The sequence below is a fragment of the Rhinoderma darwinii genome, chromosome 4 (assembly GCF_050947455.1).
Source record: "Rhinoderma darwinii isolate aRhiDar2 chromosome 4, aRhiDar2.hap1, whole genome shotgun sequence".
Classification (NCBI taxonomy): Eukaryota; Metazoa; Chordata; class Amphibia; order Anura; family Rhinodermatidae; genus Rhinoderma; species Rhinoderma darwinii.
Genome location: NC_134690.1, coordinates 80,368,540 through 80,612,332, shown reverse-complemented (window position 1 = coordinate 80,612,332; position 243,793 = coordinate 80,368,540). Strand labels below are relative to the sequence as shown.

General features: G+C 42.1%; 2 protein-coding genes across 14 annotated transcripts; one reads left to right on the top strand and one right to left on the bottom strand.

The window, feature by feature from the left end:
• Window positions 1-6,896: 6,896 nt before the first annotated feature.
• TRIP12 (thyroid hormone receptor interactor 12) lies at window positions 6,897-187,698 on the bottom strand. 9 transcript variants are annotated; one of them, XM_075861253.1, is made up of 43 exons: window positions 187,582-187,698; window positions 160,081-160,151; window positions 125,925-126,071; window positions 118,800-118,931; window positions 116,138-116,934; window positions 80,519-80,624; window positions 77,835-77,968; window positions 70,163-70,288; window positions 63,393-63,488; window positions 62,492-62,640; window positions 61,587-61,622; window positions 61,183-61,278; window positions 60,995-61,087; window positions 60,715-60,876; window positions 60,093-60,161; window positions 55,534-55,699; window positions 55,320-55,437; window positions 55,015-55,171; window positions 53,200-53,353; window positions 52,462-52,690; window positions 51,768-51,886; window positions 51,393-51,597; window positions 50,972-51,072; window positions 47,587-47,761; window positions 43,750-43,891; window positions 43,029-43,220; window positions 42,120-42,271; window positions 38,147-38,304; window positions 32,577-32,650; window positions 32,125-32,324; window positions 31,899-32,026; window positions 27,497-27,648; window positions 27,061-27,203; window positions 25,079-25,235; window positions 24,739-24,837; window positions 19,117-19,231; window positions 18,771-18,925; window positions 18,462-18,626; window positions 12,801-12,965; window positions 9,804-9,917; window positions 9,391-9,485; window positions 9,180-9,283; window positions 6,897-8,286 (listed from the first exon to the last, which is right to left on the bottom strand). In XM_075861253.1, the coding sequence occupies exons 3-43, from the start codon at window positions 126,020-126,022 to the stop codon at window positions 8,090-8,092; spliced, it is 6,225 nt and encodes a 2,074-aa protein (XP_075717368.1). In that variant the 5' UTR covers window positions 126,023-126,071; window positions 160,081-160,151; window positions 187,582-187,698; the 3' UTR covers window positions 6,897-8,089. The 9 variants fall into 9 exon arrangements, with proteins under 9 accessions (XP_075717368.1, XP_075717364.1, XP_075717372.1 ...); XM_075861249.1 differs by lacking the exon at window positions 187,582-187,698 and adding an exon at window positions 178,334-178,894; XM_075861257.1 differs by lacking the exon at window positions 187,582-187,698 and adding an exon at window positions 178,334-178,894 and having other exon boundaries at window positions 53,200-53,272.
• FBXO36 (F-box protein 36) lies at window positions 178,457-227,355 on the top strand. Of its 5 annotated transcripts, XM_075861261.1 has the most exons (5): window positions 178,457-178,572; window positions 178,681-178,828; window positions 187,423-187,531; window positions 208,520-208,692; window positions 225,749-227,355. In XM_075861261.1, the coding sequence occupies exons 2-5, from the start codon at window positions 178,817-178,819 to the stop codon at window positions 225,935-225,937; spliced, it is 483 nt and encodes a 160-aa protein (XP_075717376.1). In that variant the 5' UTR covers window positions 178,457-178,572; window positions 178,681-178,816; the 3' UTR covers window positions 225,938-227,355. The 5 variants fall into 5 exon arrangements, with proteins under 5 accessions (XP_075717376.1, XP_075717378.1, XP_075717377.1 ...); XM_075861263.1 differs by lacking the exon at window positions 178,681-178,828 and having other exon boundaries at window positions 178,459-178,572; XM_075861262.1 differs by lacking the exon at window positions 178,457-178,572 and having other exon boundaries at window positions 178,671-178,828.
• Window positions 227,356-243,793: the final 16,438 nt, after the last annotated feature.

Genomic DNA, 243,793 nt, shown 5'->3' with positions numbered 1-243,793 from the left:
GCGCCGCGCACAGCTTCATGGCGCGAGAACACGTCAGGACTTCCGCTGTGCTCGGGAAGGAGGGTAAGTATGGTGTTATTACTATAGTAACAGGGGCCCGTGTAGTTTATGACATAGGCCCCAGTTACTATAGTAAATTTCTATAGACGCGTCCCAGTCACTATCACGACCCCTGTATCGGCAGTCGCCCGGGGATCCGGGCCAAAGTTCCAGATCTTGTGCCCCGGAGGTCCGGTGCTAGCAACACCCCTGGAGTATATAGTGTGTTGCCATTCATCAGGTACTGGCAATTAATACAACAGTTGTGTTTAGTTTTCTTGGCCTTCATTTTCCCATGGGACGGTACAGGAGAGGCCATCAGAAAGACAGCAACTATTACTTTAGACTATCGCCATGTGCAGAAAAAAACCAGTGTGCAGCCCACGGAAAAGTACCTTTATCTGCAGAGGGTCCCGCTGCCTGGCTGAGCGCGGGAACCCTCTGTCCACACCGGACCTTTAACACCTTAATGACCAAACCATTTTTTACGTTTTTCCATCGTCTCATTCAAGGAACTATAACTTTTTTATTTTTTTGTCGACATAGCTGTATAGGGTCTTTTTTTTTGCGTGACAAGTTGTAATTTTTAATAGCACCATTTTAGGGTACATAGAATTTATTGATTAGCTTTTATTAACTTTTTTTTTGGGGGGGGGGGAGGGAATAGAAAAAAAACCTGCAATTTTGCTACACTTTTTTGCATCCTAAATTTACACCGTTTACCGTGTGGTAGAAATAACACAACTATTCAGTGGGTTGTTTCGATTGCAACGATACCAAATTTATATCGATTTTATATGTTTTAGTACTTTTACACAGTGAAATTTTTTTTTTTCAAAATTATATGTTTTTGTGTCTCCATATTTGAAGAGCCATAATTTTTTTATTTTTTTTGCCGATGCAGTTGTGTGAGGGCTTTTTTTTTCTTCGCGGTACGACTTGTAGTTTTTATCGGTACCATTTTGGAGTAGATGCGGCTTTTTGATCACTTTTTATCACATTTTTTTAAGGCTGGATTTAAAGAAAACAGCAATTTTTGCATGGTTTTTTTATTTAATTTTTTACGACTTTCACCGTGCGGGTTAAATGATATAATAAGAAGTTTATAGTCGGGGTCGTTACGGACACGGCGATACCAAATATATAATTTTTTTTACTTTCTTCTTCTTCTTTTTATAATAAAGCAGTATGTAAGGGGAAAATGTGTTTTTTTTTTTTCATTTTTTATTAAACTTTTTTACTAGTCCCACTAGGGGACTTAACTATGCGAATATCCGATCGCATTTATAATACACTGCAATACTTCTGTATTGCAGTGTATTATGCCTGTCCGTGTAAAGCTAGGCATGACCTAGCAGGCATACACTACAGGCAGACCTGGGGGCCTTTATTAGGCCACCGGCTGCCATCGGAGACAGAGACACTCGGCGATCTTATAGCCAGGTGTCGGTGGGATGAGAGGGAGCTCCCTCCCTCTCTCCAAAACCACTGAGGCGGCGCTCGCTATTGAGCACCACATCTGAGGGGTTAAACGGGTGAGATCGATACGGATATCGATCTCACCCATTCGAGCAGGGATGCCCCCAGCTACCTCTGGTAGCTGAGAGCAGGGAGATTTAACGGCTTCCTGCTGTTTATTTATTCAGATTCAGCGCCGTAAAAAGGCCTATGCATCGGAATAAAGCCCGTTAGTGGCCACCGTAAAAACACCATGGGGCAGTCACGAACGGGTTAAACCCCATGAAGACTCATAACAACAATAGTTTACACAGGGCAAGGATCGGAAACGAGCACATTGGCTCCAGAGTTCCAGATCAAGCTTAATGTGTGAACGTTCGCCTTTTGACACAATGTTGCAAAGTGATGGGTAGATAGAAATAATAATAATCTTTATTTGTATAAAAAAAAAAAAATTAAAAAAAATAAAAATTAAAATCGCAATTTAGATAGGTGATTATAATATCTTTATATATCTATCTAATAAGAATAAAAAAAAAAAAAGTCCTGGACTGAAACGTTGCACGTGGGCTAATAAAATCAAAACGTATTTTTTTTATCATTGTATACCTAAGGCTTGCAGGCAGCGATTCATAGGCTCTGCACCCACAAAGATTGCTATGTTCCATAACCCACATGGCAAGTAATGACAGTAAATTCAGTCGTAGTCATTTTAAGGGTATGTGCACACGATGAGAGGCTTTTACGGCTGAAATGACAGACTGTTTACAGGAGAAACCAGCTGCCTCGTTTCAGCCATAATTCCGCCTCCTCGCATTTTGCGAGGCTTCTCTGACAGCTGTAAATTTTGAGCTGCTCTTCATTGAGTTCAATGAAGAACGGCTCAAATTACGTCTGAAAGAAGTGCCCTGCACTTCTTTTGACGAGGCTGTATTTTTACTCGTCAGCGTTTGACAGCTGTCAAACGACGACGCGTAAATGACAGGTCGTCTGCACAGTACGTCAGCAAACCCATTCAAATGAATGGGCAGATGTTTGCCGACGTATTGTAGCCCTAATTTCAGACGTAAAACGAGGCATAATACGCCTCATTTACGTCTGAAAATAGGTCGTGTGAACCCAGCCTAATAGCGACGTAGGCTACTGGACAGTGTGATTTTTGGTCGTCGTCGAGCGAGAGAGAGACGGGAGAGCGAGAGAGAGACGGGAGAGCGAGACGGGAGAGCGAGAGAGACGGGAGAGCGAGAGACGGGAGAGCGCCACAGGCGGGAGAAAGATATGAGAGCGAGAGAAAGATATGAGAGCGAGAGAAAGATATGAGAGCGAGAGAAAGATATGAGAGCGAGATACGGTAGGAGAGCGAGATATGAGAGAAATATGAGATACATAGATAAATATGAGATACATACCAAAAGAGCAGCACCAAAGTATTATAAATAGTAGCATGTGTGCAAGCACCAGGACCTCGACCTCCAGTCCCACAGTTAAGTATCAAAAAGATAGGCAGCACATCGTTTGTTAGGGTATGTCCACACGCAAACTCAAAACCTTCTGAAAATACGGAGCGGTTTTCAAGGGAAAACCGCCCCTGATTTTCAGACGTTTTTTGAGCAACTCGCGTTTTTCATTGAAAAATGGCTCCAAAAACGTCCCAAGAAGTGACATGCACTTCTTTTTCGCGGACGTCATTATACGCGCCGTTTTTGGAAAACGAGGCTTAAAAAACACTCCGTCAGAACAGAACGCCATATTTTCCATTGAAATCAATGGGCAGATGTTTGTAGGCGTTCTGCTTCCGATTTTTCAGATATATATTTATTGGATAAAGTGTTTTATTACTATTCGGGCGGATTTACACGACCAAGTGCGTTTTGCGCACGCAAAAAACGCTGCGTTTTGTGAGCGTAAAAGGCACTTAACTCCGTGTGTCATCAACATGATGCGCGGCTGCGCGATTTTCGCACAGCCGCCATCATTATGACACTGTTTGTATGCTTGTAAACAGAAAAGCACGTGGTGCTTTTCTGTTTTCAATCATACTTCTTACTGCTGTTGCGCGAATCACGCGCGTCCCACGGAAGTGCTTCAGTGTGGTTTTCACGCACCCATTGACTTCAATGGGTGAGTGATGCGCGAACAGCGCAGAAATATAGGACATGTCGTGCGTTTCACGCAGCAGACACACGCTGAGTGAAAATCACGGACTGTCTGCACGGCCCCATAGGTCCGTGCGACGTGAGTGAAAATCACGTGCGTTGCACGGACGTATTACACGTTCGTGTAAATCCGCCCTTACTGTTCTCCCTCCCCTGACAGAAGTTACAGCAGGTCGGCAGGGGTTGCAACAAGTCCCCTTTTTTTTTCAGCCATGTGGCTGAGCCCCTGGCAGCAGTACCAGTAGTACTGCCCAGATGGCGGCCCTGGCCACAGGCAGCCATCATTTTATTTAAAGGGAACCGGTCAGCTCTACAGACATGTCTGCATGAACATATAATTGTGTTCCCCATGAAATACCAGTTCTGGATCATCTTTTCTTTGGACACTGTTGTGCCGTTGCCCTGTTGTTCCTCTCAGGCCCCATGCACACTAACGTAAAAATGCCCGTAATTACGGGCCCATAGACTTCTATTGGCCACGGGTTGAATACGTGTGACCAAGCACCCGTATTTACGGGAGGACAAAAATACGTTCGTGTGCATGAGGCCTCAGAAATATATAAATAAATAGGCTGTTTTCAGTCTGTGTTTACACCTGGTAGTCAATTAGTGCTGAAAGAGTGAGACTGAAGGGACACAATTTCGCAAAGGTTATGGTTACAACTTATTCATACATTTCTAGGAGAAATAACGATGGAATGGCAGAATGCAGAGTTCCAAGAAAGTCTGTCCCAGATTTGTTATTTCATTGGGAATACAAGTACTTACTTAATTAGACATGCCAGGGAAGTTCCAGAGCTTCTGTGAGCATTACTTCCCAATCTGGGTGAAAGAGGACCCCACTAGACGTTAATGATAAATCCTTGAATCCTGCAGAGAACACAGGTTTATTTTCTGCTCATCTATTCCATTTTTGGTTCGTGGTGGGACAATCTGTGTCTCCTTTTGCCGACAGAGCAGAGGTAGAAGGCTCATTCTGCAGCCAGTTGTCTTACAACAAGACACAGGATAGCAATAAGGAGGGAAATTACGGATCTTCTGGTATACATACATAGGAATTCTTCAAAAATGTCTCAGCTTATTTGCAATGAGACAAAATAGGAACAAAGTAAATTATACAGGAATTGATGGGGTTGTGATTTTGTGTATTATCTATGTTTAGTGTTCATTTAACCTCTGCGCATTACGATCCCTCAGGTTAGGCTTCGTTCACATCTGCGCTAGAGTCCCGTTCCGTCGAAGCGTGACCCTGACTGACTAACAGAAACCAAAAGGTTTCCGTTTCCATCACCATCGATATCAATGGTTTCCGTTTGTCTCAGATGTGAAGGGGTTCCTTCGTTTTGACTGAATCAATAGCGTTGACTATTCCGTCAAAACGATGGAACCCTTGCACAACTGAGACAAACGGAAACCATTGGCACCGGATCCGTCACTATTGAAATCAACCTTTGGTTTCCGTTTGTGTCAGACCCTAGCGCAGATGTGAACGAAGCCTTACTTTGAAGCATTTAATATTACCTGAAGATATAAATTAGTCAATAGGTTTAAACAGTATGTAAAACAAGCGATAAAACAAAAGCACGTCTCGAACTCATTAAAAATGGTTATATATACACGTTGGATGTATAGGACTAAAAGGACAGTACAAATGATGCGCAAACAAAAAGGTGTGAATGAAGTACTTGTGATCGACTATATAAATGGTGCAATTCTCAATAAATCCTAATCCAAGACCTTCTGCAATCCAGCAATACTTCCCACACAAACCTGCTGTAGCCCATTAAACATTAATGCTTCTAAATCTGGACCACACCAGGTGTTTGGTATTTGTCTGGTGCAATATTTTACATTAAAATGTCCCATACAAGACGAAGCACAATTGTACCCTGTACCCCATTAAGTTCAATGAGAAAAAAAACAACTGAAATATTATATATCATTGACCTGGGGGACCTGGCTGCAGGTTCATGCAGCCATAACTACGGAAAGCATGAAATAGCGACAGCTGCCCTCAATTCACTGTACTATGTTTTCTCTTCAGAGTGCTGGGCTTGTGGAAATTGTCCAATGTGTGGCTGCTCTCTGGATTCTCTAAACGTGCCTCAGCTTAATTGAAAGGCCTCATCCTATGCACAAAATGCTGAACCAGTGGTCGGGCAGCTTGAACCTGCTGACAAGTTGTCTTTAAATTAACTGCTCATAAAAATAAGTTATCGTTTTTGAGGCTATATAATGTAAATGTTCTTCTTCCGACTTTTGTTGGCAATACAATCAAATTCGCTATCGAAAATGGGACGCACGTAAGACTATTGTACTGATAGAAATGTTTATCAGTGATTTTAAACCACAGGTGTGTTGGTGGTTTGAAAATGTAAATTCACATGTGATGGCTTGTGCACTCCTCACACCACACTGAAAAGTTCTTGCGTGAACCAAGCCTAAAGAGGTGGCCATAGACGTAAAGATTATTAACAATCTGACAGGTTTTACCTACGATATTAAAGAGTCTCTGTCACCAGATTATAAGTGGCCTGTCTCCTACATAATGTGATCAGCGCTGTAATGTAGATAACAGCAGTGGTTTTTATGTTGAAAAATATCATTTTTGAGCAATTTTAGATTTATGCTAATTAGTTTCTTAATAGACAACTGGGCGTGTTTTTACTTTAGACCAAGTGGGCGTTGTACAGAGGAGTGTATGAGGCTGACCAATCAGCGGCATACACTTCTTATTGTTCCAGCCCAGCAATGAGAAGTGTATGACGCTGATTGGTCAGCGTCATACACTTCTCTTAACAACACCCACTTGGCCAAAAGTAAAAATACACCCAGTTGGGCATTAAGAAACGAATTAGCATAAATCTAAAATTGCTCATAACAAAAACCACTGTTATCTACATTACAGCGCCAATCAGATTATGTAGGCGATAGGGCACTTATAATCTGGTGACAGAGCCTCTTTAAGCAATGAGTTCTGACCAAGAAAATCTGCTATCAGAAGAAATTCATTGTTCATGCTTTCAATTGTTAATATCACGGGAAATATTAATTTGTCTATGCTTTTATTCCCATCAGGAAATAAATCGATAAAATTTGAACACTCAGATTGGGAAAGAATATTTACATCTATGACCAGCTTAATAGATGAACTTTCACCACGAAGAGGAGTAATAAATACAAAAAGGTGTTGCAAACAAATGAAAATGGAACAAAATAAAATGTAAAAAAAAAACGTGAAGCAAACTTTTTCTCTGTTTTATTTATATTCAGGTAAAAACATGAACCTGATGAAGTAGATTATTGCAGATCTGAGAAATCAGCACATAGAACAGGACATGGAGAACATTTGCTTTCATTGTCAAAACATTTCCAACCCTCCCTCCCGAACTAGACCCAGAAAAAAAACAAAACTTAAAAAATAATAATAATCTGAAGAAAGAAAAATAAACAGGGCATTAAACGATTATTTTTTTTTTATACTTTTTAAAATATACATTAAATTGAAATGCTATGGCTGTATTTGGATAAATACAGGCCAGCCAAGTTTTTTTTTTATTTTTTTATTTTTACATTTTAAACAAATCAAAAGAAACAAAAACACCACTCAGTTCTTTATATACTGTGTAAACAGTTTTAAAGTATCCTGGAAAAAGGCCAGTACAAACCATCAATTCTCTACCTACTCTCATACCATCAGCACCAAGCGTTTCTGTAGCTGGTCGGTAAATGGGCTCTCTGATAGATGTTACAATATGTTCAGAGGCAGGGTTGCTGCTGCAACAGAAACTAACAAGGAGGCTGCCTGCCATCAAGTCTGCACTCGCAGGAAAACTCAATTGCACATTAGAAGTAATTAGGAAGGCGGTGTCAAGTGAGAAAAATACACTCAACTACATAACTAGATTTGTCAAAGAACAGGCTTTGCGATTCCATGTCCCTGTTTGCAGAATCTGCTTTGAGATGGGAACAAGTGGTGGAGGGTGTTGACTTTAGCTTGATGGATATACACACAGACTGGGATTTTTAAACTGCACAGCAATATTTATTTTTTCCAGCTTCAAAAACATCCCTTTTTTCTTCCTTATAGACTGTTTTTCTTTAATATCCCTCCTCTTTTAAAGTCACACGGCAAAGCAATTTAAAAACGTCACTCTTCAAATAAAGGATAATTTAAGCAAATGGAACAAAAACAAAAAAAACTTTCTAAACAAACTTATGTCATGTATCTTTCAAGCCGATCAATTTTGGACATCCAGGGGGCTGTTTAATAGGACTAGTAGGTGTCTTCATTTTTGTGTGTTTGTAGTAAGTAATCTGCATTGTTTTTCTCTATAATAAGGCAGAGATTGTAGCCTTGACTCTGGTGACACGTTTAGAAAAGTAATCATGATTTGTCATCATCTTAAGCAGGGTCCGTGGTAAGTCCCATCGGATCAGGAAAGGTGGAATGACTGTTGTCCTTCGCGTGCAGCAATTAACAGTTTCTCACGCATTATCTCAATGCTAGAATAGTCTGGCAGCTTAAGGTAGTTGACGCAGGTCATAACGGAGGGCAAGAAATCATCTGGGTTTTCAGTGGATTCAAAAGTCTTGCGGACTATGGTGAGTGGAGGGTTCAAGCTCCGGAAGCCTATAATAGAGACGTAAATACATAAACATTATACACACATGAAATGTGAACCTGGCCTTCGCTTTCGTTCTTTAGCAGACTGGGAAATAAGGATCAGACAGGTTGGATTTCAACCGGTCATATCCTGTGTTACCAACGAAAAAAAGAGAGCCACTTTTCTCTCACGATCTAGTGAAGTAACACATGCATTCAGATTTAAATGTATGTCAATCGGGCTGACTGCCACCTCATGTCTAAAGCCGGCTTATGGCGTGTTAGATAACACTGAACAGGCCTACGCAAACCACCAAATGACAAATTTCTGATCAAAAGGCTCCACTGTCATCAGAATTGCATGTGTAGCCATAGCTAGTTTGATCGCAGCAGTCATCCTCACACCTCTCGTATTCCAAACCAAATCTTGTTCATTGTAAACTCTATGATAGTTAGCCAGATAATTGTACAATGGAGTATATATTTGAATTCTCCAAGTCCTTGAGTAGTTAAAGAGCTTGTGCATGGGTTTTAAAACAATTTAAAACAAAAAGCAGCAAATATTCTAAAACATCAAATCAATGAGTACTCTGTTTACAGGGTGCACGTGACCGGTACAGCCGAGCAGTGACGCCAGCATGTATGGCACGTCATTACTGGCAGCCTGTAAACAAAGCTCTGAACTGCCGGAACACGTGCACTCGATCGGCAGCGGATTGAAGAGGTTAGTACGGATTGTTTTGTTATTTTCAAACCTTTGAAGCTTCCCTTATTTATTTCCCAAACTCTTGGACAACCCCTTTAATATTTAAATACGTATCATGAACAAGCCAACAGTCAGTCATTCTCCTGTATTTATGACTGAACAGTTGTGTTTTACTATAATTTGTTAGTTAAACGAGTAAAAAGTAGAGTTTCACCTCCAACTGGCAGTCTTGGGCTCCCCGTCACAAACTGGAGGAAAAGTCTCTGTTGCTCATGGTCAAAACTACTGAGGATTTCAAAGAGATATTTCACAGCTCGACTGCAAGAGAATAGGAGGATACATTATAGCAGGGTTCTAATGGTTGAGTTCAATATTGTACCATAGAAACAATAATTTAGTTTTGCTTTTTGGCCTGATCTGCTGACCTATCATGTGTATATCCATGGTCAGGCCTACAGCACTCCATCAGTGTCTTCACATCCCAAGGATCAGCCTTACTGCCACAAAGAAGTTGATCCAGCTGTTAAGAGAACAATGCTCATTTAGAATCATATACAGTTCATTACTACTCAACCAATATGTAATAAAATGTGTTGCATTAGAGCATGAGTAACAATACAACAGCGCAATTACGAATTGCATGTAGATTACAATGATGCAATTGTACAAATCTCTTGTTATTATTTTATTATTATTATTATTATAATAAACAATGAACCAATAGTGTGAAAACAAATAAAAAGAACAAAACTACTGAAAAGGTCATCAGATGAACACAATACCACATGTAATAGTATAACTTGAGTAAAAAAATTTGTATAAAGCAAAAATGACAAACCTCCTCTGGATAGAAATACTGCAGGTGATTAAGTGGGAAGACTGATTCAAAGCCATCTCTAAAGGAGTCAAACTGTCTGGAGACTCCTTCATTTAATGCCCAATAAATTACAAGCTGCAAAGAAACACAGAAAGATGCATGTAATCGTCAAGTTACCATATGCCCGGGATGTCGGCTCCTGCCGCAATGACCTGCCAGTGCCCCCCACTGGTAAATGAGACAAACCAGCAGGACCAACTCCATACTGCGCTACCTTTCAATTACATCTAGCCGGGAAGAAGCATTCAATGCAAAAACTTTTCATAGGGTTTAATTTATCCCTTGATCTTAGGAAGGGTAAAAGGAACTGCAAAAAATGGATGCAAGATGTTCAGTAGCGAACACTACAGCTCTGCCTTCTTTCATTTATCTGAGGAGGAACATATGCAAACCACCCTACGTTATGAAGAAGTTTTAGGCTAAATTTGCGGATACCACGTTGTCCTCATGAAGAAAAATTGTAATCCGCACTGTTTCAGGACTAGTGGATTGTGGAGTCCTGCGGGATATACTAGACATTTCAGGCTTAGGAGATGATGACCAATGGAATGACTGATAGCAAGTCCAAACACACGTCTGCCCTATGATCCCTAGCATTTTTACAAAATGTGTGCGAACAACATTAGCAGCTTTTAATATGCTTTCCACTGAGTTATTTTTAGCATTTCAAAGCGTATTTAACCTTTCAGGGGACTTTTCAGAACAAGCTGTCATATGTGTGTTTACGAGGAATAACACGATTTCTGGGCTTTACTTTGAAACAGATGCTAAAAAAATGCAGAATACAAGTCAAAGTTTTTCCAACGTGATCATAATTCAGCTATAATGAGCGTTTATAAGAGTTCAGGAGATCAGACAGACTGGGTGAAGAGCGAGCAGCCAATGCATTACACTGACGGATTTGACACACAGAGCTGCCTGCAACGTATGCGAATCAACGCAAGCAAAACGTAACATAATTCCCTATTGAGGAAGTCTTTTTTTTATTATCCCAAAACCAAATGAATGCAATATAAAAACCAAAACAAATCCCCCCCCCCCCCCCCCCACACATTTAAAGATGTTCATACCCTCTAAGGCTAGGATTACACAAGCAGTTTTCATGCAGTTTTTGGAGCCTAACGATGTAGCTCACACAAACGAAAGGAGACGTATTCGTCTTTTCTTTATACTTTTCCTTCCTTTTCGATCCACTTCTCGCTTTGGCTCAAGAAAAAACTTTGCAAAAAACGGTATGATCTTGGCCTTATTGGAGTACACGCCTTAATAATTCAATTATCGTGTCGGACGAGCGAGGACACATCGGCACCAGAGGCTACAGTTGATTCTGCAGCAGCATCGGCGTTTGCAGGTAAGTCGATGTAGCCTCTGTCGCCTGGTGCCGATGTGTCCTCGCTCATCCGACACGATGCAGGACCTGGGGCAGGAAGTGACGTCACAGCGTGATCTCTCGAGAACACGCTGTGTGTCTGCACTGCCAGAAGCTAGGTGGTAACGAAGAGAAGTGGATGATGCTGATTCGTCAGCATCATACACTTCTATTCACAACGCCCAGCTAATAAAACAAAGTAAAAACGCCCAGATGTTACACACACAATACACGCCCAGTTGGACATAACTTTAAACACGCCCAGTTGTACTTAAGAAAGGCTCATTTGCATGAATATAAAAATGGTCATAACTTGGCCAAAAATGCACGTTTTTGAAAAAAAAAACAAAACGTTACTGTAATCTACATTGCAGCGCCGATCTGCTGCAATACGAGATAGGGGTTTGAAAATCTGGTGACAGAGCCTCTTTAAGTTCAGGTATAATGGAAAAAGGTATCATTACTGTATGTAACTTGCCACAATATATTTCATTTCTGTGATAAAAGGCAATAAGCCCTTGAAGTGGCTAATTTTTATGGCATCTTGGTTTGAAGAAATGTATCATGGATAGCAGAACCAAATTATGCAGCAGCGGCATCCTATTACAGTACCATGCTGGAATTCATCATTGAGCTCTTCAGAATGACCCATTCTATCACAAACGTGTGTAAATGAAACTGCATGACTAGGTGCTGGATTTTATACACCTGTAGCAATGGGACTAACTGAAACACCTGCATTCTATGATTAAGAGGTGTCCCAATACTTTTGTCCATAGTGTATGTCACTCCAGTGCTGGATTCACATCTATACTGCTCATTGCTGCTGTATGATCTTCCCCATGCTGATGCAGCATATATACACATATCCAAAAATCAGGCAGCACTCCAGAGGTATGCAGCAAAAACGTGAAGGTGCTTTATTAATCTCTCAGTCAGAGGCACCGGACTGATGTAAAGCGCCTTCACGTTTTTGCTACATATCTCCGGAGTGATGCCTGATTTTTGGATCTATTCATTTGGGTCGTTTTGGTCGTGACCCTGGTGGGCTTGCATCCATCTACTATTTTTTGACTGTGCGGCTGACATTTTTTTGTATTTTTATTTACATTATAATATAATAGAGGAGAATCCAGCTCTCATATCTCTATATGTGTGCGGTGTATAGAAGACATGATAGCAGTCAGGCTCCGCCCACTAGCTCAGAGACCAGTGAGAATCACAGAGAGCCTGCACAGGGGAAAACTGATAAATAATGCAGAATACAAGTCATATAATGGCCAGAAATACAGAAATAGTGTTATTCCTTACGTGCACACACGACAGCTTAGTCTGAAAAACGTATCTGAAAAATTAGGCAAGCTGGAAAACAATTACTTTGTTCATATAAGAACTCTGGTATTCCGGTTCTTGTTCAATTGTGTAGCGAATGTAGATTTATTTCTTGCTTGTGAACCTCACTAAGAACAGAGACTCCAATATTTACAGGGCTGCAGAATAACATAAGACATAGGGCAAGAACTTCCCATCTACAATATTACACTTATTTTAGCTTTGAATTACGTTACCTCAAACTCCATTTCACTTACCCGTACATATTCGTCCAGATTGTGAATAGTGACGGGAACATCCTTCCCTCCTTTCTTCAACTCGATATTGGGAAATCCTGGTAGTGTAAAGTCCAGTCCCAAGTCTTCTATAGAGCAGCCATTCATATTCAAACTTTCAAGTGCAAATTGCAGACTCTCTTTGGTCTATTATAAAGCATACATATGATCATTAAAAACATTGAATTTAGTATAACAAAACACTTAAATAGGGTTTCTCACTTCTTCGGAAACCTTGTGAACTAATAAGGAAACAAAAATATATAGAACTTCTCCCAAATTTATGTATCTAAATTCTCTATTTTAGCGACAAAAGCTCTGGCCATTTAAGAGGTGAGCCACCTTCAGGGATCTCCACACGCAGCGGAGAGCAGTCAGACTGTTTCCAGACCTTCCTGCTTCTGAGCTGGGAGAGCCGACTGTGCAGCATGTGTACACAGTGAAGATCTCTGCTGCTATTTTACTGCATTACAAACTGGAGTTAAAATGGATTATAAATGTATTTGGTTTTTAATAGACTTGACAAAATAGTCCAAGTTGTTCGTGAAATTAAAAAGAAACCAAAAACCACAAAAATTAAAAAACCTGGTTAAAAAACAAAACAAAACACGTTTTGAGTGTTATAAAATCTCTAAATTAGCTCTGGTCAAACCCATGAACTTCATAAGTGACAATTAGCTGAATAAAGTCCCTGTGTGCAATGTCACATGTCAGTATAAATACACCTGTTCTGAATGGCCCATAACTCCGCAAGAATGGAAACGTTTTGAGTTTATCAAACAGCCTATGGCAAAACACATAGATTAAGGTTCTCTGGTCAGATGAGACTTAAATTGAACTTTTTGACCATCATGGGAAACGCTACGTGTGGCGCAAACCAAACACTTAGTCACCGCAAGAACACCATTGCCACAGTGAAGCACGGCGGCGGCTGCATCATGCTTGTGGATGCTTTTAGTTTGAAGGTGTAAAATATTTTTTTACTGTGACAAAGTGCAAATAAAATGGCGTCGGCTGTGTGTTACAGCCGACACTTCCAGGCAACGAGCGGAGACCCGCTCGTTTAACCCGTTAAATGCAAAGGTCAATAGCAACCACAATATTTAAATGACTAAATACAGGGGGGGGGGGGCAACCCCTCCTGTAACATTCCAACGGTGCCGTTGGTTGGCATGTTAGCCTGATGAGGCCCCCTGGTCTGTCATCTTTGCACTCCTATGAAGCCCTGACTCCGGCAGGGCTTCATAGGAGACTGTCATTATCACGATATACTGCAATACATTAGTATTGCAGTATATTGTTTAAGCGATCCAGCGATTGCTGGTCCAAGTCCCCGAGGGGGACAAGTAAAAAAAAACAGTAAAATAAAGTTTTTTTAATAAATAAAAAAAAAAGTTAAAAAGCTAAAAAAAAACTAAAACAAAAACACAATTTTCCCTCAAGGAGATATTGTCGCTGCAGAATTTACATTGTCTGTTAACTTTGGACATTATCTGCATTTGTCTATGAGTTCCAAATTAATGAATGCTCTCTCACTGGTGGATCTGAGAGGGGCCGGCCGGCGAAAGACCACGACACGCAGCGTCAGTGTTCAAACAGTCTCTGCCCCCAGGGGCAGGGACACTCCGCTTTACAACACCCACTTGGTCAAAAGTAAAAACACACCCAGTTGGGCATTAAGAAAGTCATTAGCATAAAGCTAAAATTGCTCATAATTTGGTGAAAATAGATTGTTTTTCTAAATAAAAATCACTGTTATTTACATTACAGCGCCGATCTCATTATGTAGGAGATAGGGCACTTATAATGTGGTGACAGAGCCTCTTTAAACAGCAAAGATAAAACTGAGGAGAGCTGCAGTGTAAGATACTGGACGTAACTCAGTGAGAAAGCATAATATATTTATCATAGTTCTCTAGAATTGCTCCAAAAGACAGAAAAACAGCATTTTGGCGACAAGACACTTCTTAATCCTTTACAAGCAGCTGTGTTGTCCTCCTCTAGCTGGGCTGCAACATCCACAAGAAAATCTTATTACACGGCTGATAAAACAACAATATTCTGAATGAGGTAAAGTTTAAAGGCTATGGGCAGATTTTTTTTAAATTAAAAGGCATGTATTTTTATATGAAAAGGACTTTGAAACTTAAAAAAAAACAAAAAAAAACAATTACCCCTTTCGCTTCTATGTCTTAGTGTATAGAAGCTTCAGAATCCCGTTCAGAGTGCTAGACAAACTGTTTGCTGTACAGCAGCTCCTGAGCAATCTTTTAAAGTGGTATTCCCATCTTCCCTCCATTTTATTTTTCCGTAAATCTTTTTTTTGATCAAAAAAAATATATATTACACCCCTCCATTGTTTGATGTTACCCCCATGTTCCCTCTACAGAACTGCATGGTCCCACACCTCGTTCCCCATAATTTCTGCTTGAGTGGGCCGTACAAAGCCCTTTCCATTCACATAACCAACCAGTGTCACTGCTACGGACAGTGTAAGAGCTGGGGAGAGGAGAGCGCGCGCTCATCTCGTGAGAGATCAGTCTTGTACTTTGTCCGCCGAACAGGCAAGGGGGCGTGTCTCTTCTACGGACAGTGTAAGCGCTCCCCACCCCAGCTCTTACACTGTCTGTAGCAGTGACATGTCCCCTTGCCAGTTCGGGTGAAAAGATTGCAATTGCACATTCTCTCTCCTCGCTCTTGCAGTGGCACTGTCCATATCGGATTGGACAGTGTCAAAGCCACAGTAACACGCCCCCTTGCCAGTACACGCCCCATTGACTGTTCAGGGGGTTATTTAAATATCGGGCGCCAAATATAACGGAAAAAAAAATATGTAAAGTGCCCCAGGGTTTGTGCAGCCCTCCCCATTACATGCTGTACATGTATGGGGAGGTGAAAGGTTCTCTTTAATTAAAGGTCATTTTGACACAGTCCCTCTTCCGCTACTCAGGAGATGTTTAACCCCTTAATGACCAAGCTTGTTTGGACCTTCATGACCAAGCCAGATTTGTCAAATCTGGTATGTCTGACTTTATCAGAGAATAACTCTGCAAAAGTTTTGAATATCTAAGTAATTCTGACATTTTTTTCCCGCCACACGTTGTACTTTATTTTAGTGGTAAAAGTAGACTGATACGATTTGCGTAAATTAATTAAAAAATTCAAAGATTGAAGATTTTCTTTAAAAATTAACATTTTCCCTTATTTTTAACTGAAATATGTCACGTATTTACATACATACTGTACAATTTTTTTTAATTAAATATATTTCCATCTCTTTACTCTATTTTGGCAGCACTTTTGAAAAAAAATCAATAATTTTTGAGCAATTTAGAAGACTTCAAAATGTATAAAATTATTATTAAATTTGTAAGTACATTTTGTTTTCCTGCACCAAGCCAGGTTTTCAGAGGCTCATAGGTGTCAGAATGGTGGAAACCCCCACAAGTGACCCCATTTTGAAAACTACACCCATTTAGGTATTTATTAAGGGGTGTTCTAAGTATTATGATCCCACAGTTTTTTTGTAAGAATTCATGCAAAGCAGGCGTAAAAAATATAAATTAACATTTTTTCACAAATGTGTCATTTTAAAGACCGATTTCTTTGTAAAGTGAACATGAGAATGAAGAAACACACCCCAAAATATATCGCCCTGCTTCTCCTGTTTTCAAAAATACCCCCATTGTGGCCCTAATGCATTGGCTGGACACACGGCAGGGCCCGGAAGGAAGGGATATAAAATCAGTCAGAGGGGAAAAAATAAGCTGTACAGGAGTGACGGGCAATATCTTCAAACAAATGGAGGAAAATGTATCCAACTATGTGGCAAACTTGAGTTTGTTCACTAGATAGAAGAACACCTGCAGGGCTGCCATGACAAGTTTTTAGTTTTTTTCAGTGACTGGTTGTACAACGTCTTTTTAGCTCTATCAATCCCTATATGAAGGACGAATGTTCCAAGTGACGCGGTACACAATAACAGGCGCCTGCCCGGCAAGGTAGGAACCGCTATGTGCACAAAACAACGAATAGGTTAGAGTACATATAAAGGGGCAGTGTCCAAAATCATCTATAGGAACAGTAAAGGATCACTAATCCCCAAAATAATGTCAGTATTTCCAGAAGAATTGTCGGGTGTACTACTTCCAGTAAGAACCCGAACAAAACCCATGGTGTATGGATAAGGAACAGTTCGATTACTAGAGATCCTCCAAAAAAATAATATCATGCCCGTATCACGGTACAGAATTAGGAATGTAACAGCCGTATGTGGCAGGACATAGTCATAAGAAAAAGGAAATACATCCCCAATTTATTCTTGTTATCGTTGCTAAAACGCTCGACCTACTAATTCAGGTGCGGCTTAGGCCGCACGTGTTGGATTTATCTACTAATAAATGCAATGCCCACATTTTTTATTTCAAGAACACTTGTGGGGTCCATGTTCTGAATAGACAGATGTGGGCTCCTGCACAATAAACTGTATTCATTTGTGAGTGATCAAGTCCTGGATTCAATTGTCCAAGAATTGTATAAAAAAAATCATAAGGGGTAAAATTAGTTTTAAAGTCGGAAATAAATACACTTTACTACCTCCCCCTCCCCATGAGAATCCCTCCCTCCCTTGGAAAGCCAAAAATATGCATAAATGAAATTTACTCCCCAAAAAGAATCCCCCCCACCACCCCTTTTTGGTTTTACCCAAATTATATCTAAAATTAATAATTAGAAACGGTGTGGTAGGTCTCAAAAACAGGGGAAGTTGCACAGGCCTGGATTTGAAGGGCATATAGGGCATTTAAACCTGGTATCCATCCTCCTTCCATGTTTACTGCACACCCGGTATCTCCTGATATTGGAGGAAACTGAGCGTTCCCTGGGTCTTATAGAGCACATAACTATTGTAAGTAGTCATCTGTATGAGGTAGATCGCTACCTTTTTATACCAGGCCCTAGTTTTGCGTTTGACCAAGTGTGGTTGTAAGATCTGGTCTGATAGATCGACTCCCCCATGAACTTATTATAGTCCACTACGCAGACCGGTTTCCTCTCATCAGAGGTAGCTCTCCTCTCTCTCACGGACACTATGGTGTCCTCATGCAGGGTGGTCAGCATGTAAACCTCCTTTTTATCACTCCACTTGACAGCAAGTAACTGGTCACCTGCAAATGACCAGTTCTTGAGGGAAGCCGGCTATTTTTGCGCACCGTCCCACAGGCCCCTGTATTAGCAGCATGGAGGGACTTATTACACCAGTGTCCCCCTGTATAATGGTCGGTGTACACATTGTACCCCTTCTGTAGGAGTGGCACCATGAGTTCCCAGAATTTTTTTCCCACTAATGCCAATATCCTATGGGCATCCTGGGGGATTAAGGTGGCGGTCCCTGCCCTCATATATGAAAAAAACAAAACACAGGTGTAGCCCGTTGTGCTCTCGCACACCTTATAAAGTTTTATGCCGTATCGGGCTCTTTTAGAGGGGATGTATTGGCGAAACGATAGACGGCCCTTGAAGGACATAAGGTACTCGTCTACCGCTAGTTTTTTGGCCTTGGGTGTATAAATTAAAAAATGAGTCACTTAGGAGAGACTTGACATTTGACGCGTTTCCGACTCAGAGTACTTAGTCATAACATACCAGTGCCTTATCCTGTTCCAGTCTCTTTTTCTGCCTTACTATTTCTTCCAGATGATAAACAGATTTTGCCACCACTGGGTCAACATTGACCAAATCATTTGAGGCCAAGGAGGATTCCTGTCTTAACATCCATTTGTAGAATGGGAGTCCAAGAGGAATGTCCACCTATTGAAATGAACACAAAATTGGTAAGATATTTTGTAATAAAGAATTTCCCTTTCTGAAATGCATAATTTATTCAAGTAGAATAGTAATTACAAAGGAGACTTGGATTACACACAGACGTTTAATTTGCTCATAAGCGCTTACCAGTCTGAAGTCCATGATGGCTTTCGCCATTAATTTCCCAAGAAAACGGAACTTCATTTTCACTTTAGCGATATGTGCTGGTTTAGCAGTCCGACCAAACGGAAGAGCAAACAGGCCCTGCATATTGTGAATGTACTTGGTCCCTTCTTGACTTCCTACAAAGTAAATGATTTTCAGAGAATTCATGCAGAAAGTCTGCTACAGATAAGCTGGTTTTATGTAACATGAACTAAACTGAATATAAAAGGGAGGCAAAACCACAGAATTAACTGACAAATTGTACAATGTGAACACATCGCATATGTCTAGTCAGTCCAAAACCTAATTTGAGACATTACATATTTACCTTTAGGATTAGAGAGTGTGATCTCTTCACCTCTCCATAGGCCAAGGTCGGATCTTTGTAATTCCTGAGATACAAGTGCATAAAACTCCAAAGTGGGTCCCAATCCGGTTCCAACCTAAAACAAAACACAACAACAATACACAATTGAAATCTGTTGGAGAATTCTACACTTGTGTTCTACACTGTATTGGGCATATTCACACGCGGCAGATGTGTTGCAGAGATTTCAGCGACTGTCCTATTCATCTGACTGGGGCTTGGAGAAATTTATGTGAATGCTGCAGAAACAACTCCATTCAGATGTATTGAACAGATTTTCAGTTACAGATTTTTTTTTCAACAAATCCGATGCATGTAAATAGACCCAATACAGTGTAGGACACAAGTGCAAAATGGGCAGAATTTCCCAACAGATTTCAAATCAATTACATGGAGCGAGACTTAAGCACTCCCTCCTTCTTCCGGTCACTAACAAAAATTGTTGTAGGTGGCATGTAGTGTATTATGCTTGATTTTCGAGCTCAAAAGAGTGTAACCATCTTTGCAGGATTCCTACTGTTAAATAGAAAAACAGCCCTCCAACACCAAACTCTCCAGGGCCAATATGAAAGTTTTGATCCTGGCTGGTGAAGTTTTTTTTAATGTTTTTAAAGGTATGTGTGGGAAGATGTACTGTGAAAACCTTGTACAGGTGATTTTATGGAGCCATATTTCATCTTGTGATTTGATACTTCGTGGTACCTTATTTGTAGCTGCACGATGCATTAACAGGTTCCCGACCGCTGGCCGTAAATATACGGCCAGCAGTCAGGGTCTCTAAAGTCCGGCGTATAGTATATATACGGCCGCACTTCAGAGACTGTGCACGCGCGATCGCGTGCACACAGCTCTGTGCCCTGGCTGTTACTAACAGCCATGGGCACTGGGCAGAATGTCAGGGGTCAATCTTTTGGCCCCTGAACATGTGATCGCTGTGACAACCAATCACAGCGATCACATGCATTTCTGCATAGAAAACAGTGTGCACGCGATCGCGTGCACACAGCCCTGTGCCCTCGCTGTTACCAACAGCTCTGGGCACTGGGCAGAGTATCAGGGACCAATCTGATGGTCCCTGATCATGTGGTCGCTGTGAAAACCTATCACAGCGACCACATTTGTTTTATTTTGACTTTTCTGGCAGTAAATCTCCTGCCTCTTTTCTTCTCCTCAAACATTGTTTCAGTTTGAGGAGAAGAGGAGACTCGAGAGAATTGCTGCCAGAAGATTACAGTGAAAAAAAATACAGTTACACTAAAACAGTCTCTGTATAGATAGATTTCTATCTATCTATACAATCTATCTATCCATCTATCTTTTTTTCTATCTATCTACCTTTCTTTCTTTTATTCTATTAGAATAGGCAGGTAGGGAGTATATAATTATATATATATCCACATATATATAATATATATAGCAATAGCGGTTTATTTTTTTGTTAGCGGTAGTGTAGATATATATAGCAGTTAGTTTGTGTGTTTTATAAAAAAAAAAAAAAAAAAAAAAAAATTTGTTTAGTTAGTGTTAGTTACGTTATGGCGAGGAAGTTGTTTAGCGCCGAGGAGGCATACGCCATGCTGTGGTCTGAGTCGGAGACCGCATCAGAGATGGCGTCCGAGATGGAACCTGTTTTAGGTAGTGACGATGACAGCGTCACTTCAGGTTCATCTTCAGGGGACGTTGTCCCTGATGCAGTCGAAACTGCAGAACATGAAAGCGCAGGGCCAAGTAGCGCTGTAGCACGGGACAGCCTGGTCCCTCCAGTCCAGGCTCTTGTATGGGCACCTGCCCCATCTTTTGGGCCTAGAATCCACGGATTTACGGCCACTCCTGGCATAACCGTGGACAATACAAATTTTGTCCAAATGGATTACTTCCATTTATTTATAACGGACGACATCCTAAATCAGATTGTCCACGAAACAAATTTATATGCCACGCAATATATAAGGCAGAAACCTTCATCCACCCATGCCAGAGATTGGACGCCCACCAATTTGCAGGAATTAAAAATTTTTTTGGGGCTCACCCTAAATATGGGTATTGTCAAAAAGCCCTCCATTAGGTCTTACTGGTCAACAAGACCCGCCCAAGCCACCCCAGTATATTCTGCAGTAATGCCCAGGTCTCGTTATGAGACAATAATGAGGTTCCTCCACTTCAATGACAACGCACAGGCCCCCCCAAGTACCGATGCAAACCGGGATCGGTTGTTCAAAATAAGACCGCTAATAAATTCCCTGAATAATTTATTTCTGCAACTCTACACCCCTGAGCAGAATGTAAGTGTGGACGAATCCCTCCTCAACTTTCATGGCAGACTTAGCTTTCGCCAATATCTACCTTCCAAAAGGGCAAGATATGGCGTTAAGCTCTACAAATTGTGTGAAAGCGGGTCAGGATATACCACCGCCTTCAGGATTTATGAAGGGCGGGACCGCACAATAAATGTTCCTGGATGCCCCCCTGATCTTTCCACCAGCAGTAAGATCGTGTGGGAGATAATGCAGCCTCTGCTTCACAAAGCGTACCACCTGTACTGTGATAATTTTTATTCTAGTGTGCCCCTGTTTAGGCATTTGCATGCTGCAAGGACTGGGGCATGTGGTACCATGCGCAAAAACAGAATTGGTTTTCCACAGCAATTAGTGGGGAAGCGCATGGTAAAGGGGGACTCCTGTGCTTATGCATCTGAAGAATTGCTGGCGGTCAAGTTCAGGGATCGCAAAGATGTGTATGTGCTAAGCACGATTCATACCGCAGGAACAGTGGCAGTGAGGGAAAGGGGGGCAACATCGGACAAGCACAAACCAGTGAGCGTGTCCGAATATAACAAGTACATGGGGGGGGGGGTGGATTTAAGCGACCAGGTTTTACAGCCCTATTTAGTAAAACGCAAAACTAAAACCTGGTACAAAAAGGTGGCCATTTATTTGTTACAGGTGGCCATCCACAACTCATTTGTGCTCTATAAAAAAAACAGAGGCAGAGACACATACCTGGATTTCCAGGAAAAAATTATTGAAGGCCTCATTTTTGATGTTCAGGACACCCGAGAATGCCCCCAGTCTGAGGATGTCACGCGACTGACTGAAAGACACTTCATCAGTCGGATTCCCCCAACAGCAACCAGAAGCAACCCCCAGAAAAAGTGCCGCGTCTGCAGAAAAGACGGGCACCGCAAAGATTCCCGATATTTCTGTCCCTCATGTCCCTCGCAACCAGGCCTGTGCATTGAGCCATGTTTTAAAAAATACCACACTGTTCTGAATTATTAGATTTTAGTTAATTTGTTGAAAATATATTTGCCCTACATTACGTTTTTATTTTTCCCCTGATTTTACTCCAAGGGTGAGGGAGGGAATGGGTGGGGGTTGGATGTCATGTTTGATGTTTTCTAAAGTTCATCTGCTGGAGAGCTCCATTTGCATTAACCTGAAATTTCTTATTTTAGAAAACCCCAAAAAATAAATTCCCATTATACCCCTAGATGAATATTTTGGGATTTCTGCTTCAAGAGCAGATATTTTGGAAGTGTTATAGAAACTCTGTTGAGTTTTGTAAAACCAGCTTTGAAAAAAAGCGATTTGTGAAATAATCTTCTTCTATCCTCCGCCCTCCTACATCTCTATGTGATAAATAAGGCCACATATTTGGTATCCCCGTGCACGGGAGAAGTGGCAGAATGTGAACGGAGATTAATTTTGACCGTGGTCTAAGCCGTGTGTGAAAAATGCTGGTATAAACTGACGCATTTGCTAAAAAATTGCTAATTTTATTTTGATCCATCTTATTCAAGAAACTTTCAGAAGAAAACTGGACTGTCTAAAAATATGATAAACCCCTTGAAGGAAACCTTGTGGGGTCTACTTGTGTGAATGAAGTAATTTATGGGGTGATTCTAATCTTTCAGCAGCATTAGGCCCCCCAGAAAACAGTATGCGGCTATAAAATCAAGTGCAGAATTCCTGGACCGAAAAGGCCAAAAAGCCTCCCTTTATGCCAAGCCCTGGCACATGCCCGTGAATAAAGCACACATATTTGGTATCCCCATGCACGGGAGAAGTGGAAGAATGTGAAATGCGATGAATTTTGTCCGTGGTCCATTTTGTGTGTGAAAAAGCTAGCATAAACTGACGCATTTGTTAAAAAAAAAAGGTAATTTTATTTTGTTCCATCTTATTCAAGAAACTTTCAGAAGAAAACTGGACTGTCTAAAAATATGATAAACCCCTTGAAGGAAACCTTGTGGGGTCTACTTGTGTGAATGAAGTCATTTATGGGGTGATTCTAATGTTTCAGCAGCATTAGGCCCCCCAGAAAACAGTATGCGGCTCTAAAATCAAATGCAGAATTCCTGGACCAAAAAGCCTCCTTTTATGCCAAGCCCTGGCACATGCCCGCACTGCGAATAAGGCACACATATTTGGTATCCCCATGCACGGGAGAAGTGGAAGAACGTGAAAGGAGATGAATTTTGGCCGTGGTCTATACCGTGTGTGAAAAATACTAGCCTAAACTGACGCAATTGCTAAAAAAGTGCTGATTTTATTTTGTTCCATCTTATTCAAGAAACTTTCAGAAGAAAACTGGACTTGCTAAAAATATGATAAACCCCTTGAAGGAAACCTTGTGGGGTCTACTTGTGTGAATGAAGTCATTTATGGGGTGTTTCTAATGTTTCAGCAGCATTAGGCCCCCCAGAAAACAGTATGCGGCTATAAAATCAAATGCAGAATTCCTGGACCGAAAAGGCCAAAAAGCCTCCTTTTATGCCAAGCCCTGGCACATGCCCGCACAGTGAATAAGGCACACATATTTGGTATCCCCATGCACGGGAGAAGTGGAAGAACGTGAAAGGAGATGAATTTTGTCCGTGGTCTATACCGTGTGTGAAAAATACTAGCCTAAACTGACGCATTTGCTAAAAAAGTGCTGATTTTATTTTGTTCCATCTTATTCAAGAAACTTTCAGAAGAAAACTGGACTTGCTAAAAATATGATAAACCCCTTGAAGGAAACCTTGTGGGGTCTACTTGTGTGAATGAAGTCATTTATGGGGTGTTTCTAATGTTTCAGCAGCATTAGGCCCCCCAGAAAACAGTATGCGGCTCTAAAATCAAATGCAAAATTCCTGGACCGAAAAGGCCAAAAAGCCTCCTTTTATGCCAAGCCCTGGCACATGCCCGCACAGTGAATAAGGCTCACATATTTGGTATCCCCATGCACGGGAGAAGTGGAAGAATGTGAAAGGAGATTAATTTTGGCCGTGGTTCATACCGTGTGTGAAAAATGCTAGCCTAAACTGACGCAATTGTTAAATTCTTGCATTTTTTTCCAATTTTGCCCACTTTAGTGAAAAAAAAAAAAAATGATATATACTGACAAATGCCACTAAAACAAAGCCCTATCTGTCCTTTAAAAAGAGTGTAAAATTCAAAGATGAACTTTATTCACCTGCTGAGTTATAGTCATCTAAAGAAGCGCATAGCAAAATTGTGAAATTTGCTCTGGTCATTTAGCTGTAAAACAGCCTAGTCCTTAACCGGTTAATAAAACAAGACATGCATGGAGGTTACTTACTTCATTCTCATACTGGATCTCCAGCATAGCTCGTGAGCTTCCCAGATCCTGCATCACAGATTCTGCTTGTTTCAGAAGCTCCTCTCTATTCACAGTGCGCTGAAAGAAATGACGAAATGACACGAGTGAGGTGTTCAGTCAGCTGGAGAATACAAAATTAACCCCTTATATGTTCTTGCTACAGTAGAGCTTGTGAAAGTTCAACAGGACATTTCTAGCAGGAGACCAGTAGGAATACACAAAGCTTTAACCATGGGAATATATCAACCAGCAAACATGGTGTAGTATGTACAGTATATATTTTTTTAACTCTACCAAATGCAGTAGCCCCATATCTCACTTTTTTCCTGTCCAGTCTTGGGGCCACTCTGCTGTCCTGAGAATCTGACTGGTTGATTTCGGGGTTCGTGTCCAGCAGCCTCTGCATTGCCCGATCTCTGTCAAACGCAGTCACGTAAAACAGCATTTGTCTCGTGTCAAATGGAAAGAAGAACGGACTGAAAATAAAATAAACATTTATCAAAATAATTTCACCACCATCACCAAAAACCCAAATTAAAAACGGAACTTTTATTAACCCCTTAACGACAGGTCACGTACACGTGACAGCCATTAAGGGGAAGTATGGAGCGGGCTCACGGTGTGACGGTTGTGTTATACAGCCAACACCTCACTGCAATGGGCGGAATCAAAGTGATCTTTGATTTCACCCATTTAACACCTCAAATGCCACAGTCAATCGCGACCAAAGTCTTTAAATTGTTAGAATCCGGGGGGCACCTCCTCAAACACGCAATCGCACATCCCCACAGTGGGATTAGCCAGTGACTGTTGTCATGGCAGCCTGGTGGCCTAATGAAGGGCCCAGGTCTGCCAACTTTGTGCTTCTTTGAAGCCCTTCAAAGGAAACGGTCAAGATCACGATATACTGCAATACATTGGTATTGCAGTATATTATGCAAGCGATCCAACGACCGCTTGCTCAAGTCCCCTAGGGGGACTAACAAAAAAAAAAAGTAACACACAGTTCAAGCTTTTTAGAACATTCCAAATAAAATAAAAAATGTTAAAAGTTCAAAAAAACACTTCACAATATAGCGTTGTTCAATCCACTCCGTGAACGTCGTAAAACAAACCATAAAATAATTATATATACCGTATTTTTCGGACTATAAGACGCACCCAGGTTTTAGACAACAAATTTTAGAAAAAAATTCATATGCTACATCTCTCTCTCTGATAGATAGATATATTTTAGGTTTTTTGGTCACCTTGGCTCTCCAAAATGTTTTAATAAAAAGTGATCAAAAAATTGAATGTACACCAAAATGGAAATCGGTGAAAACTACAGCTCGCCCCGCAAAATATAAGCCATCACACCACTAAATTGGCTCTCAGAATATAAAGTGGTAAAACATAAAGTTGGTATCGCATCATCTTGTAGAATAAGGTGAATAATACGTTTTTACCGCCTGATTAACTCCGTAAAAACAAAACCCCCCCAAAAAATGTTGTAATCCCTGTTTTTTCAAATGGTGCCATGAAAAACTAGAACTTGCCTTGCAAAAAACAAGCCCTTATATGGCTATGTCGACAAAGAAATAAAGTTATGGCTTTTGGAAGGCGGGGAGGAAAAAACTAAAACGGAAAAACTGAAATTGGCCTGGTCTTTAAGGGGTTAAAACAATTTATAGTTGGTTGTGAAGAAATTACTAAGTGCAAAAAGCTTTGCTGAATAAGCCAAGTATGTGCATCAGAATTTAAACATTCGAGAAAAAAAAATAAAATAGAGCTAAACACAGAAGTACAATGTCTGCAACATTAGAATACAGGAGGCAGATTCCAAACACCCAGTAAAACCAAGCAGATAAAATGTTAAACTAAACAATTGACCAGCAATGTTAACGGTAAAGCCATGCAGATACATCACATCCCATACACACCAACTCACTGCCACTGGGAACAAATGATAAACATACAGCTTGCCTAGCAGTCAGCTAACCTTCATGTAATTTTGAAAGGATATTCCTGAAATCCGTGATTGGTGCAGGCCTTAATGCTGGGACTACCACGATGGCGAAGCCAAAAGGCGAACCAAGCCTATCCCAGGAGACACTAGGTCAGCCTATAGCCTACCATGGGTCGATCTATTGTTTCTTGAGTAAGGCAGAGATTAGGGCCAATGAGTCATGGCGCTCTACAGCCCTACGTATTAGAACTGTAGGGTCCCAGTGGTGGAACCCCCATCAATTAAACATTCATGTAATATCCTATGGAAATGCCTTAAACATTAGGGGTGAAAAAAAAAAAAAAAAGGCTTACCAGCTTTTCCCGAGCTCGGTTAACCAAGTGGGAATATTCCCTGTCATAATGACCAGAGGATCTTGCAGCTGCCGGTTTGCTTTCGCAGTCAATTTGCTATTGATAAACTCGGATGTCGGAATAATCTCTTTGCAGACCGCATTCTAAAGAAAAAAAAGAAATCATCCTATCAATGTACCATAAAGAGCTCAACAAACTGCCTGTTATCTTGGCAACATTTAAGACTTTTTTTTCAACTTGCTTGTTCCATTGACCTTTTGAACCACCCCCCCCCCCCCCCCCATAAAATCATAATTTCACTTTAGTCTCCTAATTATTACACAGCCCTTATTTGGTGGCAGAGCAGATTTAACCACAAGCCCCTTCAAGATGATGAACCATAAACCTGCAATTTGACCCTAGTAACAAACTGAGTACATTAAATAGTGAAACTTACATCAAACAAGTAATACCAGTATCTACTGATGGCATGGAGAACCCTTAGAAGGATCACCACATCCAGGGATGGGTCATCAAAAGTGATATTTTCAGGTGGGGTGGAGATGAGGTAATTGTCTAAGGGATTAGCAATTTTTGGGCAAACGCCATCTGTAATCAAAGAAAAATAAATAAATATATTGTTAGTCTTCATGACAGTATCAGTTTGAAAACACTTTTCCTCACAATAGAATAGTGCATGTCCTGTGTAGGAGTAGCCAAAACTGAACTCCATAGTCAGGTTCTATAGTGGGGCTGAGGGTCCGAAGGACACAAGAAATGAAACACATACTCATTTAAAGCAGAATTTTACTCAAAACGTAAAAATTGACACATTAATAAATCTAAAATTGGAGCAGTAGACAGTTTGTTAAAATATTTTTTATTTTATTTTGGACAGGGGGATAATTTTCTGATAGTTGATGGACCCACCTCTAGTGAGAACAGGGGTCACGTACCCCAAGAGCCTCCTCACCATCGACCGGAGCGGTGGTTGAGCAGGGGCCTGCCGCTCCATTCAATGTAACCGAGTGCTGAACTCGTCTTGTTTTACGTCATTCCCATAGAATTTAACCCCTTCCCGACATTTGACGTATCCATACGCCAAAGTCGGGTAGGGGGAAGTATGGAGCGGGCTCACGGAGTGAACCCGCTCCATACGATGCGGGTGTTGGCTATTTGTTACAGCCGACACTTCAGAGTCAATCCCGCTAGTTTAACTCGTTAAATGCTGTGGTCAATGGCGACCGCAGCATTTAAATCGTTAGAAAGAGGGGGGCGACCCCCTCTAACAGCTCATCGCACCCCCCCGCAACGCAATGGTTGCTATAGCTGCCTGGGGGCCTAATAGGGCTTAATAGTTGCCTGTCAAAATCTCGATATACTGCAATACATTAGTATTGCGGTATATCGTGCAAGTGATCGAACGATCGCTGGCTGATGTCCCCTAGGGGGACTAATAAAAAAAAAGTAAAAAATAGTTAAAGTTTTTTATTTTGTGTAAAAAAAATAAAAATATTAAAAGTTAAAAAAAAACAAAAACCTTTTCCCATTAGAGCATAGTAAAATAAATAAATAAACATAATTGGTATCGTATCGATGGGCATCCGTAAAAGTCTGAACTATTACAATATATCATTATTTAACCCGTACGGTGAACGCCGTAAAAAAATAAATAAAAAAATTGTAAACGCCAGAATCGCTCTCTTTTGGTCACCTAATCTCCCACAAAAAAATGAAATAAAAAGTGATCAAACCGTCGCATGTACACCAAATTGTATAATTAAAATCTACAGCTTATCCCGCAAAAAATAAGCCCTCATACCACTTAAATCGATGGAAAAATAAAAAAAGTTATGGCTCTCGGAATTTGGCGACACTAAATAAATTTTCTTTTTTACACTAAAAGTAGTAAAATATAGAAACGACTATATATATTGGTATCGCCGTAGTCGTATTGACCCACAGAATAAACTTAACATGTTTTAATTGCACAGTGAATTCCGTAAAAACGGCCCGCAAAAACCATGGAGGAATTGGGGAGAGATGCAGACCGTGGGTATGTGCTGTTCCCAGTAGGAGGCTTAATGTGAAGAATTTTAAATGTGTTGGCCCCTCCTAAAGGATATACCCTCCTACAGACACTGAGCTGATGTAATTCAGTCTTGCTTTAGGCAGACATTCCCGCTTCTACAGCAGGCTGTTGCTTTATATTCATTTATTTGTATTTACCTTTTTAGCTGGAATGGAAAGTAGGGGAACAACGTTTACCCTGTTTCACAATGGCGGACGCAGAGAGTCGATTTTACTGCGCCGTTGTCTCCCTGCCAATGAAGGCAGGAGTGCAAGAGCCTCTGTCACCCACCAGCTTAAAGGGAATGTGTCGCTAGAACATTTTTTTTTAAACAATTTAAATGATTACACATTGTTTTAATTTTTTCACAAGTCAGGAAATATTATAAATTAGATTCTAATTTATAACATTTCCATGTGCTCGTCACTAGAGGGAGCAGTTCCCAAAATTGCAGCATGGTCAATGTGGTAAAGCAACCTCATGGCTTTATGTTGCAAATTTGGGGTAGACACACTCGCTCTAGTGTCCTCACACAATCCCTCTCCCTTATTCTGGCTAGTGCCAGGAGAAGGAGGGGGTTGAATCTTCAAACCTCCTACACTGTGTGCCACCATTTTCTGAGCGACTGCACAGTGTAGGAGGATTAGATACAGTGCTAAGCAGACAGTATAACTCGAACGTTAATCGACACAGAAATGAAAAAAAAATGGCAGCCTCCATAGAGAAGTAAAAGTAAGAAAAAAAGTTAAGTACAACACAAATAAATAACATTTATTTTAATATCATACTAAAAGAATTATTATAAAAAATAAATACATTTCATGACACCTTCCCTTTAAGGGACACCCCTCGTTATTGCTCAAGTGTCCCACCTTGTCAGATGGCACACGTCAACCTCTCCCATCAGATCTCTAATGCAACTAAATACTTGTGTGAAGCGCCTCTAGATAATGGGCGCCTCATGGCCCAAACCTCCGCGTCTATTGTTGCTATACATAGGACTGCCTGGCCTAAATGCTGGTCTGCCCACATGGCCTTAAAGCAGTCTTTGACTGCTCTTTCCTTTGCAGGATCTTAACTATTCGGTACCAGTCTGGAAGAGATAATTTCGGAAGACACCTCACCTTGATTCCTCAGTCTGTAAGGATTCAGACAACTGTCCCCCTGGACTCCAAGAACAAGTCCTCAATCCATTCCAGCGTCCCCATTTGCAGGCCAAGAAAGCCAGAGATCTCAAATGTTTGGGAAGTCGTATTTTCCAGTTACAAAATAGTTTGTCAGTCTGCCAACCAACTGGTTCTTTCCGTCCTCACCTCTTCCGTTGCCTTCCAAGGCAGCCACCTTTTTTTCAAGCAATAGCACTCTGAGTCAAGGAGTACCCCTACCCATTCCACCAGATTAGAGGTATCGAGGATTTTACTTCAATATTCGTCAGGTCAGTTCATCCCATCTTGGCCCTCAAAAGTTTGAATTCTTCTGTCAGGATAAGGCAGTGCTACGTACAGTGCCTTCCCTTTTGCTCAAGGTGGTCTCCTTCCACCTTAATGAAGATATCGTATTACCATCATTCTACCCATCCCTGATGCATTCCAAGGAATGCTCTAATCTCAACTAGGAGGTTGCCTTGTGTCTTGTAGGTTTATTTATCCCTCACTTCCTCAAGTCTAATTCCTTGTGTGTTGTTCCAGAATGTCCGAGGGAAAGTACTGGCGGCCTCTAAGGCTACTATTACCTGCTAGATTCGGTTGACTATTCGCGACGTCTACCAGGTCAAAGGAAGGGAGCTCCATTTCCAGATTATGGCCTATTCTACTAGGGCGGCCACCTGGTTTTCTCTTCACACGTTTACCAAGTTTTACAAGGTGCCTACTTTTGCTTCGGCAGATGCTTCGTCACAAGGTCTGTCAGATATTTGTGGAGCAGAAGACTACGCCTTGTTATCTTCTGTTCCCGCCCTCTGGGGACTGCTTTAGGATGTCCCACGGTCTGTATCCTCCCCCCGTGAGACAAAGGAGCGAAAGGAATATTTATTTTTTTTGAACACCCATTGTAAAATCTTTTTCTTGTCCAGTCCATTGGGGAACACATCTCCCTTCCATTTGTTTCCTACAATTGATTGTTTTCCATTGGACAGTTTTCTTATCTCTGGTTCTGATTATTAATGTTCATTACCTTGAGTTTCTGCATCGCCTACAGCATCTGTACAGACTGAATTAGCTCTGTAAGAGAAGTATATCCTGTTGGAGGGGTAAACACATTCTAATTCTTAGTGTCAAGACCTCCTACTGGAAACAGCATGTACCCACGGCCTGTGTCCCCCCCCCAATGGACCGAACAAGAAAAAGTATTTTATAGTTCGTACTCCAAAAAAAACAACAAAGTTTTCACGAATTCCTTTATCGTAATAAAGTTGCCTAATTTGGCATCTGATAATCCAGAACATGTGATAATTTGAGACTCGTTTCCAGTACAGAACTAATATAATATGAAATTTCACATGACCAGTTGGATATTCCCCAGAATAAAAGAACAAACAACTAGTAGAATATTTTGTGTAGACATGTTACTTTGTGCCTTCTTCTGCTCTTTGATTACAAATTGTATCTACTTTTTTTATAACCATTCAATAATCCAGAAAATCTAATCTGGCAACTATCAGGTCCCATGGATATAGGATTAAAGTAATTTTACTCGAATTGTGTTGTAGGTTTCCAGATTTGACCAGAAATACGGATATACAAAACCAAATTCAATGTTGCCATAGTAACATCTACAGACATAACCTTACCATGCCACAGTTCATCATGTTTCTTTGAATTCCTAGGGGATGTTTTGGTTGGTGCAGTTTGGGCACGACCTCTTTTGCCTCCTACTGTATCCTTTGTGCTCTCTTCCTCTTCTCGAACTGGTTTGTACCTGAAATAAATAGAGAATAAATTGGATAATTCGCTAATCTTAAAGAAGCAAAAAGGTATTTGATAAAAAGAAACAGATTAGGGTATTCTTGCACATACCAGATAGTGTGGGTCTTGGTCCAGATGCCAGCTCTTCCTAGAGGATTACTTTCATCATCCGTAGACTCTCTTTCCTCCTCTGTTTGTATGCTATACTGCCTTACTGCTTGGTATACTGTCATGTTGTAAGGAAGTAAGTGATCACCTATGTAAAACTGTAGCCTGTGTCGTACATTTCCCGAATTCAAAAATTGAGCAGCCTAGGGAAGACAAGAATCAAAGAAAAGTTCATTAGTTCATTATGTCCATGGCCACCTTGACAGGACAGTTTAAGGGCTTAACTGCATATAAAGCGAAATTACAGCATTTGCTCAAATGCAAACAGTCCTAACCCATAGTAGGTAACCATTGATATAACTAGCAAAATAGAGAGAGAACGAAGTCAATGGAGGTATGTCTAGAGAGTACTGTACAGCCATAAAGGAACTGCATGACAAAAGGCAATCTCTTACCAAGGATTCATCAATTTCTTCATCAGAGCCATCATCATCACTGTCCTCATCATCTTCTCTCACTCTGCCATAACCTAAAATGAAAAGATCCCACAAAACCTTGTAAGCTATTGAGTCATGTAATATTTTAAATGATAAAAACAAATCTTAATGAATGCAGTCAATAGGTCTACATTACAGTTCACACTAGGAAACACAAACACTTTAAAGAGGCTCTGTCACCAGATTATAAGTGCCCTATCTTGTACATGATGTGATCGGCGCTGTAATGTAGATAACAGCAGTGTTTTTTATTTAGAAAAACAATCATTTTTGACGGAGTTATGACCTATATTAGCTTTATGCTAATGACTTTCTCAATGGACAACTGGGCGTGTTTTACTTTTTGACCAAGTGGGCGTTGTACAGAGGAGTGTATGACACTGACCAATCAGCGTCATACACATCTCTCCATTCATTTACACAGCGTGCAGCCACATACACACACATTAACGTTACTCAAGTGTCCGGACAGTGAATATACATTACCTCCAGCCAGGACATGATGTCTATTCAGAATCCTGACCACTTCTGTAGCGTCTCTGTGATATTTACAGCAAGGAAAGTGTAATCTCGTTTTAAATGACAGGTTACATCGTAATCTCGCGAGATTACGCTTGCCTTGCTGTAAATATCACAGACGCTACAGAAGTGTCAGGATTGTGAATAGACATCACGTCCTGGCTGGAGGTAATGTATATTCACTGTCAGGACATTTGAGTAACGTTATAGTGTGCTTATGTGGATGCAGATAACGATATAGCTATATCGCTATGTGCTGTGTAAATGAATGGGGAGAAGTGTATGACGCGGATTGGTCAGCGTCATACACTTCTCTCCACAACGCCCACTTGGTCAAAAAGTAAAACACGCCCAGTTATCTATTAAGAAACTCATTAGCATAAAGCTAAAATAGGTCATAACTCCGTCAAAATCTATTGTTTTTCTAAATAAAAAAACACTGCTGTAAACTACATTACAGTGCCAATCACATCATGTACAAGATAAGGCACTTATAATGTGGTGACAGAGCCTCTTTAAATGTTCATTCTGTAACATTTCTCATTTTGTACACTCTAGACCTCTTTCACACGGTTTGCACTACGTTTAAATGCAGAGAAATGGGTTCCTAAATACACATTTGACAGAACATTAGCCCGCTATTATTGGATACTCTTAATCAGGCTATGCTAGCCCACTCTCTCCCCTCCACCTTCTATGACGCCTCCCTCATAGTCCTATTGCAACCTGGTAAAGATCCAGAGTGTTGTGGTTCGTATAGACCAATTTCCTTGGTCAATGTAGACTATAAAATCGTGACTCAAATACTTGCTAAATGGCTGAATCAGGTTATTTTGACAATTATACATCTGGATCAAACTGGATTTCATGCCTGGGAAATCTACCACCATTAATATTAAGCGAGTGCAAACCATCATACAAGTGGGCAGAGCACACAATATGCCATGGTCTATTGCCTCATTAGATACTATGAAAGCATTTGACTGTTGAATGGCCATTTTTATTAGCCTGCCTTCACCATTTTGGTCCCAATTTTATAGCCTGGATCTAACTGCTGTATAAGTCTCCCAGGGCTAATGTGGTGGTAAATGGCATGTCCTCTGACTCCTTTCCCCTTGCCAGGGGAACAAGACAGGGTTGTCCCCTTTCACCAGCCTTGTTTGCAATAGCTATAGAAGCTGTAGCGATTCGTTCACGATCTACCCCGATAACGGGTGTGCAATGGAGGGAGACCACTAGTGTGGTGGGTTTGTATGCAGATGACATGGTCCTTTTCCTACGTAGTCCTTTGGTCTTGCCATCAATTTACTTAACGCTTTCTCAAGATTTTCAGGGCTAAGAGTGAATTGGCAAAAATCAGCTATATGTATACAGCCTCTAATCCAACTCCAGATCAGATTGTGTCACAACGTGGCTTAGCGGTAGTTTGCAAGTTCACGTATTTAGGAATTGTGATGGTTCTGGACAACAATGGCGTGACAACCGAAACTATAAATTCGTTATGGACATAAAATTGAAATTAAAGTTGTGGTCTAAATTACCATTGTCGATTGTTGGTCGGGTAAGGCAGTTTTTTGCAGAAGGAAAATTCTGCCTCAAAACTCAGTTTGGGATATTGAGGCAGATTTTGACCTTCCTGCACGCCATTTGCCACGATTTTCGCTGCGTTTTTCGCTCCCGGGCAAAAAAACTCAGCGAAATACGCTTTTTCTGCTGCCAATTGATGTCAATAGGAGGTTAGAGGCGTAACTGCGCAAAGATAGGGCATGCCCTTTCTTTCTGCCGCGAGGCGGTTTTACCGCTCGCGGGAGAAAACCACATCCGCCTCCCATTGAAATCAATGGGAGGCATTTTCGGCCGGTTTCTGCGGAGCAGTTTCCGCCCCAAAAAACTCGTCAAAATACTCTGTGTGAACAGGGCCTAAATCTGATTAAAATGGTCATCCAACAAAATGCCCATATATATTACAACATATGCCAGTTTCCGTCCATCAATCTCATTTCCGCTCTCTGAACTCACTATTTATTAAATTTATCTGGGGCTCCTCTCGCTCCAAACTTAAACTCTCTACCCTACAGCGCCCCAAGACAGATGGATGAATGTGTATCAGACTTACACATATATTACTTAGCGGGCCAATAGCGAGGCATACGAGACTGTTTTTTTGGGTGAACCTCTGTTGGACTCGACTAGATACTCGTTAGTTATTTAGAGTACCCACATTTTACGCGACCTACAGCATTACTCCCCTTATATACAGTAGCTGTGACAGTATGGCGTACTGCTAAAACCATGTTGCATTATACGGCCATTCTCCAGGACCTGCCTTTATGAAATAATCCCACCCTGCCGTCCCTACTTAGTATAACAGACCCTCACTTCTGCCAGGACTTCGGAATAGGGAAGATTGGAGATGTCTTTGCTCACACTCATGCAGTTGCAAGAGACATACCACTTCCCTCACATACAATGGTATAGATACTTCCAGATTCGACATGCCATCCACTCGGTTTCCGCCCAACAATAGTATTATAACTATCCTCTTAGGTATTTTAAAGTCACAAGGCCCTAATGGCCTCATATCAGCGCTTTACACTCATTTACGCTCTTCTAAGATAACTTTGGTACCGCTACCTCTTTTTGATAAATGGTTGCTGCAGATTTCAGATCTTACCCGAGACGATAAAATTGCAGTGTTTAGTTCTCATATGTCTGTTTCCCCGGCAATTAATAATAAACTGATACAGCTTTATATTCTACACCAATCCTATTTGACACCCACTAGACTATATAAAATGGGTAGAATACCCACCACGGAATGTCACAGATACCATTGTCTGGATGCAGATTTCTGGCATCTTATGTGGCACTATCCATATACCTCCACCTTTTGGACACTGGTATGTGATTTCCTCTCCTCCCTTTTACCGTCCCCTGTACCCATCTCCCCTAAGATCGCTTTACTCGGTATCTTAGATGATGAGATATGGCCACACCATGCAAATATTCTTGAAAGAAACTTTGTTTTTGGATAGGAAGGCTATAGCTATCCGCTGGATGATAACACGCCATCTATTGCACAGTGGAAGGATCTTGTAAATACAGTAGTAACCTACGAACAACTGGTATACCAGCATAGGGCCTGTCCAGATAAATTCTTTAAAATATGGGGCCCCTGGTTTGATACCTTAACTTTTGTTTTACGACACGTCAAGAACCTTCGGTTCACTATTCTAACTATTGCCTGCTCTCCTCACACATATGTGGCTTTCTAACGGCATAGACAACAGGTTCTATTGTCCTTGATAGATTTGTTAACAAAAAAAAAAATACAAAATGTTTTGAATGTTGCTGATTACACCTTCCCTTTTTTTTTTTCTGTATCCCATGTGATGTAACATGATTTATTTTATTTGTGCATCTATATTTTTGTTTGCCATTTCATCCTATCTGCAACATTTTGAATAAAACGAATATAAAAAAAAAATTAAATACACATTTAACGCAGGCTGTGAATGATGCCTTAACAGTGGCATCCGTCACCATAGAACGGATAATTCATGAACTGGGGTCATGGAGGCTCATGACATATCCATTAGGCCTCATTTACACGAGCGTAATATACGCGCGTGCTTTTCACGCGTGTCGTACGCACCTATATTACTCTATTGGGGCATGCAGACAGTCCGTGAGTTTTGCTCAGCGTGAGTGCGCTGAAAAAAAACTCACGACATGTTCTATAATCGTGCGTTTTTCGCGCATCACGCACCCATTGAAGTCAATGGGTGCGTGAAAACCACGAAGGTCGCACGGAAGCACTTCCGTGCGAACTGCGTGATTCGCACAAGATCTGTCAAACTGAATGCAAACAGAAAAGCACCACGTGCTTTTCTGTTTACAAACATCCGAACGGAGTGTCTTAGACATGAGCGAACCTAACTTTACCGGGTTCGGCCGAACTCGTTTTGACCGAACCCGGCAGGAGACAGTCACTGTGCAGGGTGCTGAAAGAGTTAAACTGGTTCAGCACCCTGGACAGTGACTTCCGATCCCAATATACGTGAACGTGTAAAAAAAAAAAATTGTTCTGACTTACTGATAACTCCCGGCTTTTTCCTCCAGTCTGACCTCCCGGGATGACAATTCAGTCCAAGTGACAGCTGCAGCCAATCACAAGCCAAGCACAGGCTGCAGCAGTCACATGGACTGCCGCGTCATCCAGGGAGGTGGGGCCAGATGTCAAGAGAGGCGCGTCACCAAGGACGCGTCACCAAGGCAACGGCCGGGAAGTTCTCGGTAAGTACGAACCTCTTTTTTTTTTTTAAACAGGTTACTCGATATGGTGATCGGAATGCACTGTCGAGGGTGCTGAAAGAGTTACTGCCGATCAGTTAACTCTTTCAGCACCCTGGACAGTGACTGACGTCGACTAGCCTCATCTCTATGATGGCGGCTGCGCGAAAATCACGCAGCCGCGCATCATACACGGATGACACACGGAGCTGTCAAGTGCCTTTTGCGCACGCAAAACGCTGCGTTTTTTGCGCACGCAAAACGCACACGCTCGTGTAAATGAGGCCTTAAACAGATACCATTATAGTCTGTGTGTGACGGATGCCCCTATTAGGCATCCATCACCAATAGACTATAATGGTATCGGTTTAACGTATAAGTCATGAAAAGCTATTATAAAACCCATGACGTATATGTTAAATGTATGCTTGTGACGTATGACATACAGAAGCACACGTCACTCATAAGTTTTATTTATGGGATTTCGTTGAATGGAATAGAATAGTCTACTACGCTATACCATAAAAAAAATATTTTTGGGAAAAACAACTGAAGTATACCAACTCGACGGAGAAAGGAAGCTCGAGTAGGGAATGAACGTTATGCTAAGTAGATCTTATGCTACATAGGGACAGTACAATCATTTCCTTGCTTACTTTTTAATTTTTTAAATTAAAACATTAACACTACAAAGATCACTAAAAAAAACAACTTACCTCTAACCACCAGATATCTTTCAATTGCTTGCACAAGTGCCAGAGGGTCTATTTTAACAGGTCCACCTTTCCATTGTTTTACATTAGTGCATTCTGGATGTCTCTGTAGTTGACATTTCAGCTGATGAGTATTGAAAAACTTTAGTGCTTGAGACCCTCTGATAAGAAAAAAACAACAGAGTTAAAGGGAATGTGTCGCTAGAAATTTATTTATTTTTTGGGGTTAAACAATTATTTAAGTGATTACACATTGTTTTAATTTTTTTTAACAAGTCAGGAAATATTATAAATTAGATTCTAATTTATAACATTTCCATGTGCTGGTCACTAGAGGGAGCAGTTCCAAAAATTGCAGCATTGTCAATGTGGTAAAGCAACCTCATTGCTTTATGCTGCAAATTTGGGGTAGACACACTCGCTCTAGTGTCCTCACACAATCCCCCTCCCTTATTCTGGCTAGTGCCAGGAGAAGGAGGGAGTTGAATCTTCAAACCTCCTACACTGTGCGCCGCCATTTTCTGAGCGAATGCACAGTGGAGGATTAGATACAGTGCTAATCAGACACTATAACATGAACATACACAAACATAACTTACCTGCTCTTGCCGCCGCTGCCGCCTCCGCTCCTATTCCTTGCGTCTTCGCTTCCTTGAACATATGGCCGGAAGCCGCGGCCGGAAGTAGTCATCTGACTGTCCAACAGCAGCTTCCGGTCCACATGAAAATGGCGCCGGATTTCGCTCTGCTAACTTGCTTCATTTTGGTCTGTGTGGGAGCGGCACATGCGCCGTTCCCACACAGAAGGCGTACGCTGCAGTGAATGGAACGGCTCCCGTTCGCATTCTCTATGGGGATGTATGTGCCGTATTCCACCTCTGTATGTGTCGTTAAGCGACACATACAGAGATGAAAAAAAAAAAATGGCAGCCCCCATAGAGAAGCGAAAGTAAGAAAAAAAATTAAGTAGAACACAAAAATACAATTTATTTTAGTATCATACTAGAAGCAATATTAGAAAAAAGAAAAAAAAAAATTCATGACACTTTCCCTTTAAGACATTTTTATTTTATGACAGATAGGAGGAAAAAAACAAAACCTAAAGCTCTATTAGCTCTGGCATCATGGTTTTCGTTTAACCCCTTCAGGACACAGATTTTTTTTCAAACCTGACGTGTCACTTTATATGGTAATAACTTTGGAATGCTTTTACCTATCCAAGTGATTCTGAGACTGTTTTCTCATGACATATTGTACTTTGTTAGTGGAAAAATTCAGTATTTGTGAACACCAAAATTGAGAAAATTTGCAGTTTTCTAAATTTGAATATATTTGCTTGTAAAACAGATCGTAATACCACACAAAATAATTACTAGTAAAACGTTTCCCATATGTCTACTTGACGTTGGCTTCTTTTTTTGAACATCCTTTTATTTTTCTAGGACGTTACAAGGCTTACAACTTTAGTTTTTGGAAGCTTTCTTGAAAATTTAGAAATTGCTGCTATTTTTTAGGGACCAGTTCAGTTCTGAAGTGGCTTTGAGGGCGAGGGTTCTGAAGTATTCTAAACAGAATTTAGAAAGTAAAGTTTCTTAACCATTTAGGTGTTTCACAGGAATTAAAACAATTTGGAGGTGACATTTACAAATGTTTTTTTTTTTTAGAAAAGCCATTTTTTTCTGTAGCCGAATGTTTTACCAGAGAAACGCAACTCAATATTTATTACGGAGAGTCTGCAGTTTTTAGAAATATCCCACATGTGGCCCGTGTGTGCTACTGGACTGATTTTGGGGCCTCCTTTTTATTAGAATATATTTTATGCACCATTTCAGGTTTGAAGAGGTCTTATGGGGCCAAAACAATGGAAACCCCACCAAAAAGACACCATTTGGCAAACTACAGCCCCCAAGGAATTTATACAGGGGTATAGTGAGCATTTTGACCCCACAGGTTTTTTGCTGAACTTAGTGGAATTAGACCCTGAAAATCTACATTTTTTCCAATAAAACATAGAAATTATCAATTGTTGCAAGGCATAAAAGGAGAAAAAGCACCTCAACATTTGAAAAGCAAATTCTCCAGATTACGGCAACAGCCCATATGTGGTAACAAACTGCTGTTTGAACACACAGCAGGGCTCAGTAGGGAAGGAGCACCATTTGGTTTTAGGAGCTCAAGTTTTGCCGGAATGGTTTTCGGGTGCCATGTTGCATTTGCAAAGCCCTTGAGGGACCAAAACAGTGGAAACCCCCAAGTGACCCAATTTGGGAAACTACATCCCTCAAAGAATTTATCGAGGAGTTTAGTGAGCATTTAGACCCCACAGGTCTTTTGCAGAACTTATTAAAATTAGGTTGTGAAAATGAATTTTTCCACTAAAAAGTGTAATTTTTTCATTTTTACAAGGGATAAAGGAGAAAAAGCACCACAAAATTTGTAAAGCAATGTCTCCCGAATACAGCAATACCCCACATGGTCATAAACTGCTGTTTAGACCCACGGCAGCGCACAGAAAGATAGTTGCGCTATTTGGCATACAGATTCTGCTGGATTGGTTTTCAGGTGCCATGTTGCCTTTGCAGAGCCCTTGAGGGACCAAAACAGTGGAAGCCCCCCAAGAAGTGACTCCATTTTGGAAACTACACCCCTCAAGGCAGTTATTTGCCTGGACATATGACAAGGCTCAGAAGTGAAGAAGAGCACTATGTGCATTTGAGGCCTATTATGGCGATTTTCACAGCATTTGCCCACAATTGCAGGGCTCGGAGGTCAAATAGTAAAACAAACTCCCAAGTAGTGACCCCTATTTTTTAAACTACACCCCTTACGGAATTTTAAGGGGTGCAGTGAGCATTTTAACCCCACAGGTGTTATTTCTTTAGAAATTAATCCTTTGAGGACTGAGCCATATTTTGCTTTTTCATTTTTCACTCCCAGCCTTCCAAGAGCCATAACTTTATTTTTCCATCGATCGAGTGGTGTTAGGGCATATTTTTTGCAGGAGGAGTTGTAGTTTCTATTGACACCATTTTAAGTAACATATTTATCAGGAAACTGAAAAAAAAATTCTTTGCGGGATGAAATTGGAGAAAAATGATTCCTCCATGGTTTTTTGGGTTTCGTTTTTACGCCTTTCACTGTGCGGTAAAAACAACAACTTAACTTTATTCCGTGGCTCAATACTATTACGGGGATACCAAATTTATATATAGTTACATAGGTTCAAAAAAGACATAGGTCAATCAGGTTCAACCTTTCTCAATAAATTACACGTCATTCTTTGCTTGATTTACGATAACCCTCAATGCCATTCGTAAATAAATAAGCATCTAGCCTTTTTTTAAATGCTGACATAGTATCTGCCGTCACTACCTCTTGGGGAAGGGCATTCCATAGCTTGACCACTCGAATATAGAATAGAGTTCTTTACAGTGAATGTCTGAAACTTCTTTCTTCCACACGCAATGGGTGTCCCCATGTCCTTTGTATATAGTTTTTAAAAAAAAAATGTATTTTACAAAGCAAAAACGATTAAAAAAAAAAAAGTTTTGTTTCACCACATTCCGAGAGCCATAACTTATTTTTTGGTGGATTGAGCGGTGTGAGGGCTTATTTTTTGCTAGACAAGCTGTCGTTTTTATTAATGGTACCATTCTTTGGTACATACAACTTATTAATTTTTTTTTTAGCACAAAGCTGACCAAAAAAAAAATCTGCGATTTTGGCAGTTTCATTTTTTACGGGGTCAACCGTGCGAGTTAAATAATGGTATATTGTAATAGTTCAGGCTTTTATGGACGCAGCGATACCAAATCTATTTTTTATATTACTTTAGAGGAAAAACGGTGGGTGGTTTTTCGTTTGCATTTTTTATATTTTTTTTACCACTAATAACTTTAACTGAAGTCATTTTATACAACACACAGATGGATCAGTGGAAAACACATCAATTTACAAGCTTTATAACGTTACATACCTGCTGCCCGTACCATTACCGCTGGGAAAGTCATGCACTTTGACCGGGAACTGCTCCATCTGACTGAGGCAGTTATTCATTTTGTGTACCAGAGCCAGTAAATGTCCATTTTCGGTCAGCTCTATCCTCCCAAGAGGCTCCTCCCCTGGAAGCTGTTCAGAATATGCAAGTTAAAGCAATCTTTATTTATAGTGAAATACATTAACCCCACCCCGCACAACACCGTAATGGTATGGCGTGCGGAGCGCGTAGTTCTCGCACCGTGCCGTACTATTAAAGGTGTAAGTTTAGGAGCTGTGCCGTGCCATACGCAGCGAGTTCCAGCTGTAATATACAGCGGGCCCACTGTGCCATGGCTAGGATCAGAGATAATTTCGATACCGGCCATTAACCCCTCAAACGCTGTCATTGCTGACCACAGCACCATAGTTGTTTTACAAATGTAGGGGGAGATATTAATATCTTCAGCAGGGGAATGAGAAAGACAGGCCAGTCCTTGGATAGTACAGTCGTTTTAAAGTCAATCTGCAATCCTTCTGAATGGTTACGCTTCTCCAACGTCTAGCCAGTTTTATGATAACACGAAGGAAACAGGGGAGAAAACAAGTATATTTTGCAGAGTAAAAATAATTAGAATTTATAAAAATACTGAATATCATTAGAAAGGGAATGGCATGGCTGGGTTGAGGTCACATTGCTTTCCTCCTTTGCTGCTCTCCACATTCTGCTAGTCCAGCTTTGAGCTTAGCATGTCGGATTGAGCAGTTGCTAGAGATACACAGCCTGACAGATACAGTGTTTTAAATGGGGTTGTCAGAAAGTCAATCTTCTGCAACCAGCATCTACATTCTCCTACTGCCATAATGTTTTTATAAAAATGAAATTTTGGTACATTTTGTAGTTACTTACCGGGGACCCAAAGAAGACATGCAGGAATCTTTTTAGCCGAATATCCCTGCTGACTGCATCTTTTTCGCTCTTAGAAGTTAAGTATAAAAGTAGTTGCCTCACAAACCCACTGTGCTGGATTTCAAAAGAAGAAACATCTGACTCGGATACAATGCTTCGGATTTCTACAAGGCACTCAACGCCACCATCCACCTGGATGAAGTAAAATTGTAAACCATGTCAATGAAAAATATTTTTAAAAAAATGCCATCTCTAGTGGTGGCAGCCATTGTAAGCCAATTAGATATTTAAAAAAAAAAAAAAAAAACTGAAAACCTATATCAACTATTAACAAACAAACAGATTTCCACAAATAACGCATAATATGCAAATTCTACCATATACATTTGCTTATGAGAAAGAACAACTTTGTATCATTCTCAAACGAGACAATTAAAGAGATTTCAAAGGGATTGCCTTATCAACACAACCCTTTTCCTTATGCCCGATTAGGGTGACTCGGTCCTCCCCCTCTATTAGCCAGAACGAAGAGCTGCTAACAGAGCGGCTCTCACTCCGGTAAAAACCGGGCCCATCTATCGCTTGCATCCAGTACTACATTTCTGCGGAAATCTATTGCTGGCCACAGCTTTCCCCAGCGAGAACAGCCGATAGATGGCGATTTAGCACAATTTACAATAGACTTTCATACTTCAGTTCCTGAACAGTTTGGTTTTAGTACCTGAAGGTTGAGCTGCTCTGTGGCATTGCAGAGTCTCTGAAGTACATTTAGTGCAGGATTGCTGCCATCCATGCTCTCAGAGCTGAAATATCGTTCCACAAATTTATGTGCCTGCTCCTTGATCCATCCACGAATTCGCTCTCTTTAAAAGAATGTTTGTTTAAAAAGAACCGGGAGTTAGATATCTCTTTAATTAAAAGGAAATGTATATAACTAAACAAAAATACACTGGGCTTTAAACCAGCTTGTACCTCCAATTATATAAAAACAAGGATCTGCAGTTTTCTTTCTATGTAACTTGTTAGGCAGATTCGGTCTCTAAAAAGCAGCAGAGACCGGTCACGGTCCATGCGCTCATAACTCTGCAGTTAGATACAGTGAAAAACAAATTAGTTTTTTTTTTTGCAAAATCCTGCACTATAATAGTTTTCTATAGAATTGGATGTACATTAGTTTTAATTTAGAGTATCCTTAACCCCTTTCCCAACATTTGCCGTAAATCGGGATGGTAAGTATGGAGCGGGCTCATGGTGTTGAGCATGCTCCATACACTGCGGGTGTCAGCTGTATATTACAGCCGACACCCTGCTCTATCAAGCAGGATCAGAAATTACTACGATCCTGACTATTTAACTGCTTAGATGCCACGGTCAATAGCGAATGCGGCATCTAAGCAGTTAGACAAAGGTGGGCCCGCTCTGTTGCCACCAACGCACAAAATAACTTACGTTTCAGGACATTATATGGTACATCAAATGGTGCCATTGAAAACTACAACTCACCCACAAAAAAGAAAAAACACCCTCGTACAGCTATGTTAACGGAAAAATGTAAAAAAGTTATGGCTCAATGCGGGGAGGAAAAATAAATAAAAAAAGTAAATGAAAACTGGCTGCGGCGGGAAGGGCTCAAAGGAGTTGTCCAGTTTATTTTATTTACTTATTTGTAGAATAGAAAATCATACAGTTTTCTAACATATGTATTATAAAAAAAGGTGAGAGAGCAGAATATCTATCAGTGCAGTAGGCACCTGTCAGAGTAGAATGGTATAGCCCACAGATTAGTTTTATGTAACGCATCCACAGGCTAACTGAATATGACTAGACATGGCATCAGTCATCTGACCACCACACACACACACACACACACACACACACACACACAAATGTGTTGAGGCAAAAGAGGATGACACATTTATGGGCGAATAGGGGTAATGGTGGAATAACATGGGTTTCCTTTGTGATGCTTTGCCAAATCTTTACTGCAACTGCCTTAAAGGAACAGTGTCACCAACATTTTTTTTTTTTATATCAGTTTTATGTTAGGGTTTTATTAAAAACGTTTGGATTAATTTGTGTGTTTGTGTGTTACTTTTTTCTATTTTTACACTTTTTCTTCCCTATGGGGGCTGCAATTTTTTTTTCCATTTTTGTATGTCGATTAACGACACATACAGACATGGAATACGGCAGCTCCAGTCCCATAGGGACTGCGAACGGGGCCCGTTCCATCCACTATGGTGTACGCCGTGTGTGTGGGAACGGCGCATGCGCCGCTCCCACACAGTCCGATTTGAAAAGCGCGCCGTCCGGCGCCATTTTCCTGTGGACCGGAAGTCGCGGCCGGGCAGTAAGATTAATACTTCCGGTCGCGGCTTCCGGACTTGTGCACATGGAGCAGCGGCAGCAGACGGACCGGAGGGAGTGGCGGTGACTGGAGCAGGTAAGTGATTTCTATGTATGTTCATGTTTCAGTGTGTTTTACTAGTGTATGTAAACCTTCTACACTGTGTGTTAGCTCAAAAAATGGCGACACACAGTGTAGGAGGTTAGACCGTTCAAACCCCTCGTTTCTCCTGGCACTAGCCAGGATAAAGGAGGGGGGGATTCTGAGAGCTCACTAGAGCGAGGGATTTTTTCCTAATTTTGTAGCATAAAGCAATGTGCTTTACCACATGCAATGCTGCAATTTTGGGAATTGCTCCATCTAGTGACCAGTGCTGGGAAATATTATAAATTAGAATCTAATTTATAATATTTCCTGACTCGTGAAAAAAATAAAAAAAATTAGAACAATGTTTAAATCACCCACACACTAATTGTTTAACTAAAAAAACAAAAAACATGTTTTGCTGGCAACACATTCCCTTTAAGTTTTGTCTTCAGCAAGTGAAATGCAGCTCGATCGGGCTGAGATCTGGTGATTGACTTGGCCGTTGCAGAATATTCCACTTCTTTGCCTTAAATAACTCCTGGGTTGCTTTCGCAGTATGTTTTGGGTCATTGTCCATCTGTCCTGTGAAGCGACATCCAGTCAACCTTGCTGCATTTGGTTGAATCTGAGCAGAAAGTAAATCCCCGAACACTTCAGAATTCATCCGGCTGCTTCTGTCTTCAGTCACATCATCAATAAACATTAGTGACCCAGTGCCTTTGGCAGCCATGCATGCCCATGCCATCACGCTGCCTCCACCATGTTTTACAGAGGATGTGGTGCGCTTTGGATCATGAGCTGTTCCAAGCCTTCTCCATACTTTCTTCCTCCCATCATTCTGGTACAGGTTGATCTTAGTTTCATGCTGTTCCAGAACTGGGCTGGCTTCTTTACATGTTGTTTGGCAAAGTCTAATTTGTCCTTTCTATTTTTGAGGCCGATTAATGGTTTGCACCTTGTGGTGAACCCTCTGTATTTGCTCTCATGAAGTCTTCTCTTTATGGTAGACTTAGATACTTCCAGGAGATTGTTCTTCACTTGGGTAGATGTTGTGAAGGGGTTTTTATTCACCATGGAAAGGATTCTGCAACATCCACCACTGTGGTCTTCTGTGGACGTCCAGGGCTTTTGGAGTTCACGTGATCACCAGTGCGCTTTTTCTCCCCCCCAAGAATGTACCAAACTGTTGATTTGGCCACTCCTAACATTTGTGCTCTCTCCCCGATGGATTTCTTCATTTTTTTCAGCCTATCTATGGTCTGTTTCACATGCATGGAGAGCTCCTTTGACCTCATGTTGTGGGTTCACAGTAACAGCTTCCAAATGCCACACCTGGAATCAACTCCAGACCTTTTACCTGCTTAATTAACGAGGGAATAGCCCATGCAGCCCATTAAATAGCTTTTGAGATAATTGTCCAATTACCTTTGGCCCCTTGAAAAAGAAGCAGCTACATATTAAAGAGCTGTAATTCCTAAACCCTTCCTTAAATTAGGATGTGAATACCCTTAAATTAAAGCTGAGAGTCTGCAATTTAAGCCCGTCCTGATTATATAACTGTATATTCAATATGTTTTGGTAAACAGCCAAAATGACAAAACTTGTGTCACTGTCCAAATAATTCTGGACCGAACTGTAAATTGTCTGCCTGTGTCTGAGATTATGTTTTTAATAAAGTTTCATTTAAAAATAATACAACACACACTAGTCTGGGAGAAGAATGTAGGAGCTGCTCCTCACAGACACGGACAGAAACGATGATGATTTTGCTGTAGGTAGAAATACTTTATAATTTCTGCTCCTCAATAATCTGTTATTCCCCTGTTATATACCTGGACAGTGTTACCTGAATGCCAGTGGTCACGACTGACGCCATCTTTAGTCCATTCAGTTATCCTATGGGTGCATTTCAATGGACAAATCTGTGGGCTATACCATTTTTTTTTTTTTTTTTTAGATAGACAACAGCACTGGTATAAGAAAAGGTATGTGAGCAGAATATTAAATACATGTATATTAGAAAGTGGTTTGATTTTCTATTCTATAAATAAATTAATAAAAATAATAAAAAGTGGACAGCCCTTTAAGAACAAAACGTGACAATATGGTGATAAATTACTGTACCGGTTGTTTGAGATGGTATCCTTGGAAGCTGTTCTTGCCAATCCACTAACTCCTGCTGTCCGTGCCGGTTCTATATTGTTGCTGTTTGACTGTGTGCTCAACCTGCCCCAGGTTTTCGGGTTTAAGCTAGCCAGAAATGAGGATTTAGGGGACTGTGTGGCTGTTGGGCTTTTTGCTGAAAGGATCAGGAGATACAATAAAATGTAAGCTTTAACAAATGGTAAACAATCAAAAGATTTTGTAAACTGCCCAAAAGAACAGCTGATCATGAATTTAATTTTATCATCACCAATGAAATTTAATAAGGGCCTGTTCCCATCAGCATTGTCCTTCCGTTGAGGGTTCAGTCAGGTTTCCGTCGGGTCAACCCCTCAATGGAAAAGCAAACTGAAAACTTAGCCTCCATTTCCCTCACCATTGATCTCAACGGTGACGGAAACGTTGCTAAAGGTTTCCGTTTTTCACCGTTGTGACAGGGTTCCGGTGTTTTGACACAATCAATAGTGCAGTCGACTACGATATTGATTCCATCAAAACAATGAAACCCTGTCACAACGGTGACAAACGGAAACCGCTTCCGTCGCCATTGAGACAAATGGTGAGGGAAAGGGAAACGGAAACCTCCGACGGAACCCCTCACCGGAAGGGCAACGCTGATGTGAACACAGCCTAAGGCCCCATGCACACGATCGTAAAAAACCTCACTTTCATTGAACACTGACACCTTTCCGTAGCACTACGGAAGGGTGTCCGTGCCGTGGAAATGTTCCGGGAATTATGGAACATGTACGTTCTTTTGCATTTTGCGGGCCGTGCTCCCATACTTTGTATGGGAGCACGTCCCGAAAATGCGGCTGTCAGTCGGCGTCCGGCCGTGCCCGCAATCGCGGGCCGTGATTGCGGGCACGGTCGTGTGCATGGGGCCCAAGAGACTAGAAATAATGGGGCATATTTACTTTCAAAATACACCTGAATTCTGGCTCAAATGGATCCAGAATAGTGGCACACATGCAGTGTGCCACATTTAACAACTGTTTTAGACCCGGTGTGCACTGCTTGACAATGGGCATTGTTTGCAAGAAAAGGGGTGTGGCTTATAATGTGCACTATTGGGCCAAAATTTTGTTGCAAAACAGCTGGTCTAAAGTAAGCAAATCAAGATGTGGAATAAAGTTAGACAAAAGTGTCTAAAAATGTGTCAAATTTATCATCTAGCATCAGCCAGCATTTGGTTTAGTTCTAAGCGGTCTAAACTTAAGACCGTATTAATAAATCTGCTTAAATGGTGGAGATTTACTAAGCAAAACGCACCAGAATTCCGGTGTGCACACCACGCGCCACATTTTTTACATGTTTTAGACCCTTTTTTGCACCTCATTGAACCGCTTTTTTTTTTTTTGGGGGGAGGGTCTAGAAAAGTGGGTGAGGTTAAGGTACCATAAAATGTACCAGATTTATTTATGGTGTGCGCCATTATTTTAGATGTTGGTGTTAAGTAATCCAGCCAAGAGATCCGACGCAAAACCCATTGACTTTAATTGGGTTCCGTCGGGTTTCCGTCACTATGTCCTGAAGAAACTACGGAATCTGCGACGGAGTCCTCTGACACAGATGTGAACAGAGCCTAACATGTCTAGCAAGATGCGCCAAATTTGTAATACAGTGTGCTCCATGATACATTTGGTGCAGTATATGCCTTTCTAGTCTAGTTTTATACGGTCGAACTTTAAGATAGTAATTTTTAAAAATATCCCTGGGGGCCACAAAATCGGCGGCAATACACATCCTTGCTTTATTTTCTGCACATACAGTAAAGCAGGGTGTTTGTGCTTTATGGCAGCTGCAGGTAGAGATGGAGTGGGTGGGGGGCTGCATACAGCCTAACCTGTGTGTATAATGTTGCTATTCTGCATTATCTAGGCACCCAGTAGTACAAAAGAGTGGGCATTAAATCCACTGCCCTCTAGTGATGAGATTTCAGCTGACCCTGGCCCAAGTTACATAGTTACATAGTTTGTACGGTTGAAAAAAGACACATGTCCATCAAGTTCAACCAAGGGATGGGAAAGGGGAAGTAAAAAATTTCTACACATAGGAGCTAATATTTTTTTGTTCTAGGAAATTATCTAACCCTTTTTTAAAGCCATCTACTGTCCCTGCTGTGACCAGCTCCTGCGGTGACTTCCATAGATTCGCAGTTCTCACAGTAAAGAAGGCTTGTCGCCTCTGCAGGTTGAACCTTTTTTTCTCCAGACGGAGGGAGTGCCCCCTTGTTTTTTGAGGGGGTTTTACATGGAACAGGATTTCACCATATTTTTTGTATGTGCCATTAATATATTTATATAAATTAATCATGTCCCCCCCTTAGTCGTCTTTTCTCAAGGCTAAATAGGTTTAATTCTGTTAATCTTTCCTCATAACTTAGATGCCCCTTATTAGCCTCGTTGCTCTTCTTTGTATTTTTTCCAACTCCAGGGCATCCTTTCTATGAACTGGAGCCCAGAACTGAACTGCATATTCTAGATGAGGCCTCACTAATGCTTTGTAAAGTGGTAATATTACATCCCTGTCCCGTGAGTCCATGCCTCTTTTAATACATGACAATATCCTGCTGGCCTTTGAAGCAGCTGAGTTACAAGAGCAAAGTTGACAAGCAAACTGCAGAAAATAGAAAAGCTCAGCCTATTTTGTGGGCTTAAGTGGCTAATGTAAATACTGGAATATTTCAAGGTTTGAGGATTTTCACACAAGTGTAATGCGGGTGCATTTATGCTTCTGTATTACGAGTGCAAATTCCAGCCCGAGGGCGGGTCTAATTACCTCTACTAAAACATCATAAGTCTATACATGTACCCTCTGAATTGTCAAGTGCTGTGGAATAGGTTGGCGCTATATAAAGATAATCTTTCCTCATCATAAGTCCCTATGATGCTTTTAGATCATGTAAGACCCGCGGCCAGGCCAAGATTTCGGCCATAATAAGGATACAGAAACGAGCTCCCCATTGCTCTGGTGTGAAACTGGCCTTTCTTTTTTACATGGATAATCATTTGTTTATAAGTTGTAGGACCTGTGTAGTACGAATTAAGCTAGCAATTTTTCCCACAGTGACCCACCAGAAAACAGCTCTGGCTATTTAGAGGCAAGCTGTAAAATAGAGCAGTGGCATGGCAGGTTTCTCTCCTCAGTAATAGGGTTTTAGAAGTTTCCTTCAATATGCCTAGGAGACAGATAAATCTATAGGCTTTTTCTCTACACATTTGCCATCATTGCTCAAATGAAACTGCTGCCTTTCTTCAAAAAAACAATAACAAAACATTAGTAACAACTAAAACGGAAAAACATTAATTGCTATGTTTCAAAAAACAAAGAATACAACCGGTACCTTGATTGTCCGCTTTGTCTTCATCTCTAGGAGGAGAGTATTTTGGCCTCCGTGTCCCACGTTTTGGCAGCCTTTTCCTCTTCAAAACATCACTGAGCCGACTACAGCATAGAACAGAGAAGAGGAGTTATGGATTACACGACATACAATGACAATTACTTTCACAAATGTCAATCACTGGTATTAAGAATACATACAATATGTGCGTTTTGTGAAAAACATGCATATGATTCATTACCCCCTTGGGTATTTAAGTAAGGCAATAAAATGTAAATTAGCAAGAATCCACTATAGTTAAAGCTATACCGTTTCCCATTTTCTTCTCTAAATGGAATAAAGTACTGTGTTATCTATAAACTGTTTCAACATTTTATACATTACAGCTTCATTCTGGAAACAAGTTAATTATATATAGTCTCACCCTTGTGGGCTAAGATCTAAGGAATCTTCTCTGTGCTGCAAGCTCGGAGACCCAAGGTCAGCCGCCGTATTCACAGCTGCAGTGCCAGTTCCAGTGTTTATGGTTGCTGCGCTCGCAAGAGAGCCAGACCCATTGGTGCAGACTTTTGGTGGACTTGTTGAAAGGGTTTCTGACTCTGCCAAGTTCTTCACTTGATGCATGACACCTTGGAGCAGACGTAGAGATTAGTAAACTCATGAAAACATTTTTACATATCCATATGCACCCATTTTTTTTAATAAGCAAAAGCAAATTTAGCATGTTGTCTATATGCAAGTATCCTGTAACTACACAATCAAATTATACAAGTAACATTAAAGCAACTGTACAAGTTACCTTCCCTCCTGAAGTACACACTGAATATATCTGGTAACTTTTGCATCAATATCTCAGCCATCTGAAGAGCTCCGACCACTATTTTGAGGTCCTGACTTGACAACATGGATGCAATGTGACTTGAGAGAATAAAAAGTAAAAAAATGCAAAAAGTTATTAATTTCGCAATAGAGCTTTGAATGCATATTTTTCAGCTTGCAAATGTAGGAAATTAATAACTAGGTTTCAGAAAAACTCACTGTTCTTTAAATACATGCTTAAAAGACAACTACTGAATAGAAGTGTAAAACTATGAAATATGATGTAGGACTCGTCAACTGAGAACCACAAAACTAAAGTGGTTATACATCCCTGTGCACCACCCCACATAAACAAAACCATGTGAAGAGTTCTGCGTTGCCCTCAGATCCCTCATGTTACCAAATGATAGAAGAGAGTAATAAGCAGTGAGCTGAAAAATCATGTTCCCAGAAGTATATAAACAGCAAATAGAGTTAATGAACGTTAGTAGAGGTAGATATATTGCTTCAGTAGACCTGCAACAGCAGTTTGCATCCCACGGCTTACCCTGAGCACAGGCATTTAAAAATAGGCTGTTGCATTAAACCCAGTAACAGGTCTAGTAATTCACATAGTGGATTAGCAATTAATAGAGAATTTTATAGAGGTTAAAAAGAATAAATGTATGTTTTACCTGGACACAGAATGGTTTTTTAAAACATCTTTTAGGAGCTCAGCATCAGCAAAATATATTATCCTAAGGATTGCTCTAAGGCACTTGTGTCTGACGGCGGGCCCCGCTGAAGAACTATACACTTCATAAAGCACTCCAAACAAGGTCTTAATAAAAGACTTCGCCAGCTCAGGGTCCTCTTTCATCAACTGCGCCCTGGCATCATCTCTTTTTAGCTCAGAATGACCACCTAGGAATATAGAAGGCACAACGTGAGAAACTGGCTGCACAGTAGGTAGAATGATCTTTAGAACACTAACACTTGAGTAACTGAAAAAGAGTCTCCCGCCAAAAAACATATTGCATAAACGAAAAAAAACTTAACACGGCAAATTTTTTTAATCTCTAAACACCCATGAGGAGACTGGTAGTTCAGTAGAACGCACTGCACAAGGCCATTACTACTTTTTATAGAGCAGTACACAACCAAGGAAGGAGAAAAACAAACAAATACACACAACTTCTGTCAAAAACCTCTAAGCCTCTAAAAAAATGGCTACATCAGTGCATCAGTAAGGAGATGAAAGAAATTTTCTGAAAACATAACTTAAGAAAATTACTATTAATTACCAACATGATCAAGTGTTTGGAAGTATGAGGCAAAATATGTAAAAATACATTGAAAAACAAAAAGGCAGCACATGTGACTATCAATGCCATTAAATAAATGATTCATTCACCCTGGCATAGAATACTTACTAGTGTTAGCATTGGCTAAAGGGTTAGGTTTTCTCTGAATGGCGCGTGCAGTTCCGGTATCCTCGTTGATTTGCTGCATAGAATTAAAATCAATAGTATAAACACGCCCCAGTGTAGACAAACTTATTTCATCCTCACCAACCTGATGGGCTGCCTGAGAACACAGATATAAAACAGAGAGATAATCCTTGAATAGAAAACACACAACTTCATCACGCACAATGTTAGACTGTGTTTTGTCTTCTCTGGGTGAGCAAAGTGACTTGGGCAAATAAAATTATGGCGCAAAAAGATATACGCAAAGCAGTAATCCTATGCGAAGGCCTCATGCACACGACCGGGATTTTTAGGCTCAGATGGCCGCGGATTGTCATTCGCGGGCCGTGCACATGGCCAGCTGCATTTATTTCTATGAGCCTGGACCGCAAAACACGGCCGTAATAAGACCTGTCCTATATTTTTGCGGTCCAGGCTCCTGGGCAGTGCACGGACCGTGGAAACCACGGTCGTGTGCATGGGCCCATAGAAATTAATTGTGGCCGCAAAAACACGTTTGTGTGCATGGGGACTTACTGGTAGGAGATACATCAATATTAATTTCACTTGAGCTGTAACGCTCACAGGCTGGTTAATATTTATGACATGGCAGCAACATTATTCTTAATATATCTATACGTCTTGCCATTTTAGGACTCCTTTCATTTTAATGGCATAAATATAATATTGCTTGAGACCAAATGATTTGCTGCAGATTGAAATGTTAATAAGCAAATAGAGATTAGTTAAAAATAATTTTATGTGAGTAGAGGATTGCAAGATAAAAAACAATCGTGACAAACCCATGTTGGTCTTCAAGGAAAATATTATTAGTAGAACAAAGACATAAGAGGAATTACATGGCAATAAGGTTGAGAAGCTCTGGGTTGGTACCATAAAATTAAATATTATGTATGTTTCAAATATTTTGTGATCCTTTTAACTGCTGAATAAAAACATTAACTCTGTATAACCACCTAGAGAGGACAAAACATGGCCCAATGTTATATATGCTGCTGAAGATTTACGGACATGGCTGCGTAAGGAGGCCTGTTTTAGAGCCACAAACACATCAATATACACTGTTAGACCCACTGGTGAGTATGTAGGATTGTGGCACACAAAAAACTGGCCAAAAAAAAATGTGCCAGCACAAACAAGTAGCCACTTTAAACATATTCTGTAACAGCAAGTACACACCTACACTACTGCAAGGGGTTAATCTATTCCCATTCAATCTTACACGCACCTTCCAGTCAGGTTGCAAACAGAGCATAAATCACACCCCAACACAGTCCACTCGCTGCCATCACCTACCTAGTATATGGGCACATACACACACACACATATATATATATATACACACACACATAACTCTACAAAAGTCCACCGCGATTGCCTAATACAAGGTTTAAAATGGCTCCAAAATGTTTAGCCTAACAAATCACTAATCTTATTATAGGTTATAGCATTTTATCTTTTGAAAACATGACAGCTAATTGCACCATATTCCCTTTATAGAAATAATCATGCCACAATCTATGGAAAGAAACACTCAAACAATACAAAAAATAAAACAATGGGAAGTGTGCGTAGCTTAGAAGGTGACAAGAATTCAGGCAAAACCCTGCTAGTCAAATTATTTATCTTCTATAAGACACACTATATACAGATAACCACCTATGCACACAAATCTAAAATATATATTTGCTGAAGGCCATGCATGTTTTTCGCAGACATCTCTCATAGAGACATTACAGACTCCATGACAAAAGTTACCTCAATGATTCGACTGTCAATACGGCTGTATGGGTGCCAGAGACCACGATCATCCCTCCACTGCCAAATGGCCCCATCTGTGTTTTGGGCATTTCCTTTCTTTAACATTGTATCAACAGCAAATATTCCTTCTTTTGGTAAACACGGCATCAGCTCACTGCAACAAATATGAAGTTAATTTTGTATCCATCAAATGTTATTATTACAGAAGAAACCATAATAATAGGAGATTATTCTGGCTGTGAGCAAGAACAGATGGCCATGAAATAACAGCAATTAAAAGGGTAACAGATGTAACTATATACCATATGAGAGAAGTCAGTTCATACAACTCCTGGGGACTTCTAGGGACCAAGTCAATTTGCTCCAGGCAACTACCATTTGATGCCCCACACAAAAGGAAGTGAAGAGTTTCTGCTATGTCTAAAATAAAATAAAAATCGAACAGATTAATTTATAGTGCTGAAAAGGCATGTTTACAAAAGCGTATGTAAGTCCTCTAGCAAGAACAGAACATACTTTGTTTCATGAGCTGCACGGCCAGCGTGGGGCAGTTAGAACACATCAAGGAGAACATCCGGACTACCATGATGAACATGCCCGAGCTCAAAATCGGTGGTGTCACTACCAAAAGTTGTTGGATGTTGGTGAGCAAGTCTTTGGAAGCCACTTGCTGAAGAAGGTTCTGTATGAGAGGATGAAATTTAAAGTTTTGGATAAAACAAAATATGAAAAGCCGATACCTTTATAGCACTTCTGAAAGGCCCATTTACACAAGCAGATACGAGTATTAGGGTCCTATTAGACAGGCAAATATTTTTTCATGAACGAGCAACGAGTGATGATTTATAGAGCTGTTTACGTTCAAAAGACTATTACACGCGACAGTAATTGCTAAAGATTTTCACTGTTCAGTCGTTACTGCGATCGTTGCTCGTTCACCCACACCTCAAGTCTGAACTGCGAATGACTAGAAGAATTCGGATTAGAGGATGGGATGTGGCAGCGACTAACTATAATCTTTCACCCAATTAGACGTTTCCGATCCACGGAAACCCAACGATTTACCTTTTGATCGTTGCACGCTATTGCATATGGCAATGATCTTACATTTAAACGATTATACAAAAATTCGTACGATAATCGCTCCGTCTAATAGGGCCTTTAGAGATCACCGATATGATCATTGTAAAACATTTCAACAAGGATAATATACATGCATTTACACAAATCATCAGCTCAGTAATCCTTCTAAAATCATTTGGTCACGTAACTGAACGTCGTTCACTTTATTAACACCTACATTACATCAGAAAATAATTGGTAGAGTAGGTGTGAAAAAAAAAAAAAGTCTTGTTTCTATATAGGGTCTATTTTAGGCAGTTTGAGATTGCATGTGCTCAGTATTGTAGCCAACATGGTCTTTGAGAAACGTCATTCTGTCTACTGAAATATTGGAACACACGCCTCTTTAATAAATTTCACATGTCATTCTAACCAGCTATAAAGAATTACATGCCCAATGTCAGAACGAGCAGTTATTTACATGATTGCATAAACTATTTTCCACACAATCAAGTGTTTGATCACCAGGCGTTCAGTTGCGTTCCCTACTTACATTAAGAGATTATCGCGCACACTTGTTAGCATTTCAATCTGCCCGATTATCTGCTGTAAATGGGTCTTAACCCTTTCCCGCAAAATGACATGCCAGCTACATCATAGTGTGGGGGGTGTTGTATAGAGCGGGCTCACGTGCAGAGTCCACTTCATATGTGTCCACTTGTATTACAGTTGACACTCGGGACTAGTGGCCAGGAACATAGATTGTGCGGTTCCTGGCCATTTAACCCCTTAAATGTTGCGGTCAAACCCCTTAAGTGCTACTTTTCAAAAAAAGGGTGGCCCCCTGCGAAAGCTCGTCGGCCCACCTGCGATGCGATCGTGGGGTGCCTCCGACAGGGCTTAGAAGAAGCCTGTAAAACTGACAAAATACTGCAATATATTAGTATTGCAGTGTATGGTAAAAGTGATCTGACGATCACTGGTTCAAGTCCCCTAGGGGGACTAATAAAAGTGTACAAAAAAAGTTAAATAAAGTTTACAGTAGTGAGGAAAAAAGTTGAGAAAAAAAAAACCCTTTTCCCATTTTCCCCTAAAGTAATGTTAGAAGAAGAAAAAAAAAAGTTAACATAACGTGTCCGTAAAAGTCTGAACTATTACAATATAATGTTTTATAACCTGCTCGGTGAACGCTGTAAAAAAAATAAATAATAAAATTAAATTAAAAACGCCCAAATTGCTATTCTTTGGTCACCTTAGCTCCCTAAATTTTTTTTTATAAAAAAAAAAAGTGATAAAAAAAAAAAAAAAAAAAAAAAAGAAGTCAGATATACCTCAAAATTGTACCAATAAAAGCTACGGCTCGCACCGCAAAAATGTAAGCTCACACCGCTCGGACGAAAAAAAAACAAAAAACATTTTTGACTGAATGTGGTGACAAAACAATTCTATTATTTAACAATTTTTTTTATTTATAAAAGTGGTAAAACAAAAAAATAAATAGAAATTTGGTATCTCCGTATTCGTATTAACCCATTGAATAAAGTGAACATGTCGTTTCTACCGTATAATGAACGATGTAAAAACTAAACCTCCCAGAAAATGGTGCAATCCCTCTTTATTGCCTATTTGACCCCACAAATAATTTTTTCAGTTACCCAGTACATTATACGATACAATAAATGGTGACATGAAAAACTACAACTTGTCCTGCAAAAAGCAAGCCCTCCTATGGCTATATCAATGAAAAGATAAAAAAAGTTATGACTTTTGGAAGGCGGGGATGAAAAAACGAAAACATGAAAAAACGGCAGCGACGGGAAAGGGTTAAGCCAGCATTACTTTATGGGTATGATCACACGGCCTATTTACGGACGTAAATCGGGCGTTTTTGCCCCGAATTACGTCCGAAAATAGCGCCTCAATAGCGTTGACAAACATCTGCCCATTGAAAGCAATGGGCAGACGTTTGTCTGTTCACACGAGGCGTAATTTACGCGCCGCTGTCAAATGACGGCGCGTAAATAGACGCCCGTGTCAAAGAAGTGACCTGTCACTTCTTTGGCCGTAATTTGAACCGTTATTCATTGACTCCAATGAATAGCAGCGCCAATTACATCCGTAATGGACGCGGCGTTCAAGCGCCTGCACATGCCGTTACGGCTGAAATTACGGGGATGTTTTCAGGCTGAAACATCCCCGTAATTTCAGCCGTTACGGACGCCCTCGTGTGAACATACCCTATCTGTTATGTGTACTTTTATAAACAAACATACAAAAGGAGCGAATAGCTAAACTTCAACCAATCAATTTCATGACTTTGTAAAAGAAAAAAAATATATAAGTGCAGAAACACAAAACTTGTATTTCTTAAACTGGATCTCATCTTGTGACACAAATGAACTTAAGCAAAAAGTGATAAAGCTATTGACTATTCATGCAATATATCAGGAAACATCACATAAATAGGTTGAACTAGGTGGACTTTATTAAAAAAAATTATTATTATAGCCTTGCCACATATGTATGGAATCACGTGCAATGTCCATATCTATGCTGAATGTCTCATGACACAAAAAGCCCCCACACCTTCATTGTGAATGGATATGATGCAGGAGAGGTGGTCACAAGTAAGACATGATGGTAATCTTAATGTAAAGAACTAGATAAATAAAAAAAAATACACTTTTCTGTGTGCGCGCAGCTAAAAGAATTAGCTCCATTCATGAAGACCTGGTATCAATGGGTCAGGTTCCAATCATCTGTGGAATTCAGGAATATCGTAGCCTCTTGATGTGCTCTTCAGCCATGACACTTAAAGGAACTCGTCCCTTCCTTTCCCTCTTCTGTTGTTCCTTTTTTCTCATCTCCTTTTTCAAACTTTCTTTTAAAGAGGCTCTGTCACCAGATTTTGCAGCCCCTATCTGCTATTGCAGCAGATCGGCGCTGCAATGTAGATTACAGTAACGTTTTTATTTTTAAAAAACGAGCATTTTTGGCCAAGTTATGACCATTTTTGTATTTATGCAAATGAGGCTTGCAAAAGTACAACTGGGCGTGTTTAAAAGTAAAAGTACAACTGGGCGTGTATTATGTGCGTACATCGGGGCGTTTTTACTACTTTTACTAGCTGGGCGTTCTGACGAGAAGTATCATCCACTTCTCTTCAGAACGCCCAGCTTCTGGCAGTGCAGACACAGCCGTGTTCTCGAGAGATCACGCTGTGACGTCACTCACTTCCTGCCCCAGGTCCTGCATCGTGTCGGCCACATCGGCACCAGAGGCTACAGTTGATTCTGCAGCAGTATCAGCGTTTGCAGGTAAGTAGCTACATCGATTTACCTGCAAACGCCGATGCTGCTGCAGAATCATCTGTAGCCTCTGGTGCCGATGTGTCCTCTCTCGTCCGACACGATGCAGGACCTGGGGCAGGAAGTGAGTGACGTCACAGCGTGATCGCTCGAGAACACGCTGTCTGCACTGCCAGAAGCTGGGCGTTCTGAAGAGAAGTGGATGATACTTCTCGTCAGAACGCCCAGCTAGTAAAAGAAGTAAAAACGCCCCGATGTACGCACATAATACACGCCCAGTTGTACTTTTGCAAGCCTCATTTGCATAAATACAAAAATGGTCATAACTTGGCCAAAAATGCTCGTTTTTTAAAAATAAAAACGTTACTGTAATCTACATTGCAGCGCCGATCTGCTGCAATAGCAGATAGGGGTTGCAAAACCTGGTGACATAGCCTCTTTAAGTTATGTTTCGCTGTGGGCCTTGATGCATGTCTGCAGGCTCAGGATGCAGGGGATTAGCCCCGATTATTGCCTGGCGATACCCTGCCTGTACATTTACCTTACAGGATGACCACATATACCGGCCTGCATGCCGAAGTACCATATGGTTGTCTATTTTTGACATTTATCGTGACATGTCTGTTTGTACAATTTATAAATAAAAGAATTTATTAAAAAAAAAAAAAAAAAAAAAAAAAGAATTAGCTCCAGGAAATTTCTTACCTCTTCATGCTGGAAATTATCTACCAAACGTGCAAAACAGAGGCAAGTGCTTTCAACAGATTTCTTATCCTACAGGGGGAAAAAAAAAAAAAAAAGGACAAATAAAAACTGGTCAATCAAAACTTCATGAGACTGGTATGAACCCAACAGTTCCAGTCCTAGAAAATAGCAGGTTTTTTTTCCAATTGTTTTGACTATCCTGCTAACACTGCCTGTTGCTGCAGGGATTATGTAAACCTATGACGGCTTTCTTGATATACCAATCTCTCCAATCTCGCAAGCAGCCATTTTTTTTAATTTTATTTAGAATATCTGTAGTCTCGTTGATCTTTAAAAAAAAAAAAAAGAAGAGGGAGGCATATACAAATAGATTTTTTCGATGAAGATATTCTCCATTAGTATATAAATGGGAGAAGATTGGCCCAAATAACTTTTTCCACAGACAGTAAAGATTGCAGCATTTACGACTTATGATCGAGAAACATTTTAAAGCATGAACTGTTTGGTTTACTAATAGACGATTTGTGATTTCATTTAGTTTTAACCAATCTATAAAAAAAAATACTGTTTTTTAAAAGGCAATTATACCCACACTATAAAAAACTGCTACCATAAGTCTCACCTGATGTGTTAATCTCTGTGTCAGCAGTGGCAGGGAATCAGCAACAAAGTGAAACTCATCAGGACTGATGCTCTGGCAGCAGTTGGCTGCTATGGCTAAAGCGTTCCTCTGAGCATTGATGCTGAAGAACTCTAGATATAGGAGGCAGTCAGCAAGTCCTCCCTGTGAAGTGAGAGTTTATCAGTGGATTTGTACCGATTTAAAAACTGAAACAAAGCTGCAAGACACAAAACTAAAGCGTGAGTTAAACAGTTGGTGTAGCTTCTGTAGTTGTACTTACCGCCTGTAGAATGGCTTTACTGTGCCTGCGGGATAACATTTCAAGAGCAGTCAAAGCCTGTTCTGCTACATCAATGCACTGAATGACTTGCAGCTGAAAAAGTTTTACAGAAAAAGATTCCATTATATGGTGCCTATATCTTTGTATAATAAATAAACTCAACATAAATGAAACAATAGGATTCCTACCTTTTCTAAAAACACAGGGATAGCATCAACAACCACAGCTGAAGAACGTGGAAGAGCTTCCATCATATAGGTTAAGGCTCGACATGCATGGTTCATCTACAAAAATACAATTTGTGATTGTAGCATGGGATAAGCCTTCTGTAATATAGCCAAAAACCAAAAAAAAACAAACAAAAAAAAACTACCTACAGTATTCTTTGCATAAGGTGGTAATCCAGTGACTGAAATGTTGTGAGGATTTTAAGTCACTTTGTGATAATACTAGACATTAACTATATCAGAGAATTCAATAAACCAAAACCACAAATTTAGCAATCACGATCAGTTGAAGGAAATAAACCTAAATCAACAGGAGACAGCTTCTAGCTGTAAGTTATAAAAAGTTTGGAAACTATAGCACTTACAATGTCAAAGTTGTGTTCCATCTGGAGCAAAGTTATCTGAAAAGACATCCAAGAAAATAAGATTAGAAAAAAAATAAGTCATTTAGTAGTTGGTTTACATTAAGGGGTTCTCCCAATCAACAATGGGGAAGTGGATTGAACGCTCAGGGCTTGTGTCTACGGGAGGTGCTCCGGCTACGGTTGGGAGTTGGTGGTATGTGATGGAAACGGTTGATGTTGGAGCTAAAACCTTTTATCGGGGTAAAGGATATAGATACAGTTCGATATTTCAGCTAGTGATTCCTACTGAAGGAGCAGTCTAAAGGAAATGGGAACATATACTGGAACAGTATATGGACAGGAACGGGATTTGCTGGGATGATCCAATTGGGAATGACTATTTCGACTTTTCTACAAGATTATAAGGTATAAGCTAGAGGTATAGGTTAAAGGTACGGAGCTGTGCTGGGAGGGGAGGAATGTTGGGCAGTCATGTTTAATACTTGACATGTACATTATGTTTTGTTTCAATGGTTGGACTTGTATATGCTTGAGGAACATTGTATTGGGAAGCTTTGCCAATAATCTTGATTGGATTTAAAAAAAAAAAAAAAAGCCATTACTAACCTCACCGATCAGTGACATGACAGAATCGCAGAGGCCAGTGCTCGGCTGCAGTGATCACATGGGTATACGGGGGCACGTCATCACTGAAGCTATGTCAAGAAACAGCGGCGGGGAGGAACAGAGTGGCGGCGCTGGACCGACAGGGAATTGTAAGGTGAGTAATGGCTTTTTTCTTTGATTACCTCCTACCTTGCCCAATTTCTTTAAATAACTTGGAAAACCCCATTTAATCGCTATTCCAGGTGTAAACCCAATAATAAACACATTGTTCTCATATTAGATAATATGATCCATCCTACCAGTGCAGGCACTACATTCTTCACAGGGAATCCTCCAAGTGTTTCTTCATTTCCCATCACCAGCAGTTGGCACATCTCAATGACAGCTTGAAGTTGCTGACTCTCATCTGTTGCCTGAAGACCCTGTAGCAACTGCTGAGCTTTGGAGCCTGAAAAAAAGTGAAGTTGTAAAATCCCTTCCTGTGTGATGGGGCTCCCTCCTTTCACGGTCACTCTAAGGGCCTGTTCACATCAGCGTTGCACTTCAGTTGAGGGGCTCCGTCTGAGGTTTCCGTCCGGTTAACCCTTCAACGGAAAGGCAAACGGAAACCTGATCTTAATGGTGATGGTAACGTTGTTAATGGTTTCCATTGGTCACCGTTGTGACAGGGTTCCATTGTTTTGACGGAATCAATACATAGATCTATAACTTAGAGGGATGGGGAGGGGGCAAGCAAAATAAAACACTTTGAAGGGCCCAAAATAGTCCAACAGGGTCTAAATAATTTCTACAATCCTGATCGGTAAGTGCACCACAGCACACACAGTAACATTAAATATGTCTGTGTAGAATTGACAGTGCTATGTGCAGGATTTCTGCTCATAGTGAGACACATCGTAGCAGGAGACCAGTAGGTTGACGCCTGTCCCCCTCTGCTACTGAACACCGAAATACAACAATGCTTGTTTACATCTCCTAAAGCAACACATTGCAAATAGATAATTTATTTTTCTCTTCATGATTGCAGTCTATTAAAACTTTACATTTCTAGAATAAACACCCCTTGCAAATAGTTTAAATAGTAATAGGCTTATAAACATAGAAGTGCAGTGGAGCATTGTCCACTATTATAGCATATACCATAAAAATCACTAAGCTTTGCGTGCTAGGTGTATAGCAAAATGATTAATCTTTACTTACTTGCTCCACTTCCAATTGTCCGATGGAAGAGTTGGGACATGCGAGGTCCAAGTGGTCCAAATAAATGAGGAGGAAGGCCTCGGGCTTCAAGGAGAGCTGTATATTTCACACAAGATGAAAAACTTTCATTGGCATGAACCTAATAATCATTTTTAATACACTAATCTTTAGGTTTTCTATCTTTCATTACTCAAAGGCTATGTACACTTTTGAAAGCCTTTTTGTTTCTCTGAATCAATGTTTTGAGCGACAATTTTGTTTTTTAAAATGGACTAAAAAAAGATGTTCATTCAATGTGAGACGATTCCGTTAGTTCAAGCTGAGCAGACAGCTCGGCTGGGAACGTGTCCTGTGTGTGTCGAACTGAGACGTGATCGAGATTAAGGTGAACCCGTCTGTTAATCTACTTAGTGATGTTCAATATTACATACAGGACTCACTTTCAGCCGAGCGGTCAGTTCTGCTGAACTGACAGAATTGGCTCATAACGAACTATACAGCTTCTATGTATAGAGGATAGATAGGAGCTGTATCGGAAAAAAACAAAAACAAAATCTTTAATAGGAGGCAATTTTAAAAAAAAACAAGCTTGCAAAAAAAAGTGTACATGGCCTTTAAGAATAACAAGGAAGATCAACTGGGACAGCCAAGTGTGCAAATGAATTTTGGACCTTTGCAATATATGTTTTAACACACATTTTTTTCTTTCTTCAAAGATACGTTCCTACTTGCAAAAGCAGGGCACTGCCATGGTAGCAGCATGTGCGCCATCGTATGCGAACCTGTCTCTCGGCTTTTGGGACGAGCAGGTTTTCCATCTCAATAGCGCCCTCGCCGTCTACCAGGTGCATTGCTGGTTGAGATACATTGATGACTTACTGATAAATTGGTGGCAGGGTACTGAATCACAGTTGCTACAATTTATGCAGCAACTGAACATCAAAGATCTCAAAACCAAATTGCCCTATACCCATGACAAGCATAATGTTGATTTCCTTGATGTTGCTGTCAAAGATATTTTTTATTGCTTCATTACGTGTGAACATATATTGCTCTCAGGAAGATTTATCGTGGACAGTTGTAACTGTAAATGGCTTGCAGAGAAGAATGGGTATTCTATTACTAAGATTTATAATATTTGACCCATTGACTTTGTATTCTGCTATTTAATTACAAAGGCTGCCATGATTATCAACCCAATGACATTTGGTATTCTATGGAGTTGTTAAAGAGGCTCTGTCACCAGATTATAGTGCCCTATATCTGCTACATAATGTGATCGGTGCTGTAATGTAGATAACAGTGTGTTTTATTTTGAAAACCACAGTATTATTGGTTTTGAAAAACTATTAATTTTGAGCACGTTATGCACAATTTTAGATTTATGCAAATTACTTTCTTAATTGACAACTGGGCGTGTTTTTACTTCACCAACTGGGCGTTGTAAAGAGAAGTGTATGACGCTGACCAATCCGCGTCATACACTTCTCTCCATTCATTTTTAGCAGTACTAGCAACACAGCGTGATGTCGCGAGATCACGCTGTACTGTCACATACTTCCACATTAACTCTACAGAAGTGTCTTGAGAGTGAATACATTGCCTCCAGCCAGGACACGATGTATATTCATACTCCCGACACTTTGGTAAAGTTTATTTGTGCATAACTTGCTCAAAATTAATCGTTTTTCAAAACAAATAATACTGTGGTTATCTACATTACAGCACCGATCACATTATGTAGGAAATATGGCATTTATAAATTGGATGACAGAGCCTCTTTAAGGCTAAAGATACACACTAAGACGGGATTGGACAATTCTGTATTATACCATATGTGGAATGTATGTGTGTGAGTATGAGGGTAACACTCTACTAGTGTCTTAACCCCTTAAGGACACGGCCAATTTTGGTTTTGAGGACAGAGCAACTTTTTTACATTTCCCTCTTTGCATCCAGACGCTCATAACTCTTATTTTTTGTACGACGTAGTTGTATGAGACTTTGTTTTTTGCGGGACGAGTTGTACTTTATGTAGGTACCATTTTTTGGTATAAATACATTATCGTTTAATTTCTATAAATTTTTATTTTGGCGAAAATGCAGAAAAAAAGCCGTTCCGCTGCAGTTTTATTATTTATTTTTTTACACCATACACCGATCATAAATAATGTTATACATTTGTTGTACAGGTTGTAACGGTCGTGGCGAGACCAAATATGTCTATATTATTTCATGTTTTGGGACTTATATTTTAAAAAGTTTATTATAAAAAAATGTGTTTGTGTATTTTTTTTTTACTTTTTATTTATTTATTATAAATTTTTATTTACATTCATTTAACTTTTTTTTTTAATCCCATAAAGGGATTTATCATTTTGATTTTGTAACTAATGTACTGGCATAGATCTATATGCCAGTACATTAGCCTGTTACGGATTGTACACAGGCAGTTGTTGGGGCATACCTCAGCATGCCCTAACAACAGGAAATATGTTCAGACAGCCCTGGGGTCCTTCAATGGACCCTGGGCTGTCTGGCCATATGAGTTGTGGGCTTTGATCGCGTGTCAGTTATTTTCTGTGACGCGATAAATGTGCAGTCCCCTCTCCTTGAACGCCGCTATCAGCTTTCATCGCGGCGTTCAAAGGGTTAACAGCGGAGAGAAGATGTTTCTCTCCTCTCCGCTGTCAGAGCGGGGCCGTGGCGGTGTATTACAGCCGTTGCCCCGCTCTCAATCGCGTGCAGAGACGGCTGTCACACAGGACGAGAATGCGCGTCCTAATGCGCGAAGTACTCGCCGCTCAGGACGAGCATACTCGTCCTGTGTCGGCAACCAGTTAAAGTGTAGCTAAACGTTTGACAAACGTCTGACATGTCAGAAGTTTGGATTGGTGGGGGTCCAAGCACTGAGACCCCCACCAATCGCTAGAACGAAGCAGCTGAAGCGCTCGTGTGAGCGCTCAGCCGCTTCGTGTCTGTTCGACTTTTTCCGGAAATAAATGTATCGTGTACGGACTCCATAGAGAGTCTATGAACCCGTACTCCGATACATCGGCTTTTCTGAAAAAGCCGAACAGACACGAAGCGGCTGAGTGCTAACACGAGTGCTTCAGCTGCTTCATTCTAGCGATTGGTGGGGGTCGGACACTTGATAGCATGGGGCCGTGTTCTCGCGCATGTGCCATTGACCAGGTATACAATTGGATGGACCTGTTTTACATTATTTATGAATCGCTCTATTTAAAAATCGAACCTGAACATGTCGTTAGTACCCCTTGAAAAAGCGATCTACACGAAACGTGTGTCGGGGCACTACTTTGGGAACACTGACCTAGTGTTACTAATGGGTAATATACTCACTTTAGATACTGACTTAGGATTTACTTTTATTGCATATATTTATGTGTGGCTTTTTTTGCTCTAGATAGAGAAAGTGTGTTTAGCAGCAGCTGCATTGGATGCCTGCTGGCTGTTGGTTTATTTTTAGATGCCGTAGTATACGCTGTGCGCCCCTCCTTTTGTAGATACTAGTATTTATCTCTACAACTAATTACATAATGGGCCCTAAAGCTAGTGGTCATGCGCTACTTTTTATGACAATCTAACACTGTCTTATATTGGGTAAGCTTCACCCGGATGCATGTGTAACAATTATACTGTTGTGATACTTCAATACTTGTCGGTTTCTTAGCCCATATACAGCAATTCTCGTTGGGATTTTCTTTGTATTTTATGTTGTTTATTTTTATGATATGTAATAAAAATTAAGAGTAGAATATGACTACTTGTTTTTGTTCTTTACCATAAACGCAGCAAAAATCATCCACTGGCCACAAATTATTTTGCATATGCAATGTTGCCATTACTTCACAGCATGACAGAAAACTCTCTTGCTCTTTATGATCACGGTTAAATTTTGTGACAGTAAAATGTGCACTGAATCTGTGGTCACACTATATAGCTAGCTTTAGAGAAAGCAACAGATTAAAAACACTACTCTTCCCAATGTTTATGATGTTAGATGTCCGCTTTTATAAGTGGCATATTTTTTAAACAAAGTCTAGTGGACACTAATGAATTCAATCAAAAGGCTGACAACCAAATCTCCACGCCAACTGGAGATTTAAGTAGTGGAGTCCATTGAAATAAACAAATAGGACAACTTAAAGAGGCTCTGTCACCAGATTTTGCAACCCCTATCTCCTATTGCAGCAGATCGGCGCGGCAATGTAGATTACAGTAAAGTTTTTTGTTTTTTCAAAAACGAGCATTTTTGGCCAAGTTATGAGCATTTTTATATTTATGCAAATGAGCCTTTCTTAAGTACAACTGGGTGTGTTTAAAGTTATGTACAAGTGGGCGTGTATTGTGTGTGTAACATCTGGGCGTTTTTACTTCTTTTACTAGCTGGGCGTTGTGAATAGAAGTGTATGATGCTGACGAATCCGCATCATCCACTTCTCTTTGTTACCACCTAGCTTCTGGCAGTGCACAGACACACAGCGTGTTCGAGAGATCACGCTGTGACGTCACTTCCTGCCCCAGGTCCTGCATCGTGTCGGACGAGCGAGGACACATCGGCACCAGAGGCTACATCGACTTACCTGCAAACGCTGATGCTGCTGCAGAATCAACTGTAGCCTCTGTCGCCTGGTGCCGATGTGTCCTCGCTCGTCCGACACGATGCAGGACTTGGGGCAGGAAGTGACGTCACAGCGTGATCTCTTGAGAACACGCTGTGTGTCTGTGCACTGCCAGAAGCTGAGTGGTAACAAAGAGAAGTGGATGATGCTGATTCGTCAGCATCATACACTCCTAGTCACAACGCCCAGCTAGTAAAAACGCCCAGATGTACGCACACAATACACGCCCACTTGTACATAACTTTAAACACGCTTAGTTGTACTTAAGAAAGGCTCATTTGCATAAATATAAAAATGCTCATAACTTGGCCAAAAATGCTCGTTTTTGAAAAAAAACAAACGTTACTGTTATCTACATTGCAGCGCCGATCTGCTGCAATAGGAGATAGGGATTTGAAAATCTGGTGACAGAGCCTCTTTAAGGCTGCCTAAGGCTTCTTTCACATCTGCGTCGGGACTCCGTTCATGGGTTCCGTCGGTGCTTTCAGTCAGGGGAACCCATGAATGGAACCCAAACTGAAACCATAGGTTGCTGTTTGCATGACCATTGATTTCAATGGTGATAGATCCAGTGCAAATTTTTCGTTGATCACAGTTGTTTAAGGGTTAAGTCATTTTGACGGAATGAATAGCGCAGTCTACTACGGTATTTATTCCGTAAAAACCCTTCAATAATGGTGACAAACGAAAACCATTTGCACTGGACCCTTCACCATTAAAGTCGCCATTTGGTTTCCGTTCATGGGTCCCCCTGACGGAAAGCTAAGACAAAACCCATGAACAGAGTCCCGACGCAGATGTAAACCAAGCCTTAGTCATATGTTCTTAGAGGCTATGTACACCATTGACTTTTTTTTTTTTAAATAAAATTGTGCATCAGTGTGATTGGTGCAACTTCCTAAATACATTTTATTAAAAATAATTTTTACTTTGAGATACAGCTGCTTTTTATTCTGTATATAGAGCAGCTGTATCTTGCGCCGAATCCTGTATCCATCAGGTGCGCGGGACTGACAGGTTCAGTGACAGCAGGTCCTGCGTGTCAGACATCCACCTATACGTGATCACAGTATGAAGTTATGAACTTAGATGTAATCATTAAAGAGGCTCTGTTACTAGTTTAGTAATGCCCCATCTCCTAGCTAATCTGATAGGCGGTCACACTGATAATGCTAGTGAAAATTGTGATCCCAAACCTTGCATTATTTTAAAAGTTATGCAACTGGGAGGCAACACCAGCGATTCTCCTGAGGTGGAGCCACCTCACAGCCTCTGTCCTATCAGCATGAAGCTCCTTCACACAGTATGAGAGACAGTCTAGAGGGAAGGGGGATCACTTCAAACAGCCATATCTCGGGCTGTGGACCACCTAGAAAAAAGCGGTGGCATATAAAATAGGAGATTCTAATCTTTCATATGATACCAGGATCAGTTCTAGCTGTGACACAGCCAGGAATATCGCCAGTTGAATACAGTCTGGAATGGAAGCTGTATACTATAAGATCACGCTGTGTTGCTGGGAAGGGGGGTGAAGATGTATGCGGATTAGACAGCGTCATACAGAAAACATTGCACGCCCAGAGTGAAAAGAGTCACCTCCTATTTGGCTATTAGAGGCACATTAGCATATTTAGAAAAATGCTCAAAACTTCGTAAATAATAATTTTTTATTTATTTCTTTAAACAAATCACACACTAGTTATCAGCATCATAGTGCCTGTTAGATTAGTTAGGAAATCTGGAATAAACTGGTGACAGCACAGCCTCTAACAGCTCGATCCTGCGTGTCAGACAGGCAGGACCCGCTGACACTGTACCAGTCAGTGCAGTTGACCTGACGGATACACAATTCAGCGCACGATACAGCTCCACTGTATACAGAATACAAAGCAGCTGTATCTCAAAAATGTAAAAATATTTCTTAATAAAATGTATTTAGGAAGCTGCACCAATCACACTGATGGCCAAATAATGAGATTATATATATATATATATATATATATATATATATATATACACATACACACACACATACATAGCTCTCTATCACGATGTCAGAGGTGTACATAGACTTTAAAGCATTAATATGAGTGATGAGATAGTGAAAGATCTGTCCTTTGTTACCTTGTAGTCTCCCCATTTCAGAGTCATCACTCTCACTTTCTCCAGATGTCGTCATCCCCACAGCACCAGCTACAGAGCTAGAGGCTGGAGGGGAGAGAAGAGATGAAGATCTTTCGCCAGTTGTTCCTGTTAAAGTTGTAAGTCATGCTATTACAATATATTTAAAAGCTTATTTAGTAGGTCCTTTATGATTATGTATGGAAAAGATGCAGGGATGAAAAGAAAAAAAAAAAAAAAAGGGGAAAATATTCAGAATGCCCTTTTACTTGTGATGCAATTTTTCCTTGCAGTAATACGAGTGCGCTTGTTAGGTAACATCACACCTGGTACTTGTAACACTTGTGTCAAGTAAATTTAACACACTCCAGGTCAACACAGAAGACAGCTTAACAGAAAGTTCACTTAAAGAGACTCTGTCACCACATTATAAGTGCCCTATCTCCTACATAAGGAGATGGGCGCTATAATGTAGGTGACAGTAATGCTTTTTATTTAAAAAAACGATCTATTTTCACAACGTTATTAGAGATTTTAGCTTTATGCTAAGGAGTTTCTCAATGGACAACTGGGCGTGTTTTACTATTGACCAAGTGGGCGTTGTACAGAGAAGTGTATGACGCTGACCAATCAGTGACCAATCAGCGTCCTGCACTCCTCTCCATTCATTTACACAGCGCATAGGGATCCTTTTAGATCAGTATGTGCTGTCTTATACGAACACATTAACAATACTGAAGTGTTTAGACAGTGAATAGACATTCCACGGGATGTCTATTCACAATCCCGGCACTTCGTTAATGTTTCTGTGGAAGTTACAGCAAAGCAAGCGTAATCCCGCGAGATTACGCTGTAAATGACAGGTTACATCGAGATCACGCTTGCTCTGCTGCAACTACCACAGAAACATTAACGAAGTGCCGGGATTGTGAATAGACAACCTGTGGAATGTCTATTCACTGTCTAAACACTTCAGTATCGTTAATGTGTTTGTATAAGACAGCACATAAGGATCTAAAAGTATCCCTATGCGCTGAGAAAATGAATGGAGAGAAGTGTATGACCCCGATTGGTCAGAGTCATACACTCCTCTGTACAACGCCCACTTGGTCAGTAGTAGGACACGCCCAGTTGGCCATTAGCATAAAGCTAAAATCGCTAATAACGTGGTGAAAATAGTTTATTTTTAATAAAAAGCACTGCTGTCACCAACATTATAGCGCCCATATCCTTATGTTGGAGATAGGGCACTTATGTGGTGACAGAGCCTCTAAGAATTTGTGCAGGTAATAAGTAGTCCACATATTTGCCTACACCATGTACGCACTTTCACAAAATTCTCTTTAAAATCAGAATTCACAGAAACATGACCATCATACACTGTTTAAAGAAGGTGAAACTCTTAACCCCTTAGTGACCAGCCCATTTTAGGCCTTAATGACCAAGCTATTTTATTCGTTTTTCTATAGTCGCATTCAAAGAGCTACAACTTTTTTATTTTTTCGTCTACATAGCTGTATGAGGACTTTTTTTTTGCGGGATTAGTTGTGCTTTTTAATAGCACCATTTTTGGGTGCATACATTTTTTTTATTAACTTTTATTAACTTTTTTTGGGGGGGGATTATAAAAAAAAAAACTGAAATTCCGCCATTGCTCTATGCGTCTTTAAATTGACGCCGTTCACTGTGCGGCGTAATTAACACGTTACCTTTATTCTATGGGTCGGTACGATTACGGCGATACCACATATGTAGAGGTTTTTTATGTTTTACGACTTTTGCACAATAAAAACACTTTTGAACTAAAATTATTTGTTTTTGCATCGTCGCTTTCCAAGAGCCGTAACTTTTTTATTTTTCCATCAATTTAGTGATTTTTTGGGCTTCTTTTCTGCGGGACGAGACGTAGTTTTGATTGGTACTGTTTTGGGGTGCATGGGACTTATTGATTCATTTTTATTATAACTTTTTTGGGGGGCAATGGGAAAAAATTGCAATTTCGCCATTGTTTTTTGCGTTTTTTTTTTTACGGTGTTCACCTTGCGGTTTAAATTACATATTAACTTTATTAATGGAGTCATTACGGTCGCGGCGATACCATATATGTGTACTTTTATTTATTTTTTACACTTTTACTAAATAAAACCACTTTTTATGGCAAAAAATGGATTTATTTTTTTACTGTACTTTTTATTAATAATCTTTATTTCACATTGGTGACTTATTTCACTAGTCCCACTAGGGGACTTTACTGTGCGATCTTCCGATCGCTGCTATAATGCTTTGGTATACTTCGTATACCAGAGCATTATTGCCTGTCGGTGTAAATCTGACAGGCAATCTGTTAGGACGTGCCTCCGGCGCGTACTAACAGGCATATGTCTAGGGCAGACCTGGGGGCTTTTATCAAGCCCCCGGCTGCCATGACACCCCATCGGAGACCCGCGATTGCATTCGCGGGCCGCCAATGGGTGACAGAGGGAGCTCACTCCCTCTGTAAACAAAGTTAAATGCCGCGGTCGCTATTGACGGCGGCATTTAACGGGTTAAACGGCCGCGATCGAAGTAAACTTCGATCGCGGGCGTTGGAGCAGTAGCCCAGCTGTCATCAGACAGCAGAGCCCCGGCTCCAGCCTGCACGGGAGACCCGTGCAGGACTTAGGCTAGGCGAACGTGAAAAGGCGTCAGCCTAGCCTAAGGCCCCTTAGTGACCGACGTGAAAAGGCGTATTGGTGGTCACTAAGGGGTTAAATAGTTCCATACTTTAGAGATTACTACACACACCCACTGATTATTAACATTAAAAATAATTCCTTGTAAAAGTTAAGGGATGCGAAGTAACGTTTTTTTTGTGGGAGGAATGAATAAAAAAAAACAAAAACTTAAAAAAACAATTACCGTATTTTTCGGACTATAACACGCACCTGACTAAGACGCACCCAGGTATTAGACAACAGAAAATAGGAAAAAATTTCATATTTTACAAAGCAAAAACTTTGTTAAATAAAAATAATTTGTTCTGTTTCATACATTCAGAGAGCCATTTTTCGGTACATACAATTTTGTGATCACTCTTTATTTCATTCCTTTTTTTTTTACATTGTGCTTGGGGAAAAATGTTTTTTTTTGGAACTTTTAATATTTTTTTTTTACACATTTTATCAGTTCCCCTAGGGGACTTGAGCAAGCTATCATTAGATCGCTGGTACAATACACTGCAATACATGGATGAGTTACGGAAACAACGTAACACGCTGAGCTACGCTGTTTCCTTCACTCCCATAGTAGTGAATGGCAGTTACAGAATCAGCGTAGCAAGTTACGCTGTTACCGTAACTCGACCATGGTGGCCCCGTTCTAGAGACAGGTGCGGGTCCCAGAGGTGGGACCCACATCTGACATTTATGGGAGGACCCCTATAAATGCTGCAGCCGCTATGGACCGCGGCATTTAAACTAGTTAAACGGCCAGGAACAGCGCCATCGCTGTTCCTGGCCGCTAGAGCAGCATGTCAGCTGTAAAACACAGCTGACACCTGCAGTGTATGGAGCGGGCTCAGCGAGTGAGCCAGCTCCAAACATCATCCCCTCCCCGCTCCATGATGTGCCGGCACATTATGGGTCGGGAAGCTGTTAAGAAAGAAGCTGTTAGGGGCCCTGCGCTGCCTGGTCCCTTGACCGGAGACTATAAGACACAGGGACTTTTTAGCAAGATTTATTCTTATAGTCCAAAAGAAAACGGTACCTCACAGATCCCCGGCGTTCCAGCGCCGCCGCTCCGGTTGTCCCCAGCCGCTGTTTATTGACATAGCTGCAGCAATGACGTCCCTGTATACCCACGTGATCGGTGCAGTCAATCATTGGCCTCAGCGATTCTGTGCCATATACACACTCAGATCAGTGATCGGGTGCAGTGGTCATGGGGGTATACAAGCACATCATCGCTGCAGCTAAGTCAACAGCAGCGGAGAGGACTGTAGCGACAGCGCTGGAATGTCAGGGAAGTTTTTTTTTTTTTTTTATATGCATCCCTTCCACCCCTTTTACTTTTTGAACAACAACTCGGAAATGCCCTTTAATTTCTATTTACTTGTATTATGCCTCATGCACACGATAGTGTGCGCCAGGCGGGTCCAGTCAGTTATGCGTAGAAAGATAGGACATGCCTATCTTTCAATGGATCTGGTCAGTTTTCACAGACCCGATTCACCCGCTAAAGTGAATGGTTCCATCAAAACTATTAAGCGCCACTCTGATGCCGTGATAAACGGCCCGAGTGACACTCGGTCGTGTGCAACTGCACTAATACTGCCTGTTGCTGCAGGGAGAATTTTGCTGTTTTTTTCAGAGTGGTTCTGGGAGAGCCTACGGAATTCACAAACCCCTCTAACACCAAAGGTTTTTATTATTATTATTTTTTTTAAAACACCAAACCTAGAGAATGGTGCGTCATACGCCACTGACAAAACACTGTATGTAGGTTCTCATATTTCACAATTTTAAAATAAACCCACCGCCTCCCCCCCAAAAAAACACATAAAATCAAGTTTTAACCCCTTAATGACCATTCTATTTTAGACCTTAATGACCAAGCCATTTTTTAAGTTTTTCCATCGTCGCATTCCAAGAGCTATAACCTTTTTATTTTTGCGTCGACATAGCTGTATAAGGCCTCATGCACACGACCGTAAAAACTCCCGTTATTACGGGTCGTAATTACGACCCGTAATAACGGGCTCATAGACTTCTATTGGTGACGGGTGCCTTCCCGTTTTCTCACGGGAAGGTGCCCGTGCCGTTGAAAAAGATAGAACATGTCCTATTTCAGGCCGTAATAACGGCACGGACAGTCCATAGAAGTCTATGGAGCTCTCGTAATGACGGGTGGCTACATGTGTGCACCCGTCATTACGGCAGCGTTGCTAAGCGACGTCAGTAAATAGTCACTGTCCAGGGAGCTGAAAGAGTTAACTGATCGGCAGTAACTCTTTCAGCACCCTGGACAGTGACTACCGATCAGTATAAACCTGTAAAAAATAAAAATAAAAGACTTTCATACTTACCGACAACTTCCTGCTTCCTCCAGTCCGGTCTCCCACCCGTTGCCTTGGTGACGCGTCCCTCTCGACATCCGGCCCGACGTCCTGGATGACGTTTCAGGCCATGTGACCGCTGCAGCCAATCACAGGTCAATCACAGGCTGCAGCGGTCACATGGACTGCCGCGTCATCCAGGGATGTCGGGCTGGATGTGAAGAGAGGGACGCGTCACCAAGACAACGGCCGGGTAAGTATGAATTTCTTTAACTTTTATTACAGAAAAGGCTGTCCCTTCTCTCTATCCTGCACTGATAGAGAGAAGGGGCTGCCGATTAGTGCAGTGCTATTTTGCCGCCAAAAACGTGCTCGTAAATACGGGTGGAATACGTGTGACACCGGAGCCATATTTACGAGCACGGGTTCGTAAATACTGGTGCAAAACGGGTGGAATACGTGTGACACCGGACCCGTATTTACGCCAGTATTTACGGGTGGGAAAAAATACGGTCGTGTGCATGAGGCCTAAGGTCTTGTTTTTTGCAGGACAAGTTGTACATATTAATAGCACCATTTTGGGGGACAAATTATTTGTTGATGAACTTGTAACTTTTTTTTGGGGGGGGAATAGAAAAAAAACTGAAATTTCGCCACTCTTTTTCGCGTCTTAAATCAACGGCGTTTACCGTGTGATATAAACACAATAACTTTATTCAGTGGGTTGTTACGATTGCAACGATACAAAATTTGTATAGTTTTTGTATGTTTTACTACTTTTACACAGTAAACGCTTTTTTTTCAAAATTATTTGTTTTTGTGTCTCCATATTTGAAGAGCTGTAACGTTTTCATTTTTTCGCCGATGCGGTGGTATGAGGGCTTTTTTTTTTGCGGGACGACTTGTAGTTTTTATTGGTACCATTTTTGAGTAGATGCGACTTTTTGATCACTTTTTATCAAATTTTTTTTGTAGTCAGGATTCACAGAAAACAGCAATTTTTCCATAGTTTTTTATTACATTTTTTACGGCGTTCATCGTGCGGGTTAAATAATGTAATACATTTATAGTCGGGGTCGTTACGGACGCGGCGATACAACATATGTGTAACTTTTTTACTTTATGTTGTTTTTTTAATAGTAAAGCATTTTGTAAGGGGAAAAGCTGGGTTTTTCATTTTTTTTAAATTAACTTTATTAAACTTTTTTTTTACGTTTTTACTAGTCCCATTAGGGGACTTTAATATGCGATTCTCCGATCGCTATTGTAATACACTGCAATACTTTTGTATTGCAGTGTATTTCGGCTTGTCCGTTTAAAACGGACAGGCATCTGCTAGGTCATGCCTGCGGCTGCCATTGGAGACACAGACACTCATCGATCGTATCGCCGAGTGTCGGTGGGAGAGAGAGGGAGCTCCCTCTCTCCAAAACCACTCAGATGCGGTGCACGCTATTGCGCACCGCATCTGAAGGGTTAAAACGGGTGAGATCGATACTAATATCGATCTCACCGGGCAGAGCAGGGACGCCCCCAGCCCTCAGCTGCCTCTAGCAGCTGAGAGCAGGGAGATTGGACGCTCCCTGCTCGGTTTACTTTATCCTGATGCAGCGCCGTAAAAAGGCACATGCATCAGAATAAAGCCCGTTAGTGGCCGCCGTTAAAAGGCGTAACTAACGGGTTAAAAGAAAGTGTGCACAAATTCCTATCTTTTGACATGCCACAGTAAATAAATTCGTATTTTCTGACATGTAACTAGCGCTCTTCCTAGTGGTCACTCGGCAGCTTCACTTAGGAAAGATGCAGTGGGGCCACTGACAAAGGTCTAGCCAGCATCTATCCTGAATAGAACCAAACCGTGAGAAGGAAAGCACCATAGAATAGCGCCTTCATTCTCGTGGAGGTTTCCTTGTCTGGACTCTGATACGGATACTTTTATCTGACACTCTTTCAAATCTCATCTTTAATTTTTTTCTTCATCCTTCAACAAGGGCGGTCAAATATTTCCATTGCTTATTTTTTTTTTTATCATTTCCATATTTAAACTGATGTTTTCTTCATCTGCTGTGGAGATATCAGGAGAGGTGACAGGTCTCTTTACGTATATGTCTGTTTTAGTAAATACATCTATTCCCCATTAAATAACAATTCTGGAACATTTTAGACCTCTGCGTTGTGCCATTCCTCAACTATTCATAAAAATGTTTGCGTAAATTGACAACTAGGTGTTACCAATTGGGGGTGTGTTCCTACAGACTGCCAATCTCCAATCAGTGCTGACATGGTGGGGACACACCCTTTTGACAAGGGGAAAGGTATCAACCAGTTGTCAATTTATTCAAAAATTTCTAGGAGGAAAGACAGAGGAAAGACACAAAGCAGACAGCTAAGAAAAGAGGTTCAAACATTTTTTTTATTTCTTGGAGACTACAAATATTTACGAAAATAGACATGTTCAGAGAAGGCATAGGTCCTCTAACACAGATATAAAAGAAGTTATTTTTTTCTTGACTAAGCTGAAATAGCAATTGCTGTGACTAACTGGATTAAAATAATAATTAGGGAACTAAACCTTTATGTGCCCGTTCTTTAGAAATTATAAGTATGAAGAATCATGTAAACATAGTATGTACAAGACATTACCTGCTGCTCCCTGGGCAGTATCATCTGTGCGTGCAGCCGAAGAATTGGCCACCTCCTGATTATCAGGATCCGCCATCTTCTCCTGTCGGCGAGCTTCAGCTGCTGCACGCTTGCCCAGGCCAGAGCCTCGCCGACTGACATGGAAAGAAATTAGGTCTGTATTAAAGAATCCACAGTAAAAGAGCAACTATATAAACTGGTGTTTTCTGCTGAGCATTTTACGGATATGATGTTACGGTTTAGACCAGTCTAGGAATCATAGCTAATCTGCCAAGTTATGTAAGGATTATATCCCACTGTACCCAAATTTATACTTCGTTTTACTTTTTATTATTACTCATCTTATTCTTATTATTTAAAGGGTATGTTACCTTTCAGGTGACTTCAGAATAAGCTGTCATATGTGCATACATGAGGAGTAACACTATTTCTGGCCTTTATTTGACTTGTATGTGGCATTATTTAGCAGTTTTCCCCTGTGCAGGCTCTAATTCTCAGTCGCCTAAGCTAGTGGGTTGGAGCCTAAAGGATATCATGTCGTCTATACACAGCAGAAAGGAGAATCCTGAGATATAACACCTACTCGGTAGCTGCAGCAGCATTTCTGTGCCTCTCTGCTCTTGCTCCCTTCCTCCCCTCTTCATAGATTTCTATGGGCAGTATGTGACCTGATCCCTCCGTGACCTGATACTCAGAATTTACTGCTAAATCCCAGACAGTTAAAAGGGGTTATCTGGGGACCAAAAATTGCATTGCAATAATATATTTGTGAAACTAAGTAACTTACAAATATACTTTAATTAAAAATTCTGTACTAAATGGTGCAGTTCAAACCTCATGAATTATTCAGGAAGTACTGGAGCTTTTCTAATAATGACGACGCTCCGACACAGCCCTACGTGACTGAGATCTTGCTTCTTGTGCTGTTCGTGAACATGACCGCAAGGGGCTGTCACATTGCCTATCGCTTGAGTCCCGAGCAGAGCATCAGCTAGCTTTTTGCTCGAGACTCCAGCACTGCTCTCGACGTCCATATTTGGTCAATTCAGGGGTTTCCTATCGCTGGAGTTCCCGAGAAAAGCATCAACTGATGCTCTGCCTGTGGACTACACAAATTCTGCCAATGTCACTGTCCATATATGGACAATGACATCGGCAGCAGTAGTGGAGTCCCCGAGCAGAGCATCAGCTGATGTTTTGCTCGGGGACTCCAGTACTACTCTGCTGACGTTGAGGAGAGGGCAAAAGTTGAGGAGTGCCCAGGCAGAGCATCAGCTGATGCTTTGCTTGGGGACTCCAGCAATGGGAAACACCTGAATTGCCCAAATATGGACGTCGGGAATAGTGCTGGAGTCCCGAGCAAAGAGATAGCTGATGCTCTGCTCAGGACTCAAGCAACAGGCAATGTGACAGCCCCTTGCGGTCATGTTCACGAACCGCACGTGAAGCAAGAGCTCAGTCACGTGGGGCTGTGTCGCAGTGTCATTATTAGAAAAGCTCCATCACTTCCTGAATAATTCGTGGTTTGAACTGCACCATTTAAGTACATAATTTTTAATTAAAGTATATTCGTAAATTACTTATTTTCACAAATATATTATTGCAATGCAATTTTTGGTCCCCGGATAACCCCTTTAACAGTTATGCCTTATTCACACGACAGGGTCCCGCCCGAGCCAGAGTGTCGGCTGATAAAATCGGCTGTTTTTCCCGGCCGGTTTGCATAGTTTTGCATCCGTTCCGGGCTGGGCATATCTGGACAGTGACATCAGGGACAACTCCTGAAGGGGAATCCCCATGTGTTCGGGGATTCCGCTTCAGGAGTTTCCCCTGATGTCACTGCCCAGATATGGACAGAGACATCAAGCGCTCTGTCCAGGAGCAGAATCCCCGAACACAAGGGGATTCCGCACCTTCAGGGAGCTAAAGTGGGGCTAGCACATAGCAGAGCAGGGAGATACCTCCCTGCTCTGCTATAGTGGCGTAGCTACAGTGGAAGGAGTCGCCGGGCCAGGGCGCTTTTAAAACAAGCAGGGGAAGTGAGCCAGCGCAGTGCTCCCTTCCACCTGCTGTACATCCCGTACACAGTGTACCTCTAGCGTCAAGCCATCCGTCCGAATGGCATCAACTCCTCCTCCTCAGATGCACTCTGCGCTGAGGAGGGAGCGAGCGACGGAATACATGGCCTTCACTCGGGACACATTCCGGTGATGGCCGTGTATTACCCGGCCCCATAGACTTCTATGGGAGCCGGGCAAACGACCGAAAATAGGACATGTCCCATTTTTTGACGGCCAGGTTTCCCGGGCCGTCAAAAAATCAGTCGTGTGAATAGCCCCATTAGGGGCCTATTGTTCCTACTGCAGCTGGGTGACGGCCGTTTTATGAACGGCCGTCACCCGGCCGGGAAACCCTGTAGTGTGAATAAGGGCTTAGAAGAGAGGGAGGGGGGCGGTGGAAAGGAGCCGGATATGCGGGGAAAGAGGCATTTTTCTCTAAGATATGTAAAAAAAAGTTTCTTATATTCGCTTGTACTATTGATTTATACAAAGTCTTTAAAAAGTTACTGGCCATTTAAGGGGGAAATGCCCTCAAATGCTTCTAACATCAGATTAAGAAATTTGAGTATTACAACAGTACATTTTTAGTCGCTGAACCCTGAAGCACTAATTTCAGTCTCATACCTGGTGCTAGCACAGGAGCCCGTGGTCTTTTGTCTCGTGCTCCGCCGCAGGCTGGGGAGCTCAGCAGGCGGCGACTCACTGCGCTTCTTAGTTGATTTTCTCAAGTCTGAAAAAAAAAAAAAAAAAGTATATATTTTTTTTATAGCAACTGATCAGTGAAGCACATTCAATAATAGAAACACGGTGCAAGTTGGCTGGGAGACAACCAAATGAACCAAACAAAAAAGGGCAAAAAAAAGTTGGCTACATTCATCAATAAAACAGGCTGGAATGGCAACAGGCATTGCCCCCACCCAAACATTCAAATAAAAATAAGCAGGCTGCTGTCTTTAGCAAACAGATAAATAAAGAACATACAGAACTTTGTACTTTTGTATTCTTTATACCTGGTTGTTGCAAGAGAACATAAAACAGTGTTCAGGACAAAAACTTCAAATTCGCTAAAAACAAAACATATCAGGGGGTAGAGTCTACAATAATTAGATATCAATTGATTCTAATGGCAAAGCTACATACTGCACTTTTCTTCTATGTACACATGCAAAAAGTCATGGATTTTGTAGGATTATAGTCAGTTCTATGATAAACCAATTATACAGAACAGTTGATAATGATCATCATTTTCATCTGTAGGCTGAAACACCAGTCATTAACAGAAACTGCTGTGTAGGAGGCTTAAAGAGGCTCTGTCACCAGATTATAAGTGCCCTATCTCCTACACAATCTGACCGGCGCTTTAATGTAGATAACAGTGGTTTTTATTTTGAAAAACGATCATTTTTGAGCAAGTTATGAGCAATTTAAAATTTATGCCAATTAGTTGCTTAATGCCCAACTGGGCGTTTAACTTTTGACGAAGTGGGCGTTGTAAAGACAGGTGTATGACACTGACCAATCAGCATCATACACTTTTCTTCATTCATGTCCATCACTGTGCTGTCACTTACTCCCACAGTAACTTTACCGAAGCGTCTTGAGAGTGAATAGATATTGCCTTCAGCCGGGATGCGATGTCTATTCGCACTCCGACACTTTAAAGTTTCTGTGGGACTTACTCACACAGGGTGATCTCGCGAGATCACGCTTTGCTGTGAGTACAGATGGACATGAATGACAACTATGTCGACGGAAGAATAAAAAAGTTATAGCTCTTTGAATGCAACCATAGAAAAACGAAAAAAAAAAAAAAAAAAATATACAAAAAAAAATAGCTTGGTCATTAGGGCCTAAAATATTCTGGACACTAAGGGGTTAATGTACAGCCATATATCTATATTCCAATACATTAGCCTTTGTACGGATAGTACACAGGCAGTTAGGACACACCATAGTATGCACTAACAACAGGAAATATGGTCAGACAGCCCTGGGGTCCTTCAATGGACCCTGGGCTGACTGCCCATATATGGTATGTCCCTCGATCGAGTCACAGGTAATTCCCTGTGACGCGATCCAAAGGGCATCCCCTTCTCATTTACCCCTTGAATGATGCGGTCAGCTTTGATGGCAGCATTCAAGGGAGCGAGGCTGCGGCTGTGTAATACAGCCATTGCCCCGCTCCTGACAATAACGGTGTGCGCACGGTCAGCATAAGGTGATGCGGCCGGCGCTGAACTCAAGAGCGGAGGCGCCGGCACTGAAGACAGAACATGGGGGTGTTTTGTAGTGCGCCCGGCATGTTCGGTCTTCAGTAACGGCGCTCATTAGTACAGTACCGGCCGCATCACATCATTCTGACCGTGCGCACACACTTGTCAGGAACGGGGCAATAGCTGTATTAAACAGTCGCAGTACCGCTCTAACAACATTCATGTGTAACTATACTTAGCTGTGCGGCCGTATAGCTTAGTATCAAAATAAATGCATTAACGGTATTGAACCGTTTGAGGGTTGGGGATTTGGTCAAGATTAAAGGTGTCCTCAATGCTGAGAAATACAGGCAGATACTTATCCATCATGTAATACCATCAAGGAGCTGCATGTTTGGGGTCATTGTTCTGCTGCAGAATAAACTTGGAGCCATTGTCGTTAAGAACTATCGTCAGCGTAAAGAAGAACAAGGTGCCATGGAAGCGATGATGTGGCCTCCACAGAACCCTGATATTAACATCATCGAGTCTGTCTGGGATTACACGAAGAGATAGAAGGATTTGATGAAGCCTACATCTACAGAAGATCTGTGGTTAGTTGTCCAAGAAGTTTGGAACAACCACCCTGCAGAGTTCCTTCAAAAACTGCGTGCAAGTGTACCTAGAAGAACTGATGCGGTTTTGAAAGCAAAGGGTGATCACACCAAATACGGATTGGATTTAAATTTCTCTTCTGCATTCCCTTTATATTTCGTTAATTAAAAAACCAAAACTATTAAACCCTTCTATTTTTGAAAGCATTCCGACTATTTTTCCACAACTGCCTAAAACTCTTGCACAGTACTGTATATGTGTGTGTGTGTGTGTGTGTGTATGTATATATATATATATAAAATCTTTTTTTTTTTTTTTACTGGAAGTGTATGAATGGCCATATATTAGACAATCAATCAGAGGTAAAGGCAGGGCTCGACTAGATTATGATATTAGCATTTTACTTGTGGCAGCAAATTTCGTAAAACATATTGCACCCATATTTGTCGCTTGACTCATCAGCAACTGATGGTACAACCATCATGAATCGGGACAATGATGTAGATGGTCAATTGGATCCATACAACACCACTATGGCATGAATAAAAGGAGGTCAGGGCTTTGGCCCCCGATGGGCTAATGGAGCCCCATGGATACGCTAAGCATGTACGCTGGGAGCCTTTCCCGGGGTACACTAAGGCCTCATTCACACGGCAGGGTTTCCCGGCCGGGTGCCGGCCGTTCATAAATCTGCCGGTACCCAGCTGCATTAGGAATAATAGACCCCTAATGGGGCTATTCACACGACCGATTTTTTGACGGCCGGGAAATCCGGCCGTCAAAAAATAGGACATGCTCTATCTTCGCCCGGGTACCCGGCCCCCATAGAAGTCTATGGGGCCGGGTATTACACGGCCATCACCGGAATGTGTTCCGAGTGATGGCCGGGTTTCCCGGCGCTTGCACTCTATCTCCTCCTCCTCACAGCGCAGAGTGCATGTGAGGAGGAGGAGTTGATGCCATTCTGACGAATGGCATCGCTGTACACGGTGTGGCAGGGCCGGGTTGTACAGCAGGTGGGAGGGAGCGCTGCGCTGGCTCCCGTCCCCTGCTTGTTTTCCTGGCCCGGCGACACCTTCGATGGCTGCTGCTGCTGCTACTACTACTACTGCAGCGACGCCACTATAGCAGAGCGGGGAGGTATCTCCCCGCTCTGCTATGTGCTAGCCCCACTTTAGCTCCTTGAAGGAGCGGAATCCCCGTGTTTTCGGGGATTCCGCTCCTGGACAGAGCGCTTGATGTCTCTGTCCATATCTGGGCAGTGACATCAGGGGAAACTCCTGAAGCGGAATCCCCGAACACATGGGGATTCCCCTTCAGGAGTTGCCGCTGATGTCACTGTCCGGATCTGCCCGGCCCGGCACAGATGCAAAACTTTATGCAAACCGGCAGGGCAGAATGGCCGATTTTACCGGCCGGCACTCGGGCGCGACCCGTTCGTGTGAATCCCGCCTAAGGGAAGGTTCACAGGGGTAGAAAAATACGAGGCTGATTTCAAGAGAAAACAGCCTATGAATCCAGGTATGCTTGGAGCGGATTTTCAAAGCATTTTTGAGGTGTATTTGTAGAGTCAAATGGAAAATCAGCTTGAGTGACGTCACTTTTTTACAAAGCATATTTTTAAGAGCCTGTTTTTAATTGAGCAGTGTAAAAATACACCTCATATGAACTACACAGTGTATTTCCAATTTAAATCAATGAGAAGCTGTTTGCAGACATATTTCAAGTTTATTTCTGAGCGGAATACGAGCGTTTTACTCTACGAAACACACCGGAAAATAAGTTGCGTGAATATGCCCTAAGCATACATCATTAACATGATGTGAACACGGCCTTAGCTATGGACTGCAGCCTGAAACTTCAAGCACCGCTAAAGGTGTGCGCACACGTCATAGTCAAATCGCATTTTTGGCACGGTTTTGCAAAAATTCCTACATACTAAGTTACTAAATACAACACAGGTTTTGAAACCATTTCAGGGCCGAGGCCTTCAGATGCCTGAATGTCAACAACATTTCACCTTTATGCCACGTTCGAAGGAGGAGTTATTTTTTTTCATACCTAGACAAAATATATATATTTTTTTTGTGAACAGATGGAGCTCTAATGCGATAAAAAAAACTGAGGTTAATGGTTGTGTTTTGGCGAGTTTTATTTAGGGGAAAATGGGAAAAAAAATAGGGGGAAAGAAAAACAGCCCGTATATTTCCTTTTGCGATTGAACCAGTTGCGGATGGTCGGTCCGCAGTTCTCTTTGCAAGGACATTTCAGAAAGTTTATATATATATATATATACACACACACACACACACATATATACACACACTACCGTTCAAAAGTTTGGGGTCACCCAGACAATTTTGTATTTTCCACGAAAACTCACACTTATATTTATCAAATGAGTTGCAAAAAGGACTAGAAAATATAGTCAAGACATTGACAAGGTTAGAAATAATGATTTTTATTTGAAATAATAATTTTCTCCTTCAAACTTTGCTTTCGTCAAAGAATTCTCCATTTGCAGCAATTACAGCATTGCAGACATTTGGCATTCTAGCTGTTAATTTGCTGAGGTAATCAGGAGAAATTCCACCCCATGCTTCCAGAAGCCCCTCCCACAAGTTGGATTGGCTTGATGGGCACTTCTTGCGTACCATACGGTCAAGCTGCTCCCACAACAGCTCGATGGGGTTGAGATCTGGTGACTTCGCTGGCCATTCCATTACAGATAGAATACCAGCTGCCTGCTTCTTCTCTAAATAGTTCTTGCATAATTTGGAGGTGTGCTTTGGGTCATTGTCCTGTTGTAGGATGAAATTGGCTCCAATCAAGCGCTGTCCACAGGGTATGGCATTGCAAAATGGAGTGATAGCCTTCCTTATTCAAAATCCCTTTTACCTTGTACAAATCTCCCACTTTACCAGCACCAAAGCAAACCCAGGCCATCACATTACCTCCACCATGCTTGACAGATGACGTCAGGCACTCTTCCGGCATCTTTTCAGTTGTTCTGCGTCTCACAAATGTTCTTCTGTCTGATCCAAACACCTCAAACTTCGATTAGTCTGTCCATAACACCTTTTTCCAATCTTCGTCTGTCCAATGTCTGTGTGCTTTTGCCCATATTAATCTTTTCCTTTTATTGGCCAGTCTCAGATATGGCTTTTTCTTTGCCACTCTGCCCTGAAGTCCAGCATCCCGGAGTCGCCTCTTCACTGTAGACGTTGACACTGGCGTTTTGCGGGTACTATTTAATGAAGCTGCCAGTTGAGGACCTGTGAGGCGTCTATTTCTCAAACTAGAGACTCTAATGTACTTGTCTTGTTGCTCAGTTGTGCAGCGGGGCCTCCCACTTCTCTTTCTACTCTGGTTAGAGCCTGTGTGTGCTGTCCTCTGAAGGGAGTAGTACACAACGTTGTAGGAAATCTTCAGTTTCTTGGCAATTTCTCACATGGAATAGCCTTCATTTCTAAGAACACGAATAGACTGTCGAGTTTCACATGAAAGCTCTCTTTTTCTAGCCATTTTGAGAGTTTAATCGAACCCACAAATGTAATGCTCCAGATTCTCAACTAGCTCAAAGGAAGGTCAGTTTTATAGCTCCTCTAAACAGCAAAGCTGTTTACAGCGGTGCTAACATAATTGCACAAGGGTTTTCAAGTGTTTTCTTATCATCCATTAGCCTTCTAACACAGTTAGCAAACACAATGTACCATTAGAACACTGGAGTGATGAGAGGCATCAAACCAAGTTGCTTGCGGTCCAGTGTGAAGTTTCCACAGTCAGTGATGGTTTGGGGAGCCATGTCATCTGCTGGTGTTGGTCCACGGTGTTATATCAAGTCCAGAGTCAAAGCAGCCGTCCACCCGGAAATTTTAGAGCACTTCATGCTTCCCTCTGCTGACAAGCTTTATGGAGATGCGGATTTAATTTTTCAGCAGGACTTGGCAGCTGCCCACACTGACAAAAGTACCAATACCTGGTTTAATAACCACAGCAACACGGTGCTTGATTGGCCAGCAAATTCGCTTGACCTAAACCCCATAGAGAATCTATGGGGTATGGTCAAGAGAAAGAGGAGAGACACCAGACCCAACAATGCAGACGAGCTGAAGGCCGCTACCAAATTAACCTGGGCTTCCATAGCACCTCAGCAGTGCCACAGCTTTCAGTGCTCCACATGGCGCTTACTCTTGATGTTAGCTGCTGTCAGCGCTGCACACGCCAGTTACCCTGGATGCCACGCCGCATTGATGCAGTAATTCATGCAAAAGGAGCCCCGACCAAGTATTGCATGGATATACTATACATACTTTTCAGTAGGCAAACATTTCGGTATTAAAAATAATTTTTGAAATTGGGCTTATTTAACCACTTCCCGCTTTTGGGCGTGACTACGTCCAGATACAAAGTGCGTTCCCGCACAAGGGCGTACAGTCACGCCCTGTAGATAAGCTGTGCGCGCTTTATCTTCAGCGGCTGTCAGCTGTCATACACAGCCGACATCCCGCTGCAATGGCTGTTACCGCCGATCGCAGCCATTTAACCCCTTCAATGCGGCTGTCAATGGCGTCCGCCGCATTGAAGTGGTTGACAGAGGGAGGGAGCTCCCTCTTTACCCCCCGCGATGGATCGCGGATGGTTGCCATCGAAACCAGGAAGGCGTTGCTAGGCTTCGTGGTTGCCCAGGTACAGAAGCCTATTAGGACCTAATACGCTGTCAGATGATGAATGACAGTTACAATATACTGCACTACATAAGTAGTGCAGTGTATTGTACCGGGGATCAGAAGACCAGATCTTGAAGTCCCCAGGTCAGTGTAAAAGAAACTTTTTTCAATTTAAAAAAAAATGTTAAAGAAAAATAAATAAATTAAAGTTTTAACTAATAGAAACAAAATCGCCCTGTTTCCCTGATCAACTCCTTTATTATTAGAAAAAAAAATGAAAACACGGAAAAAAAACCCCCTATACATAATAATAGGTATCGCCGCGTTCGGAACGGCCTGATCTATAAAAATATCACATTTTTACCGCACAGTAAACACCGTAAATTTTATTAATAAAAAACAATGACAGCATTTTATTTTTTGGTCATCTTGTCTCAAAAAAAATGGAATAAAAAGTGATCAAAAAGTTGCAAGTAACGCAAAATGGTACCAATAGAATCTACAGTTCGTCACTCATAAAACAAGCCCCCCCGCAGCGATATCATCTAAAAAATAAAAAAAAGTTATGGCGGTCAGAAAATGGCGACACTAAAACAAGCTTTTTTTTTTTTTTTAGAAAAGAGTATTTTTATTGTGGGAACGTAGTGCAACATAAAAAAAACTATATCAATTTGGTGTCGCTGTAATCGTATCGACCCACAGAATGAAGTTAACATGTTGTTTATACTGCACGGTGAACACTGTAAAAAAAAAAAAAAAAAAAAAACGTGCTAGAATGGCTGTTTTTTGGTTTCCTCATCTACCAAAAAATGGAATAGTCATATAAAAAAAAAATTATAATTATCGCATGTACCCCAAAATGGAACCAATAAAAATTACAGCTCGTTCCACAAAAAACAAGCCCTCGCACAGCTCAGTCAACGGGAAAAATAACACGTTATGACTCAAAACGCAATGATGCAAAAATGACTCCTTTTTTTAGGTCCAGTAGAATTTCACTAAATACCCCACATCGTCATTTGCTGGACCCCACAGGTGGACCCTGTAGATGCAGCGGAGATGAGGAAACTTTAGGGCCCTGTGCGGCTTATAGGTCTAGTGAAGAAGTCAAATATAAGGCAATACTGGAGCGCAGATATTTTGTATAATACCCAATAAACCCGGCTTGTGTATAAAGGATTGGTTCCAAGCGTACCACACCAATCCATGGATTATTCATTCACCCCATTATTACATCATCCTATTATGCCCTGATGTACTCCGACCAGCTTACATATACCCGGATGTACTCCGCCCAGTTTACATATACCCTGATGTACTCTGCCCAGCTTACATATACCCTGATGTACTCCGCCCAGTTTACATATACCCTGATGTACTCCGCCCAGTTTACATATACCCTGATGTACTCCGCACAGCTTACATATACCCTGATGTACTCCGACCAGCTTACATATACCCGGATGTACTCCGCACAGCTTACATATACCCTGATGTACTCCGCCCAGCTTACATATACCCTGATGTACTCCGCCCAGCTTACATATACCCTGATGTACTCCGCCCAGCTTACATATACCCTGATGTACTCCGCCCAGCTTACATATACCCTGATGTACTCCGCCCAGCTTACATATACCCTGATGTACTCCGCCCAGCTTACATATGCCACCACATTATAAGCTGAAATACCAGTAAAACACCAAGCAAAATCTGTGTTTCAAAAGCCAAAATGGTGGTCCAATTGAGCCTGGCAGTGTGGCCAAACGGCAATTTATGACCAAATATGGGGTATTACTGTATTCTGGAGAACCCGCTTAACAATTTATGGGATGTGTGTCTACGGTGGTACAAGCTGGGCACAACACATTGGGCACTGAAATAGCATATCTGTGGAAAACAGCAATTTTCAATCTGCAACGTCTATTGTTTACTCATTTTTGCAAAACACTTGTGCGGTCAAAATGCTCACTACACCCCTAGATAAATTCTTTGAGGGATCTAGTTTCCAAAATGGGGTAATTTTTGGGGAGTACCACTGTACTGGTACTATAGCTCAATGCAACATGGTGTCAAAAAACGAATCTTGTAAAATCTCCCCTCCAAATACTAAATGGCGCTCCTTCCCTTTAGAGCCTTGCGGTGTGTCCAAATAGCAGTTTATTACCACATGTGGGGTATTTCCCTACTCTGGAGAGAATGCTTTACAAATGTTACGATGCTTTTTCTTCTTTATTTGTTGAGAAAATGAAAAATTTGGAACTACTGCTACGTGTTACTGGAAAAAAATGTCATTTTTCATTTTCACTGCCATTTTGAATAAAATCTATGAGACACCTATGGGGTCAAAATGCTCACTACCCCCCTATATGAATTCCTCAATGGGTGTAGTTTGCCAAATGGAGTCACTTTTGGGGAGTTTCCACTGTACTGGTACCTAAGGGGCTTTGCAAATGCGACATGGTGCAGAAAAACCAATCCAGCAAAATCTGCTCGCCAAATGGCGCTCCTTCCCTTCCGAGCCCTGATGTGTATTTATACAGTGGTTTATTACCACATATGGGGTATTTCCGTACTCTGCAGAAGTTGCTTTGCAAATGTTACCCTGCTTTTTCTCCTTTATTTGATGAGAAAATGAAACATTTTGACCTAAAGCTACGTCTTAGTGGGAAAAAATATAATTTTTACTGCACGATTCTAATGAAATCTATAAAACACCTGGGGGGGGGGGGGGTGCAAAATGCTCACTACACCCCTAGTTGAATTCCTCTAGGGGTATAGTTTCCCAAATGAAGTCACTTTTGGGGGGTTACCACAGTACTGGTACCTTAGGAGCTTTACAAATGCGACATGGTGCCGAGAAATTAATCCAGCAAAATCTCTACTCCAAAAGCTAAATGGCGCGCCTTCCCTTCTGAGCCCTGATGTGTATTCATACAGTGGTTTATTACCACATATGGGGTATTTCCGTATTCTGGAGAAGTTGCTTTACAAATGTTGGGGTGCTTTTCCTCATTTATTTGTTAAAAAAAATTAAAAATTCTGAGGTAAAGCTACATCTTATTCCACACTCCAAAAGCCAAATGGTGCTCCCTCCCCTCGGAACCCTACAGCGTGCCCAAACAGCTGTTTACTTCCACATATATGGCATCGCCATACCCGGGAGAACCCTTTTAACAATTTTTGGGATGTGTCTCCAGTGGCACAAGCTGGGCACGACATATTTGCCACTGAAATAGCATATCTCCGGAAAAATTGCGCAATCATTTATGGAAAAGTCTTGAAGGGTGGAAATGCGCACTACACCCCTTAATAAATGCCTTGAGGTGGTGTAGGTTCCAAAATAGAGTCACTTCTCAGGTTTTTTTTATTTTTATTATTTCACATCAGAGCCTCTGCAATTGTAAACCAAATTAGGCCTCAATGTTACATGGTACTCTTTCACTCCTGAGCCCTGTCAATGTCCAGGCAAAAGACTAGGGGCACATGTAAAAGACTAGGGCCACATGTAGGTCGTTTCGAAAACTGGGAAACACAGCATAATTAGAAAGCCGTCTTGTTATGGTGGCACAAGCTGGGCACCACATATTGGCATATCTATGGAAAAAAAAAAAACCTTTTTCACTCTGCAACATCGAATGCACACTAATTTCTGCGAAACACCTGCAGGGTTAACATGCTCACTACACCCCTAGGTGAATACCTTGAGGCATGTAGCTTCCAAAATGTGGTAGCTTCTGGGAGGTTTCCACTGTTTTGGACCCACAGGGGCTTTGCAAATGCAACATAGCGACCAGAAACCAATCCAGCAAAATCTGCACTCCAAATGCCGCTCATTCCCTTCGGAGCCCCACTGTGTGCCCAAACAGCAGTTTATGACCACATATAGGATATTGCCGTACTCTGGAGAAATTGCTTTACAAATGTTGGGGCTTTTTTTCCCCCCCTTTATTTATTGAGAAAATTGAGCTAAAGTTACGTCTTCTTGAAGAAAAGGGATTGTTTTTATTTTCACTGCCCAAGTCTAATAAATTATATGAAACACCTGTGGGGTTAAAATGCTCACTACACCCCTAAATAAATTCCTCAAGGGGTGCAGTTTCCTAAATGGAGTAACTTTTTGGGAGTTTTCATATTTTTGCCCCCTCAGGGGCTTTGCAAATGCGACACGGCCTCCGCAAACCATTCCTGCTAAATTTGAGCTCCAAAATCCAAATGGCGCTCTTTCCCTTCTGAGCCCTGCTGTGTGTCCAAACAGCCATTTATGGTGGTTTTTGTCCTTTTGTCCTTGTGGAAATTAGAAAAAATTAGCTAAACCTACGTTTTCTTTGAAAAAAATTTAGTTTTTACATTTTCACAGCCTACTTCCAATAATTTCTGCAATAAATCGGTGGGGTCAAAATGCTCACTATACCCCTAGATAATTTCCTTGAGGTGTGTAGTTTCCCAAATGGGGTCACTTTTGGGGGATTTCCACTGTTTTGGCACCACAAGAGTCCTTCAAACCTGAAATGGTGCCGAAAATATATTCTGATATAAAGAAGGCCCCAAAATACTCTAGGTGCTCCTTTGCTTCGGAGGCCTGTGTTTCAGTCCATTTGCAAGCTAGGGCCACATGTGGAATATTTCCTAAATTTGCAGAACCTGGGCAATAAATACGGAGTTCCATTTGCTAAAGTTCTAAGCCTTGTAAGGTCCTAGAAAAATTAAAGGATGTTCAAAAAAACTATGGCAATTTAAAGTAGAGATATGGGGGATGTTAATTGGCAACAATTGTGTGGGATAACTGCCTGTCTTACAAGCAGATACATTTAAATTTAGAAAAATTTTAATTTTCGCAATACATTTTGGTGTTTTTCACAATTAAATACTGAATGTATCGAGCAAATTTTGCCAGTAACAAAGTCCAACGTGTCACGAGAAAACAATCCCAGAATTGCTTTGATAGTAACAGGATTCCGAAGTTATAAAAGGAGTTCCTTTCGATATTTCTTCTGTATATTTTCCGTTCGAGGTTTTGGCTTTAAAAACACATGCAAAATCTGTACTGTGTAAATTCCTTATGGTTTTGAAGATCTCTGTTTGTTATTCATTAGGAACATTCATTGGTTACTTCCAGTGGATAAAACTCTGTCCAAGGCCATGTGATGGACACAGGTGCGGAGATCGTTAGAAGACACCGTTCTGATACATATATTGTAACCATGCACATGTGTGTCCATCACATGAATTAAACAATGAATGTTCCTAGTAAATAAAAGCAAGCAGCGATATTGAAAACTGAGAAAATCCAGAAAGTTTATTGGAAAATTGAATAACTTTTCACAATACCAAAAAAATAAAATAACTGAAGCCGGCATTCAACTGACTGAATACGTGTTAAGCTGCAAAGTACAGATTGTGGGGTATCCCCTTCAAATGTGTTCTTGCCCTGGTGCTGGCAAGAGGATAAATGCCACATACTGTCTTTATAGTGGGGGGGGGGGGGGGGTTATAGATAATATGCTTGTTATAGAAAGGCAGTTAAAGTGTACTCAACTCCTACCTAGCTTTCAAGCATCGCAAAGTGTGCCAACCGACGCGGAGCGTGTAGCTACGCTTCTAACCCCGCCCATACACATCCGGTTCTGCCCACACAGTATGATGCTCCCATAGTGCATCCCCACAGTATAATGCACCCATACAACCCTCAGACAGTATGCCACTACTATAGCTGCACGCCACACTGTATAATGCCAAATAGCTGCCCCCGCACAGTATAATGCCCCATAGCTGCCCCCATACAGCATAAGGGCCACACACATGCCCTCATACAGTATAATGCCTTATTGTGCCACAATGCTCTGTAGATAGTGCCAGTGTCCACATAGATGGTGCCAGTGCCCACATATAAAGTGCCAGTGCCCATGTAGATGGTGCCCATATTGTGCTGCAGATAGCGCGACCCCCTGTAAAGAGCTCCATTGCGGCTCCCACTAGGAGCAGAATCCCCGGCTAGAGCATCAGCCACACTGTGGCCTGCAATTCCACTCCAGGAGGCGGCTCTGGCGTCACTATCCATATATGAATAGTGATGCCAGGGGGGAAATCCCCAGCCAAAGAGTCAGCAAAGCTGTGGCCATGGATTCCTCTCCAGGAGCAGTCCGACGTCACTGTCCATATATGGATAGTGACGAGAGGGGCCTCTCAAGGAGCGGAATCCCTGGCCAGAATGTTGGCAACGCTCTGGCCGGGGATTCCACTTCAGGAAGAGCCCCCTGGCTTCACTGTCCATATATGGACAGTGACGCCAGGGTAGGGCTGGGCAATTATGACCTAAATCAAAATCACGATTAATTAAACATATAACCCCGATTAAGATTATTGAAAGTTTATTTAGGCCACACCAATCTTTGCATGTCAAACTCCCTAATTGCATGCCAAGCCATTTAATTGGTATTTATCCCCTGAGCCTGCTGTATATAAAATAAGCAACATTTTTAACTAAAAGTGAATTTTAAAAAAACAGCAGTAAAAAAAAAAAAAGCTCCTCTTCTGAGTGCATACTTAACTAATGAGCTAAATGATGACCTTGTGACATTGTAACCCGTCTTGACATGGAATCATCACCCAAGAATGTGTGGACCACTCCCCATTCAAAATACTAGTTTGACTGGATTTAAACCCATAAAAGAATTTATTAGACACCAATATACCAATTAAGTTTTAATTTAACCGGTTTAGGACCGGGCTATTTTGAGCCTTCAGTACCAGACACAGTTTAGCCATTTTCAGCTTGCGTTAAACTGCTATAAAACTTTTTTGATTCGTTGGGCTAGCGACGTGATTTTGGCAATGTTTTTTTCCGTAGACAATGCAGGTTTTTTTTTCCATATTTTTTATACATTTTAGAATTTTCAGGCTTATAGTTTGAAAAAATATATATGCTTTTTTACATTTCAGCTAATTTTATCTGGAATGAATATAGTTTTACCCCAAAATAGACCATTTGTGATAGTCATTGCCTACCGTAAATTTATATATCACATGTCTAGTGGTCATCATTTAGCTCATTAGTTAATGTAGTTAGGGGCAGTAGAAAGGGGTCAAAGACAAGGAAGGCCGATCCGGTTTCTGACATTCCAGGCAAAATTGCCGAGTTGGGTGACGATGCGAGGGTGTCGGTCTCAGAAATGGCAGCCCTAGTGGATACTGATCTCCCTAACAGCCGGGAGAACAGCCCAGCTAGTAGTCGGCGGGATGGTAATGCAGGTAAGCCAAGACAATTGATAGTCGTAGGGGATTCTATAATCAGGAAGACGGATAGAATTATTTGTCGCCAAGACCACCTCAACCGAATGGTTTGCTGTCTCCATGATAAATGGGAGATTTTCAATTCTACTTTGAGTTATTATAGTGCAAAATTTATTCCTACAGGTAATAAGTATAAACGACTCAAATTAAACCCCACATGGCTTACACCTTCTGTGAAAGGGGCAATACATGACAAAAAAAGGGCATTTAAAAAATACAAATCTGAGAGTACAGCTGTAGCCTTTGTAAAATATAAAGAGCTTAATAAAATCTGTAAAAATGTAATAAAATTAGCAAAAATACAAAATGAAAGGCAGGTGGCCAAGGATAGTAAAACAAATCCCAAAAAAATCTTCAAGCATATAAATGCAAAAAAGCCAAGGTCTGAACATGTAGGACCCCTAGATAATGGTAATGGGGAGTTGATCACAGGGGATCAAGAGAAGGCAGAGTTACTAAATTGGTTCTTTAGCTCTGTATATACAACTGAAGAAAGAGCAGCTGATGTAGCCGGTGCCAGTGCTGTTAATATATCAGTTGATATACTGAATTGGATGAATGTAGAGATGGTCCAAGCTAAATTAAATAAAATAAATGTGCACAAGGCCCCGGGACCAGATGGGTTACACCCTAGAATTCTTAAAGAGCTTAGTTCAGTTATTTCTGTCCCCCTCTTCATAATATTCAGAGAATCTCTAGTGACTGGTATAGTGCCAAGGGACTGGCGCAGCGCAAATGTGGTGCCTATTTTCAAAAAGGGCTCTAGGTCTTCCCCGGGTAATTATAGACCAGTAAGCTTAAAGAGGCTCTGTCACCAGATTTTGCAACCCCTATCTGCTATTGCAGCAGATAGGCGCTGCAATGTAGATTACAGTAACGTTTTTATTTAAAAAAACGAGCATTTTTGGCCAAGTTATGACCATTTTTGTAGTTATGCAAATGAGGCTTGCAAAAGTCCAAGTGGGTGTGTTTAAAAGTACAAGTCCAAGTGGGTGTGTATTATGTGCGTACATCGGGGCGTTTTTAATACTTTCACTAGCTGGGCGCTCTGATGAGAAGTAACATCCTCTTCTCTTCAGAACGCCCAGCTTGTGACAGTGCAGATCTGTGACGTCACTCACAGGTCCTGCATCGTGACGGCCACATCGGCAGCAGAGGCTACAGTTGATTCTGCAGCAGCATCAGCGTTTGCAGGTAAGTCGATCTTACCAGCAAACGCTGATGCTGCTGCAGAATCAACTGTAGCCTCTGGTGCCGATGTGGCCGTCACGATGCAGGACCTGTGAGTGACGTCACAGATCTGCACTGTCACAAGCTGGGCGTTCTGAAGAGAAGAGGATGTTACTTCTCATCAGAGCGCCCAGCTAGTGAAAGTATTAAAAACGCCCCGATGTACGCACATAATACACACCCACTTGGACTTGTACTTTTAAACACACCCACTTGGACTTTTGCAAGCCTCATTTGCATAACTACAAAAATGGTCATAACTTGGCCAAAAATGCTCGTTTTTTTAAAATAAAAACGTTACTGTAATCTACATTGCAGCGCCTATCTGCTGCAATAGCAGATAGGGGTTGCAAAATCTGGTGACAGAGCCTCTAACATCCATCGTGGGGAAAATGTTTGAGGGGCTATTGAGGGACTATATACAGGATCATGTGACAATAAATAGCATTATAAGTGACAGCCAGCACGGTTTTACAAAGGACAGAAGCTGTCAAACTAACCTAATCTGTTTTTATGAAGAGGTGAGCAGAAGTCTAGACAGAGGGGCCGCTGTGGATTTAGTGTTTTTGGACTTTGCAAAGGCATTTGACACTGTCCCCCATAGACGCCTAATGGGTAAATTAAGGACTATAGGTTTAGAAAATATAGTTTGTAATTGGATTGAGAATTGGCTCAAGGACCGTATCCAGAGAGTTGTGGTCAATGATTCCTTCTCTGAATGGTCACCGGTTATAAGTGGTGTACCCCAGGGTTCAGTGCTGGGACCACTATTATTCAACTTATTTATTAATGATATAGAGGATGGGATTAATAGCACGATTTCTATTTTTGCAGATGACACCAAGCTATGTAATATAGTTCAGACTATGGAAGATGTTCATGAATTACAGGCAGATTTAAACAAACTAAGTGTTTGGGCGTCCACTTGGCAGATGAAGTTTAATGTAGATAAATGTAAAGTTATGCATCTGGGTACCAACAACCTGCATGCATCATATGTCCTAGGGGGCGCTACACTGGCGGATTCACTTGTTGAGAAGGATCTGGGTGTACTTGTAAATCATAAACTCAATAACAGCATGCAGTGTCAATCAGCTGCTTCAAAGGCCAGCAGGATATTGTCGTGTATTAAAAGAGGCATGGACTCACGGGACAGGGATGTAATATTACCACTTTACAAAGCATTAGTGAGGCCTCATCTAGAATATGCAGTTCAGTTCTGGGCTCCAGTTCATAGAAAGGATGCCCTGGAGTTGGAAAAAATACAAAGAAGAGCAACGAAGCTAATAAGGGGCATGGAGAATTTAAGTTATGAGGAAAGATTGAAAGAATTAAACCTAATTAGCCTTGAAAAAAAGACGACTAAGGGGGGACATGATTAACTTATATAAATATATTAATGGCACATACAAAAAATATGGTGAAATCCTGTTCCTTGTAAAACCCCCTCAAAAAACAAGGGGGCACTCCCTCCGTCTGGAGAAAAAAAGGTTCAAGCTGCAGAGGCGACAAGGCTTCTTTACAGTAAGAACGGTGAATTTATGGAATAGCCTACCGCAGGAGCTGGTCACAGCAGGGACAGTAGATGGCTTTAAAAAAGGGTTAGATAATTTCCTAGAACAAAAAAATATTAGCTCCTATGTGTAGAAATTTTTCCTTCCCTTTTCACTTCCCTTGGTTGAACTTGATGGACATGTGTCTTTTTTCAGCCGTACTAACTATGTAACTATGTAACTAGTGTAGGGTAATTGGGTCAGGGCTAGCGTTAAGACAATGATTGGCGTGGGGAGCGTATTTTTTTGGGGGTGGGTATTTTATGTGTAATTATTTTGTTTATTTTACTTTTATTTTTTTATTATTATGGTCAGAAGGGATCTTTGGGAGACTATTTTTTTTTCTATTACACCATGTTTTTCCACTGTTACTAGGGCTGTACAGCAGCCCCTTGTGTAGAAAAAGTGAGAGAAGATAGAAGCAGCAACACGCTGTAAATAAACCATGGCGCGGGTTTCAAGGACCTCGACCGACAGCCATTTATATACAACCGGCGGCCGGCAACCGGTTAGGCCAACCATTTCTGGATCAACAAAACGGAAATAAAAGGGACACGTGCCATCATTTATAAAAAAATATAGCCTTCGTAAACATAGCAACTAAGTGTTATGTTCAAATGTAATTATTCCAGGGTAGTTTAGAAAAAGAAAGTTGCTTACTGGCTGGTTACAATGGGCTATGATGAGACTTTCCTTGAGATATCCGTTACACGAAGCCTGCGGCGGGGATCACACATTCTGTATTTGTTATAGAATTCAAGTTGTGAAATCCGCAAAACACACAGAACAATGTAAGTGATTGTAAGCTCTATCCAGCATGGCTTCACGCCTATTGTTTGAATTACTTGTAATTTAGGATATATGCAAAAACATAAGTGTAAAGTGCTGTAGAATATGTTGGCGCTACCTTAACTTTCAAAAGGGGTTTTCCCATCTTGGACATTAAGTGCATGTCCACAGGATATGGGAAAAAAAAAATTCTGCGCTGACACATTGAGAGCCATTTCTTTTTTCATTTTTCCATCAACATAGCTGCATCATGGCTTCGTTTTTTTAAATACATAAGTTTTATTCAAAGGGGTATTCCCACCTCATAAGTTTATGGCATACCAACAGAAACTGCACCCACCAGTAGAACAGGGTTCTACCTTTTCAAGCTGTCGATGGTGCCCGTCCACTTAACTACAAGGTGGCTGGGAGTACAGAAAAAGCAGAACACGCTGAGCTATGCGGTCTCCGTAATTAAATTAAATAATGGCTAATATAAGGCTTAGGAGTACTTGGTATTCCAAAGCATTACTGCATGGCAGTATATCACGACAGGGCAGATTAGCGATGCCCGCATTTGCATTTGGACATACATGTACATCCAAATGCACCAAGGTGTTAATAAACATTATTAATGTAAACAGATGCAGTGGGTTCTAGGCATGCTGCGGATTCCCAAATATATGCGGTGTATTTGACTCAATGCAATGCAATAGGTCAAGTCCGTGGACAAATCCGCATGTAACACACCTGCTTCATAGGTAAATGTATAAATGGTTAGTTTTAAACCAAATTATAACCCCCTTTGTGAATGCCTTATTAGGGCATCGCATACCCACATCGCCACACAAAAAAAATGGAAACGCAAACCATTTGCAACAGATGCATTACCATTGAAATTAACGGTTTCCATTAATGGGTTCCTCCGACGGAAAGGTCTGAAGGAACACATCAACGGAACTGAACGCTGATGTGAACACACACACAGACAGTACCACGGATATATGAGAAGTAAAGTTGGCCATACACACAGGATATAAAGTAGCCCAAACCCGCCAATATTTTAGGTAATGGTGCCTCCCGACAGCCAATGTCGGAAGAAAAAAAAAAAGAAGGCGCTTGGGCATGTTGGATATTTTTTATTTATTTTTTTTAAATCGCTTTCTTTGCTGCTGGTCGAACAAAATTCCAACTTTTGCATTTCTGTGCCAGGTTTTCAGAATGTTTGCTAGATTACATCCATTTATTTTTTTTTGCCACAAATTTGCAATAGAACGCAATGAATTACCGCTGCAACATAATATTCAGGCTGCAAGTGTGAAAATATGCTGCATGCCTTAAAATATGGCAAAAAAATTTCAGCTACAGATGAAGAGGGTTGAGAACCCAATTTACATGGTCTTTCTGTTCTAGAATACATTTTAAGATTAGACCCTGCATGGAAATAGTCCAACTGGCCTTGACACATCAAACCCCAAATACCAAGAGCGCCATCCACTCCTAACCTGTCCTTTTGGTCCTTATTCTTCAAAAACAAACGTAACAATGAAGTTTAAGAACAGAAATGCAAATCCAATAATCTTATGTAGGACATGGCATCAATTTACACTTCATGTCAGACATTTACATCAGTAAAACAAAGTGGTTCACTTTAGTGAGAAGTGCCACAGTCTCAGGACATGAAAGATACTGTGGATGTCACTTTTAGGGGACTGTAAAGAGTTTCATCAACACTAGCTTGGAGATCACCCGTAATGTGTGTATAAATGCACACACATCTAAAACTGAACACCAGGATGCCGCCTGTTTTGGCCTTGTGGCACAGCTGATTTTTTTCAAATCTGACACGTGTCACTTTATGTGGTAATAGCTTGGGAATGCTTTTACCTATCCAAGCGATTCGGAGACTGTTTTCTCGTGACATATCGTGCTTTATGATAGTGGAAAAATTTGGTCAATAAATTCAATATTTATTCGTGAAAAACACCAAAATTTAGAGAAAATGTTCAAAAATGTGCATTTTTCTAAATTTAAATGTATCTGCTTGTAAAACAGATAGTAATACCACACAAAATAGTTACTAGTTACCATTTCCCATATGTCTACTTTATGTTTGCATCGTTTTTTGAACGTCCTTTTATTTTTCTAGGACGTTACAAGGCTTAGAACTTCTGCAGCAATTTCTCACATTTTCAAGAAAATTTCAAAAGGCGATTATTACAGGGACCAGTTCAGTTCTGAAGTGGTTTTGAGGGCCTTATATATTAGAATCCCACAATAAATCACCCCATTTTAAAAACTGCACCCCTCAAAGTATTCAAAACAGCATTCAGAAAGTTTCTTAAAGGAACAGTGTCATCACAAATTATTTTTTTATATGTTAAAGATATTAGTGCTTTATTAAAAAAGTTTATATTTATTTGTGTGTTTGTGTTTTACTTTTTCTTATTTTTACACTTTTTCTTCCCTATGGGGGCTGCCATTTTTTGTTCCATTTCTGTATGTGTCGATTAACGACACATACAGACATGGAATACGGCAGCCACAGTCCCATAGGGACTGCGAACGGCTCCCGTCCCATTCACTTGTGTGTACGGCGTCTGTGTGGGAACTGCGCATGCGCCGCTCCCACACAGTCCAATTTGAAATTGGCGCCGTCCGGCGCCATTTTCCTGTGGACCGGAAGTCGCGGCCGGACAGTAATATTACTACTTCCGGTCGCGGCTTCCGGACTTGTGCACTTGGACCAGCGGCAGCAGACGGAGCGGACGGGCCGGAGGGAGCCGCGGCGGCAGGAGCAGGTAAGAGATTTCAATGTATGTTCGTGTTTGTGTGTGTTTACTACTGTATGTAAACCTACTACACTGTGTGTTAGCTCAAAAAATGGCGACACAGTGTAGGAGGTTACACCGTTCAAACCCCTCGTTTATCCCGGCACTAGCCAGGATAAAGGAGGGGGGGGGTGCTGAGGGCTTTTTACCCAATTTTGCAGCATAAAGCAATGTGGTTGCTTTACCACATGCAATGCTGCAATTTTGGGAATAGCTCCATCTAGTGACCAGAAATGGGAAATATTATAAATTAGAATTAATTTATAATATTTCCTGACTCGTGAAAAAAATTTGAACAATGTTTAATCACCCACACACTAAATGTTTAATTTAAAAAAAAACGTTTTTCTGGCAACACATTCCCTTTAACCCTTTAGGTGTTTCACAGGAAATAAAGCAAAGTAGAGGGGGAATTTACAAATTTCTTTATTTTTTGCAGAAATTCATATGTAATAAAAAAATATTCTCTAATGCCTTATTCACACGACAGGGTGCCGCCCGAGCGTCGGCCGATAAAATCAGCCGTTTTTCCCGGCCGGTTTGCATTAGTTTTGCATCCATTCCGGGCATATCTGGACAGTGACATCAGGGGCAACTCCTGAAGGGGAATCCCCATGTGTTCGGGGATTCCGCTTCAGGAGTTTCCCCTGATGTCACTGCCCAGATATGGACAGAGACATCAAGCGCTCTGTCCAGGAGCGGAATCGCCGAACACAGGGGGATTCCGCTCCTTCAGGGAGCTAAAGTGGGGCTAGCACATAGCAGAGCAGGGAGATACCTCCCTGCTCGGCTATAGCGGCGTCGCTACAATAGTAGCAGCCGCATCGGCCATGGAAGGTGTCGCCGGGCCAGGGCGCTTTTAAAACAAGCCGGGGAAGGGAGCCAGCGCAGTGCTCCCTTCCACCTGCTGTACACCCCAGCCCTGCCACACAGTGTATATACTTACCTCCAGCGTACAGCCATTCGTCCGAATGGCATAAACTCCTCCTCCTCCTATGCACTCTGTGCTGTGAGGAGGGAGCGAGCGATGGAATACATGGCCATCACTCGGGACACATTCCGGAGATGGCCGTGTATTACCCGGCCCCATAGACTATGGGAGCCGGGCGGCCGGGTAAACGGCCGAAAATAGGACATGTCCCATTTTTTGACGGCCAGGTTTCCCGGGCCGTCAAAAAATCGGTCGTGTGAATAGCCCTATTAGGGGTCTATTGTTCCTACTGCAGCTGGGTGACGGCCGTTTTATGAACGGCCGCCACCCGGCCGGGAAACCCAGTCGTGTGAATAAGGGCTAACAGAAGGTTTTACCAGAGAAACACAACTCAATATTTATTGCCCAGGTTGTGCAGTTTTTAGGAATATCCCACATGTGGCACTAGTGTTCTAATGGACCGAAACACCGGCCTCAGAAGCAAAGGAGCACCTACAGGTTTTGGGGCCGGCTTATTTTTAGATTATATTTTAGGCACCATGTTGGGTTTGAAGAGGTCTTGTGGTGCCAAAACAGGTATTTTGCTATAATTATTGGAGTTAGTCTATGAAAATGAAATTCTACTTTTTTTTCCCCTGAAAAAACATAGAAATTTGTAATATTTACAAGGAATAAAGAAGAAAATGCACCCCAACATTTGTAAAGCATCTTCTCCCGATTACAGAAATACCCCATATGTGCTAATAAACTGATGTTTGGACACACAGCAGGGCTCAGAAGGGAAGGAGCGCCATTTGGAGCGCAGATTTTGCTGGATTGGTTTTTCGTGCAATGTCTCGATTGCAACGCCCTGGAGGGAACAAAACAGTGGAAACACCCCAAAAGTGACCCCATTTGGGAAACGACATCCCTCAAGGAATTTTTCTAGGGGTATAGTAAGCATTTATACCACAAAGGTTTTTTTGCAGAATTTAGTAGAATTAGGCTGTGAAAATGAATAAACATTTTTGTCCACTAAAATGTTGTTTTTTAATTTTCACAAGGGATAAAAAGAAAAAGTCGCCCTAAATCTCTAGAGTATGACAATATCCCACATGTGGTAATAATTTTTTTAATAGAAATTAATTAACCTTTGCAGGACTGATCCTTTTTTGCTTTTCCATTTTAGTTTTTACTCCACGCCTTCCAAACGCCATAACTTATATTTTTCCATGAATAGAGCGGTGTGAGGGCTTATGTTTTTTTGCGGGAAGAGTTGTAGTTTCTATTGACACCATTTAAAGTACCATATAATGTACTGGGAATCCGAAAATAAAATTCTTTGAGGGGTGATATTGGAAAAAACTGATTTCTTCATTGCTTTTTGGGTTTAGTTTTTATCATTTTCACCGTGCAGTAAAAACGACAACTTTATTCTGCGGGTCAATACACTTACGGTGATGGTAAATTTATATAGTTTTTTTTATATTTTACTACTTTTACAAAGAAAAAAAATATTTGTTAAAAAAAAAATGTTTTGTATGAACACATTCTGAGAGCCATAACTTTTACTTTTTGGTCAATTGAGCGGTGTGAGGGCTTATTTTTGGCGGGACGAGCTGTAGTTTTTATTGGTACCATTTTTCGGTACATACAACTTTTTGATCACTTTTTATTACATTTTATCTAGAGCTTTGGTGACCAACAAAACAGTGATTTTGGCGGTTTAAATTCTTTATTTCTTACGGCGCTCATAATGCGCTATAAATGACAATTTTACTTTATTCTGCGGGTCGGTACGATTACGGCAATAACATATGTATATAGTTTTTTTATGTTTTGCAGCGTTTGCACAATAAAATCACTTCTTTATAAAATAATTTATTTTCTGTGTCACCATATTCTGTGAGCCGTAACTTTTTTATTTTTCGGTCAGAAAAGCTGTGTAAGGGCTTGTTTTTTGCGGGACGGGTTGTAGTTTTTATTGGTACTATTTTGGGGTACATGCAACTTTGATCACGATTTATTCTTTATTTTTTGGGAGGGGTTGTGACCCAAAAAAATTGTGATTCTGGCATTGTATTTAGTTAGTTTTTTTTGTGGCGTTCACCGTGCGGTAAAACGAACAGTTTTATGGATTGGGTCGTTACGAACGCGGTGATACCAAATGTGTGTACTATTTAACGTTTTCATTTTTTTCCTATAATAAGATACTTCTTATAGGAAAAAAAAATAAAATTATTTTTACACTTTTGTTTACCTGCATCTCTGATCGCTGCTAGAATACATTACACTACCTAGTAGGGATGCACGATGCATCGAAACCTCGATACTTTTTCGATACTCTGCATCCCTAAACGGTTCGATACCGTTATTTCATGTATTTCGATACTTAGCTGTGCGGCCGCACAGCTCAGTATAGTAACACATGAATATATGAGAGCGGGGCTGCGGCTGTGTGATACAGTCATTGCCGCGCTCCTGAGTCCTGATAACAAATGCGCGGGGTCAGGATGATGCGATGCGGCCAGCACTGCACTAATGAGCGGCGGCACTGAAGACAGAACATGGCAGGTGCACTGCAAAACACCCCCATGTTATGTCCTCAGTGCCTGAACCGCCGCTCATTAGTGCAGCGCCGGCCGCATCTCCTCATGCTGTCCGCGCGGGCACTTGTTGTCAGGAGCGGGGTAATGACTGTATTACACTTACTTATTTTACTTACCCTGATGCGCTCCGCACAGCTTATCCCCCCCCCCCCCCTCGTCTTTCCCTTCTGAGCCCTGCTGTGTGCCCAGGCAGCTGATAACAGCCACATTGAGGGTATTGCCATACCCAGGAGAACCCACATTACAGTTATGGGGTGGTACCTCAGGGGCTTCTGCATACATGACTTCGCACCAGAAAATCCCCAGTAGGCCAAATGGTGGTCCTTTCGTTCTGAGCCCTCCCATGGGCCCAAACGACAGTTTATCACCACAAATGGGGTATTACTGCACTCAGGACTAATTGGGCAACAAAATGGGGTATTTTGTTCTGTGAAAATAAGAAATTTTGATGAAAAATGACATCGTATTGGGAAAAAGTCATTTTTTAAATTTCACAGCCCAATTCAAATACGTGTCGTGTAAAAACTGTGGGGTCAAAAATGGTAACAACAACCATAAATTAATTCCTTGAGGGGTGTAGTTTCCGAAATGGGGTCACATTTGGGGGATTCCTACTGTTTTGGCACCTCAACACCTCTTCAAACCTGACATGCTGCATAAAATATATTATAATAAAAAAAAGGAGGCCTCAAAATGCACTAGGTGCTTCTTCGCTTCTAGGGCTTGTGTTTTAGTCCATGAGCGCAGTAGGGCACATGTGGGACATTTCTAAAAACTGCAGAATCTGGACAATACATATTTAGTAGTGTTTCTCTGGTAAAAGCTTCTGTGATACAGAAAAAAATGTAATACAATTGAAATTCTGCAAGAAAAATTAAATTTGCAAATTTCCCCTCTACTTTACTTTAATTTCTGTGAAATGCCTGAAGGGTTAAATAAACTTTCTAAATGCTGTTTTGAATACTTTGAGGGGTCTAGTTTTCAAAATGGGGTGTTTTATGGGGGTTTCTAATACATAGGCCCCTCAAAGCCACTTCGGAACTGAACAGGTACCTTAAAAAAAAGTATTTTGACATTTTCTTAAAAATATGAGAAATTGCTGTTTATGTTCTAAGCCTTATAACGTCCAAGACAAATAAAAGAATGCTCAAAAAAATGATGCAAATCTAAAGTAGACATATGGGAAATGTGAACTAGTAACTATTTTGGGTGGTATAACCGTCTGTTTTACAAGCAGATGCATTTAAATTCTGAAAAATGCTATGTTTTCTAAATTTTCTCTAAATTTTGCAATTTTTCACCAATCAACACTGAATATATCGTCCAAATTTTACCACTAACAAAGCCCAATGTGTCATGAGAAAACAATCTCAGAATCGCTTGGATAGGTTTAAGCATTACCGACGTTATTACTACATAAAGTGAAATATGTCAGATTTGAAAAATGGGCTCTGAGCCTTAAGGCCAAAACTAGGCTGCGTCCTTAAAGAGGCTCTGTCACCAGATTATCAAACCCCTATCTCCTATTGCAGGTGATCGGCGCTGCAATGTAGATAACAGTAACGTTTTTTTTCCCCAAAAACGAGCATTTTTGGCCAAGTTATGAGCATTTTTATATTTATGCAAATGAGCCTTTCTTAAGTACAACTGGGCGTGTTTAAAGTTAAGTACAAGTGGGTGTGTATTGTGTGTGTAACATCTGGGCGTTTTTACTTGTTTTACTAGCTGGGCGTTGTGAATAGAAGTGTATGATGCTGACGAATCAGCATCATCCACTTCTTTTTGTTACCACCCAGCTTGTGGCAGTGCAGACACACAGCGTGTTCTCGAGAGATCACGCTGTGACGTCACTTCCTGCCCCAGGTCCTGCATCGTGTCGGACGAGCGAGGACACATCGGCACCAGAGGCTACATCGACTTACCTGCAAACGCTGATGCTGCTGCAGAATTAACTGTAGCCTCTGGTGCCGATGTGTCCTCGCTCGTCCGACACGATGCAGGACCTGGGGCAGGAAGTGACGTCACAGCGTGATCTCTCGAGAACACGCTGTGTGTCTGTGCACTGCCAGAAGCTGGGTGTTAACGAAGAGAAGGCTGGTCCTCATAGGCTTCCATACATGGCAGACCCGGAGGCCGTTGTCTGGCCCCCGGGTGCCATCACAAGCATCAGCAGCCCCCACAATTGCATGGGGGCTGCTGATGTGCTACAAACCCCCTAAATGCGGAGATCGCAATCGAGCTCCGCATTTAACGGGTTAATTGCCTAAATCAGCGGCAATTAGCCGCTGATCGGCAACAGTGGAGTGTCAGCTACAGCTGACGTCCCAGTTCCCGATGCACACTGTCACAGACACAGTCACCGACAGTGTGCATCGCGAACGGCAGTGACGTCCTCTCACTCTGACAGGAAGTCTATCAGGAGGCTGGTCCAGATAGGCTTCCGCACATGGCAGACACATTACTTGGCCTCCAGTCGTCATGCTAGCCATCTGCAAACCTCACGATTTCATTGTGAGGTCTGCTGATGTGCTAGAAACCCTTAAAATGCGGCGATTGCAATAGATCAGCGCATTTAAGGGGTTAATTGCTGAAATCAGCCGCTGATCAGCAACAGTGGAGTGTCAGCTGTCAGGAACAGCTGGCCTCCCAGTTCCCAGTGCACACTATCGTCGACAGTGTGCACCGAACTGCGCAGTAACTGTACGTCCCCGTGGGATAAGACACTGGCCATTCGGACGTACAGTTGCGTCGTGGTGCGCCTAGGGGCTAAAATAGCTTTATCTCTAGCAATATAAAAATACATAAGATTGAACAAATTCCAGAAGCGAAATATACCAAAAAATATCTCAACAGGCAATCTGTATCTGGTTAGGAACCTCAATTTACAAAAATTGCCAGAGGCAAATAAGGCACGTTTTTTTCCCCAACTAACAGATATAACACTAAACAACATATAGGAAATAATAATAATCTTTATTGATTGAAACAAAATAACGAACCACATATAAGTTAAAATTACAATGCACTCAAACAGAGAGATTCTCATTACAAGAGCTAGGTAACAGTGTACTGCTGGCTGTGGAAGGAGCATGGACAGAAACATCCGCTGTGAGATTGCGGGATGTAGGTGATCACTAAATGATAGGGTATCTGTCCGTGCGCCCTGGCTGTCTAACACTGCATGGAGCTAAAAATCAGAGAAGCCCCCCCCCCCCACATGCTTCATCGGATTCGCTTACAGCATGCCTACACGTCCTTTATAACCCTCGAATAATTAATTTTGGGTTGCCATCATAGTCATATCTTACTCACCAGCAAAGAAACATCTATAGGGGTGAAAAGGCCGTCATAATGTGCCACAAAATCAGAAATCGCCACAGGTAACCATGGAAGAATTTTACCATTTGATCCAGGTAAGACGCACGGCTAGAATGCTTTCCCAGGAATAAAGCATGAGAGTGACTGAGAATACACTAAGTGTGGAGCTGGTGACCTGCACTAGTGATGATCAAGTCATACAGGTTTATAGTATGAAATGTAAATGCCACACAAAGAGAAGCCAGACTGAGTCACAAACAGCTCAGATCCTCAACATAGTGTTTAGGCTGCATATAGTGCACACACTCATCCTTGGACTATTTAGATTTCACCCTATGGTACTATTAACAATCTTACATTCTTCCACTCTCTGCACTTCCTGGCCCTGCACATGTTGATAACTATTTTGTGCCCTTCAGTTGCTGTCATAGCAGTGGTTTCCTGGGTCTACCATACATGGCAGCTTGACTTAAGAGTGTCTCTCGACCTCAAAATATATGCCAAATTGCTTGCCAACAGATTGAATAAATACCTTCCTACCCTGGTTCACCCGAACCAAGTGGGGTTCGTGCCCAGTCGGGAGGCCTGCGACAACAGCCTTAAAACTTTAGACATTATTCATCATGCCCAGACTCAACACATTCCACTTATGATCCTGACCAGAGATGCCGAAAAGGCGTTTGACAATATCCTGGCCCGCCCTCTGACAAACCCTTTAACACATAGGACTAGGACCTTCCCTTCTTGCTGAAATTATGGCCCTCTATCACTCTCCTTCCGCCCAATTAAAAACTAAATGGCTCCCTCTCTGCAGCTTTCACTATTCATAATGGCACCAGGCAGGGTTGCCCCCTATCCCCATTGTTGTATGTCCTGGAACATTTCAGGGCCTCCATTCGGAACAGCCCGGATATTAAAGGCATTACCAAAGGAGGGACAAAATATAAGTGCCCTGCCTTTGCGGATTACTTATTGGTTTACCTCACGGACCCGCATGTCTCTGTCCCCTCGTTTATGTCCGAGTTGTCCTGTTGTGGAACATGGTTTAACTTCAAGATCAACTTCTCCAAGTTTGAGGCTTTGAATGTCTCCCTCTTGGCCCCGGTAGTATCGCTTCTCAAAAGTTATTTCCCCTCATCTTGGCCCTCTAGGGGTATAACATATTTGGGTGCACGTATAGATAGTGACCTCACACAACTGTTTACAAATAACTTAATTCCCCTGCTAGCCAAATTTTGAACAGATCTTATTTCCTGGCATAAGAAGGAATTGTCCTGGTTTGGCCATATCAATATTCAATATTATTAAAAAAAGTCACTCCTCCCCAGATTGCTGTTCCTCCTGCAGATGATCCCCCATCTCCATCCCATCCTCTTATTGGTTGCGTATCCAGCAAAGCTTTGGATCCTTCATATGGCCAACGGGTCGTCCACGTTTGGGTAGAACTATTCTTACTCGATCCAGAGATACGGGTGGGGTTGGTCTGCCGGACTGTCGTCTCTATTACCTGGAGTCGACTCATGCTCGTGTTCTTTATTTTTTTTACAATGGCGACTCGAAAATTTGGGTTTGTTTAGCCCAACAACTCTACCCTCGTACCCCATCTACCCTGCCATGGATCCAGTCTGGGAACAAACCGACTCAAGCCTCATTTGTGGTTTACCACACTCTCCTGGCATTGCGGTCTTTGGGGAAGGGAAGTTCACTCTAAGACCCGTTGAGCCAATTTAACCCCCGTTACGGACAATCCAGCCTTTCCTTTTGGTAGGGCTCGTCTCTCCTTCCTGGGCAGGTCATCCACCAACCCTATGTATTTTTCTCAGGTCCTTTCCGATTCCTCTCTACCCCCTTCAGCCTCCATCTACCCAACTGATACACCCTCCCCACGTCACATGTTTGAATATTCCCAATTAAAGCATTTTTATAGTGTTACTAATCGCCGCACCCATCTCCACCGGCCGCTTACAGACTTCGAACGATGCCCATGCCATCTCCACATTACATAAACTACTCCTCTCCCAACGATCCCAGCATCTCCCATCCTTCTGTAGGGCTTGGGAGAAAGATTTGAAGACGACATTCACTGACCCACAATGGAAACGATGTTTCTCTCTTTCCCAAAAAGCCTCTATATCCATAAGGGCCAAGGAAACTAGTTACAAAATTGTTTCCAGATGGTACCGGGTTCCTGCTGCTCTTCATAAATGGTATCCGTCCGTGCCAAACACTTGTTGGCGCTGTGGAGCTATGGGTGGCTCCATGTCTCATGTTTGATGGAGTTGCCCCTCATTTACGGAGTTTTTGGGATGCGGTCCTTAAAATATTACAAGTTACTGGAGTCTTGGTCCCCAATTCTCCTGAGGCGGCTCTTTTATTTAGGTTCCCTATGCCATTACCCATTTATAAATGTTCCCTAACTAGGTATCTCCTTCAAGCTGCAAAATCGGTAATCCCACGTAGGTGGAAAACGGCAGTTCCCTCTTTGTTAGATAAGTGGTTTCAGGAGGTTGCCTTGATACAGAGAATGGAACACGTGTTGGCCCATTCCCCAGCTGCTTATACAAGATACACGTCTGCATGGTCTCAATGGATTAACCCCTTAATGACCAGCCTATTTTGGACCTTAATGACCAGGCCATTTTTTACGTTTTTCCATCGTCGCATTCCAAGAGCTATAACGTTTTTATTTTTGCGTCGACATAGCTGTATAAGGTCTTGTTTTTTGCGGGACAAGCTGTACTTTTCAATAGCACCATTTTGGGGGACATATTATTTATTGATTAACTTTTATTTGGGGGGAAATAGAAAAAAACCTGAAATTTCGCCACTCATTTTCGCGTCTTAAATCTACGCCGTTTACCGTGTGGTATAAATAACACAATAACTTTATTCAGCGGGGATTTACGATTGCAACGATACCAAATTTGTATAGTTTTTGTATGTTTTACTACTTTTACACAGTAAAAACGCTTTTTTTTTCAAAATTATTTGTTTTTGTGTTTCCATATTTGAAGAGCCGTAACGTTTTTATTTTTTCGCCGATGCGGTTGTATGAGGGCTTTTTTTTTTGCGGGAAGACTTGTAGTTTTTATTGGTACCATTTTGGAGTAGATGTGACTTTTTGATCACTTATCACATTTTTTTGAAGTCAGTAGTCACAGAAAACAGCAATTTTTCCATCGTTTTTTATTAAATTTTTTACGGCGTTCACCGTGCGGGTTAAATAATGTAATAGATTTATAGTCGGGGTCGTTACGGACGCGGCGATACCAAATGTGTAACTTTTTAACTTTATTTTGTTTTTTTAATAGTAAAGCATTTTATAAGGGGAAAAGCTGGGTTTTTCATTATTTTTTCACATTTTTTTTAAAATTAACTTTATTAAACTTTTTTACTAGTCCCACTAGGGGACTATAATATGCGATTCTGCAATCGCATTTATAATACACTGCAATACTTTTGTATTGCAGTGTATTACTGCCTGTCCGTTTAACACGGACAGGCATCTGCTAGGTCATGCCTGCGGCATGATCTAGCAGGCATTCACTCCAGGCAGACCTGGGGGCCTTTATTAGACCCCCGGCTGCCATTGGAGACACAGACACTCGGCGATCGTATCGCCGGGTGTCGGTGGGAGCTCCCTCGCTCTCTCCAAAACCACTCAGATGCGGTGCTCGCTATTGCGCACCACATCTGAGGGGTTAAACGGGTGAGATCGATACGAATATCGATCTCACCCGGCAGAGCAGGGACGCTCCCAGCCCTCAGCTGCCTCTGGCAGCTGAGAGCAGGGAGATTTGACAGCTCCCTGCTGTTTACTTATTCCGATGCCGCGACGTAAAAAGTCTATGGCATCGGAATAAGGCCCGTTAGTGACCGACGTAGAAACACGATGGGTCGGTCACTAACGGGTTAAGTTCCTCCGTTCTTCCACCTATTTTAATGCAGTAACTTGAGACACGCCCCACCCCCTAACTATGAGACTTAATATGAGGAGATGTTCCTTGCAGTTTCCTGGGATTTTGCTGTTCCGACCATGCCCCTGCTATGTGTATTGCTGCTCTTGCTCTTTTCACTCATGATAATCCGGAAATGGAGTCCAGGCTCCCCATGACTTATTCCTCAGCCTAGCTCTCTTTTCCCCCCTTCTCCGTAGCTTCTCTATTCTTCCTCTTCCCGTCTAGGGGAATGTGCCTTGCTTTCTCGGATTTCATTTATCGGTTCCCGTTACACTTTATGTTGTGTAGGAGTCTGAGCTGTTATTTTTCTGTTTCACCCTTATGCAGTGCTCCTATTTCTTATGTACATTAATGCTGCTGATATATAATGTCCTTTGTCATGGGATGTGATGCACACTTTTGTTTGGGCTTCGCCCTTATTTGTGGTTTTCCTTTTAGTGTATGGAGGCCTTCCCCTCCACTATGTTCTATACCTGTGTGTATTAAAAACCAATCAAAGGGGATGGAAAAGGAAACCTCTGGTTTCCATTTGTGTCTGTTCAGGGTCCAGTTCTGACGGAAAGATCCAATGGAACGTCAGAACGGGACCCCGACGCAGATGTGAACGAAGCCTTATTTTTATAATTCTTTGGTTCTGTACAATTTCACACACACATATATATATATATATATATATATATACACATATACACCAATTTTTTTTATTTATTAGTCTATTGAGCGGTGTGAGCTTATTTTTTTTAGAGCGAAGGTGAACAAAAAAATTGATTTTGCCATTTTAAATTGTATTTTACAGCGTTCACCGTGCAAGTTAAATAATTGTATATTGTAATAGTTCTGACTTTTACGGACGTAGCGATACCAATTTGATTTTTTACATTCATTTGGAGGAAAAATGGAAAAGGGTTTTTTTTGGACTTGAAATATTTATAAAAATCTTTTCACTAATAACTTAAAATGTGTAAAAAAAAAAAGAAAAAAAAAGTTATTTGTCCCCCTAGGGGACTTGAACCAGCGATCATTAGATCGCTGGTACAATACACATGTATTGCCGCATATTGTAATTCTTACAGGCTTCTGTAAAAGCGCGATCGCTGTTCCTGTCCATTATTCCTGGGTGCCCGTTGTAATACACAGCTGACACCCGCAGCTTAAGGAGTGGGCTTAGCGCGTGAGCCGGCTCCATACATCACCCCCCGCACCACAACATTTTTTGTTTTGGTAACTTATTTTTACACTTTCTAAAATATAAAAGATATTTTTATAAACTTTTTTTTTTGTCCCACTAGGGGACTTGAAGACTTGCAGCTCTGATTGCTGCTAGAATACATTACACTACCTACGTAGTGTAATGTATTCTGTCAGTTTTATACTGACATCAACGTAATAGGAAGCCTATGAGGATCAGCCGGAGGCTGGTCATCACAGGCTTCCGTACATGGCAGACCACGGAGGCCATTGTCTGGCCTCCGGTTGCCATGCCAACCATCAGCAGCCACCAAAATCACATTGCGGGGGCTGCCAATGTGCTTCAAACCCCCTAAATGTGGCGATCGCAATCGGTCGTCGCATCGAAGGGGTGAATTGCCAAAATCAGCGGCGATAGGCCGCTGATCGGCAAGAGGGAGAGCAGGACAAACACCCTGCAAAGTTAATCGCCGTTGTGGTATGGCGAGGCGGTTATCTGTTAAACTCCAGACGTAACTGCATGTCAAGGTGCGGGAAGGGGTTAAACAATGAGACAAGCATACCAAAATGTACAGCATGTACTTTCCCCAGAACCCCTAGTAATTCACATGTTTATGTGACAAAATATATATGTACGTACATAGTATTTTCTTTTAGGTCAATAGTGCTCGAGAACTCTCAGCTATAGAGTTAAACTGAGGCTCTAGTGTGTTTTCTCCTAAGTTGTCAGACAAAAATAAGTTTTTTGTAAATGGGTTTGATCAAAATTATACCTTTTTAAAATTTAAATATTCTATATCAAGAACAAGGGTCGCCAACCCCATTTCGCCTTGTGCAGCTGGTTACAAATTCCAGATGGGGACTAGTGGAGAGGGGACAGCGCATGCGCGCAACTCTTTCATTTCTGTTGTAGGAGTTACGGAAACGGTCTAGCAGCGTTCTAGAAATAGGTGGGAGTCTTTGGGCAGGAACCCACATCTATCAGAAATACCATAAGTGTTGGGAATATCACTATAATATTAGTAAGTTTAAAATCACGCTGTATTATGTAAGCGGCAAAAACAATCTAAAAAGGCATATAAAATGGGTTGTGAAAGCAGATAAACTCTTAGAAGATTTATATTATAAGATTATATTGCAGAACCCAAGACTGAATTTAGAAGAGATAGTGATCACATGTGCCAGAGACCTCTAAAAGAAAAGCATCTGAACAACTCAGCCAGCCACTCCTCTACCTACAATGTCTTACAACAGATCAACCTTATACAATCAAATAGGGAACATACCCAATAGGTAAACTATCTCACATCCACTGGGTCCATAGATATAGTGTCATTAACATCTACATACAACCAGTTATCTTGTAAGCAAGATGCTGACATTCACTAATGACAATAGAAGCTTCCAATACCAAACAAGAGGTTTTTTTAAAAATTTCGAACACCACTAGGCTGTAGAGGACAGGGAACAAATGACCTTGCAGCAATGCTACAAAAGGGTTAAAACAGCAGCAATATGACAAGCATCAAAACATTGAAAAGTCATGATAGAATATAAAGTCCCACAAAGTACCCACAATCCTGGAACACAGATCGAACCCAAGCACATTCAGCCAAAAAGACTCCAACAATATATCTAAAACGTCCCATGTATGTATAAAGTTCTCTCCATAAACCGATTCATGGTTCATGCAACAGAAAGAGTGCCCTCTACCCAGTCTCAATTCTGCCTTGAGTTGAATAAATGCATATTCTGACACAGACAGATGTGGTGCCTGACAATTGGAAAAAATTGTGGTTAATAGACAGCGTACCCTTAGCAACCAGTCAGATTTTTCTCAGCTAATCAGCTGGATACTAGACTGGCATTGTGCAGACAGCAGAGTAAAGGAATACTGTTCAGTATCAGTGAAGTCATGTCACTCACTATCACAGGCTGTAGTGCCGTTAGATGGGGTCACTCACTTTTTTTTAATATATAATATTGCTTTTAGTATGATATTAAAATAAATGTTACTTATTTGTGTTCTTGTGTTGTACTTTTTACTTCTCTGTGGGGGCTGCCATTTTTTTTTCATCTCTGTATATGTCGATTAACGACATATACAGAGATGGAATACGGCACAAACATCCCCATAGAGAATGGGAACGAGAGCCGTTCCATTCACTGCAGCGTATGCCGTCTGTGTGGGAACGGCACATGCGCCGCTCCCACACAGACCAAAACGAAGTTAGTGGAGCAAAATCCGGCGCCATTTTCATGTGGACCGGAAGCTGCTGCCGGACAGTAAGATGACTACTTCCGGCCATGGCTTCCGGCCATACGTTCAAGGAAGCGAAGAAGCAAGGTATAGGAGCGGAGGCGGCAGTGGCGGCAGGAGCAGGCAATTTATGTTTGTGTATGGGAGGTGTGTATTATGTTCGTGTATGTTCATGTTATACTGTCTGCTGAGCACTGTATCTAATCCTCCTACACTGTGCAGTTGCTCAGAAAATGGCGGCACACAGTGTAGGAGGTTTGAAGATTCAACCCCCTCCTTATTCTGGCTAGTGTGAGATTGTGTGAGGACACTAGAGCGAGTGTGTCTACCCCAAATTTGCAGCATAAAGCAATGAGGTTGCTTTACCACATTGCCAATGCTGCAATTTTGGGAATCGCTCCCTCTAGTGACCACCCGGCTGCCATCGGAGACACAGACACTCTGCGATCTTATCGCCGGGTGTCGGTGGGGGAGAGAGGGAGCTCCCTCCCTCTCGCCAAAACCACTGAGATGCGGTGCACGCTATTGAGCACCGCATCTGAGGGGTTAAACGGGTGAGATCGATACTTATATCAATCTCACACGTTCGAGCAGGTACGCCCCCAGCTGCCTCTGGTAGCTGAGAGCAGGGAGATTTGACAGCACCCTGCTCTGTTTATTTATCCTGATACAGTGCCGTAAAAAAGCTTATGCTTCAGAATAAAGTCAGTTAGTAACGGACGTGAAACGGCGCATTAGTGGTCACTAACTGGTTAACTAAAAAAAAATAAAAAAATTTGTAGCGACACTTTCCCTTTAACCACTTTTCACCGTTTCAACATGCAAAAGAGAACGATGAACAACTTACTTGCTAGTTTTGCCTGTAATCCTGAGGGTCCAGGTTTTGAGGTCTCAGCCTTGGAAGAACCCGGAAGGGAAAGTTTGGTTTTAGGAAGGCTGACTTTTGGGCTGAATCGAGCTGCCCAATCAAACTTTGAAGAGCTGCTGGCTTTGGCTTGCTCTTTTTCGCGACTGCTCCTTCGAGGACTTGGACTTGAGGCAGAGCGTGATCGTCTAGTCTTGTTCTGATCCTTCCCTTGTTTAACTCGAGCTCCAGGGGGTGCAGTAGAAGAGACAGAGGCAACAGCAGAGGAAGAAGAAGAGGAAGTAGAGGCAGAAGATGAGGAATCAGTAATGGTGCTACACCCAGCTTTGGCTGAGGTGGCCGATTTTGAAGCCAGCTTGGTGGGTTTTGGAGGCCTGTCTTCTGCACCAGTCGCTACTACGGCTGTACTGCTGCTCTTCACACAAGAGGAATTATCTGTCCTTTTTCTTTTGTGCAGCGGGGAGGTTCCGGGGGCTCCACCCTTCCTGCCGTATGCTTTGCTTGTTGACGGCAATGATGTGGGTGGAGCTGAATGCTCCTGGTCAATCTGTCTCTTCTTAGGTTTATTATTTGGTCGCCGCGTCCCAGCAGAGGGCTCGACGTGCTGAAGTGCTTTGGGTTTCTTAGCAGAGCTAGGGGAGTTGGTCCGGCTATAATCAGGGCTGGCACTACGCTTCACCCCACGGGAAGTTTCTTTCTTAGGCCTTTGAATTTCTGAGGTGTTACTTCGTTCTGGATCTTCAGGTTGAGATATTAAAACAGAAGATGAGGTACAGCCCCTGAGATGGAGGGGGAAAAAAATAAAATTAAACACAAGTTTACACAGTGTCAGAACCAATGCATCTTCTGATGTATGTATATTCAGCCGATAGATAGAGAATATACACAACTGAAGCGGATCGGATAGATTAGAGAACTTTATTTTTCCCGCAATTAGGTAAAATAAAAATCAGTAGTAACACGTTTCAATAAAAACTACATTTTGTGGTTCGTTACTCTTACAATGATGAGACAAAAATGAAAAGAGGTTTACCTCTGGTTATTCTATCTGGTAGCTATCAACAGTGCTTGTACCCCTGTCCGTATTTTGGTGCCTGGTTTCACCACAAACACTGTATTTGGCTTGATTTGCCTACTTATGTCTTTTAAATTTGTCAAGCATTGACATATTTTGAGGTTAAATAATTTCACCCATGTATCCCAATAAGTTGCAAATATGTAGAACTAAGAAGAATTATTTTGAAGAGAAAAATCTTTTTTTTTTGTTCTTTACTCAATCGTCCTGTTTAACATCTGCCTCATAACCTGTGTTGTGATCTAAATGTTTAGTGACTTCGAGACCTGTAACTTTTTTTTTAGTCTCACTTTTTTTAGTATGCACAACACAGGTCGGAATGACATTGGACCCTGACATGTGTATAGCGCACAGTCTAGTCCTTAGGCCCCATGCACTTGCGTTCACATACTATCTAATTGTGGAGCTGCAGTTGCGGATAGTATAGGGCATATTATATTCTACGGTCCTGTAGAAGAAAACCCCAAAAAGTTAAAAAACTTTGTCTCTTCACATTTACATTATTTCATTTCCGTCAGGTTTCCATGGTTTATCTATTCAGGAAAAAGATGGAAACCTGAGAGAACGAATAAAAGTCAGTAGGGGGAGACGGGGAAACAATTTGCATTATGGATCCTGAATACATGAGAGCCAGGTCTCCAGTGTGAACAGAGCCTTAAACAGTGTTACCACATTGAATCCCCCCCCCCCCCACCTCCTGCTACCAGCACAAGATCGGTGCTGAGGAGACAAGTAAAATCATACCTATGTTGGCACTGATACTGCAAGACACACTGGAAAAATAAACTTTTAATCCTTACGTGTGATATGCTAATGAATGGGAAGTGTTCGTCTTCTCCACTGAAGCCCCTCCCTCCTTCAGTGACGGTTCTAGCAAGACACTTTAGGATCATTAGAATACGACTGACTAAACTTCTAGCGGTGTTAAGTGGCCAAAAGTAGTGACACACTCACTTTAAAGTCAATGACTTTATATTACATTTAAGAGGATCATACATTAGATAACAGTCGTCTGAGCGTGCATTTTATTTCAACGGGGTGAGCAGAAGAAGCCACTGCCAGACACCTCTGAAATCCAACATGCTCAATCTCCTCAAGCTCTTAAAATCGGCTGGCCCATAGGCACCGCATGGAGCGGCAGTGCACATGCACAACCACCACTCCATTAAAAATCCTCCTCACTGCGATTTTGCACAGTGAGGAGGAACGGGGGATTAGGACCCCCATCCTAGGGATCAGAAGGGGTCCCAGTGGTGGGGCCCTCATCATCCATACATTTAAAATCAATCCTGTGGTATATGTTGATATATGTGAGAAGTGGGAAAACCCCCTTTAAAGTACACAACATGCAATAGAGAAAACATTTAGTGTATTATCAGCAAGAAAATGAAAGAAGGATAAAGGTAGCAAGACATGGCCATTTCTAAAATAGTAAGACCCAAATCCATGCAATACTCACTCGAGTCTAAATCCTTTACTACATCTTGGCGTTTTCCTTCACCAATATCAACTAGCAAGACATTTTACTACCAATGCTATACAAGTTCATAAAGTAGTTAGTAAAGTTACCTTTTAGAGCTGTATCCCCTGGACTGGCCAGTAGCTGTATTAGACTGCACTTTGGGGGTCTTACAAAGTGACTTTCTGCTCTCAGGAAGGCTAAGGGCCTTATGTTCTGCCTGCTCTAGCTGGGACTGGTTGCTGGAAAACCAAGAGAGAACTGCGTCAGAGCATACAGGAAACACAGATCCCTTCTGCGGTGTTAAGAAGCGTAGAAAGGTGACTAAAACAGCCATGGGGCAACATAAGAAACTCTTACAACATACCTGTGCTATAAAAAGGTTACTTTTTTTTTTGGTTTAAACATAACAACCCCCCAGACAAATGCAACTGCCCTGGATTTATAAGGTTTGACTTTCCCTTAAGAGTTACAAGCTTTAGAAAAATTAGCTAGATCAAAATAGAGGTTTAAAAAGAAAACAAAACAAAACAAAAAAAAAACACGTGTCCTTAATGGGTGTTTGCGGTCAATACATTTTCTTCACAACCATGTAAAATATATGAGAATAGAAAGTCAGACAATCCAACAAAACGGCAAATAAGTGTTGTCTGCGCCAAAGTATCTGCTTTACCTTACACAATGGAGTAGTTTGCTTGCGTTGCTAAAGGCTATATAAAAAGTCTACACACCCCTGTTAAAATGCCAGGTTTTCGTCATGCCACAAAAAATCTGTATAAGATGAATCATTTCAGAACTTTTTCCACCTTGAGGAATACACGGTGTAAACACTGCAGATTATCCGCAACAAATTGCGGAAAATCCGCAGCGTATTACAGTAGCAGCAGTGTGGGTGAGATTTTAACAAATCTCGTCCCCACACTGCGCAAAAATGCAGCCGAAAAACACTAATTGACCTGTGGTGAGGTTTTGAGCACGTCAATTAATGCTACGGAATCGCTGCTCTTCTGTTGCGAGTTTTCCTATTAACCAGCGCTTAACCCCTTAAGGACACGGCCTAGTTTGGGCCTTAAGGCTCAGAGCCCATTTTTCAAACCTGACAGATTTCACTTTATGTGGTAATAACGTCGGAATGCTTAAACCTATCCAAGCGATTCTGAGATTGTTTTCTCATGACACATTGGGCTTTATGTAAGTGGTGAAATTTGGACGATATATTCAGTGTTTATTGGTGAAAAATTGCAAAATTTAGAGAAAATTTATAAAAAATAGCATTTTTCAGAATTTAAATGCATCGGCTTGTAAAACAGACGGTTATACCACCCAAAATAGTTACTAGATCACATTTCCCATATGTCTACTTTAGATTGGCATCGTTTTTTGAACATTCTTTTATTTTTCTTGGACGTTACAAGGCTTAGAACATAAACAGCAATTTCTCATATTTTTTTAGAACATTTCAAAAAAGCCTTTTTTTAAGGTACCTCTTGAGTTCTGTAGTGACTTTGAGGGGCCTATGTATTAGAACCCCTGATAAAACACCCCATTTTAAAAACTAGACCCCTCAAAGTATTCAAAACAGCATTTAGAAAGTTTTTTAACCCTTCAGCCATTTCACAGGAATTAAAGCAAAGTGGAGGTGAAATTTGCAAATTTCATGTTTCTTGCTGAATTTCAATTTTATTCATTTTTTTTTCTGTAACAAAGAAGGTTTTACCAGAGAAACACTACTAAAGATGTATTGTCCAGATTCTGCAGTTTTTAGAAATGTCCCACATGTGGCTCTAGTGCGCTCGTGGAATAAAACACAAGCCCCAGAAGCAAAGAAGCACCTAGTGCATTTTGAGTCCTCTTTTTTATTAGATTATATTTTAGGCAGCATGCCAGGTTTGAAGAGGTGTTGAGGTGCCAAAACAGTAGGAATCCCCCAATAGTGACCCCATTTCGGAAACTACACCCCTCAAGGAATTCATTTATGGTTGTTGTTACCATTTTGACCCCACAGTTTTTACACGGCACGTATTTGAGTTGGGCTGTGAAATTTAAAAAAATATGACTTTTTTTCCAATAAAATGTCATTTTTCATCAAAATTTCTTATTTTCACAGGGAACAAAATACCCCATTTTGTTGCCCAATTTGTCCTGAGTGCAGCAATACCCCATTTGTGGCGATAAACTGCCGTGTGGGCCCATGGGAGGCCTCAGAAGGGAAGGAGCGCTATGTGTTCTTTGGAGTGCAGATTTTGCTGGTTTGGTTTTCGGGTGCCATGTCGCATTTGCAGAGTCCCAGGGGTATCAAAGCAATGGAAACCCACCAGAAATGACCCCATTTTGGAAACTACACCCCTCAGGGAATTGATTTATGGTTGTTGTTACCATTTTGACCGCACAGTTTTTTCACAGCACGTAATTGAATTGGGCTGTGAAATGAAAACAAAATTACTTTTTTGCAATAATATGTAGTTTTAGCTCAAAATTTCTTATTTTCACAAGCAATAAAATGCTCCATTTTGTTGCCCAATTTGTTCTGAGTGCCGCAATACCCCATTTGTGGTCAAACTGCCGTTTGGGCCCATGGGGGGGCTCAGAAGGAAAGGACCACCATTTGGCCTACTGTGGATTTTCTGGTGCAAAGTCATGTATGCAGAGGCCCCTGAGGTACCAGTACAGTTGGAACCCCCAAGTGACCCCGTTTTAAAACTACACCCTTAAGGCATTTATCTAGAGGTGTAGTGAGCATTTTGACCGGAGACATACACCCCATAAACTGTAATGTGGGTTCTCACGGGTACGGCAATACCCTCAATGTGGCTGTTATCCGCTGCGTGGACACACAGCAGGGCTCAGAAGGGAAAGACGAGGAGGGATAAGCTGTGCGGAGGGCATCAGGATAAGTAAAACTGGGGTAGATTAAAAATCAAGGGATGTATGATACATTTTAAAACACTTTCATACAGAGCCTTAGTTTTTCCGGAAATGTGTCACATTGATATATTGTGTCCTTCCTTATCCCCCTCTTATAGCAGACTTTGCACCTCTTGACTTTTTCCCTTCTTGCCAGTTTGGGGAACTTCTCATGGAAAGTGTTGCCCTGGTGCGATGCGTGTGGCCCCGCTTCCAGAAGTACTGGGTGCCCCCCCTTCTTGGTTTCTAAAAATTAGTTTCTTGATAACCACCTCTTGAAAATCCAGGAAAGTTCCCCCCTGGCCTGTACATCGACGTAGCACGTACACATTGTACAATGCCATCTGTATGATGTGCCCTGGCCAGCTTCTTATACCACACCGCATGGCGCTGTAGGGCTTCAGGACTTGATCTGACAAGTCCACCCCTCCCATGTACCTATTGTAGTCCAGGATGCAGTCTGGTTTGGGGGTCTCTGTACTGGTACATGGGTACTGGTGTGGCATCTCTCTTGTCTTGTACTTGACACACAATATGTTGCTGCTAGAATGTGCCCTGCTCTCACCCCTTCTGAGTGTTTGCCCAAGCAGAGTCTTAGGGAGGCCTCTCAGATTTCTTCTAGCAGTGCCGCATGCTGCAGTACTTCTGGAAGCGAGGCAGTTGAAGAGTGGGACGCTGGTATAAAAATGATCCAGGTAGAGGTGGTAACCCTGGTCCAGCAGTGGGTGCACCAAATCCCACACAATTTTTGCATTAACTCCCAGTAAGGGGGGGCATTCTGGGGGCTGAATACTGGTGTCCTTTCCTTCATATATCCTAAATTTGTAAGTATACCCTGATGCACTCTTGCACAGCTTATACATCTTCACGCCATATCTTGCCCTCTTACCCGGCAGGTACTGGCGGAATTGAAGCCTCGATTAAAATGTACCAAGGACCCATCAATAGAAATACACTTCTCTGGGGTGTATGCTTGGGCAAACCGGGCACTGAAACGGTCTAATAGGGGTCTCTGTTTATACAAACGGTCAAAACTGAGGTCATCTCAGGGTGGTCACGGCTCATTATCAGTATAAAGTAAGAAGCGAAGTATTGCTTCATTTTTATATTTTTTTAGGTTCCAGTTCAGTTCTGAAGTTGCTTTGAGGGGCCCATATATTAGAAACCCCTATCAAAAACCCCATTTTAGAAACTAGACCCCTCAAAGTATTCACAACAGCATTTAGAAAGTTTATGAACTTTAGGTGTTTCACGGGAATTTAGAGCAAAGTAGAGGTGAAATTTACATATTTATTTATTTTTTTAGTCAGAAAATCCTTTTTATACCATTTTTTTCTATAACACAAAAAGGTTTTTACCAGAGAAACGCAACTTAATATTTATTGCCCAAATTCTGCAGTTTTGAGAAATTTTCCACATGTGGCCCTCGGGCGGTAATGGACTGAAGCACCGGCCTCCGAAGCAAAGGAGCACCTAGTGGAGGTCTTGTGTTGCCAAAACAATGGAAACCCCCTAAAAGTGACCCCATTTTGGAAACTAGACCCCTTGAGGACTCCATTGTAGTTTTCTTGGGGTGCATGCGGCTTTTTGATCAGTTTTTATTCTATTTTTTAGGTGGCGTGGTGACTAAAAAACAGCAATTCTACTATTGTTTTTTTATTCTATTTTTTTTACAGCGTTCACCGTGCGCTATAAATGACATATTCACTTTATTCTGCGGGGCGATACGATTACGGTGATACCAGATGTTCATAGTTTTTTTTGTCTTATGGCGTTTGCACAATAAAATACTTTTTGTAATAAATCATTTTCTTTTGTGTTACCTTATTCTAAGCGGCAGAACTGTTTTATTTTTCAATCAAGAAAGCCGTGCGAGGACTTATTTTTTGCGTAACGAACTGTAGTTTCGATCAGGACCATTTTTAGGTACATGCAACTTTTTGATCCCTTTTTATTCCATTTTTTGGGAGGTGAAGTGACCAAACAATTTTGATTGTCTTACGTTTTATTATTATTTTCTTTTACGGCGTTTACCGTGCGGGGTAAATAACAATTTTGTAGTTCAGGCCGTTACGGACGCGGCGATACCAATTATGTATAGTTAATTTGTTTGTTTATAGATTTTTATTAATAATAAAGGACTGATAGGGGAAAAGGGGGATTTTCACTTTTATTGCTTTTATTTTCACACATCTTTTTTTAATTAATTTTTTTACTTTATTACTTTGTCCCACTAGGGGACATGAGGGCAGGAGGCCCTGATAGCTATTCTAATACACTGCACTACATGCATAGTGCAGTGTATTAGAGTTGTCAGCTACTCACTGACAGCAAGCATAGTGGGTCCTGACTTTGTCAGGACCCACTAGGCTTCCGTCGATGGCATAGCCGGACGCCATTGTTTTGTGTCCGGTTGCCATGGCCGCTATCATGTAGCAGGCCGGCGATGGTAGCTTAACCCCTAAAAAGCCACGTTCAGTATTGAACGCAGCTTTTAAGAGGTTAACCAGCGGGGACACAGCGATCGGTCCCCGCTATAGGAGCTGCGGCAACTGCTGTACGAGACGGCAGCTGTCACAGCTCCTGCATGTGTCGGGAAGACGGCCGAAATGGCAGTTACTCCCGCAACGTAATATTCAGTCGCTGAGCGCGAACGGCATGGTCAGCGCGACGGAATATTAGGTCGCTGAGCGTTAAGGGGTTAAACCCACAACAACGTAGTGTGTGTTGCGACATTTGCGGCAGAATTACAGCGATTCTGCCACAAAAGCTGCAAGAAAAAAACAAAAATAAAGTTATACTTACCCAGAGTTCCCTGCTTCTTTTCCCAGTCCAGCCTCCCCGGATGACGTTGCAGGCCATGTGACTGCTGCAATAAATCACAGGCTGCAGTAGTCACATAGCCTGCAACATCCTCCCGGATATCAGAGGAGGGAGGGGGTAAGCATGTGCGATAATTTACGCACAAAAAAACACCAGTGTGGTGCGTGATTTCAGACGGCATTCCCTGCGGTCTTCAGGGGAGATATGCTGCGCAGCTTGATGCAGTGTATCCGCCGTCTGTGTTTGTATCCTTAATGTGACACATAATCTGTACAATTGTATTGAAACCAAACTGAAATCATTTAGAGGGTAAAAATAAAACAAAACTACAATAATGTGGTTGCAGAAGTGTGAACACCCTCTTATAATTGGGGATGTGGATGTGTTCAGAATTAGCCAATCACCTTTAAACTCATGTTAAATAGTAGTCAGTACATAGCTGCCATTATTTAAGGTGATTGAGTAACCCCATATAAAGTTCAGCTTTTCTACTAGGATTTTCCTGACATTTTCTTTGTTACATGAGACAGCAAAAGCCATGATCCGTGAAGAGCTTACAACACATCAAAGGGATCTGATTATTGAAAGGCATCAGTCAACAGAAGGGTACGAAAGAATTTCCAAAGGCATTAGATATACCATGGAACACAGTGAAGACTGTCAGCAAGAAGTGGATTACATTTGCCACAACAGTGACATTACCAAGAACTGGAGGTCCCTCAAAACATGGATGAAAAGACAAGACGAAAATTGGTCCGGAGGGCTACCAAGCAACATTGAAGGAGCTGCAAAACTATCTGGCAGATACTGGTTGTGTAGTGCATGTGACAATCTCCCGTATTCTTCATAGGTCTTGGCTGTGGGATGGGGTGGCAAAACGGAAGCCTTTTCTAAAAGAAAAACATCCAAGCCCAGCTATGTTTTCAAAGTCTGAAAAAAGCATGTGGGAAAACATGTTATGGTCTGATGAGACCAAGGTTGAACTTTTTGGCCATAATTCCAAAAGTTATGTTTGGCGCAAAGCCAACACTGCACATCACCAAAAGAACCATACCCACAGTGAAGCATGGTGGAGGCAGCATTAGGCTTTGGGGCTGTTTTTCTGCAGCTGGAACTGGGGCTTTAGTCAAGGTGGAGGGAATTATGAACTGTTCCAAATATCAGTCAATATTGGCACAAAACCTGCAGGACTCTGCTAAAAAGCTGAGGAGGAATTTCATCTTTCAGCACGACAACCACCAAAAGCACACCTCCAAATCAACATATAGAATGGCTTCACCAGAAGAAGAACAAAAACCTCTGGTTCTCGTCTGTGTCAATTTGTGTCGGTTCAGGGTCCCGTTCTGACGGAAAGCTCCAACAGTCAGAATGGGACCCCAATGATTCATCTTGGACTGATTTTTTTGACATTACAAAAACCTTGCATTTTAAACAGGGCTGTGTAGACTTTTTATATCCACTGCATGTGACCTTAGTTCTACAGATTCACAGTGGTGAGGTTTCCTTACCTTCCCCCTGCAGTGTCCTCTTGCGGCTGGGCCCCGGCAGTGTTCCTCTGTGAACGTCGCAGTGACCCCCCTGGATTGTTATTAGGCCGGCTGGACATTGGCACCTCTCTCCTGAAGGGACATACCCTTTCTAGACACTACCATTCACTGCAAAAGAAAAAAGAAAAACTTGTTACTAGAACTTGTTAAAGAGAAGCTACCTTACAATCCAGTCAACCTACTACAATAATACGGAAGCAGACTGCCAAATTCATTAAAAAAAAAAAAAAAAAAAAAAGAAGGAGTCCTACAGTAATCTGTTCAGGACCGGTCCATTTTAAACCTTCAGGACCAGACACTGTTAAGCCATTTTTAGAACGCGTTAGTTAACCCTTCCCGAAATTTGACGTATCCATGAGCCAAAGTTGGGCAGGGGATTAAATCGTTAAATGCCGCGGTCAATAGCGATCGCAGCGTTTAAATAGTTAGAAAGAGGGGGAAACCACCTCTAACGGCTCATTGCCGCCGTCCCCCACAACGCAATCGCGGGGTGGCGATGGTTGCTATGGCTGCCTGGGGGCCTAACAAAGGCCCCCAGGTCCGCCATCGTTGTTCTCCTATTAAGCGCTGCCTCCGACAGGGCTTAATAGTAGCCTTGCACAGTCACGATATACTGCAATACATTAGTCCCCCTAGGGGGACTAATAAAAAAAAAAAAGTTAAAATTTGTAATATAAAGTTGTTCTTTTTTATTTACATTTTTTTTTTTTTTTATTTAAAGTTAAAAAAAACAAAACAAACATTTTCCCTCTAGCGCAGGGGTCTCAAAGTCGACCGGGTAAGTGGGCCACATATAGAAAAAATGGGAAGAGGACTGGCCGCATTACTTTCAAATTTGATACAATACAAAATTATTGTTAATCAATTAGTTAATTGAACTACTATAATAATACCGCTAGGTTTAAAATTTTAGAGAATTCTCCACGTGCTTATTTCAGCTAAATGCAGTCCGGCGGCTCAGTTGTCAGCGTTTGGAAGAGACACGTCAAGATTGGGCAGCCCCTTTTTAGATAGTGCCACAGTGCCCTCTGTAGATAATGCAACACACCCCTAGATAATGCCAGTGCCCTCCGCAGATGCTGCCACAGTGCCCTCCGCAGACGCTTTGGCTGGGGATTCCTCTGCTGTTGGAGCCCCTGACGTCACTGTCCATACAATGACGTCAGGGGATTCTCCTGGACGAGAATGTGATATCAGGGGCAACCCCAGAGCTGGAGTCCCAGGCAGAGAACCAGTAGGCTCTTCCTGGGACTCCAGCTGTCCTCCTGGCATCACTGGGACTGCTGCTCTGGGGAAGCCCCTGACATCACGGTCGATGTATGGACAGCGATGTCAGGGAATTCCACAGAATCCCGGAGCAGAGCCGATACTAGCGCTCTGCACGGGACTCCAGCTCTGGGGAAGCCTCAGACATCGCTGTCAACATGAGGACAGCGATGTCAAGGGATTCCCCAGAGTCCCGGAGCAGAGCCTGTACTAGCGCTCTGCTCGGGACTCCGCTTTTGGGAAGCCCCAGACATCGCTGACCATATGTGGACTGCGATGTCATGGAATTCCACAGTCCCGGAGCAGAGCCTGTACTACTAGACCCCTGCCCTAGAGCATACTAAAAAAAAACAACAACAAAAAAAAAACAATTGGTATCGCCGCATCCATAAAAGTCTGAACTATTACATTATATCATTATTTAACTGGCACGGTGTAAAAAAAATGAAATTAAAAAAATGTACCGCCAGAATAGCTTTTTTTTGGTCACCTCATCTTCCACAAAAAAAATTAAATAAATTGATCAAAACGTCGCATGTACCCCAAAATGGTATCATTAAAAACTATAGCTTATCCTGCAAAAAAAAAAAAAGCCCTCATACCACTTAAATCGACAGAAAAATAAAGTTATGGCTCTCAGAATTTGGCGACACAAAATAAATTTTATTTTGTACACTTCGGTTTTTACTTGTAAGGCCCCATGCACACAAACGTGCTTTTGCGGCCGCAATTCCCCCGAAAATCCACGGGAGAATTGCAGCCCCATTCATTCGTATGGGGCCATGCACACGACCGTGGTTTTCACGGTCTGTGCATGGCCCCGGAGCCCGGCCCGCAGAAAGGACAGGCAAGCCTTAGGGTATGTTCACACGCTTAACAAAAAACGTTTGAAAATACGGAGCTGATTTCAGAGAAAACAGCCTCTGATTTTCAGGCGTTTTTGAAGCTGAAAATGAAATTTGGAGCTTCTTTTGAGGCTTCTTTTCAGACATTTTTTGAGGCTTTTTCATAGTGTTCAATGAAAATCAGCTCCAAAAAAACACCTCAAGATGTGACATGCTACTCCTTCTTACGGAGCGTCTTTTTACGCTCCGTTTTTTGACAGCGAAGCGTAAAATAAAGGCTCGTGGGAACAGAACATCGTAATTCCCATTGAAAGCAATGGGCAGATGTTTGTAGGCGCATTAGGGGCGTTTTTTCAGGAGTAATTCGAGGCGTAAACCGCCTGAATTACGTCCGTAAATAGGGCGTGTGAACATACCCTTATTATGACCGTGTTCTGCGGTCCGGGCTTATTGAAAATAATGGCGGCGGCCAGGTGAATGGCCTGTGATTTGCGGGCCGCTTGCTCCGTGTGCCGGCCGAACCGGAAATCACGGCCGTGCACATGGCTACGGTCGTGTGCATGGAGGCCTAAAAGTAGTAAAATATAGAAAAAACTATATATAATTGGTATCGCCGTAATCGTATTGACCCACAGAATAAAGTTAACATGTTGTTTTAATATCACAGTGAATTCCGTAAAAACGAAGCGCAAAAAACAATGGAGGAATCAGTTTTTTTTTTCATTTTCTACACCACAAATATTATTTTTCCAGTTTCCTAGTACATTATATGGCATAATAAACAAGGTTACAAAAAACTACAACTCGTCCCGCAAAAATCAAGCCCTCATAGGTCTATATCGTCGGGAAAAAAAAAAAAAGTTATGGCTTTTTGAAGGTGGGGAGGAAAAAATGAAAATGAAAATCTGAAAGACGGCTGCAGCTATAACTCATTTGTTGGGCTAGTGACGTGATTTTTGTGATGTTTTTTTCGTAGGCAATGCAGGTTTCCTTTTCTTAGCATTTTTATACACATTATTGCTACTTTAGAATATCTAGGCTTAAAAAAGTGGAAAATAGTGAAAAAAAATTTTTTTTTGTAACTTTTCAGCCACTTTTTTTTACCATAAAATAGGCCTTTTATTTGTGAAAGACGTGATCTATCAATTTATGATAGAACAATTATTTTACGGTAAATGGATCAGGGCTAGCATTAAGCCAAAGATTGGCGGGGGGCGAAGAAGTTTTTTTGGGGTGGGTATTTTAGGTGTATTTATTATTTCGTTTTGTTGCACTTTATTTTACTTTTATTTGAACTTTTTTGAGGGACAGGTCATAAAAAGCAGAGTTACAGGGGAAATCAGCCCTCTTATATAGTGACTATAATCACTAACAGGGCTGTGCTGGGTCTAGGTAGACCTAGCAGCAGCCTGCCACTAACAGCATCCCGGCGATCATGTGACCAGTCACTAGATCACCTGGACCAATAGAGGCAGCAGCGCTTTATTCTATACATGGCGCTGCTTCTATCTTCTCTTCAGTGTCCCCGGCAGTCACTGCTGCTGAGGACCAGACATTCAGCTGCCCGATCACTCGGGCAGCCAGCTAAAACCTGCACCCACTCCGTTAGACCTGCTACAGTTTATGCTCATAGTGCAGCATGAACACTGAATGATCCACGCTACCGCATTATTGCGACCCATTCTTTTTTATGGCCCTATCCCGCCACATATTTTGACTATTAGACCATTGGGCCTGGGCAATTAATAATAAAAATAAAAAAAAAAGTAACTGAAATTCAGTGCAATCAACAGACTTCATATGGCACATTTTGTCGCAGTCCCCCCCCCCCCCCCTCCCAGGTTTCAATTGTATCTGCGTTCTCAGGACACATATACAGCTGGATTCAACGGTAGAGCAGGCAGCCGTAAGGTCCCTGCTCTACTATTCACTATGTAATCGCCGGACGCTCACGGCTCGGCACAGACATCCGCGAGGCATGATGTGATCGTGCCTGTCTGCGCTGAGCCACACAGAGAAGCAGAGTGATCTCCTAAACTCGTCTTTAGGCGAGTATGTATTTTATTTCACTATTGGAGCAGCTATGGGGGGTATTCTACGGTGTGGCAGCATTATATTGTGTGGGGGCAGCTATGGGGCATTATACAGTGTGGGGAGCACTATGGGGAGCAATATACTTTGTGGTGGCAGTGTCGGGGGGGGGGGGGGATATTCTATAAATCAGACTCCAGGGATAAACATTAATTCAATAGCGTAGCATGCAAAAGCGGTGTTGCCTAACTAATCGTTCATTAATTGTAATAAGAGTTAACATGTCCAAATAATCGTGAATCGTCATAATAGCCCAGCCCTAATTGGAGCTACACTTTACCCTTTAACTCGTTTCAAGACTTGTTTAATGGATTTGGTTTTTCTACATTGATTGCATTGAACGTACATTACTTATTACTTTGCTGGTTTAAAGGGGTTTTGCCAGAATCAAAAACTATCACCTATCTATAGAAAAGGTGAATTTTCTGATCACTGTGGGACTCACTGATCATGAGAATGGGGGTCCCGAACCCCTGCTTCTCCTCACTGCTTCGAAGCAGAGAGGAGGACATTGAATGGAGCGGCAGTCGAGCCTGCGAACTTCCGCTTCATTCAAAGTCAATGGGAATGACGGAAACAGCAGAGTACAGCGCTCAACTGCTTGTCATTCTCAGACTGAATGGAGTGACAACTGCATAGCGGAAAGGGGGAGGAGGTACAGTGAAGGAACAGGAGGTTCAGGACCCCCATTCTAGCGATCAGTGGGGGTCCTAGCAGTAGGGCTCTTAGCGATCAGAAAGTTATCTCTCATCATGGTAATAGGGGATAAAGGGGTATACTGTGCCCATGTAGATAGTGCCACACTGCCCACGTGCAGTGTCACAGCACCCACATGTAATGACAGCGCACACATAGTGCCACAGTGCCCACGTGTAATGAATAGTGCCGGTGTCCATGTAGATATTGCCACACCCCTAACAGATAGCCCCCACCCCAGTGGATTGCGCTCCCTCCCTTGAAGATCGCGCCTTGTATAATCTGCACTTCGAAACAGCTACAGCTTCGAAATTTCAGTGGACCAGTGCCTACACTTAGAAATGTACTGGGGAATTGCGATGCAACTTTTTTAGGTGACTTTTCAGAATAAGCTGTCACATCTGTGTAAAGGAGGAATAACATTATTTCTGGCCATTAGAGGACTTGTATTCTTCATTATTTAGCAGTTTTCACCTCTGCAGGGTCTCTCGGATTCTCAGTTGTCTCTGAGCCAGTGGAAGGAGCCGAACTGCTATAATGTCTTCTATACACTGCACACACAGAAGAGGAGAATTCTGCTCTATCTTGATCACATACATTTTGAAGCAGCAGATGCATGAAGGACATTATACAGCAGTAAGGCCGGATTCACACAAGCGTGTGCGTTTTGCGCGCGCAAAAAAGGCAGCGTTTTGCGAGCGCAAAAGGTCCATACAAGCGCCGCGTGTCAGCAGCATATGAAGCGTGGCCATGTGATTTTCGTGCAGCCACCATCATTATGATACTCTGTTTATGTTTGTAAACAGAAAAGCACGTGGTGCTCTTCTGTTTTCATTCATAGTTTTGACTACTGTTTGACTACAGAAGTGCATCCGTGTGACGTGCGCAGTTTTCACGCACCCGTGATGCGCAAAAAACTGGCAAATATAGGACATGTCCTGAGTTTTACGCAGCGGACATACGCTGCGTAAAAATCACGGACAGTCTGAACGGCCCCATTGACTAACATAGGTCCGTGCGAGACGCGTGAAAATCACGCGCGCAGCACGGACGTATTATACGTTCGTCTGAATAAGCCCTAATAGGAAGTGTAGCTGAGAATCCAGCACTGGGGTGAGAGTCTCTCACTCTGATCCTGCATAGCCCCTCCCCTCTGCATAGACCTGTATGAGTAGAATGTCTGTTGCTGACACACCCCATCTCTGCTCCCCTCTCCATAGACTTATATGAGCAGGCAGTGAAGTGACACACCCCCACCTACTGCAGCCCTCAATTCTGCTCTGTAACTACTGACTTTGCTGATCAACAGGGGGTAGACAGCAGTTTACAGAAAGGGAGACACCTAGTGGCAGTAACTACAAAAACTTTGCATGGATAAAACGAAAAAATTTTAAACAGTAAGGTAATTACAAAGTTGTTATATATCAATCAGTTGTTAGTGCCCACTTAAAACCTGATTTTTGGTCTCTTCAATTCTTGTGATTTTATAAAGATATGTGCATGTAAAATGCCTAGAGTGGTATGTATGAACGATGCACATCTTGATCTATTATTTTTAAGATGTCTGGTGCATCTAATTATCTGCTCAGATCACACATTTTCCATGCTTTTTTTTTATTTATTAAAAACTGCACTTTGAAACAAAATTGCATGATGGTGCCTATGTGTATAAAGTCCTGAGCGAGATTTTGACAATGTGCCAGGTGTCTACTTTCAGAAAATATACGTGTATGGGGACTTTGAATGATTTTTGTTGTTTAGTTTTTATTTGTACATGTCAGAAAGTGTGAAAATTGTCCTGGCTACCAGAGGTGCAAAATGACAAAAAACTCCTGCCAGTAAAAAGGTTACAGGGTTCCCATTAGAGCATATGGATGCATTGGACAAGGATCCCACCTCTATAAAATCCTCACACAGCAGTATTTTAGTCAGTATTTTGCATCTGTAAGCCGAAACCAGAAGAGAGTCCAAAACATGAATGAGGTGCATATATTTCCATCATATAATTTCTCAGTTTATTCTCCACTCCTGGTTTTGGCTTCCAAGTACAGATGCAAAATACAATCATGTGAAAGTGGCCTTAGGCAGAGCAGATTTCTAGAGGACTCTGTGCAATGATGTATCCCGATTGCTCATTTATTAGAACGTGCAATGTAATACCGCATTCTTCCTCCTGCAGGAAATGTTTTTCTGCCTTAAAAGGGAACCAGCAATACCTAAAAGTGGGTGACAAATCATTTATGTAACCTACAATTAAATAGGTTCTGCATCTTTAGTATTACACTTTTTAGTGTTCCTGTGCCATATGCTAATGAGCATAAACGAGTCTTCGTTCCTCAAGACGGAGTTAACCCCACCTCCTTATTTTTAATTGACAGCTCATCTCTCCCCAGTACACACGAATTCCCTCTTATCTTTATATATCAGACTGGGATGGTTGCTTAGCAGCAGCGTGAATCAGGCTCGGAGACAGGTTTTCTCTACTTGATTCTATGGAGATCTGTGTGTCACCCATCACAGGATTCAGCAGTTCCTGTACCACACTAGTTTTCCACAGGGGGGGGGGGGGGCGGAAACTTCGATCATCAGCCACCACTCATACGTAGACAGGCTATATCAGAATGGTAAAATGTAGAATAACACAGTCAGGGAGGCTGCACTATATACTTATGGTTTCTCAGCTAATTTAGGAGAATATAGAGAGAATGATAATCACAATGTCCCCCTGCATGCAGAAATGGTATGGTATTTAGCTGGTCAAGTGATGCGGTGTTGAAGCATAATGGGATTGATAGCAAAGCAGAGGTGAAGAGAAAGCTGGGGAAATCTAAGAAGATGGAGGCATTTTTAAAGTACAGACAAGGCAGCAGTTCAAAAAGTAAGTACATAGCATGGTTGGGGGGAAAAAAAAAAAAAAAAAAAAAGGACGTATCCACCAAGTGACGGGATGGAAAGAAGCACAGGGATGAAAAATTCTACACATTGATATAAGAGCGGATATTTTTTCGTTCTAGGAAACTAACTAAGCCATCTACTGTTCCTGCTGTGACCAACACCTGCGGTAGGCTATTCTACAGATTCACAGTAAAGAAGGTTTGTCACCTCTGGAGAGTGAACCTTTTTTTTCTCCAGACGGCGGGAGTGCCTCAGCGTCTTTTGAGGGGGTTTTTACATGGAACAGGTTTTCACTATATTTCCTGTATGGGCGATTCATACAAGTTAATAATGTCCCCCCTTAGGCATCCCTTTCCAATAAATAGGTTTATTCTTTTAATCTTTCCTCATAACTTAGATTCTCCATGCCCCTGATTTGTTTAGTTGCTCTTCATTGTATTTTTTCCAACACAAAGGCATAGTTTCTATGAACTGGAGCCCAGAACTGAACTGCATATTCTAGATGAGGCCTCACTAATGCTTTGTAAAGTGGTAATATTCTATCCTTGTCCGGCGAGTCCATGCCTCTTAATACACGACAATATCTTGCTGGCCTTAGAAGCAGCTGATTGACATTACATTCTGATATTTAGTTTATGATCTATAAGTACACCCAGATCCTTCTCAACAAGTGACTCTCCCAGTATAGCTCCCTCTAGGACATATGATGCATGCAGGTTGTTAGTACCCAGATGCACAACTTTATCTACATGAAACCTCATTTGCCAAGTGGATGCCCAGACACGGCTTGTAATTTACAAACATCTTCCAGACAGAACAATGCTACATAGATTGGTTTCTATTTTTGCAGAGATTGTAATGTAAATATGGACCACAGAATAGCACTGCTAAGTCTCTTGGCCTGATGAAAACGCTAGTCTGGCGTTGAAAGCGTAACCTTTTGCTTTTACCAATAAAGCGGTCTATTACTTACTTGGATGTCTCTTTGATGTTAGCAGCACTATTCTATGGTCCATATTTTTCTTTACATTATAAGTTATGCTTAGAGGTTACCTTTGTGCTGACCGGATTGGGACCTAGATGCAGCTTCATCATATCCATTTACTTACCTACACCAGTGTTGTGTCTGCTCTTGCACAACCTCAATAGATGATTATTATTCATCTCACTGTTAACTTTTGCTCCATTACCTTGCGTAACCTGCACCATGTGGCTCCGTGTTTTTCTTATTTTCCTTTAGGCTATTTTTGCAGAGGACACCAAGCCATTAATCCCATCCTCTAGATTATTAACAAACAAGATGAATAATAGTGATACCAGCACTGAAACCTGGGGTACACCGCTTCTAACAGGTGACCATTCAGAGTAGGAATCATTGACCACAACTCTCTGGATACGGACTTGAGCCAATTTCAATCCAATTCCAAACTATACTTTCTAAACTTATAGACCTTAATTTACCCATTAGATGTCTATGAGGAACAGTGTCAAATGCCCTTGCAAAGTCCAAAAGCACTATATCCACAGCAGCCCCTCTGTCTAGGCTTCTACCCACCTCTTCAAAAAAACAACAGTATACATAAAAGTGTGGTATACAGTCAGGTGAGGAATGAAGACATGGAAAATTGTGTTACCACTGGAGGTCTCCTCTAAATTTAGAATCTTTGAATTAAAACTCCTTAGGATCCTTTTCTTTGGATGAATGTTTTCACAAGGCAAAAATACTTATATTTTTCACCCAGTTACATCTGCTGAAAGTCAATTTAAGGCATCCATGAATGAGTCTGTAAAATACTTCATATGGGATTTTAGAGTGACAGACTGAGATTTGGGAATAAAAGTTTATATTACTGTCCCATGAAGGTTAGCCCTTATTCACACGACAGGGTTTCCCGGCCGGGTGACGGCCGTTCATAAATCGGCCATCACCCAGCTGCATTAGGAACAATAGACCCCTAATGGGGCTATTCACACGACCGATTTTTTGACGGCCCGGCCCGATTTTTAGCCGTTTACCCGGCCGCCGGGGCTGGTTAATACACGGCCATCACCGGAATGTGTCCCGAGTGATGGCCATGTATTCCGTCGCTCTCGCTCTCTCTCCTCCTCCTCACAGTGCAGAGTGCATGTGAGGAGGAGGGTCTTTTTTTGCTCCCTGTAGAAGTCAGAATCTCCAATCACCGGCCGGGTATTGGGGATTGCGCTACAGGAGAAGTGAGTGACTACACTGTCCATATATGGACACAGCAACGTCACTCACTTCAGAAGCGGAATCCCCGACCCCGTGGATTCCTCTCCAGGAGAAGTCAGTGACTAAGCTGTCCATATATGGACATTGAAGTCAGTGACTAAGCTGTCCATATATGGACATTGAAGTCAGTGACTAAGCTGTCCATATATGGACATTGAAGTCAGTGACTAAGCTGTCCATATATGGACATTGAAGTCAGTGACTAAGCTGTCCATATATGGACATTGAAGTCAGTGACTAAGCTGTCCATATATGGACATTGAAGTCAGTGACTAAGCTGTCCATATATGGACATTGAAGTCAGTGACTAAGCTGTCCATATATGGACATTGAAGTCAGTGACTAAGCTGTCCATATATGGACATTGAAGTCAGTGACTAAACTGTCCATATATGGACATTGAAGTCAGTGACTAAACTGTCCATATATGGACATTGAAGTCAGTGACTTCTCCTGGAAGGGGGGGGGGCTGGGTGGCGTTACCAGCAGGGGGCTGGGTGGCGTTACCAGCAGGGGGCTGGGTGGCGTTACCAGCAGGGGGCTGGGTGGCGTTACCAGCAGGGGGCTGGGTGGCGTTACCAGCAGGGGGCTGGGTGGCGTTACCAGCAGGGGGCTGGGTGGCGTTACCAGCAGGGGGCTGGGTGGAGTTACCAGCAGGGGGCTGGGTGGCGTTACCAGCAGGGGGCTGGGTGGCGTTACCAGCAGGGGGCTGGGTGGCGTTACCAGCAGGGGGCTGGGTGGCGTTACCAGCAGGGGGCTGGGTGGCGTTACCAGCAGGGGGCTGGGTGGCGTTACCAGCAGGGGGCTGGGTGGCGTTACCAACAGGGGGCTGGGTGGCGTTACCAACAGGGGGCTGTGTGGCGTTACCAACAGGGGGCTGTGTGGAGTTACCAACAGGGGGCTGTGTGGAGTTACCAACAGGGGGCTGTGTGGAGTTACCAACAGGGGGCTGTGTGGCGTTACCAACAGGGGGCTGTGTGGCGTTACCAACAGGGGGCTGTGTGTGGCAACAAATTGAAATGATATTTATCGGATTTTAAAACGGACAGGGGAAAAAAATTTGGCATATACTAGACGGGAAGGGGTAGTATGGAGCGGACTTCCGAGCTGAGCTCGATACATACTACGAGGGTGTCCGCCGACATCTTAGTGTAACTGGCGGGATCCCACTCGCTTAACCCCTTAGATGCCGTGGCATCTAAGTTGTTAGAATACGGCTTCCTCTGACAGTGTATTCCCCCCGTCTCCTATTGCGTCACCGGGTTTCCGGTGACGCGATCATAAAGGAGGAGTCTCAGTCACCAATTTAGGACGCCTGCCCCATCTACTTTTGCTCTTTGACTAAAAAAATTCTGTAGTTTGACGATAGAATCTATACATGGATGATCGTGTCTAAAGCGAAGATATCGTTAAAGCTAAATAAATAGAGTTCTTGTTCGCAGTGCCATAGCAATGTTATACCATGTACACGTATTTGACATTGCTATGTGCAGGAGAGTTGGAGAATAAATTTTTTAGGGTAAATAAAGGGATTAAAAGAATTGGGTCTAACACAGATCCCTGTCGTACCGCAAAATGGTACGTACCTTAATGTCATGAGGTGCTGGTCCCCAGCGACACCAAAAGACGTGCGCACTCATTCTCTAAGCAGGAGCTGTAACTTACAGCTCCTGAACTTAGAGAAGTCTTTTGAGTATTGCTGGGATCGGAAAACATTCTGAGCCAAGCTGTTTAACCCTTTGATAATCCATGACCGCGGAATGATCAAAGGGGACCTCCCATTCTCGATCGCATCACCGGAAGCCCGGTGACGCAACAGGAGACAGGGGAAACACCGTCAGAGGAGGTCGTCCCCTTCTTTCTACCATCTTAGATGCCACGGGACCTAAGGGCTTAAGCGAGTGGGATCCCGCCAGCTAGGGCTTATTTACACGAACGTCATATACGTCCGTACTACGCGCGTTGCACGGAGCTATGTTAATGAATGGGGCGTTCAGACTGTCAGTGAATTTCACGCAGCATATGTGCGCTGCGTGAAACTCATGACATGTCCTATATTTGCCCGTGTTTCGCACTGCACTCACCCATTGAAGTCAATGGGTGCGTGCAAATCGCGCTCGGCACACAGAAGCACTTCCGGGTGTCGCACATGATTCGCGCAACAGCAGTAAAATAAATGAATGAAAACAGAAAAGCACCACGTGCTTTTCTGTTTGCAGACATAAAAACAGAGTGTCATAATGATGCCGGCTGCGTGAAAATCACACAGCCGCGCACCATTTGCTGATGACACACGGACCTTTTGCGCGCACAAAATGTAGCGTTTTTTGCGCGCACAAAACGGAAGCGCTCGTGTGAATCCAGCCTAACACTGAAATGTTTGCTGTCACCCGGGTAGTATGGATTGGGCTCAGCTCGGGAATCCACTAAATACTACCCATTCCAGTCTAGTATACACCAAATGGCAGGTAAGGGTTGTACCAGAATCGACAATTATCACCTCTCTATTCGGTTAGGGCCCCAGAATCGCTTTTTTGTCAACTTCGCGATAAAGAAGAATTTCTGATGACTTTTTATTGCAATTTTTTTATGTACCAAAAAAAATTGGACCAATAAAAACCACATCTCGAATCGCAAAAAAATAAGCCCCCATACTGCTCAATTGACGGAAAAAAAAAAAAAAAAAAAACACACTTACGGCTGATAATGTAATGACAAATAAAAAATTTTCCCCTAACAAAGTTTTTTTCTTTGTAAAAGGTGTAAAACATTTAGAAAGCTATATAAATTTAGTATCACCGTAATCGTATTGACCAGCAGAATAAAGTTAAATGTTTTTGACGCACAGTGAAAGACGTAAAAACTAAACCCAAAATAAAAATGGAGGAATCAGTTTTTTTCCAATTCCACCCCACAGAATTTTATTCAGTTTCCCAGTAAATTATATGGTACTTTAAACGGTGGCAGTAGAAACGGTGACTCCTCCCACAAAAAATAACCACTACATTGACGGGAAAATAAAAGTTATGGCGCCGAGAAGGTGGGGAGTGAAAAACGAAAATTAAAAAATGGTTTGGACTTCAATGGGTTAATACGATTTTATGATCACTATTTATTTAGTTTTTTGGGAGACCGGATGAACAGAAAACAACTACTCTGGCAAGATTTATCATTTCATTTTTGACAGCATTCACGTGCGAGTAAAATAACGGAAAAGCTTTATAGCTAGGGTCATTACGGACACGAAAATACTAATTAAAAGTAGGGTTTTTATCCCCATATAAAAAACATTAAGTTGGGGGGAAAAAAATGGGTTTTTAATTTTATTAGGATTTTTTCTTTTTTTTTTATTATAAAACTTTGTTCTATCAATAGGAATACACTGTTGGCCGACCTGGGGGCCTTTGTTAGGCACAGTTGACAGTCTTATGACACTGCCCATGAAAAGGTGATGCTGTGGCATAAGTACCCTTAACGGCCACTGTGAAAAAGTGTATTGGCGGTCATTAAGAGGTTAATAGGACCATATAATGTAAGGAGAAACGTAAAAATAATTTTGTGGGTGGGTGCCAGGCACCCTCCCCGGCTCCCTCATCCGAGGGAGAGTTGAATGATCACAAAGTAAGAACAGAATCTACCCTGACACATGTATCGTCCAAACTCCTGGACGCAATACAGCAATCCACGTTCTCTTTGACAGGCAAGATTGCGGAGATTAAGGCGGACGTGGGTCTCCTCAGACAGGCCATGTAAACCTGAGACACAGAGTCAGGGAGACGGAGGACCGAATTTCTCGGCTGGAAGAGGCGTTGATGCCACAAACAGCTAAACTGACCTAGCTGGAAAAAGCCTCTCAACAGTGGGTGCAGCGAGCGGACGATCTGGAGAACCGCCTACGCCAAAATACAAGAATTCTAGGTCTACCTGAAAGGGCGGAAGGTAAAGATCCATGCTCATTCATTGATTTTTGGCTTACAGACTTCGTGCCGGAAGCAGTACTATCACCCTCGTACACCATATTGAGAGCACATTGGGTGCCCCCCCCGGGAGACCCTCCGAGACCTATGCTGGTCCAGTTACCCAGTAGCCGGGATCGAGACGCCATCTTGCGGGCCGCTCGGAAGAAGGGCTAACTTCGTTACCAGAATGCCAATATGCTGTTCTCGAATTTGCAGCTTCTTTCGCGCCAGTAAAAAGACGCCTATGCAAAATCCAAATTACTTACTCCAAGTAGTTTCCAGCTCGCCTACGGATTATTCACCAGGACAAGACTGTTTATTTAATACACCTGCTGGGGTCGATGAATGGATTACCTCCATTGGATGATCTTACCGTAGATTAAACGTGCTACTTGTGACTATCGACTGATGCTGCTGCATAACTGTTTGGACTGTTTAACTGACCTGATCTTCCACGTTAATCGGACTTCATGGAGACATCAGATTGGTTACCCCCCACGTATAGATAACTGAATTGTTATACTCATAGATTACCTCCCATATAACCCGACATGTACTACTCCTTAATGTGGGAATTCATTACAATAGCATACATAGGAATATACCGTTGACTTATACCTTAGGTGAACACTACGTCCTTTATATAGCTCGATGGGTGTACTATCTCCCAATATTTCTGAGACTGCTCCATACTTACTTAAAGTAGGATTTGTCCAGTGCTAGATAGCTTGGGATCCAGACATGTTGGTAACTCCGTTATATGCTACTATTGGAGGGTAAATGGTCCTTACTGCGGATATTGAATTTTAACCTACTGGAAGATAGATTGCTGGCCAACCAACTACGACTATGTTTTTGTATTATCTATATGACATAGATGATCCCCTATTTACTCCACGCTGATACACCAGTGATGGGTAGTGACAAATTTGGGGTGAAACCTACATTACACCCACATACACACACCTTACCTACGTTACTTGTTCATTTGTTCCTACTCTAGAGAGTTTGTTTTGTTTAGGTTATGCAGCTGAATTCAGGATGACACTAAAAGTTATGGCTGTTAATGTAAGAGGTCTGGGGGGGGGGGGCGCTCACAAAAGGAGATTGACCTTTTCCTTCATTCGCATCCATAATCCCCAAATGATATGCCTACAGGAGACATCTTACACCATCTACTACACACTGGGTAAATAAAATGTGGGTCCAATGGGCAGCCCACTCCACTAAACAGCTCGTACTCGAGAGGTGTATCGCTCTCGGTCCATAGTTCAATCAGATGGGAGCCAGACGCAGTCCAGAAAGATCCGGAGGGCAGATTTATATTAATCCACACCTGGATAGATGGCCAACCATTCGTAATAGTCGGGTTGTATTTGCCACCGCCAGCATTTATGACCATCCTGTTTGAGGCGGCGAAATTCGCAGCACAATACCCTTCAGCCAATGTGATCTGCATGGGAGACCTTAACCTCTTTCTAGATCCTTCTAGAGATAGATTCTACCCTATGGGACATACCCCACAGGTTTCCACGGACTCACCCCTGGCAGGTTTCCTGGCAGAGATGGGCTGGCTGGACATTTGGCGACAACATAATGCCTCCACACAAGAATTTACCTGTTTTACCCCTGGGAGAAACGCTCTCTCCAGAAAAGATTATGTATGCAGTAATCACAAGGCTTACTCCATGCTGGAATCAATATCACACTTACCAAGAGCAATGTCTGTTTACTCTCCCACCATTTACCAACTTGACATCCACCAGTGCACAATATGTAGGGGATCCCAGGATAGTATCTCCATTCTGGCTTATTTTTCTAGGAAATCAAGACCACATACCAGACCAGCTGGGGATGTTTTTAGATGACAATCTGCCCTTAAACAATCACTCGGTGCTATGGGATGCACTTAAAGCACATCTGCACGGTTGCCTGCAACCTTCCATTTTACATCAAGAAGCAATCATCTAGGGAGGAGAAGCTATTGGCAGATACCTACGAAGGCTTAGAAGCCAAATATGTTGCTGGCCCATCGCCTGACAACCAACATCAATTGCTACAGAAGGGAAGGCAATACCTACATTTCCTTCAGGACAAAACCAAAAGAAACACGTTTTTCTCCAATCAGAAATACTTTGAATTAGGGAACCAATCCAGTAGCCTCCTAGCTCACCTTATTCACCACCCCTCTGCCTCTCCGGCCATAACCCGTATCAGATCATCCACAGATGATTCTTCACGCCAACTCGGATATACTCGAATGCTTCCCCAAGTTCTACAGAGAGCTATATAAATCTAAATTGCAAGTCTCATCCGTTGACATTCAAAGCTATCTGGAAGGAATTGATCTACCTTCCATAACTGAGGAACAAAAGTGATTTTCTTGAAGCGCCCTTAATACTTAAAGGAATTAACGGACGCTCTGATCTAAATGGCATAGGGTAAGTCGCCGGACGGTATCCGATTAGAGGTTTATATCAAATACCAGGATCAACTCCTGCCAATATTGCTTGAAACCCTCCACACAACCTTGGTAAAAGGAGCCTTTCCTCTATCTTTTTATGATGCCAACGTGGTAGTAATCCTGAAGCCTGATAAGTTTCCACTAGACTGCGGGTCATATAGACCTCTCTGCAAGTACTTTGGTCAGTAGATTATAGTCCATGTTGAGCACCTGATTGAATAGGGTGATGCCGGATATCAGACACTCAGATCAACCTGGGTTCATACCAGGCAGAAGTACATCAGACAATCTCCGGAGAGCTCAGGTGCTGGCGCAAATTGGAGAAAATAAAAAAAGATTGGGAATTAGCCATATAAGACACCGCCAAGGCCTTCAACTATCGAATGGCCATATCTTGTTAGAATGTTGTCCAGATTTGGCTTCAGACCTACAATTATACATTGGATACAGATTCTACGTAAACTACCCATGGCATCTATAGCGCTCAACGGATTGACATCGGCCACCTTTACGTTAAGCAGAGGCACGAGACAAGGGTATCCCCATCACCCATGCTATTGGCTATAGCGATGGAACCCCTGGTCGTTAAGATACGTACAGACCGTGACATATGTGGCATCCCCCACAAATCAGGTGAAGAGCGTATTGCTCTGTATGCAGATGACGTCTTGCTCTCTATTTCTCGCACAAGACATTCCCTGCCTCAAGAAATGAACTTAACACCTTTGGAGATTACTCAGGGTTGTGCATCAACTGGACAAAGTCAGCATTAATGTTTCTCAACCCTGAAGAACCACAACCTATTGGCTCGACCTTGGAATGGCTTACAGTAGGAGATCATTTTAAATATTTGGGAATCCACATCACTAAACAAAACAGACTGAAAATTGTGGAGAGGTGGTGTACGTTCAGCAAGTGTGTCAAAGATAAATTAAAAATATGGGCAGCGTGTCCACTATCAGTTATGGAACGTAAAAATGTGGTGAAGATGGTGGTGCTCCCGAAATGCTTATATGTTTTGCAACATGTATTTGTATCTATACTGCAAGCCTTTTTAACCCCTTCCCGACATTTGCCGTACATGTACGTCATGGAAAGCATTGACTTCCCGCATCTTGCCGTACATGTACGCCGAATGTTTGGGACCGGCTCAGAAGCTGAGCCGGTGCCATCACTACCGGATCTCAGCTGTATCTTACAGCTGACATCCGGCTGTAACGGCGGGGACCGAAATTAGCTTCGATCCCCGCCATTAACCCCTTAAGTGCAGCGCTCAAACGCGATCGCTGCACTTAAGGTGTTTGCAGCTCATCGGAACCCCAGTAATGAAATTGCCGGGGTTCCGGTGGCTGCAATGGCAACCGGAGGCCTAATACTGGCCTCCCGGTCTGCCTAGCACCGAAGCCGGTCAAGATCCGCCCGGCGGCGTAGCCTGATCGGCTTCCGTAGCTGCCGGCAAGATGGCGCCGGGTCAGGAGCTGATCCGGCGTCATCAGCGGTGGAAGTCAGCTGTACTGTACAGCTGACATCCACCTGTAACGGCAGGAACCGGAGCTAGCTCCGATCCCTGCCATTAACCCCTTCGATGCAGCAATCGAAAGCGATTGCTGCATCGTAGCGGTTACTAGCAGATCGCCAGCCCTGACAGGCAATCGGGACTGGCGACTGCTGTTATGGCAACAGGAGACACAATGGTCTCCTGCTCTGCCATTACGGAAGCCGATTTAGGCCCCGCCGGGAGGCGAAGCCTAATCGGCTTGCTGTCAGTGAATGACTGACAGATCTAATACATTGCACTACATAGGTAGTGCAATGTATTAGAAAAAAAAATATCTGACCGTTGGACCTTCAAGTCCCCTAGGGACTTGAAGAAAAGTGTAAAAAAAGTATAAAAAAAAGTGTAAAAAAAAGTGCAAAAAATAAAAGTTTGAAAACAGTAAGTTTCAAGTAATCAAATAAAACACAATCCCCCTTTTACTCTTATCAAGTCCTTTATTATTGAAAAATAATAATAAACCATATGTATTTGGTATCGCCACGACCGTAGGTATCAAAATATTATATTATTTATTGCACGCGGTGAACAGCGTAAAAAAAAACCGTAAAAAACGTTACCAGAGTTTCTGTTTTTTGGTCACTTTGCCCTACAAATATTAGAATAAATAGTGATCAAAAAGTCGCACGTATCCAAAAATGGTACCTATAAAAACTATAGCTCGTCCCGCAAAAAACAAGCCCTCATACAACTCCTTCGACAAAAAAATTAAAAAGTTATGGTTCTCACAACTTGGCGACAGAAAAAACACATTCTTTTTACAAAAGTAATTTTATTGTGCAAAAAGTTGTAAAACATGAAAAAGTTCTATAAATTAGGTATCGCCAGAATCGTACTGACCCACAGAATAAAGTTAACATGTAATTTATAACGCATGGTGAACGCTGTATAAAAAAAACTGAAAAAAGCTGTGCCAAAATTGTGTTTTTTTGTTTACCTGGCATCCCAAAAAATAGGATAAAAGGTGATCAAAAAGTCGCATGTACCCCAAAATGGTACCAATAATAACTACAGCTCGTCCCGCAACAAACCAGCCCTCATACCGCTACGTCTATGAAAAATAAAATTAGTTATGGCTCCAATAAGTCAGGAAATAAAAAAATATGCAGTTGTGCCCGAGGGGAACATTTCTTCTGTTTGAAGAGGCGATTTATCAAGGACCTAAAATTAGGGAACCAGGAAAGGGAGGGCCCAAACATATCCGCTGGAAGAGACGGTGCCCGTATTATACCAGGAGAACACTTCCTAGCAAAATTCCCCAAACTACAAAGGCGCGGAGTGTGGATCAAAAGGGGGATAATAAAGGACGCAATATATCAGTGCGACACCGGCCTGTGCAGAAATGATTGTGTCACAGCGTAACACACATCTATGGATTATTTTATTGTTTTTTTTTTACCCCATTATTATACCACCTGACTATGCCCCTTATATACTCCGCCCGGCTTACATATGCCCTACATTATAAACGGAAACACCAGTAAGACTCCAAACAAAACTACTACCAAGCAAAATCCACGCTCCAAAAGCCAAATGGCATTTCCTCCCATCTGAACCCTACAGTGTGCCCAAACAGCAGTTTCCTTCCCCATATATGGCACCGTCATACCCGGGAGAACCCTTTTAGCAATTTTTGGGGTGTGTGTCTCCAGTGGCATAAGCTGGGCACGACATATTTGCCACTGAATGGCATATCTAGGGAAAAATATAAATTTTTAATTTGCACCATCCACAGCGCATTCATTTATGGAAAAGACCTGTGGGGTGAAAATGCTCACTGCACCCCTTAATAAATGCCTTGAGGGGTGCAGTTTCCATAATGGGGTCACTTCCCAGGGGTTTATTTTTATTATTTCACATCTGAGCCTCTGCAGTTGTGAACCAATACTTTGTAAATCGCCAAATTAGGCCTCAATTTTACATGGTACGCTTTCACTCCTGAGCCTGGTCGACTGTCCAGGCAAGAGATTAGGGCCACATGTAGGGTGTTTCTAAAACCAGGAAACCCAGCATAATAATTAGAGAGCTGTCTTGTTATGGTGGCACAAGCTGGGCACCACATATTGGCATATCTATGGAAAAAAATCCCATTTTCACTCTGCAACATCGAGTTCACACTAATTTCTACAAAACACCTGCAGGGTTAACATGCTCACTACACCCCTAGGTAAATGCATTGAGCGGTGTGGTTTCCAAAATTGGTTCACTTCTGGGGGGTTTCCACTGTTTTGGGCCCACAGGCGCCCAGAAACCAATCCAGCAACATCTGCACTCCAAATGGCGGTCCTTCCCTTCTGAGCCCTGCCGTGTGCCCAAACAGCAGTTTATGACCACATATGGGGTATTGCCGTACTCGGTAGAAATTGCTTTACAAATGTTGGGTTCTTTTTTTTCCTTTATTTGTTGCGAAAATGAAAAAATTTGCGCTAAAGCTACGTCTTATTGAAGAAAAAGGATTGTTTTTATTTTCACTGCCCAATTCTAATAAATTCTATGAAACATCTGTGGGGTCAAAATGCTCACTACGCCCCTAGATTAATTCCTCAAGAGGTGTAGTTTCCTAAATGGTGTCACTTTTTGGGCGTTTTCATTGTTTTTTCCCCTCAGGGGCTTTGCAAATGTGATATGGCCGCCGCAAACCATTCCTGCTCAATGTGATCTCCAAACGCCAAATAGCGCTCTTTCCCTTCTCAGCCCTGCCGTGTCTCCAAACAACCGTTTATTACCACATGTGGGGTATTGTTTTACTCGGGAGAAATTGCTTTACAAATTTTACGGTGCTTTTTCTCCTTTAGTCCTTGTAGAAATGAGAAAAAAAAAATCGCTAAACCTACATTTTCTTTGAAGAAATGTTGATTTCAATTTTCACGGCCTACTTCCAATCATTTCTGTAAAAAACCTGTGCGGTCAAAATGCTCACTATACCCCTAGATAATTTCCTTGAAGTGTGTCGTTTCCCAAATGGGGTCACTTTTGGGGGATTTTGACTGTTTTGGCACCGCAAGAGCCCTTCAAACCTGACATGGTGCCTAAAATATATTCTAACAAAAATAAGGCCCCAAAATCCTCTAGGTGCTCCTTTGCTTCTGAGGCCGGTGCTTCAGTCCAGTAGCACGCTACGGCCACATGTGGGATATTTCCTAAAACTGCAGAAACTGGGCAACAAATATTGAGTTGCATTTCTCTGGTAAAACCTTCTGTGTTATAAAAAAAATTGTACTAAAAATTTATTTCTGCAAAAAAATATGAAATTTGTAAATTTCACCTCTATTTTGCTTTAATTCCTGTGACATGTGTAAAGGGTTAAGACATTTTCTAAATGTTGTTTTGAATACTTTGAGGGGTGAAGTTTTTAAAATAGGGTGACTTTTTGGGGGTTTCTAATATATAAGGCCCTCAAAGCCATTTCACATCTGAACTGGCCCCTGTAAAAATAGCCTTTTGAAATTTTCTTGAAAATGTGAGAAATTGCTGCTAAAGTTCTAAGCCTTGTAACGTCCTAGAAAAATAAAAGGATGTTCAAAAAACGATGCCAATCTAAAGTAGACATATGGGGGATGTTAATTAGCAACAATTTTGTGTGGTATATCTGCCTGTCTTACAAGCAGATACATTTAAATTGAGAAAAATTTTAATTTTTGAAATTTTTCGCTAAATTTTGGTGTTTTTCACAATTAAATACTGAACATATCGAGCAAATTTTGCCAGTAACTTAAAGTCCAATGTGTCACGAGAAAACAATCTCAGAATCGCTTGGATAGGTGAAAGCATTCCGGAGTTATTACCACATAAAGTGACACGTCAGATTTGAAAAATGAGGCTCGGTCAGGAAGGTCAAAAGTGGCTAAAGAGGGAAGGGGTTAAAGCTATGGACTCTATTATTTCTTTCATATGGGGACGTTCAAGATCAAAACTGGCCTTGCACAAATTACAAAATACCCAAGGACATGGCCGGCATTGCGCTGGCGGACATGTATCTTTACTACTTAGCTGGACAGTTGAAGTATCTAGGATCGTGGACTGCACCCAATACCTCTCAGGGCCCTGAGCAAATACTACTGGATTACACCGAACAGAATTCTCCATGGCCTCTCGTTTCAAGCAGATTCCTAGACACCCATTATTACCTGCACACAAAACCGCAAGAGGAGTGTGGACAGCAGCTATGCGACTCAGTGCCAACGGATACTCCTGCAGAGACCCCACTGTGGAATAACAGCTCTGAACTCTCTGAATGACTTCCCGAAAGCCACATACTGGATCAACTATGGGGTTAAGACTTTAGAGAACATATATGAAGATAACGTTTTCCTCTCATTTGAACATATGAAATCAAAATATCAGATACCCAGACAACATTTCTTTAGATATCTTTACCTCAGACATCTGCTCGCCGCCCAGTATCCGGGACAACGCCAGCTTATCTTAAGTCCTTGACCACTACCACAAAATGGACTCAACTGATACCCTCACTGAATGAGGATACCACTAAAGAATTGCTCGAATCTCACCTACATGTCTCACCTGTAATCAACAATAAGCTTATTCAACGGTACTTCATACAAAAAAAAGCTTATTTAACCCCTTAGTGACCACCAATACACCTTTTCACGGCGGTCACTAAGGGGCCTTAGGCTAGGCTGCCGCATCTTCGCGGCGGCCCACGCCAAGTCCTGCACGGGTGACCCGTACAGGCTGGAGCCGGGGCTCTGCTGTCTAATGACAGCCGGGCTCCTGCTCCAACGCCCGCGAAGTTTACTTCGATCGCAGCCGTTTAACCCGTTAAATGTCGCCAATAGCGACCGCGGCATTTAACTTGTTTACAGAGGGAGGGAGCTCCCTCTGTCACCCTTCAGCGGCCCTCAAATGCAATCGCGGGTCTCTGATAAAGGCCCCCAGGTCTTCCCTGGGCATATGCCTATTAGGACGTGACGGAGGCACATTTTACACAGATTTACACTGACAGGCAATAATGCTCTGGTATACTAAGTATACCAAAGCATTATAGCAGCGATCTGAAGATCGCATGGTAAGGTCCCCTACTGGGACTAAAAACATAAAATAAATATCGTTAATAAAAATGACAGTAAGGCCGGATTCACACAAGTGTGCGTTTTGTACGCGCAAAAGGTCCATAACAGCTCCGTGTGTCAGCCTCGTACGATGCGCGGCTGCGTGATTTTCGCGCAGCCGCCATCATTATGACACTCTGTATGTTTGTAATCAGAAAAGCACGTGGTGCTTTTCTGTTTACATTCATACTTTTTACTGCTGTTGCGCGAATCACGCGCGTCACGCGGAAGTGCTTCAGTGCGCTGCGCGTGATTTTCACGCACCCACTGACTTCAATGGGTGCGTGATGCGCGAAAAACGCACAAATATAGGACAGGTCGTGAGTTTTACACAGCGGACACACGCTGCGTGAAAATCACGGACTGTCTGAACGGCCCCATTGACTAACATAGGTCCGTGCGAGGCGCGTGAAAAATAAATAAAAGTGCATATATACGGTATTACCGCAACCGTAATGACTCAAACAATAAAAAGTGAATATGTAATTTAAACCGCAAGGTGAATACCGTAAAAAATAACCGCAAAAAACAATGGTGAAATTGCTATTTTTTTCCATTGCCCCCCAAAAAAAGTCATAATAAAAATCAATCGATAAGTCCCATGTACCCCAAAACAGTACCTACGTCTCGTCCCGCAAAAAAAAAAAAAAAAAAGCACAAAAAAATCACATTGACAGAAAAATAAAAAAATTACGGCTCTTGGAAAAACGATGAAAATACAAATAATTTTAGTTCAAAAGGGTTATTGTGCAAAAGTCATAAAAAAAAAACGATACATATGTGGTATCGTCGGAATTGTACCGACGCATAGAATAAAGGTAACGTGTTATTTATGCTGCACAGTGAACGACGTCAATTTAAAATGCATAGAACAATGGTGGAATTTCAGGGGTTTTTTCTAATCCCCCCCCCCCCCAAAAAAAAATTAAAAAAAATAAAAAGTTAATAAAAAAAATTATATCTACCCCAAAATGGTGCCATTGAAAAGTACAACTAATGCCGCAAAAAAACAAGTCCTCATACAGCTATGTCGACAGAAAAATAAAAAAAAGTTATAGCTCTTAGAATACGACTATAGAAAAACTAATAAAATAGCTTGGTCATTAGGGCCTAAAAGAGGCTGGTCACTAAGGGGTTAACTTCCCTGCGACTCTTCAGAAAGCACGGAATTCCTGAACCGGCCTGTCCCAAAGTGCACTCACGCTCCTGGCATATGGTGTGGACTTATACAGTAATACATTCCTTTTGGTCTAAAATAGTAGGACTTCCTCAACTCTATGTCGAACCGACCTATTTCAGAGATTTGTTTATTTGGCATTTTGGATATTGGGTTTTGGCCTCATCATAACAGAGTCTTTCTGAAAGAAACTGTATTCCTAGCCAGAAAGGCCAGTGCGATGAGATGGATAGATAGAAGACCTCCTCGTCTCAACTTGGGTGCAAATGGTCAATACCATAGTTTCACACGAAAAAAAATTATCTTTAAACACAGAAACTGCCTAGACAAATTACTCAAGGTGAGGGGATCATGGTGTAACTCCCCGAATACAGATTATGCCGGTCGTGATCTTAGCTCAACTATACTTACCCTTAGCGGTGGCGCACTTAGCTCGGTCCGAAGGACTTCTGAGCTGTCCTCCCAGGACTCTTGCATGGTTCTCCATGTCATATGTATAACGCTTTATTGTATCTGATATCTGCCATAACATATATAAACTAACTAATGTAACTCATTTTACGGACGTGACTATATATCGCCAATAACAATGGTTTGTGTCAATATGTGAAAACACAGACAGGGATATTGTTGTCCCTTATCGTTGTACTTCATCATGCTGCTTGTTACTACTCTTTTCCATTAAAAAAAAAAAAAAAAAAAAAAAAGAAGTGGTACTTCGTATGTCGCATTTTTCATACAGGAGGTATTTGCTGTCCGATTCTCTTGTGGGACTTCGTGTACCCCATAGAGCCATTGTGCCGTGTGCATGAGACCATTATTCGATACTATATCTTTACATGGTAGTAGCTTTTTCTGTTCCAACGTTACAATCTATCTTGGCCCCAAAGCCCCCTAGCAGTAACTCAATGTAATAACATATGAATGTATTTTTTTTATGCTCTATATATTGTCCCATTGTATAGCAGTACTGTGTTATTTTCGTAACTGCTAAAAGCGGATTTGACTAAACTAAATGGATTACATACTTACCAAACGGTCTTATTACACACTATAAGCTGCAAAGTAGTAACCAGTTAGACATTCTATAATAATCAATATCTCAAATTGTATTTAGCAGCAGGACTATAAGGCTGGGTTCACACGAGCATGTTACGTCCGTAATGGACGGAACGTATTTCGGCCGGAAGACCCGGACCGAACACACTGCAGGGGGCCGGGCTCCTAGCATCATAGTGATGTACGATGCTAGGAGTCCCTGCCTCTGCAGGACAACTGTCCCGTACTGTAATCATGTTTTCAGTACGGGACAGTAGTTCCACGCAGAGGCAGGGACTCCTAGCATCGTACATCACTATGATGCTAGGAGCCCGGCCCCCTGCAGTGTGTTCGGTCCGGGTCTTCCGGCCGAAATACGTTCCGTACATTACGGACGTAACATGGTCGTGTGAACCCAGCCTTAGGCTGGGTTCACACTTTTTGCAGGAGGAAAATCTGCCCCAAAATTTCCGTTTTGGAATTTCGCTGCGTTTTTCGCCCGCGGCCGTTGAGCATCGCGGGCATAAAATGCAGTGAAATGCACTTTCTCTGCCTCCCATTGATGTCAATGGGAGGTCAGAGGCGTAAACGCCCAAAGATAGGGCATGTCCCTTTCTCTCACGAGCTGGTTTTTCCACTCGCGGGGAAAAACGCCTCCCATTGAAATCAGTAGGAGCCATTTTCGGCCGTTTTTTGGCGCGGTTTCCGCGTAAAAAAACGAGTCCAAAAACTCTGAACGCAGTCTTAGGCTGGGTTCCCACATAGAATTCCATTGTGGACGTTACAGTGTTTATGCTGTGTGGAAAATATGCCGAATTCGCAGTAGCAGCAAAGTGGATGAAATTTCAACAAATCGATATACAGTGCGGAAAAAAAACATGCTGAGAAAACGTACATAAAATTGACCTGCAGTGCATTTTTTTAATCTGCAGCATATCAATTATGCGGTGTAATAGTTCCACTTTTGTTGCAGGTTAACCCCATTGAATTCATTAGGTAGGTAAAGCCCGTTTAACCCTTCTCATGCCGACAATCTCAATCTGTCGATTCACATCCTAGCCGCATATGCCCCATGCAGCCAGCATAGCGCTGAGAAAAGCGCTCGCCGTCAATGTTAGGCTGGGTTTACACAGTTTTTTTGCAGGAGGAAAATCTGCCTCAAAATTCCAATTTCTCCCCTGCCGGCACGCCGATTTTCACGTCATTTTTCGCCTGCGGCCATTGAGCGCTGCGGGCATAAAACGCAGCTAAATAGGCTTTCTCTGCCTCCCATCGATGTCAATGGGAGGTCAGAGGTGTAAACGCCCGAAGATGGATGGGGCATGTCCCTTTTTCTCGCAAGCCGGTTTTTCAATGAAATCAATGGGAGGCATTTTCGGACGTTTTTTGGTGCGTTTTCCAACGCGGTTGCCACGTCAAAAACCGTGTAAAAAAAAAAACTCAGTGTGAACTGGCCCTTAGTATCCCCGGCAACCTGCTCACTGACCGCTGAACGATTGGCTAATCATGGCGATCACATGCTCCGCAGCCAAACCAATCATGGTGATCTCTGAAAAGTGTTCATAAACAAACTTTTCGCGCTTGTCATCTCCTCTCAGCCTCCTTCACTCTGTCAGTGTTTCAGAGAGACGTAGACCGATCAAGGGAAGACAGAAGAAAAGTGAATTAAAACATTCAAACCACGTGTACGTGTGTGTGTGTGTGTGTGTGTGTGTGTGTGTGTGTGTGTGTGTGTGTATATATATACACACATATACACACATATACACACACACACTTACAAAGTATATAGAGACTATATACTTTGTATTCCCTGTGCCCCTTAGTGTTAGAATAGGCAGGCAGGAATAGGTTAGTTAGCTTGATAAATTGTTATTTAGTTAATTCATTCATAAAGCTTCTGATGCTTACACTAGTAATGGGCATTGTAAAAAGAAACAAAAACGCTTTAAGATCGTACTGGGAAGAAAGCCCCATACATGGGACCCCAGGTTTTGCCAAAGTTATGCCAAGAATCCGTTATGAGATTGTTAAAATTTCTCCATTATAATGACAATAGTCAGTGCCCCCCAAATGAATCCCCAGACTATGATCGTTTGTACAAGATTCAGCCTCTTCTAAACCATTTTTCTCAAAAATTTATGTATCTCTGTGCACCTAGCCAAAATGTGACAAAAAGGGCAGACTCTATTTTAAACAGTATAACGCTTCAAACAGACTGTATAAGCTATGCGAAAGCAACACTGGCTATACATTGGATTTTCGTGTCTACCAGGGGAAGGACAGTCAAATAAATCTTCCAGGTTGCCCACCAGAAATCGGAAAAAGTGGCAAGATTGTCTGGGAGTTAATGGGCCAATTGCTCCACAAAGGCTACAAATTATATCTGGACAACTATTATTCGGGCATCCCCCTATTCCAAAGACTCCAAGCGGCCAATACAGGGGCCTGTGGTGCTATCTGCCATACAAGAAAGGGATTTCCAGTTGCTCCACAGAGCCAAAAGCTTAAAAAAGGGGAACCTGCTGTTCTCCGTTGTGGCAATATGCTAGTGCTTCATTATCGTGATAAGAAAGACGTGTTCATGTTGACTACTGTGCACACTGATGCCAATTAAAGAAAAGAGGTCGTCCAATAAAATTCAAAAGCCCATATGTATTATTGATTACAACAAGAAAATGGGTGGGTACGACCTCTTTGACCAGATCTTGAAGCCATATGAAGTTATGCAAAGATCTTATAGTGGGTATAAAAAAAAATTGTCTATCTATATTTCAGATGGCAGTTTGTTTATACAGGACATATGAATTGCAGTCAGGTGCCACGCAGACATTTGACGTATCAGGAAAAATAAAATAAAAACAATTGTTTGTAACATAAAATGCGTCACATATGTAGTAAAAATATATATTTTTGGAAAGTGTGATTTGTTCTAAAAAAATTAAAAAAAAATGGTTAAGTTATTCAAAGTAGCTTAAAAGTTAAGACAGTTTAAAGGAATGTATGCCAAATCTTTAAATTTAGGGACGGCCATTGAGGCATCAATGACCCTTGGTTCTGAAAGGGTTAACTGCCAAAAAAAATAAAAATCTATCCTTTCCTCTCTAGCGTTGTCATCACGGAGAACAGCTGTGAAGATAATCCGCTAAGTCCGGCCTCCTGGGTTGACGTCTCATCTCATGTGACTGTCGCAAACAATCATAGGCTGTAGCGTTTGGGCTAAAGCATCATCACAGGGGGCCGTGCTGCATGGAGATCAGAGGCAAGCATTGCTGTGGCAACGCCAGTAAGGAAAGCATCGGCTTTTTTTCTGTTCTGCTTTCTGCAGCAGCGATTCCTGACAAAAATCTGCACCACAATTTGGTGTGGTTTTTCGCCAGAATTCCCTGCGGGTTCTGTGTCGGATATGCCACGTTCTATTACGAAGCATAAGCAACATGTGGGAACATACTCCGTTAAAAGTATAAAGCTACCTATAAAAATATAAAAAATTTCCAGAAGCATAGTGCCAGGAAATTGAGTTAGAGCAGAATGGGAGTTGGAAGAATAAAAAAAAAAATCAAAGTTTAGATTATTTGGGCTGTGTTCACATCTGCGTTGGGGTCCCATTCGGACGTTCCGTCCGCGTTTTCTGTCAGAACGGGACCCTGAACAGACACAAACGGAAACCAGAGATTTCCATTACCAAAACCATTGATTTCAATCGTGACAGATCCGGTGCCCATGGTTTCCGTTTGTCTCTTTTGTGCACTGGATCTGTCGTTTTGACGGAACCAATAGTGTAGTCGACTACAGATGTGAACAGAGCATTAGATTGTTCAGATTATACAATGTGCTAGGAAAATCTGGCATGATTTATAACACATTGGCAATCTAAATATTATTTATTGCAACCAAGATCCTTATCTTTTGCACCTTGACTTCCCCTTAATCAAATTCAGTATACTTGACAGTGTTACAAAATGGCTGAGGTCCAGTATAAATGACTGTTCATGTAGTTCTTGTGTACACCACCAGTAAGGACGCCACCAGCAGAAAATCTCAAATTACTTCATCTGCCCAGGAAGGGCACACGTTAATTCACAACAGCATGGCCAATCCTATCCAATGCACCTAGTCATGTTCACACATTAAAGGGTAAATGCAGGTTGCAACATTAACCCCTTCCCTCTTTAGCCACTTTTGACCTTCCTGACAGAGCCTCATTTTTCAAATGACATGTGTCACTTTATGTGGTAATAACTCCGGAATGCTTTTACCTATCCAAGCGATTCGGAGATTGTTTTCTCGTGACACATTAGACTTTGCGCTCAATATGTTCAGTATTTAATTGTGAAAAACACCAAAATTTAGCGAAAAATTGCAAAAAATAGCATTTTCCTCAACTTAAATGTATCTGCTTGTAATACAGGCAGTTATAACACACACAAATGTTCCTAACTAACATCCCCCATATGTCTACTTTATGTTTGCATCGTTTTTTGAACATCCTTTTATTTTTTTAGGACGTTACAAGGCTTAGAACTTTAGCAGCAATTTCTCACATCTTCTAGAAAATTTCAAAAGGCTATTTTTACAGGGCAGTTCAGATGTGAAGTGGTTTTGAGGGCCTTATATATTAGAAACCTACAAAAAGTCACTATTTTAAAAACTTCACCCCTCAAAGTATTCAAAACAGCATTTAGATTTTTTTTTTAACCCTTTGCACAGGAATTAAAGCAAAGTAGAGGTGAAATTTACAAATTTCATATTTTTTTGCAGAAATAAAATTTTAATCTAATTCTCTTTATAACACAAAGTTTTACCAGAGAAATGAAACTCAATATTTATTGCCCAGGTTCTGCAGTTTTAGGAAATATCCCGCATGTGGCCGTAGCGTGCTACTGGACTGAAGCACCGGCCTCCGAAGCAAAGGAGCACCTAGTGAATTTTGAGCAACCTCTTTATTACAATATATTTTAGGCACCATGTCAGGTTTGAAGGGCTCTTGCGGTGCCAAAACAGTGGAAATCCCCCAAAAGTGACCTCATTTGGGGAAACTACACACCTCAAGGAAATTATCTAGGGGTATAGTGAGCATTTTCAAAAAACAAAACAAATATTGGACATAAACCAGCAAACTCCAGATGGAATTTCGATATAAAAGGTACAAATTTATTCATAAAAAATTAAGTCAAATCAATTGGCCATATCAATGCATGGTATAGTCGATAGACAATAATAAACATATAAATAGATCACTAAAACGTATTTTTCGGAAACCTGATCACATCATGGGTTTGCTAGCAATTAGAATATCAAGATAAAATACACAGTATAGTATAAATACATTGGGTAAACAGTATGAAATTTATCTACCAATCCTTTTGACATTTGACCAGGCTCAGGAGTGAAAGCGTATCATGTAAAATTGAGGCCTAATTTGGAAATTTACAAAGTATTGGTTCACAATTGCAGAGGCTCCGATGTGAAATAATAAAATAAACCCCTGAGAAGTGACCCCATTTGGAAACTACACCCCTCAAGGCATTTATTAAGGGGTGTAGTGAGCATTTTCACCCCACAGGTCTTTTCCATAAATGAATGCGCTGCGGATGGTGCAAATTAAAAATGTATATTTTTCCGTAGATATGCCATTATGACGCTGGAGACACACACCCCAAAAATTGTTAAAAGGGTTCTCCCGGGTATGACGATGCCATATATGTGGAAGGAAACAGTTTGGGCACACTGTAGCGTTCAGAGCGGAGAGAGCGTCATTTGGAGAGCGGATTTTGCTTGGTAGTAGTTTTGTTTGAGTATTGGTGATGTTTCCATTTGTAATGTGGGGGTACATGTAAGCTGGGCAGAGGACATCAGGGGAATAGTCAGGTGGTATAATAATGGGGTAAAAAAACAATAAAGTGATCCATAGATGTGCATTACGCTGTGACACAATCCTATCCGCACAGGCCAGTGTCGCACTGATATATGGCGTCCTCTTATGCTCCTTTTGGTCCACGCTCCGCACCTTTGCAGTTTGGGGAATTTTGCTAGGAAGTGTTGTCCTGGTATAATACGGGCACCGTCGCTTCCAGCGGATATGTTTGGGCCCTCCCCTTCCTGGTCCCCTAATTTTAGGTCCTTGATAAATCGCCTCTTGAAACAGAAGAAATATTCCCCCTCGGGTCGGCACAACTGCATATTTTTATTTCCTGACTTATTGGAGCCATAACTAATTTTATTTTTTCATAGACGTAGCGGTATGAGGGCTTTTATTTTGCTGGATGAGCTGTAATTATTGGTACCATTTTGGGGTACGTGTGACTTTTTGATTACCTTTTATCCTATTTTTTAGGAGGCCAGGTAAACAACAAAAACGCAATTCTGGCATAGTTTAGTTTTTTTATACAGCGTTCACCATGCGTTATAAATTACATGTTCACGTTATTCTGCGGGTCAGTACGATTCCGGCGATACCTAATTTATAGCACTTTTTTACATTTTACAACTTTTTGCACAATAAAATTACATTTGTAAAAAGAATGTATTTTTTCTGTCGCCAAGTTGTGAGAACCATAACTTTTTAGTTGACGGAGTTGTATGAGGGCTTGTTTTTTGCGAGACGAGCTATAGTTTTTATTGGTATCATTTTTGGATATGTGCGACTTTTTGATCACTTTTTATTCCAATATTTGTGGGGCAAAGTGACCAAAAAACAGAAACTCTGGTCGTTTTTTAAGGTTTGTTTTTTTACGCTGTTCACCGCGTGCAATAAATAATATAACATACCTCAGGTCGTTACGGTCGCGGCGATACCAAATACGTATGGTTTATTATTATTTCTGTCTCGGGGTTATTTTTGACTCAGATCTTTCCTTTACTCCTCACATACAATCACTTTCACGCTCCTGTCATTTTCACCTCAAAAACATCTCCAGAATCCGCCCTTTTCTTACGGAGGAAACCGCCAAAACTCTCATTGTTGCTCTGATTCACTCTAGTCTTGACTACTGTAACTCATTACTAGTCGGTCTTCCCCTCACTAAACTCTCCCCTCTCCAATCTATCCTCAATGCAGCAGCCAGGCTCATCTTTATGACCAACCGCTACACCAACGCCTCTAATCTGTGCCAGTCACTGCACTGGTTGCCCATCCCCTTCAGAATAAAATTCAAACTTATTACTCTCACCCACAAAGCTTTCCACAGTGCTGCACCTCCTTACATCTCCTCCCTCATCCGTCTACCACCCTACTCGGGCTCTACGTTATGCCAACGACCTTAGATTAAAATCCTCCATAATCCGCACCTCCCACTCCCGTCTCCAAGATTTCTCTCATGCTGCATCCGTCCTCTGGAATGCGCTACCCCAGACAATCAGATTAATTCCCAATATCCACAGTTTTAAACGTGCCCTGAAAACACATCTATTTAGACAGGCCTATAACATTCCCTAATCTGACTCCTTTCCATGGCCCTCCTTCTAGATTAGTCATCAGAATAAGATTCCCTCACACTCCTTCTCTTCATGTCCGTCATACACGGATACTGGCTGGTGACCGGCTCATGCAGCTTTATGTTACCACCGCATGTGTATGAAAATGGCCAGACCATTGTACAGAACAAACACTATTACACTTTGTGTCTCCCTTATGTCCTCATAGATTGTAAGCTCTTGCGAGCAGGGTCCTCACTCTCCATGTTTGAACTGTAAATGATCTTTGTCACTATGTAATGTCTGATATTGTTTGTTTCATGTCCCCTCTAAATTGTAAAGTGCTGCGTAATATGTTGGCGCTATCTAAATAAAGATTATTATTATTATATTATTTCTTAATAAAGGACTTAATAAGAGAAAAAAGGCGATTGTGTTTTATTTTATTACTTGAAACTTTTGTTTTCACTTTTTTTACACTTTTTTTTTTCAAGTCCCACTAGTGGGCTTGAAGGTCCAACTGTCTGATGTTTTTTTTCTAATACATTGCACTACCTACATAGTGCAATGTATCAGATCTGTCAGTTATTCACTGACAGCAAGCCGATTAGGCTTCGCCTCCCGTAGGCCCCCGTATTGGCAGAGCAGGAGGCCATTGTGTCTCCTGTTGCCATAGCAGCAGTCGCCAGTCCCGATTGCCTGTCAGGGCTGGCGATCTGCTAGCAACCGCTAAAGATGCAGCGATCGCTTTCGATTGCTGCATCGAAGGGGTTAATGGCAGGGATCTGAGCTAGCTCCGGTTCCTGCGGTTACAGGTGGATGCCAGCTGTAACATACAGCTGACTTCCACCGCTGATGACGCCGGATCAGCTCCTGAGCCGGCGCCATCTTGCCGGTGGCTACGGAAGCCGATCAGGCTCCGCAGCAGGGCAGGTCCTGACCAGCTTCCGTGCAAGGCAGACCGGGAGGCCAGTATTAGGCCGGAACCCCGACAATTTCATTGCTGGGGTTCAGATGAGCTGCAAACACCTTAAGTGCATCGATCGCGTTTAAGCACTGCACTTGAGGGGTTAATGACGGGGATCGAAGCTAATTTCGGTCCCCGCCATTACAGCCGTATGTCAGCTGTAAGATACCGCTGAGATCGGGCGATGATGGCACCGGCTCAGCTTCTGGGCCGGTGCCAAACATTCGGCGTATGGATACGGCAATTTGCGAGAAGTCATGGCTTTCCATGGCGTACCCATACGGAAAATGACGGGAAGGGGTTAAAAATAGAACAGGTAGCCACAAACATGGAGTAACGTCATCTGTACGTTGCAAGACCCAAAAAGCAAACACAACAAATATGGATGGTTTAGCAGTAATTAGCTGGTATGGTTATATGCTTACATTCTTCGAGCCAGGACGAAGGTGCTTTCGTGAGGGAGATGCAGGAACAAGACTGATGGGCAAATGGATTTCTAAACAGAGGGGAAAAAAATAAAAATATAGGTTTTAAAATTATAAACAGAGTTCCATATGTATAAAGAAAAAAACAATACTGTAATGGCGATTCTGCAGTAAAATCTACATATCTCACATAGCAAAGGGTGAAATGCGCAGTGAAAATCTGTGACAAATACACAACGTAATAGGAAAGTCTACACTGCACTCAAATCCACGGCAGACAAATCCCTGTGAATGGCTTTTCAAAACCCTATTGACACGCATTGTACTGTACTTTGTTGCAGAATGCACACTAAGGCCTCATGCACACGACCGTGGTGTTTTTCTGGTCCGCAAATTCCAGGACCGTGTTCCGTGGAATGTCATCCGCAGTTCATACCTATGTAATCCGCAGTTCATCCGTATGTAATCCGCAAAATGCGGATGAAAAAAAAAAAAAGCCTAGGTAAAACAGGATGACGACATAACTCATTCCCGGTCGTCGCCTAGCAACACTACCGCAAATCCGCAAACTGCGGATGACACACGGCGGTGTATCCGCAATTTCCACGGGCCCATTGACTTCTATTGGCATGTCCGCAGTGCATTTGCGGCCCGTAATAAGACATGTCCGGAGTTTCTGCGGCACGGATGTGCGGAGAGCCGTGAAAACACGGATAGTGGGTATGGCCACATAGAAATGAATGGGTCCGCAATTAACCCGTGGATTTGCGGACGCAAAAACACGGTCGTGTGCATGAGGCCTAAATCTTCGAGAGACAGAGAGACAGAGAGAGAGAGAGAGAGAGAGAGAGAGAATATTTCACTTTGTGGCACAAGATGCGACCAATTTATTAAGATGTGTGCACCTCTAAAAAAAAAAAAAGTGTTGAATCTTATTTCTGCGGGCGTCAGTCTTAGTTAGGCCTTATTCACACGAACGTATCAGTTTTGCGTTTTTACACGTTGCAGTTCCGTCTGACATCCGTGTACGGGCGTGTGCGTTTTTTACGTGCGTATGTCACGCATTTTTTTACGTCAGCAAAATAATCTAAAGGAGGCATTTTCTTATTTCTTTAGCAACTGTTGCGTGAATCACAGACAGCACACGGATGTGCGTCCGTGATTTTCACACACCCATTGACTACAATAAGTGTTTTCTTGTGTTGCAGTTCCGTGTACAGTGCGCATCTGCGTTTTTTACATGCGTATGTCATCCGTATGACACACGTTTTTTAGGTCAGCAAAATAATCTGAAGGTGTTTTTTTTTCCCTCATCATTTCCTTAACAACTGTTGCGTGAAAAACGCATGGCTAGTGGATGTGCGTCCGTGTGCTGTCCGTGATTGTCACACACCCATTGACATCAATGGGTGCGTGATGCGCAAAAAACGCAAAAGTATAGGACATGCAGTGAGATTCACACAGGGGACACACGCTACGCGAAAAACACTGAATGTCTGAATGACCCCATTGAATTGCATAGGTCCGTGTGACGTCCGTTGTTTTAATGCGCGTAACATGGACGTGAAATATGCTCATGTGAATAAGGCCTAAGTGCGTGATGTGCAAAAAACACACAAGTATAGGACATGCAGCGAGTTTCACGCAGTGGACACAAGCTGCGAGAAAAGACGTCCGTTATTTCAACACGCGTAACACGGACGTGAAATACGCTCGTGTGAATAAGGCCTAAGGGTGTAGTCAAAGCAGATCTTGTTGCAAAAATTCTCTCACCCCTTGGGGAACACATCAAACATTACGAAATCCAAAAGATATTTAATCAGGTTGTGTTAACCCAGTGTAACGCCTTCTTCAGAGTCATCTTCGCTATAAAAGGACATACCATGCTGCCTCAGGGAGCAGACAGGAGATGACGTGATATCTTTCCTAGCCCCACTGCCACCTTGTTGTAGAGAACGGCAGGGGTCTGAGAATTTTTTTTAGGAGCTTGCTGAGATTTGTCCCGGCATGTCCTACACAGACCAATAATAAAGCCATCTGTTAGGCGTCATGCACACGGCCGTGCTCGTAATCTTGCTCGTAATCACGGCCCACGATTGCGGGCATGGCCGGCCGCATTTTCGGGCCGTGCTCCCATACAAAGTATGGGAGCATGGCCCGTAAAAAACGAAAACTGGGACATGCTCAATTTCCGCCACAGTTCTACGGCACGGACACCTATCCGTAGCGATACAGAAAGGTGTCTGAGGCCAATAGAACCAGGCAGGTCCGTAATTGCGGACCGTATTACGGTCAGCAATTAGAGATTTTTTTACGGTCATGTGCAAAGGGGCTTATGCAGAGAAATAACAGTGCTAATGTCAATGGCAAGCCGGTACACTTACAAACCAGTACAATTACAACATATGGGTGTCACAGTGCATTATTACTGTACATTGTCAGCGCAGTATTTGTATATTTTAGGCTCTGTTGACAGTCTTTGAGCCCTTCGTCAAATGTATGGGGCTCCTCTCAACTGACGGTGGTCAAAAGACTGTACTTGTGGCCTCGGTCGTGTGGGTATATGTCAGTACACCTTTTATTTTTGCGGCACGCACTATGCAAAAGAAGTATACCAGGCAGCATACGGTTATTTAACATGGGAACCTATGGGTGACATACACCAGTATATTCCCTAAACAATGGCCCACATCAGAGTCCCCCATCAGAGGTATAGAACGGCCAATACTACCGACTTGATGTGAACAGAACCTAAAAGGTGTTTCCAGGATAAGAAATACATGGCTGAATTCCTCCACACCTGATACAATGATACAGGGCGGATAAACTGCATAAGATACACGGCCTCTCCGCCCTGGCATCTGCAGGGAATTCTGGACGAAAACTGCATCAAATTGTTGTGCAGCTTTCTGTCTGGAATGTCCGCTGCGGAAAAACAGGAGAAAAAAAAAACAAAAACGTGCATACTTACCCTCTGACATCCTGTAGTCCGGCCTCCTGGGATGACGTTTTATCCAATGTGACCGCTTCAGCCTGTGATTGGCTGCAGCGGGCACATTGGATGAAACGTCATCCCAGGAGGCCAGCCTGGACAAAAGCACAGAATTCTGGGTAAGTATAAGATTTAATTTTTTTTCTGAGTTGCAATTTTTGCTGCGGAATTGCAGCTTTCCAGCTGCAGAAAAAAAAGGCAACATCCGCTATTTGTTGCGGGTTTTACCTCCCTATTGAATCCAATGGCATAAAACCCGCAAAAAGAAGGGCAGCAGTTATGCAAACACAATTAACATGCTGCAGATTAAATAGCCGGCACCGCAGGTCAATTTGAGTGTTTTTTTCTGCTTATTTACGGAGTGTGTGGATGAGGTTTGTTCAAATCTCATTCTTTCTGCTGCTACTGTATTAAGCTGCAGATTTTTTTTGCTCAACAAAATCCATTGCAGAAAATCCACAGTACTTATGCTACATGTGAACTAAACCATTGGCCAGATGCACACAAGTGTGGGGAAACTCTGAAGCGAAAAACGTGACTCTCACACGTCTGAGGTGCCCCCATGTGGGTTCTGTTTTCACAGATCCCCATAGACTTGAGTCTATGGAGGGATCCGTGAAAACAGAACAAAATCGGACATGTTCTATTTTTCAACGTCCCCATCACACGGCCTGTTGAAACAACGGCCCCATTGAAATACATTTGTCCGTGTGACGGCCATTGTTTCAATGGCGGTCGTACGGACATACTCTACATTCGTTTGAATTTGGCCTTACAGTGTGGTTTTTGGCCACGCTGTTTTTACAGGTGAAACATTTGACACGTTTCACCTTAAAACTTTAAGGGAATGGTTACACCCAGTTGTCAATTCATTCACACATTTCCAGGAGGAATAACAGAGAAACAGCACATTGCCGAGTTAAGTTTTATGAGATACATGCACACATTGTGTAATTTAATGGGGAAAACCTGCATCAAAAACCAGATAAAAAGGGAATTCCGCAGGTAAAACATGCTGCAGATTTTAAAATTCACACCACAGGTCAATTTACGTGAAGAAAAATTCTTTCATTACTTGAAATCTCATTTGCTTTGCTAGTACTGTATTAAAGGGGTTGTCCAGTCCTAAAAAAATTGACGGCCTATTAATTGAAGTGCATGGGAGAAGGCTGTAATACTGTGAACCACCACAAGTGCGTCTGCAATTCACAGTACAAGCAGATAAGGAATGAAGGGAAAGCCGTGCTCATTCGAGCGCTGCGGACCCTTCAAATCAGCTGTGGCAGGGGTGCTGGGAGTCAGACCCCGACTGATCAGCTATTGATGGCCTATCATGAGGATAAGCCATCAATTTTTTCGAACTGGACAACCCCTTTAATCTGCGGATTTGCCGCAGGAAAACCAGTACAGCAAATCCGCACGTAATATGCATAGTGTGCATAGTGCCATAAGGTGGGAGGAAAAAAAAAAGTCAATGCAAACCTATAGTTCTACCATGTCCTAACTAGGGACGTCACGATACCAGAATTTGGACTTCGATACCGATACTTTGTGCAGTATTGCGATTTCGATACCAAAACGATACTTTGCCAACAGTAATAAAAAAAAAAATAAAAAAAAAAAAGTTCTTCTATTTTCTGATGTGAGGCGCGTGGTGTGATGATGAATTTAACCTCCATCTGCCTCACATTCATAGTAATTAACCCCATCCTGTTTCTCAGTCAAAATGGGTTAATGTGTGAGGTACATGATGGGGTTCATTACTATTAATTTGAGGAACATGGAGGTTAAATTCATCACACCTCGTGCCTTACATTAATAAGTGAAAGAAGTTTTTTTTTTTTTACAGCGTACACCTCATAAATTACGCAAAAAAATTGTTGTGCAGGTTATTACGGCCGAGCCAATACTGAACATGTGTATGGTTTTATGTATTGAGACTTATTTTAATGTTTATTGTAAAAAGAGGTGTATGTGTATTTTTTTACATTTAATATTACTTTATGTTCTTACTTTATTTTTAAACTTTAATGTACTGGCATATATCAGATATTTGCCAGTACATTAGCCTGTGTACGTATCGTACACAGGCAGTTGCTAGGGCATACTTAGGTCTGTCCTAACAGGAAATATGGTAAGACACCCTGGGGTCCTTCAATAGACCCTGGGCTGTCTGGCCATATATGGTATGGCCCTCGATCGCGTCACAGGAATTCCCTGTGACACAAGGTTTCTCTGATCTCCGCCGTTCTAGAGCGGGGCTGTGGCTCTGTAATACAGCCATTGCAACGCACCTGACATAAAAGTGCAGCCAGCGCTGCACTAATGAGCGGCGGCACTGAAGACATAACATGGGGGTGTTTTGCAGTGCGCCCGCCATGTTCTGCCTTCAGTGCCGCCGCTCATTAGTGCAGCGCTGGCCGCATCGCATCATCCTGACCCCGCACACTTGCCAGGACTCAGGAGCAAGGAAATGGTTGTATTACACAGCTGCAGCCCCACTCTCATACATTCATGTGTTACAATACTGAGCTGTGCGGCCTCACAGCTTAGTATCGAAATACATGAAATAATGGTATCGAACCGTTTGGGGATGCACAGTATCGAAACAGTATCGAAGTTTCGATGCATCGTGCATCCCTAGTCCTAACCAAAAATACTACAAAATTAATATTTCATGGGGAATTCAAGTATTTCCTAAAAACAGAAATGTCAGAAGAGTAGACAGATCCTCTTTAGGGTAGGAATACACTAGGCGTAAGCACTGCGGATCTTCCGCAGTGTATTACATTAACAGCAGTGTGGGTGAGATTGCAACAAATCTCATCCAGACAGCGAAAAAAAATGCACATAAATTGAATTGCGGTACGGTTTTTTCTATCAGCCGCAGCATGTCAATTAATGCAGCGGAATCGATGCTTTTATGTTGCAGGTTTTCCCCCATTTAATTCAATGGGGTGCTTAAAGAGACTGTCACCAGATTATAAATGCCCTATCTCCTACATAATGTGATCGGCGCTGTAATGTAGATAACAGTGGTTTTTATTTTGAAAAACAATCATTTTTGAGCAAGTTATGAGCAATTTTATATTTATGCTATTTAGTTTCTTAATGACCAACTGGGCGTGCTTTTACTTTTTACCAACTGGGCGGTGTACAGAGGCGTGTATGAGGCTGACCAATCAGTGACCAATCAGCGTCATACACTTCTCATTGTTCCAGCCCAGCTTCTTTCACTGCACAATGACACTGTGCTGTGGTCAACTATAAGGCTGGGTTCACACGAGCATGTTCCGTCCGTCAAGGACAGAACGTATTTCGGCCGCATGTCTCAGAACGAACACAGTGCAGGGAGCCGGGCTCCTAGCATCATAGTTATGTACGACGCTAGGAGTCCCTGCCTCTGCGTGGAACTGCACAAAACATGATTACAGTATGGGACAGTTGTCCTGCAGCGAGGCAGGGACTCCTAGCGTCGCACATAACTATGATGCTAGGAGCCTGGCTCCCTGCAGTGTGATCGGTCCGGGACTTGCGGCCAAAATACGTTCCGTCCTTTACGGAGGTAACATGCTCGTGTGAACGCAGCCTCAGGGTAGGTTCACACATTCCGTAAACACTGCAGAACTTTCGTCCGAGTTTTCTGTATGGAAATTCCCCAGCGTATGACAGTAGAAGGTGGTTCAGATTTTAACAACTCTCACCCAACAAAAAATAAATTTAAAAAAACAAAAAAAAGCACAAAAGACGTGCAGATATGGACTTATATGGATTTTTAATCAGCAGTATGTCAATTTAGGTCGTGAAAACGCTGTCGAATTTCCACACAGAAAATCCGGACGGAAATACTCCAGTGTTTACGCTGCGTGTGAACATAACCTTAGGGGAATACCAATTTTCAGTTTGCTCCATGCTTTCCTGCCATTAATACGGAATAAAGCGTGCGACAGTAAAACAAGCCATTGGGAAGAACCTCACATATATGTGAAGAATTTCACATATAGGAATAGAAACTAAAACATTGTCTTCAATTTTACTCTATAGGACGGAGAGCGAATCGGTCACCATACTATGCTGCCTTGTTTAAGGACAGAAAAGTATGGAGGACAGGTTTGCTCTACTAGAAGTCAAAACACCATTGAAAAAATATTGTTGCATGTGGCGGACGGGCTGCCATATGACTATGCGTCTAACTATCAAGCAATCCCAAATAGGTTTGTTTCATGTATTAGGCCTAGTTCACAGTATTTTGCAGGTAAAAAAAAAAAAAAAAAAAGTCTGCCTCAAAATTCCTTCCGAAAATTTTAGGCAAATTTTGACCTGCCTTGGCAGTCTTTCGCCTGTGGCCATTGAGGACCGCAGGCAAAAAACACTGCGAAAAATTAGGTCAGAGGCGGAACTGAAAGGACATGCCACTTTTTTTCCCCGCAAGTGGCTAAATTCGCCAAGGAGCAAAAATACACCTCAGCCTTCAATTGAAATCAATGGAAGGCAATTTCGGACGTTTCTTGGCACCGATGAGGTTTCCGCGTCAAAAAACTCTGAACTGGGCCTTATAAAGAACAAAAAAGACAAAACAACAATATGAGGAAAACAAAGCAATGCTACATGCACAGTTGTGATATTGTATTGTTAAATAAAAAAACAACTCTTTGATCGATCCAAAAACATCAAAACTAGTCCAAAAGAAAAAAGTGTAGGAGCTGTCCAATAAGGAGTCTTCATTTTCCAGAGTGCCTGTGAAAAATGACAGCTGGAATCTGATTGGTTATTTCTTATGCAAAGGAAAAACAGAGCAGCAAATAATCAGGTAGCAGCTGTTATTTTTCTGGGGTAGAAAGGAAAATAGAAACATCCACCATGAGCAACTGTTTTGTTTTTGTTACAAATTTCAGACATTGGGTAATAAACATAAGAATAGTAAAGACGAGCAGTAACTATCATCTCCAACCACATCACTTCTGTCATTTTCCAATCTGCCAAAGGCTGGGTTCACATGAAAATGATGCAGATTTCTGGCAGCGGATTATTTTGAACAAATGTCATCCACGTGCCGTGGAAAATTTTCTGCATGAAAATCAGAGCATTTAGCAGAATTTTTTAAAGTCACCAGCATTCGCATTCTGTTGCGGATGATCACAGCGGATTTCACCCTTTTCAATGTAGAATGGGTGAAATCTCTCCAGCAACACATGGAAATCTCGCTGTGGACAAATGTGCTACGTTTGTGGATACCCTGAGGGTATGTTCACACGGCCTACTGTCGGCCGTTTTTCGGGCCGTAAACGCCCGAATAATCGAAAGCAGAGCACCTCCAAACATCTGCCCATTGACCGCAATGGAAAAAACGGCGTTCTGTTCCAATGGGTCGTTTTTTTACGCGGTGCAGGTCACTTCTTGGGACGTTTTTTCATAGACTATTGAAAACCGCTCCAAAAACGGCCGTAAAAAACTTCTGAAAATCAGGAGCTGTTTTCCCTTGAAACCAGCTCCATATTTTCAGACGTTTTTGACTCAGCGTGTGAACATAGACTTATACCTGAAGAATACCCAGGAAATCTTTAGAATAGCTGTAAGACAATATTATAAAGCGTACCCCAGAGTAGATAACTCCAAATTAGGGTTTTTTAACCTTAGAGAACTTTCACCTGCCCATACATGTGCAGCATGTAATAGGCAGAGCTGTACAAACCCTGTCTCACTGTAAAAACAGGTCTCCTATTTTTCTACGTTACTTAGATATCGGTGCAGTTATATTTGGCGCCCGATATTTAAATAACTCCCTGAACTGTCAGGAGTTTAATTGGCAAGGGACGTGTAAAATTGCTGTGACACTGTCCAATCAGCTAAGGACAGTGTCACAGCAAGAGCTGGAGGGGAGAGAGAGCGTGTGCACATACGCAGCTCCTACGCCACCACGGAACAGAAGGTGAATAATTCTTCTTCTGATCCATGGCGGCAGGAGTATCTTCGGCAGCGTAGTTGTGCGCACATGCGTGAGTGCTGGCGCGCATGCTCACTCACTCGCGGCAGACAAGACTATGATCTCTCGTCTGAAGAGTGAAAGTGCGCGAGCACACGCTCTCCAGCTCTTGCTGTGACTGTCCGTAGCTGATTGGACAGTCACAGCGATGTTACACACCCCTTTGCCAACTATATGCCCCACTGACAGTTCACGGGGTTATTTAAATATCAGGGGCCAATGCCGGAATACACCCCCCCCCCTGTAGACAGCGCCAGGTACGTACGTACGCAGCGCGCCGTACGTAGATAGCGCATGCGCACCACACACACGCCCCTGTAGATAGCACCAGCCACACACAAAAACTGCCGTAAGATAGCGCCACCCCCCCCCCCCCCGTAGATAGCGCGCCACACCCACCCACCTGTAGATAGCGCCCCCTAAGCTCCCTCTAGAAGCGGACTCCCCGGTCAGAGCGCTCCTGACGTCAGGGGCTTGGGAGCCCGTCTGTCCACATAAATACAGTAATGTCAGAGGCTTGGACGGTTAAAAACTGTCAGACAGCCGGGATATGGATTCAAATTTTGAGACACGGATGCAAAACTGACAGTTGACCCGCTTTGAACGGCCTTTTTATCACAATGTGTGAATATAGCCTTATTATTACAGAGCTGCAACAGTATGTATGTATTTAATGGATAAATATAAATGTAACAAAAAAAGTTTCATTTATTTAGTGATTTGTCTGCTCGTAATAAAAATTAAAAGACATGGAATTGAACTAATCTAGAAAATGAAAGTCTCATAAGTCAAAGTAAAAAAAAAATATAGTAAGTGATCGTCAAAGATATTATCGTTTAAAGGACGAGTGTCACGTGAAAAATTTTTTGGATATTAATTTGCATTTAGTGTTTTATTATAAAATCTTTTATTTATGTGTGTGTTTGTGTTTTACTTTTTTATATTTTTTTACTTTTTCTTCTCTATGGGGGCTGCCATTTTTTTTGCCATCTCTGTATGTGTCGATTAACGACACATACAGTGATGGAATACGGCACACATCCCCATAGAGAATGCGAACGGGAGCCGTGCCATCCACTATAGCGTACGGGGTCTGTTTGGGAGCGGCGCATAGTTGGGGTCGTTACGAACGCGGGGATACCAGATATGTGTACTTTAACGTGTTCATTTTTTCCCTTTAATAAAAGACTTATAGGAAAAAAAGCAGTTCTTGTTTATGTAACGTATAACTTTTATTTTCAAACTTTAATAAAACATTTTTATTATCTTTTTTTACGTGTCCCACTAGGGGATATTTAGACTTGCAGCTCTGATGGCTGCTAGAACACATTACACTACCTACGTAGTGTAAGGTGTTCTAACTGTCATTGTGACTTGACAGTCACTGACAGGAAGCCTATGAGAGCCAGCCTCCGGCTTCGACCACTGCATCGAAGGGGTTAACTGCCGAAAAAAGAACCCTGCCCAGTTAACCACCGCTGCGATGTAGCGCCGCACGCCGGTTAACTGCCAAAGTACAGACGTAACTGCACGTCAAGGTTGCGCGAAGTTACTGCTCACCTTGATGTGCAGTTACGTCAAGATGTGGGAAGGGATTGAAGTGGTTATCCGAGGACCAAAACTTGCATTGCATTAAAATTTTATGCAAAAAGAAGTCACTTTAATTTAAAATTCAGTACTAAATGGTACAGTTCAAACCCGGTGAATTGTTCCTGAAAGTCCAGTAAGTTTTCTAATGTAGAGGACACGGCCCCACGTTACTGAGGGCTTGCTTCCTGTGCGGTTCGTGGCGGCGTTATCAGCCACATGACCTATTGCTGGAGTCCCCGTGCATCAGCTAGAACTTTGCTCAGGACTCCAGCACAGCTCCCCATATTTGCTCAATGACTTCAGGGTTTTCCTATCGCTGGAGTTCCCGAACAGAGCATCAGCTGATGCTCTGCCTGGGGACTCCAGAACTGCTGCCAACGTCACTGTCCATAATATGAACAGTGACATCGGGAGCAGTGCTGGAGTCCCCGGGCAATATGAACTTTTCATATTAAAAAAAAAAAAAAGGTATTTTATATTTGATTAGCGATGTTTGCAGCAGAATCACAACGTTAAATCAAGTCCAGAGTAAACGCAGATGTCCACCCGGAAATTTTAGAACACTTCATGCTTCCCTCTGCTGACAAGCTTTATGGAGATGCTGATTTCATTTTCCAGCAGGACTTGGCACCTGCCCACACTGACAAAAGTACCAATACCTGGTTTAATAACCACAGTATCACTGCGCTTGATTGGCCAGCAAACTCACCTGACCTAAACCCCATAGAGAATCTATAGGGTATTGTCAAGAGGAAGATGAGAGACACCAGACCCAACAATGCAGACGAGCTGAAGGAGCTATCAAAGCAACCTGGGCTTCCATAACACCTCAGCAGTGCCACAGGCTGATCGCCTCCATGGCATGCCACATTGATGCAGTAATTCATGCAAAAGGAGCCACGACCAAGTATTGAGGGCATATACTTTACATACTTTTCATAACATTCTAATTTTGTAAGACAAAATTTTGGGTTTTCATTAACTGTTCACCATAATCATCAACATTAGAAGAAAAACATGCTGGAAATAGATCACTGTCTGGAATGAATCTATAGAATATAGGAGTTTCACTTTTTTAATTGAATTACTGAAATAAATTAACTTTTTTAAAGACTAGTATATCACAGAGCTCTGCTTCTCTCTAACCTTTGCTGCTCTCAGATAGGGTAGAATAAATCATCTGACAGGCTCACTTTAAGTTAAAGGGGTTTTCCCATCAGGGACATTTATGCCATAATATATGCCATAAATGTCAGATACATGCAGGTCCAACCTATCTCTAGAACGGGGACCACTAAACCCCGTTCTACCGCTCTGTGCGCCGGCTGACTAGTATGATTACCGATCATGAAGAAGAAAACAGCTCGCTAAGCTATGCGGTTTCTGTAAGTCCCAAAGAACTGAATGGTAGTTACGTATACAGCGTAGCTTGCATGCTGCGTTGTTTACGTAACTGCCATTCACTACTATGGGAGCTACGGAAACTCTACGCGGGTTTCTTCTTCATGGTCGGAAATCACACGTACAGGGTTTATATTTGCCATATATGTCTCCTCTACTAGATTTTTTTTTTCTTAAAAAGATAATAAAATACATCCAAAACTGTGAATCCAGTCCAAGGCCAAGTATAGACGTGGCAAATTTGTGGAAAATTTTTGTATTGGACTTTGCACCAAAAATCCGCAACAAATTGACAGTACATTGATCTGCTAACTGGGATTCAGTTTTGTAAAACACCATTGCAGAGCCTGCTGTGGAATTTCAAATCCACAGAATGGCCAATTATTTCCAAATACACATATTAAAAGATGGATTTTGCTGCAGTTTATCAGCAAAATTTGCAGCGTAACTTTTTTTCTTTGATGTTCCTGTACATTGCCAAATACCACTTTTAGGGTATGTTCACACGGCAGCGTCCATAACGGCTGAAATTACGGGGCTGTTTTCAGGAGAAAATAGCCCCGTCATTTCAGCCGTAACGGCATGTGCAGGCGCTTGAACGCCGCGTCCATTACGGACGTAATTGTCAATGAATAACGGCTCTAATTACGCCCCAAGAAGTGACAAGTCACTTCTTTGACGCGGGCGTCTATTTACGCGCCGTCTTTTGACAGTGGCTTGTAAATATACTCCTCGTGTGAACAGACAAACGTCAGCCCATTGCTTTCAATGGGCAGATGTTTGTCATCGCATTCAAGCCGTAATTTCGGACGTAATTCGGGGGTTAATAAGCCCGATTTACGTCCATAATTAGTGTGTGTGAACATACCCTTACACAGCAGTATTTTGGTCAGTTCTTTGCATCGGTATTTGTAAGCCAAGTCAAAGGGTAAGACAAAAAAAACGTAATCGGTACAAATCTCTTCATTGTACTTTTTCACTGTTTATTTTACTCTTCTGGTTATGGCTTTCAAATGCTGATACAATATGTTGACCAAAATACTGACGTGTGAAAGTAGTCAAGACCCTGTTCACACGGATTATTTTTTGCAAGCAGAAAAATCTGCCTCATATCTGCCTGCAAATTCTTGCCGCGATTTTCGCTTGCGCCCATTGAGCACCGCAAGCGGAACTGTGGCAAGAAAGAGCATGGAGTTTTTTTTTTACAGCGAGCAGATAAAAACCGCCGCACGGAAAAACCGCCTCTGCCTCCCATTGAAATAAACAGTAGGCGGTTTTGGACGGTTTGTTTTGCCACGGATTTCGCATCAAAATCAGCTTAAATAAAGCAAACCGTGAACTGGTGTTAAGAATATGTTCACAAGTGGCTGCAGATTTTTGCTGTATTTATTCACTTAATTTTTTTTTCTTGCTTTTCCTGTAAGGCTATGTTCATATCAGCATTGTCTTTTGGTTAAGGGGTTCCGTCGGAACCCCTCAACGGAAAGGCAAACAAAAACCTTAGCTTCCGTTTGCATCATCACCATTGATCTCAATGATGACAGAAACATTGCTAATGGTTTCAGTTTGTCACCACAGTCGACTGCGCTATTGATTCAGTCGAAAACAACGGAACCGTCACAACGGTGACAAACGGAAACCATTAGCAATGTTTCCGTCACCATTTAGATCAATGGTGATGCAAACGGAATCTAAGGTTTCCGTTTGCCTTTCCGTTGAGGGGGTTCCCCCGATGGAACCCCTCAACCGAAAGACTAGGGGGAATATTCTCACAGGTCGATTAGGCTGCATAAAGAAACACAGCTTAACCTACCTAGAACCCACAGGGAATTCCGGCCGAAGAACCACACCAAATTGTGGTGCAGATTTTTGCCCAGAATCGCCCCTGTGGATAACAGTTAAAAAAAAACAAAACCTGCCTGTACTTACCTTTATTGACATTGCCATAGCAATGCATCCCTCTGGCCTATCTGCAGCCCAGCCCCCAGGGATGATGATGCTGCAGCCCATGTCACCGGTACAGCCTGTGATTGGCTGCAGCAGTCACAGGCTGCAGCCGGGGGAACAAAGAGTCATCACCATAACAACGCCAAGGTGGCAAGTATAAAAAAAAATTTTTACATTTTAACGTGAAAAGGCTTCCCAGTTTTCCACCGCCGAAAAAAAAAAACCATTTACTGTTTGTTGCGGCTTATACCTCTCCCATAGAACTGAGGGTATGTTCACACGCTGTGTTGTCAGGCATGTTTCGGAGCGTAAACGCTCCAAAATATGCCTGAAAAAACAGTAGATGAACACCTACAAACATCTGCCCATTGAACTCAATGGTAAAAAGGCAGTTTTGTTCAGACGGGGCGTTTTTTTACGCCGCAGTTTTAATAAAACTGTATGGAAAAATGCCCCGTAAAAAGAAGCATGTCATTTCTTGAGCCGTTTTTGGAGCGGTTTTTCATTGTGTTAATGGAAAGACCGCTCCAAAAAAAGTCTAGGGAAAAACGTTTCCAGCTTCAAAAACGGCTGAAAATTGGGGGCTGTTTTCCCTTGAAAACAGCTCTGTCATTTTCATCTGTTTTTGATCTTGCGTGTGAACATATCCTTAAGGCCCTGTTAACACCGCTTTTTTGCAGGCAGGAAAATCTGCCTTCAAATTCTTGCCGATATTTTCGCGACGTTTTTAGCTGCATTTTTTCACCCGCGGCCATTGAGCTCCGCAAAAACACTTTCTGCTTCCCACTGATTTCGATGGGAGGTCAGAGGCAGAACCACGGCAAGCATGAGCATGCCGCTTTTTTTTTTTTACCACATGTACATAAAAAAACAAAAAAAATATGCCTCAGCCTCCAATTGGAATCAATGGGAAGCGGTTTTGGACGTTTTGTGCCGTTGATTCCAACGCGGTTTCCGCGTCAAAAAACTGTGTGAACTGGGTCTAAAGGAGGAAAAAAAACAACAAAAGAGCAACAATTCCACAGCACAAATAGACATGTAGCTGAATTTTTAAAAAACGCACTACGGGTCAATTTATGTACGTTTTCTCAGCAGATTTTTTTCCACAGTGTGCAGATGGGACTAGTTTTGTTCTAACGTCATTCACTTCGCGGCTACTGTAATACACTGCGCACTTTCCGCAATTAAATCAGTTGTAGAAAATCCACCGCACAGTTAACATACCCCAAGGCATCATGCACACGAGCGTGTCCGATTCCCGTCCGTGAAAAACGCGCATGAATCTTGGGGGGGGGGGGGGCGGGTGTGTGTGTGTGTGTGTGTGTGTGTGTGTGTGTGTGTGTGTGTGTGTGTGTGTGTCGTTATGCATCAGTGTGCTTTGAGAGTGGCATGCGTTATTCACGCACTCGCAAAGTACATCTTTTTTTTTACTTATTTTCAACTGAATTGGTGTAAATTACGCACCAAACACGCATGTGCGGTCTTCACGCACCCATTGACTTCAATGGGCGCGTAGGGGCGTGATAACGCACCAATATAGGATATGCAGTATGTTTCACGCAACGGACTCTCGCTGTGTGAAAAATCACTCGTGTGAACGGCCCCAATGAAATCAATGGGTCCGTGTGCTGTGCGTTGTTTCAACGCACGGACGTGATTCACGCTCGTGTGAATGGGGCCTAAATGTCAGAAGAAAAATTCTATTCATAAAAAAACAAGTCCACTGCAGAAACACTTCAAAAACAACGGGAGGAATTAAAACTGGAATTTTATTCTCCAGTCTATCTAAAGTGTGCTGGAGTAAGTGGCGCACATGTCTAAATTTATTTGGAGCATCTGTGGCGATTTCCGCTTCAATTTACAATTCTGAAGTAAACTATAGACAATTTGTCAGTGCACTACCTCTTCCCAATTTATTTAAAAACGGCGAGTTGCAGAAAAAGTCTTAATTTTTTGCGCAAATAAGACGTGCTAAAATTTGTTTCTTTATTCGACCACAAGTCTGCCTCCCCTCCCCCTCAAGTGTGTAGGCTTATTTTACATCCAAATAAAAAAAAAAAAAACCACTAAGGCTTACCTGAGGTAAAATATCCTGACTTACCTCTGTTCAGATCATTCACATTTACCTGCATTATTTAACAAGGTTACAGAAAACCCTAATGTTACAATAGGGTGGAAGAACGTTTGTTTCGTAAAATTTAGGCAAATTTTTACCTCAAACCAGATCTCTACTGGCGTACAATGGCCTACGCTGCCCATAGCAACCAGAGTGCAGCTTCAATGTTATAAACTGCTGCTGAAAAAATGAAACCTTAACTGAACCCGATTAGTTCCACTGTTTCTCTGAGGCGGTTTCCATACATGAGGTGTAGTGTGAACGACTATACTGTACCTCATATGTCCAAAGCAACTAAGATGGTGGCTGCAAAAAATTGTTTGCTTGTCCTTTTTTTTTTTTTTATACAAATCTTTATCCTGTGCGTTCACTTTCAAACTAGTGAAGCTAAAATGGCCACAGAAGCCAATTAGATTATTGCTTTCATTTTCCAACCTTCACTGGAAAATTCTGACTTTTTTTATGAGCAAAATCTCCTGCACTCTGTCTGAGCCAGTTTTTATACATCAGGCCATGCAGCAGATACAACAGGCACTAAAAACACAACATAACATATACTGGACCTTACACTTACTAGATTACGAAAAATTCTGAATAAATCGGACCTAGTGAAAAAGCCAAAGAATCCTCAAATAAAAAATGTGATATATATATATACACACACACACACACTATTGGTTTAGTCAGTGCTTGTAGCTTTGAGAAATGACACGTTATTTTACAATTCTATGCTAGAGACAATTGGCGATATTATCAGCATTTCTGGACTATCAGATGCTGTATTAAATGTAATCTAATCATTTATATTCTAATACATGTGTTACTTTACACTGTACCAGAATTACATGAAACATGATCATCATTACACGTACGCTATAAATATATACATGAATTTTGAGCTAAACTACATTTACATACGTGACCTACAGTATCATCTGCATTGAGGTACACGGTGAGGTCAATGCTTCCTCAGCTGCTAATGCAATAGTGCTCTATCAGTAATATATTATTCTAGTCATCTTGGACCCTCATTGTACTGTATAGACGCAGAAAACAGACCCTGACCCCTCAGTAACTCCATAGCCCCCACACCGGAACATACAGAACTACGACCCTTCTATAGATCCTAAGCTGTCACTCTTCTGGACTGCAGCCGTCCTGCCTCCTCCTCCAGGCCACCATCCTCACAGCTTCAATGCCTAATCATTTCCATAAATCAGTCAACAAGCTGATGTCAGGGACATGGAAACCATTGCAGTGACCCGTGTGACATGCCAAGCACTGCCCCCCCATAAACACTGGCCCATATTACAAGCCGGCACCGTGACCAGATCGAAAAGAGGGATTTCATCAGGTAGAGAACCTACAACGTCACTAGGCCAAATCCTCCTAGAAGAACAATAACAGGAAGCTGTATGTGACAAAGAAGAACCAGGCTCCTATGGACATACCACTTAGGTTTATTTATATTTTCCATCAATGTATTAATCAATGCTACATATAGGCTAGGTGATATCTACATAGGTGACAAAAGACCCCAATCTACAAGCATAGGAAGGGGGAACAGGGCCAGGATAGGGGGAGACTGTATAGACATGGGGGACCTTTATCATCAATAACAATGGGGGTGATGATGCAAGCAGAGAGATCTACATTAGTGGCATACAATACATGAGCCCGAATCATAAAACAACAATATAAGGAGGTGAGCTGGCATCAACTACCACCATAATGAACAAAGTCATGAGTCTCCAGCACTGCAGTCCTGTGAATAGGAAAATACGTCAATAAAACAGATTAATGATAAAGATTATTTCTACAATAATACGTGTATGTCGTGCTAATAGGATTGCTAGAATTCTCCCCCTCCTAGAGACATCGTGCTGTGCGTACACTGGGGGTTATGTGGAATATACAGTGCGCAGGCCTATACAGACAGTTTTAGATTACGGGATCACACAGTTATTAGGCCCAGCAATGACCTCCTGATAACACAGAGCACAGGAACACAAGGCCCCAGTGGTGGAGGTGCCATGTCCTGGCAGCACTCTGCTATTGTATAGCCCTGTGTACAATGCCTACATGTGTTATCTCCCTGAGCACACTGGCGCCCCTGACACGCACCAACACCATTACTCGACTGTATTTTACGATTATTGCTAACACATAAGTGTCATTTTACGCTAGTGACCAAGGAGAGCCTTCTAAGGCCCGGCCCGTGTACCTCTGTCTACGCCGCACTCCCCCCCGATGTCTCCGCTTCTCTCCGGCACCTTCTCACCGATCAGCTGAGGACGCGAGGCCCAGATCCCTCCGCGCACTACTTTACAGCGCTGGATCCTTCCGCATCAGCACTGCTTCAGAAAACCCATAGCACGGGCCTAGCCGGTATCCCTCCGCGAACTACTTTACAAAAAGGGGGAAGGGGGAAAACGCAGATCCCAGAAAGGTCTACCGTGTTTCGTGAGTGATATAATAAGAATAATAATAATGGCGCTCACTCTCAGGGTGTTGTGATAAATACCCTGACGTCCGCTCGCTGCTGACGGGCTTTTTTGATTTCTTTTATAGATCTTTATTTCCGTCGATTTCTCTGATAAAAAGGGATTTCGGGCAGAGTTGGTTGCCTCACTGAACCCCCTCCGCTAGGTGAAATCGGTTTATTTCCGCCAGGGTCACCCTGTCGAGCGGGCGGTTACAACACACGATGTGTCGCTCTGTGAGTTCCCAAGACGAAGTGTTATGTGTCCACTGCTTATTGTTCGGGGATGTATGCGAGGCGGAGGGATCTGTCGAAATGTTCTCCGCCTTTCAGCGCAGGGATCCCTGTGGATAGGCAGAAGTAATCCGCCATGGTTTCCATAGCAACCTCTCGAGCGTCTCAAAATGGCGGCTCTGTTACCAGAGATTCTATTCGAGTGTAACGGGCAGGCACCAGCCCCGAGCAAGGATTTCTATCAGCTGATTGTCAGCCGCAGCGAGGCAAGTGCGGTAGTGGGAGCGATCTGTGTGAGGGAGGCAGAAAGGAGGCGCTGTACGGGCCGCGGCCAGGAATAGTGTGTGCGTGTATAGAAAAGCCTGAGGGGGAGGAGGGACTATGTTACCTCAGATAAGTATTGCTTCTTAAAGTGCACGTACACATGAAATTCTGGTGAAAACAACTTTTAACTGAGCCATATGCTGGTGAAACATTGGACACAAGTGGTGGCAGACTGGCAGAAAAACAGACATTTTGTGTATTTATAACTCTTATTCTCAGTGATAGGATCCTATGTAAAATAAAGCAATTGCATCAAGGGCCCATAATCCAGCCATAGAAGAGATAGTGGCACTAACGGCACAAGAAAATAAGTCCCCTCAGTATACAAATGACTGTTTTATATAGCCTGACCTCATTCGATAGGGTGATATGTAGCGGGTACGGGACATTCGTACACTTTTTCCGTTGACCACTTCCTTTTTTCGGACAAATTGGCAAACCAAAATTGTATGATAACGTTTATAAATAATTTACGTCTATAGCTCGGAATATTAATGTAAACACAATGAAGCCATGTTGCTTACTACCATGAGAACGTTGCGTCCAGTTGTCATGTGACCACATCGGCAAATGGCTCCAACGATGTCCGACTATTAAGTAACATCGTCAAAGATCCGCATGGTCAAATAGCTATAGTGGTATATACAGCGCGCGATTCCGTAGGGTCACATCACTGAGGTCATTCTGCAGGTCAGTGTGATTTATGGCAATACCAAATTAATATTTTTTTGTTTCACTACTTTTTTTATTTATTATTTAAATAGTGTTTTTGTGTTGTCCTATTTTGAGAGCTATAACTTTTTTGATCACTTTTTATTCCATTATTTTGGGAGTCAAGGTAACCAAAAAACAGCAATTCTGGCATGGTTTGTGTTTTGTTTTTTTTTTGTGTTTTTTTTTACAGCGCTCACCGTGCAGCATAAATGACATGTTTGCTTTATTCTCTGGGTCAGTACGATTCCGGTGATATCAAATTTTATATCATTTTTTTTTATTAATGTTTTACGACTTTCAAAAGTAATCTCTTTTTTTTCTTTATATTCTAAAGGCCATACATTTTTTTTATTTTTGCACTGACGGAGCTGTTTGGGGGCTTGTTTTTTTGCGCGACGAGCTGTAGTTTTTATTGGTACCATTTTGGGGTACTTGAGACTTTGATAACTTTTTTTTTTATTCCAGTTTTTGGAATACTCGGTGACCAAAAAACAGCGATTCTGGCATTGCATTTTTAATTGTGTTTTTTTTACGGCATTCACCACACGGGATAAATAATGTTCTATTTTTATAGTTCAGGTCTTTCCGGACATGGTTATACCAATTATGTATAGTTTAATTACATTTTTTAAATTTTTTTCCAATGATAAAGGACGCAAAAAGTGGGGAAAAAAATAAATTTTGATTTTAACACTTTTATTTCTTGTAAACACTCCTTCACTTTTTTTGTCTTTTAGTCCCTCTAGGGGATTTGAAGGCATGACCTCTGATCGCTAATAGGGTTTGTTAACACAGGTCGTATGCGCTGTGAATAAGTCCGCAGAGAAATCCAAACAAAATTATGTTTCATGTGTTGCGATAGCGACGTGTCCCTGCTCCTTATGTCTGGTCATCGGTGATGACGCTGCGTCCCATGTGATCCCTGCAGCCTGTCATTGGCTGAAGCAGTCACATGGGACGCAGTGTTGTCGCAGTAAGCTAACAGCACGGAGAACAGCTGAGGGGCAAAGAGCCGTCACTAGGGCAACGCCACAGAATATGTTCTTTGACATGGGAACCTATGGACGATGTTTGCCACTGTCTCCGTCTTGTTTGTCTGTGTTTTTTGTTTTTTTATAATCACCTATAGAAAGGCCGCCATGTTCTACAAGTAAATATGCGCATAGTGATATCTGTTCATCATTATTTCACCATTGGTCCTACCACTTAGCCCATGTACGTGGCCTCTGTTTACCCAGCACATGCATGTCATGTATCCCTGTTGCTAACTGAATGATTGGGATCACATGATGTGTGGGGGGATCACATGACTGACGCCACGTTTAGTCCTATTCAGTTAGTGCATGGATGTATTACACAGGACTGCTCTGCGGGCTATACCATTCTACTGGGCAGAGGCAGGGGCTACTACACTGGTATAAGAAAGGGATGTGAGCAGAATTTCTAATACATGTATATCAGAAAATGGTATGATTTCCTATTCTATAAATAAACAAAAAAAAAACGGACATTTACTCTAACAGGGTTTTCCAGTATTTTTATATTAACCATTGAAGTACCGGAGGGTCTACCCCCCCCCCCTCCCCTCTTCATGACCTATTTTGGCAGAATTTGCTTGTTGCTGCATTCAGAGAGCCATTACTTTTTTTTTTTTAATGTTTCCATTGATGTATCAGTAGGAGGGCTTGTGTTTTGCATGGCAAGTTGTATTTTCAATGGCACCAATTTGGGATCCATATAACTTATTGATTAACTTTCTCGTGGAGGCAAGAGGGAAAAAAACAGCAATTTCGCCATTGTTTTTTGCATTTTAAATTTTCCCTGTTTACTGTATAAATAACATTTTGTGTTGTGCCACTTCTGCACAATAATGGCAAATTTCATGGAGAACAAATAGTTTGTCGCCACATTTTTTATTTCTCCATCAATAAGGCCTCATGCACAGTTCCGTGTGCCGTTGAACGGCCGCTAATGACGGTTCCGTGAATCACGGACCGCACACGGATGGCTTCCCTGTGTAGCCCGTTGTTTCATAGACCAAATCAATGCAAAGGCCGAGACTGTTCTGTCAAAAACGGGCAGGAGTAGGACCTGCACTACATTTGACGGAACGGCCGCACGGTTCCGTTAAAACAACGTAAGTGTGCATGGCCCCCTTGAAATTAATGTGTCATGGTGCTATCTGTTAAAAAAATGGGTAGCACCCTGACAAAAAAAACTGAAGTGGGCATGAGGCCTAAAGCCGTATGTGGGCATGTTTTTGCGAGATGAGTTATATTTTGTAATAAAACCATAGATCATTGGTATGATTGCCGATGGGATGACAGTGGATGCCCCCTCCCTCTGTCAAACCCCTTAGATTCTGTGGCCGCTATTGACCATAGCATCTAGGGGGTTAATGGAGTAGCAGTACGCCAGGGTCTTCCCTGTTACTGTATAGTAACAGCGTGGTCACAGGGATCTGCAGCGCCACTCGGCACCAGCAGATAGTTAGGGTATGTGCACACACACTAATTACGTCCGTAATTGACGGACGTATTTCGGCCGCAAGTCCCGGACCGAACACAGTGCAGGGAGCCGGGCTCCTAGCATCATACTTATGTACGATGCTAGGAGTCCCCTGCCTCGCTGCAGGACAACTGTCCCGTACTGTAATCATGTTTTCAGTACGGGACAGTAGTTCCACGGAGAGGCAGGGACACCTAGCATCGTACATAAGTATGATGCTAGGAGCCCGGCTCCCTGCACTGTGTTCGGTCCACTACTTGCGGCCGAAATACGTCCGTCAATTACGGACGTAATTAGTGTGTGTGCACATACCCTAAATGCAACCACCGTTCAAATGCAGTGGCTAACTGTTAACTGCCTACCGATAATAGTTGTTCTGCAGTAGGCAAGTGGTTAATGGCCTATCCTTAGGATAGGTCATCAATATCAGATCGGTAAGGTTTCGACTCCGGCACCCCTACCGATCATAGTTTACTAGGCACAGCTCTGTACAAATCAATAGCAGGAGTCTGACCCCCACCGATCTGACATTGATGATCTATCCTAAGTATTGACCATCCATGTAAATGTACCGGAAAACCCCTTTAAGGCCTAGTTCACATTTGACTTAGGGGCCTCCGTCGCAGATGCCGCTGAAAATCCCGGAGACCATAGTGCAGCATGCTGCACTATTGTTTCCGGTAAAATCACGGACACCCTGGCGGAACCCATTAAAGTGAATGGGTTCCATCAGCTGCCGGTGGTGTTCATGATGCAACGCAATCGGCACTTCCAGTCATTCCATTGTTCTGCTGCTCTGACGGAGGCTGCTAGCCGTTAAATATCATAATGCAAGATATCTTAGGTTTTCTGCCACACCATTACCGCCCCGTGAAAATGTACCCTAAACCTGTTTCGACCAATGGAACAAATTTCCATCAGTTGGATTAATCGTTTTAGTCCCAAAAACGTGGCAATAATTTATAGTACTTTACGGTGAGATCGTTAATGGGGTTTTCCAACCTTTAACGGGCTGGAGACTCCAAATAGCATAATATAGGGTTCCATGCACACCTATTAAAATGTACACCGCGCCAAGTGTTCCTGGTCCCGTGCCGACTCTTGCATCTAGGGAAGAATGCCTTTGTAATATTGCATCCGATTGAACATCCCATATTATGCTTCTGTATGAATCTGACCTCCTTATGAAATCGGAGGCATAGCGAGGTACAGGGTGGTCCTATACACTTCTAGGGTTGCCTTATTATGACTACGTACAACTCGGGTCTTGCACAAAGCCGTAATACGATCTTGTGCATGAGGCTTAATGGTATGTTCACACAATCTGGTAAGCTGCAGAAAAAATTCTTCTAGATATCTGCATAGTAACCGCACGCTGATTACAAAAATCACGTAAAAAAAAAGACAAAACAAAAAAGAAAAGGTCTCCTATACAGTAAATATACCGTTTGGGATTATTGTTTCTTCACCAATAACCTCATCATCGGGGTAAGGTTTTCTGAAAGGAGGGTGAATGCCCTGCTTCTAGTAACAACCAGAGAGGTTTCCTACGTAAAATTTATATTTGTATCACCATAAATAATCGGCACATGACTTTTCCTTGCTTGGCTGCAGCTATTGTGCAATTTTTAGTCCATGAGATGTTGCCCATTCATTTACATGGAGTAGTACAATGGGCCTCTTGTATAAAAACTAGTGCTGACAAAAAGTGGAGGTGTTGCTTGTAGTAACCAATCATGTTCCAGCTTTTATTTTTTAAGTACAGATTAGCAAATGAAACAAGTGATCTTCTATGGAAAACATTTCTACTTTTCGAATTATCTCGTTTTTATACGGGAGGCCCATTGTTAGTAGTCACAGGCAAGGTTCAGGTATCCCACATGTAAAATATAAAGTTTTCCAAAGTAATATGCTTTTAGAAAAAAAAAATGCTTGTGGTAAAAAGTAACCCCACATCAGTGTCACGTGGTAGCGCCCCCTATCGTTTCTGTTCTGCAGCGGCAGAAGGTGGACCCGCATGTGCAGTTGCTACTTACCTCCCCTCCATGCCCGCTGAACTGCTCACTGAAACCAGGGGCCGGAGCTACAGCGAGCTGGATGCAACTCACTTAGCAGTCATGGGAGTGATTTCTCTTCTGAGAGGTCAAGCAGCAAAGGAAATATTTGGGCGAGCCGCTGCCCACCCGCAGACACTGCTGAGAGACTGGCGAGTAAATGGCCCAAAATAGCTCACATCATTTTTTTTTATTTTTTTTATTCAACTATTTTTGGGGACTAAATGTCTGCTAAGTTTGTGGGTAACCCCTTTAACTTGCAATATTGTGGTCTGGACACAATAATGATTTGCCACTTTTTTGCTATAAGCAACAATATGATCTTAGAACCTTTTTTTTTTTTTTTTTTTTTTTAACGATCAGAAAAGAAAAAATCAGCTGGCACTACTCAACATACGTGGCAATTTCCCTGGAGTACCAAAACTGCTGGGTAATGTGGTTCTTCAGCTGCATATATGGGTGGTGCAAACCAAGTGTCCCTTCAATATCCACATATACAAAGCAAGAAAGTTCATGGCACTCACCCTTAAAGATTAGCAGCAGTTGTTTATTTGTAATTGCCCTTTTACACCGGCCAATTATCGGACAATCGAGCATTCACAAAACGCTCGTTCCCTATAATTGCCCTGTGTAAACAGGACAACGATCAGTCGATGAACGAGCAAACGCTGGTTCATCGGCTGATTGTATCATTTACGCAGCCTAAAATATTATCGTTGTCGGCAGCACACCTCTCTGTGCTGCCAACATGATTGGAATGTATGGGGACGAGTGATCGGAGTAATGAGCACTCGTCCCCATACATTACTGATAATAGCTCCTTGTGAAAGGAGCAAACGAGCGCCGATCAACAAGCTGGCTCATTGATCGGTGCTCGTTTACACAGCCTTCTTACGGCCGTGTAATAGGACCCAAAGTCACGATGGCGGTTTTTAAATGGGGTCGTACACTTACCAGTCGGCCTATTGTCACTTGGCGTCCCTCAGGCAATATCCCAAGGCAGAAATGTCCGTAGGCCGACTGCTATGTGTATGTCTCTCGTTTGAAAACCTACCTGCATGAAGACTTAGAATTAAGAATTTCTGTTAATTTTAATTATAAGGTTTCATGGTGACCTGAGCCCTTTCAAACTCTCATTACTGCCACGAAATTCTAGCTTGCTACATACTTGCCTTTCCCTGAACAAGTACTTCAGGGAGATAATGTAATTTTTGACAGACTTTTATGTTTTTTTCCCTTAAAATATATATTATGCCCCAAAACACTCACAACCTAATGCTTTTTGATACACAACAGTGCCATAAACAGTGCCCTTATTACAGTGGCACACACATGCCCCCAAAAAAGTGACCTAGTACTCTCCAAACAGTGCCAGCAACAGTGCCCCTTCTCTTACCTAAATCGTTAATGACACCATAAGGGTTTCCGTTGCTTTTTTTTTTGCGGAAACAATAGGACTGTGCTATTGTTTCCGCGAAAAAATCGGAGACTTTACGGAACGGAACCCATTTGAAACCGAAGCATTACTATTGAAAACAATGGTAATGCAAGCAGAAGCTATGGTTTTAGTTTGCCTTTCCTTTCATGTGTTCCTCTGACGGAAAGGTCTAAGGAACCCATGAATGGAAGGGTGACGCTGATGTGAACAGGCCCTTAATGGTTCTTCGATGGCAGCAGGAATCAGCCTTTGTCCCTGCTGTCTGGACTTGCACATCCATGCACACACGCTCAGGCACACTTATGCAGACGCAAATTCTGGTCCTTACATCTATCACTGAAACGCCAATGAGAGAGAATCCTACTCTTTTGGGGATCCGAGAGGTGTTCCTTGTTTTGGAAGTTTCCCGAACATTCTAGGAGAGTAGGCATGTACTGCATGGGTTACCTAGGCCCTCACTTTTGACGTTTTAGGTTCTCTTCGGCCTCCTGGCCTTTCCTACTGTTGTCCTGACATATGTAAATTGAGTAGTTACAACAATGCTGCACTTCTTCATATTATTGGCAGTGGCTTATCTCCCGTGGAAACCAAGGATTGGCATGTGAATATTCAACATGACTGATCCTTCTTTCCCCCATTATCTGCCATCAGGGGAGAGTCAGGGCATCGCCATACATATTAGATAGTTGGCGGGTTCAACCAAATTTCATTTAATGCGTATAATTACCTTCTGTATTGATTTATTGCATCTTTTTCTGTTGACCATCATACATTCACATGCTAAGATTTGTTTCCAGCAGATAGAGAAGGCCCTTAGCCTCCAGATCTGGTTAGAAATCCCAATGCCTGAATCAGAGCAATTTTTTTTTATATATATATAGCACAGCGTTTTTTTATTTACAGGATAGGTAATAATTTTTCGGATCAATGTGCCCCACCGTTGTGACTCCTACTGATCTTGAGAACGGGGATCCCTAACCTCTTGTTCCTCACTGTACCCCCCCCCCCCACCCACAGTGAGGAAGAGCTTGAATGGAGTGGTGGTGGAGCATGCGTCCGCTGCTCCATTCACTGTCTATGAGAATGACAGAAACAGCTGAGTGCTATACTCGGCTGTTTCTGTAATTTCCATAGACTTTGAAAGGAACGGCGGCGCCCATGCTCGACCACCGTTCCAATCTATGTCCTCCTCACTGTGATTGAGCAGGAGGATGTGAGGGTTCAGGTCCCTCATTCTCACATTCGGTGGGGGTCCCAGCAATATACTATATATGAAGAGAAACTGAAAAATAAGACTTCCATTGAGATTAATGGAACATGTATGGGCAACTTTATTCACAGTAAGAACTCTACTAGAAAACGATGAAAACATGATGTTTATGAGGAGACTGTTCTAGTGACCATAAGAAAGTCTTCTATCAATTTCAGTAAAAAGAAATGAGTTTGGACAGCAATGTTTTTCCTCAGATCAGAATACCAAGTTAGAGCATTGTAATATTACATGGAAGGACAGTAGGATGTGTGTTTATAAATGTCTCATTCTCGTTCTGGGTTCTAAGGTTATAATGCGATGGTGGAAAATATCCCTCAGAAGTGAATTTCGAGAAGTAAGACCAGGGGAACTTAAGGAATCTCATGAGGACTTTGTGGATGACTCACTGCTGCATGGTAAGTGGGCAAGCTTCACAAAGCGAATGAGTAACCAAGTAGTCACGTACCTTCTGCTGGAGAAACTTTACAGGATTTTCGATGCTTGTTCTGATTCTGTTTAGGTCCTTCTAGTTTCCTCTTTTACAACCAGAGGGTACGTTGTGAAATGCTTTCTTCCCTTGAAAACTGTAACTTCTATTTCCTAAGATCATTAATGTGCAGCTCTGTGCTTCTGATTCATATTCCGCTTGCATGGAAGTAGTAAAACCAACTTCCTCAATTTTTTTTTTTAGACAACTCCCCATCGTTCCTCCCTTACTAGACTCCACCTCTCCTGTATTAACAACAAACCCTAACACTCAGAATGAAAAGCACTCTGTCTATTTGACTTACATGACTCTACGCTCATATCAGAAAATCGCAGAAAACCTATTTTCATGGGAGCATTGCCAAAAATACCTCCTTTCCTCCAAATTAAACAGAAGTCCTTATTATAACTCTATTAACTTGCTGCAGAGGAATTAATGTAATGCTATTTGTTTGAATTGTTGCAGTAATATGTCTGAGATACATAAAAATATCCAGTGCGCGTGTGTGTGTGTGTGTGTGTGTGTGTGTGTGTGTGTGTATATATGTATGTGTGTGTGTGTATGTGTGTATATATATATATATATATACACTACCGTTCAAAAGTTTAGGATCACTTAGAAATTCCCTTATTTTTGAAAGAAAAGCACAGTTTTTTTTCAATGAAGATAACCTTAAATTAATCAGAAATACACTCTATACATTGTTAATGTGCTAAATGACTATTCTAGCTGCAAACGTCTGGTTTTTAATGCAATATCTACATAGGTGTATAGAGGCCCATTTCCAGCAACCATCACTCCAGTGTTCTAATGGTACATTGTGTTTGCTAACTGTGTTAGAAGGCTAATGGATGATTAGAAAACACTTGAAAACCCTTGTGCAATTATGTTAGCACCGCTGTAAACAGTTTAGCTGTTTAGAGGAGCTATAAAACTGACCTTCCTTTGAGCTAGTTGAGAATCTGGAGCATTACATTTGTGGGTTCGATTAAACTCTCAAAATGGCTAGAAAAAGAGAGGTTTCATGTGAAACTCGACAGTCTATTCTTGTTCTTAGAAATGAAGGATATTCCATGCGAGAAATTGCCAAGAAACTGAAGATTTCCTACAACGGTGTGTACTACTGCCTTCAGAGGACAGCACAAACAGGCTCTAACCAGAGTAGAAAGAGAAGTGGGAGGCCCCGCTGCACAACTGAGCAACAAGACAAGTACATTAGAGTCCCTAGTTTGAGAGATAGACGCCTCACAGGTCCTCAACTGGCAGCTTCATTAAATAGTACCCGCAAAACGCCAGTGTCAACGTCTACAGTGAAGAGTCGACTCCGGGATGCTGCCCTTCAGGGCAGAGTGGCAAAGAAAAAGCCATATCTGAGACTGGCTAATAAAAGGAAAGGATTAATATGGGCAAAAGCACACAGACATTGGACAGAGGAAGATTGGAAAAAAGTGTTATGGACAGACGAATCGAAGTTTGAGGTGTTTGGATCACACAGAAGAACATTTTTGAGACGCAGAACAACTGAAAAGATGCTGGAAGAGTGCCTGACGCCATCTGTCAAGCATGGTGAAGGTAATGTGATGGTCTGGGGTTGCTTTGGTGCTGGTAAAGTGGGAGATTTGTACAAGGTAAAAGGGATTTTGAATAAGGAAGGCCATCACTCCATTTTGCAACGCCATGCCATACCCTGTGGACAGCGCTTGATTGGAGCCAATTTCATCCTACAACAGGACAATCACCCAAAGCACACCTCCAAATTATGCAAGAACTATTTAGGGAAGAAGCAGGCAGCTGGTATTCTATCTGTAATGGAGTGGCCAGCGCAGTCACCAGATCTCAACCCCATAGAGCTGTTGTGGGAGCAGCTTGACCGTATGGTACGCAAGAAGTGCCCATCAAGCCAATCCAACTTATGGGAGGGGCTTCTGGAAGCATGGGGTGAAATTTCTCCCGATTACCTCAGCAAATTAACAGGTAGAATGCCAAAGGTCTGCAATGCTGTAATTGCTGCAAATGGAGCATTCTTTGACGAAAGCAAAGTTTGAAGGAGAAAATTATTATTTCAAATAAAAATCATTATTTCTAACCTTGTCAATGTCTTTACTATATTTTCTAGTCATTTTGCAACTCATTTGATAAATATAAGTGTGAGTTTTCATGGAAAACACAAAATTGTCTGGGTGGCCCCAAACTTTTGAACGGTAGTGTGTGTGTGTGTGTGTGTATATATATATATATATATATATATATACACACACACACTTATTATACACTATATGGACAAAAGTGATGGGACACCTACACATTACACCTACAGGAGACTTTATGACATCCTATTCTAAATCCATAGGCATTAATATCTAGTTGTTTTCCCCTTTTGAATCTAAAACAGCTTCCACTCTTCTGAGAAGACTTTATACAAGACTTTGCAGTGAGTCTGTTGGAATTTTTGACCATTCATCCAAAAGAGCATTTGTGAGGTCAGACACTGATGTTGGACGAGACGGCCTGGCTAGCAATCTTTGTTCTCACTCATCCAAAAGGTGTTCAATGGGGTTGAGATCTGTGCTCTGTGTGGGCCAGTCAAGTTCTTTCACACCAAAGTCACCCAACCATGTCTTTATGGGCATTGCTTTGTGTGCTGGGGCACAAGTCATGCTGGAACAGAAAAGGGCCAAACCCAATCTGTTCCCACAATGTTGGAAGCACATAATTGTCCAAAATTAATTGGTATACTGAAGCATTAAGATTTCTAAGGGGCCTAGACCAACCCCAGAAAAACAACCCCATAGCTGTATCCCTCCTCCACCAAACTTTACAGTTGGCACAATGCAGTCAGGCATGTATCATTCTCCTGGCATTCCTGCACCCACACTCGTCCATCAGACTGCCAGATAAAGAAGCGTGATTCATCACTCCACCGAACACATTTCCACTGCTCCAGAGTCCAGTGGCCGCGTGCTTTACAACACTCCATCCGATGCTTGGTGATATAAGGCTTGCATGCAGCTGCTTGGCCTTGGAAATCCATGTCATGAAGCTCCCGTCACAGTTTGTGTGCGGAGGTTAATGCTAGATGAGGGTTGGGGCTCTGCAGTTATTGAGTCAGCAGAGCGTTGGCGGCTTTTATGCACTGTGAGCCTCAGCACTCGGCGACCCCGCTCTGTAACTTTACGTGGTCTGCTACTTCATGACTGAGTTGCTGTGGTTCCTAAACACTTCCACTTTGTAATAATATCACTCACGGTTGATCGTGGAATATCTAGGAGAGAAGAAATTTCACAAACTGACTTGTTGCAACGGTGGCCTCCTATTACAGTACCAGGCTGGAATTCAGTGGCCTCTTTAGAACAACCAATACTTACACAAGTGTTTGTAAAGGCGACTATAACTAGGTGCTGGATTTCATACACCTGCGGTAATGGGACTGCATGAACCAGAATTCAATGATTAAAGAGGCTCCGTCACGAGATTATAAATGCCCTATTTCCTACATAATCTGATCGGCGCTGTAATGTAGATGACCGTGGTTTTTATTTTGAAATACGATTTTTGAGCAAGTTATAAACAATTTTAGATTTATGCAAATTAGTTTTTTAATAGACAACTGGGCGTGTTTTTACTTTTTATCAACTGGGCGTTGTACAGAGGAGTGTATGACGCTGACCAATCAGCATCATACACTTCTCATTGTTGATCGTTTTTCAAAATAAAAACCACTTTTATCTACATTACAGCGCCAATCAGATTATGTAGGAGATAGGGCATTTATAATCTGGTGACAGAGCCTCTTTAAAGGGAATGTGTCGCTAGAAAAATTTTTTTTTTTTTCTTTTTTTAGTTGAACAGTTAGTGTATAGGTGATTAAACATTGTTCTAATTTTTTTTATTTTTTTCACGAGTCAGGAAATATTATAAATTAGATTCTAATTTATAACATTTCCCAGCGCTGGTAACTAGATGGAGCAATTCCCAAAATTGCAGCATTGCATGTGGTAAAGCAACCACGTTCCCACACAGACGGCGTACAGCATAGTGGATGGAACGGGCCCCGTTCGCATTCACTATGGGACTGTATGTGCCATATTCCATGTCTGTATGTGTCGTTAATCGACACATACAAAGATGGAAAAAAAAATGGCAGCCCCCATGGACAAGAAAAAGTGAAAAAATTAAAAAAAAGTAAAACACAAACACACAAATATTTTTTTTTTAAATAAAACACTAAAAGCAAATTTTATATAAAAACATTTTTTTTTCGTGACACTGGTCCTTTAACACCTTGGCGTACATGCACGTCCAGGTGAGCAGTAACTTCGTGCACCTGGGCGTGCAGTTACGTCCCTGCTTTAACAGTTAACCGCCGCACGGCACTAAACTGCAGCAGCAGTTAACTGTGCAGGGTGTCTGTCTGGCCTGCTCTCCCCGTTGCCGATCAGCAGCCCGTCGCTGCTGAAATCGTCAATTAACCCCTTCGATTGCGATCGCCACTTTGAGGAGGTTTAGAGCAGATCGGCAGCCCCCCCACGTGCATTTGCGGGGGCCGGCGATCCTTGCCACGGCTGACTTCCTGTCAGAGTGACTGTCACGTCACAATGACAGTTAGAATACATTACACTACGTAGGTAGTGTAATGTATTCTAGCAGCGATCAGAGCTGCAAGTCTAAATGTCCCCTAGTGGGACAAGTAAAAAAAAGATAATAAAACTGTTTTTAAAAAAAGTGTAAAAATAAAAGTTATGTTACATTAACAAAAAATGATTTTTTTCCCTATAATAAGTCTTTTATTCTAAGAAAAAAATGAACACATTAAAAAAAGTACACATATTTGGTATCCCCACGTTCGTAACGACCCCAACTATAAAATAATATTATTTTTTCCGCACGGTTAACGCCGCAAAAAACGCTGGTCACCACCCCTCCCAAAATATACAATAAAAAGTGATCAAAAAGTCGCATGTACCCCAAAATGATACCAATAAAAACTACAACCCGTCCCACAAAAAACAAGCCCTTACACAGCTATTTTTACTGAAAAATTAAAAAGTTATAGCTCTCAGAATATGTTGACACAAAAAAATAAATTATTTTATAAATAAGTGATTTTATTTTAACGCTTCAAAACGTAAAAAAAACGTTATACAAATGTTATTGCCGTAATCATATCGACCTGCAGAATAAAATAAAATGTTCATTTATAGCCCAGAGTGAACGGCATAAAAAAAAAGAATAAAAAACATTGTCAGATTTGCTGGTTTTTGGGCACCTTGCTTGCCAAAAAATGTAATAAAAACTGATCCAAAAAATCGCACATACCCCAAAATGGTACCAATGGAAACTACAGATTGTCCCGCAACAAATAAGCCCTCACACAGCTCCGGTCAAGAAAAAAGAAAGAAGTTCTGGCTCTCAGAATATGGCGATGCAAAATGTGCAGCGTTCCAAAAGCGGATAAGATTGGGCACCATTTATCAGTGCGACACTGGCGACATATCTTTTTTTATTATTTTTTACTTACTATTATTATTATTATTTATTTACCCCATTATTATACCCTCTTATTATACCCTGATGTACTCCGCACAGATTACATATTCCCCCACATTATAAGCTGAAATTCCAGCAAAACGCCAAACCGAGCTACTACCAAGCTAAATCTGCACTCCAAAAGCCAAATGCCACTCCCTCCCTTCTGAGCCCTGAAGCGTGCCCAAACAGCAGTTTACGCCCACAGATCTGGCATCGCCATACCCGGGAGAACCCGGTTAATATTTTATGAGGTATTTTCCTTCAGTGGCACAAAGTGGGCACAACATATTGTGCACTCAAATGGCATATCAGTGGAAAATTGTAATTTTCACTCTGCACCATCCGCTGCGCATTAACCCCTTCGCGCACTACGACATAGCATGTCGTGGTGTGGGGGAGATGTATGAAGCGGGCTCACGCTATGAGCCCGCACCATATGCTGCGGGTGTCAGCTGTGTATTAGAGCTGACACCCAGGACTAACGGACAGGAACAGCGGAGGAGCCTGTAAAAATGACAATATACTGCAATACATAAGTATTGCAGTGTATTGTACCAGCGATCTACTGATTTGCTGGTTCAAGTCCCCTAGGGGGACTAACAAAATGTGTAAAAACAAATGAAATAGTTAATATTAGTGAAAATAATTTAATAAATATTTAAAGTCCCAAAAAATACTTTTCAAATTTTTTTCTCTCTAAAGTAATGTAAAAAAATACACATAGTTGGTATCGCTGCGTTCGTAAAAGTCAGAACTATTACAATATACCATTATTTAACTCGTACGGTGAACGCTGTGAAAAATAAAGAATGTAAAACGGCAAAATCGCTATTTTTTTGGTCACCTTGGCTCTACCAAAAAATGTAATAAAAGTGCTCAAAAAGTTGTATGTACCAAGAAATGGTACCAATAAAAATTACAGCTCATCCCGCAAAAAATAAGCCCTCACAACGCTCTATTGACAGTAAAAATAAAAAAGTTATGGCTCTTGGAAAGCGGGGAGGGAAAAACGAAAAAGAGAAAGCAAAAAATGGTTTAGTCCGGAAAGGGTTAATTACTTTCTAATAAACAAAACCTTTATGACCACATGTGGGGTATTGCCGTACTTGGGAGAAATTGCTTTACAAATGTTGGGCAGCTTTTTCCTCCTTTATCCTTTGTGAAATTGAAAAAATTCTACAGTTTAGTGGAAATAATGTTGATATTCATTTCCACAGCCTAATTCTAATAAATTCTGCAAAAGACCCCTAGATAGATTCCTTAAGTGGTGTAGTTTCCCAAATGGGGTCACTTTTGGAGGGTTTCCACTGTTTTGGCCTCTCAGGGGCTTTACAAATGTGACATGGCACCCGAAAACCATTTCAGCTAAATTTGAGCTCCAAAAGCCAAATAGCGCTCCTTCCCTTTTAAGCCCCGCTGTGGGTCCAAACAGCAGTTTATTACCACATATGGCGTATTTCCGTAATCGAGAGAAATTGTTTTACAAATGTTGGGGTGCTTTTTCTCCTTTATTCTTTGTAAAAATTAAAAATGGCTACGTTTTTTCAGAATTTTTTTTTTATTTTTACCTTTACAGACTAATTCCAATGAATTCAGAAATACACCTGTGGGGTAAAAATGGTAACTACACCTAGAAAATTTTCTTGAAGGGTGTAGTTACCAAAACGGGGTCACTTTTGGGGGGTTTCCACTATTTTGGTCCCTCCAGTGCATTACACACGCGACACGGCACTGAAAACTGTTCCTGCAAAATCAGAAATCCAAAATCCAAATGGTGCTCCTTCTCTTCTGAGGCCTGCTGTGGGTCCAAACAGCAGTTTATTACCACATATGGGGTATTGCTATAATTGGGAGAAATTGCTTTACATATGTTGGGGTGTTTTTTCTCCTTTATTCCTTGTAAAAAAAAAATTTTTTTTTAAGTTATTTCAGAAAAAAGGTAGCTTTTCATCTTCACATACTAATTCAAATAAATTTAGCAAAAAAACGGTGGGTTCAAAATGCTAACTATACCCCTAGATAAATTATAATTCCTTGAGGGGTGTCGTTTCCAAAATGGGGGTCTTTTCTGTTTTGGCCCCACAAGACCTCTTCAAAAAAAGGAGGCCCCAAAATCCTCTAGGTGCTCCTTTGCTTCTGAGGCCTGTGTTTCAGTCTATTAGCACACTATGGCCACATGTGGGATATTTCTAAAAACGGCACAATCTGGGCAATAAATATTGAGTTGCATTTCTCGGGTAAAACCTTCTGTGGGACAGAAAAAAATGTATTACAAACGAATTTTGTCAAACAAACTGCAGTGTATGGGAAGCGCTATGGGTAGCAAAATGTGCACACAATATGCTAACCTGTTTATGGCCAAACTAGAGGAAGAGTTTTTATCAACCTGCGCAACTAAACCTCTAGCATATTTCCGGTACATTGATGACCTGCTGATAATCTGGACAGGCTCTGAACATGAACTGCTTTCTTTCCATATAAACTTCAACAAGTTCCATCCTACCATCAAACTCACTCTCAACTACTCTACAGTACATCTCAAATACATTTTCTGGACATGACCATATACATGAGAGACAATACCATACAAACAACAATCTACCATAAACCTACAGGCCGTCTAGCATATCTGAGATGGAACAGCTTCCATCCGAGACACATAAAGGAATCCATAATCTACAGCCAGGCTCTGCGGTACATACGGATCTGTTCAGACAGTGAAGACAGAAAACAACACCTGATATCACTGAGGAATACATTCTTACAACAGGGATACCATCCACGGATTATAGATGATCAGATCTACAGAGTAACAAGAACTCCAAGGAGCAATCTTCTGGAGTACAAAGAGAAGGAAGACAACAGCAGGGTGCCCCTAGTGGTCATATACAACCCCCAAATGAACATCTTGAGGAAAATTGCTGCTGATCTCCAACCTGTATTCAACAAAGACAATAAACTTAAGGAAATATGCCCGGATTTACCTCTCCTTGCCTACAAACAGCCACCAAACCTAAGGAATCTCCTGGTCAGAAGTGCCCTCTCATCACCATCAGAGACTGGCACTTTTCCTTGCAACAGTAGAAAATGCAAGACCTGTACCAACATCTTGTCATCAAACACCATCTAGATACCAAACACGCAGCAGGACTATAAAATCACCGGCACGTTCTCCTGTACATCTGCCAATGTAGTGTACCTGATTCTGTGTACAAGGTGCATCAATAAAGGAATCTACATTGGAGAAACAATACAAAAACTACAAACCAGGATGAATCTTCACCGACATACAATAAAACAGGAGGTGGATACACCCGTGGGAAAACACTTCTCTGGACCTGATCACAGTTTGGCAGATTTAAAGGTACTCATTCTGAAGGGGCATTTTAAAAACCACAGAGAAAGAAGAAAAATTTGTGAATTCAAGATGATGATAAAATTCCAGTCATTGACACACGGCCTCAATCTAACACCAGGATTTATGAGCCACTACATGGACACACGTCACGTCCCCCATCAGACTGACTCCAGATGCCTTAACTCCTAAGTCATCACCCCTATAACCTCCGTTTTATTGCCCTGGCTTATCTTAATGATGTGTCACCTCATGTACTAATTGTCTTTGTGTAACATCTAAATGTTGTGCTTTTTTCGAAGTCATTCATTTGCAAAGAGCCTGAAGAAGGAGCCTCTGCGCTCTGAAAGCCGCATATAGAACTTTTATGGTTAGCCAATAAAGGTATCATACCTTCTATACTTTTGTCTTTTTTGACACAAAGGTATTTAACATGGCAAACAAAATTGAAATGTTTAAATTTGACCTCTACTTATGCATTAATTCCTGTGAAACGCCTAAAGGGTTAAAACACTTTCTGAATGCTGTTTTGAATACTTTGAGGGGTGCAGTTTTCAAAATGGAGTGATTTATGGGGACTTTCTAATATATAAGGCCCTCAAAGCCATTTTAGAACTGAACTGGTCCCTGAAAACATAGCCTTTTGACATTTTCTTGAAGATATGAGAAATTGCTGCTAAAGTTCTAAGCCTTGTGACGTCCTAGAAAAATAAAAGGATGTTCAAAAAACAATGCAAATCTAAAGTAGACATATGGGAAATGTAAACTAGTAAACTATTTTGTGTGGTGTTACTATCTGTTTTACAAGCAGATACATTTTAAATTTCGAAAAATGCTAATTTTTGCGAATTTTCTGCAAATCTTGGTGTTTTTTACAAATAAATATTGAATTTATCGACCAAAAACAATCTCAGAATCCCTTTGATATGTAAAAGCATTCCGAAGTTATTACCACATAAAGTGACACATGTCAGATTTGAAATATATATATATATATATATATATATATATATATTACACAGGGGCAGATTAACCCCTTCCCGCTCCTGGACGTACTATTAGGTCATGGTAACTATAGCGTTCGCGCTCCATGACCTAATAGTACGTCTCGGGAGTAACGGCCGTTTTCGGCCGTCCTCCCGACACATACAGGAGCTGTGACAGCTTCTGTCTCGGACAGCAGCTGTCACAGCTCCTACAGCGGGGACCAATCGCTGTGTCCCCGCTGATTAACCCCTTAAAAGCCGCGTTCTATAGAGATCGCGGCTTTTTAGGGGTTAAGCTGCCATCGCCGGCCTGCTACACTATAGCGGCCGGCGATGGTGACTATGGCAACCGGACACCAAACAATGGCATCCGGCTATGCCATAGACGGAAGCCTAGTGGGTCCTGACAACGTCAGGACCCACTATGCTTGCTGTCAGTGAGTAGCTGACAGTTCTAATACACTGCACTACGCATGTAGCGCAGTGTATTAGAATAGCGATCAGGGCCTCCTGCCCTCAAGTCTCCTAGTGGGACAAAGTAATACAGTAAAACAAAAGTTACAAAAAGATGTGTAAAAATAAGAAAATAAAAGTTTTAAAAGTATTAAAAGTAAAAATCCCCCTTTTTTACCTTATCAATAATTTTTTTTATTAATAAAAATATATAAACAAACAAATAAACTATACATAATTGGTATCGCCGCGTCCATAACTGCCTGAACTACAAAATTATTTCGTTATTTATCCCGCACGGTGAACGCCGTAAAAGAAAATAATAATAAACCGTACCACAATCATAATTGTTTGGTCACTTTACCTCCCAAAAAATGGAATAAAAAGAGATCAAAAAGTCGCATGTACCTAAAAATGGTACTGATTGAAACTACAGTTCGTTACGCAAAAAATAAGTCCTCGCACGGCTTTATTGATTGAAAAATAAAAACGTTATGGCTCTTAGAATAAGGTAATACAAAAAGTAAATGATTTTTTACCAAACGTATTTTATTGTGCAAACGCCATAAGACATAAAAAAAAACCTATAAACATATGGTATCGCCGTAATCGTATCGCCCCGCAGAATAAAGTGAATGTCATTTATAGCGCACGGTGCACGCAGTAAAAAAAATAGAATAAAAAAACAATAGTAGAATTGCTGTTTTTTAGTCACCACGCCACCTAAAAATAGAATAAAAACTGATCAAAAAGTCGCATGCACCCCAATAAAACTACAATGGATCCCTCAAGGGTTCTAGTTTCCAAATTGGGGTCACTTTTGGGGGGTTTCCAATGTTTTGGCACCACAAGACCTCTTCAAACCGGACATGGTGCCTAATACATGGGCCTAAAAATCCACTAGGTGCTCCTTTGCTTCGGAGGCCGGTGCTTCAGTCCATTACCGCCCGAGGGCCACATGTGGGATATTTCTCTAAACTGCAGAAACTGGGCAATAAGTAATAAGTTGCGTTTCTCTGATAAATCCAATTGTGTTGTAAAAAAAATTGAATAAAGAGGATTTTCTGACAAAAAAAAAAATGTAAACTTCACCTCTACTTTGCTCTAAATTTCTGTGAAACACTTAAAGGGTTCATAAACTTTCTACATGCTGTTGTGAATACTTTGAGGGGTCTAGTTTCTAAAATGGGGTGTTTGATAGGGGTTTCTAGTATATGGGTCCCTCCAAAGCAACTTCAGAACTGAACTGGAACCTACAAAAAAAAAAAAAATAGGCAATACTTCGCTTGTTACATTATATTGATAATGAGCCGTGCCCACCCCGAGATGACCCCAGTTTTGACCGTTTGTATAAACGGAGACCCCTATTAGACCGTTCCAGTGCCCGGTTTTCCCAAGCCTTCACCCCCAAGAAGTGTATTTCTATTGATGAGTCCCTGGTACATTTTAAAGGGATGGTTCAATTCCGCGAGTACCTGCCGGGTAAGAGGGCAAGGTATGGCGTGAAGATGTATAAGCTGTGCGAGAGTGCATCAGGGTATACCTACAGGTTTAGGATATATGAAGGAAAGGCCATCCCAAACCAGACTGCATCCTGGACTACAATAGGTACATGGGAGGGATGGACTTGTCAGATCAAATCCTGAAGCCCTACAGCGCCATGCGGTGTGGTATAAGAAGCTGGCCGGGAACATCATACAGATGGCTTTGTACAATGCGTACGTGCTACGTCGCTGTGCAGGCCAGAGGGGAAATTTCCTGGAATTTCAAGAGGTGATTATCAAGAACCTAATCTTTAGGGACCAAGAAGGGGGGGCACCCAGTACTTCTGGAAGCGGGGCCACACGCATAGTACCAGGGCGGCAACACTTTCCAGGAGAAGTTCCCCAAACTGGCAAGAAGGGAAAAAGTCAAAAGAGGTGCAAAGTCTGCTATAAGAGGGCGATAAGGGATGACACAATATATCAATGTGACACGTGTCCCGAATAACCAGAGCTCTGTATGAAAGAGTGTTTTAAAATGTATCATACATCCCTTGGTTTATAATTTACCCCAATTTTACTTACCCTGATGCACTCCGCACAGCTTATCCCCCCTCGTCTTTCCCCTCTGAGCCCTGCTGTGTGCCCAGGCAGCTGATAACAGCCACATGTAGGGTATTGCCGTACCCGGGAGAACCCACATTACAGTTTATGGGGTGTAGGTCTCCGGTCAAAATGCTCACTACACCTCTAGTTGAATGCCTTAAGGGTGTAGTTTTTAAAACGGGGTCACTTCTTGCGGGTTTCAACTGTACTGGTACCTCACGGGCTTCTGCATACATGCCTTCGCACTAGAAAATCCTCAGTAGGCCAAATGGTGGTCCTTTCCTTCTGAGCCCTCCCATGGGCCCAAACGGCAGTTTATCACCACAAATGGGGTATTACGGCACTCAGAACAAATTGCGCAACAGAATGGGGTATTTTGTTTCTTGTGAAAATAAGAAATTTTCAGCCAAAACTACATATTATTTGAAAAAAATAATTTTGTTTTCATTCCCAGCCCAATTCAAATAAGTTCTGTGAAAAAACTATGGTGTCAAAATGGTCACAACACCCATAAATGAATTCCTTGAGGGGTGTAGTTTCCAAAATGGGGTCTCTTCTGGTGGGTTTCCATTGCTTTGATACCTCTGGGGCTCTGCAAATTTGACATGGCACCCGAAAACCAAACCAGCAAAATCTGCACTCCAAAGAACACACAGCGCTCCTTCCCTTCTGAGGCCTCCCATGAGCCCAAACGGCAGTTTATCACCACAAATGGGGTATTGCTGCACTCAGGAGAAATTGGGCAACAAAATTGAGTATTTTGTTCCCTGTGAAAATAAGAAATTTTGATCAAAATTTACATCTTATTGGAAAAAATTTCATTTTTTTTAATGTCACAGCCCAATTGAAATAGGTGCTGTGAAAAAACTGTGCGGTCAAAATACTAACAACAACAACAACAACAACAACCATAAATGAATTCCTTGAGGGGTGTAGTTTCCAAAATGGGGTCACTTCTGGCGGGTTTCCATTGCTTTGATACCTCTGAGCCTCTGCAAATGCGACATGGCACCCGAAAACCAATCCAGCAAAATCTGTACTCCAACAAACACATAGCGCTCCTTTCCTTCTGAGCCCTCCCATGAGCCCAAACGGCAGTTTATCACCACAAATGGGGTATTGCCGCACTAAGGACAAATTGGGCAACAAAATAGGGTATTTTGTTCCCTGTGAAAATAAGAAATTTTGATCACAAATGACATTTTATTGGAAAAAATGAAATTTTTTTCATTTCACAGCCCAATTCAAATACGTGCTGTGAAAAAACTGTGCGGTCAAAATGGTAACAACAACCATAAATTAATTCCTTGAGGGGTGTAGTTTCCAAAATGGCGTCACTATTGGGGGATTCCTACTGTTTTGGCACCTCAACACCTCTTCAAACCTGGCATGCTGCCTAAAATATATTCAAAATGCACTAGGTGCTTCTTTGCTTCTAGGGCTTGTGTTTTATTCCACGAGCGCAGTAGAGCCACATGAGGGACATTTCTAAAAACTGCAGAATCTGGACAATACATATTTAGTAGTGTTTCTCTGGTAAAACCTTCTTTGTTACAGAAAAAAAATGAATAAAATTGAAATTCAGCAAGAAACATGAAATTTGCAAATTTCACCTCCACTTTGCTTTAATTCCTGTGAAATGCTTGAAGGGTTAAAAAACTTTCTAAATGCTGTTTTGAATACTTTGAGGGGTCTAGTTTTTAAAATGGGGTGTTTTATCAGGGTTTCTAATACATAGGCCCCTCAAAGTCACTTCAGAACTCAAGAGGTACCTTAAAAAAAAGGCTTTTGAAATTTTCTTAAAAATATGAGAAATTGCTGTTTATGTTCTAAGCCTTGTAACGTCCAAGAAAAATAAAAGAATGTTCAAAAAACGATGCCAATCCAAAGTAGACATATGGGAAATGTGAACTAGTAACTATTTTGGGTGGTATAACCGTCTGTTTTACAAGCAGATGCATTTAAATTCTGAAAAATGCTATGTTTTCAAAATTTTCTCTAAATTGTGCAATTTTTCACCAATAAACACTGAATATATCGACCTAATTTTACCACGAACATGAAGCCCAATGTGTCACGAGAAAACAATCTCAGAATCGCTTGGGTAGGTTTAAGCATTCCGACGTTATTACCACATAAAGTGAAATATGTCAGATTTAAAAAATGGGCTCTGAGGAACAGTGTCATCACAAATAAATTTTTTATATGTTAAAGATGTTAGTGCTTTAATAAAAACGTTTATATTCATTTGTGTGTTTGTGTTTTACTGTTTCTTATTTTTACACTTTTTCTTCCCTATGGGGGCTGCCATTTTTTGTTCCATTTCTGTGTGTGTCGATTAACGACACACACAGACATGGAGTACGGCAGCCACAGTCCCATAGGGACTGTGAACGGCTCCCGTCCCATTCACGTCCGTGTACGGCGTCTGTGTGGGAACTGCGCATGCGCCGCTCCCACACAGTCCTATTCGAAATTGGCGCCGTCCGGCGCCATTTTCCTGTGGACCGGAAGTCGCAGCCGGACTGTAATATTACTACTTCCGGTCGCGGCTTCCGGACTTGTGCACATGGAACAGCGGCAGCAAAGGGAGCGGACGGGCCGGAGGGAGCCGCGGCGGCAGGAGCAGGTAAGAGATTTCAATGTATGTTAGTGTTTGTGTGTGTTTACTACTGTATGTAAACCTACTACACTGTGGGTTACCTCAAAAAATGGCGACACACAGTGTAGGAGGTTAAACCTTTCAAACCCCTCGTTTATCCCGGCACTAGCCAGGATAAAGGAGGGGGGGATGCTGAGAGCTCACTAGAGCGAGGGCTTTTAACCCAATGTTGCAATGCTGCAATTTTGGGAACTAGCTCCATCTAGTGACCAAAAATGGGTAGTATTATAAATTAGAAAAAATTTATAATATTTCCTGTCTCTTGAAAAAAATAAAAAAAATTTGAACAATGTTTAATCACCCACACACTAAATGTTTAATTTTTTTTAAAAAAACATGTTTTTCTGGCAACACATTCCCTTTAAGGCCAAAACTAGGCTGCGTCCTTAAAGGGAATGTGTTAGCAAAAAATATTTTTTTTTTTTTAGTTAAACAATTAGTGTGTGGGTGATTAAACATTGTTCTAATGTTTTTTATTTTTTTCACGAGTCAGGAATTATTATAAATTGGATGCAATTTATAATATTTCCCATTGCTGGTCACTAGATGGAGCAATTCCCAAAATTGCAGCATTGCATGTGGTAAAGCAACCACATTGCTTTATGCTGCAAAATTGGGAAAAAATTCTCTCAGAATCCCCCCCTCCTTTATCCTGGCTAGTGCCGGGAGAAACGAGGGGATTGAACGATCTAACCTCCTACACTGTGTGTCGCCATTTTTTGAGCTAACACACAGTGTAGTAGGTTAACATACACTAGTAAACACACAGTAAAACACGAACATACATAGAAATCACTTACCTGCTCCAGTCGCCGCCGCTCCCACCGGACCGTCCGTTCCGTCTGCTGCCGCTGCTCCATGTGCACAAGTCCGGAAGCCGCGACCGGAAGTAGTAATCTTACTGTCCGGCCGCGACTTACGGTCCACAGGAAAATGGCGCCGGACGGCGCGCATTTCAAATTGGACTCTGTGGGAGCGGCGCATGCGCCGTTCCCACACAGACGGCGTACACCATAGTGGATGGAACGGGCCCCGTTCGCAGTCCCTATGGGACTGGAGCTGCCGTATTCCATGTCTGTATGTGTCGTTAATCGACACATACAGAAATGGAAAAAAAAATGGCAGCCCCCATAGGGAAGAAAAAGTGTAAAAATAAAAAAAAGTAACACACAAACACACAAATAAATTCAAACGTTTTTAATAAAACACTAACATCAAACTGATATAAAAAAAAATTTGTGGCGACACTGTTCCTTTAAGGGGTTAAGGGAACCATGGGCCCCGGGCACTTTTTGAAGTCTGGGGCCCCCGCCCCGAACTCTGAACACAAGATTCTGATAACACTATACCGTATATATTTGCAGATTTATATTTAGGCGGCCACAGATTTGGCACGGTTTTGAATTTGCTGTAAAAGCAGAGTGAACCATAGAGCAGAGAGAAAGCAGAATACTTTGAGACCTTAAAGACTCAGAAGCTTTAAATTGTTTATGGTCTCTGGGAAAAAAATCTGCTGTGCGTGAATATAACCTTCAAGAACCTGTCTCGGTTGTTTAACTCCAAGTCCAAGCCATTTTTCACTCGCCGCCTTTCTAGAGCCATAACTTTTTTTTATTTTTACGTCAACACCACACACACTAACAATGCCCCCTGTAGATAGTGCCAGTCACAATGCCACCTCTAGATAGCGCCAGTCACACTGCCCTCTGTAGATAATGCCAGTCACACTGCCCCCTGTAGATAATGCCAGTCACAATGCCCCCTGTAGATATTGCACAGTGTAGATAGTGCCCCCTGTAGATATTGCCCCCAACGCTGCCCACAGAAGAAAAAAAAAATGTTCTCACCTGTCCCCGTTCCCGCGCTCTCCTCCAGCGACCATACACTGACTGATCAGTAACCAGGCAGCGTCATCCGGGGGTAATGGCGCATTTGGCGTGATGACGTCATAACACCGACCGCGTCATTGTTAAAGTGCCAAATGGTGAGGTGGGAACTGATAGTTCTCGTCTCGCTAGCGCAATAGTAATCAATTGTATTCGCGTCCTAAGGACGAGGATACAATTGGGTGAGAGGTCCCGCTTCACCCCGGTTCTCTGAACCGGCTGTAATTTTAACAACCGGTTTGGGCGAACTGGGCACCCTTCCAGCCTCGGGCCCCGGGCACTTGCCCAGAAAACCCTATCAATTTTGAGCACGTTATGAACAATTTTAGATTTATGCTAATTAGTTTTTTAATAGACAACTGGGCGTGTTTTTAAGTTTTTACCAACTGGGCGTTGTAAAGAGAAGTGTATGATGCTGACCAATCAGCGTCATACACTTCTCTCCATTCATTTTTAGCAGTAATTTCAGCCAGGACGCGATGTCTATTCACACTCCTGACACTTTGGTAAAGTTTCTGTGAATGACAGCACAGCGTGATCTTGCGAGATCACGCTGTGCTGTGTGAGTAAGTCCCCAAGAAACGTTACCGAAGTGTTGGGAGTGTGAATAGACATCGCATCCTGGCTGAAAGCGATGTCTATTCACTCTCAAGACACTTCAGTAAAGTTAATGTGGGAGTATGTGACAGCACAACGTGTTCTCCTGAGATCCCGCTGTGTTGCGAGTACTGCTAAAAATAAATGGAGGGAAGTGTATGTCGCTGATTGGTCAGCATCATACACTTCTCTTTACAACGTCCAGTTGGTAAAAAAGTAAAAACACGCCCAGTTGTCTATTAAGAAACCAATTCGGGCAGTATCATCAAAAGGATTAATCTCATTGGTTTATCGCAGGTTGTTGGTGGAACATCTGGGAGATCCTATGGCAACAGTGAAAGCAATATGGGAGAGGGATGTGGGTCCTATTACAACAGACCACTGGGAGGCGGTATTGGCAGCAACATGTACTTTGTCCATTAATGTAGCACAACGAAGATCGCAGTTGTTTCTGATACATAGGGTGTACAGGACCCCGTGGGTGCTGAAACAAATGGGATTAAGAGCGGATGCAAAGTGCCCTAGGTGCCCGGAAGAAAAAGCAGACATCCTTCATATGTTCTGGACATGTGGGAAGCTGGGGAGTCTGTGGACGGAAATATTGGAACTAGTGGGGAGAGTGTTTGAGGTACAGATCCCATGGGATCCGGTAGTAATGCTGCTAGGGTATGTTGGAGATTTGGGGGGAGATAGGATGTCAGGGTTGGCAATTGCTAAAATACTGTATCAAGTTCGGAAAGGAATTGCAAAGCACTGGCTGGATGCGGAGCCACCATCAAAACAAGAAATCATAGGGGCACTTAACTCACAGGTTCTGATGGAGTATAGGATATACTCCAAGAGGGGGTCCAGGGTCAAGTTCGACAAACAATGGGCTAGGTGGATTGATCAATCTGGGTATGCTTCTGTGGAGCTAATGACACTAAGGCAACAAGTGCAGGTATAGGGCCACTGAGGGGAGAGGATTGGAAAAGTGGTACTGAGGAGATCGGCTGGGGGGGATACAGGGGGGAGTTGGGGGGAAGGGAATGTTTGGTTAAATGTAAAGAATTGGGTCTGTTGAAAATTGCTTGTACACTGTATGAGAACGTACAATGACCTGTAATAATGTGGAGTTTTGTTGAATAAACTTGAACTGATTAAAAAAAAGAAACCAATTCGCATAACTCTAAAATTGTGCATAACTTGCTAAAAAATTATTGTTTTTCAAAATAAAAACCACTGTTACCTACATTACAGCGCCGATCAGATTATGTAGGAGATAGAGCACTTATAATCTGGTGACAGAGCCTCTTTAAACTCACAACAAAAGTCACAGTAAGCCTCTGTTGACATCGCATTTTGGCTTTTATATGTTTCATTGCATATAAGGCCCCAATGTATGCAACTGTATGTTATACAGTTGCATATGTTGTCTATAGACCAAAGTTGAAAAAAAAAGTACAGTTTTTGCAGTAGACACCAGCCTTTACTATAAAAAAATATTTTTAAAATAAGGTATACATATGTATACCTGCCTGGTGGATGAAAAAAAAGGGCACTCTTTTTTAACATCCGTCGGGTCCATAGGTGGGGTTTATGAAACCATTCGGCATACGCGCCGGGGGCACATCCCAGCACAAATGCTGAATGTTTGGTAACATGGCCAAATGCATACATTTTTACCATAGCTCACACATAGCGCCAAGCTTACACCAAACTCTTGCTTTATTCAGAATTATCACAGGATGCAGATAAAATACAGCCTACGGCTTGATGGGCTAATTTTGAAGACTGAAGCGCTGGGACCGCTGGGTCTTAAGGGGGTTGTCCCACAAAATACATGTATACCCTATCCACAGGATAGGGGAAACGTGTGATCGCTGGGGTTCCGACTGCTGGGACCCCCAGCAATAAGGAGAACAAGGGACCAAAAGTCCCCCTAAGTGCTCCATGAGAATGGAGCGCTTGTGCGCGTGCCTGACCAGTGCTCCATTCATTTCAATGAGACATCCAGGACCACTGTCTCTGGCTGGTTCATAGAAATGAATGAAGCTCTGGTCAGGCATGCACACAAGCGCTCCATTGTCATGGGGCACTTCGGGGGACTTTCGGTCCCCCACTCTCCTTATCGCTGGGGGTCCCTGCGGTCGCGGAACCCCAGCGATCACACATGTATCCCCTTTAATGCCCGGAATGTCCTAAGTTTTTTTTTAACATATGCATAAATGTATTAAAGCATTGATCTACGTTTACTAGTAGCTAGATATATTGTGCGACACTACACCCCCCCCCCCCCCCCCCGCATTCCTCTGCGTGAAACTGCTATAGGCTGTATTTTATCTTCATCCTGCGGCCATTCTGTATAAAGCAAGATTTTGGTGTAAGGCTAAGTTCACACTTTCATGTATAATCCGTTACTCTGATCCGTTATTAGATCAGATCAAGTATAAAAACGGATCAGTTAAAAATCCCATTGAAAACAGTAGGATTTTTAATTGCATCTGCTTGCATCCGTTATGTTAGTCATCTGTTATTTTGACGGAGAACAAAGTGCAGAGTACAGGACTTTTTCTCTGTTCAAAAAAATGGATGTCAAACGGATGGGTTATTTTTATCATTGGTGTCATTGTAAAACTGATACAAACAAAATTGTAATCGTTTGCATCCGTTATTTTGATTTCAATGAGATTTTTATCTGATCGGTTTTTATCCTTATTCTGATCAGAGTAACGGATTATACAACACAAGTGTAAATTTAGCCTGAGTTTTGTGAGTGCTGCAGATTTTGTTCCTTTGAATGTATTTGGAGTTTTGCCACTGTGACCGCAGAGCAGCGCTGTAAACCATTGCAGCTGATCCTGTATGAAGCGCTGCAAGACCTCCATGGGACCTGTGGTGCTACGGGTATGTTAGAAGCTGTGCCAGTCTTCTATCTTCCTTGGTGGATATAACTTTTGTTGTTGTCCTATCCCTATTGATTTTTTCTGGCTAGAAAACACCTGAGTGTGACAAGTATAGACTTGTTCGGGCCTGTTCAGACTTGTCTAATTCTAGTAAAACGTCTCCTTTTGGTGAGTTTTATATTTTCTAAATCTTTGATCTTTTATTTCTGTAGACTGGCATCGGCACTCCATGTATGGGGGAACTTTTAGATCATTGTGAAGACCCTTTTACACGGGCCAATGATCGGATGAACAATTATTCGTATGAATGCTTGTTTCCAATCTTTGTCCTGTGTCAACGGGGAAGCGATTAGCTGTATTGTCGATCGTGGCTTGCTTAATGGCAGAATATCAGCCTGTGGGAATAATTCGTAATCAGATTTCTGTATTTTATACTCTAACTCTCCTAGATTAGTAATCCTGCTTTTTACTCTTCAGCTCAGATTGGCATAGTCTTTGGAAAGAAAACCCAGAGCTATGTGACCAACCTTTGCCATGGACAGTACGATTTGCTGGAGCGTCTTCCTGAGTCGCTGATATTGTATATCTTGACTTTCCTGGACTTAGAGGACATTGCTCAACTCTCCCAAGTGTCTCATACATTTCAAAAGGTAAGTCTGTTAGTTAATTGCAAGAAAACAAATGAAACCTTTTTAGGCTATGTTAGTCCTGTTTACGCCTGCGTTTTGCTCCATCAGAGGAGCAGGACAAGGGAATAACGGAAGCCGCGGTTCCGTTGCACATTGGACACCGCCGCTTGCCGACGGAACCCATTGACTTTAATAGGTTCCGTCGGCTTTCGGTTGGGGTGTCAGTGATTTTACTGGATACAATAGCGCAGCATGCTGCACTATTGTCTCCGGGTAAACCCTGCCGGATTTGCCTAACGGAGCCTCCGACGCAGATGTGAACAGAGTCTTACCATCACGTTTTTTGACATACGTATGACATATACGTCAGTTGCCCAACAGTGGCATCTGTTGCTCATACGCCCTAATGATATCCGCTTAACAAACTTCATAAACTTTTATGACCCTTTTCATGATGTGTACGTTAAACGGATACTATTATAATCTATTCGCAACGGATGCCATTGCTAGGCATCCGTTTATCACATCCATCGCCCAAGGACTATTATGGTCTCCGTATAATGGATACGTCATGAAAAGCTCTTCAAAAGTTCATTAAGTGACATCGGTCACCAATAGGCTACCATGTTAAAAAAAACTTATGTTCAACTCATTCACTGCTGTGTTTCCTCACTGCAGACTAGCCATGGTTTTTTTGAAGAGTACTGTGACTAGTAACATCTAAAACTTTCATTTTATTACCAATGTGAGTAATGGCAATCTCTGTATAGTGTCTTGTGGAATATGTTGGTGCTAAATAAATGAATAAAAGGAATAAATTAGCCCGCTGCTCCTTATGGGTCTGTAAGGTGTTGGAATGGAGTCCCCCCTTCCAGCGGTGTATTTTTGCCAAGGTTCTTCCTCCCGAAGTGCGTGTGTGATGTGCTGTTCTCTTAATTGTGTATTGCCAGTTTCTTTTACAGGTCTGGAGGAGCTGAGATTATGTACATATATATATATATCGCGATTTGTTCTGCATATCCATGTTCTTTATTGTTAGGCAATAGGGAAATGGCACCCGCATTGCATTTTGGCGCCATAATAGCGTGAGGACACCTACAGCGTTAAAGTGTACCTCCCACTTTCACTGAAAAGCAATTACAAATGTCCAGAGACGGGACCTAATAGGCTTGCTGTCAGTGAATGACTGACAGCTCTAATGCATTGCACTACGTGGGTAGTGCAATGCATTAGAGTAAAGATCAGAGGTGCAGGCCCTCAAGTCCCCTAGTGGGACAAAAAATAAAAAGTTGAATAAAAGTTTCAAGTTAATAAAAACAAACACTGCCTTTTTTCCTATAATAAGTCTTTTATTATAGGAAAAAAATAAACACGTTAAAAAAGGTACACATATTAGGTATCGCCGCGTCCGTAACGTCTCAATCTATAAAACTATAATATTATTTTCCCCGCACGGTGAACACTAGGGTTGTCACGATACCAGAATCTGGACTTCGATACCGATACTTTGTGTAGTATTGCGATACTCGATACCAAAACGATACTTTTGCCAACAATAATAATAATAAAAAAAGTTCTTCCATTTTCTGATGTGAGGCGTGTGGTGTGATAAATTTTGAACCACTATGTGCCTCACATTAACTGTAATTAACCCCATCATGTTCCAAAGTCATAGTGGACAACATTGGGTTAATGTGTGAGGAACATGATTGGGTTAATTACTATTAATGTGAGGCACATGGAGGTTCAAAATTCATATTACCTCATGCCTCACATTAATAAGTGAAAGAAAGCAGTTTTTTATTTTATAACACCGTAAACATGAATGACGCTATAACTGTGTTATTACGGTCGCTACGATACTGATAGAAAGCTGCACTGGAGAAACGCGCGTCGGGGCGCTACCTCACCATTTGGGCCACGTGACTACAACTCCTATTTATGGGTAAGGCATTGATAAGTTATCTTTATTTTCCAAACTTTTCATTGGACATTTTGCATACTCTAGTCTAGGCCTTTAGGTTACTTAGCTTCCTATAAACTCTTTTTGGGTTACACCCTCTTCTGGTCCATGACTATAACTGTGTCATATACTGACTATCTACCTCTATGAATTTTCAATGGTGGTCTTTTTTGGACATGGAATATGTCTTGTGCAGATAATACGTACGTATCTTTTGCTGTGGCAATGCCTATCCCTTAACAGTTCTGAATATAAGTACTTTGTAACCAATGTGCTGTTATTGTTACCATGAATGTGGTCCAGATACAGATTTTGTTTTTAGATCCTCTGTAGTTTTTATATGAATTTAATACAATTGATATTTTTCAAGTTTTTTGATATTTATACTTATACTTTGACCCCTTTTTCTCAGTGCTTAATATTTGATACCGAATATGTGTATATTTTATGTATTGAGACTGTTTATTGTAAAAACTTTTCTTTGTATTAACTTTAATGTACTGGCATATATCTATATACTGACAGTACTCAGGCAGTTGTTAGGACATACCTCAGTATGCCCTTACAACAGGAAATATGATTAGACAGCCCTGAGGTCCTTCAATGGACCCTGGGCTGTCTGCCCATATATGGTATGTTCCTTGATCGCTTCACAGGTATTCCCCGTGACGTGATCCAAAGGGCAACCCCCCTTCTCATTTACCCCCTGAATGCTGCGGTCAGCCTTGATCACAGCATTCAGGGAAATAACGGCAGAGATGAGCGGTTTCTCTGATCTCTGCCATTAGAGCCATTGCCCTGCTCCTGACAATAAGTGCACGCGAGCGGTCAGCATGAGGTGATGCAGCCCACGCTGCACTAATGAGCGGCGGCGCAGGCACGGAAGACAGAAGCGTGTTTTGTAGTGCACCCGCCATGTTCTGTCTTCAGTGCCGGCAATCATTAGTGCAGCGCTGGTCGCAACGCACCATGCTGACCACGCGCGCTTGTCAGGAACTACATTCAGGTAACTCTAACTAAATTCAGGTGTTACAATGCTAAGCTTGGTATCGAAATACATGAAATAACGGTATCCAACTATTTCAGGGTGCACGGTATTGAAACAGTATCGAAGTTTCGATGCATCATGCATCCCTAGTGAACACCGCAAAAAAAACATGGAATAAAAAGTGATCAAAAAGTTGCATGTACCCCAAAACCGTACCAATTAAAACTACAACTGGTGCCGCAAAAAAACTAGTCCTTACACAGCTTTTTTGACTGAAAAATAAAAGTTATGGCTCTCAGAATATGGTGACACAAAAAATAAATAACATTTAAAAAAAAAGTTATTTTATTGCACAAAATTATATACATTTGGTATCTCCATAATCGTATGGACCCGCAGAATAAAGTAAAATTGTAATTTATAGCGCACTGGGAACGCCATAAAAAAAGAAAAAAAAAGGATAAAAAACATTCAGATTTGCTGGTTTTTGGTCACCTTGCTTGCCAAAAAATTGAATAAAAAGTGCTAAAAAAAAATCACATGTACCCCAAAATGGTACCAATGAAAACGACAGATTGTCCCGCAACAAATAAGCCCTCACACGGCTCCAGTGAAGAAAAAATAAAAAAGTTCTGGCTCTCAGAATATGGCGACAGAAAATGTGCAGAGTGTTCCAAAAGCGGATAAAATTGGGCACCATTTATCAGTGCGACACTGGCCACATATCTGCGGATTATTATTTATTTACCCCATTATTATACCCTTATGTACTCCGCACAGATTACATAGGTCCCCACATTATAAACTGAAACATCAGCAATACCCCAAACAGAACTACTACCAAGCAAAATCTGCGCTCCAAAAGCCAAATGGCGCTCCCTCCATTCTGAAACCTACAGCGTGCCCAAACAGTAGCTTATGTCCACATATATGTCATCGCCATACCCTGGAGAACCCGCTTAAAATTTTATCAGGTATTTGTCTTTGGTGGCACAAATCGGGCACAACATATTGTGTACTAAAATGGCATATCAGTGGAAAATTGCAATTTTCACCATCTGTTGGGCATTAATTTCTCATGAAAAAACAGCTGTGGGGTCAAAATGCTCACTACACCCCTTAAAATGCCTTAAGGGGTGTCGTTTCCAAAGTAGGGGTCACTACTTGGGGGTTTGTTTTACTATTTGACCTCAGAGCACTGCAATTGTGGGCCAATGGTGTGAAAATCACCAAAATAGACCACAAATGCTCATGTTGCTCTTCACTTCTAAGACCTGTCATATGTCCAGGCAAATGATAAATGCCTTGAGGGGTGTAGTTTCTAAAATGGGGTCAATTCTTGGAGGCTACCACTGTACTCTGGTACCTTATGGTTTTGCAAATGCAACATGGCGCCCAAAAGCCAATCCAGCAAAATCTGCATGCCTAATAGCGCTCCTGCTTTTCTGAGCCGTGCCGTGTGTCCAAACAGCAGTTTATGACCACATATGAGGTATTGCTGTAATCCGGAGAAATTGCTTTTCAGATGTTGGGGTGCTTTTTCTCCTTTATTCCTTGTAAAAATTGAAAATGTCAACGTTTTATCAGAAGAAAAGTAATTTTCAATTTCACGGCCTAATTCCACTAAATTCAGCAAAAAAAACTATGGGGTCAAAATGCTCACTTAACCCCTCGATAAATTCCTGGAGGAGTGTAGATTGCCAAATGGTGTTTGCTTCTGGGGCCTGTGTTTCAGTCCATTACCACTCTAGGGCCACATCTGGAATATTTCTAAAATCTGCAGAATCTGGGCAATAAATTTGGAGTTGCGTTTCTCTTGGAAAAACATTCTGTGTTAGAGAAAAAAATTATTTAAAACAAATTTTCTGTAAAAAATAAATAATTTGTAAGGTTCACCTCCACTTTGCTTTAATTCCTGTAATACACCAAAAGGGTTAAGAAACTTTCTAAATGATGTTCCGAATACTTTGAGTGGTGCAGTTTTTAAAATGGGGTGTTTTAAAGGAGGGGGTTTCTAATATATAAGGCCCTCAAAGCCACTTCACAACTGAACTGGTCCCTGAAAGAAATAGGCTTTTGAAATTTTCTTGAAAATGTGAGAAATTGCTGCTAAAGTTCTAAGCCTTGTAACGTCCTAGAAAAATAAAAGAATGTTCAAAATACAATGCCAACATAAAGTAGACCTATGGGAAATGTTAACGTGTAACTATTTTGTGTGGGATTACTATTTGTTTTACAAGTAGATACATTAAAATCTAGAAAAATGCTAATTTTCTCTACATTTTGGTATTTTTCACAAATAAACACCGAATGTATCGACCACATTTTACCACTAACCTAAAGTACAATGTGTTACAAGAAAACAATCTCAGAGTCGCTTGAAAAAATAAAAGCATTCCAAAGTTATCACATAAAGTGACATGACAGATTTGAAAAAAATGGTCTGGTCCATTAGGTGAAAACAGGCTGTGTCCTTAACCTCTTCACGCGCTGCGCCGCAACTGTACATCCTGCAGAGGGCTTGCTTCCCGCATCAGGACGTACAGTTGCGGAGTAGTTCCCGGCGCACACTGTCTTAACGGACAGTGTCCGGGAACCGGGAAGGTCAGCTGTCCCCGACAGCTGACACTCCAGTCTTGCGGGTCAGTGGACCATCGCCGCTGATTTAGGCAATTAACCCCATAAATGCGGCGACGGATTGCGTTCGCCGCATTTAAGTGGTTTGAAGCACATCGGCAGCCCCCACGAAGTGATTGTGGGGGCTGCCGATGCTTGTTGTAGCAATCGGAGGCCAGACAATGACCTCCGAGGAGCAGCCTACGGCCGGTCCTCCGAGGCTTCCGGTCAGTGTGACTGGCACGTCACAATGACAGTTAAAATACATTACACTACGTAGGTAGTGTAATGTGTTGTAGCAGCCATCAGAGCTTCAAGTCTAAATGTCCCCTAGTGGGACAAGTAAAAAAAAGTAATAAAAATGTTTTAAAAAAAAAAGTGTAAAAATAAAAGTTATACGTTATATAAACAAAAAATGTTTTTTTTCCTATAATAAGACTTTCATTATAGGAAAAAAATTAACACATTAAAAAAAGTACACATATTTGGTATCGGCGCGTTCATAATGACCCAAACTATAAAACTATAATGTTATTTTTCCTGCACGATGAACACCCCAAAAGAATCAATAAAAAAACGACACCAGAATCAATATTTTTTGGTCACCACCCCTCCCAAAATAGAGAATAAAAAGTGATCAAAAAGTCGTATGTACCCGAAAATAGTACCGATAAAAACTACAACCCGTCCTGCAAAAAACAAGCCCTTACGGCTCTCAGAATATGGTGACACAGAAAATAAATTATTTTATAAAAAAGTGATTTTATTGCGCAAACGCTGCAAAACATAAAAAAAACTATATACATCTGGTATCGCTGTAATCGTACCGACCTGCAAAATAAAGTAAAACTGTCATTTATAGCACACGGTGAACGCTGCAAAAAATAAACTAAAAAACATTGTCAGAATTGCTTGTTTTTGGTCACCCGGCTTGCAAAAAAAATAGAATAAAAAGTGATCAAAAAAATCGCACGTACCCCAAAATGGTACCAATGAAAAGTACAGATTGTCCCGCAACAAATAAGCCCTTGCACAGCTCTGGTGGTGAAAAAGTTAAAAAGTTCTGGCTCTCCGAATATGGCGATGCAAAATGTGCAGTGTCCCCAAAAGTGGATAAGATCGGGCACCATTTATCAGTGCGACACCGGCCACACATCTATGAATTATTATTTATTTACCGCATTATTATACCCTCTTATTATGCCCTGATGTTCTCCGCACAGATTACATATTCCCCCACATTATAAGCTGAAATTCCAGCAAAATCCCAAACAGAACTACTACCAAGCAAAATCTGCCCTCCAAAAGCAAAATGGCGTCCCTCCCTTCTGAGCCCTGCAGCGTGCCCAAACAGCAATTTGCGCCCACATATATGGCATCGCCATACCCGAGGGAACCAGCTTAACGTTTTATGAGGTATTTGTCTTCAGTGGCACAAACTGGGCACGACATATTATGCACTAAAATGGCATATCAGTCGAAAATTGCAATATTCATACCATCCGCTGTGCATTAACCCCTTTGCGCACTATGACTTAATAGCACGTCATGGTGCGGGGGTGATGTATGGAGCGGGCTCACGTGCTGAGCCCGCTCCATACGCTGCGGGTGTCAGCTGTGTATTACAGCTGACACCCAGGACTAACGGACAGGAACAGCGATCGCGCTGTTACAGGAGCCTGTAAAAATAACAATATACTGCAATACATTAGTATTGCAGTATATTGTACCAGCGATCCAATGAGCGCTGGGTGACGTCCTCTAAGGGGACTAATAAAATGTGTAGAAGAATTAAAGTTATTAGTAGTGAGAAAGAAAAAAGTTTAACGTTAAAAACCCCCCTTTTCCCATTTTTCTTCCAAAGTAATGTAAAAAAATAAACAAAATTGGTATCGATACGTCCGTAAAAGGCCGGACTATTACATCATACCATTATTTAACTCGCACGGTGAACACCATAAAAAAACATAAATAATTTAAACTGCAAAAATTGCTGTCTTTTTTTTTGTCACTTTAGCTCTAAAAAAAAATGAAATACAACTTATGGATCACTTTTTATGTACCAAAAAATGGTACCTATAAAAACTACAGCTCGTCCCGCAAAAAATAAGACCTCCCACCGCTCAATCAACCGAAAATAAAAAAGTTACTGCTCTCAGAATGTGGTGAAACAAAACCATTTTTATTTTAACAATTAGATTTTTCTTTGTGAAATTAGTATAATATAAAAAAAAAATATATAAATTTGGTATCACCGTAATTGTATTGAGCCGCAGAATAAAGTAAAGTTTTTGTTTTTACCGCACGGCGAAAGCTGTAAAAACGAAAACCCCAAAAAGTGGAATCAGATTTTTTTTCCTATATCAGTCCGCAAAGAATTTTTTTTCAGTTTCCCAGTACATTTTATGGCACTTTAAATGGTGTCAATAGAAACTACAGATCCTCCCGCAAGAAATAAGCCCTCACATCACTCTACTGACGGAAAAAGAAAAAAGTTATGGCTCTAAGAACGTGGGGAGTGAAAAACGAAAATAAGAAAGCAAAAAATGGATCAGTCCTGAAAGGGTTAATTCATTTCTAATGAAAAAAAATTAATTATGACCACATGTGGGGTATTTCCGTACTCGGGAGAAATTGCTTTACAAAAATTGGTTGTTTTTTTTTCTCCTTTATCCCTTGTGAAAATGAGAAAATGCAACTTTTTAGTGGAAAAAAATTGTGATATTAATTTTCGCAGCCTAATTCTAATAAATTCTGCAAAAGTCCTGTGGGGTCTAAATGCTCACTATACCCCTTGATAAATTCCTTGAGGGGTGTTTCCAAAATGGGGTCACTTTTGGGGGGTTTCCCCTGTTTTGGTCCCTCCAGGGCGTTGCAAATGCGACATGGCACCAAAAACCAATCCAGCAAAATCCGTGCTCCAAAATCCAAATGGCGCTCCTTTCTTTCTGAGCCCTACGGTGGGTCCAATCAGCAGTTTATTACCACATATGGGGTATTGCCGTAATCCGGAGACATTGCTTTACAAATGTTGGCGTGCATTTTCTTCGTTATTCCTTGTAAATATTAAAAATTTCTATGTTTTTTCAGAAAAACAGTAGTTTTTCATTTTTACAGACTAATTCCAATATATTTAGCGAAAAACCGTTGTGGTCAAAATGCTAACTATACCCCTAGATAAATTCCTTTAGGGTATGTTCACACGGCCTATTTACGGACGTAAATCGGGCGTTTTTGCCCCGAATTACGCCCGAAAATAGCGCCTCAATAGCGATGACAAACATCTGCCCATTGAAAGCAATGGTCAGACGTTTGTCTGTTCACACGAGGCGTATATTTACGCGCCGCTGTCAAAAGACGGCGCGTAAATAGACGCCCGCGTCAAAGAAGTGACCTGTCACTTCTTTGGCCGTAATTAGAGCCGTTAAACATTGACTCCAATGAATAGCAGCGCTAATTACGCCCGTAATTGACGCGGCGTTCAAGCGCCTGCACATGCCGGTACGGCTGAAATTACGGGGATGTTTTCAGGCTGAAACATCCCCGTAATTTCAGCCGTAACGGACGCCCTCGTGTGAACATACCCTTTGAGGTGTAGTTTCCAAAATGGGGTCACTTTTGGGGTGTTTCCACTGTTTTGACACCACACGACCTCTTCAAACCTGACAAGGTGCCTAAAATATATTCTAAAAAAAAGGAAGCCCAAAATCCACTGGGTGCGCCTTTGCTTCTGAGGCCGGTGCTTCAGTCCATTAGCACGCTAGGGCCACATGTGGGATATTTCTAAAAACTGCAGAATCTGGGCAATAATTATTGAGTTGCATTTCTCGGGTAAAACCTTCTGTGTTACAAAAAGAAATGTATTAGAAATTTATTTCAGCAAAAAAAATAAAATGTGTAAATTTCACCTCTACTTTGCTTTAATTCCTGTGAAACGCCTAAAGGGTTAAAACACTTTGTGAATGCGGATTCGAATACCTTGAGGGGTGCAGTTTTCAAAATAGGGTGACTTCCGGGGATTTTCTAATATATAAGGCCCTCAAAGCCACTTCAGAACTTCAGAAGTTCTAAGCCTTGTAACGTCCTAGAAAAATAAAAGAATGTTAAAAAAACGATGCCAATCTAAAGTAGACATATGGGAAACGTTAACAGGTAACTATTTTGCGTGGTATTACTATCTGTTTTACAAGCAGATACTTTTAAATTTAGAAAAATGCACATTTTTGCTACATTTTGGTGTTTTTCAGAAATAAATACCTAAATTATTTCCCAAATTTTTTCACTAACAAATGTCACGAGAAAACAATCTCCGAATCGCTTGGCTAGGTAAAAGCATTCCGATGTTATTACCACATAAAGTAACACATGTCTGATTTGAAAAAAATCGGCTGTGTCCTGAAGGGGTTAAGGGGTTAACAGATGAAAATAAACAAGTGTGATTGGAAAAAAAATTCCTTTTTCAATTAGTTACATAATAATTCTGCAGACTAATAGTTGCCCAATAATTATGCACTCATAGATATTCTCCTAAGAAAGCCAAAACCTCACTTTTAGGGTATGTTCACACACTGTTTTCAGACGTAATTCAGGCGTTTTACGCCTCGAATTACGCATGAAAAAGGGGTTCCATTACGCCTACAAACATCTGCCCAATGCTTTCAATGGGTTTTATGATGTTCTGTTCCCACGAGGTGTAATTTTACGCGTCGCCGTAATTTTTATTAATACATTTTATTTTACATTACTTACTACTTTTTTTTTTTAGCCCCACTAGGGGACTTTACTATAATGCTTTGGTATACTTAGTATAACAATGCATTATTGCCTGTCAGTGTAACTCTGACAGGCAATCTATTAGGACGTGGAACATAAACATGGAACATAAACAGAGAACACCTATAATGGAAAGATCTGCACCTCTTCGGTGTTTCGGATTCACTCCTGGTTTTGGCTTCCAAATACTGAAGCAAAATACTGACCAGAATCAATTGACGTGTGCATGAGGCCTTACACAGAAGAGGTGTAAATCTTTGCATTATACCTTTCCTCTGTGTAGATTTCACTCCTGGTTTTGGCCTACAAATACTATAATACTGACCAAAATGTGAAAGTGGCCCGCTCTACAACTTGTTGAAAAAAAGGCAGTTCTTTCTCTTGGCCAGCAGAGGGAGCAGCATTCCACTAAGTGCTTGTTTTGAGTAGTTTTTCCTCTCTTCTACATTTCCTGATTGCAGGTTATTCTGGGTAATGTGATGACTGGGTTGGTGCTTTGCCCTCTGTTGTATTAGCTGAAACTTTTCTCTTTACATCAGCAGGTAGCAGCAAACACACATAAGCAACACACAAGCTGGCAACAGTTTTTGGCTCAGAAGAGGGTAGCTTAGAAATCTATGAAATCACAGGGTTTAGTCACACACTGAAGAGGCTTTAGAGGTGAAATAACTAAAATAAGCTTTCTACTGACCGTTCTATTAATCGGCAGCTTTGAGTTATGAAATGTGAAATCCGGTTTCCAGACGACTGGGGAACTTTTTCTTTAGCAATTTCCCAACATGCACCTCTCACACCTAGTACCAGTTTTAACATGCTCGAACAAATGAGTGAAACACACGCCAGCCCAAAAAAACAACAACCTGGATATGTAGAATTGGCTGGTGAGTTCTCTGTTTCTGACTATTTGGGAGATTAGGGAGAAAGTCTATAATTGTGTTTTCATTGATCTCTTAATATATCTTTACAGCGGTCAGAAATCTGTTTTTCTGATCCACATCCCCTGCATAGACCCAGCCTATGTACACCTTTTTTAAAGCGTTTTTTTATTCAACCTTTTATGTGATTCTAAACTTGTTTTGAATTGACTTTTATTAAAATTTTGTTTAGTTCTTCCGATACAGTTTCTATGTATCCTCTATACTCTGTATCACTCGCTATGAGCCTATTTTGTCAGTGTACAGAACTGACGGCTCGGCAGAGAGCGCGTCGTGTGTGTGTGTCTAAGGCTGGATTCACACGAGCGTGTGCGTTTTGTGCGCGCAAAAGCTCTGTGAGTCATCAGCATATGATGCTTGGCTGCGTGATTTTCGCGCAGCCGGCATGATGACACTGTTTTTATGTTTGTAAACCGAAAAGCACGAGGTGCTTTTCTGTTTTCATTCATAGTTTTGACTACTGTAGCGCGCGGCACACAGAAGTGCGTCAGTGTGCCGTGCGCGGTTTTCACGCACCCATTAACTTCAATGGGAGCGTGATGAGCGAAAAAAGGGCAAATATAGGACATGTCGTGAGTTTTACGCAGCGGACATACGCTGCGTGAAAATCACTGACAGTCTGAACGGCCCCATTGACTAACATAGGTCCGTGCGACGCGCGTGAAAATCACACGCGTAGCACGGACATATTATACGTTCGTCTGAATAAGCCCTAATACATAGGATCACAGCAATATCGATCATATCTAAGTTTGTCAACTTAGATGATCGATATTATGGAGAGCCTATGTATGGGACACACAGGACCTGCTCTTCGCCGAGCCGTCAGTTCACTTCACTAAGGGTATGTTCACACGGCAACGCCAATGACGTCTGAAATTACGGAGCTGTTTTCAGGCGAAAACAGCTCCTGAATTTCAGACGTTTTGACAAGTGCACGCTTTTTTTGCGGCGTCTTTTACGTACGTAATTGGAGCTGGTTTTCATTGGAGTCAATGAAAAACTGCTCCAATTACGTCCCAAGAAGTGACATGCACTTCTTTGAGGCGGACTTCTTTTGAAAGCGGCGCGTAAAAAAAAAAGTCAGTCTGCACAGAACACCGTAAGACCCATTGAATTCAATGGGCAGATGTTTAATGGGCAGATGTTTGGAGCCATTTTTTCGGGCCTAATTCGAGGCGTAAAACGCCTGAATTACGTCCGTAAATAGGGCGTGTGAACAAACCCTAACTGATTCAGATGATAGCGAACAATGTAGCTTATATCTATAGAGGATACATAGAAGCTGTGTTGGAAAAACGAAACCACTTTTAGAATCCAATAAAACATTGGTTTAATAAAAAAAAAAAAGTGTACATAGCCTTGAAATAAGAAACATCTGGTTACCTGCAGCCAACACTAGAGGGAGATGACTGTTTACAGTTTGTTTTTACATTACACTCCATAATATAACATTGTGCAGTAAGCTCATAGTCTCCCTCTAGTGGAGGCCATAGGTAGCCAGATGTTTATTATTTCAGTCCATGCTTAATCCGACCTTTAAAAACCAAAAGGGTGTTCAAGGGCAGACATTCAACAGAAAGTTATTCTGAGTTTTAGTTACAAATTAGTCAATCATTTTTGTGTATTTTATTTCTACTGTACAAGTATAATTTACAGAGAACCACATAAAGATACTAGATTTACATTCTTTAACAAGTCTCTCAGAAGCCCCTATATTCCAAAATGCATCACATTGACAGCTCTGTACAACGCCATAATGTGGGTATGTAACCTGGTTATTACGGTATATGATTAGCATGTTAATACATAGTTGAACTATGGTAATTACATTTAGCTATTATCGATACCTTTTATATTGGAATATATAATAAAGTCTGGATCTTGAGGTGACATGATCTTTCTTCTGAAATATAATCATGCTGTGAATACAGTGCAATGCCCCCCAAAATAATGGCTCGGCACAGGCAGGTGCGACGTCATCACTGCATCGCGCCAGCCTGCGACAATGTTAAGGGTAAACTGACAGAATGGTGTCGCAGGGAGCTGACTGCTCCCTGCTCACTGCTCCACAATTGTATTCAATTGTAGAATGCGGTCCTGGGCGGCCCAGGCCCACACAGACTTATGGCTGCTATGATGGTGGTAACCCCACTAAATGCATTTATTAGAGGAAATCACCATCTTTAGGCTTTTCTTTACTGCTGGTATTCCACCAAATGTTTCATGGTGTTGGCATTCAAAGGATGAACACAGCACATTCTAACACATGGAAGGAGTCCGTAGCATGATTTCTCTGATGAATGGAGGTAATGTCAGGCTCTATACAAGGGGTTCCCAATTGCCAGACCGCTGACGCCAGTTGTCCGGAGCAGTGGCGTTGCCTGGCAACTGCCACATTCAATTGTATCTGCGTTCTCAGATTCACTGGCTGGAATGGCCTACGGCTAATCCAATCTGTATGAATATAGCACTCTTTTACACTGGCCAATTATTCACAGAACGCTCGTTCCTGATAATTGCCCTGTGTAAACCAGGCAACCATCAACCGATGATCGGCTGATTGCATAGTTTTAAGTGGCCAAACTATTATCTTTGTCGGCAGCGCATCTCCCTGTGTAATCCGGGCGAGGCGCTGCCAAGATGATAGAAATGTATGGGGACGAGCAATCGGAATAACGAGCGCTCGTCTCCATACTAGCTCATTGTGACAGGAGCAAACGAGCGCCGATCAACGAGCTGTCTTGTTCATCAACGCTAGTTTACACGGCTGTAAACTCAGCTTTAGAGCGGATTTACACGAACGTGTAATACGTCCGTGCAACGCGCATATTTTTCACGCGCGTCGCACGGACCTGCTAGTCTATGGGGCAGTGCAGACTGTCGGTGATTTTTGCGCAGCGTGAGTCCGCTGCGTAAAACTCACAACAGGTCCTATATTTCTGCGTTTTTTGCGCATCACGCACCTATTGAAGTCAATGGGTGCCTGAAAATCACGCGCACCACACAGAAGCACTTCAGTAGGACGCGCGTGATTCGCGCAACAGCAGTCAAAAGTATGTTTGGAAACAGAAAAGCACCATGTGCTATTCTGTTTACAAACATCCAAACAGAGTGTCATGATGGCGGCTGCGCGAAAATCACTCAGCCGCACATCCTATGTGATGACACACAGAGCTGTTAAGTGCCTTTTGCGCGCGCAAAACGCACACGCTCGTGTAAATCCGTCCTCACTGTTGGTGTTCAGTTCCAACTGCCACCTGACGGCAGACCCAGGTAAATGGACCTTCACTAAAAATAATTGAGTACCTCTTCTCTAGACAGTCTTTTGCTCATGTCATATGAAACCTCTGACCTTGACATTCAGTGTACAACACAAATCCTATGTGCATGTTATTCTTGAAATATTGGATGTTTTTCCCTCCAAACATCTGCCTGTTTGTACCATTGCTGCAGTCATTTTTTATACTTACTTGGCAAAATTTAAAGCAGACACATTTAATAAAATCTCCTTATAACCCTGGCCAGAATTAAAGGTTCAGTCGTGATCGTGAATACTTGTTTTGGCTGTATGTCGGCTTTGAGAAGTAACTGCACCTTGGCTGCATTGTTTATAGGTGTGAAGATTTGTGAAGTTCACCTCCTGTCTCAGAGGATAAGGCTGCTGCTCTGTCCCCCATGCTTTAGGGTATGTTCACACGCACTGTTTTCAGACGTAATTCGGGCATTTTACGCCTCGAATTACGCCTGAAAAAACGCCCCCAATACACCTAAAAACATCTGCCCATTGCTTTCAATGGGTTCTACGATGTTCTGTTCCCACGAGGTGTAATTTTACGCGTCGCTGTCAAAAGACGGCGTGTAAAAAGACGCCCACGTCAAAGAAGTGCATATCACTTCTTGGGACGTTTTTGGAGCCGTTTTTGATTGACTCCATTGAAAAACAGCTCCAATAACGTCCGTAAATTACGCCACGAAAAATGCGAGTAGTTACAAAAACATCTGAATATCAGGAGCTGTTTTCAGGCGAAATCAGCTCCGTAATTTCAGATGTATTTTGCTATTGCGTGTGAACATACCCTTAGGGTATGTGCACACAATAACTGCATTTTCGTTTTGCGGGACGTCCATTACGGCTTCAATGAAAAACGGCTCCAGTTACGTCCCAAGAAGTGTCCTGCACCTCTTTGACGAGGCTGTTATTTTATGCGCCGTCTTTTGACAGCGACGCGTAAAATTACAGGTCGTCGGCACAGTACTTTGGCAAACCCATTGAAATGAATGGGCAGATGTTTGCCGACGTATTGGAGCCGTGTTTTCAGGCGTAAATCGAGGCATAAAACGCCTCCATTACGCCTGAAAATAGGTCGTGTGAACCCAGCCTAAGGGCTGATTCAGACGAACGTGGCGTTTTTGCGCACGCAAAACACGCTGCGTTTTGCCTGCGCAAAAGCCACTTACCTGTTCCGTGAGGCAGCATCATATGATGCGCGGCTGCGTGATTATGACACGCCATTTGGATGTTTGTAAACAGAAAAGCACGTGGTGTTTACATTTCTGTTTACATTCATCCTTTTGACAGCTGGTGCGCGAAACAGGCAGTTCGCACGGAAGTGCTTCCGTGCGACCTGCGTGGTTTTCACGCACCCATTGACTTCAATGGGTGCGTGATGCGCGAAATACGCCGAGATATTGAACGTGTCGTGCTTTTTACGCAGCGGACAAACGCTGCACAAAAAGCACGGACTGTCTGTACTGCCCCATAGACTTCTATTGGTCCATGCGTGCCGCGTGAAAACCACGCAGCCTGCAGGGACGCAATTCACGTTCGTGTGAATCCGCCCTAACACTTTAAATCTGCTTGTTCAGTTTGGCTGCTTAGCATAACCACAAGCCCCATACAAGACGTGCTGCCGACATGATAATAATGGATGGAGAGAAGCGATCGCAGTAAAGACCGCTCGTCTCCATACATAGCTCCGTGTGACCGGTGTAAAAGGGCCTTTAGGCTCTGTTCACACTAGCGTCATTGCTTCGGTTTATCGTATCAGTGATCCAAATCGTGACCAATGGACCGCATGGGATCTGTCGAGGTTCCGTCCAGGTTTCCGATGTTTTGACAGCAAGAATTGGTCTACATGCTGTTTTATTCTTATGATTAAAATGTGACCGAAACCTTGACCAAACCCTTGATGGAGGCTCTTAGCAAATATGTGAACAGAGCCTTAGGCTGGGTTCACATTGTGAGTTTTTGTTGTGCTCTCAAACGCAGCCTACAGAAACGCATCTGAAAAACGTTGTTTTTTTAAATGTTTCGGCTGTAATGTTATTTGGAATTTATTGGTTATAGACTTACAGCTGAAACACTTTGCATTTTTAGATGCTTTTCTTTAGGCTGTGATTGTACTTTTTTTGCGTTTAATGTTGGTTTTCTATTACTAGAATAAAGTATTTCATGGATTGTGTCACAAACTATTTATGGAAGACATGCACTTCTTTTAATATGGTGCACGCTACTTGCGTCATTTTTCTAATGCATGTCCCGCTACTTTTCTGGCACGTTTGTTTTGTTTATATAGTTCCCATTATTTATTTATAGAGCGCTAACATCTCCTGCACAACTGACATCGACTCACATATATCCCCGGTGGAGCTCACAATCGAATGTCACAATCTCCGGCATACACATATACTAAAAGCCAATTTCATAGAAAGCAAATGAACCTATCAGTATGTTTATGTGACGGAGGAAGCTTATGTACTATGTGAATTTTACCATCTAACTATTTGTCCTTTTAATAGATATCCAATTCGAACAAGCTGTGGGAACACATTGTTGAGAGGTCTTGTGATCGGGTTACTCCAGAGATGAGGTCTCTTGCACAGGACCTAGGTTGGAAGCAGTTCTTCTTCACCAACAAACTGCAACTTCAGCTCCAGCTCTGCAGACGGAGGAAGAGACAGGAGAGTCCGGATATGTTCTTGGACTAACAGGATGCGCCTTTTGACTTGGAGAATGATTACTACAGACATCAAGAAGTCAGGCTATGTTCACATCTGCGCTCTGTATTTCCATTGCTCTGCTCCATCATAGGAGCAGAGCAACGAAAATACCAGACCCACTGTTGCACCACGGACACCACGAGCGGTCGACGGAACCCATTGACTTTAATGGGTTCCGTTGGGTTTCCATCAGGGTGTCCGTGGTTTCGGCTAGATCTGCAACAGAGGCCACTAACTGAGCCTTCAACGCAGATGTGATAGAGGCCTCACATGTTCCTGATAAGATCGTCTTCCATTCTTTCATTTATAGACTGTTTTCTAGTTACAAAAAGTCATGATCTAAGCAGCTGAATAAACTCAGTCTATCTACTGTGTCCCCAATGCCGTTGACTTTATACATCAATTCCTATATCCTGCTACTGCAGAGTAACACAGCCCTCCGGTTCAAGGTTTAGTTACCTAAGAAACCAGCAGCATAAGTGAGTGTCTTTCCAAATATACTTGATAAGTCTACGATGCTTTGCTTTTTTAGTACAGCGCGTCATTCCTTTGACCCCCCCTCTCTCCCTACCCCAGGCAAAAAAAAACTGTACTGTACCCTTATCAGAAAACATTAGGAAAACATTTTAAATAATTTATGCTGAAAGTTTCTGGGAAAAAAATACTTTAAAATAATTGCTTCTATGGCTAAATGATTTATAGTTTTGATACATTTAATTTCCTAGCTTTTTTTACTTAATGTTTACTTTGCCTGTAAATGTTCACTACTTAATTTTTTTGCTTGCTCTGTTCGTGTCTATGACACTATATATGTTTTTGCGAGTCCCATTGAATCCATGCACATGCAGCAGAAACCCCATTCAGAAAAGTTTGCAATAATTCTGCTGCGTGTGAACTTACCCTAAGGCTAGATTCACACAAGCGATTCAGTTTTCTTGCGTTGCAGTTCTGTCTGGCATCCGTGTACGGTGCGCGTCTGCAGTTTTTACACGCGTATGTCATTCGTTTTTTACGTCCGCAAAAAAAACTAAGAAGGTCGTTCTCTTTCCTTATCATTTCTTTAGCAACTGGTGCGTGAGAAACACAGACAGCACACGGATGGCGTCCGTGTGCTGTCCATTGTTTTCACGCACCCATTGACTTCAATGGGCTGCGAGGTGCTCAAAAACGCACAAAAATAGGACCTGCAGTAAGTTTATGCAGTGGACGCGCTGTGTGACGTAAAATACGCTCATGTGAATCTAGCCTAACACATCAGGAGTTCACAGTCTAGGTCAATATAAGGTGCCTTAAAGTTTAGTAATATTGTGCCGAAAATTAAATTTGCATTACTTGATATTTGTGTGAGTCAAATGTATGCCAACATGATTAAGAATACAAAATAAAATGCAATTTGTTTACCAAAATTTCCAAATGTATTTAATGCTTGAAGTTAACTGACAATACAACTGTGATCAGTTTTGTTTGGGTTTTTCTTTCAGGCTAAGATCACGCCAAAAAGTAAAGTCTGTTTTTTAATGCCCCTGTAAAAAAAACTTCAATATGATAGATTAAATACTATCAAGGCCTCTATGCATTAGTACACCGCAAACAACCCCTCCATATCTTGTGCTGTTCGGGTTAGACATGACTGTTATGAGCTTGTGTGTCTACCACCTCATACTCAATAGCGGCTTAAAGGCTATGTACACCTTTTGAAAGCTATATTTTTTTAAATACATGTACAGCGAAGGAAATAAGTATTTGATCCCTTGCTGATTTTGTAAGTTTGCCCACTGTCAAAGACATGAACAGTCTAGAATTTTTAGGCTAGGTTAATTTTACCAGTGAGAGATAGATTATATTTAAAAAAAAAAACAGAAAATCACATTGTCAAAATTATATATATTTATTTGCATTTTGCACAGAGAAATAAGTATTTGATCCCTTTGGCAAACAAGACTTAATACTTGGTGGCAAAACCCTTGTTGGCAACTACAGCTGTCAGATGTTTTTTGTAGTTGATGATGAGGTTTGCACACATGTTAGATGGAATTTTGGCCCACTCCTCTTTGCAGATCATCTGTAAATCATTACGATTTCGAGGCTGTCGCTTGGCAACTCGGATCTTCAGCTCCCTCCATACGTTTTCGATGGGATTAAGGTCTGGAGACTGGCTAGGCCACTCCATGACCTTAATGTGCTTCTTTTTGAGCCACTCCTTTGTTGCCTTGGCTGTATGTTTTCGGGTTATTGTCGTGCTGGAAGACCCAGCCACGAGCCATTTTTAATGTCCTGGTGGAGGGAAGGAGGTTGTCACTCAGGATTTGACGGTACATGGCTCAATCCATTCTCCCATTGATGCGGTGAAGTAGTACTGTGCCCTTAGCAGAGAAACACCCCCAAAACATAATGTTTCCACCTCCATGCTTGACAGTGGGGACGGTGTTCTTTGGGTCATAGGCAGCATTTCTCTTCCTCCAAACACGGCGAGTTGAGTTAATGCCAAAGAGCTCAATTTTAGTCTCATCTGACCACAGCACCTTCTCCCAATCACTCTCAGAATCATCCAGATGTTCATTTGCAAACTTCAGATGGGCCTGTACATGTGCCTTCTTGAGCAGGGGGACCTTGCGGGCACAGCAGGATTTTAATCCATTACGGCGTAATGTGTTAACAATGGTTTTCTTGGTGACTGTGGTCCCAGCTGCCTTGAGATTATTAACAAGTTCCCCCTGTGTAGTTTTCGGCTAAGCTCTCACCTTCCTCAGGATCAAGGATAACCCACGAGGTGAGATTTTGCATGGAGCCCCAGATTGATGTCGATTAACAGTCATTTTGTATGTCTTCCATTTTCTTACTATTGCACCAACAGTTGTCTCCTTCTCACCCAGCGTCATACTTATGGTTTTGTAGCCCATTCCAGCCTTGTGCAGGTCTATGACCTTGTCCCTGACATCCTTAGAAAGCTCTTTGGTCTTGCCCATGTTGTAGAGGTTAGAGTCAGACTGATTAATTGAGTCTGTGGACAGGACTCTTTTATACAGGTGACCATGTAAGACAGCTGTCTTTAATGCAGGCACCAAGTTGATTTGGAGCGTGTAACTGATCTGGAGGAGGCTGAACTCTTAATGGTTGGTAGGGGATCAAATACTTATTTCTCTGTGCACAATGCAAATAATTATATATCATTTTGACTATGAGATTTTCTGTTTTTTTTTTAAAAATATAATCTATCTCTCACTGGTAAAATTAACCTAGCCTAAAAATTCTAGTCTGTTCATGTCTTTGACAGTGGGCAAACTTACAAAATCAGCAAGGGATCAAATACTTATTTCCTTCACTGTATATATATAAAAATGTCTATCAGTCTGTTTGGTGCAACCCTGTAATTATTTTTTTAAATGATTTTTACTTTTTCAGATACAGCTGCTTTGTATCCTGTATACAGAGCAGCTGTATCTTGCGCTGAGACCTGAATCCATCAGGTCCGTGGGACTTACTGGTTCAGTGCCAACGGGTTCCACGCAGGATCCACGTTAGCGATCACATCTAAGTTATGAACTTAGATGAGATCGAAAACCGCTCGATCCTGCGTGACAGACACAAGCAGGACCCGCTTGACACTGAACCCATCAGTCCCGCAGACCTGACAGATTACAGGTTTGAGCGCACAATATATCTGAAAAAGTAAAAATTATTTTTAATAAAAAGTAATTAGAAAGTTCCACCAGATACACTGTTTTATTTAAAGCGGCTCTGTCACCAGATTATAAGTGCGCTATCTCCTACATAATCTGATCGGCGCTGTAATGTAGATAACCGTGGTTTTTATTTTGAAAAACAATAATTTTTGAGCAAATTATGAACAATTTTAGATTTATACTAATTAGTTCTTAATGACCAACTGGGCGTTTTTTAACTTTTTACTAAGTGGTAGTTGTAAAGAGAAGTGTATGATGCTGACCAATCACTGACACGGCTTTGTCCATGCAAAAATAAAAAAGTTATGGGTCTTAGAATATGGCAAAACTGAAAACAAATTATTTAAAAAAAAAAAATGTGATTTTATTGTGCAAAAGCAGCAATACATAAAAAATAATTATAAATTTGGTATCGCCGTAATCGTATCGACCCGCAGAATAAAGTTAAAATTGAATGCCGAAAAAAACACACAAAAAACAATTTCACAATTGCTTGTTTTTGGTAATTTCCTATTCCAAAAAATGAAATAAAGAGTGAACAAAAAGTTGTATGTGTCCCAAAATGATACCAATAAAATCTACAGCTTGTATCGCAAAAAACGAGCCCACACACAGCTCCATCACCCGAAAAATAAAAAAGTTATAGCACTAGTAATGCAGTGATGAAAAAACCGATGTGCAGGCCGGGGAGCATTCCTTCAGTTTCAGGGCCATAGTATTTAGGAAGGGAAGGGACATAGCACATCCGCTGGAAGCGAGGGCACCCGTGTTATACCAGCGCAACACTTTCCCAGCAAAATTTCCCAAACTAAAAATTACAAAAGGGGGATAAGAATGAATACAGTTTCAGTGCGACACTGGCCTGTACATAACGGATTGCTTCACAGCGTATCACACGTCTATGGATAATTGTATTATTTATCCCATTATTATACCCTCTTATTATGCCCCTGATGTACTTCGCACAGCTTACATATGACCCCACATTATAAACTGAAATACCAGCAAAACTCCCCCAAAAAAATACTACCAAGCAAAATCCATGCGCCAAATGGCGCTCCTTCCCTTCCTAGTCCTACAGTGTGCCCAGAGTGTGCCTAGACACCTATGGGGTCTAAATTCTCACTACATCCCTTGATAAATGCCTTAAGGGTTGCAGTTTCTAAAATGGGGTCACTTTTTTTTTGGTACATCAGGGGTTTTGCGAATGCAACATGGCGTCCCAAACCATTCCAGCAAAAATCTACACTCAAAAAGTCAAATACTACTACTCCTTTGTGTCTGAACCCTCCCATATATGTAAACAGCAGTTTATAACCACAAATAGGGTGTCCCCATACTCGGGAGAAATTTCTTTACAAATGTTGGGGGGCTTTTTCTTCTTTATTCCTTGTGAAAATTTAAAAATGTTGATCTAAAACTACATCTTATTGGAAAAAAAATTAATTTTTCACTTTCACGGCTTAATTCTAATTAAGTCAGCAAAAATCCTTGGGGTCAAAACTCTCACTGTACCCATAGATGATTCCTCAAGGGGTGTAGTCACTTTTGGGGGTTTTCCACTAAACTAGTACTACAGGGGCTCAGCAAATGTGACATGGCACCCAGAAACTATTCCAAAATCCAAATGGTGCTCCTTCCCTTCTGAGCCCTACCGTGTGTCCAAACAGCAGTTTATGACCACATATGGGGTATTGCTTTACTTGGGAGAAACTGCTTTACAAATGTTGGGATGCTTTTTCTCCTTTAGTCCGTGTGGAAATTAACAAAAATGTATTCATAGATATTCATTTTCACGGCCTAATTCCAAAAATTTCTGCAAAACATCTGTGGGGTCAAAATGCTAACTATACCCTTAATTTCCTCAAGGGATCTATTTTCCAAAATGGGGTCACTTTTGGGGAGTTTCCATTGTTTCGTCCCTTCAGGGGCTTCGAAAATGCCTCCGCAAACCATTCCTGCTAAATTTGAGCACCAAAAGCCTAATGGCACTCTTTGCCTTCTGAGCCCTGCCCTGTGTCCAAACAGCCGTTTATGACCACATATTTTACTCTGGAGAAATTGCTTTACAAATGTGGTGCTTTTTCTCCTTAAGGCTGGGTTCACACGACCTATTTTCAGACGTAAACGAGGCGTATTATGCCTCGTTTTACGTCTTAAAATAGGGCTACAATACGTCTGCAAACATCTGCCCATTTGAATGGGTTTGCCGACGTACTGTGCACACAACCTGTCATTTACACGTCGTCGTTTGACAGCTGTCAAACGACGACGCGTAAAAATACAGCCTCGTCAAAAGAAGTGCAGGACACTTATATACATTATATGCAGGACACTTCTTTCAGACGTAATTTGAGCCGTTCTTCATTGAACTCAATGAAGCACAGCTCAAAATTTACGGCTGTCAGAGAAGCCTCGCAAAATGCGAGGAGGAGCAATTACGGCTGAAACTAGGCAGATGTTTTCTCCTGAAAACAGGCTGTCTTTTCAGACGTAAATGCCTGCTATCGTGTGCACATACCCTTAGTCCTTATGGAAATAAAACATTTTGCTAAACCTACATTTTCTTTGAAAAATGTAGATATTAATTTTCACGGCCTACATCCAATAATTTCTGCAAAAAACCTGTGGGGTCAAAATGTTCACTAAACCCCTAGATACATTTTTTGAGGGGGGGGGGTAGTTTCCCACATGGGGTCACTTTTGGGGGATTTCCAATGTTTTGGCACCGCAAGAGCTCTTCAAACCTGACATCGTGCCTAAAATGTATCCTGATAAAAAAAAAAAGGTGGCCCCAAAATCCACTGGGTGCTCCTTTGATTCTAAGTCCTGTGTTTCAGTCCAGTAGCACACTAGGGCCACATGTGGGATATTTCCTAAAACTGCAAAATCTGTGCAATAAATATTGAGTTGCGTTTCTCTGGTAAAACCTGCTGTGTTACAAAAAAAAAAATATGAAAAATGAATTTCTGCAAAAAAATATGAAATTTGTAAATGTTACCTCCTTTTTTTTTGCTTTAATTCTTGTGAAACGCCTAAAGTGTTAAGAAACTTTCTAAATGCTGTTTTGTATACCTTGAGGGGTGCAGTTTTTAAAATGGGGTGACTTATTGGGGGCTTCTAATATATAAGGCCCTCTAAGCCGCTTCACAACTGAACTGGTCCCTGAAAAAATACCCTTTTTAAATTTTCTTGAAAATTTGAGAATTTGCTGCTAAAGTTCTAAGCCTTGTAATGTCCAAGAAAAATAAAAGGATGTTCAATCAACAATGCCAAAAGTAGACATATGGGGGATGTTAATTAGCAACTATTTTAGGTGGTATAACTGCCTGTCTTACAAGCAGATACATTTAAATTTAGAAAAATGCAGATTTTTGCAGTTTTTCGCCAAATTTTGGTCTTTTTCATAATTAAATACTGAATGTGTCGAGCAAATTTTGCCAGTAAAATATATTCCAGTGTGTCAGGAGAAACCAGTCTCAGAATCGCTTGGTTAGGTAAAAGCATTCCGAAGTTATTACCACATAAAGTGAAACATGTCAGATATGAAAAATGAGGCTCTGTTAGGAAGGTCAAAAGTGACCAAAGAGGGAAGTGGTTAAAGAATGCTGCTGTTTATTTGCAGTGTAACGTTATTTTGTTTATGGCAAGTGCGATGGATGATGGTTTGCTGACTGTTGATCTAAATTGCTTTGGTGCTGGGAGAAACAGTTTGTACGCCATCTGGGTTAATTCTTTGCCGCACAAGCGCCGCATCCTGATGCTGGGGACAGCACTTTATATAAAGACTTTTTTTCTCACCATGAGTGTGCGGTGTGGACAAGCGATTGAGACAAGCTGCTGCTGGTGTGTCTGTGAGCTGCTGAAGCTGCATTGTGCGGTTGGCACGACCTTGGTGGGCCTAAGGCCTCATGCACACGACCGTAGCCATGTGCACGGACGTGATTTTCGTGTCGGCCGGCCGCGGAGTGACACCCGCGAGCCGCCCGCAAATTGCGGGGCGTGCACATGGCCGTGTGCATTATTTCCTGTGAGCCTGGACCGCAGAACACGGCCGTAATAAGACATATCCGTTCTTTCTGTGGTCCAGGCTCCTGGGCCATGCACGGACCATGGAAACCTCGGAGTGTGCATGGGCTCATAGGAATGAATGGGGCTGCAATTCTCCCGTGGATTTTCGGGGGAATTGCGGCCGCAAAAGCACGTTTGTGTGCATGGGGCCTAAGTCTGAGCGTTCAGGGACATGTCGTGGGTGAGTGGCAGGAGCCTACCCTCACTATATACAGGGAAGCTGTAGTAGATGACAGTAAGGAGCCTCCCCATGTGTGGCAAGTCAGCAAACAGCAAGTGCAAACAGCCTGTGGTGGCCTAGGAATCCTGAGTCTACCGGACATCCCCTGCATCATGGAGGAGTTCTCTCGACTCTGTGCGCCAGCCTTCGACAGCCAGCCTGAACCTCAGATGTATCAAGAGACTGTGCCTTTCCAAGTTTTTGTTTGTTTGCGGTGTTCACATGTGCTGTCAACACCGGCCTAGTAACGTTTCTCTTGTCAAGAGCTTGTAGTCATTCCATCTCTTCCACAACAAACCTGCAAGGACCGGAACACCATCTTAGGCGCGCACACACAAGCATAATCACTGCACTATACAAAGGAGCATGCTGGTTCCAGCAACTTACAGGAGTTTTCCAGGCATTTATTATTTCCAGGCATTAATCCTTAGGATAGGCCATCAATATCCCGGCACCCCTGCCGATCAGCTGACTGAAGGAGCCACGGCCAGGGCCAGCTTTAGGGGTATGTGACCTGTGCCTTTGCACAGGGTGCATCACTCCAGCAGGTGGAAGGGGGCGCTGCGCTGGCTCCCTTCCCCTGCTTGTTTTAGAAGCGCCTGGGCCCGGCGAATTAGCAGTCGCCTTTCCGCCCGGGCGTTTCTTCACTCAGTGGCGTCGCTGTAGCAGCCATAGTGGCACCGGGCATGAGGGCGGCGGCGGCGCCACTAGCTGCGGCTGCTACAGTGGTAGCGATGGCACTATTGCAGAGAAGGGAGTTATCGCCCTGCTCTGCGATCTACTAGCGCCACTGTAGCGCCCTGAAGGAGATTCCACTCCTGGAGCGCTCTGCTTGATTTCTCTGTCCATATATGGACCGTGACGTCAGGTGAAACTCCTGAAGCGGAATTCCCGTCCACAGTGTTGCAGACGCTGTGACTGGGGATTCCACTCCAGGAGAAGTCAATGTCGTCACTGTCCATAAATGGATACAGACGACAGGAGCGCCATCTATCCTAAGGCCGGCTCTGGCCACGGCGTTAGTCATGCATCCTATTCACTGTTTATTAGACACAGTGCCATACACTTCTGTAACGGCTGTGTCTAGGATTACAGCTCAGTCGCATTCACTTGAATAGTAACGGAACTGCAATCACAGGCACAGCCACTACGGATGTGTATGGTGCTGTTCCAGTAAACTGGGAAAAGGCTGCAATGCCGAGGCCCCATCAATTAGCTGATCGGCTGGGGTTTTCAGGGGTCAGACCCCTAACGATAGGTCATCAATAAAAGATGCCCAAAGAATCCCTTTAATCATATGGGCTGCCATTACCATGGAGACAATCTGGGACCTAACAAAAAGCGCTCCATTGTGCCGTAAAAAAAAAAAAGGCTAAGAAAATCCACTGGGCGGACCAAGCCGCACTTACCAGACAGAGTTGTGCAAAACAGCAGGCACAACTCTGAGATGCGTGAATAGGAATATTCTCTGCCCTCTCATCAGCGTGGTTGCTGATCCGCGATCCCGCAGACCTCAATCCCGAGATCTTTAACGATATAACACCAAGAAAAAGAATAATGCAGGATCCAAAGGGGGCCACCAAAATGAGGACTGAAGTAAATACTAGAAAGGACGATTTAACTTTTTAAAGATCCAGACATTTTTAGTTTTTAAGTTTTAAATTTTTACTCCCTGCCTTCCAAGAGCAATAACTTTTTTTTATTTTTCCGTCAATAGAGTGGTGTGGGCACTATGGACTTATTTTTTTGTGGGGGCAGTTGTAGTTTTTGTTAGCACTATTTAAAGTACCATATAATGTACTGGGAAACGAAAAAAATATATCTTTGTGGGGTGGAATTGGAAAAACCTCAATTCCTTCATTGTTTTTTTGCGTTTCGTTTTACGGCTTTCAGGGTGCGGTTAAAAACGTGCGGTACATAGGAATTCTTGATCACTTTTTATTAAAAAAAAAATTAGCGCTAAGGTGACCAAAAATCAACGATTGTGGTGTTTTTTCCAAAAAATATTTTCTACGCCATTCACTGTGCAGGTTAAATAATGTTATATTGTAATAGTTCGGACTTTTATGGATGCTGCGATACCAATTTTATTTTTTTCTATTTTTTAAATTGTGATTGGGAGAAAAATAGGAAAAGGTTTTTTTTATTTTGTAATATTTTTATTTTTATTTTTTTTACACTGCTGAAAAATTTCTTTAACTTTTTCTTACACTTTTTATTAGTCTTTCAATAGACTTGAACCAGCGATATTGTCATCTTAACAGGCTTCTGCTAAGACCTGCCAGAGGCCTGGCTTAGCATAGGCTGACAGAAGGTTTTCAGAAACCCCCCGGGCTGCCATGACAACCATCGGCGCCCCTCGATCGCTACGTGGGGGGGGGGTCGATGGGCTGTCTGAGGGGGCCGCCCCCTCCTTCTAATGGTTTAAATGCCAAAGTCTCTTTTGACCGCAGCATTTAACTAGTTAATAGGCCAGGAACAGAGCGATCGCAGTTCCTGGCCGTTAGAGCAGCTGACACAAGGTGCGGGCTCGCCACGTGAGCCTGCTCCAAACTTCATGCCCCTGCTCCATGATGTAAAGTCTCATCATGGGGTGGGAAAGGGTTAATGAACATACAACGCCTTTCAAGGTCAGTCCAACCTCTTCCTCAGATACATTCTACCTGAGGAAGAGGTCGGACCGACCTTGAAATGCCTGAAATCCTAGTATTCACTCCAATCCTTCTCATTTGTGGCGCCCGGTGGATCCTGCATTTTTCTTTTCCTTGGTTTTACAGGACCTAACAAAGGTCCCAGGTCTGTCTCTTGTAAAGGCATATTAGGGCATAGTTATACAGAATAACTGATTAAAATACATATAACATAAAAGGACTCTCACCTGTTTCTTATCCCATGAATGTAACAAACTCTAGGCTACATTCACACGAGTGTGACAGATTTACTCGCATAAAAAACGTGCGTAAATCTGTCCATGTGCACTGCGTTTTTGCATCCGTGTGCTTTGCTTGGGGCATGTGTTTTTCACGCACTTGCAAAGCACTTTTTTTTTTTTCAATGTAATTGATGCGTGAAACACGGATGTGCTTCTGTGTACTGTCCGTGGATTTCACACACCTATTGACTTCAATGGGCGGCTAGGTACATGAAATACAGCAATATAGGACATGCAGTGAGTTTCATGCAACGGATACTCGCTGCGCGAAAACTCACGCATGTGTAAATAGTCCCATTGAAATCAACAGGTCCGTGTGCTGTACGTTGTTTCAATGCACAGCACACGGACAAAAATCACGCTTGTCTGAATGAGCCCTTACTATACAGTGGTCCCTCAAGTTACAATTGCCTCAGGTTACAATATTTCAACATACAATGGTACTGTGAAGAAGATGCTGTCCTTATCATACAAAGTAATTTACAGCCTCCAGCAGCTACAGTATTTTTGACTTTAGATTTGCTTTATCTGTGTTACGGCCACGGTCACGGACCGCGACCTCCACTTACCTGCCTCCCGCAGATCTTCCTTTTCCTGCCGGCGTATCCCTCCCCGGAGACGCTGGCACATGCGTCTGCTCTGTCCCATAGTTCTCACTAGAGGGCACGCGCTGGTTCCCAGCCTTAAAGGGCCAGCGCGTGCATCTGTAAATAATTATTCCCAGATTACCCTGAACTACAAAAAAGGGTCCTGTCCTTCTGATCCTTGCCTGAGCATTGTTTGTAATTCCCATGTTAGTCTTGCAAATGGTTCCTTAGCATTGTTCCATTCCCAGTGTTCCCGTGCCCTGCTACCTGTATCCCGTGCTGTGTTATTGTTCCTGAGCCTGTTTAGTAATTGGAGTCGTGTCCTACTACACTCGTTGCCCTCCGCAACATCTGGCGCAACCTACTGCACCCGTTGTCATCCACCACGTCTGGCGCAACCTACTGCACCCGTTGTCATCCGCCACGTCTGGCGCAACCTACTGCACCTGCTGTCATCCGCCACGTCTGGCGCATCCTGCTGCACCTACTACTATCCGTGTAAAGGATCTGCCAGACACAGCTTCTGTGTCGACGCCCGTGGGTAATCAGTCTGCACCTGCTACTAAGTCTGAGAGAATGACACGATCTTCTACCAGTCAGGCTGGGAGGCTGAGGAGTGGGAGAGCCTATCACAGCCTGGCCAGACGGAGCTAGCTCCCGCCCTCTGTCTATTTATACCTGCATTTCCTGCTCCTCCTTTGCCTGTGATTCTTTCCTGTTTCCTGGCTCTGCTGCTCCTGCTATTATTATTGACCTTGCTTCATTTTGACCCTGGCTTTACTGACTACGCTCCTGCTCTGCGATTGGTACCTCGTACACTCCTGGTTTGACTCGGCTCGTTCACTACTCTTGTTGCTCACGGTGTTGCCGTGGTCAACTGCCCCATTTCCCTTAGCTTCTGTGTACCCTTGTCTGTTTGTCTGTCGTGCACTTATTGAGCGTAGGGACCGTCGCCCGGTTGTACGCCGTCGCCTAGGACGGGCCGTTGCAAGTAGGCAGGGACTGAGTGGCGGGTAGATTAGGGCTAACCTGTCTGTCTCCCTACCCCATCATAACATAATCACAGGCCCATATACCTTTGCTACCCTGGTAGTGCCCCCCACTTCACCTCTTGAACCCCACCTCAAGTTGCCTGACCGGTTCTCAGGGGACTGGAAGACTTTTTTCTCCTTTCGGGAGAGTTGTAGGCTCTATTTCCGTTTAAAGCCCCACTCCTCAGGTTCTGAGAGCCAGCGAGTGGGTATAATTATGTCCCAGCTCCAGGACGGGCCCCAAGAATGGGCCTTCTCCTTGGCTCCTGACGCCCCTGAACTTTCCTCTGTTCTTTTTTTTTCCGCTCTCGGGCTCATATATGACGAGACTGACAAGACTGCCTTTGCCGAGAGTCAGCTGGTGACCTTACGTCAGGGTAAGAGACCCGTTGAGGAGTACTGTTCTGACTTTAGGAAGTGGTGTGTAGCTTCTCGGTGGAATGACCCTGCCTTGAGGTGCCAGTTTAGATTGGGTCTGTCGAATGCCCTGAAAGACCTGTTAGTTAGCTATCCCTCTTCTGACTCCCTAGATCAGGTTATGGCTTTAGCGGTACGTCTTGACCGACGTCTCAGGGAACGACGACTGGAACGTTGTTGTGCCTTCCCCTCTGACCCCCCCATGATGGCTCCCGAGGTTCCGTTGCTTCATTCTTCCACGGAAAACTCTGATGAACCTATGCAACTCGGGGCCTCCGTGACTCCCCAACTACGTAGAGGGTTCCGCAGGAAGAATGGTCTCTGCTTCTACTGTGGGGATGACAAGCATCAAGTGAACAACCGTCCTAGGCGTAAGAATAAGCAGCCGGAAGAACTTCCGCGCCTAAGTGACCATCGGGGAGGTCACTTGGGCGCACAGGTATTTCCCGTATATATGAAACCTAATAAGATCTTGCTTCCCTTTCAGGTCTCTTTTGAGGGTAGGTCTGCCACCGGCAGTGTCTTCGTGGATTCAGGGTCTTCTGCTAATATTATGTCTGTGGAATTTGCTATGTCTCTAGCTATGCCATTGATTGACTTGCCTAAACCTGTCCCGGTAGTGGGTATCGACTCCACTCCTCTTGCTAATGGTTATTTTACACAGCATACCCTTGTTTTTGAACTCCTTGTTGGCTCCATGCATTTGGAGCAGTGCTCTGTACTGGTGATGCAGGGATTATCGTCCGATTTGGTTTTAGGCCTTCCCTGGTTGCAGATGCATAATCCCACGTTTAACTGGAATACTGTGGATCTTACCAAATGGGGTAATGAATGCATGACGTCATGTTTTTCTGTTAATTTTATCTCTCTCACTGAGGAGGTGAACACTCTACGTGAGTTTATTTAGGAATTCGCTGATGTTTTTTCTAAAAAGGCCTCCGAAGTGTTACCTCCTCATAGAGAATTCGATTGCGCAATCGATTTGGTACCAGGAGCTAAGCTCCCTAAGGGTAGGGATATTTAATCTCTCTTGTCCCGAACGTGAAGCCATGAGAGAGTATATCCAGGAATGCCTGGCCAAGGGTTACATTCGCCCCTCTACTTCTCCGGTAGGTGCTGGCTTCTTCTTCGTAGGGAAGAAGGATGGTGGTCTTAGGCCGTGCATTGACTACCGAAACTTGAATAAGGTCACTGTAAGGAACCAGTATCCCCTTCCTTTGATTCCTGATCTCTTCAATCATGTTCAGGGGGCCCAATGGTTCTCTAAGTTTGATCTTCGGGGGGCTTATAACCTTATCCGCATCAAAGAGGGGGATGAGTGGAAGACTGCGTTTAACACGCCCGAAGGTCATTTCGAATACCTCGTCATGCCCTTTGGGTTGTGTAATGCTCCCGCGCTCTTCCAGAATTTCATAAATGAGATTTTAAGAGACTACCTGGGGGTATTTCTTGTAGTGTACCTTGATGACATGCTTGTGTTTTCCAAGGACTGGTCCTCCCACAATGAGCATGTCAGGAAGGTGCTCCAGGCCCTTCGGGAAAACAAACTGTTTGCTAAAACTGAAAAATGTGTGTTTGGGGTGCAGGAGATACCATTTTTTGGTCAAATCCTCACTCCTCATGAATTCCACATGGACCCTGCCAAGGTTCAGGCTGTGGCTGAATGGGTCCAACCTGCCTCCCTGAAGGCGTTATAGTGCTTCCTGGGGTTTGATAATTATTACAGGAGATTTATTGCTAACTTCTCGGTCATCGCTAAGCCTCTTACGGATCTTACTCGCAAAGGTGCTGACCTCCTCCACTGGCCTCCAGAGGCGGTCCAGGCTTTTGAGGTCCTTAAGAAGTGCTTTATCTCGGCCCCTGTGCTGATTCAGCCTAACCAAATGGAGCCATTCATCGTGGAGGTTGACGCCTCCGAGGTGGGAGTGGGTGCTGTCTTGTCCCAGGGTACCAAGTCTCTCACCCATCTCCGTCCCTGTACCTACTTCTCCAGGAAGTTCTCGCCCACTGAGAGTAACTATGATATTGGCAACCGCGAACTCTTAGCCATTAAATGGGCATTTGAAGAGTGGCGCCACTTCCTGGAGGGGGCTAGGCACCAGGCAACGGTCCTTACCGACCACAAGAATCTGGTTTTCTTAGAATCTGCCTGCAGGCTAAACCCGAGACTAGCTCGATAGGCGTTATTTTTTACTAGATTCAACTTTTTGGTCACCTATAGGGCTGGGTCTAAAAATATTTAGGCTGATGCACTGTCGCGTAGCTTCATGGCCAGCCCTCCTTCGGAGGAAGATCCTGCTTGTGTTTTGCCCCCAGGTATAATCATTTCCTCTGTTGATTCTGACTTTGCGGCTGATCAAAGTTCAGCTCCCGGGAACCTTCCTGAGAGCAAGCTGTTTGTTCCCCTGCAATTCCGGCTAAGGGTACTCAGGGAAAATCATGACTCTGCACTATCTGGCCATCCAGGCATCCTGGGTACCAAGCATCTCATTGCCAGAAACTATTGGTGGCCTGGGTTGCTTAAAGACGTTAAGAGTCCAAGACTCCCAGGTCCCGACCGGCGGGCTTACTATGTTCTTTGCCCATTCCCCAGAGACCTTGGACCCACATCTCCATGCATTTTATCACCGATTTGCCTCTGTCTCAAGGCAAGTCGGTGGTGTGGGTTGTAGTAGACCGCTTCAGTAAGATGTGCCACTTTGTGCCCCTCAAGAAACTACCCAATGCTAAGACGTTAGCTACCTTGTTTGTCAAACACATCCTGCGTCTCCATGGGGTTCCTGTCAATATTGTTTCTGACAGAGGGGTACAATTTGTTTCATTGTTTTGGAGAGCCTTCTGTAAAAAGTTGGAGATTGATCTGTCCTTCTCCTCGGCCTTCCATCCTGAAACTAATGGCCAAACTGAGAGGACTAATCAGGCTCTAGAACAATATTTAAGGTGTTTTATCTCTGACTGTCAATATGATTGAGTCTCCTTCATTCCCCTCGCCGAATTTTCTCTTAATAACCGGGTCAGTAACACGTCAGGGGTCTCCCCCTTTTTCTGTAATTTTGGGTTTAATCCACGGTTCTCCTCCGTTTCACCTGGTAGTTCCAACAATCCCGAGGTAGATGTCATTCATCAGGAACTGTGCACAGTCTGGGCCCAGGTTCAGAAGAACCTAGAGGCGTCCCAGAGCATACAAAAGACTCAGGCAGATAGAAGACGTTCTGCTAACCCCTTGTTTGTTGTCGGGGATCTGGTGTGGCTATCTTCTAAAAATTTGCGCCTTAAAGTCCCGTCCAAAAAATGTACTCCCCGATATATAGGGCCGTACAAGGTCATTGAAGTCCTTAACCCTGTCTCCTTCCGACTGGAGTTACCCCCGTTTTTTCGAGTACACAACGTGTTTCATGCCTCCCTTCTTAAACGCTGCTCCCCGTCCTTGGCTCCCTCGAGGAAACCTCCGGTCCCTGTTCTCACCCCTGAAGGGGTAGAATTTGAGGTGGCCAAGATTGTGGACAGCAGGATGGTCCAAGGCTCTCTCCAGTACCTGGTCCATTGGAGAGGATACGGGCCTGAGGAGAGGACTTGGTTACCCGCCCGGGATGTTCACACTGGGGTATTGCTCAGGAGGTTCCATCTTCGCTTCCCCAATAAGCCAGGTCCACTTAGAGAGGGTCCAGTGGCCCCTCTTAAAAGGGGGGGTACTGTAAAGGATCTGCCGACGCCCGTGGGTAATCAGTCTGCACCTGCTCCTAAGTCTGAGAGAGTGACACGATCTTCTACCAGTCAGGCTGGGAGGCTGAGGAGTGGGAGAGCCTATCACAGCCTGGCCAGACGGAGCTAGCTCCCACCCTCTGTCTATTTATACCTGCATTTCCTGCTCCTCTTTTGCCTGTGATTCCTTCCTGTTTCCTGGCTCTGCTGCTCCTGCTATTATTATTGACCTTGCTTCATTTTGACCCTGGCATTACTGACTACACTCTTGCGCTGCGATTGGTACCTTGTACACTCCTGGTTTGACTCGGCTCGTTCACTACTCTTGTTGCTCACGGTGTTGCCGTGGTCAACTGCCCCATTTTCCTTAGCTTCTGTGTACCCTTGTCTGTTTGTCTGTCGTGCACTTATTGAGCGTAGGGACCGTCGCCCAGTTGTACGCCGTCGCCTAGGACGGGCCGTTGCAAGTAGGCAGGGACTGAGTGGCGGGTAGATTAGGGCTCACCTGTCTGTCTCCCTACCCCATCATAACAATCCGTGTCAGAGCCCCTGCCACCATCTGGACTATTTCAGGTACCCTTGTGCTACGAACTTGTATAGACTTTTGCATAGACTGTGACTTGGCCAGCTGCTTCTCCGCTACGGCGGAGCCGCCTAGTGGGTCCACATACCTCTAGATCGTGACAATCTGTATTATTTATCTGATTAATCATAATTTTTTCTTATCTGTGGTTGATATTTTGGGGACTTTGGAACCAATTCCTAGTCTTAGTTTTTAGAGTTATAGTCTCAAGTTACAATATTTTCAACTTACAATCGCCCCGGAACCAATTAATATTGTAACTTGAGCGACCACCATAAATACATACACACAAGTCAGCAATGAACAATGTAAAATTATACAAATAAAAAGTACTTGGCCTCACTCAGCTGCGTCGACACAAAAATGAGCCCAAAATGCCTTAACCTCTTCCCGCATTTTCACGTACATGCACGTCATGGGAAGGGTCACCGGACGTGAATGTATATGAAGCTGTGTCTGCACAATCACCGTGGGAGCCGGCTTTGACTGACAGCCGGGCTCCCACTGAAAATGCTGAGATTGGAGAAACCTTCATTCTCAGCCATTTAACCCCATAAATGTCGTTGTCATCCATTGGCGGCCTGCAATTGCGATCGCCGACCGTCAAAGGGTTGCCAT

Excerpts from the sequence above, each read along its gene's own strand:
- FBXO36 (XM_075861259.1), top strand. The coding sequence starts at position 178,996 with ATGGCGGCTCTGTTACCAGAGATTCTATTCGAGTGTAACGGGCAGGCA. Across the intron at positions 187,532-208,519 it reads GGATGACTCACTGCTGCATG|CTCAGATTGGCATAGTCTTT; the intron begins GTAAGTGGGCAA and ends TTTACTCTTCAG. Across the intron at positions 208,693-225,748 it reads TGTCTCATACATTTCAAAAG|ATATCCAATTCGAACAAGCT; the intron begins GTAAGTCTGTTA and ends TCCTTTTAATAG.
- TRIP12 (XM_075861253.1), bottom strand. The coding sequence starts at position 126,022 with ATGTCCAGCCGGCCTAATAACAATCCAGGGGGGTCACTGCGACGTTCA. Across the intron at positions 60,877-60,994 it reads GTAAAGCCATTCTACAGGCG|GGAGGACTTGCTGACTGCCT; the intron begins GTAAGTACAACT and ends CTCACTTCACAG. Across the intron at positions 38,305-42,119 it reads GGTAATGGTACGGGCAGCAG|AGGGTCTCAAGCACTAAAGT; the intron begins GTATGTAACGTT and ends TTTTCTTATCAG.